Raw genomic sequence first — 288358 nt, 5'->3', positions numbered from 1 at the left:
CATGCGCGAACCGGCCGCTGCGATGGGGACTGCAGTCGCAGAGGCTACGCAGAACCATCGCAGAGTGATTGACAGGAAGTGCTGTTGTGGGCCATTTGGGGTACTCCTACTTTAACATAGTGGCGCTTAAGACTAAGAACAGGGCCGTATTTACGTATGGGCTAAGCAGGCAGTTGCCCAGGGGCCCCACAATTGTAGAGGCCCATTTCAGCTTTGGCCACCTATCCGAGTGTTTTCTTGATCTCTGTGTGCGGCACATGAGTGGTACCCAAGTGTGCTGCCAGAGAAGTGTCACAGGAAAAGTGCTGCCAGAGATGCCCGCAGTGAAACTCCTAACTTCGGGCCCGGACTGTGACCAATAAGGACTGGCGGCATGACATCATAGGTCACACATGCCACGTTACCGTCCTACCCACACAGTGCTCACTGCTGCTGAGTAGTGACTGTGACAGGCTGCAACCTCGGCTGAGGGACAGGGAGCTCCTTTCTCTGCTACAGACAGTTAGGGACCATTGTGTATTTTTTTGCTTTCTGTTGGGGCCAGTGTAATTGTGTTTTTTTATGTGGGGCCAATGTGCATTATTTTTATTTTTGTGGGGGCCAGTGTAATTGTGTTTTTTATGTAGGATAATGTGTATTATTTTACTTTCTGTGGGAGCCAAAGTGATTGCTTTTTTTACGTGGGGGCTAGCGTGTTCTATTTTTTTATTGTGGGAGCCAGTGTGTTTTAATTTTCCCTACTGGGGTCAATGTGTTTGTTTTTTCTTGTGGGGGCCAATGTGTAATTCATACACTATGGTTTACCAATAAGTTATCATTTATGTTTTAATATGTTTGTGTTTTTCAAGGCTAATGATCAGGTTTGGACTGGGACGCTGGGGATTCGGTGAAATCCCCGGTGGGCCCCACTGATTTGTAGCCAAGCCCTCTATTGCGGGAAGGCGGTGCCTATGATGCCATTCCTATGACAGGTTGCAGTGCGGCTGCTTGCTGGGCAGTCATCAAGGCTGTGACTGAGCCAGTCAGCAGCTACACGCAGGGGACTGGAGCACACTGCAGCAGTCAGACACAGCACTGCAGCGCACTACTGGGTAATAAATCCCAGTAGGCTCTACAGTGGGGTCAGAGGAGCATGTGCTGAGCTCTGATTTTCAAGGAGCCCATCACATGCTCATTTGACCTGGAGTTCAGCAGCAGCAGCGCAGCCTCATGGCTGTGACTGCTGCTCTGCCAGATGCCTGAGGATGCTGCTAGTGAGTACACTGTGTGGGCACTACAGGTGGCATAATGTGTGGGGACTAAAGTCTACCATAATGTGTGGGCACTAGAGGTGGCATAATGTGTGGGGACTACAGTCTAGCATATTGTGTGGGCACTACAGGTGGCATAATGTGTGGGGACTAAAGTCTACCATAATGTGTGGGCACTAGAGGTGGCATAATGACTGGGGATTACAGTCTAGCATATTGTGTGGGCACTAGAGGTGGCATAATGTGTGGGCACTACAGTGTGACATAATGTGTAGGCACTACAGTGTAGCATAATGTGTTGGCACTACAGGTTTACATAATGTGTGGGCACTACAATGTATAATAATATGGGGGTCACTATTGTGTGGCATAATATGTGGGCACTACAGGTGGCATAATGTGTGGACACTACAGTGGTATAATATGTGGGTACTACAGTGTGGCATAATGTTTGGGCACTACAGTTGGACATAAAGTGTGGGCACTACAGTTGGACATAAAGTGTGGGCACTACTGGTGGAATAATCTGTGGGTACTACAGGTGGCATAATCTGGATACTACAGTCTGACATAATGTTTGGGCACTACAATTGGACATAAAGTGTAGGCAATACTGGTGGCATAATCTGTGGGTACTAAGGTGGCATAATCTGTGGATACTACATTGTGGCATAATGCGTGGGCACAACAGTGTGGCATAATGTGTAGGCACAACAGTGTGGCATAATATGTGGACACTAGTGTGGTATAATGTGGATGCACTACAGTGTGGCATAATGAGGAGAATTTAATTAGGTGCGAGTTTGGTCCCACAAGGTGAAATCACTGCAAATTTGCCTTGCAAATTACATTTGCAATTCAATTCCAAGCTCGCATTTCTTTTTCAGAGTAAATTCACCTGTTTTTGTTCACACACCCCCATAGCAGGTGAAAAAGTAGGGAAAATCTATATTTTATGGTAAAAATTGGCATTTGGAATTTTTCAATATGCTTAATTGGGCCAATAATAATTTTTGGGGTGAAAAAAAAAAAATGGCCTGAAATTACCCCAAAATAAACTTTTGTAGCTAAATAATGCACCCCATAATTAATGAAAGTATTTATTTATAAGAAAAATAATAGCTTTCTATAATTTTTTTAATTTTTTAAAGTTGCCTCAAATTACCCCAAAAGCATCTTATTTTCCTACTTTTTTTGCATTTTCCATTTAATTCTTTTGAAATTAAACGACAGTTTTTTTACATTTATTTTGCTTTTTAAAAAAAATTCACAAATCTCCCACTGCGAGTAGTACGAATTTGCATTTCTAAATGAATTGTGCGTATCTCGAGTGCGTGCATGAAGGCAAAGTGGACGAATTAGGCGAGGTGTTAGAGTTTTTCTCCTTTTGAAAACTGTCAGATAATTGAATTCCCCCCAATGTGTGGGCACTACAGTGTGACATAATGTGTGGACACTAAAGTGTGACATAATTTGTGGGGCACTACAGTGTGACATAATGTGGGGGGCACTACAGTGTGGTATAATGTGGGTGGGGAATTACAGTGTGGCATAATGTGGGCATTACAGTGTGGCATTATAGTGTGGTATAATGTAGATGCACTACACTGTGGCATAATATGGGTGGCACTAAAGTGTGGCATAATGTTAGTACATGTGTAGTGGTCTCATTTACCCACAAATGACCAGCATTGCAAGGGTTACTGGGTGGCTCACCACTACCCTCTGACCCCTCCTTACCAAACACTATCTCTCTGCACTAACTCCCTGACCCCTCCATACTCACCAATACCCCTCTGCACTAGCCTATCTCTGAGTTTTCATTCTAAGATGCCATGAGTGCTGCACTCTGCACTAAATATTCTTTTTGTGAGAGCACCGGCAGAAGTTAAACATTGTTATTGGGAGTTCCAGACCAAGGACAGATTTATATATATAGATAGATACACCCCCTCCAGTGACTGGCCACACCCCTTTGTGGGCCTCTATTATTATGTTCCCCTGTCCGTCATTGCTTATAATAATTAATCCTGGCTTTATATAATTGTTTATGTTTAAAAATTGATTTTTTTGAAAGTGCCAATAAATATAAAGGTTTCATTTTATTTACCCTTTACATTTTTATTTCTGTGAAAGGGTGGGTAGGGGTCCCAGTGCATTGTTTTGACCAGGGCCTACACTGCTGTTAAGACAGGTCTGTCTAAGAAGGCTACATTTCACATACACATTCTGTTCAAGACTCTTCACATTAGGACAGGGATGTGATCTCACATTAGTACAAGGATGTGATCCTGAGATTGGTGCATTTACAAGGTTCACTGGAGTTAAATAAATCTGTTCCCAGATTTTTGAGGTGGATGTTCAAAAAGTTGTGGCCAAAATTTGCAGTGAAGCATATACCCCCTGAGCTATTTTCTTTCCTGTTCACCTTCATATGGTGGCTGAAGGTTGGGCTCAGTACTTTTCTATTTGTGAGACAGTGGCCTGGCTGAACTGCCTGGCACTGGGGTATCAACAAATGGAACAGTGACTATGGGCAAAATGTAATAGGCAATATGAAAATGTGCAAGTTTATCACAAAAAATGTGTGAGTTGCAAACTGGCAAATGACTGTGAGAATATGCAAACTCACAATAATCTTGCACTTCCACTTCTCACATACCCCAAGCTCATATCCAGATTTTTTCCCAATCCAAACATACAACTTGTAGGATGTAATAGGGTGCGAGCTGTAAACTAACACAGAACTAGTAAACAAAAATTGCAAAATAACAGACCTGTTTTAGACAGTAGAGTTTAACAGGGTTCTGTGTATTAGGTTTATGAAAGTGAGGTCCCCCCCAAAAGGACAACCAGCACCGGCCTGTGTTAGCCGGTCCTGGTTGTGAAAATACATGGGGAAAAATGTGCAGGGGAACCAGCACCTGGCTCCTGAGCCAGTCCTGGTGTTGTAAAAATTTAATAATTGAGAAAAAAATTAATAGGGTTGCCCTGTATTTTTAACAACCAGCACCAGGATCTAACTAGTGGGGGTGTGATGCCACAGCAGAGGGGCATGCTTCATGGGGTCCAGCGGTCAAAGCATTCATCACCCCACACTAGTCAGCTGAGGTGGGTTTCCTCAGATAGTGGGGACCCCCTATAAATGGGCCATCTGCAGGCACTTGTAGTTCGACAAGTGCCAAAGGGCAGGCATGCTGGCACCTGTAGTCCCACTGTAAAATACAATAGTTTTCAACTATTCTTCACTTTATTACCCCTGTACCCAATGCTCCAGGGGTGTGGGGAAGAGCCTCGGGCTTCAGACCAAGCCTGGGGTTAAGGGAGAGGGGGGACCCCTTTTTTCAGGGTTCCCCACCTCCCCTGAGATCCCCAGCTTGGCCTGACCAGCTTGGGCTGATAATGCTTTAGCCACGGAGCCCCGGTAACAGGTTGTGGCACTACAGCCTGGCAGTTTTGGGTCCGGTGCTGGTTTTAATTATAGGGGGACCCTACGCAATATTTTCCCTGTATAGTTAAAATCAGGACTGGCCCAGCAGCCTGGTGCTGGTTTCTAAATTACAGTGGAACTCTACTCATTTTGTTCCTCGTAATTTTAGGAACCAGGACTAGCTGGCAAGTCCGGGGCTGATTACGTTAAAGGGGGGGACCCTATGTCATTTTTTTTTCTAACATTTAACCTTTTTAAACCTATTTACAGACATAACATTTAACATATATCCTTTTTATACCTATTTACAGGCAGAAACATACATGGATCACAGGTAGGTAAATTTATTTCATAAGATTTTACAGGAGAGTTTGCCCATCTCATGAGAGTTTAGAAACTCTCTGCTTGGTAAATTCCCGAATACTATCTTCACTAGTGAAAAGGTTCTCGAGTTTAGCCGATGGTGAATTGAAGAGAGTTTGCTAACTCTCCAGTATTTTCCTGTAGCAAAGGAGATCTCTCTCCCGCGTTTAACATTAGTAAATTTGCAAGTGGAAAAAAATGCCCAAACTCTCCAGAGTTTGCTAACTTGACCAGACTCGATTCTTAGTATATTTACCCCTTTGTCTTAAATGTGGGGCCCTTGGGGCTGATTTCTGGAACTTATTATGTGCCTATCCTGCTCTCTCCTTATTTGTGTCTGCTGCTACAAACTACATAATACACACAGAAGTAAGGCTTGCCCTGATGAACTTAGGGACATGTATATTTTAAGTAAAAGATATTTATGTGGTTTCCTGCGCTCCTTACCTTTGTCCTTTATGCATATAGGACCTCATTCAGACCGACTCACAAGCACCTGAGCGCTCGCAAGCGGGTCTATGTGTGGCTGTGTGCACACATGCAGCGGCCGCACTGCGTGTGTGCAAGCCCCGGAGCGAGAGACAAATTCTCTCGCTCCAGGGCTCACTGCAAAAGGGGCGGCTGTCGATGTTGATCAACAGCTCGCCCCATTTTGTAGGCGTGGCGGGGGGTGGTTTCACAAATGGAGGCGTTCCCAAGCGAATGCCTCCAAGTGGGAGAGCTTCCGGCTCAATTAGAGCCGAAAGCTCTCTGTGGCTTGCGGCACATGAGACCCTACCTCAAGGGTCTCGTTGCAAGCCCCAATGGTCACAATGGTCTCGGCCATCGCAACCATCAACCTGGTCACGCGCTAAGGCTGTGGGTGGTAACCCACAGCCTAGCAAGCAGCCAGGAGGCCAGAACATTTTTTATATGCGGCCGCCCTCATTCAGAGCGAGCGCTCGCATTTTGCGAGCGGCTCTGAATGAGGTCCATAGTGTGGTGGTTAGGGGTGTATAGGGTCATTTTGTTGTGTCTCTATTTATGTGAATCCTGGTGCTGCCTTACACCATTCAAATAATACCAACAAAAATTGTTTGTGTAAATGGTGCAGAGGAACGATATGCACTGTAAAGAAAAATGATCGTTTATTGAAGAATACTAAGAATATATTTAAAAATTTAAAAATGGATATAAAATAGAACAAAATTATGTTAATTAGAGAAAATGGCTGTTTATATTAAAGGACTTAAAAGAACAATTCTAATGAGGATAAGTGATGTCCCTGCTTAAAAAATATATATATTTACAGGCATAATGTGTCCTCGTGCAGTTTTGGCAAGATATAAAACAAAGGAGTGATGGGGTATTCTACTGTTAAAGATGTTTTCAATTCCAATGAAATAATACCCTCAATGCAAGCTTGATTAAACAATTCATCTAGTTCCTTTTTATACACGGCAGTTGGATCATACCCCAAACAATCATAGGTCAAGGTATCCCCCAACTGATGAGTTTGGTACAGTATAGAGAAGAATGTTATCATCAGTTGGGGGATACTTTGACCTATGATTGTTTGCTAAAACTGCACGATGAGCCCGTTAATCCCCCTGGGCATCCAATAATTTCTGCCCAATGCTCTTTATTTCATCCTATTGCTGTGTACCTGTATTCTATATTGAATCCTTGTATCCAGCAGTTGCCCTCCTATCTAAAGGATACTAATATGGTACGTTGCTATTGAAGTTGAAAGAGCTGAGAATTGATGATAAACCATTACTTATGTGTATGGCGGATGTGACAAGCCTCTACACCTGCATCCCTCATGATGCAGGTGTCGAGGCTGTCAAACATATTATTTTGAAGGATTCTGAGTATAAAGGACCACGAGTTATCTTTTTTTATTGATTTGTTGTGTCTAATTCTGACTCATAATTCTTTTATTTTTGATGGCAGATATTTTCTTCAGGTGGCAGGGTGTGCAATGGGGTCCTCTGTGGCCCCATTGTATGCCAATGCCTTCATGTATTCTATTGAACAACCTTTGTTTTTTGTGAGGGGTCACCTAAGAGCTGAGGTGGCCTTATATCTGCGCTATATAGACAACCTGCTGATTATGTGGATTGGCTCAGAATCTCAATTGGTATCTCTTTTGGATAATCTTAATACATTATTATTATTATTATTATTATTATTATTATTATCATTTATTTATATGGCACCACAAGTGTTCCACAGCGCCTTACAAAGTACATGAACAAATAAGTAACCAGTGACTTACAATACAAAGCAGGACATGGACATGTATAATAAACATTGCTATATTAGCAACCTTTACGCCCACATAAGAAGCCAAGTGTTGGTTGCCCTAGTTGGGAGTAAGAGATAAATTAAATTACAGTAGGGAGAAGCACAAGAGGGTAGAGGGCCCTGCTCGAAAGAGCTTACATTCTTTAAGGGAGGGGCAGACGAACAGGAGTGACACAGATGGGGTAGGCGGGGAGACAGGAAGATGTAGCAGCAAGTTAGGATGAGATCTGGAAGGCTTTAATGAAGTAGTGGGTCTAAAGAGCTCGTTTGAAAGATTTCAGATAGGTGCAGAGTCTGATGGGGAGAGGGTGGGTGTTCCAAAGGTGGGAAGCAGCATGTGCAAAATCTTGGAGGCAGGAGTGGGAGGAAGTAATCAATTGGTATGAAAGGTGGCATGTATTAAGTGAACTAAGTGGGCGGACAAAAGAGTGAGGGGAGAGGAGATCAGAGATGTAATGGGAGAGGAATGCGGGAGGGCTTTGTAAGTGATTGTGATAGTGTTGTTAAATTAACATACCAACATAGCACTACAGATGTACACTTTTTGGATGTACATATAACATTTGATTCTGGTTTGTTTAGATCTTCCCTGTTTACGAAAAGTATAGATAGGAACACACTGTTAAGAAATGACAGTTTTCACCCACTACCTTTGAGAAAGGGATTGCCTTACTCCCAATTATTGTGCGTTAGATGCATAACTTCTCATGATGTCTTGGTTGAACAAGCCTTACAGGAAATGATAGAAAAATTTGTTTGTCGTGGTTATGATCATCAAGAATTAGCTAAGATAAAACATAAGGTTTTACAAATTCCTCGTGTTATATCCTACTTAACACCTCTGTGCAATCCTGCCTACAACCTCTAAGGAATCCTGCCTATAACCTCTAAACCTTGGATGACGCTAACTAGCGTTGCAAATAGTCGCACACAGAAATAAATACCTTCTGACTCAGATTGTGGTTCCGAAGCACAAAAAGTTATTATTTAGGCATAAAAGAAAAAGGTACGTTATCGCACATGATCTAGACACTCCGTGCAAAGGTTACAATAACTATGGTACAATCGATACATATGCAGGCACTCTGAATCCAGATTCCGGCATCAACATGAAACCTCCATCACAGGAACAAGAAATATGACCAGCCAACTAGGGTCAGAGAGACTGGTTATGTACCCGAACAGAGATTAGCAATACAATAGGCATGAGCTGGCATCTTCACATTGGTTCTTCTTCTTTGGCCTTCTGTTATGACATAGTTCATTGGTCTGTTTGTACTTGAGAAGATCAGCCTCCCAGTGGCTCTTTGTGTACTTTTTCCTGCCGCATAACTAAGCAATGAACACTTCATACATTGTACATTCCATCACCTAATACCACATAGTTCATAACTTGCAGATTCTTGTAGCGATTTCCCCACCGATAGAACCGGGGATCTGCAAATACACAGCGGATCAGAATGGCACCAAACATGATCTACTTATTATGTACTAAACCATAAATTTCATATAACATAGATTTCACAGTATTGCAAATATAAATAAAACTTCGGGTAATAACCTTTATTACTGCGGAACCTTTTCATGTAATTGTGTGTATATTTGCATGCATTGTGAATACACATGCGATTGTCTATGTGTATGCATGTATTTATCATGAATTTAATATATATATATATATATATATTTCTCTGCTTTACTTGGTTTTGATATTACTGGGCTTACCACAATGACAGGCAATGTGTTTACCCATGTGATCAAACGAGGCTTGATGAGATCACACAGGTAAGGCTAATTTGTTTAAGCCTCAGACTTAAAGACAATGGCTTTTTTAGCTTTACCCCATCAGATACCATGCCTATAATGGCTAACGATAGCTTAAATCCCTAACAATTGTTTTCAAATTTACTCTGTCTGAGTATATCAGTGTTTTTGTGTATTCTTGACTATTTGTTACAGACAAATCTACAAAAACCTGTCTAGTCATCACTGAATATTTTAAAGTAAGGATTATTTTCAGTTGTAGCTAAAATGGCGTCTTGCAGATCTTGATTTTAAACAGATTCTGTCTCAGCCAATCATCTGGCTTCGACAGTCCACCCTTTGATAGCCAATCAAACGCTATCACAACCTATGTTGAATCTGTTTAGCCATGCATGAGAATATACTGTTTAATGTTATATATGGTATGACACAGTTTGGTCATTTGAACCATTAGATAATGCATCTCGGGGAGGGTGAATCAACCCTTATACGCCATCTGCGGATCCTTAAGGGACCATTGGCAGGATGTGGGAATTCATCTAGCCTATAAAGGAAGTTTGGAAAGGGGGATTGGGACTGCATTACCTAAGATGACTTAAAATAACATCAACGATATATTTATGCACAACCACACAAATCCAGGTCACATTATCATAGGGTACATTCTAATTCAGGGTTGTAATACAGTTGTTCCTTAACCTTGGTATCCATATCTCTATTGCTTACCACCACCATCTCAATTTCTCGGTTCGCCCTAGTACGTTTCCTGCACTTCAACACATTAGGAACACATCTGACACACAAGCCAATTACTAAGATGACGCTGATAATGAGGATCAGAAGTTTACCCACTGTAGCAACCAATTTCTGGACCCACTCTCCTAGACCGGAGAACCATTTCACAGGGTTCAACCACGTGAACCACTCCACTACCTGTTCCTCAACTTCAATCAATGAAGCATTATGGTTCTTTCGGAATTCCCATTTTAACTGCAGAATTTCGTCCATCTTCCGGTCTATCACCTCCTTGGGATCACTGGTGTTATTTGTAACGTACGTGCAACACTTTACACCAAACTGGGTGGCCAATGTCACACAGTACCCTCCTGTGAAAGCTGTTAAGTAATTTAACACTAGTCTATGTTGCACAAGTTCTTTCTTATAGGTTTGTAACTCTTTACCTGTATACCTAAATGTGTCATCATACATCTCGGTGGTATTATCTATTAATTTTGCAAGATCTTGGATATATATAAAATTTAAAGTACCCCGAGCGATCCTGGTGGGATCTAGCGCTACCAACACTTGGAAGCCAGTTGTCTCACTAATCAACTGTGTAGCTGCATGTATGTCACCAGGTATCATGTTTCTTTTGTCACGATGACCATAATGTGTATGAAGATATGGAGATGGGGTGTTTTTGTGGATACCAAGCATTTCACCATGTGTAAGGGTCATAATTTCTGTAAGTATTCTTCCCAAATAAAATAAACCTTCTGAACTCGGGGAGAGCCACTTATACGCTTTTCTTCCACATATAAAATATACATTGTCGGAGAGAACATAAGGGATTTAAAACATCATAGTCATTAAACACATTTCTTTTGCATATAACCCTACTTCAGGTTCTCCCATCTGGTCAAGACATGTCTCTGGTTGTATAATCTTGGCACAATACCCTTCTTATACCCTACCAACCATTTCTTTAGTATCACTAAGTGTATACCGATACCTAAAGTGTCTCCCATTTGATCTAATTGTGCATAACAGTTCATAATCCATTTGATCATTATCAGCTCTTAGTGAGAAGGTCATCATCTGGTCATTCCCCGTCACTTCCCAACCCTCTGGTTTATTGGGGTTGGTTATGTTCAAACATAAAAGTGATCTATCTATTTGGAATTGATGGAGTTTAAAATGAGGCGGCTTGGGTGAGAGGAATTTTCCCTCCAGCGTTTTCCCTTTTTACAGACTCACTCTCCTTCTGTTTAATTGTAAAAACTTGACTCTAATTAACTACTACAGGAAAAAATATGGCCAGTTGATCTACAATATGAGTTATATTATTTTGGTTGCCTTCATCAGTTGTGGGAACATCTCCATCCAATACACAAGCCGTGATAAACTTTTTCACGTTGGTATTGTGTGGAAGACATGCCCATAATACTACATGCCAATCCTTGTTGGTTGGCTCATGAGCATTACCCAAATCGTCCGACCTGGGTATAGGGGCGAAAGACTAATCGAACCATCCAGTAGCTGGTTCCCTCCGAAGTTTCCCTCAGGATAGCTGCATTGTGATATTCCCTCCGGATAGCTGACAATGCATTGTGATATCCCTTGTGGGCACTATACCCTCAGCATCCGGATTCCCATTGGGAACAGATATTATCCGGATGGGGTGGATGCCTAATGCACTATTACCTGTGACTTTATTACCTGGTTGAGGGTTTAACCTCTGACTACTACATATGGGATTAGCAGCTTCAGTAGCTGCAGGTGTTAATGTTTCCTTTATTATCAATGATGAGGCTGCCTCCCTTGCTGGTGCTGGTGGGACTACTACCTGTGCGTGTGATGGTGGTGCATGTAACATTTGTGTAACATGGGAGAGAGCGGATATTACAACAGGTTCATCATCTGCATCGTAAACATGTTCCTTATAGTTACCAAGAAGAGGGTACAAATTGCTTGTTACATTTTTATGGTTTTTGTGATCGATTGTACCAACACCACTGTCCACATAGGGCGGCGGTGGTGCATGTGCGTTAACAGTACCTTTGGAAATGCTACTTTGCAGTGCGTGCTCGTACCCGGGCATCACATGCACAACGCTGTTTTGCGTTGTGCCCGCGCTCCCTTGCACATTGCACGTGGCGCTGATTTACATCGCGCTCAATCTGCTCTGCCATATGATACCCTCATGCTGCCATAGCTTCAAACAATCATTAAACTTTACCCTTTTGTTTTGAGACCTCACCAAGCAAATCCTGTCCCTAACATTGTTCAAGACTTCCGCATCAAAGCTACCTATCTTGGGAAAAGGCTTTCTACATTTCTTGGTCATATCGACTCATATGTTACAATACGCGGTAGCATAAGCACCATACTTTTTAAACATTACATACCTTGCCGACGCCTGCGGCCCTTCCATCAGCAGCGCTTCATCGATCATTACTAGAGATTGCTTAGCACCCATATTTAAACAGTGTTATGCAATTTCCAGAAAACATCAACCCGTGAATGATTTTCAACGAGTAACATTCACTCACTCACTCCCTCCCGCTATGCACAGCCAACCCTTCTAAAGTTCACAGCTGACTTTGCACAACGAGGAGCAGAATAAACACCTATTGTACTTACCCTACTTGCGGCTGTATTAACAAGCTTCAACTGCTCGCTTCTGCAAGCTTATACACCGGTTTCCCGTTAGTATAGCCAAAAAGTGAGGAAAGGAAACAACTTGCTTTATGAGTTATTTTTTTTTCCCCGTGGTAAATCGTCTCAAGTTTTACTACACCACTTCCTACTTCGAGTTTACTCCCTCTGGTAGCATTTAGAAATTCCAATAACCCCTAACCTTGCCAACAATTTCACTCCCACGACACCCACTTCACAATCACAATTTTCACTAAACCATGAGGTCCGATCGCTCTGCCCAAGGAACCTACCTGATCAATGGACTTTTACGATGGATGGGTGTTCAGACCGGGAAGAACTCCTCGTTTCCCGATAACCACAATGCACCTGCTTTGCACACTGGCCCAGTAGTTTATGTAGCCTTGTTAGGCATCTACTGAGTTTACACCTTGAGGTTTAACAGACAGTAACCTCAATCTTTTTGGGCTTAACAGACAGTAGCCCCCCCACGCATTCACACTTCAATCACTACCCTATTTATGTACAGAAAAATAAAACCTTTTTCCCAAAATATGGCAGCACAATTTAAATGTTTGAACAGGTAATCACACTACAAAACACAATGACTTTTAAAACATGCGGCAGCAATGCAGAGAACGTGTAGACACTAATGTGCGACTCACCCGCTAACACACTGTTTTAGCACCGACGGAAAACACACTCTTCCTTCTTAGTTCCTAATCAGCGCGCCTTGTTCTAACATGGTGATGGTAGCGCTCTCTCAGCAACACAGTGGTAGCAGTTTTTCAAAGACGTATGCGCCCTTGCCTGCTTATGGCGCCTCCACCCTTTTGCTGAGAGATCGATGCCGTATGTTACCGTACAAGTGGCAGCGTGATTTCACTCTGAGCCCCCAACTGTTATATCCTACTTAATACCTCTATGCAATCCTGCTTACAACCTCTAAGGAATCCTGCCTATAACCTCTAAACCTTGGATGACGCTAATTAGCGTTGCAAATAGTCGCACACAGAAATAAATACCTTTTGACTCAGATTGTGGTTCCGAAGCACAAAAAGTTATTATTTAGGCATAAAAGAAAAAGGTACGTTATCGCACATGATCTAGACACTACGTGCAAAGGTTACAATAACTATGGTACAATTGATACATACACAGGCGCTCTGAATCCAAATTCCGGCATCAACATGAAACCTCCGTCACAGGAACTAGAAATATGACTAGCCAACTAGGGTCAGAGTGCCTGGTTATGTACCCGAACAAAGATAAGCAATACAATAGGCATGAGCTGGCATCTTCACATTGGTTCTTCTTCTTTGGTCTTCTGTTACGACATAGTTCATTGGTCTTAAAGGGCTGCACACCGCGCTTCGATCCTAGACAACCTTTTATATGCGGATTCTGCTGCTAGGAAGTAAGAGGGTACACTTCACCTTACCCTCATCAACCAAATACCAATACACACAAGATAACTTCCAGCGCTGGAAGTTATCTTGTGTGTATAGTTCATTGGTCTGTTTGTACTTGAGAAGTTCAGCCTACCAGTGGCTCTTTGTGTACTTTTTCCTGCTGCATAACTAAGCAATGAACACTTCATACATTGTACATTCTATCACCTAATTCCCTATAGTTCATAACTTGCAGATGCTGGTAGCGATTTCCCCACCGATAGAACCGGAGATCTGCAAATACACAGCGGATCAGAATGGCACCAAACATGATCTACTTATTATGTACTAAACCATAAATTTCATATAACATACATGTCACAGTATTGCAAATATAAATAAAACTTCGGGTAATAACCTTTATTACTGCGGAACCTTTTCATGTAATTGTGTGTATATTTGCACGCATTGTGAATACACATGCGATTGTCTATGTGTATGCATGTAGTTATCATGTATTTAATATATATATATATATATATATTTCTCTGCTTTACTTGGTTTTGATATTACTGGGCTTACAACAATGACAGGTAATGTGTTTACCCATGTGATCAAACGAGGCTTGATGAGATCACACAGGTAAGGCTAATTTGTTTAAGCCTTAGACTTAAAGACAATGGCTTATTTAGCTTTACCCCATCAGATACCATGCCTACAATGGATAACGATAGCTTAAATCCCAACAATTGTTTTCAAATTCACTCTGTCTGAGTATATCAGTGTTTTTGTGTATTCCTGATTATTTGTTACAGACAAATCTACAAAAACCTGTCTTGTCATCACTGAATATTTTAATGTAAGGATAATTTTCAGTTGTAGCTAAAATGACCATTTTGCGACCAGTCGCAAAATGGCGTCTTGCAGATCTTGATTTTAAACAGATTCTGTCTCAGCCAATCATCTGGCTTCGACACTCGTGATGAGCTACTGTGTCCAAAAAAAAAAAGAAATTGGATAATAAATGCATCCCGTGGGTGAATAGATTTTGTATCGATAGTCCGCACTTTGTAAAACAGGATGGTGTCCTATAATTAGTTCTGATAAGGACTTGCCTGCCCTTCGGGATTCTAAGCTTTTACCCAGTTTTACTAGGAATAGAAATATTGGCGACAGGCCATAGCGAGTGGTTCCAGCGAACAACCAATGGCTCGACATTGTGCTCGTTTTAAACATGGGGTGGCATCTATTAGAGCTATAATTACTGATCATGTGCCTCCGCTTAGTAGGGGTGGTAATAGAAACAAGATCCTTATGCAGAAACAAAGCAAATGGATTTTTGTCTTAGATACCATTGTGCTCCCAAGGGTCTCAATGAGACCCTGGGTCTCCAATGCTTTATCGAGGTTAGATTTTGGGCCAGCTTGTGTATCTAGTATATATTAGGTATATTAATATTATTGCTCATTTTGCCTTGTTGTCATTAATGCAATTTTATTATTTATTATTTTTTGTTAGTCTCATGTTCTGTGTTTATATTATGATTATTTTATATATATATATATATATATATATGATGCGCTGGTATTTGGCACGGAGAAATTATATATTTTACTTTTGTTTGTGGTTGCTAGGGAACTAGCGCATGGAATAACTTTCCCTGTAGAGCACCGGCATATGATGTCATGGGCTCTGCGCAGGGAGGTCTGGCGCGGGTCCCGGGTGTCGGACCCTGGCATCTCTCAAGTGAGTCAATTTGTGATTATCCCGGTGGTTTTAAATGTCTGTGTTTGTTAATGTGTAATATTGCTTTCCCTGACGAAGGGGGGAACCCCGAAACGTGGGCTTATTAAAGGACCGATTTAAAAGGTTTATATCAGTCAATGGAGTGTCGTCCTTTGTTTTCGTCTTTATATATATATATATATATATATATATATATGCAAGGACATCACTTATCCTCATTAGAATTGTTCTTTTAAGTCCTTTAATATAAACAGCCATTTTCTCTAATTAACATAATTTTGTTCTATTTTATATCCTTTTTTTAATTTTTAAACATATTCTTAGTATTCTTCAATAAACAATAATTTTTCCTTATAGTGCATATCGTTCCTCTGTGCGCCGTTTACACACACAATCTTTGTTACATGTATATTTGAGCTTTATCTTCCAATTTCCTTGCCTACTGCACCCTTATTATAAGTAAATAACTTATGTATGCTGGCCAAGGTGTGCGTCACCGTATATTGGATGGCTCCTTACTCTCCTTCTCTGCATGAATGGACGGCTTTGGTCAGTTCCACTATAGCACATGAACGATTTGTCTACAGTAGGATGCAAGGAAACGCCTGCCTAAAGGGCTGATTCCTAGTTGTATGCTAATGCCGCCATCGCTGCAAATGTGTACGCAGCCGCAATGCAACAATATGCAAATGTCGCAGCCGCCAGGGGACGTAATGAGAACCCACCTGCGGCTTTGCACACCCAAGCACATGGGTAAAATGTCCCAGCATCTGGGTACAAAGATGCAGCATTGGTCACAGATCATACGATAGTTTCAGTCCTTAGTAAGCCTGTGGTCCTGCAGAATGTTCATGGGAACTGAGACATCTGAGCCATATTTATTGCATACAGCATCGCAGTCGTAGGCTGCTAAACCCCCCCCTCAAATGGCGCCATGACTGACCTGCATTCTTTGCTGTTACCCCCAGGCTCTAAGGGCCCAATTCAGACCTGCTCCCTGGATGCATTCGCACACAGCCAAAGTATGTAAATCCCGTGATCGCACGGCAAGGCATTAGCACGTCCATTATGTCTTAGCGTGCGATCGCGATGTGTATTTAGATGCCCACCAGCCTGTCTTAAGACGCCCACTTTCACACATCATCTCCAGGAAGTGTATGCAACCATCGGTAACATCGAGTACCATCGGAAGCGAACGCAGCACTTGTGGCTGACCATACCCTACCGGAAGCACTGCGAGTGCTTCAGTGTGTAATTCAGCCATGTTATGTGCATTATGACACTGCATCTTTGTTATGCATGCCTCTGAAACAGCGTTAAGATGCTCAGACACACCTGCGATCACACCACCACACCCCCGTTTTCATCGACCATCCCGTCACCACCCATAAACGGCTCAACCTGTCACTCCTACTAGCGAGGTGGCAATGCGCAGCGAGCGAACGCTTCACGATCGCATGTACTATTTTGCGCACTGCGACTTATAAGCATGCGCGCATTGCAAATATCGGCAGGCTACGTGCGAACGCAGCCTAGCGAGCGGGTCTGAATCGGGACCTAAGTTTGAAAAAACCTTGTCTAAATGGTTACATTCCCCTTATACAATAGACCAAAAGCCCTTCACTGGCTTAGACCCCCTCCCTCACCCATCAGTGCCAGAGTCTTTTTTTTATAGCTCATGTGGATTTGATGTCAGCATCTTGCTTATATGGGCCCTCATTCAGAGCCACTCGCTAGCGGCAGTACGCTCGTTCCGAGCGATGTTCGCACATCTGCCCATGCGTACGGTTTTTAGTACGCATGCGCGAACCAGTCAGTGCGGCCGAAAAACATTTGTACGCAATATAGCGAGTGCCTGCTATTTTGAGTGACAGAATGAGGCGTATGTGGGTGGTAACAGGGGAAGGTGCTTGAAAACGGGGAGTGGAGATCCGATCGCAGACGTGCTTAAAGGTCAAAACGGGCATTTTACGGGTGTGCATAATTAATATAGCAGCGTCAATGACCACGTCACTTGTTTTTTTTTAACTCAGAACTGCTCGCAAAATAGCGGTTGAAAAAACCAACCACAAGAATAGCGAGCAGTTCATATCCTGTTCGATATACTCGATTAATCTAATAAATAGCGGACATGACGTATGATTGACAGCACGCCCCCTTTGGTGGGCGTGCCGGGGGCGTGCCTGCCAGACGGAGGCGTTCCCATGGGAACTCCTACCGTCTGGAGCCAGCCCCACTGACATCACTAGTGATGTCAATGGGAGTGATTTTGGCTCTGATAGAACCAAAATCACTCCAGGGCTTGCGGCTGGGAGACCCTACCGCAGGGTCTCCTTCGCAAGTCCGATGGTCGCGATGGTCAAGACCATCGCGACCATCTTTTAGGACGCTCGTATATGCTGTGGGTGGTGACCCACAGCTATACGAGCGTCCAGGAGGACGCTCCATTTTAATGGAGGAGGGCCCTGATTCAGAGCGAGCGCTCTGCTCCGAACGTTCGGCTCTGAATCAGGCCCTAGGCTCCAAGTTTTGTGCTTTTGCCAAAACTATTGTGACTGATTGTTTTTTGTTTTATTTAGTTTTTTTATGCATTTCTTATCTCTAGAAAATTTTATCACTGTTTTTTTATCCATGTTGCTAGCTCCTAAAAAAATATTCCTAAAACCAGGGGGTATTTATACTAAAGTGCAGGTCTTTAGAAGTGGAGATGTTGCCCATAGCAACCAATCAGATTCTAGCTATTATATTCTAGAAGGTGTTAGATAAATGTTAAGTAGAATCTGATTGGTTGCTAGGGCCACTTCTAAAAACTCGCACTATCGTAAGTATACCACCAGGTCATACTTGCCGACATTCAGCTCCTTCCTTCCGGAAGGAGCTAAATGTCTGTAAACAGCGGGGGGGGGTGGCCGGGCGATGGTGAAGTATTGGGGGCAAGGCCAAGGGCCCTGCCCCCTCTTCACAATGCTGAAATTAACGGCATTGTGAAGATGTGGGCGGGGCCACGATGATGCGATTCAGCAAGAATCGGAATTCCGGACCCCCTGCTTTGAGGGTTTCTATCGTTACTGCGGGGAGAGGGGGGGCGGACGGGTTGGCGGCTGCTGGGAGGCTTGCCTGCATTTCCGGGTGACCGGAAGCAGCTCCTGATATTCGGGAGGCTCCCGGCCAAATCGGGAGGGTAGGTAAGCCTGCTCCAGGTGTAAGTAAGAGGTCTGTTTCTATGGGGACTATGGGGGTCATTCAGAGTCGGTCGCAAGCGCGAGACCCGGCTAGCGGTGGACGCCCGTGGGCAGGGGGCGTGCCTGCCCAAACGGAGGCATTCCCGCTGGAACGCTTGCCGTTTGGGGGCGGCCTCACTGACATCATTGCTGATGTCAGTGGGTAGCTTCCTGCTCGATCAGAGAAGGAAGCTCCCTGGGACTTACGAGTGCCCAGACCCAACCTTAGGGTCTGGTCGTAAGCCCCGATGGTCGCGATGGTCTTGACCATCGCGACCATCACCCATGTCGGTCGCTAGAGCTGTGGGTCTTAACCCACAGCTTAGCGATCGACAAGGAGGCGGTCGTTCAGGATGCAAGCGGCCGCCCTGATTCAGTGCAACCGTTTGCAACTAATGACCGCCTCTGAATGAGGTCCTATGTACTAACCCATGAATAGAGGTAAAGTGGCTAGAGATAAACTAACAACCAATCAGCTCCTAACTGTAAATTTTCAAACACAGCCTGTAAAGTGACAGTTAGGAGCTGATTGGTTGGTACATAAATCTCCATCCACTTTATCTCTCTCCAAGGCATAGCACATAGGGCCTGATTCAGATCCGTTCGCAAAGCTTGAGTTTGCAATGTGCGTGCGCGTGCGCCAACCAGTCTATACAATCGGGAAACGTTCGCATCCTGTACATTGACGCCTCGCAAGAATGAGTGACAGGATGAGCCATTTGTGGATGGTGACAGGGGTTGGTCGAAGGAAACAGGAGAGCGGTGGTGCGTCTGTGCATCTTAGTGCCATTTCAGTGGCGTGCATAATTAAGATGCTGCATCATAATACACGTCACCTGGTTGTGTTATACACTGAAGTACTCGCAGTGCTTGCGATGGGGTATGGTCACCCACAAGTGCTGCATTCGCTTCCGATGTTACTTGATGTTACCGATGGTTGCATACACTTCCTGGAGATAACATGTATCTCTAAGGGAAAGTGGGTGTCTTATAACAGGCTGGTGGGCATCTAAATACACACCGTGATCGCACGCCAAGACATAGTGGGCATGCTAATGTCTTGCCATGCGATCTCCAGATTTGCATACTTTTACCTTTGTCCTTGCATATAGGACCTCATTCAGACCCGGTCGCAAGCGCTGTGTGCTCGAAACCGGGTCGATGTTTTGGTCCTGCGCACGGGCAGCGGCCGTACTGTGGGTGCGCAAGCCCCGGAGCGAGAGAGAAACTCTCTGGCTCCGGAGCGCATTACAAAAGGGCCGGCTGTCGATGTTCCCAAGCGAACGCCTGCCGTTTTGTGGGCGGCCGTACTGACATCAGCAGTGATGTCAGTGGGAAGTTTGCTGGTCGATCAGAGCAGGAAGCTCCCTGGGGCTTGCAGCTGCCGAGACCCAACCTTAGGGTCTCGTCGCAAGCCCCGATGGTCGCAATGGTCTTGACCATCGCGACCATCACCCTGGCCGGTCGCTAAGCTGTGGGTGGCAACCCACAGCTTAGCTAGCGACCAGGAGGCCGCACTAAAAATAAAGAAGCGGCCGCCCTCATTCAGAGAGAGCGATCGCTTCTTGCGACCGACTCTGAATGAGGGCCATAGTGTGGTGGTTAGGGGTGTATAGGGTTATTTTGTTGTGTCTCTTTTAATGTGAATCCTGGTGCTGCCTTAAACACTGATGGTGCTTGCTCCAGTGCCCTCCTAGAGGGTTGGCGCCCCCATAATGCAGTCATATATGTGGAACAAGCAGCACTCGGAGACTTGAGTATTCAAACAAAGAACCCCATACCCGAGGAATTTATTTGTGAAGTCAACGTTTCGGGGATCCAATCCCCTTCCTCAGGACAAAATGTGTCCTTGTGCAGTTTTGGCAAGATATAAAACAAAGGAGTGATGGGGTATTCTAATGTTAAAGATGTTTTCAATTCCAACGAAATAATACCCTCAATGCAAGCTTTATTTAACAATTCATCTAGTTCCATTTTATACATGGCAGTTGGATCATACCCCAAACAATCATAGGTCAAGGTATCCCCCAACTGACAAGTTTGGTACAGTATAGAGAAGAATGTTATCATCAGTTGGGGGATACCTTGACCTATCATTGTTTGCCAAAACTGCACGATGACCCCGTTAATCTCCCCAGTCGTCCATTAATTTCTGCCCAGGGCTCTTTATTTCATCCTATTGCTGTGTACCTGTATTCTATATTGAATCCTTGTAGCCAGCAGTTGCCCTCCTATCTAAAGGATACTAATACGTTGCTATTGAAGTTGAAAGATCTGAGAATTGATGATAAACCATTACTTATGTGTATGGCGGATGTGACAAGCCTCTACACCTGCATCCCTCATGATGCAGGTGTCGAGGCTGTCAAACATATTATTTTGAAGGATTCTGAGTATAAGAGACCACCATTTAACTTTCTTATTGATTTGTTGTGGCTAATTCTGACTCATAATAATTTTATTTTTGATGGCAGATATTATCTTCAGGTGGCAGGGTGTGCAATGGGGTCCTCTGTGGCCCCATTGTATGCCAATGCCTTCATGTATTCTATTGAACAACCTTTGTTTTTTGTGGGGGGTCACCTAAGAGCTGAGGTGGCCTTATATCTGCGCTGTATAGACGACCTGCTGATTATGTGGACTGGCTCAGAATCTCAATTAATAGTGTTTTAAATGAACATGACAACATAGAACTACAGATGTACACTTTTTGGATGTACATATAACATTTGATTCGGGTATGTTTAGATCTTCCCTGTTTACGAAAAGTAGGGATGTGCACCGGCCACTTTTCGTGTTTTGTGTTTTGGTTTTGGATCTGGATCTTTCTTCGTGTTTTGGATATGGATTGGTTTTGCCAAAACCACCCTTCCATGTTTTGGGTTCTGGGTTTTGTGTTTTGGATCTGTATTTTTTTGAAAAAAATCATAAAAACAGCTAAAATCACAGAATTTGTTGGTTTTTCTGCTCTTATGCTATTATTAACCTCAATATCATTAATTTCCACTCATTTCCAGTCTATTCTGAACACCTCACAATATTGTTTTTAGTCCAAAAGGTTGCACCGAGGTAGCTGGATGACTATGCTAAGCGACGCGAGTGGGTGGCACAAACACGTGGCCCATCTAGGAGTGACACTGCAGTGGCAGACAGGATGGCAGTTTGAAAAACTAGGCCCCAAACAGTACATAATGCTAAGAAAAAAAAGAGGTGCAAGATGGAATTGTCCTTGGGCCCTCCTACCCACCCTTATGTTGTATAAACAGGACATGCACACTTTAACAAACCAATCACTTCAGCACCAGGGTCTACCACACGACTGTGGCTGAAATTATTGGTTCGTTTGGGCCCCCACAAAACAAGCTGGCAATTAATCTGTCCCTGCACACACTGGCTCTACGGAGGCAAGATGTCATCCTCATCCTCCTCATCCACTGTTTCCTCACCCTCTTCAGTGTTGTGTACATCCTCATCCTCACAGAGTATTAATTCGTCCCTGCTGGAATTCACCACCACAGGTCCCTCTGTACGTTCTGGAGGCTGGTCTCCCTGGAAGAGTTGATAATTCATTTTTATGAACATCATCTTCTCCACATTTTGTGGAAGCAATCTCCTACGCCTTTCGTTGACAAGGTTCCCGGCTGCACTAAACACTCTTTCGGAGTACACACTGGAGGGGGGGCAACTCAGGTAAAATAGAGCCAGTTTGTACAGGGACCTCCAAATTGCTTCTTTTTCCTGCCAGTACAGTTACGGACTGTCTGACATGCCTACTTGGATGCTGTCACCGATGTAATCCTTTAACAGACAGACGCACACTTGTCGCTGCTGCTTTGAGAATGCAAGTGCGGCTACAGCCCACACAATTCACAAAGACAGAAAAAAGAAGAAGAATATTTTTATTGTTTGTGTAGCACACTTTGAGGGTGTCACCACCCTTTAACAGACAGACGCACGCTTGTCGCTGCTGCTTTGAGGATGCAAGTGCGGCTACAGCCCACACAATTCACAAAGACAGAAAAAAGAAGAATATTTTTATTGTTTGTGTAGCACACTTTGAGGGTGTCACCACCCTTTAACAGACAGACGCACGCTTGTCGCTGCTGCTTTGAGGATGCAAGTGCGGCTACATCGCACACAAGTCACAAACACATTAAAAAAATAGTTTTTTATTTTTTGGAGCACTTTGAGAGTTACACCACCCTTTAACAGACAGACGCATGCTTGTCGCTGCTGCTTTGAGGATGCAAGTGCGGCTACAGCCCACACAATGCACAAAGACAGAAAAAAGAAGAATATTTTTATTGTTTGTGTAGCACACTTTGAGGGTGTCACCACCCTTTAACAGACAGACGCACGCTTGTCGCTGCTACTTTGAGGATGCAAGTGCGGCTACAGCCCACACAATTCACAAAGACAGAAAAAAGAAGAAGAATATTTTTATTGTTTGTGTAGCACACTTTGAGGGTGTCACCACCCTTTAACAGACAGACGCACGCTTGTCGCTGCTGCTTTGAGGATGCAAGTGCGGCTACAGCCCACACAATTCACAAAGACAGAAAAAAGGAGAATATTTTTATTGTTTGTGTAGCACACTTTGAGGGTGTCACCACCCTTTAACAGACAGATGCACGCTTGTCGCTGCTGCTTTGAGGATGCAAGTGCGGCTACAGCCCACACAATTCACAAAGACAGAAAAAAGAACAATATTTTTATTGTTTGTGTAGCACACTTTGAGGGTGTCACCACCCTTTAACAGACAGACGCACGCTTGTCGCTGCTGCTTTAAGGATGCAAGTGCGGCTACAGCCCACACATTTCACAAAGACAGAAAAAAAAAGAAGAATATTTTTATTGTTTGTGGAGCGCACTTTGAGGGTTACACCACCCTTTAACAGACAGACGCATGCTTGTCGCTGCTGCTTTGAGGATGCAGGTGGAATCTAGACGGGATTTGGAACCGGGGACACACTACCTCCATCAATTGTCTAAATCCCACTGCACTAATGGCGGATACTGGACGCACGTCTAACACCAACATAGCAGTCAAGGCCTCAGTTATACGTTTTGCTTCAGGATGACTGCTGTCGTACTTCATCCTCATCGCTAGGGACTGTTGGAGGGTCAATTGTTTAGTAAAAGTAGTGATGTTCCTACTTCCTCTCTGGGATGATGAACAACTCCCAGCAGCAGCAACAGCACTAGGAGGAAGTGGTTCTTGATCTTTCCCTATTTTATTTTTATCAGAGAAAGTTTGGTCCTCCATTTATGTTATATTGATATATACGTGCGGCTAAAGCGCACACAAACATAGAAAATATTTTTTTATTTTTGCTGGAGAGTAGTGCACTTTGTGGGTTACACCACCCTTTAAGAAATGAGCCAGCCGGCTCTTTACTTATGGGACACAGGCGCACGCTTGGCGCTGCTCCTTTCTTGATGCACGTGCAGCCACAGAGCACACAAGTCACAAACACAGAAAATATATATTTTTTTTGGTTTGGAGTGTACTTTGGGGGTTACAGCACCCTTTAATGGTCCAGCCAGCCGGCCCTTTACTTATGACACAGGCGCACGCTTGGCACTACGTTGTTGATGCACGTGCGGCTACTGCGCACACAATTCACAAACACAGAAAATATATATTATTTTGGTTTGGACGGGAGTGTACTTTGGGGGTTACAGCACCCTTTAACGGTCAAGCCAGCCGGCCCTTTACTTATGACACAGGAGCACGCTTAGCACTACTTTGTTGATGCACATGCGGCTACTGCGCACACAATTCACAAACACAGAAAATAATTTTTTTTTTGGTTTGGACTGGAGTGTACTTTGGGGGTTACAGCACCCTTTAACGGTCAAGCCAGCCGGCCCTTTACTTATGACACAGGCGCACGCTTGGCACTACTTTGTTGATGCACTTGCGGCTACTGCACACACAATTCACAAACACAGAAAATAATTTTTTTTTTGCTTTGGGCTGGAGTGTACTTTGGGGGTTACAGCACCCTTTAATGGTCAAGCCAGCCGGCCCTTTACTTATGACACAGGCGCACACTTGACACTACTTTGTTAATGCACGTGCGGCTACTGCGCACACAATTCACAAACACAGAAAATATATATTTTTTTGGTTTGGAGTGTACTTTGGGGGTTACAGCACCCTTTAACGGTCAAGCCAGCCGGCCCTTTACTTATAACACAGGCGCACGCTTGGCACTACTTTGTTGATGCACGTGCGGCTACTGCGCACACAATTCACAAACACAGAAAATATATTTTTTTTTGGTTTGGACTGGAGTGTACTTTGGGGGTTACAGCACCCTTTAACGGTCAAGCCAGCTGGCCCTTTACTTATGACACAGGAGCACGCTTGGCACTACTTTGTTGATGCACGTGCGGCTACTGCGCACACAATTCACAAACACAGAAAATAATTTTTTTTTTGGTTTGGACTGGAGTGTACTTTGGGGGTTACAGCACCCTTTAATGGTCAAGCCAGCCGGCCCTTTACTTATGACACAGGCGCACGCTTGGCACTACTTTGTTGATGCACGTGCGGCTACTGCGTACACAATTCACAAACAGAAAATAATTTTTTTTTTGGTTTGGACTGGAGTGTACTTTGGGGGTTACAGCACCCTTTAATGGTCAAGCCAGCCGGCCCTTTACTTATGACACAGGCGCACGCTTGACACTACTTTGTTGATGCACGTGCGGCTACTGCGCACACAATTCACAAACACAGAAAATATATATTTTTTTGGTTTGGAGTGTACTTTGGGGGTTACAGCACCCTTTAACGGTCAAGCCAGCCGGCCCTTTACTTATGACACAGGCGCACGCTTGGCACTACTTTGTTGATGCACGTGCGGCTACTGCGCACACAATTCACAAACACAGAAAATGTATATTTTTTTGGTTTGGACTGGAGTGTACTTTGGGGGTTACAGCACCCTTTAACGGTCAAGCCAGCCGGCCCTTTACTTATGACACAGGAGCACGCTTGGCACTACTTTGTTGATGTACGTGCGGCTACTGCGCACACAATTCACAAACACAGAAAATAATTTTTTTTTTGGTTTGGACTGGAGTGTACTTTGGGGGTTACAGCACCCTTTAACGATCAAGCCAGCCGGCCCTTTACTTATGACACAGGCGCACGCTTGGCACTACTTTGTTGATGCACGTGCGGCTACTGCGCACACAATTCACAAACACAGAAAATTATTTTTGGGGGGGTTTGGACTGGAGTGTACTTTGGGGGTTACAGCACCCTTTAATGGTCAAGCCAGCCGGCCCTTTACTTATGACACAGGCGCACGCTTGGCACTACTTTGTTGATGCACGTGCGGCTACTGCGCACACAATTCACAAACACAGAAAATATATATTTTTTTGGTTTGGAGTGTACTTTGGGGGTTACAGCACCCTTTAATGGTCAAGCCAGCCGGCCCTTTACTTATGACACAGGCGCACGCTTGGCACTACTTTGTTGATGCACGTGCGGCTACTGCGCACACAATTCACAAACACAGAAAATATATATTTTTTTGGTTTGGACTGGAGTGTACTTTGGGGGTTACAGCACCCTTTAACGGTCAAGCCAGCTGGCCCTTTACTTATGACACAGGAGCACGCTTGGCACTACTTTGTTGATGCACGTGCGGCTACTGCGCACACAATTCACAAACACAGAAAATAATTTTTTTTTTGGTTTGGACTGGAGTGTACTTTGGGGGTTACAGCACCCTTTAATGGTCAAGCCAGCCGGCCCTTTACTTATGACACAGGCGCACGCTTGACACTACTTTGTTGATGCACGTGCGGCTACTGCGCACACAATTCACAAACACAGAAAATATATTTTTTTTTGGTTTGGAGTGTACTTTGGGGGTTACAGCACCCTTTAACGGTCAAGCCAGCCGGCCCTTTACTTATGACACAGGCGCACGCTTGGCACTACTTTGTTGATGCACGTGCGGCTACTGCGCACACAATTCACAAACACAGAAAATGTATATTTTTTTGGTTTGGACTGGAGTGTACTTTGGGGGTTACAGCACCCTTTAACGGTCAAGCCAGCCGGCCCTTTACTTATGACACAGGAGCACGCTTGGCACTACTTTGTTGATGTACGTGCGGCTACTGCGCACACAATTCACAAACACAGAAAATAATTTTTTTTTTGGTTTGGACTGGAGTGTACTTTGGGGGTTACAGCACCCTTTAACGATCAAGCCAGCCGGCCCTTTACTTATGACACAGGCGCACGCTTGGCACTACTTTGTTGATGCACGTGCGGCTACTGCGCACACAATTCACAAACACAGAAAATTATTTTTGGGGGGGTTTGGACTGGAGTGTACTTTGGGGGTTACAGCACCCTTTAATGGTCAAGCCAGCCGGCCCTTTACTTATGACACAGGCGCACGCTTGGCACTACTTTGTTGATGCACGTGCGGCTACTGCGCACACAATTCACAAACACAGAAAATATATATTTTTTTGGTTTGGAGTGTACTTTGGGGGTTACAGCACCCTTTAATGGTCAAGCCAGCCGGCCCTTTACTTATGACACAGGCGCACGCTTGGCACTACTTTGTTGATGCACGTGCGGCTACTGCGCACACAATTCACAAACACAGAAAATATATATTTTTTTGGTTTGGACTGGAGTGTACTTTGGGGGTTACAGCACCCTTTAACGGTCAAGCCAGCTGGCCCTTTACTTATGACACAGGAGCACGCTTGGCACTACTTTGTTGATGCACGTGCGGCTACTGCGCACACAATTCACAAACACAGAAAATAATTTTTTTTTTGGTTTGGACTGGAGTGTACTTTGGTGGTTACAGCACACCTTTAACGGTCAAGCCAGCCGGCCCTTTACTTATGACACAGGCGCACGCTTGGCACTACTTTGTTGATGCACGTGCGGCTACTGCGCACACAATTCACAAACACAGAAAATATATTTTTTTTTGGTTTGGACTGGAGTGTACTTTGGGGGTTACAGCACCCTTTAACGGTCAAGCCAGCTGGCCCTTTACTTATGACACAGGAGCACGCTTGGCACTACTTTGTTGATGCACGTGCGGCTACTGCGCACACAATTCACAAACACAGAAAATAATTTTTTTTTTGGTTTGGACTGGAGTGTACTTTGGGGGTTACAGCACCCTTTAATGGTCAAGCCAGCCGGCCCTTTACTTATGACACAGGCGCACGCTTGGCACTACTTTGTTGATGCACGTGCGGCTACTGCGCACACAATTCACAAACAGAAAATAATTTTTTTTTTGGTTTGGACTGGAGTGTACTTTGGGGGTTACAGCACCCTTTAATGGTCAAGCCAGCCAGCCCTTTACTTATGACACAGGCGCACGCTTGACACTACTTTGTTGATGCACGTGCGGCTACTGCGCACACAATTCACAAACACAGAAAATATATATTTTTTTGGTTTGGAGTGTACTTTGGGGGTTACAGCACCCTTTAACGGTCAAGCCAGCCGGCCCTTTACTTATGACACAGGCGCACGCTTGGCACTACTTTGTTGATGCACGTGCGGCTACTGCGCACACAATTCACAAACACAGAAAATGTATATTTTTTTGGTTTGGACTGGAGTGTACTTTGGGGGTTACAGCACCCTTTAACGGTCAAGCTAGCCGGCCCTTTACTTATGACACAGGAGCACGCTTGGCACTACTTTGTTGATGTACGTGCGGCTACTGCGCACACAATTCACAAACACAGAAAATAATTTTTTTTTTGGTTTGGACTGGAGTGTACTTTGGGGGTTACAGCACCCTTTAACGATCAAGCCAGCCGGCCCTTTACTTATGACACAGGCGCACGCTTGGCACTACTTTGTTGATGCACGTGCGGCTACTGCGCACACAATTCACAAACACAGAAAATTATTTTTGGGGGGGTTTGGACTGGAGTGTACTTTGGGGGTTACAGCACCCTTTAATGGTCAAGCCAGCCGGCCCTTTACTTATGACACAGGCGCACGCTTGGCACTACTTTGTTGATGCACGTGCGGCTACTACGCACACAATTCACAAACACAGAAAATATATTTTTTTTTGGTTTGGAGTGTACTTTGGGGGTTACAGCACCCTTTAATGGTCAAGCCAGCCGGCCCTTTACTTATGACACAGGCGCACGCTTGGCACTACTTTGTTGATGCACGTGCGGCTACTGCGCACACAATTCACAAACACAGAAAATATATATTTTTTTGGTTTGGACTGGAGTGTACTTTGGGGGTTACAGCACCCTTTAACGGTCAAGCCAGCTGGCCCTTTACTTATGACACAGGAGCACGCTTGGCACTACTTTGTTGATGCACGTGCGGCTACTGCGCACACAATTCACAAACACAGAAAATAATTTTTTTTTTGGTTTGGACTGGAGTGTACTTTGGTGGTTACAGCACACCTTTAACGGTCAAGCCATCCGGCCCTTTACTTATGACACAGGCGCACGCTTGGCACTACTTTGTTGATGCACGTGCGGCTACTACGCACACAATTCACAAACACAGAAAATGTATATTTTTTTGGTTTGGACTGGAGTGTACTTTGGGGGTTACAGCACCCTTTAATGGTCAAGCCAGCCGGCCCTTTACTTATGACACAGGAGCACGCTTGGCACTACTTTGTTGATGCACGTGCGGCTACTGCGCACACAATTCACAAACACAGAAAATATTTTTTTTTTTGGTTTGGACTGGAGTGTACTTTGGGCGTTACAGCACCCTTTAACGGTCAAGCCAGCCGGCCCTTTACTTATGACACAGGCGCACGCTTAGCACTACTTTGTTGATGCACGTGCGGCTACTGCGCACACAATTCACAAACACAGAAAATAATTTTTTTTTTGGTATGCACTGGAGTGTACTTTGGGGGTTACAGCACCCTTTAATGGTCAAGCCAGCCGGCCCTTTACTTATGACACAGGCGCACGCTTGGCACTACTTTGTTGATGCACCTGCAGCTACTGCGCACACAATTCACAAACACAGAAAATATATATTTTTTTGGTTTGGAGTGTACTTTGAGGGTTACAGCACCCTTTAACGGTCAAGCCAGCCGGCCCTTTACTTATGACACAGGCGCACGCTTGGCACTACTTTGTTGATGCACGTGCGGCTACTGCGCACACAATTCACAAACACAGAAAATATATTTTTTTTTTGGTTTGGACTGGAGTGTACTTTGGGGGTTATAGCACCCTTTAACGGTCAAGCCAGCCGGCCCTTTACTTATGACACAGGAGCACGCTTGGCACTACTTTGTTGATGCACGTGCGGCTACTGCGCACAAAATTCACAAACACAGAAAATAATTTTTTTTTTGGTTTGGACTGGAGTGTACTTTGGGGGTTATAGCACCCTTTAACGGTCAAGCCAGCCGGCCCTTTACTTATGACACAGGCGCACGCTTGGCACTACTTTGTTGATGCACGTGCGGCTACTGCGCACACAATTCACAAACAAAGAAAATATATATTTTTTTGGTTTGGAGTGTACTTTGGGGGTTACAGCACCCTTTAATGGTCAAGCACACAAAAAATATTATTTTTTTAGCACTTGGGGGGAGAACCCCTGATGGACAGAGCACCCCCTGGACAACACTACAGCACCCCTTTAGGACTGGGACACTGCTCAGGACTTTGGAGTGGACACAGCCCCTATGGAGAACTGACTGCACAACACAGTCCAGCCAGCCCCTATGGACTTTGAAGTAGTGGACACAGCCCCTATTAACAACAGCAGCACAGCACAACACAGCCAGCCCCTATGGACTTTGAAATAGTGGACAACAGCAGCACAGCGCAGCACAGCACAGCACAACACTACTCTGCACTACACTACACTACACAGCCCAGCCAGCCGTAACTCCCACCCTCCCTCTTCACTGTCCACAGCCGAGTGAGAAAATGGCGCCGACGCGGGTACCTTATATAGGATCCAAAACCCGCGAGACCCGGAAGGCGGGATGATGACGTTTTACCTCGATTTCAGATCCGAGTCAGGTGGGAAAAGTCGAGCTTGACTCAGATCGGCCTCGGATCGGGGGGGCTCGGGGGGGTTCGGATTTCAGAAATCCGAACCCGCTCACCCCTAATATTAGGTATATTGATATTATTGCTCATTTTGCATTGTTGTCGTTAATGCAATTTTATTATTTATTATTTTTTGTTAGTCTCATGTTCTGTATTTATATTATGCTTATTTTTTAAATTTTGTATAAGTTGCGCTGGTGTTTGGCATGCAGAAATTCTGTTTTTTATTTTGTGTTTGTGGTTGCTAGGGAACTAGCGCACGGAATAACTTTCCCTGTAGAGCACCGGCAGATGATGTCATGGGCTCTGCGCAGGGAGGTCTGGCGCGGGTCCTTGATAAAATTTATGTACATATATGGAACAATTTATTATATTCATTCAGTCTGTGTTTTGCAATATTGATTGTTCAATCATGTTCCCTCTAAAATTAAGCTTCATTTAGTATCTAGGCTCCAAGCTTTGTGCTTTTGCCAAAACTATTGTGACTGATTGTTTTTTTTGTTTTGGTTTTTTTTTATTAATTTCTTTTCTCTAGAAAATGTTATCACTATTTTTTTATCCATGTTGCTAGCTCCTAAAAAAAAAATTCCTAAAACCAGGGGGTATTTATACTAAAGTGCAGGTCTTTAGAAGTGGAGATGTTGCCCATAGCAACCAATCAGATTCTAGCTATTATCTTCTAGAAGGTGTTAGATAAATGTTAAGTAGAATCTGATTGGTTGCTATGGCCACTTCTAAAAACTCGCAATTTTGGAAGTATACCCCCAGGTCATACTTGCCGACATACAGCTGAATGTCTGTATACAGTGGGGGGGGGCGATGGTGAAGTATTGGGGGCAGGGCCGAGGGCCCTGTCCCCTCTTCACAATGCTGAAATTAACGGAATTGTGAAGTAGGGGGCGGGGTCACTATGATGTTATTTAGCAAGAATCGCATTTCCGGGCCCCCCTGCTGTGAGGGATTCTATCGTTACTGCGGGGGGAGGGGCGGACAGGTAGGTGGCTGCCGGGAGGCTTGCCTGCCTTTCTGGAGGGCCGGGAGCGGGACCCAATATTCGGGAGGCTCCCGGCCAAATCGGGAGGGCAGGCAAGCCTGTCCCAGGTGTAAGTAAGAGGTCTGTTTCTATGGGGACTATGTACAAAACCATGGATAGAAATAAAGTGGATACAGATAAAGTAACAACCAATCAGCTCCTGTCATTTTCCAAATACAGCTTGTAAAGTGACAGTTAGGAGCTGATTGGTTGGTACATAAATCTCCATCCACTTTATCTCTCTCCAAGGCTTAGTACATAGGTCCTGATTCAGACCCGTTCACAAAGCTAGCGTTTGCAATGTGCGCATGTGTATAATACGCAGTGCACGTGCGCGAACTAGTCTATGTAGTCGGGCAGCGTTCACACCCTGTACATAGACGTATCGCAAGAATGAGTGACAGTATGAGCCATTTGTGGGTGGTGACAGGGGTTGGTCGAAGGAAACAGGGGAGTGGTGGTGCGAACGCAGGAGCGTCTGTGCGTCTTAGCGCCATTTCAGGGGCGTGCATAATTAAGACGCTGCATCATAATACACGTCAGCTGGTTGTGTTACACACTGAAGCACTCGCAGTGCTTCCAGTAGGGTATGGTCAGCCACAAGTGCTGCATTCGCTTCCGATGTTACTCGATGTTACCGATAGCTGCATACACTTCCTGGAGATGACGTCTAGCACTAAGGGAAAGTGGGTGTCTTATAACAGGTTGGTGGGCGTCTAAATACACACCGTGATCGCACACCAGGACATAGTGGTCGTGCTAATGTCTTGCATTGCGATCTCCTGATTTGCATACTTTTACCTTTGTCCTTTATGCATATAGGGCCTGATTCAGAGCCGGACGCTCTGACAGAGTGCTCGCTCTGAATCAGGGCCGTCCCTCCTACCTTTTGGAGCGGCCTCCTGGCCGCTCGCATAGCTGTGGGTGACCCTGCGGTAGGGTCTCGCTGGCGCAAGCCCTGGAGTGCTTTTGGCTCTATCAGAGCCAAAAGCACTCCTACTGACATCACCCCTCCCCTGGCATGCCCACCAAAGGGGGCGTGCTGTCAATCACCATCGACAGCACGTCCCCTTTGGTGTGAGAACCTTAACGACGGCTTGGCCGTTGTTATTCGGGTCTCGCGCATGCGCACGACGGAGCCGCCTCCATCGTGCGCATGCGTACTTGGGCACCATTGACCCGCTTGCAAGTGCTCAGCGCTCGCGAGCGGGTCTGAATCAGGCCCATAGTGTGGTGGTTAGGGGTGTATAGGGTTATTTTGTTGTGTCTCTTTTTATGTGAATCCTGGTGCTGCCTTAAACACTGATGGTCTTTCCTATACCATTCAAATAATACTAACAAAAATTGTGTAAATTGTGCACAGAGGAACGATATATATATATAGGGAAAAACAGCGGCACTCTCAGGACTTGAAACATAAATGAGACTCACGACTCCAAGAGATCAGCGTCCAACGTTTCAGTCGGTGTGACTTTTATCAAGAACGTTGTCACACCGACTGAAACGTTGGACGCTAATCTCTTGGAGTCGTGAGTCTCATTTATGTTTCATGTCCTGAGAGTGCCGCTGTTTTTCCCTATATACTTGGTTCATACACCATTAGAGGGCACCCAGGCAGGTACTGACTACACTGTGGAGTGCCGGCGTTATTTCTACATATATATATATATATATATATATGTACAAAGTCAAACTTCGGCACAACCGTGCTGATAATACAAAAACTTGTTCCTGTGCCCTCCTAGAGGGTCGGTGCCCCCATAATGCAATCACATATGTGGAACAAGTGGCACTCGGAGACTTGAGTATTCAAACAAAGAACCCCATACCCGAGGAAATTATTTGTGAAGTCAATGTTTCGGGGATCGAATCCCCTTCCTTAGGACAAAATGTGTCCTCGTGCAGTTTTGGCAAGATATAAAACAAAGGAGTGATGGGGTATTCTACTGTTAAAGATGTTTTTAATTCCAATGAAATAATACCCTCAATGCAAGCTTTATTTAACAACTCATCTAGTTCCTTTTTATACACGGCAGTTGGATCATACCCCAAACAGTCATAGGTCAAGGTATCCCCCAACTGACGAGTTTGGAACAGTATAGAGAAGAATGTTATCGTCAGTTGGGGGATACCTTGACCTATGATTGGTTGCCAAAACTGCACGATGACCCCGTTAATCCCCCCGGGCGTCCAATAATTTCTGTCCAGGGCTCTTTATTTCATCCTTTTGCTGTGTACCTGTATTCTATATTGAATCTTTGTATCCAGCAGTTGCCCTCCTATCTAAAGGATACTAATACGTTGCTATTGAAGTTGAAAGAACTGAGAATTGATGATAAACCATTACTTATGTGTACTGCGGATGTGACAAGCCTCTACACCTGCAATCCTCATGATGCAGGTGTCGAGGCTGTCAAACATATTATTTTGAAGGATTCTGAGTATAAGGGACCATCAGTTAACTTTTTTTATTGATTTGTTGTGGCTAATTCTGACTCATAATTATTAAGTTTTTGATGGCAGATAACATCTTCAGGTGGCAGGGTGTGCAATGGGATCCTCTGTGGCCCCATTGTATGCCAATGCCTTCATGTATTCTATTGAACAACCTTTGTTTTTTGTGGGGGGTTACTTAAGAGCTGAGGTGGCCTTATATCTGCGCTATATAGACGACCTGCTGATTATGTAGACTGGCTCAGAATCTCAATTGGTATCTCTTTTGGATAATCTTAATACATCAGATAGTGTTGTGAAATTAACATAGCAACATAGTACTACAGATGTACACTTTTTGGTTGTACTGTACATGTAACATTTGATTTGGGTATGTTTCGATCTTCCCTGTTTACAAAAAGTACAGATAGGAACACACTGTTAAGAAATGACAGTTTATTCCCACTACCTTTGAGACAGGGATTGCCTTACTCCCAATTATTGCGAGTTAGACGCATAACTTCACATGATGTCTTGGTTGAACAAGCCTTACAGGAAATAATAGAAAAATGTGTTTGTCGTGGTTATTATCGTCAAGAATTAGCTAAGATAAAACATAAGGTTTTACAAATTCCTTGTGATGAGCTACTGTGTCCAAAAAAACAAAAAAAAAAGAAATTGGATAATAAATGTATCCCGTGGGTGAATAGATTTTGTATCGATAGTCTGCACTTTGTAAAACAGGCTGAATGATGGTAGCCTATTATTAGTTCTGATAAGGACCTACCTACCCTTCGGGATTCTAAGCTTTTACCCAGTTTTATTAGGAATAGAAATATTGGTGATCGCGTTATGCGATTGGATATTACTGGTTTGGATCGCTAAGTACAACCAACACTTTTTTTGAGTACTAAAGTGGGGTGCCATCGCTGTTTGGGCTGTGTAACCTGCAGAACTTTAATAGCTGGGAATTCTTTTTGCCACACTCATACAGGTAAATGCTATAAGATCAATTTTGCATTAACTTTCTCTACTACCTTTATAATATATATGCTTACGTGTCCCTGTGGCCTGTTGTATGTGGGAAAAACTCAACGTCAATTTAAGGAATGTATGGCTTTACACCGTTGTGCCATATGACAGGCCATAGCGAGGGGTTCCAGCGAACAACCAATGGCTCGACATTGTGCTCATTTTAAACATGGGGTGGCATCAATTAGAGCTATAATTATTGATCATGTGCCACCGCTTAGTAGGGGTGGTAATAGAAACAAGTTCCTTATGCAGAAAGAAAGCAAATGGATTTTTGTCTTAGATACCATTGCTCCCAAGGGTCTCAATGAGACCCTGGGTCTCCAATGCTTTCTCTAGGTTAGAGTTTTGGCCAGCTTGTGTATCTAGCATATATTAGGTATATTGACATTATTGCTCATTCTGCCTTGTTGTCATTAATGCAATTTTATTATTTATTATTTTTTATTAGTCTCTTGTTCTGTTTATATTAGGATTTTTTTTTTTATTTTGTTATATGTTGCGCTGGTATTTGGCACGAAGAAATTATATTTTTTATTTTGTGTTTGTGGTTGCTAGGGAACTAGTGCACGGAATAACTTTCCCTATAGTGTGCCGGCAGATGATGTCATGGGCTTTGCGTCAGTGAGGTCTGGCGCGGGTCCTGGGTGGCGGTCGCTGGCATCTTTCAGGTGAGTCAATTTGTGATTATACCGGTGGCTTTAAATGTCTGTGTTTTGTCAATGTTTATTATATATTGCTGTCCCTAACGAAGGGGGAACCCCGAAATGTCGGCTTATTAAAGGACCGTTTTAAAAGGTTTATATCAGTCTATGGAGTGTCGTCCTTTGCTTTCGTCTGTATATATATGTATATATATGTGTATATATATATATATATATATATATATGCAAGGACATCACTTATCCTCATTGGAATTGTTCTTTTAAGTCCTTTAATATAAACAGCCATTTTCTCTAATTAACATAATTTTGTTCTATTTTATATCCATTTTTTTATTTTTTTTATTTTTAAACATATTCTTAGTATTCTTCAATAAACAATAATTTTTCCTTATAGTGCATATCGTTCCTCTGTGCGCCATTTACACACACAATCTTTGTTACATGTATATTTGAGCTTTATCTTCCAATTTCCTTGCCTACTGCACCCTAATTATAAGTAAATAATTTATGTATGCTGGCCAAGGTGTGCGTCACTGTATATTGGATGGCTCCTTACTCTCCGTCTCTGCATGCATGGACGGCTTTGGCCAATTCCACTATAGCACATGAACGATTTGTCTACAGTAGGATGCAAGGAAACGCCTGCCTAAAGGGCTGATTCCTAGTTGTATGCTAATGCCGCCATTGCTGCAAATGTGTACTCAGCCGCAATGCAACAATATGCAAATGTCGCAGCCGCCAGGGGACGTAATGGGACACCCACTTGCGGCTTTGCACACCCAAGCACATGGGTACAATGTCCCAGCATCTGGGTACAAAGATGCAGCATTGGTCACAGATCATACGATGGTTTCAGTCCTTAGTAAGCCTGTGGTCCTGCAGAATGTTCATGGGAACTGAGACGTCTGAGCCATATTTATTGCATACAGCATCGCAGTCGTAGGCTGTGACACACCCCCCTGAAATGGCGCCATGACTGACCTGCGTTCTTTGCTGTTACCCCCAGGCTGTAGGGGCCCAATTCAGACCTGATCACTGGATGCGTTCGCACGCAGCCAAAGTATGCAAATCCCGCGATCGCACGGCAAGGCATTAGCACGCCCATTATGTCTTAGCATGCGATCGCGATGTGTATTTAGATGCCCACCAGCCTGTCTTAAGACGCCCACTTTCACACATCATTTCCAGGAAGTGTATGCAACCATCGGTATCATCGAGTACCATCGGAAGCGAACGCAGCACTTGTGGCTGACCATACCCTACCGGAAGCACTGCGAGTGCTTCAGTGTGTAATTCAGCCATGTGAAGTGTATTATGATGCTGCATCTTTGTTATGCATGCCTCTGAAACAGCGTTAAGACGCCCAGACACGCCTGCGATCGCACCACCACACCCCCGTTTTCATCGACCATCTCGTCACCACCTATAAACGGCTCGTCCTGTCACTCCTTCTAGTGAGCTGGCTATGTGCAGCGAGCGAACGCTTCATGATCGCATGGACTAGTTTGCGCACTGCGACTTATACGCATGCGCACATTGCAAACATCGGCAATCTACGTGCGAACGCAGCCTAGCGAGCGGGTCTGAATCGGGACCTAAGTTTGAAAAAACCTTGTCTAAATGGTTACATTCCCCTTATACAATAGACCAAAAGCCCTTCACTGGCTTAGACCCCCTTCCTCACCCTCCAGTGCCATAGGGGTATATTTACTAAGATGCGGGTTTTTAGAAGTGCTTTTGTTGCCCATAGCAACCAATCAGATTCTACTTAACATTTATCTAGCACCTTCTAGAAGGTAATAGCTAGAATCTGATTGGTTGCTATGGGCAACATCTCCACTTCTAAAAACCCGCACCTTAGTAAATATACCCCAGAGTCTTTTTTTTTTATAGTTCATGTGGATTTGATGTCAGCATCTTGCTTATATGGTCCTTTAATTCTTCCCTTACTAATCATTCTGTACTAATTGCACTATGACTGGTATATTTTCTATGAGATGATGGGCGCATTGCACTTTGTGAATCTTTGTTTTTTGTTGTTGTTAGTTTGTCTTGTATTTGAAATGTTTCAATAAAAATGTAACAATTCAAATATAAATTGATAATTTCTTCTAATATACAGATTTTATTTACTTATATGTTGTCACCTTTATATTATAGAATTCATTTTTATTTGTTTAACATTGCAAATGTTAATGAAATATAATTATTAAATGTGAACTCCACCTGGAATTTATATTTTCTTTTATCTAAATTTGACCCACTGCGTTATCAGATCCTCCAGAGAAATCATCCCAGACCTAAGATAGCTTTATATAAACCTCTGCTCAGTGTACGTAATAGGACAGCAATAACGGCCTGTTCTGGGTCAGGTATGTGTCTGTGTACGTCTTGCATTGTTACAGGTAGTGTAGTGTAGAATGTGGCCAGTTCAGGAATTGCTGCAGCATTCCATTCAGTGTCTGATTAATTAATCTCTGTACTAATGTTCATTCGTAATGTGTTTTAAATCTTACGCTCTGCATGTTTTTCCTTGATAAAATTAATGTACATATATGGAACAATTTATTATATTCATTCAGTCTGTGTTTTGCAATATTGATTGGTAAATCATGTTCCCTTTAAAATTAAGGTTCATTTAGTATCTAGGCTCCAAGTTTTGTGCTTTTGCCAAAACTATTGTGACTGATTGTTTTTTGTTTTATTTAGTTTTTTTATGCATTTCTTTTCTCTAGAAAATGTTATCACTGTTTTTTATACATGATGCTAGCTCCTAAAAAAATATTCCTAAAACCAGGGGGAAGTTATACTAAAGTGCAGGTCTTTAGAAGTGGAGATGTTGCTCATAGCAACCAATCAGATTCTAGCTATTATCTTCTAGAACAGTGGTCGGGGAACAGGGGTAAATTACCCCACATGGGGTAAAAATGAAATTCCTGGGGGTAATGGATGGACTGCCAGGCATGCATATGAATCATTCTATAATATAAAATGATTCATATGCATGCCCGGCTGTGCCGCAGGGAGGCTCTAAGCTGGACGCCCGCTGAGATGTTATTACCAGCGGGCGCCCAGCTCCTTCCCTGCAGCGCCGCGTTAGCCAGAGGCTGGAGTTTTCTTCTGAACTCCAGCTTCTGGCTCTCTACAAGCGCACTATGGGAGATAGTTCTGGGTAGGCGGCTGCTGGGAGGCTTGCCTGCCTTTCCGGGGGGCCGGGAGCGGCACCCGATATTCGGGAGGTTCCCGGCCAAATTAGGAGGGCAGGCAAGCCTGCCCCAGGTGTAAGTAAGAGGTCTGTTTCTGTGGGGGCTATGTACTAAGCCATGGATAGACATAAAGTAACAACCAATCAGCTGCTAACTGCCATTTTTCAAGTACAGCTTGTAAAGTGACAGTTAGGAGCTGATTGGTTGGTACATAAATCTCCATCCACTTTATCTCTCTCCAAGGCTTAGTACATAGGGCCTGATTCAGACCCATTCGCAAAGCTTGCATTTGCAATGTGCGCATGTGTATAAGACGCAGTGCACATGCGCAAACCAATCTATGCAATCGGGAAGAGTTCGCACCCTGTACATAGACGCCTCGCAAGAATGAGTGACAGGATGAGCCATTTGTGGGTGGTGACAGGGGTTGGTCGAAGGAAACCGGGGAGTGGTGGTGCGAACGCAGGTGCGTCTGTACGCCGTTTCATGGGCGTGCATAATTGAGATGCTGCATCATAATACACATCACCTGGTTGTGTTACACACTGAAGCACTTGCAGTGCTTACGGTAGGGTATTGTCAGCCACAAGTGCTGCATTCGCTTCCGATGTTACTCGATGTTACCGATGGTTGCATACACTTCCCGGAGATGACGTGTATCACTAAGGGAAAGTGGGTGTCTTATAACAGGCTGGTGGGCGTCTAAATACACATCGTGATCGCACGCCAAGACATAGTGGGTGTGCTAATGTCTTGCCGTGCGATCTCCGGATTTGCATATTTTGGCAGCTGACTACTGCGTGCGAACACATGTAGCGAGTGGTTCTGAATCAGGCCCATAGACCCCCTAAGTTGCAATGATCATTAATTTCAAAGCTTTTGGTATACCGTGTCATATTACGCAGCATGACTGCGTCTTTATGCTAGTGCCTCAGCTGGTAGGATGTGTACAGAGACACCCACTTTTGCTTTGCAAATCTGCTGCTTTGCATAAAAAGTCGCACTTCGGTCGCACCATTGGATGTTAGAGTAGCCCTAAGGTCGCTCAGAATGTCTGTTAGAACATGGCTGCAGGTGCGAGTGCTACTGTGAAAAAAATAAAATGGGCCTAGCTAGCCACCCCTCAGTTACTGACTAGAACACCACTGAATGTGTCTCTTTCTTTGTCCAAATTTGTTCTGCGTCTCCAATGCGGTAACCAACAGGAGATATGCGCATTGTGCAGTTGACTCGGATGCAATGAAACTGATAACATCGGCCACTTGCGACCGAAACAGACACTGCGTCCATCTCTGCATCAGGCCTGGAGAGCTGAGAAGGTCCTCATTAGAGAAAAGGGAACTATTCCTGATTTTATACAAATAAATTTTATCTATATTGTTTGTCTGTAACAATGTGATGTCATTCTGAATTCATTAGGATATTAGAACCTTACACTATCCCTTTCTATACTATAACTGAGGAATTCCAAAACAAAATGCTGTGACAGAATGTAATATTCCACATGGAGAAGACGGTTTATTGTTTTGCTATAGTCACCATTTTGCTTCTTATTTCGTGTTTAATGTGAACAATAGTATAAAGGATAAAATGATTGGTTCATCAAACCTCCGAGTTTTCATTTACTACCAGTTGCCATGTTGGTTCTACTCTGCAGCACATTTCAAAGGTATTACTATGTTCTTATAACCCTGATAAGGAGTTAAATAGCCATATAAACATAGACATGGGCATATAGGCCCTCATTCAGAGGCGGTCGCAAGAAGCGATCGCTCTCTCTGAATGAGGCCGGTCGCTTGATTTTTTAAGTGCGGCCTCCTGGTTGCTAGCTAAGCTGTGGGTTACCACCCACAGCTTAGCGACCGACCAGGGTGATGGTCAAGAACATCGCGGCCATCGGGGCTTGCGACGAGACCCTAAGGTTGGGTCTCGGTAACCGTAAGCCCCAGGGAGCTTCCTGCTCTGATCGAACAAGAAGCTCCCCACTGACATCACTGCTGATGTCAGTGCGGCCGCCCACAAAACGGCATGCATTCCTTAAGGAACGCCTCAGTTTGTGAAACCACCCCCCCGCCCTGCCTACAAAACGGGCCGAGCTGTCAATCAACATCGACAGTCAGCCCTTTTGTAGTGAGCTCCGGAGCGAGAGAGTTTCTCTCTTGCTCCGGGGCTTGCGCACGCGCAGTGCGGCCGCTGCGCATGCGCAGGGCCTTAACATCGGCCCAGTTGAGAGCACTTAGCGCTTGTGACCGGGTCTGAATGAGACCCATAGTGAGGTACAACATATATGTGTAATTCATATATTTACAACTTTTGAGGTAAAATAATATTTAATTCAGAAGTTTATATTATATTGAGGTAAAAACCATGCAAAATTAAAAATGTTTTGGATTACTATGAGGTAATATGTGTATATTTATTGTGTGCCTAGGTTTAGGTTATTGATATATTGTCTGTAACGTGTAATTTTGAGGAACATATGCTTCTCTTTTCACTTTAGGGACAGTTCTAATGTAGGGAAACAAAAGTGAGGGGGTGGGGGGGAGTGGCCTGTGCATCACGTGGAAGGTTCGGCGCAAGGAGAGGGCTCAAACTAGGTGGGAGGAGGTAGTCACACAGCCAGGGCTCCAGCACTGTAAATCAGAGATGAGCAGGTTTAGTTTTCTAAAAATCAAACCCACCCGAATTTTGCATATCAAATTACTGTACTTCCGAGTCCGGGATCAGCTTCTCCAACCAGACAGAATCCAAAAAGAGGCAAAACATCTTTCCGGTGTCAGTTCTTGCATATTTTGGATTCGATAAAAGTCCCTCCCTCGTGATCTCGGGTCCCATTTCGCACAGAACACCGAAGGGTTAGGGTGGGCTGTGGGCTGTAGCGCTCAGTCAGTGTCAGAGAAGTGCTGTGGGGAGCAACTAAGCACTGATGTGGCAGCCTGTGAAGGGCTGTGGGCTGCCTGCAGCACTTAGAAGACTGTGTCAGTGAAGGGTTGTGTGGTGCCGAAAAGAGTCACCCCGAGCCTGTGTAAAAGGGACACGGTCTAATTGCGGGAGATGTGGCCATGCCCCCTTACAAAAAAAAATCTAGTTGCTGGGGAGGGGGGTGCTGTGAGACAGTGCAAATCCAGGGGGGGTGCGAACAGGATGAACATTACCCACCACAGGCAGAGGAGCATGCTGCAGCGTGTGCTGGGCTGCTCAGCTGACAGGTAAGAGGGAGGGGGAGGGGCGGCTGCATCGGACACAACACCCCTCACCCAGCACCCCAGCCCTTGCCATCACAGCACCCCTCACCCAGCACCCCCCTCTTTCAGCACTGCACTGTGTCATCACCCGCCCTTACCCAGCACCAGGGGCATCTTAAGAGAGGAGGGGGCCCCTCCTCTCTCCCTTGTGGCCTGCAGCCGACTGATGCAGCTGGCCAGCCACCGGAGCATCAGTAGACTCCGGGCATGCGCAGAATGCCGGAAAAATTGCCACGGCTGCCATTTTCTGGTGTTTTGAGCAGCACTGACACCTGACGCGGGACCACGGACAGGTGAGTTTAAAATAATATGGGTGGAGGGTGTGCAGTGCGGGGGCCCCCACTCACTGTTTGGTGCTGCCTGGCCCAACTGTAGCTGTCAGTTGAGCTCTGATTGTAGATGCTGTGCAGTGGCAGTAACAGGCGCCAGAGTCTCTGCCCAGCTGGCAGCAGGTTCCCCCGGCTGTGCCTGCCCCAAACCTCTGCTGGCCCTAGGTGGGTTTGGATGCCCCTAGCATTCCAAATACCCAGAGCATTTGCTTAGAGCGCCTATGCCTGAGGCCGCCTCTGAAGTGCACTGCTGAAAAACATAAAATTGCTATCATGCCATACACCACACACAGTGGCAAGTAAATTCTGCGGCCTTTCCCTTCATTTGCTAGTGGTGGTTCTAGAACTGCCATCTGTCAGGCATGTCTTTCTGTAACCTCACATGATGATGCACAACCTTATCACTCAGATTTTAGAAGAGGTGTAAAATATAAAACAGGCAAATCAGTGCAGGAAAAAAGCACTAAGGCTGAAGAAAAAACTGTGTTCAGAAATGTCACAAATCCCTGAAGAGAATCTAAGGGTATCCACAAGTGCAATGTGTGAACCTGACATTTCTGATACTGTACTCGTAGGAAATCCTCCTTCCATATTTCTTCTGCACCCTCTGCAAATGTGGGGATGAGTAGCACAAATAAAGATAGTGTCCAATACCCACCATCAATGCATGGGGTTTTAGACATTTAATTGAGCTCCTGTATTCCTGAAAATGCCTTTGTACCCATTATTCACTTAACCTCATATATGTGGACAAGCGGTACTAGGCAAACAAAAGATTACATGACTGTGACGGCCAACTGGGTGGGTACATAGCCTCCAGCAACAGCAGCGGTATTTAACATACAATGCCAGCTCATTCACAGACAGGATACTCTCTGTATCACCGACTTCACATGCATACAGGTATCAACCTGTTAGAAAAACTCAGAGATGTTACAGTAAAATGGCTTTCCCCGCTAGGACTCTACTCAGGATGTGTTAATTCCTATAATGCAAGTGATGTTGCGACAGTATTACAACTGGGTGTATTTGAACACGTCCCATGTTTTTCCCACACAATAAACTTGGTGGTTCAAAATTGTAAAAAATTAAAGGGGCTTGCAGGAGATGCTGTCTCTGGTCAGGAACATTTATGAACATTTTCAGCATTTAGCAACTGCATGTAAAAAATTGCAGTGGCTTCAAGAACAATTTAATTTGCCAAGACACCAACTGAAGCAAAAGGTAATGAACAGGTGGAAAGGTTTGGGTACAGGATGCCGGTGGTCAGAATCCCGACACTGGCATCCCGACAGGGTAAGGATGCTGACACCTGTTGATAAGTATTCTCACCCTACCCCTCCCTGCACCCTAAATCTAACCTCCCCCTAGTGCCTAACCCTAACCCTCCCACCCTAGTGCCTAACCCTAATCCTTCCCCTTATCCCCACAATTTATCATCAGGATGCCAGCATAAGGATTCTGACTAGTGTCAGGATTCCAGCACCAGCACTCTCATCCAGACCTACACCACAAGCCATGAGAGGGAGAGGAGGGGGAATGTACCTTCGTCGAGCACAGTGGAGAATACTTTCCATTTTATGCAAGTCAGGTGATTCCCTTAATTAAGCTATTGGAAAAGCAGCTAGAGAAACTGAAGGAGGAGATGAAACAAAGTGATTCCGCTAAGTATGTTGGACTTGTACATCAAGTTCTGTATTCGCTTCACCAGGACCAAAGGGTTGTCAAGATCATGCAATCGGAGAACTACATTTTGGCAACCATGCTTAAGCCAAGGTTTAAGGCATGAGTAATGTCTTTCTTTCCAACTGACACATATCTTAATAGATGCAAAGAGATCCTTGTGAGCAAGTGGTCAGCTCAAATGGCACATGACATGGCAAAGTTGCCTGCTTCAGTTTCTCCTGCAAGTGCTGCTGCCAGGAAAAAAAACTAACCTTTTCCCAGAGAGTCACTGGTGATGCAAATAAATCCACTCAGCGCACTAGAGTAAAACAACATTATGACATCTGGTCAGGCCAGTAACCATCAATAGAATGGTGGAGGATTATTTTAACGACAATGTCACACAGTGCCTTTGACTACTGAGAAGAAAGAGAGTAAATTTGGAGCCCTGTGTACCATGTAGCTTTGCTTTACTTAAGCTGCCCACCGTACAGTGTGTGCTCAGAAAGAGTGTTTAGCACAGCTGGGAACTTTCTGAGTAATCGGCATATGAGGCTACTTCCTAAAAATATGGAAAAGATGATGTTCATAAAAATGAACTGAAAATTCCATGAGGAAGACCTTTCCTGTCAATTATATCAACATACAGAGAGATGAGCTAATATTGTGTGATGATGATGATGTTAACATTGATGAGGGTGATGAGGATGATAATGACATATTCCCAGTGTAGAGAGGATTGACAACACAGTTAGTTGCCTTTAGCCCATTGGTAGCTTGTTTTGAGTTCTTTGCCGCCACTACCTCCCGCAAACGCATCCTGACTGTAGTACACACTGCGAGTAAAAAGTTGCTGCAAGTGGCTACGGTAATGTAGTTTGACATATTTGCAGAGCGACTTAGGGCCTGATTCAGAGTCGGATGCTCTGAACGAGCGCCCGCTCTGAATCAGGGCGTTTTGGGTTTTTTGTGAAGCGGCCTCTTGGACACCCGCATAGCTGTGGGTTACCACCCACAGCTTATGCGAGCGTCCATGATGATGGTCGCGATGGTCAAGACCATCGCGACCATCGGGCTTGCGACGAGACCCTTGTGGTAGGGTCTCATTGGCCGCAAGCCCTGGAGTGATTTTGGCTCTATCAGAGCCAAAATCACTCCCACTGACATCACTAGTGATGTCAGTGGGGCTGGAACCAGATGGTAGGCGTCCCCATGGGAACGCCTCCGTCTGGTAGCCACGCCCCCGGCACTCCCACCAAAGGGGGCGTGCTGTCACTCACCATCGACAGCACACCCCCTTTGGTGCGAGACCCATAACGACAGCTTCCCCATCGTCATTCGGGTCTAGCGCATGCGCACGACAGAGGCGCCTCCGTCGTGCGCATGTGCATTTGGGCAACATTGACCAGTAACCATCAATAGAATGGTGGAGGATTATTTTAACGACAATGTCATACAGTGCCTTTGACTACTGGGAAGAAAGAGAGTAAATTTGGAGCCCTATGTACCATGTAACTTTGCTTTACTTAAGCTGCCCACCATACAGTGTGTGCTCGGAAAGAGTGTTTAGCACAGCTGGGAACTTTCTGAGTAATCGGCATATGAGGCTACTTCCTAAAAATATGGAAACGATGATGTTCATAAAAATGAACTGCAAATTCCATGAGGTAGACCTTTCCTGTCAATTATATCAACATACAGAGAGATGAGCTAATATTGTGATGATGATGATGATGATGATGATGATGATGATGATGATGATGATGATTCAACATTGATGAGGATGATAATGACATATTCCCAGTGTAGAGAGGATTGACAACACAGTTAGTTGCCTTTAGCCCATTGGTAGCTTGTTTTGAATTCTTTGCCGCCACTACCTCCCGCAAACGCATCCTGACTGTAGTACACACTACGAGTAAAAAGTTGCTGCGAGTGGCTACGGTAATGTAGTTTGATGTATTTGCAGAGCGACTTAGATCCATGTGCAGTTTACTGATCATCACTGAACTGCATAAACGATCTCTGAATCAAGCCCAATGTTTGTAGCATTTATGAACTTACATGAGCCCAATGCATTTTCCTGTGTCATAAGGTGTATTAGTAACACAGACAACAATGATAAAGCTTTTTTTTCATTATCCCCAAACCAGGTTGAGATCCAGAAAAATAATATGTACTGACCATGAGCATTTTAAATGTAGACTACATAGTAATAGCTATTTTTTCTATTTTCAAATATTCAACACATGGACCATATTGGCTTTATTCACAATACACATGATGTTTATAATGTGCAGAAGACCATTATTTCAATTACTCTAGCCCATTTTTCTATTACATATCTAACGTTTCCCATTTTTCATGTTATCTTTGCAGATAAAGTATCATCCATCTGGTCTGGAATCCCCACCATGCCAACTGCCAATTTTCCAAACCTGTGAATATGTCACCTGTCTTCATGGACCAGCTTCGAACCAATGAATGTAAAAGACATTGCCAAGATTACCTGGATGTTGCATCTCACCTGTGATTTGGACTCTGTCTCAACCAAACTTCTAATAGGGTGTATGGACATAATTGGTCCTCTATTTGCAAAAATAGTACAATGCTCTTTGTAGACAGGCATTTTTCCTGAACCACTAAAGGAAGCAATTTTTACTCTACATCTCTTCTTAATGAACCTAATTTAGATCCCTAATGCATGGCCAACTTTAGACCAATATTAAACCTTCCTTTGTAGGAAAGGTTATTTCAGAAAGTGGTTGCAACTCAACTGGAAACCTGCCTGTCAATCCATTATATTTATGATCCATTCCAGTCAGGATTCAGGAGACATAGCACTGAAACATCCCTGGCATGTATGTTTAATGGTGTTCTGATGACAAGAGACAGAGGTGACTGTTCAATCTTAATAGATCACTCTGCAGCATTTGATATAATTGACCATGGGATACTAATTTCTGCTGTAGTATACTCATCGTCACCAGTGCCACTGCCATGCAGTGCTCCACAAAGTTCTATACTGTTTCCCTAGCTTTTTGCAGTATACATGCTACCATTGGGTGAAATAATCTGACATCGTGGCCTGGTCTACCAAGGCTATGCAGATGATATACAACTGTACCTGTCCATAAATGGCTGTCTAACTGAGCTCCAGGAATGGATGAGTGCCAGTTGACTGTGACTGATACCTGATGAAAAAGAGGTCCTCATGACAGAAGCTCTCCATCAAAGGACAAGACAGCATCTTAGCCAACCTACTGGACTTATGCTTTGGGGTTCAGAATTACAAAACAATTAATATGTGCAGTATTTTGATGTCATTCTGAATAGTAGTTTTACATTTAAACATCAGGTATCAGCCACAATCAAATCCTCATTCTTTTATATGAGAAACATAGCCAGAATCAAGCACTTAATTCCCTCAGAAAACCTGCCTAAAGTCATACATGCATTTGTATGATCACGCTAATACCCCTTTTACACCAGAGCTAAAACCCGGGTTATTGCAGGGTTAACCCGGGTAGCTCCTTGGTGTAAAAAGGGACAGGGTTGGATTCCCAGGTCGAGTGACCCGGCAATCCAACCCAGGTAACTTGCAGGGTTTAACAAGGGAATGACCCGTGAAACCCTGCAGTGTAAAGGGCGCGATCCGGGTAATGATGACCCGGAGCACGCCGCATGCCGGCCGATTGGCCGGCTTCAGTGGTGCTTGGAGATGACGTCATCTCCAAGCGTCCACTTCCACACCAGAAGAGCCGGGTCACTGCAGACCCGGCTCCGGTGTGAACGGCGCCGATTTGGGAATATCCAGGGTCAGCGCCTGATCAGGTTTGGTACCCTGGTCCCGATTCAGACCCGCTCACTAGACTGCGTTCGCATGCAGCCAGCAGTTTTTTGCAATCTGGGCATGCGTACACATCACAGTGCGTGAACCAGTGCGAGCGATCAGGAAGCGCACGCTCGCTGCGCATAGACTGCCTGGCTAACTAAGTGACAGGAGAAGCCATTTGTGGGTGGTGACAGGGGCTGGCCACTAGAAACGGGGCAGTGGAGGTGCGAACGCATGCGTGTCTGAGCATCTTAACACCATTTCAGAGGCATGCATAATTAAAAGGCAGCATCATAGTACACGTCACCTGGTTGTATTTCACACTGAAGCACTCTCAGTGCTTACGGTAGGGTATGGTCAGCCACAAGCTCTGCGTTCGCTTCCGATGGTGCTCGATGTACCGATGGTTGCATACACTTCCTGGAGATGACGTGCGCTAGTGGGCGTCATAAGACAGGCTGGTGGGTGTCTGCATACACAATGTGATCTTACGCTAAGACATAGTGGTCGTGCTATTGCCTTGTTGTGCGATCGCTCGCCTTCCCGAAATTTGCATACACCTAGCATGCAAACGCATCTAGTGAGCAGGTCTGAATCATGCCCCGTTTCAACCTCCGGGTCAGACCCGAAACTTAGGTATAAAAGCAGTATTCGACTACTGCAATGCCCTCTACCTGGGACTCCCAGCAAAAGAATTGCACTGCTTGCAGCTGGTACAAAATTCAGCTGCCAGGTTGCTAAATATCCAGCCCTGTTCCAGTTACTTAACACACATTTCCTTCACTGGCTGTCTGTAAGATGGAGAATCTATTTCAAGATTGGCTTACTGACTTTCAAATCCATAGATAACCAGTGTCCAAAGTACCTGAAGCAGCTTCTGATTACTTAGTGCCCCATTCGCTTACAGCGATCTGTAGATAAATGACTATTAGCAGTACCCAGAATCTCCCTTAATTAAATTGGTGGTTGAGCTTTTAGCTTTGTGGCTACAACTCTATGGAACTCACTTCCTCACACAGTTCAAAAGGGCTCCACTATAGAGTCCTTCAAAAACAGACTAGAGACGTACCGGTTTACTCAAGAATTTCACTAATATCCCTTTAGTACCGAAACAAAAAAACCCACAAATGCTTAGTTTCTTTTCCTTAAGCTTATTTTATATCTTGTGTTTTTTAAATGCAAATGTAAAGCACCTTGAGACCTGTTGGGAGAGAAGTATTATTATTGTTATTAATTTTTGCACAAATAGTTTTTATTATATGTGCATGTTTGGTTTTGTATTTTAGTTAAAGATCAGATCAGAATATGGTGTAAAATAATAATTTAGATATATTATTATTATTAGTTATTATTAACACTTTGTCATCAGCAATAAGCTATAACCTCATGGCATAGGCATTAACCAAGTTTACTGTTTAGGAGATTTATGCTTGATTCCAATAGATATTAATTGATATCAGTGTCTGTTGTTTTCTTTGTTTGTTTTTGTCTTATAATACTATGTATTCCCAATTCATATTACAACAACCATAGTTAACTTAAGCCAGTATTTCCAAAACTCATTCATCAGGGAGCACCAACAATGTTTTCGAGGTCTCCTCACAGAATCACATGTGTAATAATTAGCTCCACCTGTGGATATTTTAAAATGTGTCAGCCAGTAATGAATACACCTGTGCACCAACTAGGAAAAATAGAAACCCTGCATTGTTAGTGTTCCCTGAGGAATGAGTTTGGGATACACTGACCTAAGCAATAAGGCTTTGATTTAGAATCTGGGGTGGTTAAGCTCAATCCTCATGTCCATTAGATATTTAAACTTTAACTTTTATTTTTTACTGTATGTCCTGTAAAATTCCCATATGAATTTAAAGGAAAGATACTATGATTATTTGTGTATAATTAAAAAAAAAATAACATGAATAACATTGGAGATATATTAGAATAACACTTACAATTATGCACTTAAAATTATGCTGAAAAGTTTGTGATTTGAAGGTGGGTAATGTTTTGTAAAAGTTTTACTTAGTGTGTAATACTAATACTTAATGAATATACTATGATACCTCAGAGGTGCTTTTCAGAAATATTTTACTTGGTAAAGTCAATCGAGCATTTTATGATATTTCATTGCAAATTTAGAACCTGGGCTACATTTTATTAAAATCTTTATATTGCAAATAATTGTAACCCAATATGTTAGCCTAACTTGTACTAATTAAAACAAACATCCACAGAGAAAAAAAAAACAAAGCCAGTACTGTAGGTCTTAGAATATGTTTATTCAGATCCAGGTTTATTAAAATAAGATAATACAATGACCAAGAAACATCAGAAAATAACCTTTAATAAAATGTTGATATTTCCTAGTTATCGGAAAAAAAAATAGCTTTGCCATATTTTGTAGAATTAAAGTGTAATTGTTGGTGGGGGTTCCTTTCACTTTTCATAAAAATTATAATATACATTAAATTCATTTTTTATTTGATTCCAGTTTAAAGCTTTTTTATAATATATAATATAACATTTTATTACAGATAGCAAAGTCAAGTAAAAACATGCATTCTATAAATCAGAGCATGATACAAGACTTCAACATTACAGGCATCTCGGATGTTCCACAGTTGCAGGTTCCAATCTTTTTTATGATTCTGCTCAGTTATCTTATTATTCTTGGTGGTAACATGACCATCCTTCTACTTATCTGTACAGATAATCAACTTTACACTCCAATGTATTTCTTTTTGGGCAACTTGTCCATTCTGGACATGTCATGTTCCACTGTTGCTTTTCACAAAATATTTGTAAATTTCATATTAAAAAATAATACAGTTTCTTTCATTGCGTGCATGGCCCAGTTATATATAATTGTGTCATTAACGGGTGATGAGCTTTCTACACTATCAGTCATGAGTTATGACCGATACATGGCTATCTGCTATCCTTTAACTTACCATGTGGTCATGAGTCCTAGACTTTGTGTACTGTTGGCCTTTTTCTCCTGGGTGTTGGGATTTTTAGAAACTATACCTACTGTTGTTTTACTGTCATGGTTCACTTGTTATAAGTCCAAGGAAATAAATCACTATTTTTGTGACCTTTTGAAAGTTAGAGAAATTACATGTAATGACACTTCTGTTTTAGACCTATACATTTTTATAACTGGACTTTTTCATGTTCTGTTTTTGTTTTTGCTCACTTTCATTCCTTATGCTTTAATTATTGCATGTATCGTCAAGATCCGTTCCAGCACTGGCAGACGTAAAGCTTTCTACACATGTTCCTCACACCTTACAGTGGTTGTTCTTCTCTATAGTACTCTTGTCTTTCAATATTTAGGATCTACTCCAGGGAGGAGTAAAGACTCAAACAAATTTTTCTCTCTGCTTAACACAGTTGTGGTTCCTATGCTTAACCCAATGATTTACAGCTTGAAAAATAAAGATGTAAAGTCTGCGCTACAAAGAAAATTAAAAAAAATGTATATTCAATGATTAATGCCAGAAACAAACGTTCTTTCATTCTACAAGGATATTACTGTTTGGTCAACAATTTACTTTTCATAGTAATCATTTTAATTAATTCATTAGGAGGCTGGGACAGTGGCAGTCTTGTAGGCTTTGATGAACAAGTGGGTTTTTAAGGAATATATAAAGCATTGAAGGCTGGAGGATCTGATTGGACATGGGAATGTGTTCCATAGGTGTGGTGTGATATGGGAGAAATCTTGAAATGGGAGTGTAATAAGGTACTCAGGGCCTGATTCAGCAAACGGCACTTCTTGCCAATCACTGTTAGAGGGGTCTGCATGCACGCTGCATCTGCTCTGCATACCCTTTCCTGATCACACTGGTTGGTTCGCGCACGCGCAGTACGATGCATACGCAGAGTGTAAACATCAGCCGAGTGCATGTGTGTGCTTATTTGTGTTCCTTGCTGAATCAGGCCCTCAGTGTGGAGTTAAGGGGGTATATTTAATAAAGGTCCATTTTGGTTGAATTTGATAGTTTTTTGGTTGATTTTGTATTACAGGGTCTAAATCATACATCTACTAACAGATGAATTCATGAAACGACTAAAGCTCCAAATGTAGTTTCAAATCCACATCAATTGTGTGCCCAGGAGAAATCTTCTATCAGTAATGATGGAAGATTTCTCCTGGGCACACATGAATTTGTGGAGCAATTGTCTCACTCTGACACACTGTATTCTTGGCCACGTTTTTGGGACATTGTTCTCTGTATGAATCTGTGGAGTAATTTGTCCAATTTTGACTGTACCCCTGAAGAAGTCCCATGCTGGGGATGAAACACGTAGGGTCTGTCTTGGTGCCAAAATCCATCCGCCACCAGTGAGGTTTTCAAACATTGAGCTCACACCCTTTGGGGTGTGAAGTTACATCTGCCCCACATAGGCATTGGGTGTTGGTCACCATTTTATTGGATGTAAGCATATTTTAAGTTTTGAAAAAGTTTTTATCAAAAATAAACAAATTGGTATTTTACTAACAAGAGGCCTTTCGGACATTTTTCGGGTGATTTTTTTTGGTGAGAGGGTCTAATTCCAGGAAGTTTCATTCAATCCATTGATGGAGTATTCCTGGAACTAACACAAGAAAACTCCACCCTCATTGGTCCCAGGAACCAGAATCAATTAAAGACGTGTTCACCACAATAAGGAACTAATTGACTAATCATATATTTAAGAAACTGGGTCTACATTTATATATCTGCACCTTTCTAGCACCCTCAGATATTTTTGATTGTATATATATATATATATATATATATATATATATATACTTAATTATTTTTTTTTTTTAGTATTATTTTTTTGGGGTTTATTATTATTATTATTATTTTAATACCTATTCAGAACAACTTCCTCATCAATAGGGTTGTTTCATGTTCTGTGCTCTCCTTGTTAATTAATTTGTCTATTAAATAAAAGTAATTTCTGACCAATTAGTGCCCAATTCTCCTCCTCTGCGATGTTTCCTATAATATGAACATTCTTCGATTTAACCTGTTTGATATATTTCTACCAGCTTCATGATATGCTGTTGTAGTTTTCCTTATTACAGCAGCTAGAATTTTAACATAATTAGACAGTGAATGGAGAGACAGATCAATCCTGACTAACTCTTCGACATATTTTTATTGGCTTTAAGAAAAGTTTATATTATGTGCCAAAAATCCACTTGAAAAACTAAACATATTAAGAAAAAGCATCTAAAATGTGTCAAAGTTCTCTTTAATGAACAGGTCTAAAAAATGATTGGTTGTTGGGGTAAATACATTCAGACGCTACCTCTATCAACCAAACTGGTGGTGCAACGCTGCTTCCAACACACATTATAATTTTAATGGATGCTTAGGGGTAAATTTACTAAGATGGGTTTATTAAGAAGTGATGTTGCCCATAGCAACCAGATTCCAGGTATTATCTTCTAGAAGGTGCTAGATAAATGAGAAGTAGAATCTGATTGGTTTCTATGGGCAACATCACTTCTTAAATAGAACTCCCATCTTAGTAAATTTACCCCTTAGAATCCTATTCCCTTTTATTTATCTAACACCTCCTCTCTATTTTCTGTCCTCTTTTCTCTATACACATTTCATTAAATCATCCTTTTAATCGTTTCCCCCTCTTTTCCTAGTCTTGCTACTGATGCTACTGTATGTGGATGAATCGATGACTTGTGGATTCCGGGTAGGCATAGATTGTGATTGTGCTTGTTTTAGTTATTTTTGTGTATTCTATTCTGTGTTTTCCTTTTCATTTTTTTTTTCTTTTCTGTTTAATTTTTATATGCTATTTTGGGGTACGTACTTGCAAACTTGTCCATCAATAGGTGGATGTAATTGGGAGTATTCTCTCTCATCGTTTCCAATTTTGGTGTGTTTATGCTATGTGGTCACATAACTCTCTCCATGCTTATCATTATAATGTTTTATAAAAATTGGGAAAAAATGTATGGCTCTATATTACAGACCGGCTATTCCTGGTCTTATCAAGGAATGCTGTGTTATTAATTTTTACTTTCTCATTCTGTAGTAGCTTATTCAACTGTTGTAACTCCTGTTTTTCCATATTGTACTGTACTGAGCTTCAATAAAAATATGCAGAAAAAATAAAATAATGGTGTTTTTGTTTTAAACCGTTATTATCATCATTGCGCAATCGCACCAGCCTGATATTAGGTGCAAAATATATGTGTGAAACACGAGCATTTCCGTTTCCACCCAACTTTGCACAGTTTGCTATTACGACGATGCACCCTACCTAAACATTCCTAGATGATAACGGCAATAACAGCCCAGTTCTGCCCATTCAGTCACATGTGAAGCTGCAGCTGAAATGTGTGTGACGTTGCATCACCTGTACTTGTGCAAGCTAGGGTCTGAAGTATGCGCAGTGCAACAACAACCACTTTAGTGTTATCTGACACGTAGTGGACACCTATCTGGTATATGATTAAAACACTGTGCACAAGAATGTACCACCATCGTATATGCTATAAATGTTATATACAGTATATGTCATGACCGGGATGCCAGTTATCAGGACGGGATCCCGGCAGTCAGAATCCCAATACCGGCATCCTGACAGGATTAGGATACCAACACCTGTCGGTAGGTATCCTAACCCTCCCTCTCCCCCTACCCTAACCCTCCTTCCCTGGTGCCTGAACCTAACCTCCCACCCAGTGCCTAAACCTAACCCTCTCCCCTAATGCCTAACACTAAACCTACCCCTAGTGCCTAACCCTAACATTGACCTTACCCCTAACCCCGCTACTTACTTTTGGGATTCTGGCGGGCGGGATGCCAGCATATTCTGGCAGGTGTCGGGATTCTGGCACCAGCATTCTGACCGCCGGAATCCCCGTAGTCAGGATATTGACTGCATCCTGTTATGAACTACTTTTGATTTACCATCTACAAATGGGCACACATATATTATGTATTAATTTGAATTTGAAATGTGGCCACACAAATGGGGGCAGCATTAACACACATGCTTCTGTATATGTGTATACGCAAGGCTGATTTAACATATTGGTGTACTTAACAAACAACATATATATAGATATATAGATATATATATATATATATATATATATATATACACACAATATATATATATAAATATATATATATATATATACATATGTGTGTGTGTGTACGCAGAGTGTGTTGCACTCTCTATTTAATAATCATTTCAGAATTACCTGTTGATGTACCTTGAATGTATTGTTACACACCCACTTTAAACCTGCTGGTACATATCACTTTGACCAAATATATGCTCTTTATAATCAAAATAAGGTAATAGATTCCACTAGGTGGTACCTGATACATAGTGTTTTTGAAACAGAAACATTACACTTTCTCCATGTCTTCTGACTCAAATGAAATGAGTTACTGAATAAATATTCAATGAGTTACTGATACAAATATTCTCACCACCGGACTCTTTGTGCCCTGAAGAAAATTATATAATTTACTACAGGACCTAGTGTGCCCTTAATCTATTCTCACTTATGGACATTTTGTGTCTCACAAATAAGTGAATTATTGTAAATGGAATTTATCGGTGTTTTTTCATTTTAGCATCTTTTTGTGACTGGACAGATTAATCATTGTCTTGAGTCTCTGTTGGTGCATTCTGCTTTTAGTATTTTTGTATATGTTATCTTCGTTTGGGCAGACTAATCAATTTTCTTGAGTCTGTGTACCCGACTACAGTAACTGCCATTTAATGGTGTGTCAGGCATTTATGCTAGTGTAGGTACTTGCAGAGATTTTGGGTCCTTTGATGATGGATAGATAAAAGAACATATCAATATGGTTGTGCAAGTTTGAAATGATGTAATGTACATACAGTATGCTCTCAGCTATTGTGTATCCCAAAGCAAGCTGTGATAGGCTGACGAGAGTACAGAGAGGTACCGTACCTTACAGTTGTGCTGTGGGTGCAGCTCATGGAGTTTTGTTTGACCAACTTTAATTTTCCCTTCTTATGATTTTTTACACAGTGACATTTAATTTTCCAAACTTATATTTGTTTAACATTTGCTCTTCATACTTTGACACTTCACAATGACGTTAAGTACATTTTGACACACAGCACTCCTACGTATCCTCACAATCACTTTTTTTAACAAAATTCAGATCCAAAACCAAAACACGAATATGAATCAAGATCCAAAACCAAAACACGGGGGTCAGTGCACATCTCTACTATTTTCTCATACATATACAACTAATGTATAGATAAGGATTCTAGAGAAACTCATGGCAACTACCAATTCAAGCGGGATTAAGACCTATATGGTGGTAACAATAAAACCTACTATATCATCATCAATTCTGCCAGATATAAACACCTTAAGAGGCGTACTTGAAATAACAATTGAATTGGACACAGTGGGTAATCTCATCTTATATGGCTCTTAACTAAATAATATGAACATTCCTCCTTTAGTGTCTTTAATTAAATACAAGTGGCTGTAATGATAAACCCAAATCTTATAAGATCCCTAAAGCATGAGGAACACACCTCTTACTTTACCCCCACCAGAACCAACATCAAAGAAAGAAGAGGTGCACCACTACGCCAAGGAAAGCGGGACGCCGCTCAACTAAGGAAGTGAAGGTACCTCACACGGACATACTTGAACACACAGATGTTAGACAGAGACCTTTATTAAGCAGAACTTTACCTACCACCCACCAATGTTATCTCATATTATCGCATTGGGTAGTAGTGTACACCAAGACTTTTTTTATAGGATTACCATCACAGCTAACTGTGTAGACATGTTTACATGAGAACATAAGTTTGCTGTTAATGTGTATACCCTGATTCATTATACTCACTTCACCCACATTTTTGGAATTAAAAGTCTGTTTATATCATTTCACATCCTGTATTCAATTATTATTTAGTCATCACACAGAAGGGGTAGAACGCAGTGTTACCTTTCTTTTATTATGCCAATTGTAACTGCTGGATCATGACCTGTTTGAGCCACGATAGACAGTAAACTGATGTGGGGGATGTAGTTAATTTACCTCTACACGGGATGCCAGCGGTCGAAATCCTGGTGCCAGAATCCAGACCTGAACACCAACGTCAGTTGAGATGCCAACGCCGGCATCCCGAACGTAAGTATAGTGGGCCGCGTTAGCTTTTAGCCAGAGGGGGAAGGCATAGATTTCCGAAGCATTAACGTGTATCCAATGGGAGCATTAGAACCCTATTCTGAGTTGGATGCACTGCAGATGTCGGACGCAGTTGAGTGATTGTTACACATGGGAGATGCACTGTATCAGGCATGTACTGGAAATGTGCTGGGCATTCCTGGGCGGTGACTATGAGGTGGCTTCTCAGATGGTGCATCTTATGGGAGTGTAGAGGGTGTGTTGTTGTAGTGATTACAAATGCATAATTGCTCACATTGGTGGCTATACTCTGACGGAGAATCTGCACCTAGCATAGAGCTGGTATAGGTATCGATGGTGCGACCGACCATTGCATCAAGTTGTATTTCAGCATCTACAGAATCTCAAAGTGGGTTCCTCAGTCCTTGCATATTCATACGTACAGATGTACACCAGAGAACCTTGTTACGGTATTTGCATAAAGCCGCATACACAAGACCAGTAACAAATGCAGACATGGATGCACCGCACACACTGAACCCAGATTTTCTTTAAACTTACCTGTCCGAGGTCCCGCGTCAGGTGTAATTGCTGCTCAGAACACCAGAAAAATGGCAGCCGCGGGCATTTTCCGGTGTTCTGTGCATGCGCAGTAGACTCTGGGCACACTCTAGTGCCCGGAGTCTACTAATGCTCCCGTGGTTGGGCAGCCACATTAGTCGGCTGCCAGCCACCAGGGAGAGAGGAGGGCGCCCCACACAAGGAGTGCACACGGGCCCCCTCCTCTCTTAAAATGCCCCTGTGGTGAGGATATAAGCATAAGGAAAGGAGGTTTCTGGAAGCCTTGGATTATTATCTCCCATCACATGTTCTGAGCAGGGAGTGCAGGGTCCAGACAGAGAAGATATAAATAGAAGAGAAAAAGGGACAATTAGGGGGATTTTGCGGAGATACCTGAGGGAGAGGCTTAACAAGGCGGTGGGAGGAACTGCAACTCCAGGCCGCCCATCAAAATAGGCCCACTGCATTTGCTGTACTGCTGTAGACAGGAACATTTTTTTTCCTGCTACAGCAGCCTGACAGTGGCCACCCGAGGCCCCGCCCTCACTCGACTGCGGTCCGTGACCCCCCCCCTCCTTCATGACTGCAGGGGGATCAAACACCGGCACTTGATTCTATTACACTTACACCGTGGAGGTGCAGTGGAAGGCTTCTCTAGCCCTCCCTAAATCACTGAAACACAGCGTCTCGGCACCTCCTCTGTGCCGTGTGATGTCACTACACATGACATCACATAGGTAACGCCCCTTTACTGGTCTGCGCCATTTCAGAGAAAAAGCAGCATTGTGCAAAGCAACCACACTGACTGGCACTCAGTGTGTGTGAGCTGAGCAGCCTGAGTTCCGTGAAGGCTGGGTGAGTGATTCACCAGGGAGGTGTCAGACAGGATCAGTCCTGCTGGCTGCCTGGATGCTGCTGATCAGCACAGTGTATGTAGGAAGTGAAAAGATTTTAATAAATAAATATGCATGTGTAAATTTATATATATTATATACATATATATATATATACACACATACACACATGTAGTATATATATATATATATATATATATATACAGTCAGGTGCATAAATATTTGGACATTGACAGAATTTTCATATTTTGGTCTCTATTCACCACCACAATTACTTTGAAATGAAACAAACAAGATGTGCTTTAACTGCAGACTTTCAAATTTAATTTGAGGGTAAATACATTCAAATCAGGTGAACGGTGTAGGAATTACAACGGTTTCTATATGTGCCTCCCACTTTTTAAGGGGTTCAAAAGTAATGGGACAAACTAAACAATCCTAAATCTAACTTTCACTTTTTAATACTTTGTTGCAATTCCTTTGCAGGCAATTACAGCCTGAAGTCTGGAATGCATAGACATCACCAGACGCTGGGTTTCATCCCTGGTGATGCTCTGCCAGGCCTCTACTGCAAATGTCTTCAGTTCCTGCTTGTTCTTGGGGCATTTTCCCTTCAGTTTTGTCTTCATCAAGTGAAATGCATTGACTTGGCCATTGCATAACATTCCACTTTTTAGCCTTAAAAAACTCTTTAGTTGCTATTGCAGTATGCTTCGGGTCATTGTCCATCTGCACTGTTAAGCGCTGTCCAATGAGTTCTGAAGCATTTGACTGAAAATGAGCATATAATATTGCCCAAAACACTTCAGAATGCATTCTGCTGCTTTTTTCAGCAGTCACATCATCAATAAATACAAGGGAACCAGTTCCATTGGCAGCCATACATGCCCACGCCATGACACTACCACCACCATGCTTCACTGATGAGGTGGTATGTTTTGGATCATGAGCAGTTCCTTTCCTTCTCCATACTCTTCTCTTCCCATCACTCTGGTACAAGTTGATCTTTGTCTCATCTGTCCATAGGATGTTGTTCCAGAACTGTAATGGCTTTTTTAGATGTTGTTTGGCAAACTCTAATCTGGTCTTCCTGTTTTTGTGGCTCACCAATGGTTTACATCTTGTGGTGAACCCTCTATATTCACTCTTGTGAAGTCTTCTCTTGATTGTTGACTTTGACACAGCTGACAATTTAGTTAGGACCACTTTTCTGCTGTTCCCTATGGGGGATTTTTGGGAAGGCATAACTGAGAGCAGGGGGCAAATTTAGACTTTGGGTTTGTAGCTATTGTTCCAGGGTAGGGCCTTTTGGGGTTTAGGTAATTGAGAAAGTTAGTTTTTAAACTATTACCTCACAATTGCACCATTATAGAGATAGGAAGCTTCAATTTGTTGCGCAGCCTCAGTAGGTGCCCACAGCAGGTGTACTCACTGTGGCTTCACTTGGGTGCACCAAGATGGCTGGCGGCAGCAGTGGTGGGACCTGGGTGAAAGAAGTGGCCATTAGCTGCAGCCAGGACCGAGGGGGTAGCTGGGGGTAGCGGGCGTTAGCTGCGGCGGTGTGGTCTGCCGACAGCGGTGAGGTCGATGGCGGCAGACAGATGCAGTATGCATGGATCTGGGAGATACGTGATGCCTGCATCTGTGTGTGAGATCTGTCTGTGCTGCTATGTTTAAAGAAAATTAAAGTGTAAAATGAAAAAAAAATCGGCATGCCCCCCGTTGAAATGAACGACCAGCACCGGGCTTTGCAGACCCAGTCTTGGTGGTGCTAAATACAGGGGACAAATGACGTAGGGATCTCTCGTATTAAGCACAACCAGCACTGGGTTCTGTGCCGGTCCTGGTTTTGTAAATACTGGGTTTAAATACTGGGGAAAAAAATGTGCAGAGTCCCCCAGAACCAGTGAGGGGGAGGGGGACACGCCATATATATATTTTTTTTTTAAATGTCACTAGTTTTAATTTTTTTTTTTAACACAGATGAATGGACAGATCTCACTGACCCGTCCATGCATCTATGTCTTATTGATATTTTTTTTTTCAGATGCTTGCCACACGCATCACACTGATCCGTGCGTGTATCTCCGAATAATTTTTTTTACCCAGATGCCTGCATCACGGATCCGTGCATGCAGTCACCTATCTTTAGATCTTGCACTATAGTTCTCGTGTCAAAATGTGCTGTTTAAGCACCCTATCATTTCCTAGGGTGCCGTGGAGAGTTCAAGGGAAATCGTTCACGATATCACATCATGAGCACATCGTTCAGGGCTGGGACCATTAGCACCAGTGAGCCCCTCTGCCCCTCGCTGCTGCCCCTGTGCACTGCTCCACACCCCCACTGCTGCCCCTGTGCACTGTGCCACTGCCTTGCATGACTGCAGCCTGCCCCCTCAGCAGTCTCTCTTTCTGCACCCCTGAAACACCTCCTGTGTGCTGTCCCTCCACCACCAGCGCTAGTGTACCATTTTGTTGCCCTTCTCCCCTGCAGGTGGCCCGGTTTTCTGCTCCCGTTCCTGATGATTAATAAATTATAAAAAAAAGCAATTAAATTCAATAGCCAAAAAACCTTATGGTTTCACATGTCCCATTAAGACTTCTTAGACATTATATAAAATTTTCCAAAACCTACTGAATTTGTGCTACTCAAACTTAAAAAAGCAATGAAATTCCGGTCACTAAGGCTGACGCCTTATTGGACGTGTTCCTTGCACAATACAGATACAGTATGTTAAACAAAAAGAGGCTTTGGGTTGATAGAGATGGGCGCACATGCACAAAATCAATACATTAAAATTTTACTTTTATTAGCTATTATATTAAAAATTAAATTCACTGGGAATGGTACTGTGAAACATAGAGGTAAAAAATGTATTAATTAAATTGATAACATACATGTATAGCTCTGGTATGTGTGCTTAATGATCTTCTGATGGCAAGAGACAGAGGTGATTGTTCAATCTTAATCTTTCTGGATCTCTCAGCAGCATTTGATACTGTGGACCATGGGATTCTAATTCAGCGCCTGAAAAATATCTGTGGACTGGATGGCACAGTCCTTAGCTGGTGCAAATCATTTCTGACCGGCAGGTCACAGAGAGTTTCTTCTGAAGTAAACTCTTCATCACCAGTGCCACTTCCATGCGGTGTCCCACAGGGTTCTATACTATCTCCCATGCTTTTTGCAGTATACATGCTACCATTGGGTGAAATAATCAGATGTCATGGCCTGGTCTATCACTGCTATGCAGGTGATACACAACTGTACCTGTCCTTTGCTCCAGGTACAAAGGACCCCATAACAACCCTAAATGGCTGCCTAGCTGAGCTTCAGGAGTGGATGAGTGCCAGTTGGCTGTGACTGAACCCTGATAAACAGAGGTCCTGATCGGTCACAAGTCAGGGCTACAGCATAGCCAACCAACAGAACTTACGCTTGGGGGATCAGAATTACAAAACACTGAACATGTGCGGAATCGTGGTGTTGTCCTGGATAGTGGCTTGACACTTAAACATCAGGTATCAGCCACAATCAAATCCTCATTCTTTCATCGGAGGAACATTGCCAGAATCAAGCACTTAATTCCCTCAGAAGATCTGGCCAAAGTCATACATGCATTTATATCATCACGCCTAGACTACTGCAACGCCCTCTACCTTGGACTCCCAGCAAAAGAATTGCACCGCTTGCAGATGGTACAAAACGCAGCTGCCAGGCTATTAACCAACCAGCCCCATTCCAGCCACATAACACCCACTCTCTACTCCCTTCACTGGCTGCCTGTCAGATGGCGAATTGTTTTCAAGATTGGATTACTAACTTACAAAGCCCTACATGACCATGGCCCAAGGTACCTAAAGCAGCTTCTGATTCCTTACCGTCCAACTCGATTACTGCGATCCGTTGACGAAGGACTATTAACAGTACCTAGAATCTCCCGGAATTCATCTGGGGGTCAAGCTTTCAGTTTTGGGGCTCCAACCTTATGGAACTCACTTTCCCACACAGTTCGAGAGGCCTCCAATCTAGAATCCTTCAAAAGTAGACTCAAGACTTACCTCTTCACCCAAGCATTTCACTAATGCCCCTTGTTTGAGCTTATATTGTATTTTGTACTGTAAAGGCAAATGTAAAGCACTTTGAGTCCTTTAGGAGAAAAGCGCTATATAAATAAAATTATTATTATTATATAGATTAGTGTATAAAGATAGAAAAATTTGAGCATATAATGATAAAATAAAAAAGCAGGGTCCACCATTTCAATTTCTCAGTATTATGAAAGCAATGTACCGGACCAAAATTATATGTAATGCAGTATGTAAATTCAATATATCTAATAACCTACATATAAATGCTCCTTGTTGGTCATAGAGCTAAATTAGTAAAGGAATTCGCTAATATTGGTGGTAATAAATAATATCACATCTACTTGAGTGGCTTGCAAATACTTCAGCAATAATGTCCTCCTTTAATATAAGGCATAACTGCTGGTTCAATCCTTTAAAGCAGGGCCGAAACTAGGATATCCGTCACCTGTGCAAGGCAGCAATTTTGCGCCCCCTCCCTTCCTGTACCTGGATTTTGTCCTTGCTCCTCCATAAGACAGTGCACTACTCAGACGTCCCTGGTATAGTGACTTACATTATTCCACACACCATAATGCCCATTACACATTATGAGACACACTGTAATGCCGATTACCAAAGTGCCATTTATATATTTGCCCGATACCATTTTATATCCCGCAGTAAGGCTTCTAATTACTTTAAAATTACCTGCTCATTGCCAGGGGGTTTGTGCTTGTTGCCAGGGGTTACATGCTCGTTGCCATGGGGTTTCATGCTCGTTGCCATGGGGGTTTCATGCTCGTTGCCAGGGGATTTATGCTCATTACCAGGGGTGGCATGCTCGTTGCCAGAGGTTTCATGCTCATTTACAGTGGGGTTTATACTAGTTTCCAGGGGGGTTTATGCTCATTGCCAGGGGATTTCACGGGAGAAGATGCAGCTTTCAGCATCTTTTCCCGGCAGCGCCAGTGTTCCCGGCACTTCCGGGAACGCTGTGTGCATTGCGCTCTGCTAACAGACACTAGTAGGACCTCTAGCATCTGTCTCTTCCTTGGCAGTGGCCATTTTTGGATGACCGTTTTCAGCAGAGTCCATGCGGACGGCTAGTCCGCATGGAATCTGCTGAAAACGGACATCCAAAAATGGCCGCCGCCAAGGAGGAGACAGACACTAGAGGTCCAGTAAGTACCTCTAGCATTTGTCTCCTCTTTGGCGGCTGCCATTTTCGGATGGCCGCCGGATGTCTGAGTTAGCTTTTTTCACACCCCCCGCAATCCCCACCCGGTGCATGTGCACTTCTAGCCCCCCCCTAGTTGCGGCCCTGTTTAAAGGTCAGACATTCACAAAACAATAGTTATTATCTTTGGTTATCTCATGTGTCACAATTTTTTCACTTAATTTATTATTATTATTACCAGTTATTTGTATAGCACACACATATTCCGCAACGCTTTTACAGAGAATATTTGGCCATTCACATCAGTCCCTGCCCCAGTGGAGCTTACAATCTATATTCCCTATCACATGCACACACACATACACACTAGGGAATGGAATTTTTAGCATAATAGCTAATAAAAGTCAATCTATGATTATCTGAGTTGTGGTAATAATGCTACCTGATTGGGGAGGATGTTAACATTGCAACAACACTATTCATTGGCAGCACAGCCTAAAGTAACTTTATCATGTATTGATTTTGTGCATGTGCACCCATCTCTAACAACCCCTAGCCTCTTTTTGTTTAATATAGTCTAACTTGGTTGGATTAGGGTTGCACCCCCATAAATTGAACATTACTGGTTGCTAATTACTATGGGCCCTTATACATGACCGTAACTCATCATATATTGGAGTGTGCAAATATACTCTCTTTCTCTAGAACTAATTACAATACAGATATGGTAATCCATCACACCCTGTGGTTAACTGCAGATTCAGCACTATCAGGGGGAGAGCCTGGGGGCAGCCACTCGGGGAGCAGTGAACATGCCCGTATTCACGCAATAGGTTTTAATTAATTCATGGGTCTCATCTATCAGCGGTGCTGCACCATTGTGACCATACCATTTAAAATTAAAAAATCATACCTGATGTGCGCTCACCACATTCCCTGAATTTACAGTTTGGAGTGCAATTAGGTGAGTACAGAGCATGTAAGATTAAATACACACTTAGATTGACCAGCAGTCCCGTTATTGGTTTGCAGTGCCCTGGTTCCTTCCCATCCACAACTAATAGAAACAAACAGAGTGATTTAGAGGTGGATGCATTTAGAGCAGTAGCTACTGGGTCTGTATGCTGATGCCGCAACCAATGGGCATCCTATTGAAATGGCCACCGGCTATGGTGTGAATCTGCAAATGTGCGCACAAAGAAGCACTATCAGCGTATCATTCAGCCACACCATCGAACATTGCTGCTGCTTATGGCTGGTGCCTGATACCGACATGCCTGCTGCCTAAAGCCACTTCCCTAGTCACCGACCAGAAACAACCATTTAAATTGCATGTATCTCCATGCAAATTCGATCTTTTTGAGGTGGTCAAAGGAAGGCGGGTAACTATGCCTTCCAAGTTGCTAGCCACACTCAATGGTACCGACCACACCCCCTGTGCAGATAACACCCCCACATCACTGGTCGCATCTACTTATCAGTAGTCACCCCCCCGATGAGCTGGTTACACCTCCTGCGGCAGCACGCAAAAGGCCCTTCATACATTTCAGCTCCAGGCCCATGTGTACCTCAATCTGGTACTGCTCATGGGCTGTGAGAGGGTCCTTGTGCTGAGCAGATGGGTCCAATGGGACCACAGCTGTGAGCATTGTATGTAGAAGCTGTAGGACTGAATGAGTAGAGGAAGGAAAGTCCCAAAGCAATCCCTACCCAGGTACATGAAGGGTGGATCATTAAGAGTAGGAAGTTCCATCCATAGCAACCCTGCAGGATAGGGGGAGTAGTACCTCTGGCATAAGTTCCTTTTGGTACTGGAGAAAGGGAGCTGCCTACCACTGACACATCTCTCTACCAGGAGAGAGACAAAATCCGCAAATGCCACACACCATTCATTTGGAATTGGTATGAAATACCGTCAGCCGCATGGCCGGCGGTTCGATTCCCATCAGCGGCAGCCCGACAGAAGCAGAGTGCGACGCAGCGGAAGCCCGACAGCGCTGGAAATCCCGATCGTGGATAGGTAAGTATCCACTAACCTAACCTAACCCCCCTAACCCTCCTTAGGGGTGCCTAACCCTAACTTCCCCCCAAGTGCCTAACCCTAATCCCCCCTCTAAGTGCCTAACCCTAACCACCCCCTTCCCCGCTGCCTAAACCTAAGTCCCCCAGGGGGGTGCCTAACCCTAAGTCCCCCCCGGGAGCCCTAAACCTAACCCTCCCCCCCCGCGGCTGTCCGCTCGCGGCGCCCGGCATCAGTACGATCGTGATGCCGGGTGCCGGTCTCCCAGCGTCGGGGAAATGCGGGCGTCTATATCTAGACGCCCGGCATTTCACCCATGCCGGGATAAGACAGTCGGGAAGCCGGCTGCCGGTATTTAGGCAGTCGGCTTCCCGATTGCCTCCCATTCTTTTATGCTGTATTCATTGGTGTAGTCAATTTGTTCTTAAAGGAACACATTTCATTAGCCCATCTAATACAGGGGCTACACAGTATAGAGTCGTGAAGTGGACCAGTGGAGACGTTGCCTAGAGAAACCAATCAGATTTAAATTATCAAAATGTACTTGGTAAATGCTACTTCAAAGCTGATTGGTTGCTATGGGCAACTTTGCACTTTCACTGCTTGATACATCAACCCCTTAGATTGATTCCCTCAGCATTTTGAACTGTGGGTGCTGTTGTTAGGAAAGGGGACAGAGTGCATTCTAGTACTGGGGACGCCACGTCCATGACTTGTCACAACCTTTCTGGTGGCACAGGACACACAGTGGCCCACTTTGGTGAAGTTTCCCTCAAGGCTAAAAGTTATCAGCAGCATCTGGACCAGATAACTTTAACATTTTTAACTTTACAATATTTTATTTGGATGTGTTACATTTTTATTTTGTTCTGGAATTGTATCTGACAGCCTTTTTAATAAAAACCACCTACTAATAATTTTCTCACACTTTCTCAGGAATTATAACTCTATGCTCAACTTTAGACCATATCGGTTTGGTTCTCTTAAATGCCCCGGGTGCCTAGAAATAATAATCCAGCACTGGGTATAATGATACATTAACATTTTCTATATTTTTGGAAAGTAGAAAGTTCAGATAAGGGTTCCATAAATTGCAAAGCTTTATAATAAAAAAAAAATTAAGGAACGCACAGTTCAAATTTGAATTAACTGGTATCTATTAATTTACAATTTATATGTAGATGTTATACCATATGAATTTAAAATGTTAATTTTTTAAATAAATGTAAAAACGTGTGAAGTTTTTCTGGATAACCATACCCAGGAGATCTTATATATCAACAGCAGTTAATAACTTAAGTAAATGAACTAAAGAACACAGAAATATGACTTTGGTATTGTCATTAATTGTATGGCAGCTTTATATTATATAAATTCTGTTTTCTAATTTTGCATTAAAAAGATAGGAAATGTAACAATGTGTAAAAAAAATGAGTATTATAATATTTATTCAGGTGGTATTAAATTATGATTTTCATGTCAATTGCTATTTTTTATATTATAGAATTAAATTAACTTTTTTCATCTTTGTTACATTAACCACTTTACTGACGTGGTCGTACGGGATGCGAACGCAGCCAGCTGTGCTTCATTTGAGAAGGTGCAACCGCGCCACCCTGCAGTGTTTTTGAAGAGAAATTGTTGTACACGTGTGGAAAACAGATCTCTTCTGACTCTCCGGATTCTCCTGCGGACCCGGCAATTTCTGACCGGTTTTGCTAGAAAAATCGTCAATTAAGTGGTTAAAGATACTTTTATTGAAAATGAGACAATTATAAACCAAAAGGTAATTAACTGACAACAGACAAATTACTATGAATTCTACCTAGAGACTATATTTTCTAAATTTGATCTGTTGTGTCTTCAGATCCTCCTGAGATATTGTACCAAACCAAGGATAGCTTTATATAAACCTCAGCTCAGTGTAATTAATAGGACAGCATTTATTATATGCTCTGAATCAGGTGTGTATTTGTAATTATGATACATTGTTACATGTGAGCAGGTCTCAAATTATCCCCCAAAAATTTGGGTTGCAAAAAAACTGTCGTTTTTCGCTTTTTTACCTGATGTTTATTTTTTTAGGGCTGTCCAATTATCTCCCATTTTTCTCGCCAGAAAAAATGTATAGTTTCGCCCAAAATCCATAAGTTCACAGACCTACAGTATGTGTCGCGATTGCGGCGGGAAAAACAGGGCACTTATGGGGAATTTTATCGGGACCTCGGAGGTCCCCCCAAAAATCTACGATAAGTACCGCCATTGTAGGGCTAATTGGATAGCCCTGGGGGATCCATTAGCGCCCACATAATTTTCAGAGCTAATTGGATACCGGCCATAGTGTAGATCATGGACAATCTATGAAATACTTCAGCATTCTATACTGTGCCAGAAATAATTAACTCTGTGATAGCAAAACCATTTTTTGTTCTGCATTTGAAATTTTAAATTGTGCATATTTTTCTTTGCAACGAGTAAAATTTATAGCACTAAGGCTTATATACACTGCTGCATCCAAACACGCAGCAGTGATCCTAACAACGTCCATCTCTGAATCAGGCCCTAAGCTTGTTGTGTTTTATAACATGGTTAGGCAAGGTTAAGCATGAAAGGGTTGGGTAAAGGCTGCTGGCGCTCGGGAAACCGGAGTTCAGAATCCTGAAGCCGGCATCCCGAGTGGGTTAGAATACAGACAGCTGCCAGTAAGTACCCTAACCCTACCCCTAAACCTCTCTCCCCACAGCCTAACCCAAACCCTCCCCGCACCCCCAGCCTAACCCTAACAGTCCCCCTAGTGCATAACACTAACCCTCCCTCTAACCCCAATACTTACCATCAGGATGTCAGCGGTTTGGATGCTGGCACCGGGATTCTGACTGGTGTTGTTATTCTGGTGCCGGCATTGTGAGTGCCAGCATCCCGACCGCCGTCATCCTGTTTGAAATAGGACATTTTTGTTTTAATAACTCAAAAAATAGTTATTGTTGTAGGAGTATCTCCACATCGCTCTAGTTACAGGTAATATATCAAGTCTAAAGAATCAGTATAATAGTACCCTAAGAAAATAACAGTACAAAAAAAGAAGAACCCGTAAAACATTCAACAGGCTAAAAAGTCCCACTGGTGAGACATAGGAGGATGACAACATATTACATATTACTGATTAGTGATATCTCCTGCGTTACCTTTATAATGAATAGCACCGATATTTAATTTATAAAAAAATAGGTGAAAATTTAAATTTTCACCTGCTTTTATATGAATTAAGTGACACGGATACCAGGGGCATTAGGATGTAAATCAGCCAAAACCGGGGGTCCCGGATACCAACCCAAATTTCCGCTTCATCAGACGCTTCTGATGAAGGACATCACTGTCTGAAATGCGTTAAGCGGGTGAAGGTGGAGGATTTCTTGGACTGGTGACCAGGTGGACTGAGCGGAAATTTGGGTTGGTGTCCGGGACCCCCGGTTTAGGCTGATTTACATCCTAATGCCCCTGGTATCCGTGTCCAGCATAACTCCCAAGTTTATTATGCACCCTGTGTGGTGCTATATGCTTTATGATTTTATCTTCATGTGAGTGTGATGATTTATTACAATTTTTATTTTTTGTGCATCATATGTTATTGCACTATGTTCTTCTTTTTTAGTTGAGAGGAATATTGAGGAAAAAGGTTATTGGTGTTCCCTATTGAGAAGAAAAAAAAAATTGTGGATAAAGAGTTGAAAGAATCATCTGGTGGACTTACCTTTTATTTTTATGTAAGAAATTGATCCCTTTTTAAGTTTATGGAATTGTGACGGCACCGGAGTGGGACTCTTATCTTTTTTATTGTAGTACCCAGCATTGCCCGGGCAAGTCCGTGACCAAACAGCATTGCTAACGAGCTCAAAGTACCAGGACTGTGTCAACAGTTTTTCTAAAACAGATCCCAACATCTCCTAAAGATTTAATTTTAATGTCAAGCCGCTTTCAAGTTATCTGCATTGTGAGGGCTAGCAGTTCTTATAAACAGCAATCTCGGACAGTATCTCTACATTCATTTATGGATGCACACTATCTATAATTAACAGCAGTCACTAGACATTACTTCTTATTGTAGCAGACTCCTACACATTGTGCCCGAATGACACTGTTATACTAGAAGCTACAAACATTGTGGATTTTATTATGTGTAGCTACTCCATTCCGAAGTTCTATGGTAAGCTATTTCAGACTCACTTACTGCTGTGCAGCACATTGCCTGAAACCTGTGTATGTGTATTGTATATACGAGGGCTGATTGAAATGTAATAAGACTGATTTTTTTTATTCAGAATCAGATGACTCCACAGGATCAGAACATTTTTCTCTTTTTCAAAGTAGCGTCCTTCACATTCAAGACATTTTTTGCAGTGTTTTTTGAAGAATGATTCAAAGACTCGGAGTAGGCTGTTTTGTGACATTACTTAGTGTTGTAGCTGCGGCATTTTACACTTCATCATCTGTTGAGAACTTGTTTCTGCGCAGTTGATTTTTCAGGGTTGGGAATGCCCAGAAATCACAGGGCGCTAAGTCCGGGCTATATGGAGGGCGTTCCAGTTCTGTCACATTAATTTCAGTCAGTGCTGCCAATGCAACAGCAGCAACATGTGGTCGGGCATTGTCTGGGAGCAAAAACCACTGTTTCTTCAGCAAATGTGGTCTGTTCTCCCTCATGGCTCCACCCAAATGGGTTTTCAGGATGTTTGCATAGAAGTCACAAATAATTGTTTGTCTATGGGGAACCCAGTGTTGAAGGATCATACCATACGCATAACAGAACAGCAGAAGCATGACTTTAGATGCTGAAGAAATAACAGAATTTTATGGGTGGAGGCAAAATCGTGTGTTTCCATACACTGCACTGTTGTTTGGATTCCAGATCATAATGACGAATCCACAAATCGTCACACATCACAATCGATGTCAGGAAATTGGGTATCCTCTCCGACATTCGAACAGTGGCCCTGATTCAGAGCCGGACGCTCTGACAGAGCGCTCACTCTGAATCAGGGCCGTCCCTCTGAATTTAAGAGCGGCCTCTTGGCCGCTCGCATAGCTGTGGGTGACCACCCACAGCTATAGCAAGCGGCCAAAATGATGGTCGCGATGGTCAAGACCATCGCGACCATCGGGCTTGCGATGAGATCCTTGCGGTAGGGTCTCGTTGCCGCAAGCCCTGGAGTGCTTTTGGCTCTATCAGAGCCAAAAGCACTCCCACTGACATCACTTGTGATGTCAGTGGGGCCAGCCCCAGACGGTACGCGTTCCCATGGGAACGCCTCCGTCTGGGCAGCCACGCCCCCGACATGCCCACCAAAGGGGGCGTGCTGTCACTCACCATCGACAGCACGCCCCCTTTGGTGCGAGACCCATAATGACGGCTTGGCCATCGTTATTCGGTTTTCGCGCGAGCGGGTCTGATTTAGGCCCAGTGTTCTTGCACGTTTCAACTCGTCATAGCATCTGCTCTTCTGTGAGAATTCTGGGCACACACAGGATGCATTTTCAGTTCCCTTGACACAATATGCTGAACCCATTCGAATGAGATGCCAAGTGAAAGTTTGCGTAAAGTTAACCTTCTGTCACAGCTTTAGTAATGTTGACAAAATTCAAACACACATCTCTGATGCAATCTCACAGACAAGTCTCCCTCATCCGCCATGACGTAACATACTAAGATCTTCCACTCGCTGTGACCAAACAAAGAAGACTGCGGCAATCCAACCGCAGGTTCAGACACATCGATGTATGAGCGTCACAATTACCAGCATATTGTTGCCACGTCTACCTATGGGAAAGCAAAACAGAGGTAGCCTCATTACTTTTCAATCAGCCCTCATATTTACTTGAGCTTAGTAACCCTCTGATACTTTTACTTGACCTTAGTATCTCTCTGATATAAACTAACTGTATTGATTTGATTGTGCTGAATGTTTTTTTGGATGGCATTAGTCACTGGAATGTAACATAGTTATGTATATGTTTTTAATTGTATGTGTAAAATGAAATGTACTCGTACATTAAATTTCAAGGGAGCCATTGTGGGTTACGCGTGAATGCCCACACAGCTGGCACTACAGTCCTTCCCATTATATGCTCTGTGTGGCGAGTTTCTTGCTGCACATGCACATTGAGTTGGTATGCCAGTACCTGAAAAACGTAAATGTGAGTGTGAGGTATAGGAAAACACAAAAATTATGTTCTAACCCAGCCTGTAAACTATTCTTATGTGAATTGTCAAGTCAATTGATTCAAAGTTTTGACTGTGATTGAGCAACAAACATACGTTACATTTTTATATACGGTAATAGTGAAGATAAAATAACCAAATACAGGTTGAGTCTCCCATATCCAAATATTCCGAAATACGGAATATTTTTAGCATGACTGAGATAGTGAAACCTTTGATTTTTGATGGTTCAATGTACACAAACTTTGTTTAAGGCACAAAATTATTACAAATAAAGTATAAAATGACCTATAGGCTGTGTGTATAAGGTGTATATGACATATAAATGAATTTCATGTATCTACACAAACTTTGTTTGAGCCACAAACTTATTGAAAATATTGTATAAAATTACCTGCAGGCTGTGTGTATAAGGTGTATATGAATCATAAATGCATTCTGTGTGTATATTTGGGTCCTATTCCTAAAACATTTCAATATGGTATACAATTATTCCAAAATCCGGAATATTCCAATATCCAAAATACCCTCGGTCCCAAGCATTTTGGATATGGGAGACTCGACCTGTAAATGGATTTAAGTGGAAAAAGACAAAAAAAGAAATCAAAATATTGTGCAGGAGGAAAATACTTACCAGTCCTATTTAAAGTTTAATCACATTTTATTCCACAATTAAAAATTGTCGATGTTTCAATTCAATCCTAGAACTTTGTCAAGACCCCGGAAAGGAAATTGTCATCAAACAACAACCACCACCAAATAGTATTTAAGGCATCCACATAAGCCTCTAATGATCAACAGCTGTTCATAAACAAGAATAATCCAGTCAAACTTTACAAGCACATAACCAGCATTCTAACCCTATGTAGCGGCTACTTTTTCTTTAAATATATAAATATACCTTGAAATAATTGTATTCCTTGATTACAAACTAAAGCTAATTAATGGTATAGCATTTTGATTATAAATATCAATAATTGAAGAAGTCAAAAATAATGCACTCTAAAAATGAGAGTATGGTGCAATACTTCATCATTAAAGGCATCTCAGATGATCCAGAGCTGCAATTTCCAATATTTCTTACGGTTCTGCTTATTTATCTTGTTACTCTTGGTGGTAACATGATCGTTTTCCTACTTATCTGTATGGATCACCAGCTTCACACGCCTATGTATTTCTTCTTGGGCAACTTGTCCATCCTGGACATATCTTGCTCCACTCTTGCTCTACACAAGATATTGGTTCACTTCATCCCAAAATACAATGCAGTATCATCCATTGCCTGCATGACCCAGTTATATATATTTGCGTCCTTAACGGGTGATGAGCTTGCTATACTAACGGCCATGAGTTATGATCGATATGTGGCCATCTGCTATCCTTTAACTTACCATGTGGTCATGAGTCCCAGACTTTGTGTACTGTTGGCCTTTGCCTGCTGGCTGTTGGGATTTTTAGAAACTATACCTACTGTTGTTTTACTGTCACGGTTCACTTGTTATAAGTCAGAGGAAATAAATCACTATTTTTGTGACATTTTGCCAGTTAGAGAAATTACATGTAATGACACTTCTGTTTTAGACCTTTACATATTTTTAGGTGGACTTTTTCATGTTATGTTTTTGTTTTTCCTCACCTTCATTCCTTATGGTTTCATTATTGCATGTATTATCAAGATCCGTTCCAGCACTGGCAGACGCAAAGCTTTCTACACATGTTCCTCTCACCTCACAGTGGTCGTCCTTCTCTACATTACTATAGTTTTTCAATATTTAGGATCTACTGCAGGGAATAATAAAGGCTCCAACAAACTTTTTTCTCTGTTTAACACAGCTATGGTCCCCATGATGAACCCAATGATTTATAGCTTGAGAAATAAAGATGTGAAGTCAGCGCTACAAAGAAAATTAAAAAAAATTGTATTGAAATACTAAAAATAAAGTTATTTAATTCTAAAAAGATATTATTCATATTGATAATTGTATTTATTTTTATGAAAGTTATAACATTTGCATATGCAATGGAATTCTGTAGCCACTTGACTTTTTGGCTGTTATATAAACTGAAGTGCCAAAAGACATGGGATAGAATTATAGTAGGTGGTGCCACCATACTGTTACATCTTGGAAATGCCAAGGCCTGCATCAGTTGTAAGTTATCATCTCTTGAGTTAGTTTGAGCACCGGTTAGGTTGCTCATGGCAAGGCGGTGTGAATTAACAGAGTTCGAATGTGGGATGATAGTTGGTAACCGACGGATGGGACATTCCATTTCCAAAGTTGTGGGGACAATCAACAATCCTCGATCTACGTGTGTACTGGCAGTACCTCATGGATGGCATTACCACCCGCCATGGACAGAGCAGTGGCCAGCCATGGGTGCCTTAATGATTGTGACCAGCGGAGTCTGGCCAGTATTTTCCATGGTAACAGACAAGTGACCCTTTTTCAAATCACATCCACATTCAATGCAGGAGGTACCAAACGCATATAAAGCAAGTCAGTGCAGAGGTGTTTAGCTACCATGGGATATGATATGATCCACCAGAGTGCCCCTGTTAACACTATGACACAGCAGTACTCCTGGGATCATGATATCGCTAACTGGACCCTGGCGGACTTGCAAGATGCATCATGGTTCCAGTTATTACAGGCTGATGGTTGGGTTCAGGTGTGGCGCAGACTCCATGAGGCGGTGGACCCAAGTTGTCAACAGGGCACCATGCAGGATGGTGGTGGTTGCATAATGGTGTGCGTTGGGTCCGCTAGCCCGTCTGAACAAATCATTGACTATGTTGCATTTCTTAATGACCATTTACAGCTCTTCATGGACTTCATGTACCCCCCCAATAATGACATATTCCGGCAGGATAATGCACTGGTTTTATTGGCCCCAAGTTGTTCAGAATTTGATTGAGGAGCATTATGGAGAGTTCTGATGAATGGTTTGGTCACCACGTTCACCCGAGATGATCCCAATTGAGCATTTATGGGATGTGATGGAAAGGTCCATTCGCACCCAAATTCCTGCACCTACAAACATCAGGGAGCTGTGGATAGATATCCAGATGGCATGGGTCAACATTTCTCTAGAGGTCTTCTGTCCACTTGTGGAATCAAGGCCATGTCAAGTTGCTGCCCTTCGCCAGGCTAAAGGGGGTCCTACACAATATTAGGCACCTATTTAATGATTTTTGGCATTTCATTGTACATTTCAAATGGCCATAAAAAGATTTGTTGAATTAGTAATATTATAATGCAAAATGCATTTTAAATAACATAAATAGGCTAGCAGCAGTAGGTGACTTCATAAATCGTTTGTGATAAAACCTTCTAAAGAAATCTTTCTATATCGGAGAAACGCGTTAGTAAAATGGGATATGGTCACTCTTTTGTACTTGGACTTTTTTTCTTCTAAGGATTCTATCTTAAGCAACAACTGAGGGACTTTCTCACTGCATTATGGAGATGTATCAAGCCTTCTAAAGATTGGATAAGTTGCCTATAACAACCAATCAGTTCCTAGCTAGCATATATCAAGTACATTCTATAAAAGGATAGAAGCTGATTGGTTGATATGAGCAACATCTCTACTTGTCTATTTCTGCACTTTTTAAAAGGCTTTATACATCTCTCCCTATACCTCTTATTATTTCACCAACTCCGCCAGTCACACAGAGATCTGGGACAGCAAATACAGACAGAAAACTAAGCTGGAGCTTAGCTCCCCTGTCTGGCTCTCTCAACGCTACACATGCCAGTATGCCCCAGAGACATCAGAATGCAGCTGAGGTTTGCTGCACGGGTCCCGAGAGAGTGAGGATGGAGGAAAACAGAGCAATGACAATGTTTCCATATTGATCACTGTCGGCTGCTTTATTCAATCCCCTAGCTCAGTGGTTCCCAAATTGTGCGCCGCCTCGGGACACTTGCAGGGGTGCCTAAGGTTGGTGGTCCAGCACCAAATCAAATTCTTTATGGTCAATGTAATGTAAATATGTGGACAAACAGAAGCGCATATCTGTCCACCACCACATAACTGAACCTAACGATGACAGGTGAGCACAATTAACTTCACTTTACTACTTCACTACATTTTTTCCTGAATTTCTGAATAACAGACTATTGGCTTAGAAGTGCCGTGAAACAGTGCATGATGCACTAGTGTGCCTTGGTTCAAAAAAGTTTGGGAACCACTGCCCTAGCTTATAGTGGGTTGAATAAAACAGAGAAGCAGTGAGCATTGTCATTGACCAAGAATAAAGCTGCGTATCCACTAGGTGATCAAATTGAGCGATTGAACGATGACGACATAGTTATCGTTGAATCGCTCATTAAACGTTCACAAATCGGGCATGAAAATGTCGAAAACGACCAGCGATGGGTGTTCCCGCTAGTCGTATTCGACATCAATCATCGCCTGAACATGCCGGTCAATCCGTCGATAACGACAGGTTGGGTATGTTCAGGGATGAGGGAGGGTGTCTGCACCGAATGACATATCATTCAGTGTAGGCGATGCAGGGGGTGAGGAACAACTGTATAATTACAATCTGCTGGTGGATACGCACCTTTAGATCATTGGAATCTAATAGGATCTCTACCTGATTATCTTCTTAGGAACACTATTAACTTAAAGTATGTTTTCATATATGCAGAACTTTTATTGTGCGTTACTGAGATTGTCCACACTGCTAACGCAGAACTGATATTTTCTTGTTGTTTATATGTTGGTCATATTGACCTGTATTTTATACGGATTTCCCCTCCTGGGAGTTGAGTCATATATATTTATATTCATGTGTTTGATAAAGTTTTGAAGTTTACTATTGGTTGTGTGTTTTTTTTTATTATTATTATTAATAATTATTGGTAATTATTTGGTATAACTTAGCATCACAGCTGCACCCCCTCTTTATCTAAGATTGCAGCCTCTTGTGCTGTAGCCCGATTTGCTGTATACCTAAATATATTGACTGAGCAAGGCACCTGGAAATTATAATTTTTCTTTTTGCCTGATTTGGAGAGCTTACATTCTAAAGAGGAGACGTAGAAGTGATGGTCATCCAGATATTACTTAACTAACTTTACTGCCCTAAATATGCCGAGTCCGTGTCACGTGATGTACACAGTGATCACCTGTGTCAGGAGACCAATCCACGGACAATCTTGTATTGTACTCATTGTATAGATTGAATTCTGACAGAAAATGAGTCCTAGTGTATATGTGTGCATTTACATGTGATAGGGATATAGGGGCTGATTCAGCAGTGCATTGCTGATCGCAGATTCCCAAATCGGGAATATGCGCATGAGCAGGAACCATTCTGCGAGTGTGCAGAATGGGTCCTGCGTAGTCACACACAGCCCCTTCTGTGCCGTTGCCTGATTGACAGGCAGAGGCATTTAAGGGGCGTTCCCGGGAAACAGGGGCATGTCTGCCCCATTTTCTGGGAGTGGCAAGGCCAGGGCCAGCGTTGACCGATGCAGTGTCCTGGCCTCACAAGCCGGTCAACATGAGTAAGCTGAGGCTTATTAATCAGCTGGCTGGTGGGCCAGCGCCGTCCACCAACACAACCATCGACCACGATGGTCGCGATTGTGATCCCAGCCTGCGACCTCCGTCACAGTGCTGGGATCGCAAATGCAGCAGGTGGGTGTCATATAGCTCCTGCTGCTTTTGCATATTAGTAAGGACGGAATTGCAAAGCTACCTGCGTGCAGCTTTGCAATTGCGATCCTTGCTGAATCGCCCCCATAGATTGTAAGCTCCACTGGGGCAGGGACTGTTGCAGCGGCTATTCAGATGCACAGAGATGTACCGTCTTATTGGTGGCTTGTGAACTCAGGGCCTGATTCAGACCGCTCGCAAGCAGGTCGATGTTGGCCCAGTGCGCATGCGCATGAGGGAGCCGGCTCCGTCGTGCACATGCGCGAGACCCGGATACCGACGGCCAAGCCGTCGCTCCGGGTCTCGCACCAAAGGGGGCGTGCTGTCGATGGTGAGTGACAGCATGCCCCCTTTGGTGGGCGTGCCGGGGGCATGGCTGCCCAGACGGAGGCGTTCCCATGGGAACTGATAGAGCCAAAAGCACTCCAGGGCTTGCGGCCACGAGACCCTACCGCAAGGGTCTTGTTGCAAGCCCGATGGTCGCGATGGTCTTGACCATCGCGACCATCATCATGGACGCTCGCATAAGCTGTGGGTGGTAACCCACAGCTATGCGAGCGTCCAAGAGGCCGCAACAAAAAAAAAACACCCTGATTCAGAGCGGGCGCTCGTTCAGAGCGTCCGGCTCTGAATTAGGCCCTCAGACGCTTAGTTGCTTACATTGGAGGCCATACTCTGATGGAAATTCTGCACCTACTGTAGCATGGGACAGGTGCGAGCTCGTCTGACGCAGGATTACTCTAAAGATGCAAAAAGCAGGTATCGCAGTCCTTGCACATTTAGATACCCGCTTGTACACCAGGGGAATGACTGATACTAGCAGTAGCATAAAGTCGCAGATGCAACTATGGCAAAAATCCCCCACTAAAGCAGTCGCAGCAGTACGTGACTTAGAATCAGCCCATAAGGGGGAATTCAATTAGCCGCTGTAATTTACCGCACACTAATTGATGCCCCGGGTCTATTCAATTAGTTTTGAAGTGCAGCACTTATCAAGGATTTTTTTTCACCACTGCACAGACAGTAAAAAAAAAAATCCCAGATAACATGGTCGCGGCCCCCATAACCACCTAGTTAACGCTCAAATCCGTGAACTTTTTGCGGATTGGTAACGCCCATTCAATTTAACAGGCGTTGACAAAGGTTTTTGGTGAAAAAGGGAGCCTACTGGAATAGGCTCGGGCAATAAAGCCTGAGGCTACCTTTCTTTGTCACCGCCAAAAAAATTTCACAGCTAAGTGAATTTCCCCCAGGCTGTATTCAATTAGAGGCAAAAACGACCGTTTTCCCTCCCCAAAAAAGGGGGGTGTCCAAAAAGTTCTGAAAGCTAGCCCCACATTTTTAGTCAAAAATAGGGATTTTGCATTTGTTTTCGCCTGATCTGGGCTAGAGAAAACTTTTCTCCAGTTTTTTTTTCGCCTGTTGCCGTTTTCGGCAAAATTTTCAGTTTATTTTAGCGAAAACGGACGTTTTTGACAATGGTGAAAAAAACGTCCGTTTTCGCCGCTAATTGAATACGATCTCCCTCTTTTCTATTTTTTCCATATAATTGAGTCCATACCAGTCCTAAAAGTCAAGAAATATTTTTGACTTTTTCAATGATTGAGGAAAACATGTATACTGGAAACTATAAATTACCATTATTGTGGATTCAAATTTATTGTATTATTGTTAGAAGTACTTCAATTTAACTACAGTTGTTACATCTGGACCTGATTGCAGAAGCTTCTATTAGATGTAGGATTGTTTGTTTGAAATGACTTCAGAATTGTGAGACTCTCCCATTTATCGTGGACTGAAAGATTATTACAAATATTTCCTATTACGATAATGGTGCTACATTATGTCATTTCTGCTCATAGTTGCCATAGATTTGATAAATAATTTTGCACCCTTCACATACAGAAATACTTTAATTCTTAGTCTTATTTTCTTCCAAACTTGTGCATGTAAAAATATACAGGAATTGCTTATGCTCTGCTAAACAATCAATTCTCCAAGGAAGTCAGCATTCCCTGTGCGGAAGCTAGCCGACCTTAGTGAGACCCAGCTTATTAAATATTATTACTATAAAAACATATTATACCTGTATTCATTTTGCAATTGTGTGACACAAATCTAGGGACCAGGGGGAGTTCTATTGAAATGTTCTGCAAATAGAGTTGCAAATGTATGAAATATCATCAACAGATGGAGCCAGTTGGATGACCCCCATATTGTCCTTTCTAAGAGTCCTGTACACGCTTCATATGCACAATACAAACACAACTTTTCTATTTATTTATTTTGAACACTTATATTTAGAAATAAGCATAGAGATTTGTCACTGGTTGAGATTGGTTTGATCTCAGTGTATTCACTCACAGTAGTTGGTAAACTATTTGGTTGGCCCCAAGAGTTCTATCTGAAGAAATATTTGAAAAATATAATTTGAGCGAGTACTGTAAGTATTATAGTTGGCTGAGCAACATTGTGGACAGCCAATGAGCACACATTCTTAAGTTGGCCATAGACTGCACTATAGTGCAGCCAGTCAACACGTCCGCAGATCGAGCAATTGTTGGCCATTGTGCGTTTGTATAAGCCACACTGCTTCCGCAGCAATCACACTGCAATTACAGATGCACATAGAAATGAGTGACAGGTTGTCAGCGTTTGGGGGTGGTAAAGGGGAGTGGCCAGAAAACCACAGGCGTGCCTGTCCGTTTGACCGGTTACATGGGCGTGCATAAATTAGCCACTGCGATTGCATACACAGCTCTGCATGTCAGAAGAGCTCCTGAGGCTGCGGCAGGTCAGACCTTCCGCAAGGGCAAGATGGCCGCCGCTGTGACCAACTTTTATACAGGTATGCGTCGTCACTCGCAGCTAAGAAGGCAGCAGGGGGCGTCCTTATGCGAAAGTGATCTTTACAAACATTAGCATATTTTCACAGCTGCATTGCGTATGAAATCACAGCTGTGATCGCATTGGCGTCCATCTCTGAATCAAACCCAAAATGCAGATGCTAGTTTCAGCCTTCCTATTGTGTACAGGACTGTGCAAATCTGAGACGCCCTCTTTCAATGCCCGTGGACGTAGCAACTGCAACGGTGGTTCTGAGCACTCCACTATTGGTGCATCACATTCACGATCGACATTTGGACCAGCGTACGGCAGACAGTGTCTCCTTCTAAACTTCAGCCAAACAGGGTCTCTGTGGCTGAAGCTCTGTATCTGAAAACGCAGTCGCTGTCAGTGACGTGCCTGCGACACTCACCTAACATGACAATGAGATTACCTGTTTTTGCTTTCACTTCAGGCCAACTCCTACAGTACTAACCGGAATGCCCATGATATTGCCTCACCGCTGCGAATGCCAGCTGTCCCGTACACAACAGAATCTTTGTGCGTACACTCTGTTTCAGACAGGGGCGTATCTATAATGGGTGCAGGATGTGCAGTGCTCACAGGCCCCAGGGTCTAGGAGAGCCCACACTGCACCTATATTTTTAATGCTTACCTCTTCAGAGACCAGCGTCAACAGCACTGTATAAAGCACCTGGAAAATGGCCGCCACTGCCATTTCCCCAGTGACCTGCGCATGTGCAGTAGACTCTGGGCACAGACTAGTGCCCATAGTCTACTGCTGTGCTCATTGTGCTGCCGGACACCGGGGAGAGAGGAGGGGGAACCGGACGGAGACTGCACATGGGCCACCTCCTCTTTTAATACGCCCCTGGTTTCAGGTATAAGTCGTAGGGGTTTTCAGAATATTATGTGCATGGGCAGTAGCAAATAATCACTCAACAGCATTAACAAAGGCATTCCGTCCACCTCTGAATCAGGCCCAGTATAAGGCTGTGAACGATTATCGTTCAGGTCCATAGACTGAATGATACTTGTTCAGAACAGTCACTTCATCAGCCGGAACAATTATTGTTCACGGTTTGGTCAGCATTATTTATTCTTAGAATATTTAAGCAGGTTCATACCATATGATGGTGCAACCCAACGATGGTGCGATACGATGTAATGATACACTGCGCGATCTGGCGTACAATGGCACGATGCATCATTACAAGATGCATATAACTGCACCAAGTCGTCCATGGCATCGTCCCATCTACTGTGCAGAACAGCAGATGGGACGATGCCGTGAGCGATGGCTTTGGGTGTATTACACTATACGATGCTTATGATTTTATATATATATATATTTATTGTCTAGGACAGGGTGAGAATCAAGTGCTCTCTAGTGTAATAATTCAGATAATCTGGTTACAGAGTTAAGTATTGTGCGTACCACAATTAGATGGTTTACAAGCACATCAGGGGGGTCTTTATGGAACCAGTATGGTCTTCTCTCACAGCCTTATTTTCAATCGTGGCAGGTCACTTATCAGGGTGCACCATAAGTATTTATTCCTCCATTTGGTCCCTTATGCTCCTCCCAGTGCGTTAGAGTGGGTACGCAATTCCAATTTATCATCATGTGGGTATAAGAAAGATGCGCTCCCATAGTATAATAGTTTAATAGGAGTTTTAATTTACATATATCATAAAAACAAACAAATTAATGCTTATATTCAGTTGAAAGTGCCAGTAGTGACCACAATCACATCAACGCGTTTTGCCACCTATACGGAGCTGGACTTCATCAGGAGGATCCTATACTATACGATGCTTATGATATCATAATGTATGTATATATTATATTCAGCATATTTCACAACTGCGTTTAGCCAGCTACCAGACTGTAGGAGCTTAAACATCTATAACTCTAAGCAACTTGCATATAGTTTAATAAAGTTTCAAATGTATGTAATGAATAAATTAAAATGCAAATACATCAATTAAAAAATAAATAGGATCCTTTGAACCCAAAATATTGCAGCAACAGATGGAGCCCTGCATGTCCACTAGGGTCCTAGGGGTGATAGTTTACCTTAAGGAGATAAATCAGAAAAGAACAGGGAGCTCAAGGACCAACGCATTTCCTACTCTCAGCATTCCTCAAGAAGAGATGTTGTCTTTAGGTATGTAAAGTTTAAATGAGTTGTGCTCTTTTTTTACAGCCTATTTGTGCTCATCAATTACATCACATGATCCTGATTTACGTCAAACAAACTTAGTATATGGATTGTATCATAATGTCACAACACAGGTAAATATCAAATATATACTGTATCTCAAACAGTATGACTGGTAAAATGTTTCACATAAGAGGCAAAATATTCTCAAATTAAAGCACCATATTAATTCAGAATCTCAATTACTTGTAAAAAGTGATTTGAAAAATAGAAACTTTATTGTCCACATTCTGCACTATGTAGAAACAGTTTGTTACAACTATCCTAACCATTATTAACTATTAGTGAATAATAACACAAGCTCTGCACATGCTCATCAGGAACAGTACTGCCCATATTGTAGTTCCTACTGTGGTACGAATAAATCTGAAACAAAATAATATAATTGGTGCAAACTCAGTATCGGAGCATCATCATTACGACATAACATACACAAGAGATCAAGCTAACAGACACTAAGGGCCTCATTTACTAACGAGTTTTATCACCAAAACAAGTGCTAAATTTCACTGTGTATGATTGGCTGGTGCTCCAGCCAATCAGCTCCCAACTGTCAGAAAAATAACAGTTGGGAGCTGATTGGCTGGAGCACCATTTATCATACACAGTGAAATTTATCACTCATTTTGGTGACAAAACTCGTTAATAAATGGGGGCCTAAATATATAAAGGAAGAAAAAAAAAATATGAAGAGTGTGGCCAAATTTGGTATGGTGGTGTAGTTTGACCAGGGTTAGGTTTTTGGTTATATTTGAAGTACGTCAGAACCAATGAGGTCTGCATAGTGCCCACCAAGTAGGCCATGGACTCTCTGATTTGAAATTTGTGTTTAAGCAAGTTCATTCAGGTTATCTTCCAGTGCCTAAATCTGCACTGATGTGAAGGCACAGGCTGATCTGTACCAGTGGGGGCAGGCAGAGATCCAACAGAGGAGCAGTGAGTCGGAGGATCAACTGTCACACTGCACCTGCACTGACAGTTACTAATTTCCACCAAGCAAATTTTCATATGCCATGGTCTCCAATGTTGTCAAAGCTGTCCCCATTTAGTATACCACATTCAAACTAAGTTTAGTTCTTTTCACATCTCAGCCTACAAAAATGTGTTCCTTTTCAAGATCAATGTAAAAAATAAAGGCTGCAGTACTTCAAGGTCCATTCTGCAACCCGGGCAACGGCGGGTATCCCAGCTAGTTCACAAATTCCCACTTTATGTATTGTTGGCACAATATTTCTTTCCAGACTATATCTGGGTCAGGGGAATAAAGGATGGAAGAGGCCAGGGAACTGCCCAAGTGCAGTATTCACTAATTTTCTTTATAAATACTCCATGTATTTGGTCACAGGAAAGCAGCAAATATGGGTGTCTCACAGGAAGAGCAGAATATTTAGCAACAGTGATTTGTATGCTCAGAAATTGCTCCTCAGAGATGTTATGCATTCTGACACCCCTGCACCTTTTGGGATGAAACAAACGCGAGGTAGTCCAGTTTTAACCTGTCTAGGTTTAAGGGGGGTTAGAGTCCCTGTTGGACCTCTCGGTGTATGCCGTGCAGAACTTTGACCCAGGGAGCATGTTCTGAGCTTTCCACTAGATGGATTTATATGAAAACTTCACAGAGTGGTAATATTGGATCCCAGAAGACATAGTAGGGGGCAAAGGTCCCGGTCAGACCTCCCATTTGGTGTTCGCTGGGTGGAACTTTGACCCAGGGAGCCTGTTCTAGGCCTTCCACTGGATGGATTTGGTTGAAAACTTAACAGAAGAGTGGCAATTGGTCTGGGATGTCTAATGGAGTAGTTGGGGTCCTGGACGGACCTCACGGCGGAGTGCACTGGGCAGAACTTTGACCCAGGGAGCCGGTTCTGGCGTCGTCTAGTGTGTGCCGGCCTTTAATTTTGCTCAACAACATACAGGGTAGTTGCAATTTATTGCAACCTTCTAATCACAACAAGATACTAGCAAGCAGTTCTGCATAATAATCGTTCTACTGCTCTAAAGTGGTTCTGAGATGAATGAATATGATAAACATAACATAATAGCACACAAAATAATAGTTTGTACATTTAAGACCCGATGTAATATGACAGTCTTATTGTATTAATGAAAGTCTTTACAGGATTAACTGAATATGGCTGATGGGATTTCCGGTTCACGTAATATGAAAAGTCACATTCAGTCGATGGGAAATCCCCATGGTACTGTATTATACCCACATGATTTTTTTTCTTTATAGGTGGCACTTCAAAAACATCAAAATCTCTGCTGGCCTTCTCCTCCTCTCTGATACGGAGTGGTGTTTAGCTTGCACATAAAAACGGGGAAACAAATAGTGCTCTATCCTCAAAACAATTACAGGGGACACATATCTGCTGGCAATCCGCTCAATATGTATACTCATCAAAACATGAGCGGCTGATTTCACTAGGATGCAGGCCATTTTTCCTAAGGTGCACCTCAATGACCGTTGACACTGTGTGGATATGAAGAGTGGTCAATGGTGATTGAGGTGAATATCTGCTGAGAGGTTTTGCATCACCTCCAAATCTACATTATCTCAAGATAATTGGCAGCCAGACCCTAAAACAGCAGTCTCACTGCTGTTGCTTCTGAAATTCAAAGGAATCTAATGCTGCACCCCTAGACATGCCCTTCAAATCACCCCTGGAGGCCCAATTAGAAGCCCCTCCAATGCTGCGGACCACTAGGAATGGGGGGGTACTGTGTGCTAATGCTGCAGCATTTTGTCTGTTCACTAGCAGACCACCAGGGCAAGTGCTTTAGGTTTACTTGTAAACATTAATACTTAAATACATTTTCTAAAATGCTATTAGCCAGTTGCACAAGGCAATGTAGCACTGATCATTACTTAGGGTCATTGAGCATGTGCAGGTAAAGCGGGCGACCATAGATCCCAAGAAAATTTATATTATACAGTATCTAACTTTCAAACCAGTGACTTATGTACCTTAGAGCTACATAATCCAAAAGCTGTAATAATGAAACCAGGTATATACAACTTATAATACATTAAGGCAGCTTAGTTGCATGACCACAACTCCAACTATATAAATCTTATTTTGTTAAGGATGTTTCTTCAGAACATAAGCCAAACAAACAATTGCACATTGATCTTACTGTATGTATTGCCTAGAAATACTACAACTACAATGAACAGATAGATTTTCAACATATGCTTGGTGTCTACAGTAGCTCATCAAAAAGGTTTTAACACTCTTGGTTATAACTGATCACTGCTTTCAATATGTTAATCTTTCTAGTATAACCAGTAATCGGTCTACGGCAATGAACACTGCCCATGTTTTCAAGGCTCTACCACCCATCCCTGTGAAAAGTAGGGGTCTGCTTTTACAGAATGAGGGTAGCCATCTTAATCTTTATTCAAAAGTTGTAAGCTTCTGGGTCCTAAAATAAATCATACCCTGCCATTATTAAATAGTCACATTGTTTTCCTGAGATTGCATGTTCAGCTATTAACATTACAATTGATTATGTAAATTTATGCACTACACAATTATTTTTGGAACAGATCTTGTACACTAATAAGAAGGCAGTATAAAAAAAAAACAACAACTTTAATACAGACTCTGGACATACAGATATTAACAGGACTGAAAAGCTGAATTTCCTGACCTCTTGCTTTTTCTCAATGAAATACAGGACTACGGCGACTGACTTAAAACAATAGGGTTAGACCAAAATTGGACATTCAAAAACACACATACATACAAACACACACATATATACATATCACAAAAGTGAAAGTTGGAAGACGTGATGCTGGGCACCCTAGTCTGTCTATACAGATTGACAATACAGGAAATAACGCAACGTATAAAACGACTGGTAAAAAAAAAAGAACAATAGCTTAGACTGAGCAAAATCGCAAGTGGCTATTAAATTTAATATGCGTTCTATCAGGAATTAGTTATACCTATAGTATGTACATTATGTTACACAAAGATTTTTCCAACAAGATTAATTTATATTCTATGTTTAATGTGCCTTTATTAAGTCTGCATCAAATCACTCCACAAAAGGTGGGCTTTGTATATTCAACCATTCTGGGTTTCTAGTATCTGCACCATCTTCCCTTAGGGTAGATCATCGTTTCGAAATAGCATTTTATCAGTCAAGTTATCTTTATAGTCAATTAGTAACACTGAATACATTAGTGCAATGTAATTAATAATACAGGTAACTTTGCACAATTCTACTGCAAGTCCACACGAATAGGAGGCTAGTGCCCACCGTACCATAGACCTGATCCAAACAGATGCATGAAGAGCAGTACCAGACCTTCTGGATTTCCAGCCTTATAACTCTAGGACCTCTAGCGAGGCATTCGTCTGCATGACTGGACTGTGCTTTGTTTCAAGATAAAGGATCGCATGATTGCCTCATTCACTTGGTACCATCTTCTCCCTCATTAACTGCAACATCATTTCCGAATAATGTTCTAGTAAACTGAGAGCCGGGCTCTTCGTGCTCATCTCACTAGCTGAAGGTTCTTTTGCCGTAGTTCTCTGTCCGATTCCCACCAACTCCATCTCACTTTGTATATGATCAAAAGCCTCAAGAAATAAAGAACTTAAATGAATCTTGTCTTCTTGAGAACCATCGCAGCTTTCAATCTTCATGGATAAAAAAAATAAAGAGTTTAGAGATTAAAGCTGTGCAGATAACAAGCCAGGTGAAAGATATTGTGAACCTCTGAACATCAAGAGTCAAACTTCAAAATCTTTCACTTCATTAAAATCAAACGGGAACATGAGTACGCCAGGTATGTTAATCGCCAGGGCTGATCGGCTAGAGTGTCTCATGCTTTATTAAAGAACGTAACATCCCAGTGTGGTCAGGGTCATGTATATAAATGCCAGACTGTCCTGGATGCCTATTGTGAAGCAGAACTACATACTGTAATAGTGGACCTCAGAGATGTTGATAGAGGGGTGTCGGCTAAGGCACATTTGGCAGAAGCTTCAGTGACCAAAACAGTTTCATTTGCTAATGTTTCATGGAAAAGTTATTAAGGTGGTGGCAGCATGACACATTGAAAGAATCATCAGTAAGGGCAAGAGTGGATGGAAATGTGTACTCCAGGATCGCCATACAGTTTTCATGCATTACTTTGCAAGTGCAAAGACAAAACTAGTGTGCAACTGTATATCGACTGGCTTCAAATTTCTGACCCATTGTTTTGCATACAGCCATGGCCAAAAGTTTTGAGAATGACAAGTATTGGTTTTCACAAAGTTTGCTGCTTCAGTGTTTTTAGACCTTTTTGTCAGATGTTACTATGGTACTTTAAGTTTATGCAGAGTCAATATTTGCAGTGTTGACCCTTCTTTTTCAAGACCTCTGCAATTCGCCCTGGCATGCTGTCAATCAACTTCTGGGCCACATACTGACTGATGGCTGCCCATTCTTGCCTAATCAATGCTTGGAGTTTGTCAGAATTTGTGGGGTTTTTGTTTGCCCACCCACCTCTTGAGGATTGACCACAAGTTCTCAATGGGATTAAGGTCTGGGGAGTTTCCTGGCCATGGACTCAACATTTCGATGTTTTGTTCCCCGAGCCACTTAGCTATCACTTTTGATAACTTTTGATAACTAAGTGGCTCGGGGAACAAAACATCGAAATGTTGAGTCCATGGACAGGAAACTCCCCAAACCTTAATCCCATTGAGAACTTGTGGTCAATCCTCAAGAGACTGGTGGGCAAACAAACCCCCACAAATTCTGACAAACTCCAAGCATTGATTAGGCAAGAATGGGCAGCCATCAGTCAGTATGTGGCCCAGAAGTTGATTGACAGCATGCCAGGGCGAATTGCAGAGGTCTTGAAAAAGAAGGGTCAAAACTGCAAATATTGACTCTTTACATAAACTTAATATAATTGTCAATAAGAGCCTTTGACACTTATGAAATGCTTGTAATTTTACTTTAGCATACCACAGTAACATCTGACAAAAAGGTCTAAAAACACTGAAGCAGCAAACTTTGTGAAAACCAATACTTGTGTCATTCTCAAAACTTTTGGCCACGGCTGTACATCTTCGATGGTTACTGATCATGCACAGGATCTGTACTGTGCATGTGCAGATCTAGTACTGCGAGAACGCTCGCAGTGCCCCCTAAGCTGCAGCATGATTGATATGCTACAGCTGTTTGGGTGCTGGGAGATGGCAGCTTGGAGACCATTTTCTAAACGTGCCGATCCAGAACCTGAGTCTTCTGATGCAGATTTCCTGGAACTGGGAGAAGAGTTTTGGCAGCCATTCTGAGCAAGCTTAGGCTTACTCAGATCGCCAATGGCTGCCTGATGGTGATCTAATGCCATGTCTTCAGACGCAGCATTCAGATCTGCAATGCCAGCTGTGGGAGAAAAATCTTGGCAAGTTCTGGTTTCAGATTGTGGTCCCACAAAGGTTCTTGGACTAGTGATGAAGTAACTGGATCACCACTAGGCCCTATATTGGAATGTTGTTCACCTACCACAGGGAAACTGACCTCTTGATAAGAAGTGGAAAGTTAAAGACTCCAAGACATGCTCTGTCTCTCTCACATTTCAACAAAACATCCAGGCATCTTGCCCTTATCAACAGGTCATCTTGATATGGGATGGTGGTAGCTCCTCGGGACCTGAGCAGACATGCTATCACCTTTGTAAAATCCCATGGGTGATGGCAATGCCAAAAGGAAATGCCCTAAGCTGGTAATGTTGGGCCTGGATTGTGAACCTGAGCAGGGATCGATGTCCTTCCCAGATAGGGACATGCAGCTAAGCAACTTTGACGTCCAGGGACATCAACCCTTTCTCCGACCCATACCTTAGGGCCTCCATTTTGAACCTCTCCAATCAAAAGGTCAAGATTCAGGGACTTTAATCAGAATAGACCTGTAAGAGCCTTCTGAATCAGAAAAAGGTTGGAGTAGAGTGGAACCCTAAACCCTCAGTGAATAAATGTGAACACTACTCTGCAATATACTCTGTATACAGTATATACACAAGTGTCATGTCGTCACCACTCTCAATATCAGGGGTGGGCAATTATTTCAGCTGGGGGCCATACATCACACAAAATATTTTGTATATACAAAACAAAATCAATAACACATTGTAATGGAATTTATTGAAAAATTTAAAGACTTTAGAGAATTACAAAGATAGCAAGGTACTTAAGCAAAGGTCCTCACAACTCTCCCTGGGGCCCACTTATCAATGAGTTTTATTATACGCAACAAGTTCTAAAACTCCTTGTGTAGGATAGTGGTGCTCCGACCAATCAGCTCCTAACTGTCATCTGTTTGAAAAATGACAGTTGGTAGCTGATTGGCTGTAACACCATTTATTATACGCAACGAGTTTAAAACTCATTGCGCATGATAAAACTTGTTGATAAATGGGACATTATATATTCACAAGTGTGATGACCTCACTACTACACCAACATAAGGATATATTTTACAAGGTTTTTATCAGATAGATTCAGGGCACAAACAGAAATCCTTTGGAACAAATGGTTTCCGTCCAATAGCCCTTGCTCAAACCTAACTGGGCAAAGACCTCTCATTAATCAAGTATGAAGCACCACTATTTTATTCTGCAATTATTAAACATATTTACCTCCTTATATGCCTCCAGTGTGTTTTGGAATGTTCTGTGAAGCTCTTCAATCACCTGCTCACATCTACTCATCAGAACCTTCACATCTGAGAGAGAAGAACATGGACAGATATAACAGTCAAACAACAACCAAACAATCGGGCACTTTATAGATGCACCACTAAAAGTATATGTTAGTACTACTTCCTCTGCAGAATACTAACCTATGATTTTAACAACTTGGTTCAAAGGCTGTGGAACAAATGTCCTGTAACAGAGCCCATCACACATTAACTTGTATTCGTATATATATCACCCTAGTCCATTGTTTCTTAAGTACCCCCAACAGGTCATGTTTTGGAATTTCTGCCTGTGGAAGCAGGTGAGCTAAATACTGATACAGCAAAATAGATTGATTCACCTGTGCATGATTAAAGAAATCAACAAAACATTACATGTTGAGGTCTGGAGTTGAGTACCCCTGGCTCTACACGGTGATAGATCTCCACCCAGGTGTAATAATTCCTATATAACACATTCTAAAGATACACAGGTGGTCTGGAATACATGAACTGTTAGGGGTGCTGAGGACTGAGTTTGAGAAATACTGCCAGAGACGGTATGCAATCGGGAAGCCGACTGCCTACATACCGGCAGCCGGCTTCCCGACTGTCATATCCCGGCAAGGGTGAAATGCCGGGCATCTAGATGTAGACGCCCGCATTTCCCTGACGCCGGGAGACCGGCATCCCGATCGTAGTGATGCCGGGTGCCGCGAGCGGACAGTCGCGGGGGGGAGTATTAGGTTTAGGGCTCCCGGGGGGACTTAGGGTTAGGCACCCCCGCGGGAGGGTTAGGCTAGGGGGAGGGAGGGTTAGGCACCCCGGGTGGGGACTTAGGGTTAGGCACCCCTCCGGGGGACTTAGGTTTAGGCAGCGGGGAAGGGGGTGGTTAGGGTTAGGCACTTGGGGGGGGGGGGGGGGGGGGAGTTAGGGTTAGGCACCCCTAAGGAGGGTTAGGTTAGATTAGTAAATACTCACCTATCCACGATCGGGATTTCCAGCGCTGTCGGGCTTCCGCTGCTTGGAACTCTGCTCTTGTCGGGCTGCCGCTGACGGGAATCGAACCATGCGGCCGGCGGTATTTCATACCAATTCCCCAGAGACGGACCATTGCATTTGGACATATGGATTGAAGTGGGGATACTAGAAATGAATGCTAAACTGTGAGAGATTATAATAACAGAAATGGATTTATTTTTTGTTTTATAGAGTGCTTAAAACTATCAAGGACAGTGTGATAATTGACCAGGGTGTAAACTGAAAAAGAAAGCAGTTTTAGGCTTGTAGTCACAGGACGTATAACATATGCCCCTGATGTTCTGCCCGGGATGTAGTTGACATCCTAATGTGCGAGACGCCGACGGTTTGAATTCCGGTGCCGAAATCCTGACCAGTGGCATCCCGAAGGTTATTTAATCGGGGTGTTAGGGGGAGGTTAGGTAGCGGGGTTAGGTATTAGGGGAAGGGTTAGGCACCGGAGAGGAAGTGTTAGGATTAGAGTGCGAAGAGGGGGAGGTTTAGGCACTATAGGGGGAGGTTAGGGTTAGGCACCGGGGAGGGAGAGTTAGGGGATAGAAAAATACTTACAGCTCTTCTCTATGGGTATCAGGATGCCACTGTCAGTATTCTGACTAGCGGCATCCCGACAGAGGGTTTTCATACCCAACCAGTTCTGTCCTGCTTTTCATTCACCTTACATTGAACGAAGCTCAAAACAGACCTCCGAATAGTTTACTGAGGAATGCATCACTGTGTATTTTCCAATTCATGGACATTGCACTGCTAAGCAACGGAGTAATGTGAATGCAGAACTAGGCCAAGGTACCACTAGACAATGCTAACTTGTACACAAGTACTACTAAACTGCAAAATGAGCATTGAGAGAAATCGCAGAGGTAAATGTAAACATTATTTGTGTCAGATGCAAAAACAAAAGTTAGTTACTTACTGGGTCCTCCCAGATTCTTAGAGAAAGCCGATGGTGAAATACACAGGCTATTGCTTGTGGTGTCAGAAAAAATAGGTCCTTCAGCAGAATTGTTGCTTGGTGTTGCACAGGTTGGAATCTCAGCTATAGATGCTCTTCTGCGGAAGTCATGGACATCTTGGGTTTTATTTTTTACTGACAGTGAGGTTTTCTTACTTTGTGCATCAGCTGCAACTCCGGTCTTTAGAACATCTACTCCATCCTTGGTCTTCACAACAATGCCGTTTAGATCCTCTTTTCGTGACAGCTTAGAGATGTTATTGACACACCTTGTTTTTTTCTTCAAACGTGGAATAACTCCACAAGTTGCTGGAGGAGGCATTAAAATATTATCCAGTAATGTGTTTGAGGAGCTAGCAGAGCAACTTGCCCTCTCGTGCTGTCCAGAAGAAATCTGCTCATAGGATGTGGAGGATGGAAGTGGTTTACAAGTGTTGTCCTCTGTAAGATGAGACTTAGCTTGTTCCAAGAAGAACAAGTCAATGCTGGATAAATGGCGAGACATATTAGACTGTCTTCTCTGGTCTTCAGGATGAGAGACATTAATGCCGTCTCCAACTGAGACACTACGAAATATTTTTGCCTTGGAACTAGAAGTGGCTTCCATGTAAGATGGCCCTTTGTTGAACTTGCTTAATGAGCTGGTCCTTTTTGGGCAGTAGCTGGGGTATGAGGCTCGAGATGCCGCTTTCTCATGGACCTGAACTTTCTGCAAACCGGGCACTGGTATAGAGATTTCTGTGCAAAAAAATATTTAGGGCATACAAATAGGCAATGTAAAATGAGGTGAAGGAAAAAGAACAGGTCTAAATGATAAAAATAAAAAAACAGTTAAACTCCTCATAAATTGTAAGCAAACACAATTCACTATAAATATTATCATTTAACTCTAATATAACAAGGGTCAACAAATCTAAAAGATAAATATTCTGGATGCAAATTTAGAAAAACATAATAATTAAAATGAGTGATTTTCTAGTTCCTACCCCAATAATTACTATTACATGCATCTTTTTGGGACTTATTAGGAAATTAACTGTCATAGCAAGGGCAAGTACATAGTTTTATTAGTTATAAGAATTAAATTTAGGGGTATATTTACTAAAGTGAGAGTTTTTAGAAGTTGAGATGTTGCCCATAGCAACTAGATTCTACTTAACTTTTAACTAGCACCCTCTAGATAATAGCTGGAATCTGATTGGTTGCTATGGGCAACAACTCCACTTCTAAAAACTTCTCACTTTAGTAAATTTACCCCTTATACTCTTCACTCAATCCATTATGGGGACACCTCACCAAGTGTCTTTCAATAAGACTTTGGAACTTTAAATTAAATTAATATGTTTGTTCTCCTCAATTGTCCCCTTCCAGCAGGAATCTCAGGTTTTCTATTACCCAGGACCCACAGCAAAGAACCAGAAAAACAAATATAAATAACAGAGCTATAATGATCAATTTTTACTTTGGTAAACTTACATCTGGCAACCTTGGATGCCAAAACATTAAACTCCTACAAAAAAAGAATAAAAATGTACAAGTATGAACTGAATACCATGAGGTCACAAAACGAAGATGCTAAGCCAGAGCTCTGTGCCAAGCAGTCCACAAACTGCTTACTTATATGGTAGACTGTACCTTCACATTGAAAGGCACTAGTTTATCCGTCCTAAAGGAGACACACAAATCACGGATGTAATCCATCTAGCTATCGTCAGTTTGAAAGCAGGCCAACCGTTTTTGTGGGTATCATAGAGGACCCAATTATAAAATCAGTCTTACTGAAAACCAGAGTCCTTTTGCCATATATCATCAATGCTCTAACAGTGAAAAGATCTTTTTTCCTCAGTAGGTGGATCCAAATGTCCTGATTTAAATTAAACCTAGAGTGCACCTTAGATTGAATTGTCCATATCCTCACGACAAACCAGTTATGGTGTCAAAACTTGTACATCTCCCTAAGGCCATGGAAATGACCAAGAGAAATGGAGTCTTCCATGTGAGAAATTTGATACCCACCGATTCCGGTGGTTCAAAGGGATATTTTAGAAGTTTGTCAAAACTGAATTAAAGTCACGAGAGACAGAAGGAAGACTGAATGGTCAATTCGAATGCAACATGACATAAAGAAACATCCTCTCCTCCAGTAAGAGGAGTAATATTTCCTGGAAGAAAGCACATCTAGACCTTTAGGGAATTCAGTATTCATTATCCAAGGCACCCTGTAGGACAAGTAGAAAACAGGCCGAATGGAAAGCAGTCTTTTAAAATTCCTATTCTCATGCCAATTAACATAGGTCTTCCAGACCATCTAATAATCTTATAATTCTTATCTGAATCTGGCTTTGAGCATGGTTCCATTCACCCTGATCTTCTAAAGATGCCACACGGTTAGCCAGTCATGCTAAGCTCTGATGGTAAAATGTTTCTTGAGTCAACAGATATTTCCTTAGAGAAAGACACTATGTTGAACCCACAGACATCCTGCAAATCAAAGACCCTTTCTCTCTTTGTTTTTGAGATTGCATGAAAGCATCATCACAATCAGGACCGGATAAAACAAATGAAAATCCCACAGGACTGTCATAGTGTCAACCAAAAAAGCCTTGAGGATCTCTATTCGCTGAACAAAATCAGCAGAGATGCCATTATGACCATCTTTCCACAATCTGCAGGAAGATATCTGGTTTGAGGGAACACTCTTCTGGATGCAGGATGGGCCTGTTGAGATAATATGCTTCCCAGTGTTCCACCTTTGGTATGCACACTGCTGATATGATCACTACATTTTGCCCAGAGCACGATCCTGCTGTTCTCCTTCATGATCAGCAAGTTCTTTAAGCCTCCCTGATTAATGATATACATCACTGTGGTGTCTGACTAAATTATTATAGGTTTTCCTAGCAAGAGAAGTAGTCTCTATACTACAACATTGAAGACCGGCCACCAGGCCAGGAAACTGATCAGAACCTTGCTTTCTGCCAAGTACTGAAACCTAAATGAAGGCAGTTAGTCTGCCAGCTCCAAAGGCTTGCATCCATCATTACAACTGTCAGGTTCCATATGGCAAATGAGCAGAGAAAGCAATGTGTTCTCAGGGTCAGAGAGATCTGCTGCTTTTTTATCAAATGAAAGTCAGACTTTTAACATTTTAAGACAACTGAGATCTGGAACACCCTTGAATGGAATCATGTAAACTGCACGTCCACGAAGGTCAAGACCATCACAATAAAGTACCTTGATGCAGAACTGAACAGATATCAGTCTTCAAGTTATTAGTCAGCTTATTAGTTTTAGTAAATAATCCATTTTCACTTCTGGAAGAAACATCCTCTACTGTTAGGTGTCCAACAGCAGTTCCAGAAAATCCAGAGCATGGTTTTGGACCAGAGTGGACATCTAAAAATTGATTAGCCAACCAAGGGGATGCACATTGAGCTGCGTTAGTTCTGAAATAAACGGAGCTAGGATTTAGCCCAAGCTGGTTCTGTTAGATCAGGGTTGCCAATCTCACCCGTGGCAGGTATGCAGTCTGTATTGGCGAGCACCAGTCCGTGAACAACAGCATGCCAAGAAGAAGACGTTATTTTACTTAGGGTGGGACCTTTTCCCAGGGCACAGAACACAGTCAGCCCCTTTCCTATTGATATGTGCCTAGCACTGACAAGGCTGCAATTGACCCATCTAGATCATTACCTACAAACCAGGGCACAAATTCTATACTGGATGCAGACCAGTAAACTGGAGAGGAAAGTCACTCACCTTGGAGCTTCCCCTGCATGTGAGATGGAACTGCAGGAAATTCCTGATGGTGTGGTGGTGGTGAGGTCAGGCAGACTGACCCACTTCAGGAGTGGAAGGAGATACTTAAACTGCCACCACACTTTAAAACAGTGGAAGTAAAATAAGAAAACAAAATTTAAAAAAATAGGCTACGGTGGCAGCCTAGCAAAAAATAAAAGAAAAAGAAATCTGTTCCAGGAGAACTATAATGGGAATATAGAAGATGGAGCGCAAACAGACTGATTTGATTTAAAGTCCTAATGGATACTTTGGTCCAGTCCCCAATAAGACTTGAGAAAATTACTTACCGTAGAGGAACTTTTGGCAGCGTTTAGTCCACCTCACCAGTTTCTATGCCTATTCAAATGTTTACAAGGTTTTTTTTAAGTAATGTATCCTATTACCCTTTCATTTTAAAAATGCATTTCCCTTTGAAATCCATAATTTTTTTTATATTGATTAGATAGAAAACAATTTACCAGCGTTTCTCTCCGATTTCCTCCTCTCCTTTACATCCGCTGCCTTTTCTGATGGTTTCTTCAATGTGAAAGAAAAAAGTAATTATTTTTTATCTGTCCTTTAGGATATTTAAAAGCTGTACTTACTAAAACAAAGTACAACAACTTGTAATAAAGACAGCAACAGTTTTACTCATAATAAAGGTAATATGTATAATGCCTTTACAGGTATGTACTTTGGTAAAATCTTTTGTGGAATAGGCACTCATATTTTTAGTAAGAGAAAATAGAAATAAAAGCTCATATTAGACACACATACATAAACATATACACAAGAACATGCATTTTTTGGTTTTCCTTCCCCAAGTGTTGTTTTCTCTTAACAACTGATTTTGTCCCCCGAATTTCGCTCAAGGCAGCCGGGACTAGTTGCCGATGGGTTGTTGGTGAACTCACACCTCTGCGTCTCCTGAACACCTGGCCCCAGGCTGAATTTGCAGTAAGACCTTGCATAGGTGCTAAAGTTACTATGCAGCAGCTGCATATTTTTTATAGTCTGCTGCTGCAGCAAATGATGTGGGGAAGGGACTTCACTTCCAACGTCTACTTTGCCCCAGTTCGAAGATGCATTATAACCACGCAGAAGCTGTTCCTTGGATGCTCTGTGGAAGCAGAGAAGGCATGCCACCTGCCATGTTTTCTGTGCATCCCGTTCGGTGGCAGACTGACGTACAAGGCAGCCACTGCAAAGTATTTTAACAGTGAGCTGCGCCCTTCCCCTACTTTTATGGATTCCCTGCCAAGGAACCAACTGAGAAACAGAAAGGACTGACAATTCTGGGGAAGCAAACTACTGCTGTTCTTGTGTCTAACCAGCAACTGCCTTGTGTCATGACCAGAGTTGTTGTACCTGTCGGGTCGCGGTCTCTGCCTGTGCACGTGCTTTGGCGCGGGGTGGGGGTGCTGGTGTCTGGAGGTTGGCCTGAGGTGCGAGTGGATGTCCGAAGGGTACAGGCCATATGGTGACAGGTGAGACTGGCAGCGCTGCCGCGCTGGAGATTGCTGGGCGCCGCCATCTTGGTTTTGGCCATGTGACCTGAATGGGCCAATAAGGTTGGAGCATCTAGTGTTTACTCTCAGCAGCCTATCATGCACTTTCCCGTGGTACTTAAGGGTGTTCAGCACACCCTCTAGTTGCCAGTACAATGTATACATAGCGCAAGCTCCTTAGCTCGGAGTGATATTTGCAGTCCCAGCAGTGCTCCGTTTCCTGCTCTGTCTCCATCACAGGCCGTTCCCGGATACCTGTATTTACCCTGCTATACCCTGTTACTCTCACCACGGTTTGTGAACCTTCCAGCTCTCCGGACTCAGAACCCACTCCAGCACTTCAGACCTCTGTTCCTCAGTCACACCTCCATTGGACCTTGTTTTATCTGCCTGACACCTGTTCCCAGCCTCATTAATTGGACTTTGTTTCCCTGCCAGACATTTGTTTTCAGCCACACATCACTTGGACTTGTTTATTTCTGCCAGTTTATATATTCATCACCATTTCATGAATCATAATACTCCTATTAAACCTGCTGCATTTCAATACTGCAAACCTGTTCCAGTTTCTTCTCCTGCTTCCACCCCGGTTTCAAAAAATAATCCAAACCTGACACCTTCTACATTCTGGGTCACATTTCAAATTAATCAGCGCAGTCCCCTGATGCGTCCTAGTCGCATTGCATTGTTTTAGGTGAAAAAAAAAAAAACGCCCGATGCTAGCAGCGATGCATGGGACCCAACGGCTCACTCACGCCAGGCATATCACGCTGCATGGTGTATTGAGGGTAGAAGTATGAGGACTCATCTGTAATAGCCTGCGAGTTGCAGGCAACTGAGTTTTCAGTGATTTAGCCGCTTCAGGTATGCCCAGCTAGATCCTTGCCGCTGGCGTGGCAAATCACGTCACGCATAACGAGAGACTCGCGCCCACGAGCAGATACACACACTGCGTACGCGACTGTACCTCAATAAAAATGCATGGTGTGATTGCAAAGCGTGCGCACATTTGTGGCGTGATCAGCCACAATGTAACGGAGCGCATCTGTAGATGTAAAGCAGCAATCATTTAAAAAGGAAGACCAGGTTGGTTTTGTATTTAAAATTAGTGCCACTTTAAATCTAGCTTCTAAATTGCCGAAGGCTTGAGGGCGCATACAACTTGCTGCCTATTATAATTACCCCTACACTCCTAGTTACGTGGAAACTAAAAGGGGAGTTTAGGTAACAAGGTGAAACATCATCTTAATGATCTTAAAGAAGAACCAAGAAAGGTGGGAAAGGGAGGATCAACAGATCAAAAATAGTGTATGTTTTTGGCAGAAGTCCTAGCCACCAAAATCCCTAGCTGTCAAAACCTCAGATTCAACAGTCATAAAATGAAAGCCATTTATTATAATAATGGGTGGATGAGGGAACCCTGCAAAAGACGATCAGAGAAAAAATGTGAAAGATATGGGCACATCGACCGGAAGTTTGACAAAATCCACAAAACAGGCACTCCTGGCCAATGTGGTGGGATTAGAATGGCGGTTACCACCTCAAACTTGACTTTATTGATCACCCGAGAAAGCAGAGCCTTAGGATGAAAAACTTTTCTACATATATTCAATATTGAAAGTGTATGATTGAGATTATACCATAAAAGCAATGTATGCTCTCACAATAGGACAATTCCCACCTCAATTTCTGACAGCGTAGAGCACTTTCTCATCCACTCTGACCATCTCTGACCTGGCTGCTGTCCTTACTCTTAGTTCTGAAGGGACATTTGTTTCTTCCCCTTCATTGGCATATCTACCCAACCAATGTCAGGCTGGGGAGTGTTTTTCTGTCTTCCAATCAGACAGAATCATCTCTCCCCATAAACATCTTGGAAGTAGAAGCCATCTTCATCAATAACATGACCCGCAATGTGCGATTGATGACAGAAATGGGCAAGCATCTTGAGACAATTAGCCCTGGAACCTAACTCTACTAGCCCTGGATGTGGAGAGAGTTATAGCTCTGTGCCCTTGACAACGTTCTAAAATAAAAATGGGACGCCCCAATAGATTGCTGGCCTCACTACGATTTGTGTTGAGAAGGGAAGGTGCTCTTGACAGACCAACAATTTTGTCAAACATCGAATAAAACGCTGACCTGCAAATAGAATGCCCAACGAGAGTATACTTGGTGGAAAGGTCTGCCAACCAGTACTTAAGCTATAGCTAGCTACAAAGGGCCACTGAGCTGGTTGCTCTTGACGTCTAATAAAAGTTTTGCACATGTACTTGTTCGACTATGAAATCTGGTTTGCCAATTCACTTGCAGAGAGACAAAAGGATCCCTTGTTTAAAGGTGGTAAACCAAACAACTGAGACTTTCATCATTCAGGATATTGCAATTGCAGGTCTCAAGACTGAACCCTTGAGTTTTCGAGAGACTGTATATAGGCCAGTATAGGAGAAGTGCTACTGTCTTGGGCCTAGGAGGCCTAGGGCAGGCAGATATGCATATTGCCCAATAGCTGTTTCAGTTCTCCAGTTGTGGAGCAAAAATACTTAAAGAAATCCTCCAGAATATGGGGGCGGGCCCACGACCGGATTGGCTCTGCTGTGTGGTTACTAGATTGCCAGGCCATATGTATTGGTTGTGATACAGAGCAGAAATTCAAATAGCAAATGGTACACTACCGGAAAGATGGCCTCACTAAGGGGGAGATGTATCAAAACATCTGAAGAGGACAAGTGGAGAAGTTGCCCTTAGCAACCAGTCAGCTACTAGTAATAGAGGATAGGTAGAAGCTAATTGGTTGCTATGGGCAACGTCTCCACCTGTCCTCTCTAGAAGGCTTGACTATCTCCCCGTAACTCTCTAAACTAAGGAATGCAGGGGCTGTTTAGCAGTGGTGCGTTCCAGCTATATGCCACTGGGTGTCTGATGAGTCTGTACGGTGACGGCATGGAGGCAGGTGCAGAAGACGGTCCTGTCCCTTGCAGAAGTGGTTGTGTGATGGCTTTCAGGTGAGCGGGAGTTGGAGGATCTAAATGAGGAAAGTTACTTCTGATAGGAAGTGCAAGGTCATCAGTGAGCTGTGGCGTGTTGGGGTCCCCCAAGTGTAATGTAGCTGTGAGCTGCAACAAGGAAGGGATCTTTAGGATGCTTGCCCCTTCCATATGCATGGGTACCCTAACCCGATAACCACCTTAGTTAGAAACCTAACTTTTTTTTAATATAACTATAAAAAGAATACCTACAGTATCATTAATAAGGCATTAAATAAAAAATATTTACAATTAATACTAAAATAAAAACAAAGTTCAATATACAGCATATTGAACAGCAGGTGAACACAAGTCTGCATTTACTTAAGCACTTTAAATTATTACGCTAACTATAATATCTGCCAGACTATACACCTGCATGGGCACAGGCCAACAATCCCAGTAATAGATGTAGGATGAGCATTACTATCAGAAAACACAGAACAGACTCAGGTCTCTTACATCAGATGCTCTCCTGGAGGGCTGTGTTCGGTCAGGCTCCACTTTCAGCTCTGTATTTGGAGCAGTTGCCATCTGCTGGCCACAAGGTAGTAAAACATTTCCCAGTCTGAGGAGTAGGAGAATTAAACAAAATTATATGACATGGGGATTACACACAAGTCAGCCTCTAGAATCTAATGTTGCTACTGTATTTTACAGTGTAAAGAACATACACAGAGACAAGCAAAACAATCTGAGTTGTATTCACAGTTGCACACAACTCCGTATTACAGATGGATATTGCGATTTTTAGAACAGTGCAAGCTCCCTTTTGAAGCATAAGCATCTATCAGCAACTGAGGCCCGTATTCAATTTGGAGCGAAAAGTCAGTTTCGGCGAAAAAGTATCGCCGATGACGTCATTTCGCCAGGTGGAAAAGTTTCGCCGTATTCAATTTCAATTACTTTTCGCCGATGCGGAAAGTCCATGCAATGGACCCAGCGAAAAGGTTTCGCCTATGAATAGCAGGCGGAAAAAAGTGCAGAATTGGGGTTTTGGGGTGCAATGTTGCGGGAGCCCCCGGGCAGGTTTAAGACAGTCCCCCAAATATAAACGGTGTCAAAAAAAGTTTTAAAATACTTCATAACACCCCAAAAAAGTACTTTAATTTCAGTTTGAAAAAGACTAAAGTTGGGGGACACACTTAAAAACTAGCAAAATAGACTCCAGGGGGGTCCCCAAGTATGCCCCAGGTGTTTTTAAGTATGCAGGTGCTTGCGGCAAGTGGATTTTTCACGATTTTTTAAACTTTACTTTAGCAACTTTTAACCATGCTAGCACCCATTTTCAGGTACCCAAAATTTGCTGGGGCTAGTTATTTTCACCAAAAAAAAAAATAAAAGTCTAAAAGCCATTCTTCACCCCTTATGCAAATAGGCAAAACAGCACCTATTGAGAACATTTAAATACCCCAAATACCTTCAGCAGGCCAATTCGGGGGTATCCATAGTGATCCCGCATGTCAGTGCATCTTTTGGGGGGTGTGAGGCAGATTACCCCATTTTGGAGAGGGCTTTCCGCCTGGTCAAGTTTCGCCGGGTGCCGTTCTCACGTACTTTCAAATTGAATACATAGAATCGCGGGGACGTGCGCGAAAAGTTTCCGCGGCCAAAACACGCAATATATAGGCGAAAAGTCCGGCAGGCGAAAAAGTATCGCGGGTGAGAATCAAATTGAATACAGGCCTAAGAGCGATTCAGGGCATTAAACGTGTCCACTTGCTGATGAATGGGTATAACTGGGCAGGAACGGGGCATTCGCGTATAGGCTAAGTATTGTGAGGGCATGTTGGCAGAATTGTGAACTATGGGCCAGATTCAGTGAAGAACAATATCCCGATGTTTACACAGTTGAGCGATTATCGGCAGTCTGTGAACGTGCATGCGTCAAGGTAAATTACTGTAGCCACAGTCAGGGAGCGTTTGGGGGAGGTAAAGGCGAATAGCGGCAAATAATGCAGCCATGTCACAACCGTTCTGTGGGCGTGTCTCGGCCTGCGCCTCAGGTGTCCCCTGCCCCTACTTGGGTGGACAATTTTCCTAAGGCTGTTAATTTCCTCACGGATTCTCAGGAATCCCTGCTCAGGCCCTTGAAGAGGCCATTATTGTCATCCCAGTCTCAGTAGACGATGATGACGTTACCTCAGATGATGGGGAAATCCTAGATTTATCAGACACTGAGGCTCCCGCCAAGGAGACGGAGACTAAGTCGTCTATATATATCCCAGGCTTTATACGGGCGGACCGGGAGATCATGGTGATCAAGGACAAGATTTCTGCCGATACTGAGCTTACGCATGCTTATTTCAAGAGTGTTAACAACACTAATGCGGTGTTTCCTTTATCTGGTTAGTTAGTTCATCACCTAGAGGAAGCGTGGAAGGCTCCTGGTAAAAGGTTTCAGACGCAAAAGCGTTTGGCTTACGCATACCCTTTTGCAGAAAATTATTTTTCTAAATGGGAATCTCCTCCTCAGGTGGATTCTCATGTGACACGTTTAGTGAAGAGTGCGACCCCGCCCATGCCGTCCATGTCTTCTCTAAAGGATCCTACGGACCGCAAGGTGGAGGCATGTCTAAAATTCCATTTATTCTCTCGCTGGAGGGGTCGCCAGACCTGCAATGGCAGTGTGCTGGGTGGCTAGGGCCATGGAAAAATGGTCCGATGCCTTGGAAGCGTCACTATCTTCCGGGGCTACCAGCGAGCAGATCATATTGATAAGTAGCCAAATCCCTGAGGTTGCCTATGTAAATGAGGCAGCGTTTATTGTCAGTTTGCTTACTTCCAGGATTTCTACGGCAGCGGTGTCTGCGCGTTGTTCCTTGTGGCTCCGGTCTTGGAGAGCAGATGCGGATTCCAAGAAGGGCCTGGAATGTCTTCCGTACAATGGACAGGTACTGTTTGGACGAGCTCTAGATAAGATTGTGGACACGTTGGCAGCGGCAAAATCTGCATGCTTGCCTTCAGCTCCGTCCGCTTCTGGGTCAGGGACATCGTCATTTCGATCCTATCGGCCTCACGATAAGTCAGAAGCCCAGTCCTTTCCGAGGTCATCAGGAAACAAGAAGTCCTCTTAGCCTAGAAAGCAGGCTTGGAGCATCACACATCCGACTACCAAGCCTACAGCCTGATGGAGCGGGCCTCCTCTTGGGGGACCCCAAGGTGGGAGGCAGACTTCTTCAGTTCGCCCAGTGTTGGTGTCAGACCACCTCGGACACTTGGGTAAGGGAAGTGGTCTCTCACGGGTGTGCCCTCTCCTCAATTTTTTTCCACGGACCTTCATTCAAATCCAAAGAAGGCTCGGGAAATTCACAAGATTGTACGATCCATGCTCCAGGAGAAGGTTATTGTACCGGTCCCGCTACTCCAGAGGGGGACGGGTTATTACTCCAATCTCTTCCTGGTGCAAAAACCGAACGGATCGTACAGGCCTATCCTCAACCTGAAGTCCCTAAACAAATATCTGAGGGTGCCTCGGTTCAGGATGGAAACCCTGCGATCCATTATCTTGGCTATGGAACCTGGGGACTTTATGGTGTTTCTGGACATCCAGGGTGCCTACCTTCATGTCCCAATAGCGGTCTCTCATCAGCGCTTTCTACCGATTTGCGGTGGCAGATCGGCATCATCAGTTTCAGGCTTTACTGTTTGGCCTTTCTACAGCCCCAAGGGTGTTTACAAAGGTCATGGCAGTTACGGTGGCACATCTGCGCCTGCAGGGGGTCCACCTCCTACCTTACCTGGACGATCTGCTACTTCTGCCAGGGTCTCCAGAGGTACTTCACCAGCACCTGCAACTAACTATAGCAGTGTTGCAGAATCACGGATGGTTGATAAATTGGAAGAAGTCGTCTCTAACGCCGGCTCAGAGCATGCTGCATCTCGGAGCTCTGCTGGACTCCCGGCAACATCTTTCTGACGGAGGAAAAGATGTCGGTGTTACAGGCAAGGATTTGCACTTGTCTGCGGGACTGCAGAATCTCTATCCATTCTGCAATGAGGTTACTGGGGTCCATAGTGTCGACGTTCGACATGGTGGAATATGCCCAGTTTCACTCAAGACCTCTACAGAGACTGATCCTATCCAACTGGGACGGGATACCTTGTCGGCTGAAGGTTCAGACGCTGGTATTGTCTCCGGAGGTGCGTCTATCATTGACCTGGTGGCTTCAGAAGTCTCATCTCATCATGGGAAGCCCCTTCTGGATATCGGATTGGATTCTCCTGACGATGGATGCCTGTCTCAGGGGGTGGGGCGCTGTGTCGGGTCCACATGTGTTTCAGGGCCGGTGGACCTCAGCGGAGTCTGCTCTCCCAATCAACATCTTAGAACTTCAGGCAGTTTTTTGTGTCTTACAACAAGCGAGACCGTTTCTACAGGGCATCCTGTACAGATTCAGTCAGACAACGCCACGACAGTGGCTTACATAAATCATCAAGGAGGAACTCGAAGTCAGGCAGCTCTAAGAGAAGTGTCTCACATTCTGACTTGGGCGGAAGGCAATCTACCGGCCATTTCGGCAGTGTTCATTCCAGGAGTGCTCAACTGGGAAGCGGACTTCCTCAGCTGTCACGACGTGCATCCCAGGGAATGGTCTCTTCACCAGGAAGTATTTCAGCTCCTAGTGGACAGGTCGGGCCTTCCGGAAATAGACCTCATGGCATCCAGACACAACCGCAAGCTGCGGGTATACGGCTCCCGAACAAGACATGCAGAAGCTCTCCTGGTAGACGCTCTGTCAGAACGTTGGACCTTCCAGTTCGTGTACCTGTTTCCTCTGTTCTCCCTGCTTCCTCGCGTGTTGCAAAAGTTCAAACAGGACGGGGGAATCGTTCTACTGGTGGCTCCGGTGTGGCCCAGACGTCACTTGTACTCGGATCTTCGGAGTCTTTCCATAGACACTCCATGGCTACTCTCTTAGCGTCTGGACCTGTTGTCTCAGGGTCTGTGTCTTTACCCGGATCTGGGTCGGGTGTCTGACGGCGTGGCTCTTGAGACATCCCTCTTGAGGTCAAGGGGTTTTTCAAGTTCGGTGGTTAATACTATGCTCAGGGCTAGGAAGCCTGCTTTGGCAAGGATCTACCACAGGGTCTGGCACACCTATTTTGTGTGGTGCCGACCTCAGAAATATGATCCTTCGATGTTTCGTGTTTCTAGAGTCCTCGCCTATCTTCAGACAGGCTTGGATAAGGGTCTGCACCTTGCTTCTTGGAGGGTGCAGGTATCTTCCTTGTCGGTGTGGTTCCGGCATCGGTTTGCTCTCCTGGCTGATGTCCGCACCTTCATGCAGGGGGTTCTTCGTATTCAGCCTCCCTTTGTTCCTCCGGTGGCACCTTGGGATTTGGCTGTGGTGCTGAAAGCTCTTCAGGGTCCCCCATTTGAACCACTGGGTTCAGTGGACCTCAAATGGCATACGGCTAAGGTCGTTTTTCTTTTGGTTATTGCATCTGCCAGAAGAGTGTCGGATTTGGAGGCTCTTTCTTGTCGTCCCCCTTATCTGATTTTTCATCAGGATAGGGCGGTTCTTCGGACTCTCCCTGGTTTTCTCCCTAAGGTGGTATCCAGTTTCCACATTAATGAGGAGATCACTGTTCCTGCCTTTCACTCCCCTGGTTTGTCGGTGGGTGAGGCCATGTTGGACGTGGTTCGCGCTCTTCGTATTTATGTAGAAAGCACCTGTTCTTTCTGGAAATCGGATTGTTTGTTTGTGTTGTATAGTTTTCGTAAAAAGGGTTGGCCGGCCAATAAGCAAACTTTGGCTCGTTGGATTTGTTTGGCGATTTCCGTGGCCTATGTTCATGAGGGCATTCCTGTTCCGCCCTCTGTCAATGCTCATTCTACGAGGTCTGTTGGTCCCTCGTGGGCAGCTTGGAGTGGCACCTCGGCTGTTCAGCTGTGTAAGGCGGCCACGTGGCCTACGGTTCAGACCTTTGTGAGGTATTACGCTTTCGATACCTTCGCCTCAGGATGCTTCCTTCGGGAGGCGGATTCTCCTTTCTGCACAGGAGCATCCCTGCCCCTGAAGGGTACTGCTTTGGGACATCCCCAAGGTAAATGCCCTGTGGACCCTAGGGACCCTGAAGTAGAAAACAAGAGATATGGTAAGAACTTACCTTTGTTATCTCTGTTTCTACGAGGTCCTTAGGGTCCACAGGACGCCCGCCCTGACGCCCTGTGCTTCAGAAGGGTCTTGATCTGGTCGCCAGTTTTCTGTCTCTTTTCTGTGAGTATGGAATTCTTGTGTGTGCCGGACTGTCTCCTTTCTATTTTCTCCTCCTCCGGCCTCTGGCTTGGTAACGTAACTGACGGTGCCTTGGCCGGGGAATAGGAGGGGAGCCTACTGCATCCTGGGAGGCTCAAGAAGTTAACTGTGTGGTGTCCGGTCTGGTTCCCAGCCTGCCTATACCCCCAAGGTAAATGCCCTGTGGATCCTAAGGACCTCGTAGAAACAGAGATAACAAATTTAAGTTCTTACCATATCTCTTGTTATGTACTCATCGCTAGCACACAGTGGTGGTCGGTAGAGATGTACAAGCGCAAGTTGAACATGGACCATCTCTCTCTTATGCCGGGCACACACTAGACAATTTGTTGTCCGATACGGCCGGATCGGATGACATATCGGGAACATCGTCTAGTGTGTACCCTCAATGCTGCAGGACAATTTTTGCACAATGAATACACTTGCTTTCCGGGCACAGGCAAAATCGGGTCTCAGAAAGTGGCAAAACGTCATCTTTCATGGACAAACATAATCATTTGTTTGTCCATGAAAGATTACATTTTTACTCTTTGAGACCCGATTTTTGGCGGGAAAATTTGAACCCGCTCATCTCTAGTTTGGTGGGATCTGAGTGTTTACATGAAGCGATGGCAGAGCCATCATGCAAGATTGCCAAATCCTGTGCCCGGAAAGCAAGTGTGGTCATTGTGCAAAAATTGTCCTGCAGCATCGTCACTGGCATTGAGGGTACACACTAGACGATGTTCCCGATATGTCGTCCGATCCGGCCGTATCGGACAACATATTGTCTAATGTGTGCCCGGGAAAAGCCCGAACTTGGCGGGAAAATCCAAACTAATCCGAAACCGCTCATCTCTACACCAAACAGTTCCAACCAGGCTTTTTGGGGGTACTGCTCATTCACATATCACAGGGGATGTCTCTATCTAACATTTAAGAGGGCATTACACTCTACTGGGCAGTCTGCGGTGTCTTTTCAAAAAGTCACCATGGTAGCCATCGCCGCTCTGAGTGCCTAGGAGGACGGCACAATTATAACTACAATGACCGGCATGCAAAGTGCTGGTTGTTATGCAGCTCATCTTTTATTTGAATGTGGTTGCACAAAACATTTAAGGCAGAAAAACTAGAAAAGGAGATTACCTGTTGTTCCAACATAAAAACCTAGCAGAGAAGCTCAGTCGCTGGTTCAGCAATAAATCGCTGTCGTCCTCCTCAGGCATCAAATCTTTCAGAGAGTTGTCAAATTTCTCTGTGTGAATAAAAGCAGAACCATAATGGCTCCAATACATCTCAGTCAATCAGCTTTGGCCAGCCCCCTCGGCTTGGCATGAAGAGAGAATGGTCATATGAGGACATGGACGTTTGCAGTATCCTCCAGACCACTGCAAGTAACGTACCCATCACCATATTCTAATGCATTAGGTTTATTGCTCGGCACAGGTCCTAAGGATGCCTGTATTAATCATTTGACACAGGGCGATTGTTGCTGCTGGGCTTAGGGCAAAAAGCTGTTCCTGCTGGCAACCAGGTAAAACTATTTTGAATGATTGGCTGTCCAAGCAGCAATTATACTGTAATATCTAATATTGTCAATAACAAGAGAGAGAAGTCAAACAAAAATACTTAACTCACATTGCCCAGCACAAATTGTAGCCAAATATCCTACTATATTGATTATATTTTTATTAGACCATTTCTAAATGATGATTACCAATTTTATATCTTCAAGGAGAAAGAAACCAAAAGATACTGCAAAACTGTGAGAGCACATCTTAACTTATCAGTCTAATGGGAATGGGGAGCCGTTACTCACACAGTGAGAAGCCACCGACCTGACCACACAGCTGGCTCTTTTTGATCAGTTAAATACTTGGGAAGACATTAGGGTGTAAGAATACTTTTATCTATACTGGCATAAACATGTCTGAAGAAGCTGGTAGAGCAACCACGAAACATGTAACACCAGTTTATGCAGATCTCCTTATACATTCCTTATATAAGTTGATGTTCTTTTTCATTATAACATCTGAACCCACTCTGATGAACTTTAAATAAACTGGGAAGCCATTTATATAAATAAGTGGTACGGAGTGTTCAGTTGGTAGAACCTGCACCAAAAAAGAACTCTTGCTATTGTTGAGCACATCTTAAAAGGCTTTCTATCCCCTTCTAGACAACAAAAGAGTCAAGAGACTGAACCACCCATAACCCCCAGGTGTGTAGGACAGTCTTACATACAAGAATTTGACCCATAATCACCTTCAGCAAGTAAATCAGCTAATGTATCAAAATGTTTCCTTAAGAACGTCTCCCGCTCTGGTGTCTCGGGGCAGCAATTCTGCTCCACATCGTTCTCATCCAAATCAGCTTCAGAACAATTGTCGGACGCCATTGATTCATCGTCTGAAAATAACGTTTTTGAGAAACAAATAAGTAATATGCAATGTATTTATAAAACGCTTTTTTTATGACTTGGAATCTTAGGCCATCTGTTTCACACACATCACAATGATTTACACACACGAACACAATCACTGCTGCTCTCTCTCTGCAGATCCCAGTCCAACCTCAGCTAGCTGCTGCCAAGTAGGGTGAATTTTGGGACGAGGGCACATGGTGCCTTGCCACGAGGCCAACACGTCATTCTGTGGGCCCCTGTTGAAGACCAGTCACTCACTAGACTGTGTTCAAGATATTAAAACAAGTCTGAAGAAGCGTGCAGCGTACCCATGAAACGCGTAACTGATTTATGTAATTCTTCTTCCATATGCCTCATGCAAGACTATACTTTCCTTTCTGAACCTACTGTATTGCGATTAACTTTTAAATAAACTTTGAAGCCATTTATAATTACTGGTACGGACTTTTTAATTGGTAGAACCTGCACCAAAAAAACGACTTTCCTATTTCACAACTCTTATGAAGATTGTGAGCACAAATGGCACGGACATGTTTCCTTCTTTATCCAAATGATGTTATTTGATTTTTACCATGATCCCCTTATTGTACAGTGCTACATATTATGTGGTTGCTTTATAACTAACGTATAATAATAACTACAGGTTTACTTGAAGGCAATCAACAAACCTTCACTTGCCCAAGGAATTATAGTATTGCACACTTAGGAGTCGCCGCTGAAGCTGAAGACCGAGGCTTGACAAGTGCAATACAAAGGATAAGCAGCTGAAAGAACGCTGAAGATAACAAGAGATATGGTAAGAACTTACCTTTGTTATCTCTGTTTCTACGAAGTCCATAGGGTCCACAGGGTTGACCTTGGGGTATAGCTGGATCTGGATCCACGGGCACCACGCAGTTAAAGCTTTAGCTGCTCCCACTTGGGTCTGTCCTCTTCTATACCCCGCCCCCAAGCCACAGGCACCCCAGTTGGTAAGCAGCCAAGGCCGAAGGAGGAGTCTAAACAGAGAGAAGGAAGACTGGAACACACAAGAAACCATACTCACAGAAATGGGAGACGGAAAAATCGGTGACCAGCCACACAGCCCATTTGAAGCCAGGTGCGTCAGGGCGGGCGCCCTGTGGACCCTATGGACTTTGTAGAAACAAAGATAACAAAGGTAAGTTCTTACCATATCTCTTGTTTTCTACTTCAGGGTCCATAGGGGGTCCACAGGGTTGACCTTGGTGATGTCCCAAAGCAGTTCAACTAAGGGCGGGGACGCTCCTGTGCAGAAAGGAGAATCCTGCGCCCAAAGGATGCATCCTGAGAGGCGAAGGTGTCAAACGCATAAAACCTCAAAAACGTCTTAATTGAAGACCAAGTGGCTGCCTTGCACAGCTGAACAGCGGAGGCACCACGTCTAGCAGCCCAAGAAGGACCCACAGACCGAGTGGAATGAGCATTAAGAGAGGCTGGGACAGGTAAACCTTCCTGTATATAAGCCTCATGAATAACAGAACAAAGCCAACGGGCAACAGTTTGTTTGTTGGCATGCCAACCCCTCCTGTGAAAACCAAAGAGGACAAACAAAGAATCGGATTTTCTAACAGAAGCAGTCCGGTCCACATAAATTCTGAGAGCACAGACAACGTCCAACGAAGCCTCACCAGCTGTAAGGTCAGGTGACTGAAAAGCTGGCACCACCAAGTTCCTGATTGATGTGGAACTTAGAGACAACTTTAGGCAAAAACTCAGGACGAGTGCGAAGCACCGCTCTGTCCAGGTGAAAAATTAAGAAGGGGGGACTACTGGAAAGCGCCCCCATCTCAGATACCCTCCTGGCTGAAGCAATAGCCAGGAGAAAAACACAGTCTTAAGTGTTAACCACTTGAGGGCAACTGACTCAAGAGGCGCAAACGGAGGTCCCTGCAGGACCCGAAGAACCACCACCAAGTCCCACGGAGCCACTGGAGGCCCAAAGGGAGGCTGGATTCGAAGAACACCCTGGAAAAAGGTGTGACCATCAGGCAGTGTAGCGATCCTACGTTGGAACCACACAGACAGAGCTGACACATGAACCTTCAGGGAAGCCAGACGTAAGCCCAGGTCAAGACCTGACTGGAAAAATGCCAAAATCCTAGAAACCCTGAACACCTGAGGATCAAAGTTTCTGGACTCACGCCACTGAAAGTAAATTGTGGTAAATCCGAGCGGAGGCAGGTTTACGCGCCCTGAGCATGGTACTGATGACAGAGCTTGAAAGTACCCGGGACCTTAAGACGGCTGTCTCAAGAGCCACGCCGTCAAAGACAGTCGACCCAGATCCGGGTAAAGGCAGGGCCCCTGAGACAGCAGGTCCCAACGCTGAGGTAGAAGGTACAGCACGTCGATGGACAAGCTCCTGAGATCGGAGTACCAAGGACGTCTGGGCCACGCTGGAGCCACCAGCAAAAACGTGCCTCCGTCCGGTTTGATTTTTCTTAGTACCCGAGGCAGCAGGGAGATCGGAGGAAACAGGTACGCTAGGTGAAATGTCCACTTCACCGACAGTGCGTCCACCAGACTTGCACCTGCGTCCCTTGTCCTTGAGCTGTAAACGGGCAACTTGTAGTTGTGACGGGAGGCCATCAGGTCCAACTCCGGCAGACCCATTTGTCCACGAGAAGTTGAAACTCCTCTGGGTGAAGCAACATTCCCCTGGGTGCACGTCGTGATGGCTGAGAAAGTCCGCCTCCCAGTTGAGGACTCCCGGGATGAAGACTGCCGAGATCGCAGGAAGGTGGCACTCCGCCCAAGCACATCGCCGCTGGACTGAGAGTTCCTCCCTGGTGATTGATGTACGCCACCGTGGTGGCGTTGTCGGATTGCACCCGTACCGCCCCTTCCGTGAAGAGCGGTGCCGGACGACAACAGAGCTCTGTACACGGCCCGCAGCTCCAGAACGTTTATGGGAAGAACAGCTTCCTCCGCAGACCAACGGCCCTGAAAAGACAACGAGCCGGTCACTGCCCCCAACCCCGGAGACTGGAATCTGTTGTGAGCAGTACCCAGTCCAGGATCCAAAAGGGGCGACCCTCGATGAGATGAGCTGTCTGAAGCCACCAAGCTAGACACCAGCGCACTTCCGGGGACAAGACCAGCGTCTGGGATCGGATCCGGTGAGGTAACCCGTTCCATTCGGACAGAATCTGCCCCTGCAGGGGCCTGGAATGGAACTGGGCAAACTCCACCATGTTGAATGCCGACACCATGGACCCTAGGACTCCCATTTCCGAGTGGACCGACACCCTGCAACTGCTCAGGCAACTGTGTATCCTCAGTTGTAGGGAGGACACCTTTTCTAGAGTCAGGAAAATCCTCTGCTGACGAGAATCCAGAAGGGCTCCCAAATGGACCATCCGTTGCGATGGGATCAGAGATGACTTGTTCCAATTTATCAACCACCCGTGTGCTTGAAGACAAGCAATGGTCAGGTGGAGATGTCAAAGAAGTACCTCCGGGGAGCTCGCCAGCAGAAGAAGATCGTCCAGATACGGCAGCAGCCGTATACCCTGGCCCCGAAGGTGGGCGGCCATAATTGCCATCACCTTGGTGAACACCCTCGGAGCCGTGGAAAGGCCAAAAGGCAACGCCCAAAACTGGTAGTGATGTTGCAGGATAGCAAACCTCAGATACCGCTGGTGTGCAGGTGCTATGGGCAAGTGGAGATAGGAGTCCTGGATATCCAGGGAGACCATGTAATCCCCGGGTTCCATCGCCAGTATGATGGAACGTAACGTTTCCATCCTAAACTTGGGAACTCTGAGGTATTTGTTCAGAGACTTCAAATTCAGGATAGGGCGATGAGAACCAGTGGGCTTCTGTACCAGAAAGAGTAGAATAGTACCCCGTCCCGCGTTGAGACTGCGGAACGGGAACAATGACCCCTGCTTGTAGCAAGGATTGTATAGCCAAATGAATCTGGGAAGCTTTGGTCTTGTCCAGAGAAGGACTCGTGCAAAAAAACTGGTGGGGCGGCCTGAACCCGAAAAGACAGGGCGTACCCCTGAGAGACTACTTCTCGAACCCAGGCATCCGTGGTGGTATTGTGCCAACACTAGGCGAATTGGAGAAGTCGGCCTCCCACTCTGAGGTCCCCCAGAGGGAGGCCCGTCCCATCAGGCAGCAGGTTTATCCTCCTGCTTGGAAGAAGGGCGCCAAGCACTCCAGGCTTGCTTCTTGGGTTTAGAGGCGGTCTTAGCCGCCGACTGCCTCGGGAAGGACTGACCTTTTGCCTTACCCTGAACCCGAAAGGAACGAAAGCCGAGTTCCGGACCTTGGCAGGTGTTGCTGCTGAAGGGAGGAAAGCTGACTTGGATTTAGCCAGTGTATCCACTATTTTGTCCAAGTTCGGACCAAATAGCAATTCTCCATTGAAAGGTAAGGCCTCCAAACCTTTCTTTATCTCAGCGTCCGCTCTCCAGGACCTCAGCCATAAGGATCAGCGGGCAGACACTGCTGCAGCCGATAATCGAGAGGTCAGCAGACTAGCATCCAAAGAGGCTTCTCCAATGTAGGAAGCAGCGTCTCTCATCTGTTCTAACAACGCCCTCTGGACATCCGGAGCATCGTCCGTAAAAGGTATCCTCTAATGCGTTGGCCCAACCCTCAATGGCCTTGGCCACCCAGGAGATGGCCATGGACGGTCGGGCCACTGCCCCTGAGAGGGAGTAAATGGACTTTAAGCAAGTCTCAACTTTTCTGTCCGTGGGATCCTTCAGCGAGGATATAGACTGTAATGGCAGAGTAGCGCTCCTTATTAAACGGGTGACATGGGAATCCACCACCGGTGGAGTTTCTCATTTTTTACAATGTGTCTCAGGAAAAGGATAATTAGAAGCCAACCGCTTCTGTGGCAGGAATCTCTTACTGGGCGCCTGCCAAGCCACCACCACCATATGATCAGTCAACTGATCAGACAGGGGAAACACCGCAGAAGCCACCTTAGTTTTTTTTAAACTAGGATACTTCGACTTAGGAGCTGGTGCCTCATCCTCTATTAGGAGAATGGCTCGCACCGCCCTAACCAGTGCTCGCACATTAATGGACGACTTGGTATCTACCTCCTGGACCGAGGTGTCCGAGTCAGTGTCTTCATGAACCTCCCCATCATCTGAGGACCCCTCGGAGTCCGATAAATGCGCCGCCTGCGCCATTAGTGTGCGTTTTGACGCCCTTGAAGGCATGTCACTCTGCAACATTGACTGAAAAGCCGAAGACGCAGCCGCCAAATTTTGTACTGAGTTGGAGAGCACATCCACCCAGGGTGGAGGAGCTGCCACAGGGGCCTGGAAGGGCACCACAGACTGCTGCGTCACCGGGGAAGCCTGTATATACATAGGTAACCCCGCACAAGGACCAACAGACTGAGACCCAGGGGCCTCCGCAATAATTGCGGGACACCCGGGGAAAGGAGGATGGCCAACTGGGGCAACGCCCTAGTAGTAACAGCAGTCGGGACCGACAGACGGTCCGCAATAGACACCAGCACCTGAGAAAACATCGCCCATGGTGGTTCCTGCGTCATAGGAGGTTTTGATGGGCCAGGAACCACCTGGCCATCCTGTGACAAATCCTCCCTATCCACTCCTGCAGAACAGCGTCCGCAGGAGACCAACACCGGAGCCATGGAGTGCTCAATCTCCTCTTCCGACATGACAAAATATATTATATAAATAAATATATATGGCAACAGAGCAGAATCAAGCGCACTCACCAGTGTGCTGAACAACAGCCCACAATATGGCACTGTGAAGCACACAACTGTATGTGACGGACCTCACAAATACTTGATTTATATAAGTGAGGTCTGTAGAAACACCCCTCCCTCACACACCTGTAGGGCTACGGAGAAGGAAAGGGATAGGTATAGGCCGACAGTAAGTAGAAATAAGCACAGACAGGCAGCACTAGCAAAAGTCACATACCACGCAGGAAGATATACTCACTGCACCTTTCCACTACAATCAACCGCCCAGATTCAGTGTATGGGAGGGCTATAGTGCTGTGTACGCCGTCCTAAAACAGGGGAGAGGTACACAGGGGGACCGGTCCACGTGCTCCCTGAAGATCTGCGCTGCCACCCAGAGAAAATGGCCGCCAGAGACCTCAGAGGAGGAGTGGCCGAGGAATCTGCAGCTCAGCAACGCCAGACTACGTGCTGAAAGGAGCGCTGAGCTGAGGGGAGGAGCCGCTAAACAGGGAAGGCTTCCTCCCCTGGTTAGCTATTAACCCCCGGGTTACCAGCTTCCTGCTTGCCGCGTATTAGACCCTGGCGGTCTAGTGGTCTCACGGGGCATACCTCCGAGGAGGGGGAGCCCGTCGCCACCGCTAAACCCCCCGGTCTGTCCCCCAGAACCGCGGGCAAAGGACTGCATTTAAGGGAACCCGCGAGCCGCCGCTAATCAGCGACACGAGGCTTACCTTCTCCCCAGCGTCTCCGGCAGCAGTCCAGGGAGGTCCCCAGAGTCCGGCTAGTACGGACTCTGGCCTCCCGCTGCGATCCCCAGTGCAGTACTGGCGTCGCGGCGCCAGCGGGGAGTAGAAGCGGCAGCATGGACGTCTATATAGACAGTCCATTGCTGCCGCTCTGAAGAGCCAAATATGTAAAAAAAAAAAAAAAATACTCCTAATAAAAATAAAAAAGCTTTCTGGGGGCTGTGGGGTCACCCCCGCAGGGTGACCGGACTCCGGCCAGGCACCAACATAAACTGGGGTGCCTGTGGCTCGGGGGCGGGGTATAGAGGAGGACGGCCCCAAGTGCATCATGGGAGCAGCTAAAGCTTTAACTGCGTGGTGCCCGTGGATCCAGATCCAGCTATACCCCAAGGTCAACCCTGTGGACCCCCTATGGACCCTGAAGTAGAAAGCAACAACACACAACTCTGCATGAGCACAGTGAGAACATTGAATGAGATTCAGCCCAGGAATATGTGCCGGCCCCTCCTGAATGGCTGGAATCTACTAGTGCAGTTGGAAAACACAATCCGAAAGTAACACTCCGCAGTCATATCTCAACGTGCCCGATAGTCCATAAATTTCCATCTAGCCGGTATAGTGGTATTCAGCCCGCATATACCGCAATATAAATATAAAGACTGGCTGCGGTATCACAAATTAAGGGGTCATAACAGGTAAATATGTATGTTTTTCAATAAATTTACTGAACATACACAAAACAAACACTAATTGTAGGTTGCGCACAGGGGCTACGATTCAATTCAAAGCGATGGTGAATATCCCCGGGAGGGAGCTCCTATTCAATTCAGCGCAATGTTTAGTCCGACTAAAGGATTTCTTTTCGCACCCTCCTGGAGGTGCGAGGAGAAATCCTGCTTAGCGCGGCGCAAACGCCTCGTTGCTGGCACTTTAGTCAGAGAATGCTAGTTCTCGCGACGATACACCCAAGTGTCGCGAGAACCAGCATACTATGACTTAATAGCGCCCTGAATTGAATCGCTCCCTCCCGGGGCTATTCAGCATCACGCTGAATTGAATCGCGGCCATTGTGTATGTACCATCATAAAAAGGTGATTTTTAAATATATTAAGTATCAATTCTATTGCGGTTGGATCTGTTAATACATGCATTGTAAGTATTCAGTAGCACTGGCTATGGCTTGGTCCAGATGTGGTACAAAAAAATCAACGTTCAGAATGCCGACATGCAAAATGTTGACATGGCCATGTCGACTGTCTGCAAGTCAACATAACATTTTTAGGGTATTAGAGCCCTAACCCCAACGGCAGTCTATCACTAACCCTAATATGAACTGTCAACATTGTGGCTGCGGACAGTGAATGTCGACACATTTTGTCCATGTCGACATTCTGAATGTTGGCACTCAAGACCACGTCGACTGTTTGGTGTCAACATTCTGTATGTTGACATAATGACTGCAAATCCTTGATCCAGCCCTGCATTTAAACACAACAAAACTATTAAAAAAAAGAAAAACCCACAATGAATACAATTGGTAGATAAAATACAGTATGTGGTTTAATACTAAAGCCCATGTATGTAGAGTGATATTCCCATATTTAGGTATGGTCTAATGACAAAACCTCCTCATTGTTTCTATATTGTGAAGATTATTTAGTGCTCCTTACATCTATTTTCTAAAATAATCAGCAAATATTAAACTAAATAAAAAGATACAAAATATTTTTTTTTAGGGGGGGGGGGGGACTCAGACCCCTATGTACTAAGACTTGGCGAGAGATAAAGTGAACAGAGATAAAGTACCAGGCAATCAGCTGCTAACTCATTTCTTTTAAACACAGCCTGTAACACGGCAGTTAGGAGCTGATTAGTTGGTACTTTATCTCCATCCACTTTATCTCTCTTCTAGGCTTAGTACATAGGGCCCGATTCAGACTTGGACACTAAGCCACAGACGCACGCTATAGGCGATTGTCGCCTGTCTGCGGATGCGTCATTGCGATCGGGAATCGTGTGCTCTTGAGACAAAGACTGAGCGCTACTTTGAGTGACAGATTGCGCCATTTGTGGGTGGTAACAGGGGTAGGTGCTTGTGAACGGGGGAGTGCTGCTGCGAACACAGGCATGTCTGGGCGTCAAAACTGAGTTTTATGTATGTGCATAATTAGCATGGATGTATCATTGTACACGTCACTTGGTTGTATTTCAGCCTGCAGTGATCGCAGTGCTTGAGGCGGGGTAGGGTCTACCTCAAGCGCTGCGTGCAGCTCCGATGACTATCGATGGTTCTGATTAATCACACACTTCCTGGAGATGACGTGTGCTAAGAAAGAAATGTGGGCGTCTTTACACCGCCGTGTGCCACTCTGCCGTCGCTCTCTAAGACATAGAGGGCATCCTTACACCAGACAGTGCGATGGCGGAATTTGCATACCCGGCTCCTTTTGGAAGCGAGAGAGCGCAGCTTAGCTTCCGGGTCTGAATCGACCCCATAGTCCCCTTAATGACAGCTAAGATAGCACGAATTGTAATGTAATGATGGGAATGACATGGATAATTACCTGGGTCACAGCTGGGTAACAGGCCATTGGCGAGTGCGTCATGGCCCTTGTCAAAAGTAAGTTCTTCTACAGTAAAGTCACTTTGAAAAAAGAAAAGGAAGAAGGTTGTGTTTTAGGAAGCTGGGCAGGGTTACATTATGCCATATAGATGGGTTGTGCACCCCCTGCCTCACCACGCTGTAAAATATCATCACTGCTTTGATCTGTAATAACTGGGGGGTTAAAATAGGGGAATGGAATGCCCGGTGACACTGAGGGCAGCATATAAAAGGTCTACACCTACTGCAGAGTATGAGAGTGGGGAAGAAATTATTTTTAGCACATTACATTGAGGCTGCTCTGCAGCAATTTTATATTCTGTATAGAGGAAGGAAAATTCTGCTCATTTACTATACAAGTGTTTCACACAGAATTCCTCTCCTGGATTTCACCTGAGCGCCTTCTATTAGCTGTATCCGGGATTTCAGCGCAGAACTCGGATTACCTTTCCTCCTGCTGAGACATCTGCAGAGATGAAGGATAGAATATTCCGTTCGATTCTGAAGACTGGGACTGGACATCTGTGTCTTCTAAAGCTGTAGACATCTCCGTGATGAATGTCTCAGTCAAAAGATAATCCTGGTGTCCTTCCGCCGACTGACAATAGTTTAAAAATGGAAAAAGGTCAAACAAATGCAAAAAAAAAATAATAATAATAAATCTGAAAAGGGAGATAGTTTGTATCTGGTATTACGATTCGTTAAAATACGGTAACTGAAATACGTAAAACGTAAATTACGTAGGAGCATTTAATAAGAAGAGGTAAAGTTTTGTAAGTGCCCCTGGCTTCCCATTGGTGATTACTGATAAGCCTGTTGAAAAGGTTATCTTCGTACCAAGAGATTACGTATAAGAGACATTATGGTCATTATAGGTGGCATTACAAGAAGTCTAATGGTAAAACGTTTTACGGTGTGCTTGTGTGGGCGCTTCTAGGGTCAGAGCAAGCCTAAATGTGACTGAGTCTCCCTAATTAGAACTCACAAGGGTAACAATAATGGCATAAAAAGTGTGTCACAAATAATTGGCGCTAGCCCAATAAACCATAAAGAGATATAATTTATTAAACATGTAAAATATGTGCAGAGATAATTGTGCACTGATCACCCAACAGATAATCTGGTGGATATGAGTACATAACAAGAGATATGGTAAGAACTTACCTTTGTTATCTCTGTTTCTACGAAGTCCATAGGGTCCACAGGGTTGACCTTGGGGGTTATAGCTGGAACAGGATCCATGGGCACCACACAGTTAAGCTTTTAGCTCCCAGGATGCACTTGGGTCCGTCCTCTATACCCCGCCCCCGAGCCACAGGCACCTCAGTTGGTAAGCAGCCTAGGCCGGAGGAGAATATGGAAGAGAGAGAGAAGGAAGACTGGAACACACAAGAAACCATACTCACAGCAATGGGAGACGGAAAACCGGTGACCAGCCACACAGCCCATTTGAAGCCAGGTGCGTCAGGGCGGGCGCCCTGTGGACCCTATGGACTTCGTAGAAACAGAGATAACAAAGGTAAGTTCTTACCATATCTCTTGTTTTCTACTTCAGGGTCCATAGGGGGTCCACAGGGTTGACCTTGGGGATGTCCCAAAGCAGTTCAACTAAGGGCGGGGACGCTCCTGTGCTGAAAGGAGCACCCGGCGCCCAAAGGATGCATCCTGAGAGGCGAAGGTGTCAAACGCATAGAACCTCAAAAACGTTTGACTAGAAGACCAAGTGGCCGCCTTACACAGCTGAACAGCAGAAGCGCCACGTCTAGCAGCCCAAGAGGGACCCACAGAACGAGTGGAATGAGCCTTAACAGAGGCTGGCACAGGTAAACCCTCCTGTGCATAAGCCTCACAAATAACGGAACGAAGCCAACGGGCTAACGTTTGTTTGTTGGCAGGCCAACCCCTCTTGTGAAAACCAAAGAGGATAAACAAGGAATCAGACTTCCTAACCGAAGCCGTCCGGTCCACATAGATTCTAAGCGCCCGGACCACATCTAAGGAAGTCTCACCAGCTGAAATATCAGGGGACTGAAAAGCTGGCACAACAAGTTCCTGATTAATGTGGAACTTCGAGACCACTTTGGGTAAAAACTCAGGACGAGTGCGGAGCACCGCTCTATCCTGGTGAAAAATCAGGAAAGGAGGGCGACAGGAAAGCGCCCCCAATTCAGACACCCTCCTGACCGAAGCAATTGCAAGGAGAAAAACGGTCTTAAATGTCAGCCACTTGAGCTCCACCGACTCAAGAGGCTCAAACGGAGGACCCTGCAGGACCCGTAGAACCACCGCCAAGTCCCAAGGAGCCACAGGAGGCACAAAGGGAGGCTGGATCCTGAGAACACCTTGGAAAAAGGTGTGAACGTCCGGCAGCATTGCAATCCGCCGTTGAAACCACACAGACAAGACGGAAACCTGAACCTTCAGAGATGCAAGGCGTAAGCCGAGGTCCAATCCTGATTGAAGAAATTCCAAGACCCTAGAAACTCGGAACACCTGAGGATCATAATTTCTGGACTCACACCACTGAAAGTAAGTGTGCCACACCCTGTGATAAATCCGTGCTGAAGCAGGCTTGCGTGCCCTGAGCATGGTACCAATAACCAAACTGGAGAAGCCCCGAGACCTCAAGACGGCTGTCTCAAGAGCCACGCTGTCAAAGACAGCCGACCCAGATCCAGGTAAAGACAGGGCCCTTGAGACAACAGGTCCCGACGCTGAGGAAGAAGGTACGGAGCGTCGATGGAGAGGCTCCTGAGATCGGAGTACCAAGGACGTCTGGGCCACGCCGGAGCTACCAGCACTAGCGGGCCGCCGTCCTGCTTGAATTTCCGCAGAACCCGAGGAAGTAGGGATATCGGAGGAAACAGATACGCCAGGTGAAACGTCCATTGCACCGACAGCGCGTCCACCAGACTTGCGCCTGCGTCTCTTGTCCTTGACCCGTAAACGGGCAACTTGTGATTGTGACGGGAGGCCATCAAGTCCAGCTCCGGCAGTCCCCACCTGTCCACGAGTAGCTGAAACAGCTCTGGGTGAAGCGACCATTCCCCGGGATGCACGTCGTGACGGCTGAGGAAGTCCGCTTCCCAATTGAGGACTCCGGGGATGAAGACCGCCGAGATCGCTGGAATGTGACCCTCCGCCCAAGTCAGGATGCAAGACACCTCCGACATCGCTGCCCGACTGCGAGTTCCTCCTTGGTGGTTGATATACGCCACCGTGGTGGCGTTGTCGGACTGCACCTGTACCGCCCTTCCGTGAAGAGCGGGGCCGGACGACTGCAGGGCCCTGTATACAGTCCTCAGTTCCAGGATGTTGATGGGAAGAAGAGTTTCTTCCGCAGACCAACGACCCTGGAGAGACAATGAGCCGGTCACTGCCCCCCAACCCCGGAGACTGGCATCCGTCGTGAGCAGGACCCAGTCCGGGATCCAAAAGGGGCACCCCTCGACCAGATGAGCTGTCTGAAGCCACCAAGCCAAAGATTGCCGAACGTCCGGAGACAACACCAGCACCTGAGAGCGGATCCGGTGAGGTAACCCGTTCCATTCCGATAGAATCAGCCCCTGCAGGGGCCGGGAATGGAACTGGGCAAATTCCACCATGTCGAATGTCGACACCATGGACCCCAGAACCCTCATAGCCGAATGGACCGACAGGCGGCAACTGCTCAGGCAACTGCGTATCCACAGCTGTAGGGAGGCGACCTTCTCCGGAGTCAGGAAGATCCTTTGCTGACGCGAATCCAGCAGGGCTCCCAAATGAACCATCCGATGTGATGGAATCAGGGAGGACTTTCTCCAATTTATCAACCACCCGTGTGCTTGCAGGCAAGCGATCGTCAGGTGGAGATGTTGAAGCAGTACCTCTGGGGAGCTCTCCAGCAACAGGAGGTCGTCCAGATACGGCAGCAGCCGTACATTCTGGTTCCGAAGATGTGCGGCCATGACCGCCATAATCTTCGTGAACACCCTCGGCGCCGTGGAGAGACCAAAGGGTAGCGCCCGAAACTGATAGTGGTGTTGAAGGATAGCGAACCTCAGATACCGCTGGTGCGAAGGTGCTATCGGAACATGGAGGTAGGCGTCCTGGATATCCAGGGACACCATGTAATCCCCCGGTTCCATCGCCAGAATGATGGAACGTAACGTCTCCATCCTGAACTTGGGAACCCTGAGGAATTTGTTCAGAGACTTCAAGTTGAGGATAGGGCGATGAGAACCATTGGGTTTCTGCACCAGAAACAGAGACGAATAATACCCCGTCCCTCGTTGTGATTGAGGAACGAGAACAATGACCCCTGCTTTCAGCAAGGACTCTATAGCCTCCTGAATCCGTAACACCTTGGTCTTGTCCTGAGAAGGACTCGTGCAGAAAAACTGGTGGGGTGGTCTGTACCGAAAAGACAGGGCGTACCCCTGGGAGACCACTTCTCGAACCCAGGCATCCGTGGTGGTATTGTGCCAGCACTGGGCAAATAGAAGAAGTCGGCCTCCCACTCTGAGGTCCCCCAGAGGGAGGCCCGTCCCATCAGGCCGCAGGTTTATCTTCCTGCTTGGAAGAAGGTCGCCGTGCACTCCAGGCTTGCTTCTTGGGCTTAGAGGCAGTCTTACTCGCAGATTGTCTCGGGAAGGACTGACCTTTCGCCTTCCCCTGAACCCGAAAGGAACGAAAAGCCGAACTCCGAACCTTAGCAGGCAGTGCCACCGAAGGGAGGAAGGCTGACTTGGATTTAGCCAGGGTATCCACAATTTTGTCCAAGTCCGGACCAAATAGTAATTCCCCATTGAAAGGTAAGGCCTCCAGGCCCTTCTTTGAATCAGAGTCCGCTCTCCAGGACCGCAACCATAAGGATCGGCGGGCAGACACCGCTGCAGCAGATACCCGCAAAGTCAGCAGACTAGCATCTAAAGAAGCTTCTCCAATGTAAGAAGCAGCATCCCTCATCTGTCCCAACAACGCCCGCTGGACATCCGGAGCGTCATCCAAGAAGGTATCTTCCAATGCATTGGCCCACCCCTCAATGGCCTTGGCCACCCAGGAGATGGCCATGGACGGTCGGGCCACCGCCCCGGAGAGGGAGTAAATAGACTTTAAACAAGTCTCAACTTTCCTGTCCGTGGGATCCTTCAGCGAGGATATCGACGGTAATGGTAAAGTAGCGCCCCGAGTTAATCGGGTGACATGGGAATCCACCGCCGGTGGAGTTTTCCATTTTTTACAATGTGCCTCAGGGAAGGGATAATTAGAAGCCAACCGCTTCTGAGGAAGGAATCTCTTACTGGGCGCCTGCCAAGCTACCGCCATATGATCCGTCAACTGATCCGACAGGGGAAACACCGCAGAAGCCACCCTAGTTTTTTTGAAACTAGGAAACTTCGACTTAGGAACCGGTGCCTCATCCTCTATAAGAAGAATAGCTCGCACCGCCCTAACCAGTGCTCGCACATTAATGGACGACTTGGTATCCATTTCCTGGACCGAGGCGTCCGAGTCAGTGTCATCAGGGACCTCCCCATCATCTGAGGAACCCTCTGAGTCCGATACCTGAGCAGCCCGTGCCATGAGTGAGCGTTTTGAAACCCTAGAAGGCATGTCAGTCTGCAACATTGACTGAAAAACCGAGGAAGCGGCCGCCAAATTTTGTACTGAGTTGGAGAGCACATCCACCCAGGGTGGAGGAGTCACCATAGGGGCCTGAAAAGGTACCACAGGCTGCTGCGGCACAGGGGAAGCCTGTATATACATAGGCAACCCCGCATAGGGACCCACCGACTGAGACCCAGGAGGACTCCGCAATAACTGCGGGACACCCGGGGAATGGGGGATGGTCGGCTGGGGTAACGCCCTAGTAGGGAGAGCAGTCGGGACCGATAGACGGTCCGCAATAGACACCAGCACTTGAGAAAACATCGCCCACGGTGGTTCCTGCGTCAGAGAAGGTCTGGATGGGCCAGGAGCCACCTGGCACCGACTACACAGACCCTCCTGTGACAAATCCTCCCTATCCACTCCTGCAGAACAGCGTCCGCAGGAGGCCAACATCGGAGCCACTGAGCGCTCAACCTCCTCGTCTGACATGACAGAATATATTATATATCTGGCACCAGGGTAGAAGTAAAACGCACTCACCGGTGTGCTGAACAACAGCCCACAATATGGCACTGAGTAGCACACAACTGTATGTGACGGACCTCACAAATACGTGATCTATATAAGTGAGGTCAGTAGAAACGCCCCTTCCCCACACACCTGTAGGGCTTGTAGGAGAAGTAAAGGGATAGGTATAAGCTGACAGTAAGCGGAAAATAAGCACAGACAGGCAGCACTAGCAAAAGTCACATACCATGCAGAAGTAATACTCACTGCACCTTTACACTACAATCAACCTGCCCAGATTCAGTGTCTGGGAGGGCTATAGTGCTGTGTACGCTGTCCTTAATCAGGGGAGAGGTACACAGTGGGACCGGTCCGCATGCTCCCTGAGAGATCTGTGCTGCCACTGTGAGAAAATGGCCGCTGGAGACCTCAGAGGAGGAGTGGCCGAAGAGTCTGCAGCTCAGCGACGCCAGACTGCGTGCTGAAAGGCGCGCTGAGCTGAGGGGAGGAACCGCTGAACAGGGAAGGCTTCCTCCCCTGGCTGGCCATAACCCCAGGGATGCTGGCTTCCCGCTTGCCCCTTTATCCCTGGTGGTCTAGTGGTCCCACGGGTTATGGGGGGGGCCCGCCGCCACTGCCAGCAGCCTCCGGTCTGTCCCCAGGACCGGAGGCTAAAGGACTGCATTTAAGGCATTCCGCGCGCCGCCGCTAGCCAGCGACGCGCGGCTCACCTGCATCCCCGGCAGCAGTCCTGGGAGGTAGACAGAGTCCGGCTAGTACGGACTCTGCCCTCCCACCGCGATCCCCAGATCAGTACTGGCGTCGCGGCGCCAGTCGGGGATCAGAGCGGCAGCGTGGGCGTCTGTACAGACAGCCCTTCGCTGCCGTCTGTAGTAAAAGAAACTAAAATAAATAAATAAATAAATAAAAAAGCTTCTGGGGGCTGCTCCTGCAGCCCCCCTGCGCGGTGACCGACTCCGGCCGGGCACCAGCTTACACTGAGGTGCCTGTGGCTCGGGGGCGGGGTATAGAGGAGGACCCAAGTGCATCCTGGGAGCTAAAAGCTTAACTGTGTGGTGCCCATGGATCCTGTTCCAGCTATAACCCCCAAGGTCAACCCTGTGGACCCCCTATGGACCCTGAAGTAGAAACAACATTGAACAACAGTAGGCAGAATAAATGTGCCAAAAATTATCATAAAAAGGCCTTAACACAGAATGCTAAGTTCCAGAACTTGGAATCATAGAACAATGGTAAAAACAGAAGTCACATAAGTAAAAGGAAGGTCCTACCGCCAACTGTGAAAAGGAGCCGCAGGTGTTTAGGTAAAAAAACATGCAGAGGCACTGGTTGCCCTGCATGTGGCTCCTAGGCTTTACCAGTTGGGATACGTCCTTATTGCTGCATCAGGGGTCCGGGTCTCTTCCTCAAGGACAGCCTTGAGGAAGAGACCAGGAAGAGTCTCGAAACATGTTGGCGTACCCCCATGCTACCCCTGATGCAGCAATAAGGACGTATCATGTCTCCTAGCGCATTCCCAGCCAGCCACCACAGGATACCCTACAGATAGCGGCAGGTAATCCTACCGGTGTCTGCAAAAATTATCCACTACAAAAGGTGAGAGATTACGGTTTTGTAATAAGTGCCGCCACAATACGTTGGCATATAACCATATGGGGATATCGTTACAAGTATGCAGAGACCATAGAAAAAAGTGATTTTCTCTACAGGATTTAATACATGTTGAGGATTGATACAATTGTCAAATTGCACTGGATCTAGAACATCTGACACTTTTCCATCACCTCTGAATCAGGCCCTCGGTCACTGTAAACCTGTGTAGCTAGCAAAGCAGACCCTTACCTAGATAGGAACTTGCTGCACATGAGCGAAGGACAGGAAGTTGTAGATATTTATTCAATCTGGGTCACTGCAGACCAAAGACGCACTACTCCCGATATTTAGGATCAGGATATTTTGTTTCTTTAACTCTTTGTCCTTTCTATTTTACTGTCAGTAGTTTTCTATCCCTCCAAGACTAGGGGGCATATTCACTTAGCAACAAACTAGGTTGTGCGACTTTTTGCTGTTCTATTAGAAAATCACATCAAAGTTAGCACAGGTTTACATGGGAGAACTCGTGGCATTTATGTTGCACATCCAAACTATATTGTAACTGTGAAAAGGTCCTTTATTTTAATGTAAAAATGTCAGACCATAAAGCAGTAACTTTGATACACCTCTCCTAATGAATAATAATATGGTTAGAGGTATTTAATGATTTGGGACATGTATGTTGGGTGACGCATTGATGGGTAAGGGATTTTGAACTTGCAGGAGCGAGTTGCTAGTGTTTATTTCCTAATATTTGACAAACATATATACACGCGCTTAAAACTACCGTAGATACATTTTAACATACCTCAAAATAATCTAGACACTTCTTTAATGAAATACAGAGGTGTCCTCATACACCTAAAGTGGAGATGTTGCCCATAGCAACCAATCAGATTCTAGCTATTATCTACTAGAAGGTGCTAGATAACTGTTAAGTAGAATTTGATTGGTTGCTATGGGCAACATCTTTACTTTTAAAAACTCTCACTTTAGTAAATATACCCCCTAGCCTCAGTACGTCATTGACGCCTGGACCTATGCGATTCTGCTAGCGCCGGGTGTCTTTTTACCCATCTTAGTCGCAATGAGATGCAACTAGGACGCACCAGCCGACTGTGCTGATTAATTTGACATGCAACACTTGTATATCTGTGTGCGACTGAGGCTGTATACGAAACTTGGCGTGGAAAAAAACTGCGTTCGCTGCACTTTCCATACAGATTAAAACTCAGCACACAGATGTCATCAGAGTCTCCTGGTGAGTCTTAGTCACATCTTATTGAGACTAAAGGTGCCCACACACATACCGACTTTTCATCCAATTTGGCCGATTTCGACGAATCGTGATGACAGATCATGTAAAAAATGGCCAAATCGTGGGTTTCTACTCTTGATCACGATGCCGATGCATCCCCGCTCGTCGTACATCGCATCTTCAGATCGGCCGTGCTGTAGGGCAGATTAGCCAATCTGGGACACGATGCACTGGTTGCAAGATAGATCTTAAATTAGATTGGACATTTTTAACTCCAAATCGTGACCACGACTGCCTGGGGAGAGTTCAGGGGAAATCGTGTACACCGGCTGATTGGGAGCAAGTCGGTATGTGTTTGGGCACCATTAGACACATTTCCAGGTAAAAAGTCACCCAGCTCTAGCAGAGTCGCATGGGACCTGGCGTGCCAAGAGGGGCTGTTTAGCGTGACTATAGCAATAGCGTATGAGGACACATCTGTACACATGCTGGCTATAAGGTCTCCATCATTAAAACCAGTTCAGACTCAACCCTGTGGCACCTTGTAACAACCGCCAATGCCACTATCTTGGGGTTCAGTACGATTTCCCCACTTTTTTATGCATTTCACAGTTTGCACACTGCAGAGGTGTAATACAAAATACATTCACTGCACAGGAGTATTAATGAATCCTATGTTACCAATACCTAATCCCCCTATACGGACCAATGAAAGGTTTCTACCAATGTATTTTTCTTATTGGTCCTATTAGAGGAGGTGCTACCAAAGACAATGTGTAAACATATAATGTATAACAGGGAATGGGGAACAGATGGGAAAAGAAGTCTCTCAGGTCCTGAGTGCACCAATTATGATCACACTGCAGAGGTCACATGCGACATCGGTGTGATGCCTGCGACCTGTCGTTTCTGATTATATTGCAAGAGCTGTTGAAATTTCTTGGGCAAACAAAAATCCTGTGATACAGATGTGTCCACATACATTTAGCCTCCTTGTGTATTAAACAGCCTTTCTAGTCACGCCATGCCGTGGTGCGACTCGGTAGTGCTGAGCGTCTTCCGTGTGACCTTTTCCCTTAAAATGCGTCTTATTTGCAAATGATGTGAATAGAATGCACAAGAAGTTTCTGCTGATTAAAATGATATGAGGCATGCCTATATTCTGTGTGCGACTGCGGCTGTATCTGCATGCAATATGCTACGTTACAGTGTCACAGCCAGCTGCTACGTTACAGTGTCACAGTCACTGACACTGTAACGTAGCATTTCGCATGCAGATAAACCCGCAGTCGCACACAGAATACAGGTTGAGTCTCCCATATCCAAAATGCTTGGGACCACGGGTAATTTGGATATCGGAATATTCCGTATTTTGGAATAATTGCATACCATAATGAAATATCTTGGGAATAGGGCCCAAATCTAAACACAGAATGCATTTATGTTCTATATACACCTTATACACACAGCCTGCAGGTAATTTTATACAATATTTTCAATAATTTTGTGGCTCAAACAAAGTTTGTGTACATACATGAAATTCACTTATGTTTCATATACACATTATACACAAAGCCTATAGGTCATTTTATACTTTATGTTTAATAATTTTGTGCCTTAAACAAAGTTTGTTAACACTGAACCATCAAAAATCAAGGTTTTCACAATCTCAGTCATGCTAAAAATATTCCGTATTTCGGAATATTCTATATTTCGGGATATTTGGATATGGGAGACTCAACCTGTATAGGCATGCCGCATATCATTTTAATCAGCAGAAGCTGCTTGTGCATCCTATTCCCATCACAAGATGTATTTTAAGGGAAACAGTCACATGAAGAGATGCTCTGCACTGCCAAGTCGCACGGCGCTAACACGTTATGTGTAACGCGACTTGTAGCACACAGAGGATAGATGTATGAGGACACATCTGTACACACACACAAAGTTAATATGGAATTTTCCAGTATGGAACTCACAGCTAATTGAATCTATTCCTAGCCGTCCTGAGTCACTCACCTCTAGCAGAAGCTGTAAACTCTTTGGCTCAACACATTCCATTTCTGTGGTCTCATCTAGGAAAGAAACCTGGGCTAGGGCACCATTTGGGGTGCAGTAACTTAGATCCTTGCTTTCCAAAAAATCCCGGATCACAACAGTGCTGTTATCTTTGGCCCAGCGTCCTTGTGGCCTGTAGTGATTTTGCGAGAGGACAACCAGAGGCTCATTCTGGTCTCTGTCCTGTAAGAGGAGAAACAGAGGGGACCATTGCTTATAGGGTTGGAAAGCAGAAACTCATTAGCAATTACATTATGCGCCATTTCTCTATATTTGTGATATATACCACTGGCAGACACATATCGCAGGGATTTGTCACTCACGCTGCACAAGGACACCAGGATGTTGTAGTACATGAATGTTACAGAGAGATCTGTTTAGGAAGTAATGTGCTGCGCACAGCAATTTCTAATAGTACCCTCCCCATAGAGACAGCTGCCGGATGCCTCCAATGTTCCAGTGACCCCCTTGGATGACTGACAAAATGAGACTTACCAACTTACATGAAATCCTCTTCCCTGAATCCAGTGTGGGTCACAGGACACCCTCCCTTTACACTCATTGCTCTTGTTTTGGGAATTGTTCTTTGTTTTTCAAATTATCCGTATTAGGCTGGGTACACACTTAGCGACCCGCCAATGCGACACCCAATGGTGCCGATGAATGATATATCGGGCGGTTGGTACACACTGCACGATCTGGTGAACAACCACCCGATATATCATTCACCGACACCATTGATCTTGCCAGTGTCGGCAGCTGGGTCGCTCCACTGGCCGTGCATGCAGGTCGATGGAACGACCCCCAATGAACGACCAATAGGAGCGCGCATAGTGGGTACACACTAGACAATGTACCCTGTGTACCGGCCCGATCCGCGGGATCAGACGACATATCGTCTAGTGTGTACCCAGCTTTAGAAAAATGGTTCTCGTTGTAGAACATTCTTCCATCTTCTCCTTCTCATTCCTTAGTTTCCATTCTGCCCGTTGGGAATACGTAAGCAGTGGAGGTAAGTGCCAAATGCGCGATAACCGGATCTTGAGAGGTTTGCGAGATCTTGCTTATGCGCGGTGGGCCAGTTAAGGAGGTAAGACACAGCGCTTCTGCTCTGGGCTAATGCGATGTGGTTCTTGCATGAATCACCGGACAGGGGAGTTTTCTCTCTCCAACTCGGCTGTGGTTTTATGATTTCCTGCTTTGTTAGAAAAATACTTAATTAACTGACAGCCATTCAGGGTATAGAGTGGGAGGAGCATGAGCTTGTGTGGATAAACTTGAAGTGTATAAGTGCTTGCCTCTGTACACTATGAAAGTATCACTACAGAAGTGAACCGGTAGAACCCCAATGTTCCAGTACCCCCCTTTGGACTTAAACGTAACGCAAGTACAAAAAGGCCATTCGCTTTGCATTCATTTTTTGTTGAACACTACACCAGTGGGTATAGGGCATCCGTCCAGGACTCTGGCAATTTAAAGTAGAAACAAAAAAAATTAAAATTGAACAATTCTTTACTCTCCATCCTGCAAGAAACGGTTTGCCTTTTTATGCGTTTTTAAAGTTTGCAAGGGACTAGGATGCTTTTTGACAGCTTGATTTGGCATTGGCCAAGGTCAGCCTCAGGGATCTATGGCCTGCCCACAATGTTGTGCCCTCACCAAAAGGTGCCCTGTGAAGCTTGAGGTCAGGTGGCAGGCTGTCTGATACAATACACACCAACTAGCAGCAAGGACCACCTTCTGGGGCAGTAGTGGATGGTGCTGGCCCTGGGATAAGGGGTTCCCAGGCAATTACTACCCCCTTCATGGCAGGATTTCAGAAGTCTGCTTCCACGGGATGGTTAGGACAGCGGGCTTAGGCAGAGTTTTTTTGAAGGTTCAGATTTCTACTCTTTCTGGGTTTTTTCTATATTTTTTGTCCCAGAAGAGGTTGGACACTTTTACTTAAAGTGAAAACCTCCAATGCAGGGATCTTTTTATTCCCCCTCTGGTGTTGTTGGCCATGCAAGAACTTCAGCTTGCCTTTCTTGAGTCAGTGTAATGTAATTATCTCACATTGCAAAGAGATTGACCTACTTCCAAATACTGTAGATGACGGCTAGATACATCACTCACTTCTGTTATTTGGCACATTTAGCAGGGAAACTGGTTCCATAATATTGGGTATAGAGAATCTTTCAATACTCCTCCCTCCCCTATACCCCACACCATGCACAGAATAATTTTGCCAACCAAGCCCCACAGGACATAGCTCCAGAAACTAAAGAAGGAAGAACAGATTTCTCTAAAAAAAAAAAAAAGAAAGTAAAACGTCTTTTAAGAAAACACAGAAGCAACAGGAGTGTAATCGGGGAGAGCATACAGTGTCCTCCATGTGGATGAGAGAACAGGATTTAACTATACGACCTCCAATTTCTCTTTTATCCTGTGGAGGACACTGGCACCATGGGAGGTCCCTTTGCGTGGCTACACTCATAGGAGGTGCGGTGCATAGCCCCTTCTGTCCAAGACCGTCCTATGTGCACATTTTTGCAAAGTGCATAAGTGGCTGCTAGGCCAATGGACTGCATTGCACAACCATCAATATGGTAGAATGGTCCTTGGTGTTGTCAGAACAGCACACCCTGCCCCAACATAATCACTAAAAATATCCATCTGGACATCACCTGTCTAGAAGTAGCTCAACCTCTTTTATTGTCATCAAAGGACCATCCTTGGTTTTCCCAAACTCAACCTCCAATTGCTGGAAAGATAGCCTTCTTCCTCCATAGACTAATCCCTTCTGACCTAAACCCTGAATCACAATGTCCTGGTTCAATCACTGAGTCCTGGCGACCAGTGCAGCCTAGCAGTAAAAGGACCTGCTCTGTCCCAGCAGGGTGTGTAGTACAGATAGAGAGAAGACAAAATTTCAGAGAAGATAAAACTTACATTTAATACTAAATGTATTCTCTTCTATGTTTCATGGTACTAGCATCCCTATAGAGCAAAATAGTGCAACCAAAAACAGAGAGACTTACTGACGTTAGTTTCAATAGGTTTTGGAAAGTCCATTTTAATGCTCTTTTCAATAACTACTTCCATAAGGTCCAGGCCACAGCCTTCTGCTACTGTGGTAATTTCTAACAGAGCTAAACCCAACACGGTAAGAGTCTGTACAACATTGTGGAGGGTATGCAATTCCTAAAATATATTTTCACAACAGCTCTCACTGAGAACTGGCAAACATGAGAGCACTTCCAACTGGATTATATTCATTCAAATGACTTATTCTATAGAAACACTATCCTAGAAGGGAACCCTTTATGTCATCTTAATCTAGCAATTTCCTTTTTGGAATAACCTGACCAAAAATTAAAAAAATAAAGTTTGCAGAGGGACCTGCTCAGGAAAGAGCTTACATCCTAAAAGGGAAAGGAGGCACTAACTAGAGGAGTGCGAGAGTTCAGAGTGGAGATTAGGACAGGTGCATTAGTGTGGGTAGTATAGATGGAAGTAAAGACCTCTAATAAATTGATGGGTTATCAGCGTGGGAAGAACTGAAACCTGTGGGAGAACCTGATTGGGTGTGGTGGAGAATTCCACGTGAGAAGACGCAGAGGAGAGAGGTAGGAAAGACGGGTGGCTACCAGAGATTAGACACAGGTCAGAGGTAGATATAAGGAATTGGGACTGTGTTGCTGAGGCCTTTGTAGTAAGGGTGAATATGTTAAATTGGATTCTGGAGGACAGAATAGAGCCAGTGGAGGGATTTGCAGAGTGGGGCAGCAGATGTGAGGCAGTGGGGGAGGAGTCTTACTGCGGTATTTGCAATGGAAGAAGATAGAAAAAAAAATAAAAATCTGGTTCCCTTAAATATATTATTTCAGAAGATAATACACTACATAAAAGACATACAGTAGAAGCACAGTCTATGACCTTGATTTCTGCAAAGTTCATAATTGAAATAATATTTGCGGCTTACCAGTTTCTTTACCCAAAGCGGCATTTTCCCATTAGTCTGCAGGTAGGTGTGATCTATTAGAAAACATACATACTAGTTACCACACCAGAGGTTCGTACATGGGTATTATAAACAATGGATTACAGCGTATTATGGCATCTGAGTGTCCATGAAGGTGTGAGGAAAAACAAGAGATATGGTAAGAACTTACCTTTGTTATCTCTGTTTCTACGAAGTCCATAGGGTCCACAGGGTTGACCTTGGGGTATAGCTGGATCTGGATCCACGGGCACCACGCAGTTAAAGCTTTGCTGCTCCCAGGATGCACTTGGGTCCGTCCTCCTCTATACCCCGCCCCCGAGCCACAGCACCTCAGTTGGTAAGCAGCCAAGGCCGGAGGAGGAGACTAAACAGAGAGAAGGAAGACTGGAACACACAAGAAACCATACTCACAGAAATGGGAGACGGAAAACCGGTGACCAGCCACACAGCCCATATGAAGCCAGGTGCGTCAGGGCGGGCGCCCTGTGGACCCTATGGACTTCGTAGAAACAGAGATAACAAAGGTAAGTTCTTACCATATCTCTTGTTTTCTACTTCAGGGTCCATAGGGGGTCCACAGGGTTGACCTTGGGGATGTCCCAAAGCAGTTCAACTAAGGGCGGGGACGCTCCTGTGCTGAAAGTAGTACCCGGCGCCCAAAGGATGCATCCTGAGAGGCGAAGGTGTCAAACGCATAGAACCTCAAAAACGTTTGAATGGAAGACCAAGTGGCCGCCTTACACAGCTGAACAGCGGAGGCGCCACGTCTAGCAGCCCAAGAGGGACCCACAGAACGAGTGGAATGAGCCTTAACAGAGGCTGGCACAGGTAAACCCTCCTGTGCATAAGCCTCACAAATAACTGAACGAAGCCAACGGGCTAACGTCTGCTTGTTGGCAGGCAAACCCCTCTTGTGAAAACCGAAGAGGACAAACAAAGAATCCGAATTCCTAACCGAAGCAGTCCGGTCCACGTAGATTCTAAGTGCCCGGACTACATCTAAGGAAGCCTCACCAGCGGAAAGATCAGGTGACTGAAAAGCTGGTACAACAAGCTCCTGATTAATGTGGAACTTGGAAACCACTTTGGGCAAAAACTCAGGACGAGTGCGGAGCACCGCTCTGTCCTGGTGAAAAATCAGAAAAGGGGGGCGACAGGAAAGAGCCCCCAACTCTGACACCCTCCTGGCAGAAGCAATTGCCAGGAGAAAAACGGTCTTGAACGTCAGCCACTTGAGCTCCACCGACTCAAGAGGCTCAAACGGAGGACCCTGCAGGACCCGCAGAACCACCGCCAAGTCCCAAGGAGCCACAGGAGGCACAAAGGGAGGCTGGATCCTGAGAACACCTTGGAAAAAGGTGTGAATATCCGGCAGTATTGCAATCCGCCGTTGAAACCACACGGACAAGGCGGACACATGAACCTTCAGAGATGCAAGGTGTAAGCCGAGGTCCAATCCTGATTGAAGAAATTCCAAGATCCTAGAAACTTGGAACACCTGAGGATCATAATGTCTGGACTCACACCACTGAAAGTAAGTGTGCCACACCCTGTGATAAATCCGTGCTGAAGCAGGCTTGCGTGCCCTGAGCATGGTACCAATAACCGAACTGGAGAAGCCCCGAGACCTCAAGACGGCTGTCTCAAGAGCCACGCCGTCAAAGACAGCCAACCCAGATCCGGGTAAAGGCAGGGACCTTGAGACAACAGGTCCCGACGCTGAGGAAGAAGGTACGGAGAATCAATGGAGAGACACCTCAGATCGGAGTACCAAGGACGTCTGGGCCACGCCGGAGCCACCAGCACGAGCATGCCGCCGTCCTGCTTGAATTTCCGCAGAACCCGAGGAAGTAAGGATATCGGAGGAAACAGATACGCCAGGTGAAACATCCATTTCACCGACAGCGCGTCTACCAGACTGGCGCCTGCGTCTCTTGTCCTTGACCCGTAAACGGGCAACTTGTGATTGTGACGGGAGGCCATCAAGTTCAGCTCCGGCAGCCCCCACCTGTCTACGAGTAGCTGAAACACCTCTGGGTGAAGCGACCATTCCCCAGGATGCACGTCGTGACGGCTGAGGAAGTCCGCCTCCCAATTGAGGACTCCGGGAATGAAGACTGGCGAGATCGCTGGAATGTGACACTCCGCCCAAGCAAGGATGCGAGACACCTCCGACATCGCTGCCCGACTGCGAGTTCCTCCTTGGTGGTTGATATACGCCACCGTGGTGGCGTTGTCGGACTGCACCTGAACCGCCCTTCCGTGAAGAGCGGGACCGGATGACTGCAGGGCCCGGTATACTGCCCGCAGTTCCAGAATGTTGATGGGAAGAAGAGCTTCTTCCGCAGACCAACGACCCTGAAGTGACAACGAGCCGGTCACTGCCCCCCAACCCCGAAGACTGGCATCCGTCGTGAGCAGGACCCAGTCCGGGATCCAAAAGGGGCGCCCCTCGACCAGATGAGCTGTTTGAAGCCACCAAGCCAAAGACTACCGAATCTCCGGGGACAACACCAGCAACTGAGAGCGGATCCGGTGAGGTAACCCGTTCCATTCCGATAGAATCGGCCCCTGCAGGGGCCGGGAGTGGAACTGGGCAAATTCCACCATGTCGAATGTTGACACCATGGAGCCCAGAACTCTCATAGCCGAATGGACCGACAGGCGGCAACTGCTCAGGCAACTGTGTATCCTCAGCTGCAGGGAGGAGACCTTCTCCGGGGTCAGGAAAATCCGTTGCTGACGAGAATCCAGCAGAGCTCCCAAATGAACCATCCGCTGAGATGGAATCAGGGAGGACTTTTTCCAATTTATCAGCCACCCGTGCGCTTGCAGGCAAGCGATCGTCAGGTGGAGATGTTGAAGCAGTACCTCCGGGGAGCTCTCCAGCAACAGGAGGTCGTCCAGATACGGCAGCAGCCGTACATTCTGGTTCCGAAGATGTGCGGCCATAACCGCCATAATCTTTGTGAACACCCTCGGTACCGTGGAGAGACCAAAGGGTAGCGCCCGGAACTGATAATGGTGTTGAAGGATAGCGAACCTCAGATACCGCTGGTGCGAAGGTGCTATCGGAACATGGAGGTAGGCGTCCTGGATATCCAGGGACACCATGTAATCCCCCGGTTCCATCAACAGAATGATGGAACGTAACGTTTCCATCCTGAACTTGGGAACTCTGAGGAATTTGTTCAGAGACTTCAAATTGAGGATAGGGCAATGAGAACCATTGGGTTTCTGCACCAGAAACAGAGAAGAATAGCACCCCGTCCCTCGTTGTAATTGAGGAACGGGAACAATGACCCCTGCTGTCAGCAAGGACTCGATAGCTTCCTGAATCTGTAAGGACTTGGTCGTATCCTGAGGACTCGTGCAGAAAAACTGGTGGGGTGGTCTGTGCCGAAAAGACAGGGTGTACCCCTGGGAGACCACTTCTCGAACCCAGGCATCCGTGGTGGTATTGTGCCAGCACTGGGCAAATAGAAGTCGGCCTCCCACTCTGGGGTCCCCCAGAGGGAGGCCCGTCCCATCAGGCAGAAGGTTTATCTTCCCGCTTGGAAGAAGGGCGCCTGGCACTCCAGGCCTGTTTCTTGGGCTTAGAAGCGGCCTTTGTCGTCGACTGCATCGGGAAGGACTGACCTTTGGCCTTGCCCTGAACCCGAAAGGACCGAAAAGCAGAGCTCCGAACCTTGGTAGGTGCAGAAGCCGAAGGGAGGAAGGCTGATTTAGATTTAGCCAGAGTGTCCACAATTTTGTCCAAGTCTGGACCAAAAAGCAACTCCCCATTAAAAGGTAAGGCCTCCAGCCCCTTTTTGTAGTCAGCGTCATCTCTCCAAGACCTCAGCCACAAGGACTGACGCGCCGACACAGCTGCAGCCGACACCCGAGAGGTCAGCAGGCTTGCATCTAACGATGCTTCCCCAATGTAGAAAGCCGCATCCCTCATTTGACCTATCAACGCTCTCTGGATCTCCGGAGCATCTTCCGGAAAGGTATCCTCCAAAGCATTGGCCCAGCTCTCGATGGCCTTAGCCACCCAAGAGATGGCCATGGACGGACGGGCCACCGCCCCCGAGAGAGAGTAGATAGACTTCAAACAAGTCTCCACCTTCCTGTCCGTGGGTTCTTTCAGGGAGGAGATTGACGGCAAAGGCAGCGTAGCGCTTTTAATTAAGCGGGTCACGTGGGAATCCACCGCGGGAGGAGTTTCCCACTTCCTGCAATGAGCCTCCGGAAACGGATAGTTCGAAGCCAACCGCTTCTGCGGTTGGAACCTCTTGCTGGGCAACTGCCAGGCCCCTGCCATATGATCCGTCAACTGATCGGACAGGGGAAAAACCGTCTAAGCTACTTTGGCCTTTTTAAAATTTGGGTACTTTGACCTGGGGGCCGGCACATCCTCCTCAATGTGAAGGATGGCCCGCACTGCCCTAACCAATGCCGGCACATTAATGGAAGACTTAGCCTCCACCTCCTGGGCCCCGGCATCCGAGTCAGAGTCTTCATCGATCTCCCCGTCATCCGAAGACACGTCCGTGTCCGTGAACTGAGCCGCCAGTGAAGCCGGAACGGAACGCTTGGACGCCCGAGGGGGCAAATCACTGTGCAACATAGATTGAAAAGCCGATGACGAAGCCGCCAGGCTCTGAACAGAGCTGGAGAGGAGGTCCACCCAAGGCGGGGGTACTGCCTGAGGATAGCCCTGAAAAGGTACCATCGACTGCTGCGGCACCGTGGGGGATTGCACGTAGACCGGCAAACCCGCATAAGGACCCACAGTCTGAGACCCGGGAGGAGACTGTACCAGACGCGTCACACCCGGGGAACCGGGGATGGTAGGCTGGGGCAATGCCCTAGAAGGGGCCGCAGTCGGGACCGCAAGTCGGTCCGCGATCGACGCCAGCACTTGCGTAAACATCGCCCACGGAGGATCCTGCGCCACCGGGGGTTTAGAAGGTCCAGGTACCAACTGGCACCGCCCACACAGACCGTCCTGAGACAAATCCGCCCCGTCAACTCCTGCCGAACAGCGTCGGCAGGAAACCAACACAGGAGCCACGGAGCGCTCATTCTCCTCATCAGACATGACACAAACTTTTTTGCAATAAAAGTGTCTCACCGAAACGAGGTAAGGCGTATAACACCCACGCACTCCCAAGTATGCAACACAAACAGCCCACAATCTGGTACGGAGTAGTACACCGCTGTATGTGACGGACCTCACAAGTACGTAGATCTATATAAGTGAGGTACACAGAAAGAACACCCCTCCCCCACGCACCTGCGGGCCGTAGGAGAAGGAAAGGGATAGGTAAAACGCTGACAGTAAGTAGAAAAAGCACAGACAGCAGCACTAGCAATAGTCACATACCATGCAGGAAGATATACTCACTGCACCTTCAGCTACAATCAACCTCCCAGATTCAGTGTCTGAGAGGGCTATAGCGCTGCGAACACTGTCCTGATCAGGGGAGAGGTACGCAGGGGGACCGGTCCACTGGAAGCCTGCCTGGGAGCTCTGCGTTGCTGCCTGGGAAGATGGCCGCCGGAGAGCTCTGAGGAGGAGTGGCCAAGAGAGCACAGCCCAGCGACGCCAGCACGCTTGAGAGAAGGCGCGCTGGGCTGAGGGGAGGAGCACCTCAAGCAGGGAAGGCTGCCTCCCCTGCTAGTATGGAACCCCAGGGACGCCGTTCCCTGCCGGCCTTACACCCTTGTGGTCCAGCGGACACGCGGGGTAATCCACAGAGGGGGGAGCCCGCCACCGCTACTAGCGCCGCCGGTCTGTCCCCAGAGACCGGCGGCATAAAGACTGCATAACTTCCCCCGCGCGCAGCGCTGACAGTGCTGCACGCGGCTTATCTGGCCCCTTGAGTCCAGCAGCAGTCTGTGGGAGGTCCCAGAGCCACGCTAGCACTGACTCCGGGGTCCCGCTGCGATCCCCGGGTCAGTACCGGTGTCGCAGCGCCAGCGGGGCTTGTTGGAGCGGCAGCATGGACGTCCAGATGGACAGTCTTATGCTGCCGCTCTGAAGATAGTGAAAAAATAAAATAATAAAATCTTCTTTAAAAAAAATTAAAACAAAGCTTACGGGCTGCTTATGCAGCCCCACTGCTCCAGGGTGACCCGACTCCGGCCGGGCACCAGCTAAAACTGAGGTGCTGTGGCTCGGGGGCGGGGTATAGAGGGGGACGGACTCAAGTGCATCCTGGGAGCAGCAAAGCTTTAACTGCGTGGTGCCCGTGGATCCAGATCCAGCTATACCCCAAGGTCAACCCTGTGGACCCCCTATGGACCCTGAAGTAGAAAGCAAGGCGAAGCCCAGACGCCAGCCTGCAATGTGTAATCTGCATTAAACCACATTTAATATTTGAGAATTATATTAGGACCTTTAAAATAACATCAGTGTGCACAAGGCCAGAACCTAGTGCCTGCAGCAATCATTACTTATCCTACACGTCTTCTAACGCTGAAAAGAGGAACTTCCTAACATCTTTCTACACACATCCACTAAGTTAGGACCATTCAAAAGCTTGTCATAAAATCATGTATTAATATATGTGTGCCTAATCTTCCTGAAGCACCAAGGGGTCTTTTCATCAAAGGGTGAAGCTTGTTTTCCCCATTGATAGGCATTTTTGTGGGAAAAACCCTAATGTTATATCCCTGCTGGCTTCCTCCTAATACTCAGATACCCTGTTCTGTTATTCCATAACGGTGTTACCATGACAAAAGCACTATAAAAAATAAAGCTTTATTCTTAAAATAATGCATTCATGCTTAAATTTATTTTTGAAAATAAGTAAAACCTGTTTCTAGATCGTATTATTTTTGTCTTACTTAGTGGAGCTGAACGCTCAAGTTCTGTGTGGTTGGCACCCTATGCCACTGCCTTGTCTGTCACTCTACCCAACATACCAGAAGCTAGAATAAGATGTGCCATAAATGAATATACCTGGTTCAGAGGTGTCTTTGGAAGGGGTGTATGATGAAGGCTCATCAACATCACTACTTTTATCAAAGAAGAGGTCATCATGGGAACTCTCGTCCAGAATGTCAACCATGAACGTTTCTCTCCTAGAAAAAAAATGTTTTTGAAGAACAAAATGTTTTTGAAGTAAAAAATATAAAAAGCTCTTAAACACTTGTCAGCAAAGTGATTTGGTAGATACAACAGGTAGCACTGTATTGTCCTTCCATTCTTTTCTATCCATGAGGGACACAGGAACACTGGGGTATAGGCAGTGGTGCGAGGAGCCTGGCACGTTAAGATCTGAGAATGTCTGAACATGGATCGCCCTCCTGAATATCCCGGCTGCTACACTAGATCAGTGTTTGTTTAAATGACTGTTGGAGCCGGGCACTCCTGGGCAGGCTGCATTTTCCCGCTATATTTTAAATTTTTTCTGTTTCTGTCCGGACAGACTCTGTGGAGGAATCCTCTGTTATAGGGGCCAATCTGCAAAGAGGGAGAATTCTAGGCGGACACAGTTCCGCAGGCTGGTGTCCATGATCCCTGAGCTGCATCGGGCACTGGAGACTAAAGTACTGGTTATGTACCCTTGATGGGAGGCGGCGTAAACACCCATTTGTAAAATATTGGAGGGCCGGGACAGCGGTGGCTGTTACACGGTACTGTTTCAGGTTAACCCAATGAAGGGGTTGTCCTTGTATTCTCCTCCTCTCAGGCAGTGTCACACGAGGATTGAGTTCTTGTGGAGACGAACCCGGGGTGGCTTCAGGAGAGTTTATAGGAGCAGACGTCTGATATTGAAAGGACGCTGGTCTGAGATGTGTGTTGCTCATGGATGGCCCACTGATGAGGAATAGGTACTGGTGACGAGATACACCCGGAGCGGACTGCGGATACACACAACAGGTAACTGGGACATCCGTGAGGGTCACAGGCAGTCAGGGTAGCTAAAGCAGGGCTCCCTCTGGGGGTGGTAGTAGGGAGTAGCACCGCTGGTATGTAGAGTGTCTGGGAGGCTGGAACCTGGAGCAATATATATGCGAGACTCAGCAGGAACAAGGAATAGTAAGGAGCTCAGAGAACTAACACCCAGCTAGGCTGGGAACAACGTTGCACTGGCAATGAAAGGACTGCAGATCAGCCCTTAAATACCCGGAGGAAGTGCAGGATTGGTTGCTAGGGACTCCCCCATGAATGCTCTGACTGGATTGGCCAAAAGGAGTCACCTAACCACATCCAAGATGGCGGCGCCCATGTCGTGCTGCAGTGCTGCCAAGGTGTGCAATACTCACACTAGCAGCCAGGACACTATGCCTCCAGACCCCTAAAGCATGCATCGCGGACCTCCATGTGCCTGCACCTCCGCCAGAAGGACCCCGCCAGAGCACCCGGACAGGTCAGTGGCGCTGACCCCGACCCCTCACAGTCCTGGTCGTGACAGGCAGCTCCCAGAGGAGCAAAACAACTAAAAAGTTTATATTTAAAAGCGGTTGAGTCTCCTGTTACTTATTTGTCCAAAAAGACTACTATCCCAGTACCAGGAGCTTAGAAATAGCACTGACCGGAAGTTGAGAGCCACCTTAAAAAAGATCTTCTCAGGTAGAAGGACGGTTCTCCAAACCCTCCTAGTGGTGCAGTGGGCATATCACTTTGGAGAGTGTCTGCTCTGGTAAACAATGTTCAGAGTTAATTCCCTTGGTAGATCACATTCGCGAATCTCCCAACTACCTATGCGAAGCAACCATTGATGCTGGCTTCACATTTCAGTCTCAGCTATTGCAGCCAGAAGAATATTTTGCCGAGATCCTGGGCAGGCGGATTCAAACTCTAAATGTGCTTTTTCGTTTGGGAGTGATGTCTTGTTTGGTTTCTGAGCTTGAGAAGATCATTGCTCAGGCTACTGGTGGAAAAAACTCTTTACTTCCCTCTTCATCTCCTCGCGAGAAGGAAGGGACTGCCCCTTCCCGCAGTGTACGGTCCTTTTGCCCTTTAAAGGACTCTTACAGAGGCCATTCACTGGTGTCCTGTGAAGGTAAAACTAGAGACAAAGAGTCATGGACAGCCTGTTGCCAGACATGCCTGTAATGTGATGCAATCTACTCCCACTTTGAAGACTTGGCAGTGGGAGCCCAGCTTCTTTCAATTTGTGGCAGGTGGTTAGAGAGCACGGTAAGAGAGCATGTTCAAAGCTTGGGTGAGGGAACTGGTTTCCATGGGCAACAAAGTAGAACTTTAGAGGCCCCAAATGCTGTCGGTTTTTTACAACAGGTCTTCTCACCTCGCAGAGCATAGTCAGTGTTCTTGCTAGACCATGGGCAGGGAGCCCTGTGCGCGCCTAAGGCATAGGCGCTCCTGAAAAGGGGGGGTGGTTGATGAGGAGTGTCCTTGTGGCATGTCCCCAATTCGTCACACTTGGGGGGCGTACCCAGAACTTATGGAGGTGCTGGGCTTCCCCCAAGCTATCCCCTCACTGTTAATAGGGCATGCGCTCGTCATCTGTTACCGCCGGCGTTTGGTAATGGACGCTCTTTTCACACTCATGGGACACTGTGGCCCGCGAGTAGGGAAGGCACAGGGCAGCCTGTTTAGCGGGGCGTCGCTATAAGGGCAGGGCGCATTTTGACACTTAACAGTTGGGCAGGGTGCGGCACCCCGCTAAAACAGTCTAGCGGGAACATTAATAATCCCGGTATTGAAGATGGGGAAAGTGTTTGACGCAAATCTCTGACTGCTTCCCTATCTCTCTGTACTACCCAATCATTGTCTCTTTCAAGCATTTTCTACCAGCTTTCCCTTGTTCACTTCTGGCTGCTGCTCGGTGCTCTGGTTTTATCATCTCTGTATATTACCCCTCTATAAATTCCCCATCCTGCCCATTGTAACAGATGTAGTACGCCCCAGATGGCTGGTACCTCCATGTGATGAACAACCTGTGCAACAGTTTATTCAGTGGTCATCTTGTCTTATTTTTATGGATATGTAGTTAATTTACTGGATGCCGGCCGTCAGAATCCAAACGTCAGAATCCCGACCCGGGACTAAAGATAGGTGTTGAAATTCCGACGCCTATCTTTAGCCCGACTACGAAATCCCGAAAGGCGGCATCCAGAACGAAGGTAAGCGGGGCCCCGTAAAGTGTTAGCTTTATGGACCGCAGGGGGGAGATTAGGGTTAGGCACCCACAAGGAAGGTTAGGTTTAGGGTGCGGGAAGGGGGGTTAGGCACCCCCGGGGGAGGTTAGGGTGGCCTATGTAATGTGCCCACGATGGCTTCTTCGCCATCGTGGTGAGGGAACTGGTTTCCATGGGCAACAAAGTAGAACTTTAGAGGCCCCAAATGCTGTCGGTTTGCTCTACTCAGTCTCAATAACAAGGACAATTCGGATGTATTGCCATCTATAGTGGACCCTTATAAAGGAGGAAATGCTGATGAAGATACAATCCCACTTACACGATCAGGTATGGGAGGTTCAGTGGAGATCTTTCATCCTTTGTTCTGTTAGGTTTCCCAGTTACAGACAACTCATCCAGGTGCTGTCTCATACAAGTGGTCATAACCGGGTCCAGCTTTCAAATGAATATAGAACTAAAGAACGCATTACAATATGTCACATACATAACATCTACAGACACACATTATTTTACTAAGGACATCAATGTCAAACCGTTCTGTCACTTGACACTATTTGTCACATCTGAACAATGCCAAATTATTAATTTTGCAAAGGAATATTTTTCAACACTTCGTCAGAGGGTGTTTCTCTACCATGGGACAAGATTTTATTTCTGCAGGCCATGATCAGGATCGTCTTGAAACAATGGCGGGTTTCAGCTCATGCGTGCATGTGGCTCCGGGGCAAGACGGTCTCCTCTTTTGAGTAAATTCAGCTTGTCCGTTTCCACGCTATTGAGTTCAACTCAATCTCCTGTCAAGATGGAAGAGGTCTAATCTGCATCTGTCTCAGTGCATTTCCCTTTGTTGCTTTTTGAGATAGTTTGGATGGTTTTTATGGAATGTTTTTCTTCTCTTCTTTGCTCTATTCAGTCTCTGGGGCTTTGTTAGTAAATAACTGAGCTAGTGAGACAGTCGGGGTATAAAAGGGCCATGTCCTAACATTTTGAGTTTTTAAAGTGCCAGGCTCGTCGCACCTCTGCCTATACCCCAGTGTTTCCAAAGAAAATCTGAGAACAGGATTTTACAGTAGGTACACAAATGCCAAGTTTCCTGTTGTACACCTGTTATATTAGGCCTCTTAGAATTGTCCTACAATGAACATTTAAATCCTGTAGTGTTATTGTGAATGCATTTTCTCTCATATACCCATTTGTTTTCCCACTTGCATTGAGCTATTGTTTGAATTCGGCAGATCTATAACACTCTATGCAAGAGGTGGGTGAGCCAGACACATCATGACAATATGGTTTATGTATATCTATATATGGTAACATGTATATGTCTTGTGCCCACTACTAGTCAGTGCTTACAGGGAATTAGTATTTATGCATTAGTCTAATGCAGTGACCTTGGCCTTGGTTACAGGTGGCAGGAGTATAGATTTAGTGGTGACTAGCTGAGAAATAACAAGGACAATTCAGATGTATTGCCATCTATAGTGGACCCTTATAAAGGAGGAAATGCTGATGAAGATACAATCCCACTTACACGATCAGGTATGGGAGGCTCAGTGGAAGGCAGAGGAATAGAATCATACAAGGTACCTGTTACTAGTAGGAGATCTTTCATCCTTTGTTCTGTTAGGTTTCCCAGTTACAGACAACTCATCCAGGTGCTGCCTCATACAAGTGGTCATAACCGGGTCCAGCTGCCAAATGAATATACAACTAAAGAAAGCATTACAATATGTTACATACACAACATCTACAGACACAATCATTATTTTACTAAGGACATCAACGTCAAACCGTCCTGTCACTTGACACTATTTGCAGAAGTGGCACATCTGAACAATGTCAAATGATTAAACTCAATTTATAGAGCCTATACATTTGATGAAAAAACTCACATTATATATCAACCGCTAACTTCCCTTTAAACAATTCCAGTCCAAAATAGGCTGTGTAAAAGGACATTATATAAAATTTCTGCTAATCTTTCTGATAACCATTGTTTTAAACATAATTTATGCAATAAAATATAAACATAAAAAGACAAAAAGAAAAAGCAACAACGAACTCCAGGCAACAAACCTGTCCCCGGAGACAGTGATCAGCCTCTTACAGTCGTATGTAAACTTCATGTCAGTCACAATATCTGGGAAACAAGTGGTATATATTTACATATAATAAATCAAACTTTTTGCAGGTATAGTAATTCGAACATTATTCAAGTGCATCTGTTATACAGTTTTGGAAAAAAAACTAAACACCATCACTTCATCAGAGTAAAGGCCTGGTTTTAATATAGGTGAGGTGGACGGAAGGGGACATTAGGGAAGTGGCAGTAAACAGCAATGCACGTGTGAGCCCTATACTCACTGGAAATAGGTTTACAAGCTACAATATTGTATAAGTTCCTGAATAACCCCTGTGCAGGTCACAGTGCTACAACATTGGGTTATGTTTTATTGCTACACTTAACTTCCTATAAGTACTGGGTAAAGAACCCTTTTGAAGTGACCCATTATCTACCCCCACAGTGGCTTACCCAATATTAATCATTAAATGCCAGTGAGATGATGTCACAGATTCCCAGTGAATTCATGGGATATAATCTTATGAACATGTTTGGCACATATAAAATGGTTGCAGTCACTCTGTGTAGGCACCAGGATTTAGTTTTTACAATTTAAGGAGTGCCAACTTTTCTTGGGGATTGTACTCCTAGGGGTGGGGATAGCGCTTCCCAGTGGTACACGTTTTGGCAGTTGCAAAGAATATGCTGCAATTGGCATCCATGTTCCATTTTCTCTGCTGGTACTATATCCCATGACTGGTGAGGATACGGATGTGAAAACACAGATATCGAGCGGCTCCCTTCGCCGTAAAAGTAAATGGGGCATTATTGAGACTAACCTGAGTGTCCGTACATCACGGCGACACATTCCCCAGTTTGCAAGTCGAAGAGGGAGATGTTTTTATTGGAGCAGCTTGTTGCCAAGAATCTCCCCGATGGGTCCAGCTGCACCTGTAATAGAAGATGATAGACGGCACTTATCCAGAAACACCGGCAGCTTGCCCAGATGGCCAGTCTTATGGGAGTATCCCTCGGGTGTTAGCGTACACAGACACACAATCGTTCCCTTTGGAGGCCAATACTCAGACGGAAAATCTGCACCTGCTATAGGGCTTGTGCAAATTTCAATGGTGCGACCGACAGTGGCGGTTAAAGAGGCGCCAGGTGGTATTACTGCATGTACAGGTGCTGACAGTGGGTGTCTCAGTCCTTGCATATACATACGCATGGATATACACCAGGTACGGGCTTTGTAGCGGCATTTGCAGAAAGTCACCATCGGGCGACCGCCAAAAAGACGAACCTGTGGCCACTTTAGCTGCCACCTCTGAATCAGGTCCTTTATGAGGAGTTTTTCAGATCTGTATATATTTATCCTCAATGATTTTGACTGCACTGCTCACAAGGTGATCTTAGGATAGTGAGCCGGGACGGTTTCTTAAGCTTAATAAAATAATATAGAAGTGAGCTCAAAAGGAGCCTATTCAGACCCAGACGCTAAGAAGCGTTCGCTCGTACCCTGCGTATGCAAGTCCAGCGCACGCCCAGCAAGGCAGGCGATCACATAGCAAGGCATTAGCACGCCCACTATGTCTTGGCGTTCAATCACTTTGTGTATGCAGAAGCCCCCCAGCCATTCTTAAGACGCCCACTTGCGCACGTCATCTCCAGGAAGTGCATGAAAACATTGGTACATCAAGCACCACCGGATGCAATCGCAGCGCTTGAGGTTGACTATACCCTGCCGCAAGCACTGCGATCACTTCAGTGTGAAATACAACCAGGTGACGTGTACTATGACGCTGCCTGTACGCCTCTGAAACTGCGTTATTTCGGTCAGGCACACCTCTGTTCACATCTACACTCCCCTGTTTCTCGTTGCCAGACCCTTTTTCCACCCACACACGGCTTCTCCTGTCACTCACTCTGGTTGGCTGTCTTTGCTTGGCGAGCGAACGCTTCCCGATCTTTCGCAGTTGCTTGTGCACTGCGATGCATAGGCACAATGTGAACCATCGGCAACTACAAGCGAACGCTTCTTTGCGTCCGGGTCTGTATCAGCTCCAAAGTCCGGTCAGGCAAACAGAATCTATAGTTACTACACATCAGGAGACGTTACAGGTAAGTACAAGCTAACGCCAGGGAAGCACGCGCACCTACCTTTAACAACGCTCCGCCACTTGGGGAACTTTTAAGAGCCTTCTCTTGTTTGCCAGTTAGGACACTGTACAACCTGTAAAAGAAAAAACAGTTTTTTGTTTTTTTTTAAATAGTGTTTATTTGGCATCAAGCTACAATTTGAAATGGACAATGGCAAGAGACATTTGGTTGCGTCAATGCGCCTGCGCAGCCCTGCTATATACACACAGTACAGCCCATTATATGTAAGTAACCTGATCGTTTTATCCTGGCAGGCTACAGCCGCAGTCTTCTGGGTCACATCAACGTCCAGGTCATACAAGGTGGTTTTTTCCACGACATGATGCAGGCGAATAAAGTTTATCCCATGTGGAAGCTACAATTGAAAACAGATAAACGCTGCAAATGATGTTCAATATTAATTTCTAGCTAGAATTAAAGTTTGTATGCAAATTATTTCATAAAGGGGCGCCAAAACATTAAGGGGATGAAAGTCTAAAATATTCTTAGCGTTCCCGCTAGACTATTTTAGCAGGGGGCGGCGTGCCCTGTCCTATTTCTAAAGGGCAAAAAGGACCATGTCCTCCAACGAGGAGCCCTGCTGAAACAGCCTGCAGGTGTCGCCCCCACCTGCGGGTCACAGCGTCCCGCGGATGAGGAAAGCTGTGGTGTAGCATTCACCGGCGGTGAATAGATGCCAGGTGCAGAGCTTGGGGGCAGCCCGGCATAAGTGCCGGGTACGCCCCCAAGAGTGACGAAAAGGGGACGAGTCTTAAAGACACGCCCCCTTTTCTTTGGCCTTCGGCGCGCGCACATGTGCCCTTTCTTTAGGTCCGGCGCCGGACCTAGATTGAACACTATATTCTTGTTATAAGACTATGGCCCGTATTCAATTTGAGGCGAGAAGCCGGAATCCGCAGAAAAGTTTTGACGATGACGTCATTTCGCCAGGCGGAAAAGTATCGTCGTACTCAATTTGAAAGACTTTCCAATGTAATAGGCGGAAAAGCTTCGCCTATGAATATCAGGCGGAAAAAAGTGCAGAATTGGGGTTTTGGGGTGCAACGTTGCGGGAACCCCTGTGCAGCCTTCAGACAGTCCCCCAAAGGTAAACTGGGGGCGAAAAAAAAAAATGTTGGGGGACAAAGTTAAAAACTAGCGAACAAGTATGCCCCATATGTTTTTTCATTACAGGGGCTTGCGGCAGGTGGATTTTGTCACAATTTTTTCAATTTAGCTTTAGCAACTTTAAAATATGCGGGCCCCCATTTTTAAGTACCCCAAATTTGCTGGGATAAGTTATTTTCAGCAAAAAATACTCCTGAATACTATTCTGCACCACATATACAAAAACGCTATTTAGCAGCTATTGAGCCTGTTTAAAAACACCAGATACCTTCAGGAAGCCAAAACGAGGGGTACCACAGCCAACCCCCATGTCAGAGCATCTTTTGGGGGGTGTCAGGCTGATATCCCCAAATCTGACAGTAATTTCCGCTTGCTTTAGTTTCACCGGGTCCCGTTTTCGCCTACTTTCAAATTTAATACGGGGATACGCGGGCACGCGCGTGATACTTTTCCGCCTACAAAACACGTGATGTAGGCGAAAAGTCCGGGAGGCCGAAAAGTATCGCGGCTCCGCTCAAATTGAATACAGCCCTTTATTGGAAATCATGTACAGAACGGACTGATCATGTGACAGGGAGCAGGCAAAGAGGGTACAATCAATCCCTAGAGTTTTCATAACCTGATTAGGGGGGTGACCATATTACACCAGGACTTTATATTCCCCTGCACTAAGCACAATTCATCTAACACAAATTTGGAGGCTAAAATAACAAGAATACAAAAGGGTCAACATTTTTAATGTGTCAAACATTTAACCCTGTCGACCTAAATACATGTCTACAGAATGATGGTCGACCGAATGACCATGTCGACCTTTTTACTACTGAATGTCGGCCTTTAAACCATACCCCGCTTGAACATTCCCTTATCCCTGATCTATAGCAACGTGCACAGCCAATCTGGCAGGTGTGGGGACCCTGTAAGATCACTCTAGTCACACAGTAAACATGCCAGACACAGACAACACATGATGCTGAACTAACACACACACGGGACATCGTCACTGGCAAGGTACAAATTTAATTAATTAGAAGACAATTACCATTTGGGCTGGGCGGAAATAAATACTTTTATCTGCTCCACAGCTAATCATGTGCATCTGGTCTGTGTCACCTTAGGGAGATAGAGGGAAATATTGTATTCTGGGCTTAAGGAAATACAATTACTCAGTATTGTATCAGCAACATTTCAGGCACTTCAACCAGCTGTAATAAGTAAAAACTGCAATGCAAAACTTGGACCGAGAACATAGGATTTTTTATTATTATTTTTTTAAATAAAAGCCAACTCAAAGAGGGAAATTTTTATATACAGAACCCTATTACGTCTTATCCTGACTTTATTCTGCAGTTTTGAAAAAAAAAAAAAAAAAAGTATTTGTCACTCTATTGAACAGACAATATACCATGGACAATATACCATGGACAATATACCATGGACAATATACCATGAAGAATGTATAGATGTTATACAGCACTAATAAAAAGTGTGTTTTTCTCTACAAAAAGACAGAAATACTAATAAAATTACCGTTCTTTCCCTATTTATGCTTCAATTATTTTAATTTAATATAAATAATAATAGATAAAATATATATTTATTTATATTTTTGGAATTTGTTATTTATACAACGCTGTTGTTTTTTTCACCAGATACATCAGCAATTGTATCTCTTGGAGCAGACAAATACTTTTCAATTAGCGGCATATATATCGTTCTGCTCAGATTATTTTTTTTTTTCATTTCATTTTAGATAAAAAGATAATATAGGAACTAGAACCCTCTTCTATTTGTTATAATGCACCATACCTGCAAACTTCACCGCTGTAATAGAGGAGGAGTGATCATCCAGAGTCTGCTGTAAACTGTAATTACGATTCACATTGAGGATGTGGATTAAACGATCTCTGCTTGCAGAGGCCAGGAGCGTCACACCTGCGGGCGAGAAGAAATCCAAGTATGTTTTCTAAAAAAAGAGGACGCCATAAACAAAAAAAATATATAAAAACATTGTGTGATATAAGAATTTAATCACTAAATAAAAGAGGATCTAGAGTACAGGCTGCCATTTTACATCAATCTTGTGCCTGGAAAGCAAATTCTATTACTTTTGTGCACAGAAAGATAAATGTAGGTGCTATACCTCCTAATCAGACAGCTATGGCCAAACCTACCAGTTAAGGGTCTGGAGTATTCAAGACACAAAACCTCGCCGTCATGTGCTTCTATCGTCAGCAGCTCCTCAAAACTCTCCAGATCATATATTCTAGAAGGAAAAAAAAAGAAGGTTACCAGAACCTAAAGCATCTCTTATACAAAGAGAAAAACCGCTTACAGATGTTTCCTTTCTTACTGTTGCTTCAGTCACGCCAAATAGCTCCTCTTGTCGGGCCAGGTTGTTTCAGTAGCACCGTGAATCTTATTTGCATAATTAAAACAAATAGATGCGACAAAACTACATCACTAGATTACACTCAGCAATTTGATTTGTAACAATTGGGCGCATCTGTGATGTGACTAAAGCTGGGCATCCACTGTCAGATATCTGTCCAATCTGGCTGGTTGGAATGAAAACCTGGTAATGTATGGGAGCAAATGCCAGTCGATCATATGGTTTTAAACACTGAAAAAAGGACAAAAAATAAAAAAAATTCAAATTGGTTAAATTTGTGTGTTTTAACCAATTTGTCTGAACGACCATTTTTGGCTATTTTCCAGTATTTGTGAGCAAATGGACGATTGTCAGTTGCTCCCATACATTACCAGGTTTTCATTCCAACCAGCCAGATTGGACAGATATCTGACAGATAACTGTATAGTGTATGCCCAGCATAAGACGCAAAATGTAAAGAAAAATACGGGTATCTCGCGCCATATGGCGTACAGACGCACCAAGTAAGTGACGACACATCTGTAGCACTACTTCCCAAACAGCCGGTGGGTACTAGACGAGGATGGACCTGGATCACCAATCCAAATAGGATCATCAGGGAGGAAGCAATATCCGCATTATTCTATGACTTGTACATTAAGTATTTTCCTTCATGTTACCATATAAACAATAGATTATCAATCTAAATAAACATAAATAAAAAGCAAAGAAACACATTTCATGAAATACTGTACATTGGCCTATACATATATAGAAGAAAAAATTCCAATATATATAGAAAACTACCGTATGTTTCCTGTTCGGTCTCCGGAGGCTATGTGACGCCCATCATGGCGAATATTTAGCACACGCACTCCACTTTTTGAGTCTTTGGGCTCAGGCTTTTCAACGGTGCCTGAGGTGTCCTTTATGTATAGCGTATTGTCATTGACATAAATTACTTTATGCAATTCCTTGAAGAAAAACACAAAAACAAATGAACTGTCAATTAAAAGTAGCACAGGACAACACACACACACACACACACACACACACACACACACACACACACAGAGGCGGAAAGACGAGGTAAGGGGGTGACTAGGTAGCAGTAGAGACTCTGAGCATTATCCCTGGCACCACTATAATAGGCAAACATATAACGGAATCAGTATGATTTACAGCCGGCGGTTCAAATCCCAACAGCGGATGCCCGGCAGGGGTGAAGATCCCGAAGCTTAAAAAAAAAAAAAAAAAGGTAAGTACAACTAACTCTATTCTACACCCTAACCTCCCCCACAAGCACCTAACCCTAACCTCCCCTTCCCCGCAGCCTAAACCCAAGTCTCCCGGGGGCTGGGGTGCCTAACCCTAATCTCCCCCCGGGGGTGCCTAACCCCTCCTTCTCCTAGCCTAACCCCAAGTCCCCCCCGGGAGTCCCTAACCCTCCTCCCTGCGGCTGTCCGCACCCAGCTTTGCTTCGATCGGTATGCCGGGTGTCGGGCTCCCGGCGTAGGTCTAATGACAGGCGTCGGGATTTCAACGCCTGTCATTAGTACCTTGCCGGAATTTGACATTCGGGATGCCGCCGTTCGGCATTGCGACCGCCGGCTTCCTGACTGCATCCCCATATAACATACCATCTGCATAGGTGCTTTATGCTACAATGTCACTGGTTCCTGCAAACATGGCAATTTTATTCTGTAGCAGCTTCAAGCCAGTAATCATGGGCCAGAGAACAAATCACCGGCTCTATGAGTTGGATACCAGTGTGTAGGAATAACATCAGCAGGTCTTCTCTGGCCGGCTCTGCAATGTCTGAGCGATAGGTGGGGAGTGCAGTGACAGAGTAATGCCACCATTACTTACTTCCCTCCACCAGCGGGTTTTAACAGATTTATACAGATTTACGGCTTCATGATTACATAATAAACAGATAAAGATTAAAAAACTTTCTGTACAGCTACCCATTGGGCGAAGTCCTGAATAGTACATGCTATATAAAAAAAATATATGTAGCACTATACGTATATGAGATGGGAATTATTTTTTGGTCAATTTAAGAACAAGTCTCTCATATTAGTTCATTACATTGCTGTAGATATTCCTCCGCAGACCAGTGTACGAGTTCCTCTCCAGATTCCATAGACGGATGGTGTTGTCGGAGGAACATGTAAAGAAGGATCCATGGGTTACACATGTTTTCTGTTCAACTTCCATAGAGACCTGAGTGACACAAGGAGGTGTTTTGGGAACAAAATGTATTTGAAACACATGAATACTGCAATCATCACAGATCCAATGGCAACCATGAAGACTTGACAAATTTATGTAGAAAGGATGGAGTGACTCTTGTACCAAAACAAATGCCTTTACTTCCCACCACTAGTCTTCATTCTAGCACCCTACACCTGTCACTACCCATGCAGTTCCGCTTTCCTGTCTGGGGTGTCGCATTCTGCTCTGGTGTTTCTAGCACCCTAAGCTGATGCAACAAACTGCCGAGTTACAGATCACTTGTCTAACTACAACGTGCTATGAAATAGAGGCAAGATAATCTAAGCATTGCTCCTAGACTAATTTTATCCAAAGCAGGGTTCCCAAATGCAGCTCGTAGTGTTCATTCTAGCACCCTGCACCTTTACCTTTCAGAACCCCTGCTGTTCCTCAATCCTGCCTGGGGTGGCGCTCTCTGTTCTGGTGCTTCTAGCATACTCTGGTCTGTAACTCAGCAGTTTCTTGCATCAGCTGAGTGTGCAGAAGGGACTACGCAGGGTATAGGCTGGCAGGAGGAGTCTGGGCACCAAACAAACAGTTAAAATTATCCAGCAGCCCAGGCTCCTCCTCCCCTATACCCCACCCCCAGACAGGTCAGTCTAAGTTTGGTGCCACAGGAGGTGGCACCATTACAGAGGGGCGGCTATAGCAGCCTCAGATTTTTTTTCTTCATTTTGTTTTTTTTTATTTTGGAGCAGGCGTCCTATAGGAAACCTGCATTGCCGCTCCACCAACCACCGGCGCCGGTGAGTGGATTAGTGACCTTGGCCAGGTCCCCACTGCACATGGAGGGTCACATTCACAGGGGGAAGCAGGGTAATGCATTAGCGCGGCTTTTACCGCCAGTGCTGGGTACCCCCGATGATGCTGACAGCGGATGGTCGAGTCACCCGCACCCCAGCTAGACCACCAGGTCATTCAGACAGCGGGGGGCACTACTTTATAGGTGGCCATTGCCCTGGGCTCTAGGTCAGTGGGGGAGGTATATTCTCCCCTTTAGCCCCTTCCCATGGTGTGATCCCTCACGGAGGCTTCCCGCCATCGGGTTATTCCTCCTCCTCTCTCCTCCTTCAGACAGATGCTGAGCGCCCATTTCAGAGCTGTGCAGCCACAGTTATACCCCTTTCAGACATACCGAGAATCACAGGCCAAATTCCCGAGTTGCTGCGTATGTCTGAAAGATACCTACCCGGGAACACGTTCCCGGGTAGCCGACCCTTCAATCAACCAGGGAATTTCCCGGGACTTAAATTACCCTGCTTATAACTGAATGGTGCTACCCCGGAATTTACTATTCCCGGGCTGCACCAAGCAGCTTTCACATTGAGTTGGCAGCGCAGAGCATCTTATAGGACGCTCAGCGCTGCTGCTTTGAGTTGGCAGCGCGGACGTTCAGCGCTGCTGCTTTGAGTTGGCAGCGCAGAGCGTCCAATAGGACGCTCAGCGCTGCCACTCACCACCCCCCGCGCCGTTGGCTGTGTCGCTGTAGATCGCGACACAGAGGACCCCAGCCGTACGCCGGCCAGCGCTGGAGACCGCCGACAGGTCTCTGCTACAGCGGGCCGCCCGCACTCCCGCTGGACCACCTGGGCAGTACATTAACAGCAGGGGTTCTCTCTCTTCCCCATTGGGTGGGAGAGGGAGGAAAATAGGGGATAAAACAAATAATTTCATAAAATCAAAAAATGTTCGGATTGGGATTGGCCGGCTGCATTTTGATGACCTCATCAGCGGCAGACGGAGAGGGGATGGGCTAGGAGGGGCAGACGGCAAAGGAGAGGCAGGTAATCTAAAAATCCCGGCTTATGTCTGAAAGGGGCCTACCTGGGAAGTTCCCGGGTAGACGCTGTAGTGTGAAAGGGGGTTCTCGACCAAATACCTGGGATTTTGCACAGGATAAATTCCCGAATCTGAGCAGGAAATTTCCCGGGTCGTATGTCTAAAAGGGGTAGAAGTCTAAAGAGAGGTTGGCTCCTGTCTCCTTCTATACCTTCCCTCATGTCAGGTTATACAGTCTAGCTCTATACAGTTGACTGTGGTTTGAATTGTTGAGCATTATCTGCCTGGTTAATCTTTATGCATTGAATGCGACTGTGTGCTTGTTCTCATTTGTAAAAGCAATTCTGTTTTTCTTTTTTTTCTAACAGTACCTGTGTAAGGGGTTAACTCGCCCTCTGTTAGGCCCCACTCATTGTTAAATTTGTACGCCCCCTACATTCTTGGGATTGTTCCTTATTGCATGCCTCTGTTTATAGAACTTGGTGTGTGGAACTAAGAATTCAGTACCATGTCTTTCAAAAACAAAGCACCCAAGGAGGTGGAGGCTGCGTACATGTAAAACTTGTTCTGCTGGTCTTTCATCCCAGGAAGTGGTCCAGGATGGTCTCTGTATCCGGTGTTGCACAGGTACTACAGCTTCCAGCCAGGAACCGGCGTGGGCTGCCCTCCCTGCTTTGGGGGTTCAATCTGCACCTATCATCTGCAGCTGCCTGCAATAGAAACCCTGTGGATGAGCATCTTTTCCCAGTCAGGGTTTAGCACAGGTGTACGCCTCCTTTCAGCAGATGCTGGATAAGGACCATACTTCTGGGCACAGACCTTCCAGGCACAAAAGTGATGCCCCCCCAGAAGGGTGATATTTCAGATTCGGATATCTTCTCAGACCAGGAGGATTTTCCCGATGCCTTTAGGAGGAAAAGACTTCTTCTGTCCAGGAGCAGTCTCTCCCTCAGGTGGACGTGGTCGCTTTGGTTAGGGCGGTTAGATCGGTCCTTTCTATTGAGGATGAAGAGCCGGTCCCCTAGATCCAAGGCTCCAATATTCAAGCAACAGAAAAGAGTTTCTGTAGAATTTCCTAAATCTGAACAGACTGAGTAAATGCTAGTGGAGGCTTGGGCTGCTCCAAACAAGCGGTTTCAGGTCTCCAAGTGCATGGAGTCCTTTTACCCACTCCCTGCTGAGGAGCGTAACAAGTAGGAGTCTCTTCCCCCAGTTGACGCCTTATAAAGAAGTCGACCCTTCCTATACCTAATACGGCCTTCCCTTATAGATCTGGCCATAAGGAAATTTTCCAACTTCCAATCCGTCGTTTATTCTCATGCAGGTATTATCGCCCGTCTGGCCCTTGCATCTGCTTGAGTAGCCTAGGCAATTGTCTCTCGGGCAGGTGCCCTTAAAGAGGGCCTTTCGTCGTCAGGGGCCCATGGAAACCAGTTATTGGGTCTTGTGGCACACATTAAGCAGGCCTCTTCCAATCTTGACAAAGCAGCCTTTGACACCAGTATCTAAACCTCCAAGGTGTCTGCTTCATCTGTGTCGACCAGAGGGCTCTCTGGCTGCGCTCTTGGCGCGCTGACTCAGACTTGAGGCTTTTCCTTACTCTGGTGACGTTCTCTTTGGTCCGGAATTAGATAAGATCGTAGCCACAGTGGCGGCTTCCAAGACGTTGTTTCTGCCTTCGGCAGCAGCCCCCAGGGCACCCCTTTCTCCCGCAAGGGAAGGCCAAGGGACAGTCCTTTTCTAGGTTACAGGATTCTTCCTCTAAGACCTCCAAGCCTAGAAGCGAGCAGTCCTGGCCTACCAGATGCCCAGCTGCTAAGCCAACCTACAAGTCTGCCGATTGACGAGGTGGGCCTCTCCCTGGGGGACCCCAGCGTGGGAGTCCAGCTTCTGCTTTTTTCCGAGGCATGAGTGGCAACCACGAAGGACGCCTGGGTACATGGGGTAGCTCGAAGGGCTACGCTCTGTCCTTCCGGAAGTGTCCTCCAGCAAGGTTTTTTGCTAGCCTCCAGGGTGATTGCTCCTGTTCCCCTGGCTCAAAGGGGTTCCGGCTTCTACGCCAACTACTTCTTGGTTCAGAAGCCGAACGCTTCCTTACGTCCAATCCTCAACCTCCCAGGTTTCGTATGGAGTCTTTGCGCTCCATCATTCTGGCGCTGGAACCGGGGGATTTCATGGCTTCTTTGGACATCCAGGACGCCTATTTACATGTACCTATATGGCTCAGCGGATTCTTATGGTTTGCAGTCCAGGAGGAACAGTACCAGTTTCGGGCTTTGTCTTTTGGTCTTTCCACGCAAGTCATGGCAGCTCACTTACGGCACAAGGGTATCAGAATTCTCCCTTACCTGGATGATCATCTTATCCTGGCCAGATCTCCGGTCATGCTCAGGGAGCACCTCCTTCTGACAATAGAACTTCTCCAACTGCACAGATGGATCATCAATTGGAAGAAGTCCTTTTGACTCCGTTCCAGGAGATGCTCTGCAAGATTCAGAGAATTTTTCTCCCTGCGAACAAAATTCCAGAACTGCATGACAGGATTTGAGGGTTCTTACTTTGTCACTGGGTGTCAATACACACCTGCATGCAGATCCTGGGTTCACTGGTCCCCACCTTCAACATGGTGGAGTATGCTCAGTATGCTCACTCCTGGCCTCTCCAGGCGGAGATTCTGGCTAGCCTGAACTGATCCCATCACCAAATCAAGCTGCAGACAATCATCCTATCTCGGGAGGTCCATCTCTCCCTCGTGTGGTGGCTCCAGGACTCCCATTTAGACATGGTTCACCCCTTCTGGATTCAGGAATGGGTCCTCCTCACCACGGACGTAAGTCTTCGTGTGTGGAGGCAGTGACCTGCCAGTAGCCATTCCAGGGTCGATGGACGGCTCAGGAGAGTTGCCTTCCGATCAACGTCCTAGAACTTAGTCAGGGCTCTCTGTCAGGCTGAGCAGTTCGTTCGGTCCAGGTACAGTCCGACAACGCAATGGCTGTCGCTTACATAAACCATTAAGGCGGCACTCGCAGTCACGGCGCCATGAGGGAGGTAACTCACGTTCTCTGCTGGACTGTCATGTACCAGCTCTGTTGGCATTCTTCATTCCAGGGGTCCAGAAATGGGAAGCAGACTTTCTAAGCCACCAGGAGGTCCACACGGTAAGGGTGCCCTTCATCCAGACGTCTTTCAACTTCTGGTTCATCACTGGAGCCTGCCAGACATCAATTTGTTGGAGTATCAGCACAACCACAAGGTTCTAAAGGTATGGGAGCGCTTCTGGTGGACGCTTTAGCGGTTCAGTGAACCTTCAATCTCATGTACATATTCCCTCCGATCTCGCTTCTGTCGAGGGTTCTCCGCAAGTTGAAGTTAGAAGGCGGCACCGTGATTTTGGTAGCAACAGATTGGCCACGGAGGGCTTGGTACGCAGATCTTTTGAGCCTCTCCATCAACACTCCACTAAGTCTTCCTCGCTTTGAAGGGGTGGCTCGAGACATCTGTCTTGAGCTAAAGGATTTTCGCAGTCAGTCATTTGTATCATGCTGAATGCGCTAAAGCCCTCATCCGCTAGAATTTATCGTCGGGTTTGGTGTACATACTTCTCCTGGTGTTCTCCCAGGGGTCTTAACCCCTGTTCCTTCCCGCTTTCCCGAGTCCTTCATTTCTAAAGGAGGGTTTGGATTTGGGTCTTCGCCTTATTCCGTCCTTCTTTACCTGCAACTGGGCCACATGCAATATCATCTGACCGAACAACGTCGCAACCGGATGCGGAGCGTGCATATTGGCCATACACACACGTCGCTCCAATTCGCCCAGAAATGACATATCGTGCCGACATAGTCTCCGTGTGTACCCAGCTTTACACATTCAGTCAGTATGTTTTAGGAGAGCTTGTGAAGATAATCAAAGACCAAGGGAACGGAGGACGAGTCACACAGCCCTGGGGAAAGTAGGAGTCACACTGAGACCTGGGGAGAGGTTTCCTTTCCTAGTCTCTACACATATGCCTAGGGAGATTACCCATATGTTATGGCTCCTGTGAAGTATTTCAGGTAAATGAATGTCTATAATTCTCCAATTTTTGTATATGTATGGACAGTACACATATCAGAATGCAATATATAATGCATGTAAGATTTTTTTCCCCCACCACAAGTATGATTTGCAGTCTTTCAGATGATTAAAAAGCCTTAGAGATACAGTTGTAGCTTCATCAGATACATATCACTCACCTCTATATTCCACACATAGGAGCTGTGATACAGAGCTGAATACACTTTCCCAACCTTCCTGGTGTTACTGACATCCCATACATACACGCTGTGGTCATTGTATACACAGCATAGCCACTGGTTACACCTGTCATACACCAGGGCACAGGTGTCCGGATAGCTGGAATCGCTCTGTTTTGTAAACAGTGAACTATAAAAGAGGAAATAGGATTTTTGGTCAACTTACAGTTGAATTATTTTCTCTTAAGCAGGCTGGGGAACACTGGACCATGGTATTGTAGGTTGGGACTGGAGCTGGCACTTAATAAAACTGTAGCTTTAAATCCTAAGCTCCCCCCCCTCCCCCTCCCCCCCTGCAATCCCACAATTCCAGTACTTCTTTAAAAAAAGAATCCGGAGAGGAGTAGCAGGAACTCCGTGAAACTGTTAGAACAAACAAACCAACCAGTAGGGAAAAGATCGGTCAATAACCAAACACCGCACACGGCTGAGCGTGAGGGAGGGATCGCAGTGTTCCCATTCCCCAGCCTGCTTAAGTGAAAAGGGTTCAACAGTAAGTTGACCAAAAATCCTATTTTCTCTTGCAGCAAGGCTGGGTGGGGAACACTGGACCATGGGATGTTCAAAAGCCGGCCCAGGGAAGGGAAAGCTCAGGCTGCCTGACCGGAGAACTGTACACCCATAGTGGGTGCCGCCGGAGGTAAAAAACTTAAAACGAGAAAATGAGCAAAATTGCGGACAGGGGACCAAATAGCTGTACGACGGACCTGTGTTGCTGAAGTCCCATGTCGTGCTGCCCATAAGATCGCCACCGCCCTAGAGGAAGGCATCGACAACCGGTCTGGTGTCGGTCGCCCCTGCACCTGAATAGGTTTGAGTAGTGGTCACGTGGATCCAACGCGCAAGGGTCTGCTGAGTAGCCGGCCAACCATGTTCCCACGTATCATAAAATACCCGCAGAGAACAGTACGGAGTACCAAAGATGACATGTCCAAGGAAATCTGCAGAGCTCAGCCCAACTAGCAGAGCTAGATCATCCCAGTCCTAGGAATTCCCCAAAAGTAGGAAAAACCGGAAGAACCATATCCTGGTTTAAGCATTAGGCTGACAAGTTTCAGCTGGAACATAAAACCTGTACGGAGACCCACACAATCATCATGTAAGACGAGCAAAGGTGACCTGCAAACCCTAAACACAGATCTATACTGAGGGTAGGCAATAGCCATAAGGAAGACCAGCTTCCAAGCAATCAACTGAGGATCCATTGAACGCAACTACTCCAAGGGAGCCTGTGTGAGAGCAGAAAGGACTAGATTAATACACCACCTGCAGACAAAACAGTTGATAAGTAAGAGCACACCTAGTAAAAACGGTTTGGACCTTCGGAAGAAAGCCAAACGCTGTTGGAAAGAAAAAGACAGGGCCGAAGCTGCTATGGTTACCAAATTAAGTCGCCACCGGCCTCCAAACCATCCAGAACGAAGGCCAAGAAACGTGAGAGGCGAAAACTTGTAATGGTTACACCACAAAAGGTAGATTTTCCAAACTCGGAGGTAAGACTTCGGGCTGCCTCCACCATCGCAGCTGTGCTCTTGTCCGGATGACTTGTATATGCCAGCTCCAGGTCGTTGTCCGACCAAATGCGCTTGGCTGGTAAGGATTGACAGGGCCCATCTTAGAGAATGAAGATGACTTGGAGCTTGAGCCCATTTGATCAGCCGAGCCGTTCTGGCGGTGACTCTTCCTGGCACCTCAGACTAGGAGGCTCTCGGTCATGGTCACAATGAGCCAATCCGAAAGGACCAAGGATTGGGCCTGGAGGAGAACAAAAAGCCTCTACCAATGGAAAGTGATGAGTGTATGCGGACAAAATCGAGAATCCGAGGCAAGAGGGATGTCAAGCAACTGTTCCAAGTTTGGAGAATTAGCCACTGGACCTCCCGCAAGTAGAACCTGGACCACTGAATGGTCCCCTAAGGGGAGACCGCCAACAACCAAAATTTTCACCAGGTCGACAGAAGAGGCACTGACCAAACCCTTAAGACCAAGTTCGGTAGGGTCTGTGCATTGTCCGCCGCAAGAACAACGACACTAAAGAGAGGCATCAAAGGCTTCCCCCAGAACTGAAGGCGCAGACACGGAAGCAAGGCAGGCCTTACAAAAGTCGAGATACTGCGGCAAAAGAAGTGAAACAAGTGATCTAGGAAGATCTGTAACTGTGAAGCCGAAGTATCTGTCACAAGCAGAACCTCCGAAGGCAGCCGAATTGTGATACCTTCTGTGCACAATATGCACAGCAGCACCGACCTCATTGTGTTGCAAACACACAAAGCCGGGCTCCACCGAACCGCAGGGCCTGGAACAGACAGGGAACGGAGTCGAACACCCACTGAGGTAGAAGGACGACCTGTCCAAAACGGAACCTGAAGATACGCATTCCAGACAGCTAGCGAGAAGTTGTTGGCCTCTGTGCTATGGATCCCTGATCATAAAGGATTCATGCGAACTGCACTACCCCCATGCCTTGGTGCGCAATGCATGAATAGACAAGATCGGACAGAATTAGATGTTCGGCAGTCGACCAGGAAGCTGATAGAACCCCAGTTTCCGTTCCTGCTGCGGAACTGGAGTAAAAACTGCCGACTGTGAGGAATGGAATGATAGAACAGTCCAAAGGCACTGTGTTCACCGATTTCTGGGGAAGAGCAATGTCGAAAATGAAAAAACGCCCTTGCGGAAGACCTCAGGGGTTCAAGATGGAACCATTGATGCCTAGCACCCAGGTGTATGGACGGGGAGGGGGAGAATGGTATTAGAAAAATTACCCCTGCCGGAGAAGAGTCAGCTTGAGGTCCTTTCCAAGGACGCACCACCATGAAAAGAGGAGCGAAAACTTGGATACGCAAACCCTGCCGGGAGGGTCAGCCACAGGAAGAACAATACAGTCCCGACCGGTGGGGAACATGGTATCTAGGTCTGACTAAACAGGAAAATATTGCGGTTGCTGCACATGAAAAGTATGTCTATACCGCCAGAAACACAGTGCAGAAATATTATGCTATCTGGGAAAGATGGCTCGATTCCCCACATAGTTGCTTAAGGATGGCTGTGCCTGGCCTGCTTAATGCCTAGTTCCAAGGAGTTACATTACCAAAGTATTCGAATATTGTTGTGTGAAAAGATATAGTTATATATTTATATGTCAAAATAATCTACTTGTTGCTTGCAATTCATATGAAGGAAGGTATACAGTATAAATGTTACATAGATGATGTGAAGTGAGACCACACACACACACATTTATTTTCTCCTTTATGTACTATTTTTTTTTTTATTGTTTTATTTACGTTTTTACAATGTAAATTGATTGTGTATTCAAAAATCACAAAAAAAAATTACTGGATTAAAAAAAAATAAAATACAGGAAAATATTGGAAGGAACAATTTGGATATGAGTGCGCATGTGAAGCGGAGAGCCAAAGGGCCCTTCAAGGCAAAACTGGCTGTAGCGTAAGCTACCTGTGCCCAGTCTTGAATGGCCTCCCACACAGAGCCTGCTGCGAACCTGTCCCGCCAATCCAGCAGGGAATCCCAGGGTGAATCTCTGTAAGCCCTGCGACGAATACGGCAGCAAAAGTGACCAAAACAGATGCCCTCCATGTCGAGTCTTGCCAAGGCTGGATAACGACCCTAGAACCCATTAAAAAACAGACTTGGGACAACCCTCCAAGTGTAAAAGGTGCCTACACACTTACCGACTTGCTGACGATCCGACATAGTGCACGATTGGTGTCCAATCTTCAAACGATCTCTCCTGCATCCAGACTTTTTCCACTGCATCGTGTCCTAGATTGTCAGATCTGCCCTACAGCACGGCAGATCTGACGATGCGATGTGCGACCAGCGGGGACGTGCATCGCATCGTGAGTGGGGACTCACGATATGGGCATTTTTTTACACGATCTGTTGTTCCGATGCATCGGAATCGGCCAGATCATGTAAAAAATCGTTGTGTCTAGCCACCTTTAGGATGCTGATCCCTGAACAGGAAGGGGCATGTGCTGAGCTAAACGGTTACCGTAGTGACAACTGTGGAAGGTTACCTATTCTGTGGAAGCAAATGTGCGAGAAACAGAGACCTCTTAATCTGGCTTCTCCTAGGCCTCCCAGAGGAGACGAGAGAGATATGCTAAAGGTTAAGTAGTGACTTTCCATTGCCAACGCCTGGACAGACCCACAGCCACCGCTTGGGAATCCATATCTAAATATCCTAGAGATTGGTGCACAGCTGCGAGGAATTGAAAAGGTCCTCACCCCTTGGGACAGCCAGTTCCTTCCCATGCAAAATGTCTAACGGAAGGAGGAAGACGCCTCCAAGATCACCCTCCACCTGCACCTCGCACAGCAGTGGATACCTGAAAAAGCAGGCCAAAATCGAGGAACCTGACGTATATTGTGACACCACAAGCTGCAAAGCACGCAGCCAGAGCAAGACATACCTTGGCTGGAGACAACCCTATAGAGGGAAAGAAGCCTTGCGCCAAAAAAAGAGGGATTACCCAAGACTGAACTTGGCTTCCTTGTGAAGCGCCGCCCGCTTCACTAGACGCACACCGACCTGCTGAGAGCCCCAGCCCACGCAGGTCCTACCCTGGTATACGCAGCACCCCAGATGCCTGCACTTCACCGGGTCCTATACAAACAAAGCCCCCAGGGCAACTGCCCGATACCATGTGCATGGGAGTAAACACTGGCCAAAATACAGCAAAATCCCTGCATAAAACTCCACACAGCTAGGGCTGTAGCGGAAATCGAACCAACGACCGCAGCGAGGCAACAATGCTAACCATTACACCGTCTGTGTCGTTTGAGGGAAAGCTCTTGGTGCACTCTTGATTAAGCTGCCTGTGAGGAGCGCGCTCACGCAAAAGGAGCCACCCTCATCAAACCCCGCAAGATGCCGCCGCCATCCGGGACATCGCTGCCACCCAGCACTCTCTAAAAGTGTGCGAGAGCACGCACTGTCCCCAGGTCCAGACGGTCTCTCCGAGAGACCGGAGTGCTCTGTGAGGGTGGTCCCCTCGCTGCACACCCCCACGCTGCAGCTGCATAACGGCAAGCTATTACACCGCTCCCGCAGCCAACCGCACTTACTGTGCGCTGCTACAACCAGAGCACAGCTCCTAAGTTAGACAGTAAAAAAAAAAGACAAAATTAAAAAAAATAAAGCTACCTACAATGGCTGCATAGCAGTCCATCCAAACATGCCCTACTCCTCGGACACTTAAAGAACACTGGAATTGTGGGATTGCAGGGAGGGAGGGGGGGGGGGAAATCTTAAGATTTAAAGCTACAGTTTCATCAAGTGCCAGTTGCAACCTACAATCCCATGGTCCAGTGTTCCCCAGCCTTGCTGCAAGAGAAATTAGAATTAGATCTTAAAGCCAATAAAAAATAAGCCAATAGATTAACCACGGTCCAGACAAAGTAAAACAACCTCTCTGTATAAACCTTGTTTTAGATGTTTTGTTGTCATTTCTATTGAAGTCAGCTATAACATTCGTGTTGTGGTCATTCGAACGGCCGGAGATCCAACCTATTAAACTCCAGGTAAGGAATTGAGTTATGCACGATGTGTCTCTGGCATTGCACAGTAGTGCTGACATTGCACCTCTACAGAGTGCGAGGGAAAACTTGCGACATCGACGACCTTGATGTGCTGTCTCGGTACGGCGCATCAGGTCAAAGGTCTGACTGTCCCCCAATGAGCCATATCTAGATTGTACTATATCTGACTTAATACACTTTCCAGTAACGCCGCTCTAGAAAAAACTGCCATCTATACAGGGTTTGTTCAGATAACATCGCTGGTAAATTACCTCGGATCAATCCCCAGAGCGACATCTACACCCAGGTAGTGAGGTTTGGGTAAATCGGTCACATACTGGAGGTTTTGTGCGCTAAACACCCTAATTAGGCCTTCATCGCAGCCGCAGAACACAAACTCCTCCGTGACGCACAGACAGTTTGAGGAAGATACCTGAATGAAACATACAAAGATAAATAGTTTTTAACAACAATATCCATCCACTAGTCTCAGTAAAATGCTAAATTGATAGAGAATAGATGCAATGCATCCGCCATAAGGTCTGTGGGGCTCATTCACTTACATTGCACTTCGGGGCAAAATTTGTACTAAGCTACAGTGACAAATTCGCTCATATGATTAGTGTGAGACTATGAAATGAAGTGTCCGATTGGCTTTTTTGGTTTACTTAAACTTTTTACAGAAATTCAATATTTGAAAATGAACCCAAGCATCATTTCTTACAATAAGGATAAAACTGAACGTCTATCAGCAGCAACTTTAATGGCTGACTGATTATGGATTCAGCATGCTATGTTCCTGGTCCACCCAGCAGCTGGCTCCCATGTGTGTAGCTCTTACAGTTCGGAAGGATAAAACCCAGGTAGACCATGTGCTGAAAGATTACTGCTGATGCCTAAGTTTTGGGACTTGATTCTGCTAATGTTTACGGATGCAAATCTTCCACGTTCCCTTAAACTTCCTCCTGAATTATACCATCCACGATCAGTAATTTAAAAAACAAAAATAATTGAGGCTTTAATGACTTTAAAAACTGTGATGCTTACATAATGATGCCTTTAGAGATTGTGGAGAAGGAACATTAATCTCACCTTAAGTTTGAGCCATTTCTCCAAGACTCTCTTCTCATTGAACTGACAAAGGACACCAGAATAAGAGACACAAAACGTACTGCCTGCATTCTTGCCCTTGCCACATGCAACTCCGCAAAATATGTTGTTGTGAAGGTCTCCTAACAGTCCGGAGCGGCCCACCAGAGGGACTGTCCCATTAATCTAGGGAGATGAAATTGTTCTGATGTGTTACACAGTTTCTATAGTGCATAGAGACAACACAATTTCATGTTTGTTTTTATAAAACTATCATTCACATCCCAGCGAAAGCATGCACATACACAAACATAAAATGCATGAACTAAAACAACACACACAGAAAAGAATTATACAACCTCTAGACAGAAGGCAAAAGTGTGGTCCAGATAAAATAATTCTGTTATTATTTCTCCCTGCCTCCCCCATAGACACGTACCTGGGGTTTCCTAGAGCTCTCCAGATACCAGAACTTGACATGGCGATGTCCAGTGGTCACAAAGTAGCTGCTGTCCTCAGAAAATGACACAGCACTGACCTTACTAGAGACTTTGTTCTTTGCCACTAGGTTATTGTTCTGTAAAGACATCAACGTTATATGTGAAAACCCCATTAGGTCTAAGGAGTGATGAGAGCAGGGTGCCAGGCACCACAGACAAAAGGTGTATGTGTGTGCGCTATATAAATACTGGTAATAAATAATAATAATTACTTAAATGCTATGTTAATGGTTGATCAGTTGGGTTCCCTGCTAGATTCTCTGAAGGAGCTACCATTAATTATGACAATTGAGGCGCCCAGTAAACCAGCAGCACTCAAATAAGCTGTTGGTTCAGGACTCTGTGGAACACAATACTGTCTGTACAGGCCGCCAGAAGCTCCAGTAGGTACCAATGTATGCATCATTTTTGAAAAAATTAAAAAATAAAAGACTATGGGCCTGATTCAGACCCACTCGCGAGCGACTGTCCGCTCGCAAGTGGGTCGATGTTCTGGACTGAGCATGCGCACGACGGAGGGAGCTCCGTCGTGCGCATGCGCCAGACGCGACGAGCGAAGGAAAGCCCTTCGCTCGTTGTGTCCGATCAAAGGGGGCGTGCTGTCGATGTTGATTGACAGCACGCCCCCTTTGGTAGGCGTGCCGGGGGCGTGCCTCCCTGACGGGGGCGTTCCCACAGGAACGCCTCCCGTCAGAAGCCGGCCCACTGACATCACTAGTGATGTCAGTGGGAGTGATTTTGGCTCTGATAGAGCCAAAATCACTCAGGAGCTTGCGGTTGAAAATCTCAACCGCAGGCTCCGGCTCGCAGTTTGGATGGTCGCGATGGTCACGACCATCAAAATGCACGCTCGTATAGCCTGTTGGTGGTGACCCACAGCTATACGAGCGTCCAGGAGGACGCTCCATTTTCATGGAGGCCGGCCCTCATTCAGAGCGTGCGCTCTGCTCAGAGCGTACGGCTCTGAATGAGGGCCTATAGCCGTATTCAATTAGAGGCGAAAAGCCGTAATCGGCAAAAAAGTTTCGCAAATTGCCGCTTTTCGCCTGGTCGGAACTTATCTCCAAATTCAATTCCAGATGGAATTTGCCTAAGCGGAAACTCAATGCAATGTAATAGGCGAAAAAGATTCGCCTATGAATAGCAGGAGAAAAGAAGTGCAAAATCTTTATTTTGGGGTGCAAAGGTGGGAAAAAAAAAAAAGCTAAGAACACCTCAAAAAAGTACTTTCATTTTTGAGGCGAAAAAGTAAAAAGTGGGGGGGACAAGCATAAAAACTAGCGAAAGACTTCTTGGGGGTCTGCACGGATGGGTCAGGTGTTTTGGGATTGCAGGTGCATGTAGCAGGTGCGTTTTTGACATTTTATAAAAGTTCACTTTAGAAAAACAAAAATATGCTAGCACCCATTTTCAAGTACTCCAAATTTGACTGGAATACTTATTTTCACAAAAAAATTCTGCATGATGCCATTCTTCACCACTTTTACATAGACGCTAATAAGAAGCAATTTAAACTACTTAAGTAGGGGTATTAGTACACATCTACATTGATTCCCTATGGTAGGTCATCTTTTTTGGGGTACAGACTGATTTCCCCACTCCTGACAGTACTGTACGCCTGTTTCGCATTCGCCGCTTTCCGTTTTTGCGTGGTCTGGAATTGAATAGGACGAAAAGTGGGAACGGGCACGAAAAGTTTTCGCCTCTGAAACAGGCAAAGGAGAAGGAAAGTCGGACAGGCGAAACCTTTCCGACTTTTCACCTCTAATTGAATACGGGCCTATAATGGGTTAACTAAAGTTTGGGCTCCATTAATCAGAGACTTTAGAGCAAGGGTGGGCAATAAGCAGCCACCCATCTTTTCTAGTACTACATATCCCAGCATGCCATAGTTTTGGTATTTGGCCATGCTAAAACTGTTGCAGGGAATGCTAGAATGAGTAGTTCAACAGCAGCTGGAAGGCAGCTTATTGCCCACCTTTCCTTAGGAACATCCTGTGTTATGGACCAAATGGGTACCCGGAGTAGCCAGACTTCCCGGAGCAACTGAAAGCAGGGTGTCTGCAGGAATGCAAGGACTTAGGGAGAGGTTCAGTGGCCTCCCTCCGATGGAGCAGTCACCAAGCCTGGAGCACTGAGTTATCTGAAGACTGCCCTACAGTAGACACAGCACTGCAGGAACTGGGCCAGGCATGCAAGCTAGCCTCATGCTGGCCTCGGTGTTCCTTGTTTAGGACAGACTGACTATTAGTTGTAGCTCCTGTTGGTCTGGTCCAAGACTGATTGGCTCTTTATGTCTCCGAAGCCATTGCTACTTTGTGGGCCTGCCAAAAGCAGAAGGACACTAGGCTTGGTCCCTTTCCTATTGGCAGAGGAGCCTACAATGTAACTCTAAGACCGGGACAGTGCTCCAAGGGAATCTGTCACTATAGCTCTAACAGGATAGGAATGATTAGTAGGCATTATGCACGGTATACCCTCTCGCTGTTGTTTCTTGTATTATTGTTATCCAGTGTGGCTTAATATAGAGGAAAAAGCTTGAACTTGTCTGCTTGTTTGAAGACAACACTCAGTAGGCATATAAGGCTGCCTTGAACTGACCAGCTTTCTCTTCGTGGGCATAAACATAATCCTAATTTCCTTGCAGTAAGTATTATAGATTGTACCATAATATAGATTGTAAACTCAATTTACAGTATACGAGGACTGATGACAATGAATATATATTTCCTGTAAACAGCTGTTGAATATGTAAGTTCTATATAACTGTTAGTAAATGGCACCTTACAATAGCGCAAATCTGTAACCAGAATGTGAAATAGAACCAATATGTACCGTACGGGTACTGCTGACACAACTGCTACATCATATCATGTCTCCTTAAAAGGGTCACATTTAGCTGAATGGCACAAATGGTCTTCGATCCATCCAAAACACTGACCCCGGTCCCGACCATAGAAGTCCCACCCAGTGCTTTACCTTCCAGTCCCACACATTGACCACCATATCATGCTGATAGCCCACGGACACGACATACTTCATGTTGGGGGAGAAGCACACACAGGATACACCATATTTGTGGCCAAGCATCTCCAAAACCTGGGTCTTCTCAGCCACATCCCAGATCCGTACAGCAGGTTTGTGGCCACTCTACAAGCAGAGACTAATGTGAGTAGCAGCGGCATGACCACGACATGGACTATGCAATGGAAGGAAAATATAATACATTTCACTTACTTCTCCAGTGACGATATATTTCCCATCAGGGGAGAATGACAGGGCACTCAGCTGTTTGCTGGAGAGAGCACACAATTAGCACTAGGACACAGCAGACCCCAGACCCATAATCAGAGGATGGGGTAGATTAAGGCATTAGCCTATAAATAAAATAAGAATTTTAAATCACTCACCAGGATGTGTTAAATATGTGCGCTTGTTTGTTGTTACTCGGACATAAAAGGACAATGACACACCTAGGGCGAAAACATAATAACAATTACAAAGCACTTACTATGCATTTCTGTGTGTGGAGAGAAGACAGAAGGATTGGTAGGCAAATATTCACCTATAATTCATTGTGATAGTAATACAAGAAAGCCATTAAAGACAACACAACAACAAGTGATCACTTAAGGTGCGTACACACTGGGCGATTAAAGTGGACGACTGAACAATAACGATATCGTTCAGTCGTCCACTTTATCGTCCATTTTTAACATCAAAACGATGAACGATAACGACGACGCGCGTTCCCGCGGGTCGTTCGCCATTATCGTTCATCGAGTAAACATGCAGGCCAACCTGACGATGTCATCAGGTTGCTGCATGTTGGGGAATGGGGGGAGAGAGCCTGGTGCTGAACGATATCATTAATGACATCATGAACGACATTGAGCACACCCTGCCGGGGACACACTAGACGATATCGCTCAGGGTGCATATCGTCTAGTGTGTACGCTCCTTTAATGTTTTTTTTAATATTAAAGGTAACTTGGAAAATAATATTATTAATCAATTTACTTCTTTCCTTAGACCTTATACATACTGGCATTCATACAAACTGAGAACTCCCTGGCACACAGCTGCATTGAGCCCCAGGAAACCAGTTAGGATAGGGGGACACTTATGGAGCCCATTTTTTATATAAACGTGATGATGGCAATATTTATCCTCACACCCCACAGAGGTGCATATAATAAATTGTGATGCTGGAGGTACCATATATGGCTGATATGTACGGCGATAGTAAGGCACATCCTGCCAAACTGAATTGCCATCTCTGTATGATTATTCACATAGGAGGAAGGGCAGCGCTAAATTATTTTTTTCTCACTGTATAAAGAAAGAGAGGTTATTGTAGAGTGTATTGTTACCCCGCTGTATATGCAATCAGCCCAGTGTTTGGGTCACATGTTAAACCGCTGTTACTGGATACGGTTATTCCCAATACTTTCTCCAGCTCCACCTACAAAGAAAGATATAATCAAATTAATTATAATTGATACATTTTACTAATACCACAATTAAGCACAAACATTTTGGGCCCGATAAAAAGTTGGATGGCGGTTCAAATCCCGACAGCGGATGCCCGGCACCAGTGAAGATCCCGACTGCTAATTAGGTGAGTATCGCTAACCTAATTCCCGCCCCCTAACCCTCCTTTAGGGGTGCCTAAACCTAACCACCCCCCTTCACCTACCCTAATCCTAACCCTCCCAGTGGGGGGGTGCCTAACCATAATTCCCCCCGGGAGCCCTAAAACCTAACCCTCCCATCCCCCCGTGGCTGTCCGCGCCCGGCTTACCTTCGTTCGGTATGCCGGGCGTCGGTCTCCCGGCGTACGTCTAATGACAGGCGTCGGGATTTCGACGCCTGTCATTAGTTCTTTGCCAGGATTAGACAGTCCGGAAGCCGGCGGTCGGCATTTAGACCGCCGGCTTCCTGACTACATCCCAATCAGGCATATGTTCTCCCGCATTGCACGCACATTAATAAAAAAAATGAATAGAGTTCGGTGCATCTGCCGCTTATCAGAATGCTTGGGTTGCTACTCCTAATCATCAGTGCGCCCTTACACATAGCCTATTCTCGGAGCAAGAGATGCGACTGGAAGCTGGCGTATTTACATTTGCACAGCTCGCCGTCCCGTTCCCACGCCCTGACTGAACTTTTCCGCTGTTACAGCCCTGTTCAGCTTCTTCTGTTGCAGGTGGAGATGTGACTGAAATTCTGTCCCTGAGAACACGCAGTGGGAAGGTAGGCTCGGCCAACAAGCATACGTCCAACGCAGCGTCTTGTGCTTTGGGTGGCATAGCATATACACACTTATATTCCCAGGCCTGGAGCAGATCACACCTCCTTTTCCAGGCTGCTATCACCCACATTCCTCCAAAGCTCCCCCGACTCTTTGAGCTCCACAAATTGCCAGTTAGCAGACGTGCACTAGATCAGACTTTCACACATATAACAGATGAGGGATGTATCAAAGCACCTAAAGAGGACAAGTGGAGGCGCTGCAACCAATCAGCTCCTAGCTATCGTTAATATGGTACATTCCATAAAATAATAGCTATAACCTGATTGGCTGCTATAGGCAACATCTCCATTTGTACTCAATAGCAGATCTGAGATAGATATAATATGAGATATGGTAAGAACTTACCCTTGTTATCTCTATTTCTACGAAGTCCATAGGGTTCCACAGGATACCTTGGGGTATAGGTGTGATGTCAGTCGCAGGGCACCAAAGAGTTAAGCTTTCAGCCTCCCAGGATGCACTAGGTCCCCCTCCTATACCCCGCCCCCGGGCCAAGGCACCTCAGTTAGTTACCAAGCCATAGGCCGGAGGAGGAGAAGGAAGAGAGAGAACAAAGATCTGGACACATACAAGAATCACATTCTCACCAGAGGGAGACGGAAAACCGGTGACCAGAGCAAAGCCCATCTGCAGCACAGGTGCGACAGGGCGGGAGTCCTGTGGAACCCTATGGACTTCGTAGAAATAGAGATAACAAGGGTAAGTTCTTACCATATCTCATATTTTCTACTTCAGGGTCCATAGGGTATCCACAGGATACCTTGGGGATGTCCCAAAGCAGTATCCTTTAAGGGTGGGGACGCTCCTGTGCAGAAAGGAGAATCCGCCGCCCGAAGGAAGCATCCTGAGAGGCGAAGGTGTCAAACCTGTAATACCTCACGAAGGTATGGACAGAAGACCACGTAGCAGCCTTGCAGATCTGAACTGCCGAGGCACCACGTCGAGCTGCCCACGAAGGACCCACAGACCTAGTGGAATGAGCCTTCAGAGAAAGAGGGACCGGTAGGCCTTCATGAAGATAAGCTTCAGAAATAGCCATACGGATCCAGGCTGCCAAAGTTTGCTTTGAAGCAGGCCAACCCTTTTTACGGAAGCCAAAGAGGACAAACAAAGCGTCCGACTTCCTAAACGAAGAAGTGCGGTCAACATAAGTCCTTAAGGCCCGCACAACATCCAAAGAGGCCTCACCCACGGAAAGACCCGGTGAGTTAAAGGCCGGAACAACTATTTCCTCGTTAATATGAAACTGGGAAATAACTTTGGGAAGAAACTCGGGCCGAGTGCGGAGCACTGCCCTGTTCCCATAAAAAACCAAGAAAGGGGGTCTACAAGAAAGAGCCCCTAACTCAGAAACACGTCTGGCCGAAGCAATGGCCAGAAGGAAAACAGTCTTAGCTGTTAGCCATTTAAGATCCACTGAGCCCAGTGGTTCAAACGGCGGTCCTTGGAGAGCCCTCAGGACCACAGCCAAATCCCAAGGCGCCACAGGTGGAACAAAGGGCGGCTGAATGCGGAGAACACCCTGCATAAAGGTGCGCACATCCGGGATTGTAGCAATCCTACGGTGAAACCAGACAGATAGGGCCGAAACCTGTACCTTCAAAGAAGCAAGGCGAAGCCCATGATCTAGTCCCGCTTGCAGGAAGGCGAGAATCCGAGACAGACGAAACTCCCGCGGTGCATAACCTCTCGGTCGACACCACTGGAAGAACGTATGCCACACGCGATGGTATATCCTCGCGGAAGACGGTTTCCGAGCTCGTAACATGGTACGCACCACAGAGCTGGAAAACCCCCGGGACCTCAGCATGGCCGTCTCAACAGCCACGCCGTCAAAGACAGCCGAGTCAGGTCCGGGTGAAGGCAAGGACCCTGAGACAGAAGGTCCGGTCGTAGCGGCAACCGCAGAGGAATGTCCACGGACAGACCCTGAAGGTCTGAGAACCAGTGCCGTCTGGGCCACGCGGGAGCTATCAACAGGAGCGTCCCTCCTTCCTGTTTGAATTTCCGGATTACCCGTGGAAGAAGGGAGACCGGAGGGAACAGGTATGCGAACCGGAACGTCCACCGGACGGACAGAGCATCCACCAGAGACGCCCCTTCGTCTCTTGTGCGAGACCCGTACACCGGCAACTTGTTGTTGTGCCGGGACGCCATGAGGTCGATTTCTGGAAGACCCCACCTGTCCACCAGTAGTTGAAAAACGTCCGGGTGCAGGGACCATTCCCCCGGATGAACGTCCTGGCGACTTAGAAAGTCCGCCTCCCAATTGAGCACTCCCGGGATGAAGACCGCTGATATGGCCGGAAGATTGCGCTCCGCCCAAACCAGGATCCGAGAGACCTCTACGAGAGCCGCCCGACTGCGAGTTCCTCCTTGCCTGTTTATGTAGGCCACGGTGGTAGCGTTGTCCGACTGGACCTGCACCGGGCGACCCTGGAGAAACCGCTGTGCCTGCTGGAGAGCATTGAAGACCGCACGGAGTTCCAAGATATTTATTGGAAGCTCCGCTTCTGTCGGCGTCCACCTGCCCTGGAACAAGTGTGGACCCGAAACTGCTCCCCAGCCCCGAAGACTGGCGTCCGTTGTCAACAGGACCCAATTTGGAACCCAGAACGGACGTCCCTTGTTGAGGTGGGTCGTCTGTAACCACCACGTAAGGGACAGGCGAACCTCCTGGGTGAGCACAATCGTCTGGGACTTCAGAGACTGAGTCAGGCCGTTCCACTTGGACAGGATCAGGTGCTGCAGAGGTCTGGAGTGAAACTGGGCGTATTCCACCATGTCGAACACCGACACCATGGAGCCCAGTAACCTCATCGCCGAGTGTAAGGACACCCGGCGGCTGTGCAGACAACTGCGCACCCTTGACTGTAAAGCAGAGATCTTGTCCTCCATCACGAAGATCCTTTGCTGTCCCGAGTCCAATAAGGCTCCAAGATGCAGAATCCTCCGAGACGGGATTAGAGTGGACTTCTGCCAGTTGATTAGCCAGCCGTGCCGTTGCAGCAGTGCAATGGTCAGGTCCAAGTGGCGTAACAGGAGCTCTGGAGATCCTGCCACCAATAACAGGTCGTCCAAATACGGCAACATGCGGACTCCCTGCAGCCGCAGAGAAGCCGCCATCACCTTGGTGAAAACACGTGGTGCTGTTGCCAGGCCAAAAGGTAACGCCCGAAACTGGAAGTGGTCGCTGCTGATTGCAAACCTGAGGAACTGTTGATGGCGCCAAAGAATAGGGACATGCAGGTAAGCATCCTGTATGTCCAATGACACCAAGTAGTCCCCAGGTTCCAGCGCCAGAATGATGGACCGTAGGGTCTCCATCCGAAACTTCGGGACCCGCAAAGACTTGTTGAGTGCTTTGAGGTTGAGAATCGGACGATATGACCCATTGGGTTTCTGTACCAAAAATAGATTTGAATAGAAACCCTGGCCCCTCTGGGAGAATGGAACCGCCACTATAACTCCAGCCTGGAGCATAGTGTGCAATACCTTCCGCAGCTCCGTAGCCTTGTTCCGGTCTGATGGGAGACCCGTGGTGAAGAAGCGAGCCGGGGGTCTGTGCCGGAAGGAGAGGGCGTATCCGTGGGAAACCACCTCCAGAACCCAAGTGTCTGTCGTAGTGGTCGACCAACACTGGGCGAACTGTAGCAGGCGGCCTCCCACCCTGGGATCCCCCAAAGGGAGGCCCGGACCGTCAGGCCGCAGGCTTGCCATCTGGCTTGGGGGCCGGACGTCTGGTACTCCATGCCTGCTTCCGGGGCTTGACCGATTTCTTAGGGCCAGCCTGTCGAGGAAACGACTGTGGTTTGGGCCTGCCCTGGGCCCTAGATGACCGAAAGGACGATGGTCCCGAACCAGAAGGAGCAGCGGCCGACGGGAGACAGGCAGATTTGGCTGCCGCCAGCGTGGCCACAATCTTATCCAGATCCGGACCGAAGAGAACTTCTCCGGTAAACGGCAACGCTTCCAGACCTTTCTTGGAATCTGCGTCCGCCTTCCAGGATCGCAGCCACAAGGTGCGACGAGCAGCTACCGCTGCTGAAGAAATTCTAGACACCAGAGTACTAATGTCTAGAGCCGCCTCGTTGATGTAGGTGGCCGAATCACGGAGATTGCCAATCAACTCCGCCTGATCGGCCGGACAGTCGGATTCAAAAGAAGCCTCTAATGAATCCGCCCAGCGCTCCATCGCTCTGGCAACCCAGCAAATGGCCATAGCCGGCCGTGCTGCCCCCCCTGCAAGGGAATAAGCGGACTTCAGGCAGATTTCTACCTTGCGGTCCGTAGCATCCTTAAGGGAGGACATGGATGGCATCGGCAATGTGGCACTACGGACAAGACGGGTCACGTGAGAATCCACCTGTGGAGGGGATTCCCACTTCGCAAAATAATTATCCGCGAACGGATAAGCCACCGCCAGGCGTCTCTGCGGCTGGTATCTTTTGCCAGGTTGTTTCCACGCCTCCTCTAAATGGTCCACCAACTGACCCGAAAGAGGAAAGACTGTGGCATCGCCCTTCACATCTTTGAAAAAGGCATACTTAGATTTAGCCGCTGGGGGAACTTCGTCCTCAATCACCAAGGCTGTGCGGACCGCCCGAATAAGTCCAGGAATATATACTTTGGACTTAGCATCAGCGTCCTTAGTATGGAGAGGTTCCTGATCGTAAGGATCTAGAATCTCCCCATCATCAGACGTCCCTTCGTCATCCTCATAAGGAGCGGACAGAGACGCCACCGGCCTTTTATGAGACCGCATCACAGACTCCCCTTGCAACACATCCGACAAGTGCTGTACAGAACTCGTCAGGGAGTTAACCCACGCTGGCTCCTGAGAACCCGGGAGCGGGGAAATAGGGAGACTGTGGGGTACCACCAATTGTCGTGGGAACCCCTGCATGGGTGATGACACCACAGACTGCTGGGACAAACCCATCGGAGTAAACGCGGGCTGCGGAGCTAACTGGCCCACTAAAGCTGTTAACGCCTGAGCGAAACAAGCCCAGGGCGGCTCCTGTACCGGTGCTGTAACCGTAATAGGCCGCGCCATGGACAAACACTGCCGGCAAAGGCCCTCCGCGCTACCCTCCCCCTCCGCTAACGGTACTTTGCACGTGGTACACTGTAGCCGGAGGGGAAAATCACTTTCAGACATGATGGCACCACGTATGTGACCTCTCTCACCAATTAAGTATTAAATAGGCGAGAGACCACCCTGCAGCACCGCACCGCAAGGGCTTTAGCAGAAAGAACAGGGACAGTAATAAAGCTGACAGTTTAGAGAAGAAAAGATTACAGGCAGCAGCGCTAGCACAGTCACATACAATGCAGAAAAATAACAATTCCTGCACTAACAGCGCTGATCACTCAACTACACAGACACAGGGCCTGGTAGGACACAGCGCTGCATACACAGACCTGACCACAGCGGAGGAGAGGTATGCGGGGGGACCCAGACCACGATGCTTCCGTCCAGCGCTTCCAGCAGCGTTCACCATGCGTTCTGGAGAAGATGGCCGCCGAGGAGCAGAGAGGAGGCTGGCCTGGGGGAGGAGCGCTGCCACAGGACCAGTCGGCAGCATGCAGAGAGGGCTGTGTGCAGCGGGGGAGGCGCCGGCTGTGAGACAGGGAAGGCGCGCTCCCCTGGCATGCATTTAACCCCTGGGACGCCGCAGCGCTACCGCTCTGCTGCGGTCCGCTGTCCCAGGGGGTAGTGGAAGCGCAGGTTGGTCGCCTGGCTCCACGCTGCAGCCAGTCCCCAGGGAGCCCCCTGCCTGGGGACTTAGGACCATGTGATCAGCGGGGACCCACCGCGGGACCCCGCTGCTTACCTCTGTCCCCCTTGAATCCGGCCATGGTCCGGAACATCTGGGGTCACCGCTAGCTGTGACCCCAGACGCCCACCAGCATCCCCGGATCAGTACCGGCGTTCTGGTACCGGCGGGGTGTAGGGAAGACAGCATGGACGTCAGGACTGACTGTCCATGCTGTTCATCCAGATGTGCAGCCACAGCTGCATGAAGAATAAGCTTCAGGGGCTCTAGCCCCCACTCCAACAGGTGCACCCGACTCCGGCCGGGCACCAAACTAAACTGAGGTGCCTTGGCCCGGGGGCGGGGTATAGGAGGGGGACCTAGTGCATCCTGGGAGGCTGAAAGCTTAACTCTTTGGTGCCCTGCGACTGACGTCACACCTATACCCCAAGGTATCCTGTGGATACCCTATGGACCCTGAAGTAGAAATATATATATATATACCCCCATGACATTCCCCCTTACCCCACAGACAGCCCACTCTATCAGCCCCATTCTTCCTAGCCCTGACCTGTCTGGTGCCCTTGGCAGTGCCCATGGTTCCACTTGTGGACATGCGGTGCTAGACGGGAGTGAGGGCTTAGGGTGCCGGGATGATGAGCCGGGTCCTGAGCTCTGCTCTCCCCGGCTCTGAGACTCTGACACTGTCACGACCGCGGTTCAAAACTCGCGCTGGACTGGGCGACTGCCCAACTGCCGGAGCGGCGCTGACCGTCACTCAGAGCCCTCGAAGCTGATTGGTCAGAGCGCAGCAGAGGAGGCGGTTACTAATGGTGTCACTCAATGAATCCGCAACCCTGATTGAAGCGTATTCTCAATAGAAGGGCGGGGCTTAGGGGGGGTATCAACACAAGGGATGCTGCTGCTCCTATTGGCTAAAGACGTAGTGAGATTTTCACTGGCGCATCGCTTGGACCCGCCTCCTACCAGTCACCGTACCTCCAGCAACTGTCAGCCTCGCTCTAGTCACGTGTCGGCAGAGGAGCCAATCAGGGCAGAGGCCGTTCCTATAGCCCAGGTAAGAGTCGGCCACTATGTATTTGTTCCCGCTGTACTAGGACATTGGCTGGCTGACATGGATGAGCAGCAGCAGCAGAGGGCACTGTCCTGGCAGCCTGTCATCCGCCCGGCTGCTGTAGTACTACAAGTCCCAGCATGCCCTCACAGGAGGCAGCAGCTGCTTAGAGGGGGGACAGGGGGATGGCTGAGGCTGAGCTAATGGTTCCTTCCTTGTATTGTTGTTGTCTGTGGTTGGCCAGGACCTGAGCCTTTAGCTGATGAATGGGTCCCTGCTAAGGTCCCAGACATGCACATTTGGCAGCTAGTCCCTTATAATCCCCCCAGGATGTTGCCAGGACTGGAATGTGTGTCCCTGACATTGGGGCTCATTTACTAACATTGCATTTCGGTGCAGCGAAGCAGACGCTTGCTCTCATTCTCTCACTTGCACTGGACAGATGGAAGCTAATTGCTGATTGGCTGATGCAGCCTTGGATCTGTGCATGTACTGCACATCAGTGTTCCTGTCTGCCATTATTCTACAGCTGCACATTACACTTTACAATACACAAATTATATAATATATTTATATATATTCCTAATCTTCTAAAAAAAAGCAACATATCTGGCTGAATAGCTGTTATTTTCACTGCAGCAGCCACACATTAATATTTACACCACAACCCTTTATTTAAATTTTTTTTCTATTTGAACATCACATCAGTATACAATAATCAAACATGATATAATACAATAAAGAATATATAAGTGCATAGATATATATGTCCACAATAACACACAATAGAATACAAAATTACATAGATACATATCGGTATGAACAACTAAAACAGCAGTTCTCCTGGAGACATAGGCACAGCCGCACAGGCCTCACAATTCAGTCAATGGGACTGATTCAGACCCACTCGCGAGCGGCTGTCCGCTCGCAAGTGGGTCGATGTTATGGACTGAGCATGCGCACGATGGAGGGAGCTCCGTTGTGCGCATGCGCCAGACGCGACGAGCGAAGGAAAGTCCTTCGCTCGTTGTGTCCGATCAAAGGGGGCGTGCTGTCAATGTTGATTGACAGCACGCCCCCTTTGGTGGGCGTGCCGGGGAACGCCTCCCGTCAGAAGCCGGCCCACTGACATCACTCCGGAGCTTGCGGTTGAAAACCTCAACCGCAGGCTCCGGCTCGCAAATTCGATGGTCGCGACCATCACAATGCACGCTCGTATAGCCTGTGGGTGGTGACCCACAGCTATACGAGCGTCCAGGAGGACGCTCCATGAAAATGGAGCCCGGCCCTCATTCAGAGCGTGCGCTCTGCTCAGAGCGTACGGCTCTGAATGAGGGCCAATGTTCTGAAAATGTATTTTACCCAGGATCACCCCAGTGACGAGGAAATCCATGGAGAATTCAAGATCAATAAATAAGTATCTTATTAAAGAAAAGCTAGTTCTCTAGCAATATGGGAGGGTCATCCAATAGAGTTCTGATTATGTACTATTCTGTGTGGTGGAGTGAGTGCTTAATATGATTCTGGAAATCCATTGGCAGTATGGAGATGTAGCTCTCCCAGGAATTGAAAAATGTAGCTACTAGTTTGTCTTTATTTAAAGTTGTCTCCAACCAATCCAGCTGAAAGATATGGAGGATTTTCTGTTTTATACCCCTTTTCCACTAAAATTCCGGGTCTGACCAGGAGTTGGAACAGGGTTCCTATCCGGATCAGACCCGGAATTTAGCCGAGTCGGCGCCGCTCACACCGCAGTTGGGTCTGCATAGACCCGGCTTTTCCGGCGTGAAAGTGGACGCTTGGAGATGACATCATCTCCAAGCGCCACTGAAGCCGGACCAATCGACCGGCTTGCGGCGCACTGCAGGTCATCAAGACCCAGAGTGCGCCATACACACAGCAGGGTTTCATGGGTTACTCCCGTGTTAAACCCTGCTATTTACCTGGGTTGGATTGCCGGGTCACTAGACCTGGCGATCCAACCCTTACCCCTTTTACACCAAGGAGCTGCCCGGGTTAACTCTGCAATAACCCGGGTTTTAGCTCCGGTGTAAAAGGGGTATAAATAATCTTAAGGCGGATGGGGATGGCAGAATCCACTCCTGTAGAATGGACTTGCGTGCAGCTGCGCTGATTGCTAGTAGCAGCTTTCTGCATCCCTTGGATACCCGCTAACTCTCCGGTATAATACCAAAAATAGCCCATTCTGCCGTAAAAGGCAGATAATTCACCAAGTGATCCATTGAATTTTTTTTTACCTGAATCCAAAAGCGTCTTATTAGAGGGCATGCCCAGAGGCAGTGAAATAGATCTGCCCTAGGTGCTTGGCAGCGGCGGCATTCATGAGAAGTGGACATACCCGCTAAATATTGTCTGTGAGGTGAATAGTAAGCTCTGTGAAATATATTATAAAACAATATTTGCCTTATTACTTATCTACAGTACTTGGTGTAATGACTATAACCACTTTCCCAGGAGTAGGCAATCTGTGGCACTCCAGCTTTTGAAGAACTACACATCTCATCATGCCGTGCCACAGTTTTGCCTACCCCTAGCTCTTTCTATAACCTTACTGCATTTACTTAAGAAGACATAAAAAATACAAACAAACATGCAGTCACCTTCAGACCTACCCTCAAAGGTCTCAGAGGTTTTATAATCCGGACATTCCCGAATGACTAGGCAATTATCTGATATGTGTGTTTAATAACAGTAAATTGCAATTAGTCTTTTATTCCCACTGTAATATGAATGTTAGGTTGATCAAAATCTCATGTTCCGGGACACTTTAAAGGGAGCTGCAGTGTCCTGTGGTCCAAGTGGGTTGAACATTACCATATATGTGGGGCCTGGTTCTGAGTCACACGCAGTGTTGGTGCTACACGCAATTGGCCGATGTTTTAAGTCTGCACATGCGTCCCGATTGTTATCGCCCAGAGATGCAGAACAGAATCGGATGCATAGTCTGTGGAATTCAATAGCCAATCCTGGGAGGTAACTGGGTGACTAAACAAATGTGGGCGAGTCACAGTGAGCAGCACAACCTCTTGCACAATAGGCCATACATGTATGGAGGAACTGCACCTGTCATTGGACGTACCAGAGAATCTTGCACTAGCCCTAAGATGCACTGAAACGTAACTGCACCGCCACTAGACGTGGGCACCTCATCAATGAAATCGCCCATAGCATTAGCATAAGACGTGGCTGCGTCCTCGTGTGACTCAGAATCAGCTCCGTGGCGTGCTTAGCGGCACCTGTACATAAGCAAAAAGGCACCTGGAAATGATACTGAAATGGTTGCAGCCAGGGGCGCCGAGAGGGGGAGGAGTGAATACTATTTCCCCGGGCCTGGACCTGTAGGAGGGGCCCACATTCTGCAGCCCCCCTGCCCAATGTGGTACTTCGGGCAAGAGTCAGTCCTCTCTGTCCCTGCGTGATGTGCCATGGAGGAGCGATCACCCTCCCCCGGACACCGACGCCCCCCTGTGCAGCTTTTCCTTTTTATAAGGAGGGGGTCTGGCCACAACTCTCCCGGTTGACCACTCCCAGTACCGGGGTCCGGCAGAGCTGTTGGCCTCCCTGATTGTAATTATAAACAAGCTAATTTAATATCAAACTTGTGAAAATCCCCATGATGACCACAAAACTCCCTTCCTCATGATGCCTTTCATGTGTGATCAGCCAGAATGATACAATTTGATACATTCTGTCCTTGAAATTAGAAACTTGAGATGTTTACTGAAATACCTTATTGTGTTTCTGTAACATTTTGTTAACATACTGGAAACAATTTATGACATGAAGACAATGGTTTTCCTTTGATGTGTTTCAAGCTTGGAACAAATTGGAATTAAAACTTTCTCTTTGTTGATGCAAAATAATTCTGTCTTTATGACATCGTTTTTATGCTCTGACCAGTCAGAGTGATATTCACCGCTGATGTTTATGCAGCTGAGCGATTTTCGGTAAGTCGCACTGCGCATGCGTCATATTTCATTACCGCTGTTGCTTGCAAGGATTTATTCACATAGTGATTGACTGACAGGGACCATTTGGGGAGCAACGATTTTTCAATCGCAGGCGTGTCGTAACCGTTTTCGGAGTGAATCTCAGCTTGCGACTGCGATCCCGTGTGCAGTAAACACTTTTGTGCAAGAACCCGCTTACGTAAAGCCAACTCGGCCGGGCGAATGTATTCTCTCTGAATTGAATCCCCCCCGGCCTCATTTCCGGTTTATCAGTATTTAATACCGGCTTTTCAATTAGTCACTCATCATTGATAAAGACGCCTTTTGCGTTGGAACGAGTGACTTGTGGTATCATATGCTTATAGACATCCGTGGTTTCACAAGGACCGGAGGAGGGTTCCGGGATTCCATCTCCTCCTTATGGTGACTGTGATGTACCAGCTTACCATGTGATCCTACTATATCATGTTCCCCTACTTTATGTTTACAATAAATAGTGTGCTTTTAATGAATGCACCTCTGGTCTCTATTCCATTGACGGTTCTGCTATAACAATAGAGAGAGGAACGCTGTGAGCTGGAATTGAAAGAAACCTTTATATGCTTCTCCATTGTATATTTATATGTAAGCATCAGATTCTCATATTGACATGTGTTGCTCTTCTGCTTTTAAGACTTTAGGCTCTGGATAAAGAAGGACTGTACACCATTCTCCCTGTAATTCACTGGTTTTGGTGGAAAATCATCGTTCAGAGACACTATTACAGGAATGAAAGAAAATACAAATCTTTGTCTATAAACGCAAGTGAGTCATTTTTCACTTGATACATGTTTAAACTGTTTATCTATCTTTAAGAACAGGGTTTCGTAAAAACTATCCTGGATTTAAGGATATCCATGCTGCTTGTGCACAGATGGTATAACCATACTGACTGAGGTACGAATTAAGGGCCTGATTCACTACGAAACGCAACTGCGAATGCAACAGCGTTTCCGCACGCAGTTCAACTGCGATAGTATGCTAATTCATTGCGATCGCAATGCACTACACAAGGACGCCCACTATACCTTACACACATCCGTAATGTTTAGCAAGACTGCGAAACCATCGGTACAATCGAGTACCATCACAGCCTCACGCACACTTGCACAAACTCTGACATTACTCAGAAATTGCTTACAACCACGTACGCTATGAGGCCTCAGGCTGCGTACAGCATCGCAGTGGATCATTTATGCACGCCCCTGCAGCGGCGTTCTAACGCCTGCGTTTTCCTGACCACCCCCCCTCCCCTGTTGCACCACCTGGTTCGTGCACGCGCACCGCGCTGCATACGCATGCGCGGAACAAAACAATCTGCTGATTGCGTGCATATTAGCAATTGCATTTCTTGCTGAAACAGGCCCTAAGTCACATGTGCTTTAGTATGGATATCCTGAAAACCTGGACTGTTAGGGTGCCTTGAGGATCGAGATTGAGAACAACTATTTTAGGATGTATATTAAAAAAAAAAGTTCCGTTTAATAAATATGTATTTTCACTTCAAGTGTGCCCCAACCAAGAGCGTTTTGCTTTGCACTTTTGCATTTTTCGTTTAGCATGGGCGTAACTACCATAGGTACAAGGAGTGCAGCTGCTATGGGGCCCAGAGCTGAGGGGGCCCATCTTCCTTGTCAAACTTACATGTGTTATATACATTTTTCACAATTGGGTGGTACATAGGTAGACTTACCATACTAGGTATTTCAAGGCCCCATAGCAACAAATGTTAAGGGTCCCTATGTATAGGCTTATCATACTGTTCCTTTAAACCCAGGACACTCATGAATTACACAGGTTTTGTAGCTCATTAAAACCAGGTGAAATCAGCCAGCCACAGAACCTGTGTATTTCATGAGTGTCCCGGGTTTAAAGGGATAGGGGTAAATTTACTAATACCCCTTTTCCACCTAAATTCCGGGTCTGACCCGGAGTTGGAACAAAGTTCCTATCCGGATCAGACCCGGAATTTTGCCGGCACCGACTCGGGATATTCCCGAGTCAGCGCCGCTCACACCGCAGTCGAGTATGCATAGACCCGGCTTTTGCGGAGTGAAAGTGGCCGCTTGGAGATGACGTCATCTCCAAGTGCCACTGAAGCCGGACCAATCGGCCGGCTAGCAGCGCACTCCAGGTCATCGTGACCCGGAGTGCGGTGTTCTCACAGCAGGGTTTCACGGGCTACGCCCGTGTTAAACCCTGCTAGTTACCTGGGTTGGATTGCCGGGTCACTCGACCCGGCGATCCAACTCTCTCCCCTTTTACACCAGGGAGCTGCCCCGGTTAACCCTTCAAAAACCCGGGTTTTAGCTCCGGTGTAAAAGGGGTATAAGATGGGAGTTCTATTAAGAAGTGATGTTGCCCATAGCAACCAATCAGATTCCAGGTATTATCTTCTAGAAGGTGCTAGATAAATGAGAAGTAGAATCTGATTGGTTGCTATGGGCAACATCACTTCTTAATAGAACTCCCATCTTAGTAAATTCACCCCATAGTATGGTAAGCCTATACATAGGGGCCTTCAAATACCTAGTTACATACCTGTCGTTTAGCCTTATTTTATGTGTTTTTTTTTTTATTTCAAATGGCTGTTCTGCCAGTCTTATGTGACTGACTATTAAACATCTAATCATACAATACTTCCAAATTGAGTAACGTGACAGAAGCAGACATTACCTTTTTATTTAAATGCTTACAGTCCGATTAACAACTGGCTCTACACCTCAAAATAATAAAACGTATAACATTCAATGCTACAAAATATGGGCAGAGCACAAAATGTAAACTTGACATTAATTTTATTTGACATGAACAATGCAGATCAGTGTTTCTCAACTCCAGCCCTCAAGTATCGCGAACAGGTCCTGTTTGAGGACTCCTGTCTGTGGAAGCTGGTAGGAAAATTACTGACCCAGCTAAATAGATTAACTCACCTGTGTTTGATTAAAGAAATCCACAAAACATGTCCTGTTGGTGGTACTTGAGGACTGGCATTGAGAACCTAAAGTAGATGATTCTTTGTATTTTTTTTTTAACAACTACAAATGAATGAGTCAGTGGTTTAATTAATCTATAGCATGTTGTGCTTTATGAGGTGCAATACCTCTTTATATACTGTCAGTGGCGCTGTGTCACTAGTTGACTGTTATTGAGAACTTTTTGCCTGTAGTGGTTTTATCTTCATGGATGGCAAGCTGCAAGCCGTGAGATGTCAGCCATTTTAAATCTACATAGAAGGCCTTAGAACAGCACAATCGATGATTCTTGCCTCTTGATTGATCGCTTAGGTGGTATTTCTGGAGCATATTGCATCCTTGGTAATGAAGATGAGCAACACGAAGGAACAGATATCTGAGAAGATCCTGAATCACGCCCTGGAGATCATCTACCTGCTGACAGGAGAGGTGAGATCAGCTTCCAGAGGCCGCCTCTAAAGTCAAAGAGGCAGATTCAATTAACCACGACGTTCCATTGGACATTTGCACAATAGGGGAGATGTATCAAGACTTTTAGAGCCGAATTCAAATCAGTTTGATGATGAATAGCAGCGGGAGGGAACTCCTGCAGCAATTTAATACAACGCTGTTTGACTGGTCAGGAATTGGTTAAGTCAGGGAATGTTGGTTTTCGCAACTTAACCTGGGTGTTAAGGCGTGGTAACCGGCATTCTCTGACTAAAGTGCCAGGCGTGCGGCTGTTAGCGCCGCGCTAAGCCAGCAAACAGCTGCACACCCGGTACTTTTGTCGGAGGGTACGAGAAGAAATCCTTTAGCCGCCCAAACAGCGCGGTGTATTGAATAGCTTCGGGAGCTCCCTCCCGCGGCTATTCATCATCGCACTGAATTGAATTCGGTCCTTAAGAGTGGACAACTGGAGAATTTGTCCATAGCAACTAATCCGCTTCTCCCTTTCATTTTATAGAATGTACTTGAGAAATGCTACCTCGAAGCTGATTGGTTGCTATGGGAAACTTCTCCACTTGTCCACTCCTCTACTCTTTAAAAGGCTTGATAGATCTCCCCCAATGTGCTGCTGTGCACATCTCCAGCTATTACAGTAGGAGAGATGCGAGTACAGAGTGGAAAAACCCAAACTCAATCAGGCCCAAAATGTTAAATAAACAGCCTAAAGCATTTAGTTATTATATTTTAATTATAGGGCACCACAAGTGTTCCGCAGTGCCGTACAGAGGGCCAAACAATTAGACATTACATGGTAAAACAATACAGTAACACTACAAAACAGACACTGATGCAATGTGTGCAATTGAAATGTACAGCGTCAGCTGGAACCTGTAGCTGTCAGTATGGGCACAAATGATGAGTCTAGGTCGTCTGCAAAAAACTAAAAAAGATCATTGGAGTCTGGGGGCAGAGAGCCCAAGGAGGATGTGTGGCTGGTGCGCGTAGAGTAGTAATGCATGAGAACGGGAGGATGGAAGGCCCTGGTCATAGAGCTTACAGTCTAAAGGGAAGGATAAAGAAAAACTATTTCAGCATCGCAATCTTAATTTTAATAGTCTGATTTCGGATTACATTCAATCTAACATTCAGCAGAATCTTTTATAAAATGTTTAAGTAGTTGAACAAAACTGCCGGGAGGGGCCAGCCAGGTCAACTCAACACAGCAGGAGGTCGGTGCGGGGGGGTGCTGCATCTCAATCGCGTCATCGTGGCCCCATCCCCCACTGTACAACTGGGGGCGGGGCTTCGATGACACGATTCAGCGGGAATCTCGTCATCTGAACCCCCGGACTGCCCACTTTTGCATACTAATTGGGCGGCAACGGGAGGGGTGCGGGCTGGCTGCAGCCGGTTCCGGAAGACTTGCCTAGTCTTCCGGGTGGTCGGGAACGCATCCCGATTTTCTGGAGGCTCCCGACCATTGTGGGAGAGTAGGTAAGTATGCATAGAGGTACAGATGTGTCCATATACACGTATCCTCAGATCATGAACAATAGCCCCATTTGGTGTGCCAAAGACATTGACACTAACCCACGCCATGCATCCTGCCACATAGTTCTGTAGCAATTGTTTTTCTTATTTGCTAATCACTAATGCGACAAAAGTACAATGCACAAGCACCCTGCACACTTGCGCTGGTATTACATGCAGTTGCTGGGTGCAACTCAGGCGCTAACCTGGTCAAAAAGTCTGAACGATACCAGTGAGCTGTGACACGTAGCGTTGTGCTTAATCTGCAAATGTATGCCCCAAAAATACTAGTACTAATTGCCCCGGACGCTATAAGTGCAGATAATATGCAACAAAATAAATAAGTACGAAAGTCCAGGAACCGCTACACCTGGTGATGTGATTAAGTCGCGCCATGTGTCTCAAATCATAAGGCGCAAAAATGACAGGTGTATGAGGACTAGGGATGTGCAGGCTCGGTTTTACTCGGCTTTACTCTGTTCTTATCGCCACTTTACCGCAAATTCGGATTTATTATATTGGCTATCCAAAACACATGATAGGCGATAGCCAATAAAATTCCGTTTAAAGATCCGAGTAAATCCCAGTAAAACCGAACCCACTCACCCCTAATGAGGACACATCTATAGCTATAAGAACAACAGGGTCTTTCATGTATATGGTAAATGTTTGCTCCTATATTCCACCATCCTGCTTATTGCTGTAGCAGATTCCTCCTGTATTGCAGTCAGCATTGTTCTATGTCCCTTTCTTGTAGAAATATGTCATTGTGAAGAAGAAGACTCCGCACTGCTGTATTCATACACAATCCGGAGAGGTGAGCATGCTTTGTACAGTACCGTATAGAGCAGCGGTTCCCAAACTGTGCGCCGTGGCACCCTAAGGTGCCTTGGGACACTTGCAGGGGTGCCTCAGGTTGGTGGTCCATCACCAAATCAAATTATTTATTTATTGATCCTGACACATAATCATTGCTGTGTTCTATGTTCTAGGTACCTGTAAAATGTGATGACGTCGCTGTCTACTTCTCCATGGAGGAATGGGACTATATTAAAGGACACAAGCAACAGTACCAGGACGTGATCACGGAGACAGACTCGCTTAGCAACACCGTGGAGATCACACAATCTTTGGACCTGGGTAATATGCTGAAGGGTGTTTATGAAAAACGCTCCAACAAATAAATGTGTAAAAAAATAAAAAAAATGGCGTCACTCATAGGAATCAATCAGATTCTAAGGGTTACATTTACTAAAGTGAGAGTTCTTAGAAGAGATGTTGCCCATAGCAACCAATCAGATTCTACTTAACATTAACTAGCACCCTCTAGAAGATTATAGCTAGAATCTGATTGGTTGCTATGAGCAACATCTCTTCTAAAACTCACTTCTAAAAACTCTCACTTTAGTAAATTTACCCCATACTGTAGTTTTCTGCAACAGTTCAGAACAAGAAAAACATCTGATTTGTTTTCTTCAAAAGCATGTAACAACATATATAAAATTACATTTACAAATAAACAGTGGTCAAATTTGCCTTGGTAGCTGTGGGCTCCAGCAATATGCACCATATTTTTATATGAATCTTAAAGAAACCTATTTAATAACTTTGTACGAAGAACCATGGCGTTGGCCTGTCTAATAAAAGCTAGTATAGGGCTGCTATGGGTCACAGCACATGTATCTTACTTGGACCTATTTATTAACGATGTAATAATGTATTTATTAATGCTGCCACATATAGATCTTGCATGCATGCCAACCCCCACTTGTTAGCGGTCTGTCCCATCAGTGAGGTATGCACATAGTCTGTCCCACCAGTGAGGTATGCACGTAGTCTGTCTCACCAGTGAGGTATGCACATAGTCTGTCCCACCAGTGAGTTATGCACATAGTCTGTCCCACCAGTGAGGTATGCACATAGTCTGTCCCACCAGTGAGGTATGCACATAGTCTGTCCCACCAGTGAGGTATGCACATAGTCTGTCCCACCAGTGAGGTATGCACATAGTCTGTCCCACCAGTGAGGTATGCACATAGTCTGTCCCACCAGTGAGGTATGCACATAGTCTGTCCCACCAGTGAGGTATGCACATAGTCTGTCCCACCAGTGAGGTATGTACATAGTCTGTCCCACCAGTGAGGTATGTACATAGTCTGTCCCACCAGTGAGGTATGTACATAGTCTGTCCCACCAGTGAGGTATGCACATAGTCTGTCCCACCAGTGAGGTATGCACATAGAAATGAGAGATTTTCTTTCTCCCCACCCCTCCTCCTCCTTCCATGGGGGTTGGCATGCTAACCCTAAATTGCTGTGACTGGAAATACAATGGACAATCCAAGATGCAGGTGCACACTTTAATAGATGTAAAACTCTGCAAAACGAAACATGTTTATGAGCAGACTTTTACATTAACCATAAGGTTTTTTGTGCACGTTTTGATCAAATTGTGGAGGCCCATCTACCACGGCAAGGTGACCTTTGAGATGGGAACCTATACTATCACTATCATATTTATGTGGAGTTACCATACTTAAGAAACTGCTATGCACGGTGGCGGCGTACGCTCAGCACAGGAAGGGGCGGCTCCAGGGGTGTAGGGGCAAACTGTGCAATCAACCCCACCTATAACACTTCTCCTCTCTGCCCAATACCGCTGGCTGCCTCTGTATAGTGGCACAGCCTCAGCAGCACATCGGGCAGTGAGAGAAGAATCACCAGTCCCTGCTCTCTCACTGCCAGATGTGCCACTGCGCAGCCAGCGGTAGAGGGCAGAGCAGTGGGGACAGTCGCTAAACCTATTACCTTACCTATTGTATTCATTTGTAACTGTAGGGGAATTCCAGTACATGACCCTGTTCTGTTGAGCTAGGGACTGGGCAGAATGTTTCTACAGAAAAGCACATGTAGACATCTGCAATATGATACTATACTCAAAAGTCACTGCTTTTCTGTTGTATTCTTCCTTCCTGCCTCTAGGGGACAGCTGATAGAGATTTCCTAGGGCCTGCAGCCACTTGTGGAAACAGGTGGCTGCAGGACTCAATTCAATTAGGAGCCACTATGTTGCACCTATGTACACGGATCCAAGAGTCCAGGGCAAGATTGGGCTGTGGGGTGGACAACGGCAACTCGCCCCAACCTGTATTGACCCCATAAAATGGAGAAGTTACCCAAAGAAACCAATCACCTTCTATCTCTATGGAATGCTCGACACATTACCCCCAAAATGAGACCACTGTAGAACAAACCAGTACCCCTCCCCCAAACAAGACCACAGATACATTGAACCTTGGGCTAGGCATAACATCATATTTCTCTGTAACCTAAGATTCTTTCTTTCTGTAGAAAGGTCCTGGTGGTAAATTTTAATAAAGCTTCTAAAAATGAGAAGCTCTGATATTGCCCATAGCACCCAAACATTCTAGCTATCATTTCTCTATTGCATTCTAGGAAATGATAGCTATAATCTGATTGGTTGTTATGGGTAACACTCCCCTCCACTTGTCTGTCTGAGAAGTTTCAGTAAATCTACCCCCCAAGAGCGCTTTAATCTCTCAAGAGATCACTTCTTCCAGTTCCTCCCAATTCCACACGTGTATATATATATATATATATATATATATATATATATATATAACCCATCAACAGCACTGGGCTTGTTTCTGAGATGGACGCAATGTGGCTGTAATTGCAGGAGCCAGATTTACTATCGTATTCTAATGCGGATATCCATAGTGCTAATGTGAGGATCCGCGTAGTGTAGGTGGGAAGCTGCTCCCCCCCGACTGTCTGCAGCCGTAACCCTCAGCACATACTTGCCAACTCTCCCTCATTGTCAGGGAGACTCTCTGAAATAGTAGCAATCTCCCTGAAGAGTCTAGCAATCTCCCTCATTTCATCCTTACCCCCATTATGAAGCTGTTATATTAAAAAACAAAGATATATACATTCAAATGGGATCATTAGTGTCATTTCCTTGCATTGGTTATTATAAGGCACAATGATCCCTATAAATTTCTGAAAAGTATCAGTGTCTTTTCATTAACAAATAGATCTTACTAACTGCTTTTGGGCTGGTTTACATATGGATGTAAGTCAGGTTTAGGACACGCCTCTCAGATGTATCAGTACACGCCCACTGTAACACGCGCTCATAGGTGCTGCTTTCACAATCTCCCTGAAATGCTTTTTCAAAAGTAGGCAAATATGGGTGAGCATCAGCGAGCGCTCCAGCTATTTATAGCCTGAACAGGTCTTTAATGAACTGTAACTTCTGTTTGTCACTTTTTTTTTTTCATTTATAAATCCTTATAAAAAAAAAAGTTTGAATGACTTATGTAACCTCTAAAATAGATTATGTCAATAGCTGTATACGTATGTACTGAAAATAATATTTAATTTAGTAGCTCAATTTCACTTCATTCCATCATTTGTTTGCTTATGGCCGTTTACTACTCTATCATTTTTTTTATTATTATTTATTTATTTGTTTTTGGTTATTAGAGTGAAGAAAATGTTACGTACCTGTGAAGTGTAGATTAAAAAAAAACAAACCACAAAAACAGCAGCCTGCATATAAATAACTTAATTCCTCCCTGGAATGAAATGAAAACCGTTACCTATGTGCACATCTGCTCTGGGATACGAACAAGTGTGGGGGGTGATTAGCAGTTCTAGGGGCAAATGTAGGTCTATTCATACTGGGCCGCCTACCCAAGATGCACATTTTGTGGTGTATGTTAAGGTGTGACTGCAATTGTGTGAGTGTGTAATACCCACTAACCTAGGTGAAGTATACAAAGGGTGGAGAGTAGTAATGAATCTTGAAGTGTACTGAGCAGACCAGGGTAGGTAATAAGCGGGCCTCCAGCTGTTGTTGAACTACAAATCCCAGCATGCCTTGCAACAGTTTCAGCATGACCAAATAGCAAAACCGTGGCAGGGCATGCTGGGATGTGTGGTTCTACAACAGCTGGCAGCCCGCTTATTGCCCATCCCTATGTGCACGTGCTTCCTAATTGTTCTCCACTGTACATCGGTGACAGTAAACGTTACAGTTGGGCGATTGTTGCGTACTGCGCATGCATTCGCATCGCAGTGCGCAAAGCTATGCGGCGATCGCACTGCGTTTAGGCAGAGCCTGGTAAGCCATCACAGAGTGAGTGACAGGTAGTCAGCAGTTGGGGGGTAGTGAAGTGGGAGTGGTTGGAGAAACGCAGGTGTGTCTGTCCGTTTGAACACCGTTGCATGGGCGTGCATAAATTAGTCACTGCGACGGCATACGCAGCTTGTGTACTCACTGCGTACAACGAGGTTAGTGAGTAAGGTCAGACCTGATGTAATTCTGTGCGAGGGGCCGATGTTACCGTTGTATACGCAGGACGGCAAGGTATTACGGATGTGAGATATCGGTAGTGGGCGCCTCTATGCTGGCTGTGCGATGGCTTTATGATTGTAGTCATTAGCATATTTTCGCAGCAGACCTCCGTGTGTAATCGCTGCTGCTGCGATCACAATAGCGATCCGTAGTGAATTGGGCCCAATGCCGACATAATGACTACATACCCTGTAAGACATATACATGAAAAATAACCATATGACATATTTGACATGAGCTGTATATATCATATTATTTGCTGGATCAACAAAAGTCATCAATGCACCCACAGTACCAGAGGGTCATGGGAAATGTTTTTATATTTGCTTGGCCTTTCTATATGTAATAACTCTAGGTCAAATCTATAAAATATGGGATAAACAATCACCTAGACAACATATATGCTTATTAATATAAGTTCTGCCTTAATATCATACCCCTTTAATGCTCCTTTAGAATTACCAGACCTCTATAATGAAGATTTAAATTTTGTGTCCATTGATGGAAAAGGAGAATACGAGATGGGACAAGATAAAGGAGAAGTGAGAGACCATGACCTGGAGACAACTGCAGGTAAATAACACACCTAACAATTGTCAGTAGTGTGTAGTAGGTTAGAAACTAATAATGTCTTTGTTCTTTAGTACATATATTGCATGAATTCCTACTCTGCATGCGCCATAAATGAGAACATGCAAATACGGGCTGTTCATACTGGTCTCATGTAGCTATAGTTCAGGGCATGTGAACACAACTGTGTTATATGCAGATCGGGACGGAAGTGACTATGGGGTCTAGTTACTAAGCAGTGTTAGGAGACAGAGTGAAAAGTGATAAGGTGCCAGCCAATCAGCTCCCAACTGTCATTTCACAGGCTGTGTTTGAAAATGACAGTTGGGAGCTGATTGGCTGGCACCTTACCACTTTTCACTTCTCCTAACACTGCTTAGTAAATAGACTTTTTGGAGACAAATCCTTTGCACCTATTGGGGCTGATTCTTAGTGTTACAGCTCTCCATATGCCTATGGCATTCTACTTACTTTCATATGCAAATGGTGGAATCGGCCGAAGGGTGCAGGAAATCTGTCCCTCCCACTGGGTGCGTCATCGTGAGTACCTGGACTTACACCAGCCCCACTAGATGCAAAAACTCAGTCAGAAACAGACGATGACAACTAGCAAGCCAGATGCAAATGAAGCAGATATGGGCGCATCACGCCAGGCATACAATTCTGCATTCCGTGACTATACACATGTTTTCTGCGTACACTTCTTTTGAACAATACAAGCTTGATTTGCTTTCATCTCTGTATGTGTGTCTAGGACAAGGTTGATGACCGTTGTAATCATAGGCGTCGGATAAGCGCCAATGGAATGGCGACTGCGGACTGTCAGGGGCTGTGCTTTATAGTAATAGGCTGCACAGCCCATGCACTGCACAGTTAAGTTAAAAGACTGCACTTTATACCTCCGCGTGCAGCCTATTGCTATAAATCACAGCCCCTGACTGTCCGCGCTCCAGTCCCTGCCTCCTGCTGCTCCGCCTCCAGCGCCTATGCACCCAGTCACAGGTAAGTTTATATTTTCCCCCCCCCATAAAATTGTTCCGATGCCCCTACTTGTAACAGTTTATGGCACAGGTTCCCAAACTCTGTGCTCCATGCTTGAGAACAGGTGACTTAATTAGTACTTCAGTCAATTTAATTTAACTGTCTGGACTTAAGCAGCCTTTAAAATCTGGACTGTACTGGTGGAGTTTGGGAACCTCTGCATGATGGTATTGTAGAATGTATAAAGTGTAGAGTAAGCACTAGGGGGAGAATTAGCGTAAAGAAGTGTAATTATGTTGACTACATTTTTCCACTGAAAAGATCTTAAAACGGCACCTGCACCTCTTACAAAGCGGAATTCTCTATTAAAGATGTCAGTTTAGTTTATACGTCGCTGACTGGTCCAGTGTAATACATTCATTGACTGGTTCTTGTGAATCATTCTGTCTATTTACCTCTCATAATACAGTATTGTTTACTCTCTTGGTACCTTTGTAGCTGAACCTGCAAAGAACATCATGGCGGAGCTCCAGTCTGCAGCCCCGTTATTGCATGGTGCGATAAAGGTCGAGATATCAGACGAGACAGAAGAAGCCCATGCAATAGGTGGCCTCACTAACAACACTTCCATAGTGGATAAAATCAACGCCCCGCGTTACCGTTGGGATCAAAACATCTGGAGCATAAGCGAGAGAATTGTATGCGGTGGCAACAGCAGGCCCTACAATCACCCAGCCGCCATGCATCCTCCAGGAGGGGAAAGATATACCCAGCAAACTCCATACCAAGTCTTTAACCAGACGGCCTTGGAAGAGAAACAGTTTCGGTGCCTCGCGTGCGGACAGCTGTTTAAGTACAAATCCAGTGCAACAAGACATTACAATGTAGTGCACGGGGTGAAACCTCACCAGTGCAACGAGTGTGGACGGAGGTTTTCAACTAAATTTAATTCTGTCGTACACAAGTGCCATGCCAACAAAAACGTTAGGGACAAAAAACCCTATCAGGCTCCATCTATTTGTGACTTTACGCAGTTTGAAGAATGTTTACTGTGAGTAAATTAAAGAGTGAACATAGAGCACACCTATAAGTGAGGAGACCATTGTTAATCGACCTTACACAGTCATTCTGACTTGTCATTATTTATTTCAGTGGGGTGGTTCCGATGAGACTAGTGCTTCGCTTGTGGTTGGGAACAGAACGGAACTTTGTTACCCATAATGACTAATATAGAACCTGACTACTGTGCAGACATATTGCAGTTCTTTGTGTTGATATTGGGGAAAAAAAAAGTCTTTATTTATTGTATTTATAATGAATATCTACATTGGTGTCGTACATTTCACACCAGATGGGTGTTTTTGTTTTTTTTTGAGAGAGACGGTTGTGGTTTTTGTTATTTTTGTTTCACCCATTCCTTTGTTAAATAGTTGGATTTTTGCTGGGCTGTATAGGCTTTTGCTCATTGGTAAACTGTGTAACTATTTTGGAATATAGGTTTTTGGTCACAGCATTCTGCAATGGTAATGTATCGTTCTACAGGTTTATGTAATAGTAATAGACAGACATTTTCCTTTAGTATAGAGTAGTCAGCAATTAGCGGCTGGGTCAGCCCATGTGGCGTTTAAAGTGTACACAAATGGAATTTTTAAATCTTTGGTTCTATTACTTGTATTTCTGATGACCGCGCGAGCGCAATGTATTGTGCCGAGTTATTATATAATCCTTATGATCTGATTGTGATGCTGTGAATCTGTTCAATAAAATAAATGGGTACATCGGAGACACCTGTATCATATAATAATGGGCTCAATTGTATGAGCAGAGGTATACAGTTACATTGGATGTGCTTTTTGTTTTCGCAATCTGTCTGTTAATGGTTTGCCAGTCCTAGAAATAAGTGTTTGGTTATTTAGCCTTGTATTGTATTTTGTGTTTCATTTCCTCAACAGTTTCATGGGGAGACCAAAGGATTCATTTAATTTCCCTTTACCACTGGCCCAATATGGTGGAAGAAAGATATAATTGATTTATCAGTGTCCTTCAAGTGACCTATGTATGAAAACTAAAAAAAAAAACCTTGTTAAAGAGAAGTTTTGTTTCTCAAATTATTTTTTCTATGATGTTTTAGTAGTCTTTTAAATAAAAGGTTCCTGATATAAGAAATAAAAACTACTTAAATTCACAAAAGTTAGGAAAAGTCGCCTCCCGATACAAAAAGACCAGCGACTCAAGGCACTTATCTTTAAGGACTAGACTCCAGACTCTGGAACGACAACCCTAAAAAAAACGTAATAAGGCCAGGTTAGATCTGAAGCTTCTTCTCTCTGATCGCACTGCTCAGTCTTTGAAACGATTGAAGCAGATGTTTTATGAAAAGGGTGACAAGGCAGACAGGCTCTTGGACTCCAGGCTGAGGTCTTCCATATCTGAGAATAATATTCTAGCTCTTAAAAATTACCTATAGTCCTGACCTCATTAATAAACAATTCCAATTATTTTACTAAAAATTGTATTGGAGAATAATATTCTAGCTCTTAAAATTACCTATAGTCCTGACCTCATTAATAAAGAATTACAATTATTTTACTCCAAATTGTATAATTTGGACAGCCAATGCATTGGTCCTAGCCAGTCAGAGGATGCTATTAACGATTTCCTTACCAGTGCCCATCTCCCTACACTCTCACCGTACGCAGCCCAAAGGTTGAATCCAGATCTTTCTGTTGAGGAAATAGAAGCAGTTATCAAGTCCCAGAAATTTTCTAAAGCTCCTGGCCCAGATGGCTTTTGCACAGAGTATTATAAGAAATTTCATATTCACCATATTCTGATTCCCCACCTTCACACCTTGTTTAATGCCGTGTTACATGGCGCTCCTTTCCTTAAAACTATGCTGGAAGCTAGGATCGTAGTGACTGTGCCAGCTACAAACCTATATCTCTGCTCAACATTTATCTTAAACTTATGCAAAGAGTTTGGCTGATCGCCTAAATGGGGTCCTTTCTGCCCTTGTGCATTATGACCAAGTAGGGTTTATCCCAGGGCGGCACGTCAGACAGCACTAGGAGAACGATTAACCTTATCCAAATTATACACCATAGAAGGTCTCCAGTGATTATTTTATCCTTGGATGCTGAAAAGGCATTTGACCGGATCTCCTGGTCTTTCTACATCAGGGTCCATAGGGTATCCACAGGATACCTTGGGGTATAGGTGATGACGTCAGGCATCGGGCACCATAGAGTTAAAGTTTTCAGCCTCCCAGGATGCACTAGGGTCCCCCTCCTATACCCCACCCCCGAGCCAAGGCATCTCAGTTTCGTTTGATGCCCGGCCGGAGTCGTTAGAGGGGGGCTAAGAAGAGCCCCTGAAGCTTTCTACAATGCAGCTGTGGCTGCACATCTGGAAGTATAGCATGGACAGTCAGTACTGACGTCCATGCTGTCTTCCCTACACCCCCGCCGGTACCAGAACGCCGGTACCGATCCGGGGATGCTGGTAAGCATCTGGGGTCACAACTAGCGGTGACCCCAGATGTTTGGGACCATGGCCTGATCTAAGGGGGACAACAAGGTTAGCTCCAGCGTGGCCCCGGAAGCACTGGTTCTCAGACCTCCAGGGACTGTCCGTGGACATTCCTCTGCGGTTGCCGTTACGACCGGACCTCCTGTCACAGGGTCCTTGTCTTCACCCGGACCTGACTCGGCTGTCTTTGACGGTGTGGCTGTTGAGACGGCTATGTTACGGTCCAGGGGTTTTTCCAGCTCTGTAGTGCAAACAATGCTAAGGGCTCGGAAACCATCCTCTGCAAGGATATACCATCGAGTGTGGCATACGTTCTTCCAGTGGTGTCGACCGAGAGGTTATGCCCCTCAGGAGTTCAGTCTGTCTAGAGTGTTAGCTTTCCTACAGGCGCGACTGGACCATGGGCTTCGCCTTGCGTCTCTGAAGGTGCAGGTGTCTGCCCTGTCCGTCTGGTTCCATCGTAGGATTGCTGCAATCCCTGATGTGCCACCGGTGGCGCCTTGGGATTTAGCTGTGGTCCTGAGGGCTTTCCAGGGACTGCCGTTTGAACCACTGGCTCAGTGGACCTCAAATGGCTGACAGCTAAAACAATTTTCCTTCTGGCCATTGCTTCGGCCAGACGTTTCTGACTTAGGGGCTCTCTCCTGTAGACCCCCTTTTTTGATTTTTCATAGGAACAAGGCGGTGCTGCGCACTTGTCCTGGTTTCCTTCCTAAAGTTGTTTCCAGTTTTCACATAAACGAGGAAATCATTGTGGCGGCTTTTAACTCATCTGATCTTTCAGTAGGTGAGGCCACTTTGGACGTTGTGCGGGCCTTAAGGACTTATGTTGACCGCACTTCTTCGTTTAGGAAGTTGGACACCTTGTTTGTCCTCTATGGCTTCCGTAAAAAGGGTTGGCCTGCTTCAAAGCAGACTTTGGCAGGCTGGATTCGTATGGCCATTTCAGAAGCGTATCTTCATGAAGGCCTTCCGGTTCCTTCCTCTGTGAGGGCTCATTCCACTAGGTCTGTGGGTCCTTCGTAGGCTGCTCGACGTGGTGCCTCTGCAGTTCAGATCTGCAAGGCTGCCACTTGGTCCTCGGTCCATACCTTTGTGAGGTATTACGCGTTTGACACCTTTGCCTCTCAGGATGCTTCCTTCGGGTGGCGGATTCTCCTTTCAGCACAGGAGCGTCCCCACCCTTAAAGGATACTGCTTTGGGACATCCCCAAGGTATCCTGTGGATACCCTATGGACCCTGATGTAGAAAATATGAGATATGGTAAGAACTTACCTTTGTTATCTCTATTTCTACGAAGTCCATAGGGTTCCACAGGACTCCCGCCCTGTCGCACCTGTGCTACAGATGGGCTTTGCTCTGGTCACCGGTTTTTCCGTCTCCCTCTGGTGAGAATGTGATTCTTGTGTGTGTCCAGATCTTTTTTCTCTCTCTTCCTTCTCCTCCTCCGGCCTATGGCTTGGTATGTAACTGAGATGCCTTGGCTCGGGGGCGGGGTATAGGAGGGGGACACTAGTGCATCCTGGGAGGCTGAAAACTTTAACTCTATGGTGCCCAATGCCTGACGTCATCACCTATACCCCAAGGTATCCTGTGGAACCCTATGGACTTCGTAGAAAGAGAGATAACAAAGGTAAGTTCTTACCATATCTCATATTTTTATGTTTAATGCCTAGAGAACCCATGGTATCTCTGCGGCATTCCTTACGGGTATATCCGCTCATTACTCATCTCCCACGGCAAGAGTACTCATTAATGGCTTCCTCTCTGAGTCCCCCTTTTTAATGGAACTAGACGGGGATGACCATTGTCTCCTCGATAATTGAACCACTGGCTTCCATGATTAGGCATTCTACTTCTATACGTGGTGTGGAGGCAGGTTCCCGTGAATTTATAATTTCTCTGTTTGTGGATGATATTCTTCTTACCCTTACCTACCCTCAGTCCTCTCTACCGTTTCTTCATCGACTGATGGCCGACTATGGTATCCTCTCAGGCTGTAAAATTTATTTTTCCAAGTCTGAGGCTATATTATTACATGTCACATCTCAATTGAGGGCCTGTTTACAGTCATCTTATGCCTTTAAATGGCAAGACCGTAGAATACAATATTTAGGAGTATTTATTACTTCTCACTATAATGACTTGTACCAGGAGAACTCAAACGGGACCTTGCTGTCTTGGGGAAATACATAGTTTTATGGCTAGGAAGGATCATTGCTATTAAGATGAATTTGATCCAAACTCTCCCTGTTAAGGTCCCAGAGTTGGTCTTTAAATGTCTGCAATCATCTTTTCTGAGCTTTGTTTGGAACAATAAGACCCCTAAAATCTCTATGTCCTAAAACAACCCAGGGGTAGGAGGATTCCCTGATGCTAACTTCTATTATTTGGCAAGCCATTTGAGTCAAGTGACAGCTACAGTCAGGTGCATAAATATTGGGACATTGACAATATTCATATTTTGGCCTCTATTCACCACCACAATGGCTTTGAAATGAAACAAACAAGATGTGCTTTAACTGCAGACTTTCAGATTTAATTTGAGGGTAATTACATCCAAATCAGGTGAACGGTGTAGGAATTACAACGGTTTCTATATGTGCCTCCCACTTCTTAAGGGGTCAAAAGTGATGGGACAAACTAAACAATCCTAAATCTAACTTTCACTTTGTAATACTTTGTTGCAAATCCTTTGCAGGCAATTACAGCCTGAAGTCTGGAACGCATAGACATCACCAGACGCTGGGTTTCATCCCTGGTGATGCTCTGCCAGGCCTCTACTGCAAATGTTTTCAGTTCCTGCTTGTTCTTGGGGCATTTTCCCTTCAGTTTTGTCTTCATCAAGTGAAATGCATGCTCAAATCAGATTCAGGTCAGGGGATTGACTTGGCCATTGCATAACATTCCACTTTTTAGCCTTAAAAAAAACTCTTTGGTTGCTTTTGCAGTATGCTTCGGGTCATTGTCCATCTGCACTGTGAAGCGCCGTCCAATGAGTTCTGAAGCATTTGACTGAATATGAGCATATAATATTGCCCGAAACACTTCAGAATTCATTCTGCTGCTTTTGTCAGCAGTCACATCATCAATAAATACAAGGGAACCAGTTCCATTGGCAGCCATACATGCCCACGCCATGACACTACCACCACCATGCTTCACTGATGAGGTGGTATGTTTTGGATCATGAGCAGTTCCTTTCCTTCTCCATACTCTTCTCTTCCCATCACTCTGGTACAAGTTGATCTTTGTCTCATCTGTCCATAGGATGTTGTTCCAGAACTGTAATGGCTTTTTTAGATGTTGTTTGGCGAACTCTAATCTGGTCTTCCTGTTTTTGTGGCTCACCAATGTGAACCCTCTACATTCACTCTTGTGAAGTCTTCTCTTGATTGTTGACTTTGACACATATACACCTACCTCCTGGAGAGTGTTCTTGATTTGGCCAACTGTTGTGAAGGGGTTTTTCTTCACCAGGAAATAATTCTTCGGTCATCCACCACAGTTGTTTTCCGTGGTCTTCCGGGTCTTTTGGTGTTGCTGAGCTCTCCGGTGCGTTCTTTCTTTTTAAGAATGTTCTCATTTGGCCACACCTAATGTTTTTGCTATCTCTCTGATGGGTTTGTTTTGATTTTTCAGCCTAATGATGGCTTGCTTCACTGATAGTGACAGCTCTTTGGATCTCATATTGAGAGTCGACAGCAACTGATTCCAAATGCAAATGTCACACCTAGAATCAACTCCAGACCTTTTACCTGCTTAATTGATAATGAAATACCGAGGGAATAGCCCACACCTGTCCATGAAATAGCTTTTGAGTTCATAGTCCCATTACTTTTGGCCCCTTAAAAAGTGGGAGGCACATATAGAAACCGTTGTAATTCCTACACCGTTCACCTGATTTGGATGTAATTACCCTCAAATTAAATCTGAAAGTCTCCAGTTAAAGCACATCTTGATTGCTTCATTTCAAAGCCATTGTGGTGGTGAATAGATGCCAAAATCTGAAAATTCTGTCAATGTCCCAATATTTATGCACCTGACTGTCCCTTTGCTCCACGCAATACCCTGGCTTGGGTAGATTTGGAGGCTTGTTATACCAGTGTCCACTTTTTGGCTTCTATATGGGGTTTATCTAGTACCAACAGGCCTCGTGTCTTAATTCCTTCCCCTCCTGCCAAACCCATTATGCTTTATCTTCCCTCATCTCTTCCCTGGTCCCGTTGTGGAATAATCCAGATTCCTTGCCCAGGGTTTTCCTCTCCCCACTTTAAGCTTTGGGTTCAAGGATTAGATTGATACACAACCTTAAAATCTGTAATACTTGGGCCTCCATGGCTGATATATAGCAAAAATCCCCCTTTTTCTTTGGTTGCTATGGGCAACTTCTGCTTGATACATAAACCCCTTTGTTTCTTAGCCACCATCATCATGCACCAGCCCAGTCCTTGGTGCAAAAGATATATCCCAAAACAGGAAAAATAACGCAAAATGCACAATTCTGCAAAGCCCGCAGTCCAGTCATTACACCCTCTCTGAATATAGCCTGCTAGCAAATTCCCTGTTACCACGAGTTACATGCCTTCAGCTGCAAGTGGAGAGTAGCGTATGCCTCAGCATCGCCCATAGTTGCGTACTCACAGCTCTAGGGCTTGTGCAGTGCGAAAACACGCAAAATATGTCCGCAAAACTGGCTCGCATTCAACTCCGCATTGGCCCCATTATATTCTGAGAAATGTTAGTGCTCTTAGTCTTGTATATATCGCAAGTGCTGTTATTTAAGAACATGGTGTAGTTTGTACAAATTTGCTGTAACCCATAGAAACATCTCATTGAGGTCGAGCAAGAAACCTTGACGGCACAATCATCTATAATGGTAACAATCGGCACTCCTCAGATTATTTCTCCTGTAATCTATGGGTAAGAATTCCACCAAGGAAACTGCCATGGGTCTGTGCATCTTGAGATTAGTAGCCCAAAATAGGATCCAGTCAATATGCTGGTGGATGCTGGAATCCTGATGCCCGTCAGAATGCCGACACTGGCATCCCGAAGGGATCAAGATACCAACGTCGGCATCCCGACCACTGGCATCCTAAAGGTAAGTAGCCGGGTGAGGCTGTGGGGGGGGGGGGGGGGGGGTTAGATTTAGGCACCACCAGGGGAGAGTTAGGTTACTTACTGGTCCCTGTCAGGATCTTCAGCATCGGGATGCCGCTGTCGGTCTTATGACTGCCGGCATCCCGTCCGCTGGTAAATCATACAGATTCCCCTGAAACATATAGGGTGAAGAGCCTGCAGTCATGGCTTTAGCTGTGGTCTGGGATGGGGAGAGGGAGAAATATGAACAAAAACCAGCACCACTGAAAGGCATAAAAGAGAAAAAAACACACCCCAGTCCTCTTTAATGTCCACATTTGCTTTGCCCATTTTGCCTATTAAAAAATATAAATTCGTTCTGGAAATGATGGAAAAGAAACTCCTGATTTCAAAACAGGAGTTTCCCAAACTCTGCTATTACAGTCCAGGTTTTAAGGATATCCATGATTGAGCACAGTTTACTCAATTAGTACCTCAGTCAACTTAATTTACCATCTGGACTTATAACCTGGACTGTAATGGTGGAGTTTGGGAAACCCTGCTCTGACTTCCATTATGTAGTGAGCAGAGAAGCTTTGGAACCCCATCTGAGCTCTATCTGCAATGATATCCTTCTTTCTACAAACCCCACACCCCCACTCACATGGCATGCCAATAGCTGTAAGCTAGAGTCTAAGTATGGCAGCCTTTTTTTTCGCTCCAGAGAATTTTGAAAAGCAGATAATTTACAAGGGAATAGCTAAGTAAAACTCAGATGCTTACTTAAACATAAAAATAACTTCTATGTGGGAGTAATGCTCTAAAGTATGCATAATGTAGGATAGTGCACAAATACAAAAAAACTTAACATTAATAAGGACATCTATATCAAGCTTTATTGATACATTTTCACAGCATCAATGTGTTAGGCTAGAAATAGAACATTGGAAAGCAGTGGTGAGCAACCGGATGTTTCTGCTGGGGCTTCACACGGCTCCTGGCCCCACATTACTACTGTAGTTGGTCACACAAGGAGACTGTAGCACAAGCAGAGTGTTCCAAGTAAAGCTGGCGAGAAGATACCACCATCCAGTAACATAACTAGCTAGATAGAATGCACAGAATCACAAGGAAAAAATCCAAACAAGGGATGTCACACCTGTCAGGAGCCGCCACATGTGCCCTCTTCAAGGACAACGTTACCTCCGGCGTGCCTGCCGCCCACCACTGCTGTAGAAGATGATCTCCCATGCGGAAAAGATACAAAAAAAAAAAATCAACATTTCTCTTGTGGATAAAGCATTAGTGTTCTCTGTATCTAGAGATATTCATCATCTTCTAGTCTAGTCTATGGAAAAGTCATCAACTGTAGGTTTTCTAAATCCATTCTCCAAACAAGAAGCTTCTAGGTTTTGGTCTTTCAGAATCAAACAGGACAACTATTTAATATGCCTCCATTTCAAGGACATTCTTCAGTTAAAGCCAAATATCTCTTGGAGGAAAGTAGTGGATGGTCTACTCATTTCTGCCATCAGTACTGGTCGTGAGCGCTACGTTTATGCTTGGAGAGGGTGGAATTGTCCCTAAAACGTTTATTGCACTCTGGGCAGGGAAACGGCCTCTCCTTGGTGTGAGTCATTTCATGTCTATTCATAGTTGCTTTACATATAAATGCCCTCCCGCAGTGCTTGCAGGTGTACGGCTTCTCTCCAGAGTGCAAACGCTGGTGGACAACCAGGTTGGCGTACTGGCAGTAGCTTTTGCCACACTCCTTGCACACATGTGGCTTCTTTTCCGCATGGATGCCAATGTGCTTGTTGACGCTGGATTGCCGAGTGAAGCCTTTGCCGCAGTGGGGACACGAGAAAGGTTTCTCCCTTGTGTGGACCACCTGATGGAGAACGAGGTGAGAGTTGTTGATGAATTTCCGAGGACACAAGTCGCAGGAGAAAGGTCTTTCCCCGGTGTGGATCCTCTGATGGGTCAACACGTGATTTTTACAAGAGAACCGTTTGCCGCACACTGAGCACGGGTAGGGCCGGTCTCCCGTGTGAGTCTTCACATGTCTGGCAAGGGACGCCTTGCTGCCGAACTTCTTCCCACACATGTCACAGGGACACGACCTTTCCGAACCCGACTTCCGTCTTCTTTTACGGCCACCGGTCAATTCGTAGACAATTTCCGCCTTCACTTCCTCGTCTCCGTTTAGGAGCTCGATGCTTTCATCTGACAACCAAGACAACACAATATAGTCACATTTATTTCCTATAGCAAGAATCAGACTGTCAGACAATGTCCTAATGTAAATGTAATGTACCCAATGTTCTATCACTTCAAAACAATCCACATCAGCTTCTGTCATTTATCTAGCAAAGTCTTTGAAAGTACAGATGCCGATTGATTGATAAAGTGGAGAAGTTGCCGAAGGCAAAGACTAGATACATCTCCCCCATGGGTTCCTATGCCAGAAGCATGTGACCTGCAGCCAATGGTGCGATATTGGGGAATTATCTGCTAGATTTAAAGCAGCAATCATTTAAAAGGCAAAACAAACCTGATTAAAATGAATTATAGTAGCCCTTTAGACAGTGTACTGCTATGCACAGGGATGCTGAAAAGACTGGAACATGGATATGAATTTCATCATTTTTTCTGTGCAATCAGGGTTTCACAAACATCAGTTATAATAATATTATCTACCTTACAAAAGCAAAAGTTTGTCCTTCTGTCTTTCTATACAAATCGACAGTTTACAAGCGAAGATAGTCACATTTTACATACGAGCGAATTAAAACACGGCAGAGGCAACTAAAAAATGTTTAAATCAAAATTAATTACTGTTAATCTTTAATTCAAAACCACAATTTTTACTAGACGCGCATTTTGGGGCCTCACGGCATATGGGTAGGGCCTCAGAGAAAGCGTTTTGTGTTGTGATGATCTTAATGTTTATTATCGGAGAGAGCTTTAGCAGGCTTTGCCAGCATTCTCATCTCTCTGACTATACCAAATTACGCAACAACATTGACTTCTTTCTTCCAACTGTGTCAAAATGCTGACTTTGCAAGGACCCTGTTGTACTGTGAGCTGCCAAAATATTACACATGGAATGCTCCTCCAAAAGTTTTTCTGCGCAGAAAACAGGGAGTCGCTGTAGATGGACTTCCTGGTCTCAGAGCAACAGAAGCTCTTGGCCTTGTTTACACTGTACACCCTACAAATTTTGAATGCTATCTCCGAAGTTTGCTTTACACCGTTACAGGTCCTACTTCCTTCGAAGACCTTAGGACTGTTGATGGGAAAGTCTGTCACACTTTTTGTAAAGCCTGCCTAAGGAGAGGTTGGTTGGAGGATGATGTGTAAACAAACATTCTTAAAATCCCGGGCAACGCTGGGTACTCCAACTAGTATATAATGCAGAAGATTTTCTGTCCCAATTGTTACAAATACATAACAGTATATGTGCAATTTTAAATAGATTTTATTTGCAGCTTCTCAAAGAAACTATAAAACATACAGGTATGGGGTAGTCCCACATTTCTGTGACAATCACAACAGTCACTATAAGAATTCAAGGAGTATGGAAGTAATGTTTTAAAGTGTTTTTTAGACATGATACCCCAAAGAATGGAAACCCCCCTTATCAAGAAAAGCCCCATACTCAAGCATTCTATAGAGGCAAGCATTCTATATAGGGCAGCTACACAGACGGCAGGCACACCACTGCAGCCAGTTACTTGCCTGTGTAGATTGGAACATTTTCATTTGCATAAATATTTATTGTTATATTAACAATGAAACATATGCACCAAACTGAAGATCAACTGAAAATAAACCAATAAGACAGAGAAAAGGCTGCTCCAAACAATGCTAAACGTTTCTAAAAAGACATAATTAACTTCACCATCAAATGGTTTTCTCTCATACCTGTATCAGTAGTGTCATCAAATGAGTCTTCGGAATCGTTACTTTCATCGGGTTCTTCCTTAATATTTATATCGCAGTCATGCTCGGGATTGGGGGAAGGAGGGAACTGAGAAGACCCTGGGAGTAAATAAATCAATACATACATTTAAGAGGAAGTAAATTATTTTTTTCCCCCCACTTACCATAAATGATTCTGTCTAAAGTAAGTAGGAGATACTGACTAATTGGGGAATGAATTGGGTAACCCCCACTCTCAGCACTTGGAAACAACACATTGCCTCCCATCACTGACCCTATTTCTCTAGCAGGAAGGGGACACTTTACAGTCACTGAGCTAGAACCTGGTCTAAGGGTATGACTGGGTATCTGGAACAACATAATACAAGGCAGGACCCAAGACCAGCTCTCACTCTGCAGCAAATCTTGAATAGCTGCAGAACTAGAATGACCATACAGCAAAAAGTTCTCTCATCAAGTGTGCTTCAGAAGGTCGACATACATGGTCTGCAAAATTAGGTAGACCATCACTCTGTTTTTAGGTCAACAGTCAAAACATCTACATTTAACATGTTGACACATTATTTTTTATTTTAGCCTCTCCCTAAAAAAATTATTGTTAACATTCAGAATGTGTTGACCGTCTGAATGTCAGACTTTTTATTGTCAACCAATATTATCTACACAAAACGCTCACTCATTGGTGGCAGATCGCCTCCAGACAAGGGAACGAGACACAGAAGATCAAGAAGGTAAGTTAGAACCTCTTGACCGGTGGTTCCCAAACTTTTTTGAGTTCCGGTGCCCTAGAGTATTAGGATTGTTTTCACGGCACCCCAAAGTTTAAGGTTGTTATTGATAAATTCAGAAAAAAATGTAGTGAAGTGTTAAAGTGAATTAAATTGTGCTTACCTGTCATCCCTAGGTTCAGTTATGTGATGGTGGACAAGTTTGCACGTTTGTTTGCCCACACATTTACATTACATTGACCATAAAAAATTTGATTTGGTGCTGGACCACCATCCTGAGGCACCCCAGGGTGCCACGGCACACAGATTGCTAACCACTGCACTAGACTAGGATACAAATGTGGTCGGGTCATTAGGTGATAATATAAATACGACACATTATTGGTATTCTGTTAAAGGGTATTACATGTGCAATAACAAGGCGGCAATATTGCTTATGCCAAGTATAAAAGGGGTTACAGACAATTTATATACAGCATACGTATTAGAGAGCATAATAGCTACAATAAGCTGGACATCTTAGGCGATTTGCTAGACAATAAATCTGGTGGTATAGAATACAAGATCCCCGGCAACAAGCAGCGAATACAAACATGGCACAAAAAAAAAAGGTTATTGATAAATTTCCCTCCTCTGTGTAACCACAAACCTGCGTCATGCTCTAAAAAACTATTGGGTATAGTATGTACTTAAAGAACTGCCAGTGTGTTGTCACCTGGAAATATATTCTAATGAGCAGAATTAGCTTATAATGTCCCAAAGGAAGAGCATACAGGACTCCCTAACTTCTCTCCCTGTTGGGGAGATGCACTAAGCCTTGGAGAGAGATAAAGTACTAACCAATCAGCTCCTGTCATTTAACAGGCTGTTTGAAAAAATTACAGGAGCTGATTGGTTGGTACTTTTTCACTCTCCATGGCTCAGTACATCTCCCCTCATCACTAAAAGGTGAGTAAATGTGTACTTACCTGCACTGCTATCATCCATGGTGTTCTCATCATAACTTCTCATAGGCTCTGACTTAACAGGACATGGGGAAATCCTGACATAACCGTCTGCATGTGGTCCTTCTGACGCAGGGAAATAGGGGTCTGAGGCCCGATGGTGAGATTTTGTTTCTAGATTTTCAGTGATTTTGTATGAAGTCCACTGAAGAGCACCACCTAATAAAGGAGTAGGATACACCTGATGAGTCATTTACAGTTGTCTTCTGCAGCAACATAATACACTGGAGCATCTTCATTCACTGCAAACTGATCAGGTGTTTGGTACTCACCCACACCAGTGTACTCCCCATCGTCTGGCTCCTCTTTGATACGGCGCAGGACATAGCTGTTGTCCTCCGTCCTCTGCTGGCTTGGGGTCTGAGGTGGTTCTGCAATAGATCGGAGACCAGTTATCAGTATTCTCCCTTAACCTGAAAACTCACTAGTAGAAGTGAACCACTCTCCCCTCCTTCCCCACTAATACACCTCAAATAATGTATGTGCTAATCAAGTTACAGAGAAACAGGTTGTGACAATCCAAGTAGATTTATATTTTGTGGTTGGAGGTCAGAGAACACCAAGTCTGGACTACGAGTATCTCCCCCTCTGCATTATCAGAGATCAACATGGATCTCTTATTTCTGATACCAGTCTGTATTTGTGTAAGCAGCTTGAATGTGATGAGATCAGCGATGACTCGCTGAAGGAAAGTTCACCAACATCTTGACCAGTTCGATGCCACTGACACCATCATCTCAAATACTTTTTTGGTTATCTTTTTTGAGTTTGTTGAGCAAATGAAAATCTCATGGGTCAAGGCATCTACAAGAAATGCCTATGAATCCCTCCAACTTGTGGTTTAGTTAAGAAGCCTTCATGTCTATTTTTGGCTGCCACCAATTTATCCACTATATGCTGGAATGTTCAGGTTGAAAGACCTCTCCAATACAATGGGCTTCTCAGTTCACCACCTCTGGTATAAACCCTGCTGAGCATAGGCTTCCCATTTATCCAATCCTGCCGATATCGCCAGAACATTCAGCACATAATACTGCTGGTCTCCCTCGTTCTCTGTGCCTTCCTGAAGGTAGATATACACACACAACCATGATGACATGGTCTAACTCAGAGGTTCTCAAACTACGTCCTCAGGACCCCACACAGTTCACATTTTCCAGAGCACTCATTTTGGGGGCGAAAAAGTCCAAAGTTGGGGGACAAATTTAAAAACTAGCAAAATAGACTCCAGGGGGGCCCCCCAAGGAGGCCCCGGGTGTTTTTAAGTTTGCAGGGGCTTGCGGGAGATGGATTTTTAATATTTTTTAAAACTTCATTTTAGCAACTTTAAAATATGCTAGCACCCATTTTCGTGTACCCCAAATTTGCTGGGACTTCTTATTTTCTGCAAAAAAAAACCCCCTGCTAAATACTACTCTTCACCACTTCTGCAAATACGCTAATTAGCAGCTATCGAGAGCAGTTAAGTACCCCAAATACCTTCAGCGGGCTATTCGGAGGTATCTATAGTGATTCCCAATGTCAGTGCATCTTTTGGGGGGTGTCAGGCTGATTTCCCCAAATGTGACAGGGCTTTTCGCCAGGTCCGAATTCACAGGGTCCCGTTTTCGCCGATTTCTAATTGAACACTGGGAAAAATGGCGACGAGCGAGGTACTTTTTCGCATGGAAAACCAGCGATGTTGGCGAAAAGTCCGGGATTTTTTTGCACCTAATTGAATATGGCCCATAGTTGGCTAAAAAACTTGCCGTCATCACACCATCAATGGTTAATAACCATCCATGGTCGATGGCCAACCCTACCTCTGGCACTCGCAATTGATTTGGCTACTGACAGGCCTATCTGCACCGCCTTAAAGTTTTGCCACGATTGATAATTAGGCGAATTGGCCCTAACTGTAATTGGTCTGCATGCATGCATCATCTCTCTGCTCTCTCACCAAGTAGGCTCAACTGCCAAGTCCACATACGGAAGTAAGGGCAGTAGATGGTTTTGTTCCTATATTTTCAGTTATGCTGTCTGATAAAGGCCCTGCAGAGTCCCTTCTAAAGAGTGAGTGAATGAACGCCAAATACCTGTCTCAGATGAGTAATCTTACAGTATAGATAACACAAGTGTTACATGGACACGAACTCATACCCCCTGCAAAACTCCGCTCTCTCTAAACTGATGAAGTGTTTGCTATTTACCCATACCAGTGTACGCTCCACTATCTGGCTCTTCTTTAATACTGTGCTGGATATGACCGCTGTGTTCAGGTCTCTGGTGGTCCAGGGTATTAGATGGATGGAAGAACTCCATTTATCTATAACTTTAAATCTAGTATCCTCCCCTTAACCTAACAGTGTTTCCAACTGAAGCTGAAATCCACCCTCCCCACCATTACACCTTTGCTAGCTAATGTAAAGCTAATTTCAAGTTACAGATAACAACAGGTAGCGGACACAGTCTAAGTTGATTAACATTTTCTAAACGGTTGTCATAGAAATGTTCTCTTTCTGGTATATGAGCTTGTCCCACACTACACACCATACCAGATGTCAGTATGAATCTGTATTTGTGCTGCCAGTTTCCGCTTGTGCAGGTAGTTTGACTTTCCTGACATAAGGGATGATGCACAATACAAGAAAACAACCACACTAGTTAATAACCTTCTCTTCAGTTATGAATTGTATTAATACTTGTTAGGTGCCACCCACTATAATAGAATAACAGGTATTGAAAAACAGAGATAGTGATGTGGTGCACTGGTCACACAGAAAAAGTTAAATATAACTTTTATTAATTCATATTAAAATTATCACTCTCAATTGGAACATACGGAATCCATAAAACGGTGAAATATTAAAAGGAAATAAAAGTGCAAATTAAGCAGTTAAACGACAACATGGAGGAAAGTAGACAAATAAATAAATAGAGGTGTTGGAACAGTACTGCTATCACTAGCTAGATGTCACTATACAAATAGTAACAGTGAATCTAATGTTAGAGCAGATGCATCGCAACATTGTATCATTTTGTTAGTGTTTTGGAAAAATTTTCAGCTGGAAACAAACAATACAGGATGTGACTAGAATACTTCAATAACTAATAAAGCGTATATCAGCACATCAGTTAGCGGCATAGCTCTGCACCTTCCGTCTTTGTCAGCTACACAGTCCCCGACACTTCTTTTATATTTCACTATTTTTCTTAACGGTTAATATTTCACCAGTTTATGGATACCGCATGTTCCAATTGAGTGTAACAATTTTAATATTAATAAAAGTTATATAATTACTTTTTCTGTGTGACCAGTGCACCACATCACGATCTCAGTTTTTCAAAACCTTATAAGGGATAATACTTTAGAAAAGGTTATCGCAGCTGGAAAGCCATTGCTCAAGTAGCTTATACTATATCTATGGTACCTGGACATATGTAATTACTAGCTGATGTACCCGGTTTCACTTGGGTAGACCTTAGATATTTATGGTTTCTATTTCCATCTCACCACTCCAGTAACACAATAATCATTCACCTCACTGCTACTGTAAAACATTACCCTCCCTCACTTGTGTACCAACACATTCCACTTCCTCACCTCTGCAGTAACACATTTCACTCCCTCGCCCATGTTGTAACACTTTCGACATTCCCCTCCATCACCTGTGTAGAAATACAATCCCTCCTTCACACCTGTAGTAACACATTACCCTCACTCACACCTGTAGTAACTTATTCCCCTCCCTTACCTGTGGAGCAACACATTCCCCTCCCTCATCTCTGGAGTAACACATTATACCCCGCACACCTCTGTAGTAACACATTCCCCTCCCTCATCTGTGCTGTAACACATTTGCTTCCCTCACCCCGTAGTAACACATTTGACATTCCCCTCCCTCACCTGTGTAGTAACACAATTCCCTCCCTTACTTGTGTAGTAACGCATTCCCTGCACATATCAGTGACACATTCCCCTCCCATACCTGTGTAGTAACACATTCCCCTACCTCACCTGTGCAGTAAATCATCCCCCTCCCATACCTGTGCAGTAACACATTCCCCTCCCATATCTGTGCAGCAACACATTCCCCTCCCATACATGTGTGGTAACACAATCCTCTCCCTCACCTCTATAGTAACACATTCCCCTCTCACTGCTGTTGTAATGCATTTTCCTCTCTAACCTCTGTAGTAACACATGCCCTTCCCTCACTATACAAATAGGGGAGCCACACCAAATGCCAGTGATGTTTGGCAGCATTTGGGGTGACAGTTGGCGTTTGAATATTGAACTCTGATGCAGTCACGATGAGACAGTCAGGACATTGCACTGTGGAGGAAACATTTTAGCCCTTTCCACCCCCCTTAGGAGTCGAATTTCATGGGCACCTATGTCAGAAAAGGAATATTCTCCCCGATTTTCAGGTTTCTAGGTCCAGGGATTTGGGCTGGGCGTTGATGAGTCAGTTAGTAAAGGACATTTGATTATAAACCATATGGGCATAAATTACTCCAGATACAAGTACTCACATAAATAGCGCATTTCTCTAGCTGTGCGAGTCTCCCCATTAGCAGCATATTCGCCAGCTCTACTATAAGTCCTGATAATCAGTGTGCATTTGCAATTGGCCATTAGCAGTTGCAAAAGATGCGACCCCTAACAGACACCTGCACAGAACTGCTGGTCTGCATGAGCCGCTAACACAACCATAATGATCTTTCACATGTGCAAAATGCGTGTGGTTCTGCATAGGTGCAATGCATGTGTTAACTTTCTGGGCATGCCCAAAGATGCACTATGCAAATTGGCTTAGTACTCTCTCAGCATAAGCCCCTTTGAATCAACATACACAAAGCCCTGATACCAGCCTCATAGTTGTAATGTTACTAGGGGTCTCATGCGGAGTTGGATGCACTTGCATTCAAAAATTAAAAAGTAGCAATTGAATGAGTTATTTACTTCCATCTGGGCAGCACAGACTGTGTAATGGTTAGCATTACTGTCTCACAGCACTGAGGTCATGGGTTCGATTCCCACCACGGCCCTACCTGTGCAGAGTTTGTATATTCTCCCCTCCCCGTGCTTGCGTGGGTTTCCTCCGGGTACTCCGGTTTCCTCCCACACTCCAAAAATATACTGGTAGGTTAATTGGCTCTCAACACAAATTAACCTGTGTGTGTATGTGTGTGAGCATGTGATAGGGAATATAGATTGTAAGCTCCACTGGGGCAGGGACTGATGTGAATGGCCAAATATTCTTTGTAAAGTGCTGCGGAATATGTGTGCGCTATATAAATAACTGGTAATAACTAAATAATCTGCAAACTCGTCGCACCTAAAGGTGCATTCAGCTCTGCACCGGTAGTATATGCGCCAGGTTTACGCCAGGTGTATATGCGACCAAAAAACAGTTCTATCAACCCAGCTCTTAAGCATTTTTTTTTTTATAGGATAAAATGCATTTGGTGCGATTTAAATAAAGACCCTTTGTAATACAGAAGGTATAATGGTCTTTCTTGTGTACGTACGAAATTAGCCATGAATTTGCCCATAAAACTATATAATACAGGCATAAGCAATGCAGAAAACTGCAGAGGTGAATACGCAGCCAACCAGAAGAGCTGGCGACTGTCATTATTACAGTATCTGCGTGTATTTGTACCAGCCTTCAGGCACCTGCAATTGTTACAGCTACTGTCAGTTGTTTCTTCACTCCCGTGCGGATCTGCCTCTAATTACACAAACGTTTCAATTACAACACTTGGTCTGCGTTTGGTTGTCCCTATACCTCTCCAAGTGAAAGGAGGCGCGTGAACCAAATTTGCATACAGACAAACGTCTACACTTTTTTCTTGCGAACATGCACAGCGCATATTTCTATATCTAACGCTAAGTAAAATAACATAAGTACATATAACACAGCAGGAGTCTCTATATAATTCTCACATTACATGTTGGATAGGTCACTTGATATAAATTTTACTTATCAGACAATCTATATAGCCAATAGCTTCCTGTTATCAGCAGTATACATCCATAGGTCCTCCGAGTCTGTAACCGGGTCAATATAAGGATTATGACGGTTACACTCTCTGGGGCCAGTAAAGAAAAAGATAAGCAACTAAGGGGTCTATTTACTAAGCAGTGTTAGGAGACAGAGTGAAAAGTGATAAGAAAGTGATAAGGTGCCAGCCAATCAGCTCCCAACTGCAATTTTTCAAACACAGCCTGTGAGATGACAGTTGGGAGCTGATTGGCTGGCACCTTATCACTTTTCACTCTGTCTCCTTACACTGCTTAGTAAATAGACCCCAAAAGCACATATTAAATCTGGCCCAGCAGAAAAATTGTGGAGAGTATACAAACTGGAAACCACTGGCGGATCTCTACTGCAGTAGACAAAGGAAATATATAGACACAAAAAATAGGGTAAAAGGTGAGTTAAGTGGAGAGGGAAGAGCATAGACTTTCTTTCTGAAAGTGCACTGTCTCCTAATGCTGGAGTATAACTCCGTCAGCAAGCCAGTGACACCCTGCTGGAAAACCGTTCCAATAGCACTGAATAAATGTGCGCATTTTATTACCATCTGGGCTGCCGGTCTGATTGGGGTCATACTGTTCTTTGTGTCCCTCTAGATATTCCCATTCATCCCTGGAGAAGTAGATGGCAACATCCTCACACTTTATAGGCACCTGAAATGAGAATAGGAGATATATCATGCAACTGGAGGGAGGAAGCATTGCTAGTAAGGGTAGCAGAAGAAGGTGACAAATAGAAAAAGGAATTTTTGTACATACATTCAGTTGTGGGCACTTAAACTCAGACTCTTTCCTCTTTATACCCCAATTGGCTACATTCAAAATCCCTCGTTGGGAGCGGACTGTGGACAGCAGGAGGAGCCAATTGCAGACTCTCTTTAGGCCACTCCAAGCATGCCCAGCAGCCAATGAATGAAGCCCGTAATTGAAAGACAAATATTGTAGCCAATCGGAGTACAGAGGGGGAGGAGTCTGAGTTTCAGCAGAAACCTTAAAAGTGCCCAGACTCCTCTCACCACTTTTTATACCCCAGTGTCCCCCAAGGATAAGAAAAGAGACAGTTCAGGACTGAAAAAGAGAGAGTACTCCATTTCTTCAGTACAGAAAACATGCGCTTGGACGACAGGCAGGGCCCTTGGACCCTATTACTTAGAAAATTACTTTCATAAATTTCAGCAGCCTTGATTAATCATGTAGTTTTTCTTTCAGCAAGTCTAGGCAACGTATTCATGTTTAGAATCAAACGACACGCTACATACAAAATGGAAATCTTCAAGAATACCTCACCTCACTCGCCAATATCTGGATGATCTTGTTGGCCAATTCCAGGACCTTCTTTTGATTCCCGTCCTCCATTCCCAGGAGCGTAAATGAGAGGCTTGGCTGCTTGGGTTCTGTGGAGGTAATGCTATAGGTGCATTGCCTCCCCTCTCTATGCCTCTTCACAACCATATAATCCTGCACAGAGAGTGAGAAGCACACAGAATGTTGTATGTTACCTTAGTAATATGTAGGCTATATAGGGCACTGCTTCTAGATTCATTGCTGGGAGTTGGCCTATTTTTACATAAACAAAGGGAGAGAGGTTATTTAGCAACTTATAGAGGCACTTCTCTCAGTACCTGCTGTTTTCTACTTGACAAGATGGGTCGTTCAGATCGGCTATGATGGTAATGAGGAATAGGATGTGGCATCCAAAATATCTCGGGGGAGAGGGAAGGCCCGGGGGACTTTTTGGATGCCCCCCATAATACATCTTATGAATTATGAATTCAAGGTGCACTGATGTATTCTCATAAATATTGGTTCAGCCTACAGGGCTCCCATTGATTTATCTCCCTTACCCTAATAGCGATCAACCTTTAATCGCACAAGCAGAGTGAGTGTTGATGTCCCTCCCCCATGAATTTCCCATTCATGCAAACAGAATGGTTGAGCTTATTTTCCCTTCATACTAGGGACCTGGAAGTGACGTGAGTGAGGGCAGAAGTACAGTTCCATGCCCATTAAGGCCACCTAAAGAAGAAAGTTGTCCGCTCGCCATGCTTTGGGCTCGGTACAAGGTTATATTCCCTCTCTATGCCCACTTGGATGGTAGGGAATGACGTTGGACAGTAACTGAGGACGTCAGGGTCCTCTCCATTAAGGGGATTTAGACATTACCCAAACAGAATAGGACACAGAAGCCCACTCAGCATCTGTGCAGCGTGAGAATGTTAAAGTCATCTGGGATCCCAGTGGATTCTGCTAATACAAGGTAAGTTGTTTAAGATAACTACGACCCAAATTTGTGTGTAATCTCTACACTGTCACGTCAAGAAACTTTCATAAATAGAAAGTATGTGAGGAAATGGTTTACAAAACATGTCACATTCCAGGGGGCCTTTAAATACGTCGTATCTCAGAGGTTCCCAAACTCCGCCATTACAATACAGATTTCAAGGATATCCATGCTTTAGCACAGGTGACTTAATTAGCACCTCAGTCAACTTGATTTAACCACCGGGGCTCAAGCAGGGATATCCTTAAAACCTGGACTGTAATGGAGGCTTTTGGGAATCTCTGTCGTATGTAGATCAGACGCTATGGGGTAAATTTACTAAAGTGAGAGTTTTTAGAAGTAGAGATGTTGCCCATAGCAACCAATCAGATTCTAGCAATTATCTTCTAGAAGGTGCTAGTTAAATGGTTAAGTAGAATCTGGTTGGTTGCTATGGGTAACATCTCCACTTTGAAAAACGCTCACTTTAGTAAATATACCCCTATGAGCGGCAAGCCTCACCTCTACAGTCAACAAACTGATGATCTCCAGGGTATGATTTAATATGGCCTCTGCCATCTGCTCCTTCTCCATGACCATCGTTGGAAAGTAAGTTAATCTCTCTTAGAATAGGCGGGTTCCTTATTCCGTGTTTACCACCCTAGAAACAAGCAGAAGACATTGAATCACAATGGGCAGAAGTGGGGTAGTGGAAATACTTACATAATACACCATTTTGGAACCGCTAGGGCAGTTCGGTTTTCCACAATGTGGTCAGCTGCACACATTACCGCTTACTGCTGTAAACAATCTTTGCTCATTAACCTGCCTGCCTCTATGGGGTGCCAGGTCAAATTAGCAAATAAGAGTGTCAGCAGCCAATGCAAAAAACGCATCGCCGAAACCAGGATTGCCGACTTACAATATGAGAAATATATATATATATATATATAAAAAAAAAAGAAAAACTCTGCAATCTGATTGCATAACCACCATACAACTACAGCATGAAAATTGGGATACATGTGTGGTTGGTTATATATGTGGCTGGCCAATTATCACTGATCCATTTGTTCAAGCATCACAACACAAGCGCAGGCTTCTGCACTTACAGTAACCATGACCCCACAAAGGCGCACATCGTTCAACCCAATTCTATGGCCACCTGTAATAAGATAGGACTTTGATCAGCCCTGTGGGGCTCATGAGCTGTGCAATAAATATAGAATTTGAATTAAAAACAACAGAACGGACCAAACAAAAAACAGAAAGTTTGGCCAACCGAGGAGGAACTCCAGATTCTTCATCCTATTAAAAACGAACCATTGCAAATTCTATTAATGCTATTTAAATCCACAAGGCTGCTCATTGATTTCCATGAATGTGGCTATAAAATGGGGTCACCAATGAATTAAAAAAAATAGACATTTCAGCTTAAAAGGCACAGACAGTGGAGGTAGCCATTTTTTGTGCTCAGCTGATATGATCAGAAATCTATACAGTGTAGGGTTGCTATTATATTAATTTAATCAGGGACACATATGAATTACACAGGTCATGTTTGAAAGAAGAAGAAAAAAAAAAAAACAGGTGAAATACAGATCTGGAGTGAGCCAGCCACAGAAGCAGCGTAATTAATGTGTGTCCCTGATTAAGGGGCTGTTATGGGAACCATAATGAGGAGCTAGCACCATAGCTGGCTGCAGGGTGTCCATGTTTGCCATTTACAACATGCACAATGCAGCACATATACGTCTACTATCCATTGCAGCCATACAGCTAGCATCTGATGTAAATACACGGCACTACATGGACTCTAAATGCAGATCTTTCTCCATAGACTCTAAATGACCCTTAGAACAACACTTATAGAGGACATTTAAAGGGAAGCAACGCGTGATAGGTGAAGCTGCGGGTAAATAAAACACAAGTGGGTGTATAAGCCGGGGACTCCAGCACAGGCCCCCCAGCTGCAGCCCTGCACACATACGAGGCTACCAGACATGCCTGTGCTACATAGTTGCAGATAGGGAAATATAAATATTTTGCTTTAGAGCCTAAACAAAGATCCTTACCTGATCCAACCATGTGAGTGGGCGGGGTGCGATCGCCGGGCGCTTATTGGCTGGTATCTGAAGGCTTCTCCGAGTGTCATGGGAGCTGTAGTCCCTTATAGGCCAAACACTCATTGCCACGTCCTCACCGCGCACTACAATTCCCGGCAACCTCCGCTAGGCGTCAGCGCTGTAATTGGCTGCTGTCAGTAAAAGGCTCCCAAGGCATGCCGGGAAATGTAGTTCTGCCTCAGAAGTCGGTCAATAGGCCACGACGGGTTCTGGACTACAACTCCCATCAGCGCCCGAGGCACTGGGATCCTAGGATTTCACGGCGGTAGCCAATGAGCTGCAGCGAGAGCGAAGGGAGAGAGGCTGGAGCAGGTATGGGCAGAGATCATGTTGTTGTTGGGGATTAGTACTGAGCTGCTGCTGGTAATAATGATGGTTAATTAACTGAGCAGCAGCAGCCGCCGCCGCCATTTGCCGTAGCTGTCATAGGCAGGATTAGCGGAGATAGGCAGCCAGCGTGAGATGGACACGGACACGGGCTGCATGGTGGCGGTGGGACAGTGCTGCTGACACTATTGCAGACCTGCAGAAACCATTTTTGCTACCGCCCAGTCCTTATCACACATTCTGGAACATTCCTCTCTCTGGGAATGTACAGGATTCCCCCCCATCATGGGCCCTTCACTCATGAATGCAGTCCCTTGTCTACATGGTGCATCCACAGTTCCTGCATTTTACAGCACAGCATTTACCATGCACAGTTATCTTCTGCTTTACAGTATTTTTATGTCAATTACTGTAAATTTTCAGCATTTAGTGATGAAATTGTTATAAAACATGGTGTGTGTGTACATATGTAGGGTTGGGTATGAAGTACCGGCAGTCGGGATGCCTGCTGTCAAAATGCAGACGGTGGCATCCCAATGCTCGGTATCCTGACGAGTCGGGTAAGTATAGACTGGCGTCGGGATTTCGACGCCTACATTTAGTGCCGGGTCAGGCTACCAACGCCGGGATTTCAATGACCGTCATGCTAACTACATCCCTATACATATATATAATGAGAAGATAGGCAGCACACAGAGACTCGAAATATGGGGAAGAAATCACTCCTTTACTGAGAATTCAACGTTTGAACAGACGCAGCCATTTTTGCCAGGAACGAAATGGCTGCGTCCGTTGAAATGTTGAATTCTCAATAAAGGAGTGATTTCTTCCCCATATTTTGAGTCTCTTGAGTGGCGCCTATCTTCTTGTCTATTGCGTGTCTGGATAGCCAGCAGAGGAGGGCACCAAAGCAAATATAACTGTCGGAAGGCTTGTGACTGTTTTCTTATATATGTGTGGTAAATGTAATAGGTATACAGCTCTTGGTTGTGCAGTCGCACTCTGGTATATGCACGAGGCCTTTGACCTTGTGCGTTCAACTACCTGAGGTACGCGTATATCAGAGCATAGCTATCTTATAAAATGGTCCTGTTTAAGTTCTTTGTACAGCCATCTTTGGTGAGGATTGGTGTCGGGCCTTTTAAGGTCTGTAGTAATTCTGCCCTTCTTTTTCAACTTTTCTGCCAGAAATGTGTATTTCTGTCAGTGAGGCAGTGATGTGCTGCCTTTCTTTGAGTAGTGTCTTTGAGCAATGGGATTGTTTACACTTGTGGAGTGATACTGCAGTGCTGTAAGTTAGTGATTAGGTTTTGGTCACAGTGGGAAGTAGTTCAGGCATGCGGTCATGCTGGGAGGTGTGCAGTCGTTGAGAAGTAATGCACAGTCATGTGATTTAGGGTGTCCAACCATGTTAGTGGGATATCTGTCATATAAAACCCCTTTTACACCGCTGCAAAATTCTGTGTTATTGCCAGGTTAATCTGGGTTGCGGCTCGGTGTTAAAGGGTTAACCCAGTTCCAGTGACCCGGGAATCCACCCTGGCTAGCTACCCGGGTTGGTCTGAGAAGGACCCGGGTTAAGCTGTGGATCGGGCCGACATATCGGGCACATCGTCAAGTGTGTACCCACTATGCCTGTGATTCAGCTTTGAAATTCCAGAAATACAAAGAAAGAAGGAAAACTGTTGTGTGAGCACTCTTGATTCTTAAATAAATTAGTATAATGAGGAAATGTATTAAAATATAACTTGTATTGATCTAGTAAAATATAGGCCACCTAATATCAACACACCAGAACAAAAAAACATATACACACAGAAAATAAATCAATGTCTTAGTACATATACAAGACAAATTATTTAGCAAAAATCATGCTCCTAACTCATTTGTTGAGTGTAATAGAATTCACTTATCTGGGAGCAAACAATTTAAAAAAATCAATCTCCTCATTGGCGAAATATTGTGATAGAATTCTTCATATTTATAATATCTTTAAATCATAAAAAATTGTATATTCAACAGTTTGCCCCCTAAATGGTGTCACAGGTACTCTTGCAATATGTGGCATACAGGTCTCAGGGTATAACCCAAATGAAATAAGGAAAGTCAGGGTAAAGAACTGTAACTCCTAAATCTGCTGCTCCCCACTTATGCCGTAGCTATCTGTGAGGAGTGAGTGACTTCCAGAGCACAGTTACCCTTGGAAACAACAGACTGACAGGGACGTTGCTCAAGTGTTCATTTCTGCTGTTAGGTGTCTTACATAAGCATTGGACACTTGATGAGAGAATTACTAATTGAGATTGGCCGCAGTCAATAGAGAAATAGAGTAGGTAGATCTATAAGATCATGATGTCCCATAGCAACAGCTGGCACCCTACTTTTACTAGTTGCAATAATAATCATCCACTATGTGCGGCAGAGTTGCCCAGCCCCTTTTATAGCCTTGTATTATGGCCTGTATTCCTTGTCAAGAATGTAAAGATATATACTGACGTATTATATGCTATTCTAAACCGATCATAGGTATGCCATGATATCTGTGTTTATACTGAGTGTAAGCAGAAAATATCTCATTCTCAGCATATGACACAATGTAACACCCTTGTTTCGCTGGATACATCTAAGCCATAATATTGTTATATACAACACATATACTTGGAGCAAATTCCCAGAGTGATACTCCTGGTCTCAAATTGTGATTAGTACACTAATACCATCTATAGCGTTACACCACTAAACTAGCATGTATAATATACAATGCCCGATTTATAGTGCCACGGGTAACCATTTAAATGTATCCAAAACCTGCCGAAGTATAAATTAGGGATGAGCGGGTTCGGATTCATGGAATCCGAGCCCCCCCTGACCGAGTAAGGCTCGAGTTTTCCCGCCTGACTTGGATCTGAAATCGAGGCAAAACGTCATCATTCCGCTGTCGGATCTCGCGGGTTTTGGATTCTATAAAAGGTCCCCGCATCTGCGCCATTTTTCACTCCGGCTGTGGCCAGTGAAGAGGGAGGGTGGGAGTTAGGGCTGGCTGGGCTGTGTTGTGCTGCTGCTTTTTGCCTAAAAACAATATTGTGAGGTGTTCAGAATAGACTGGAACTGAGTGGAAATTAATGTTATTGAGGTTAATAATAGCGTAGGAAAAAAAAAAAAAAAAAAAATTCTGTGATTTTAGCTGTTTTTATGCTTTTTTCCCCAAAAAATACAGATCCAAAACACAAAATCCAGAACCCAAAACACGGAAGGGTGGTTTTGGCAAAACCAATCCATATCCAAAACACGAAGAAAGATCCAGAACCAAAACATGAAAAGTGGCCGGTGCACACCCCTAGTATAAATGCATATACACATTATTAGTAATTCTCTCATCAAGTGTCCAATGCTTATGTAAGACACATGACAGCAGAAATTAACACTTGAGCAACGTCCCAGTCAGTCTGTTGTTTCCAAGGGTAACTGTGCTCTGGAAGTCACTCACTCCTCACAGATAGCTACGGCATAAGTGGGGAGCAGCAGATTTAGGAGTTACAGTTCTTTACCCTGACTTTCCTTATTTCATTTGGGTTATACCCTGACACCTGTATGCCACATATTGCAAGAGTATCCGTGACACCATTTAGGGTTCAAACTGTTGATTATACAATTTTTTATGATTTAAAGATATTAGATATGAAGAATTCACAATATTTCGCCAACAAGGAGGAGATTGATGTTTTCTATTGTTTGCTCCCAGATAAGTGAATTCTATTACACTCAACAAATGACTAAGGAGCATGATTTTTGCCAAATAATCTGTCTTGTGTATGTACTAAGACATTGATTTATTTTCTGTGTGTACATGTTTGTTTGTTCTGGTGTGTTGATACTAGGTGGCCTATATTTTACGAGATTAATAAAAGTTATATTTTAATACATTTCCTCATTATACTAATTTATTTAAGAATCAAGAGTGCTCACACAACAGAGGTTTTCCTTCTTTCTTTGTATTTCTATTGTTGTATTGTACTCTAGTGAGCACCGCTACTACCCAGCAGAATTTGTAGGTATAGATTCTCCCTTATAGATACCAAGAGAATAGTGGCTTTGATATAATATTTGGTATTGTAAGTATCCATGTACATATTTGGCCTGTGCGACGTCATCTCCCTATCCCTTTCCCTCCTTTGTTTTGCACAGCTTTGAAATTCCGTCCTTGCTAATATGCAAATGCAGCAGGAGGTGTATGAAACCCTGCAGCATTTGCGATCCCAGCACTGCGACCGAGGTCGCAGGCTGGGATCACCATGGAGACCATCGGCCGCGTTGGTGGATGGCGCCTGTGCCGCCGGCCATCTGAGTAGACTCATCGGTTTACATGGCCCTTGGCCTTGTAACTCCCGAAAAATGGGATGGACACTCCCCCATTTCCGGGAATGCCGGTCGTCCCAGTCCCCGCCCCTTAATTGCCTCTGCCTTTCAATCAGGAAAAGGCGTGCGATCCCGCAGGACCCGTTCTGCACATTCGCAGAACGAACCTTGTGCGTGCGCAGATTCCCAATAATCGTGAATCTGCGTTCAGCATTGGACATGCGCTCCCGCGGGTCGTTCCATTGGCCCGCATGTGCGGCCAATGTAGCGACCCAGCTGGTGATGCCGGCAAGGTCAATGGTACCGGTGAACAATATATCGAGTGTTTGTTTACCGGATCGTGCAGTGCATACCGACCGCCCGATATATCGTTCATTGGCACCATGGGCGTCGCATTGGCGGGTCGCTTAGCAGTGATGTGCGGGCAGGTGAGGCAGAGCCTTTCCTGTCATACTTCAGTATACTCCAGAGTTTTGACTATAAGAATTATAAGAAAAATGTAGAGAAAAGATTATAAATATCTTCTTTGTATTATTCTAATCATTTTTATAGTCAAAACTGTGGAGTAAAAAGTTTATGGCAGGTGAGGCACTGCCTCCCCTGTCTACCTTTTCCGCACATCCCTGATCAAAACGCACCAAATTTCCAGCACTATATACTGCTGCACCTTTGTATAATGCCCACATGTACCCTCGGGTTCATATGTGTAAATCTGACTCTGATGCTAGCCAGTGCCTCCCCAGCCATTTACCTCACCACACGTCACTGTCTCTTAGCGTGTACCCACCTTACAGGACAGTGTGAACGGGTAACCTGTGTTGGAGAATTTGGACTAAAAAAAAGGTTTCCTTATATCGGGTTAAGTTTATATATTGCTGTACTGATTTACACACGTATTACACCAACTTGCGGAGATTGAAATTGAATCTATGGGTGGTATTCATAAAAAATAAATGTTTTTCATAGATAAAGGGACTGACGCAGATTGAATATCTGGCTATTAAAAGAGAGAATCTTGTAGTGATAAACACTACGCTTCCCGGCTCTAATAATATATACCAACAAGTTAGGACCCTAAATATACAAAGCGAAAAAATCTGAGAACAATAATTACTGCGCATGGTGATATATCATTTGCATTTCATACAATTTTTAAATAGATATGTCCAGGTTTGCGCTCTATTCAGACACAGGAGGCTTGTTTAGGAGTACACCAATAGATAGGTTTAATATAACAGCCTAATTCATGAGAACAAAAATATTTAAAATATGACAAAAATACACATACAAGTAAATGTAGGACACTGTAAAAAGAACTCTGTTGCTGTATATAAAAAACAAAATCAAACGTCCAAGTCTTATTGAAATGCTGGGTTAGTACCAGGGAATCCGTAATTGAGCTATTCAGTGTCTGTTTAGAAAACATAGTAACGAATATGTTGGTGTTCCAATGTTCTCTTAGTATAGATCAGTGGTTCCCAAACTACGCTGTGGCACTCTGGGGTGCCTGTGGTTGGTGGTCCAGTTCCAAAATCAAATTATGCTTGGTCAATGTAATGTAAATATGTGAACAAACAGAAGTGTAAACCTGTCCACCACCACATAACTGGCCCCAAGGATGACAGGTCAGCACAATTTACTTAACTTTTTTACTACATTGTTTTTTCTAAATTTTTCAATAACAAACTTAAACTTAGGGGTGTCGTGATAACAATGGTGATACTCTAGGGTGCCGTGATTCAAAAAAGTTTGGGAACCACTGGCATAGATGAATAAACAAGCTGGTTTGTATAGTTAGTAGCTGTTAATAGTTTAACTGGCGTCCCAGTTATAATCTCACTGTCCCCACAGCTTAAATATAATTACTTGTTACCTCAATCCAAATGAGCAGATAGAATGTAGCACCTATTAGTATACACGGTCCGATGTACAGGAAGGAGGGCACGCTGTTTGCGGCAATGATCGGCTGCTGCTGGTAACGTTCCTGTGGACCGGATGGTAATGTCCCTGCAGGGAATCTGGCAGTAGGAGGCGGCAGTATAAGCGACTAAGTGCGACCACTATACTTGCCGTTCCCGGCTATTTGGTGTCAGGCTCTTCAATAGGCACCAGCAACTGCAACGTATCTGGAACAAGAAGTGACTGGAGGGTATAAAGGTCAATGCGTTTCGTCCCGGGGAATGCCGAGACTTTCTCTTGACGCGTTTCGTCCCGTGGAATGTCGGGACTTTCTCTTGAGAGAGTCCCGGCATTCCATGGGACGAAACGCATTGACCTTTATACCCTCCACTCACTTCTTGTTCCAGATACGTCGCAGTTGCCGGTGCCTATTCAAGAGCCTGACACCAAATAGCCAGGAACGGCAAGTATAGTGGTCGCACTTAGCCGCTTATACTGCCTCCTTCTACTGCCAGATTCCCTGCACGGATATTACCATCCGGTCAACGGGAACGAACCAGCAGCAGCCGATCGTTGCCGCAAACAGCGAGTCCTCCGTCTTGTCCACCATAAGCCATCTGTTCCTGCACAGAGGAAAGCACCTGGTCCACAGACTCCCTCAGCGTGGCCACGCAAATACAGCGGACCGTGTGTACTAATAGGTGCTACATTCTATCTGCTCATTTGGATTGAGGTAACAAGTAATTATATTTAAGCTGTGGAGACAGTGAGATTACAACTGGGACGCCAGTTAAACTATTAACAGCTGCTAACTATACAATCCGGCTTGTTTATTCATACATACTAAGAGAACATTGGAACTCCAACATATTCGTTACTATGTTTTCTAAACAGACACTGAATAGCTCAATTATGGATTCCCTAGTATTAACCCAGCATTTCAGTGAGACTTGGACGTTTGATTTTGTTTTTTATATACAGCAACAGAGTTCTTTTTACAGTGTCCTACATTTACTTGTATGTGTATTTTTGCCATATTTGAGATGATATTGTTCTTATGAATTAGGCTGCTATATTAAATAACCGGTTATTTGATTTTAAATATTTTTTTACATGCATATGTTTATTAAACCTATCTGTTGGTATACTCCTAAATAAGCCTCCTGTGTCTGAATAGAGACCAAACCTGGAACATATCTATTTAAATTGAATGGAATGCAAATTATATATCACCATGCGCAGTAATTATTGTTCTTAGATATTACCAGAGCGCATCTTGCCTAAATTCGCACTGCGCACACGCTGGAAATGGGTGCATGTATATAGGAGAGATGCAGAGTTCTGTGCAATTAGATCACAACTATACTTCAGGCCAAAGAGGCGGAACTAAGTTGTAAAGGGGCGTTCTGTCATAGGCCAAGTTTAGTGAGGGTGTGTTCACGCAGATGCAGAGCTGCATGTACGCAGGGGCGGGGACAGACACAAAGTGCCCGTTCTGTGTGCACCAGCACATACTATATATAAAGGGCACTAGAAGGATTGTAGCCACGCCCCTCCCCCCCACCCCTCCTCCCCCCCACTATCTGCCTTAGTCACACTGCCTTCAATAATCTTATTTCAGTAATGTCTAGGCGCACTACATCTCCCATCATGTCATGTTTTTAGAAGTCGATTATAATGCATTTTATTATTTTTATTACAGGTCTTCAGTAAGTCATAGAGGCCTAGAGAATAAGGACAGATGGTAAGAATGGCATCTAACATTCAAGAAACTCATGAATTACATTGTGCCTTGTGAACAATCGCCGTTTATTTTTAGGGACAAAAAACATTAAACCTTTGAGCTGTCAGTGAAAGTTGGCTACTACATCACTAGTGATGTCAGTGGGGCCTCCCCCAAACGGCAGGCGTTCCCATAGGAACGTCTCCGTTTGGGCTACAACCCCCCCGGCCCGCCTTCCAGACGGGGCGAGCTGTCAATCAACATCGACAGCTCGCCCTCTTTGGATCGAGACCCACTACGACCGGCGCTGTCGGTCGTAGCGGGTCTCACGCATGTGCACGATGGCGCCGTCGTGCGCATGCTCTGTGGGGGGCCATCGACCCGGTCCGAGCGCATCGGCGCTAACGACCGGGTCTGAATGACCCCCTTAATCCCCAGGAAAACCTGCGATGACCACGAAAACTCCGGCCTCGGACTTTTCGCCTCAAATTGAATACGGGCCTAAGTTTGAATGACCCCTTTTAAAAAGGTAAAGAAAACTAGTTCTGGGTAATTGGTATGGCTCTTTTGTATGCCATTTTCGTCCTACTCTAAATGACTGAACTCTTATCTATAACACGGTCTCAGATAACAACTTAAAGGCGTCTTCCAACTTCAGAAGACATTATTTTAATGGGTCATACTTAAACTTTTAGTAGATGGAAGATTTATCAAACCTTCTGAAAAGTAAAAGTGGGTGTGTTGCCCATACCAACCAATTCATTTCTAGTTATCATTTATCTAGTACATTGTAGCTAGAATTTTCTATAATCTAATTGGTTGCTTTGGTCAATACAGAGTTTGCAGTTACGCGCTATGTCCTGTATTTTACTCCAAAGTGGCTAAGAAATAAAAAGACTCTGTCTCGCAGGATGCGCTGCGGCCAGTCATATAGCGAAGTCCAGAGGGGGGGGGGGGGATTGGAGTGAAGACCCATCTTTCCACCTTTTCTTCCCAGGAAGGATGCACGAGCGCCTGGACAGCCACTGAGCTCTCCGTCTATCGGTCTCATGCGATGGCGTAAGTGTCGTCATCTAGTGAGACAGTCTCCCCCACCAGGCACTGCTGGACAGACCGGCAGCGGCTTTAGTTAACCCTGGAATGATGTTCTGCTCTGCTGGAGAGGACTTGCTTGAACCAGTCTGTGCCCATGCTGAGAATATGGTACACATAGAGCAGGGCATCGTAACAGATGCAGAGCTTGTTTTGCAGGCTTCGGTATATGGACCAGGTACTATAAACAGTCTGCAAAGTTACAGCTCCAAATCACTGTGCACAAATCCCCAGAGTGTCCTCCATTTTCACTTCCAATAAATTGGCATGTGTGGGGGTCTGGTAGGAATGAGGGTGGCCAGATGGTATGGGGAGCCCTGATTTAGCCTTTTAGGGGCATATGGGGGGGTCTGGTGGGAATATGGGTGTGGCCAGATAGTATGGGGAGTTCTGATTGGCACTTAAGGGGGTCATGGTGGGGATCTGATGGCATGGATGGCTCTGATAGGCATTTAAGGGGCTAGTGGGGTGTCTGAAGGCTCATAAGTGGATAAGACCCAGTAACAGTGAATTAGGACCCACTTTTTTTTTTTTTTTTTTTCTTTAAATGAGTGGTCCCAGGGAAGTACAACATTTCATTGTGTGCTCAGTGCAACATCTCCACTTGTGCTTTTTAGAATGTTTGGTAAATATCGCCCTAAAGCCATTGATCTACCATTCTATATTCTGTACTTACCCCCATGGGTGTAACTACCATAGGTAACAGGGGTGCAGAGCTGAGGGAGGCCCATCTTCCTAGTCAAAGTTACATATGTACAATTCTCACCTTTGGGTGGTACTTAAGGGGCCCTTAGAAACTATTGCTATGGGGCTTTCAAATACCTAGTTACGCCCCTGCTTTTCGGCTATATCTTATTATCATTAGGCATAGTTGTTTATTTTTGTTGACCTGACAAACAAGATAAAGCTGCTGTCTGGTTACAGTTGTATCCAATTAAAAAAACAAACAGTGGTGTGTTTAGGACGGAATCATGAAAATAAACATATTTTCCTGATTATACAAATAGTGTGGCTAAAAAGTACAGATGTGAGCTAGGAAGATAATATCACAAGAGGACATAATATAAAGACACCTGATGGTGGATAAGCCCTTTTTAATGAGGTTTTCACCCTTAAAATACTGGTATATCCTCACGTTCTGTACATTACAGTCCCTAGTTTTGCACATGTACAATATCTATAGCCTATAGCTGCGGTACGTTCCTGTTGGCAGCTTTTTGTTTTGGTGTCAAGTGAAGATTCATCATATTGAGCGTATCGTATACATATTTAATGCAGATCGGCTCAAGGTCACACAAGAACGAATCGTGTCGGTTTCATTCTCAAGTCGTGAAGGGCTTCGAGGTGGCCAGGAGATGAGCAGGTGCACTATGCAGACTGAGAAGGTCATAAACCATATTCTGGAGATCATCTACCTGATGACGGGAGAGGTGAGAACTCTCCCACTAACACCATAAGCTGTACATTGTCTTTTACACACAGCTACTACTAAAATACATTGTATCACTATGAGGGTAATGATGTATCAATCAGTAAATAGAGTGGAGAAGTTTCCCTTACTAACCAATCAGCTTTGAGGTAGCATTTATCAAGTACGTTCTATAAAGTAAAAGGTAAAAGCTGATTGGTTGCTATGGGTATCCTGTCCACTGCATGATACATCAACCCCTTTGTTTTTGTTCTTACATATCTACCAAAATGCCTATATGATACCAGCTATGTGGCAACTTCCTCCTTCATTCTAGGAATATATGATTGTGAAGAAACCAGTCCCGTATATATGCGTGCCCCAGGTGTCTGGAGACCTGTGTCCGACCAGGAACTCCATTGTAGAGATTCCAAGTGACTCGCATGTTCATCTCAGAGGGGACGCTGGCTCAAAGCTTTCTGACCAACCCACCCATGGACTTAATACAAATGGGGAGACTACGCTTCTAGGCTCCGTCTTCCAGCCACCTGCCGGAGGAGGGCATGTAAGTTTATTACTGGGAATAGAACTGTGGGCTTGGCTTTACCTAATATTACAATGTAATGGAATAACTGCTGATACTTTAATAATTACAGGTGCCAGAAATCACCTGGTGGAAAGTGAGAGACACTCAGTGATTAATATTAGCAGTTGAATACAAAAAAAAAAAAGAAACGTTGTTGCTGCCATTTGACAGACTGTGAATAACTAACCTAACCTAGCAACAGATGTCACTGAGTATCATCCGTTTTTCAAAAACTGATCTGTCAAATGGCAGCAACGGTGTTTTTCTTAGTATTCAACTGCTAATATCAATTTCTCTAAGATGAGACTGCACAGAAGCCAGTGTCTGAGTTGTTTACGGTCTTCTAGGTAACAGATTCTATGTATAAATGTATGGGTATAAGTATAAATATAATGTTATGTTCTAATTATTTGTGTCCAAGGTGCAAATAAAGTGCGATGATATTGCAATGTATTTGTCAGTGGAGGAATGGGAGTATTTAGAGAAGCATAAAGACCAATTCAAAGACACGAATATGGATAATCAGCCTCTTTATGGTAAGTGTAGTGATCTGAATCTAAGTTACTAGATACTGATTTATATTGACAGATATTTTTTTTTCCCCTCTCTCACATAATATTGGTTGACACCAAAACATGGGTCTCTAGCAGAACCTGGACTTCGGGCCCACTTAGTGGTATATTTACTAAAGGGCGGGTTTATAGAAGTGGAGGTGTCGCCCATAGCATCCAATCCAAATCTTGCTTATTTATCTAGCAACTTTTAAAAGATAACTAGAATCTGATTGGTTGCTATAGGCAACATCCCCACTGCTATAAACCAGCACCTAAGTAAATATATCCCTTACAGTCCAGACATCAAGGGTAGCTTAAATATTACCTTATCCAGTTTGATTTACCTACCTGTGCTGAAGCATGGATATACCCAATGTCTGGACTGTGGGCATTCCTGGGTGGTGATGGGGAGTGGCTCAAGGTGTGTTAGGGGCGTGGCCATGTCAGGGGCTGCAACGGAAGATGCAGGTTCCTCTCAGCCAGGCGATGGATTAGAGCTGCAGTCGGTGGGCGTCTCCATAGACAGCCCATCGGCTGCACCATTAGTATAATTTTGCAGTAACAACTGTGACAAAAGTCGCAGCTGCTACGGGTTTGCGTAAATCTCTGATTCACCCCTTTCCCCGGGAGTGGCCATGAGGACCGGGTTTGGAAAACACTGGGCCTGTTCGGGTCCTCATGGCACCCTATCAGTGTGTGTTTTCAAGGTATCCTCAAAGAATAATCAGTACCACTTGTAACTCTATGGCAGAGGTTCCCAAACGTGGCCCTAAAGGCACCCCCAACAGTGTCCGGTTTTATTGCTGTGTTTCCATTTGTAAAACATAACAGAATAGGCTGCCCTATAGAAGTAGTTGCTAATAATGACAACTGTCAGGTACAGAGAGGGTGATATGTAAATCGGTTACCAGGACAGCCAAATATTCCACAGTTTAATTCTTTAATGTAGAAACTAGAAATACATGCATGGAGTTCAGTAGGGAGTAGGATCCCGCACCCACCATTGCACACATTCACTTAGTGATTATACACTTCTCCTCGGTCACTGACATAACACTGCAGACATGTGCCCCCCTGATACTCATGTCAGGAGAAGGTACTCTCACTCTCCATGCCAGATAGCATAGTACAGCCTTGGCCTAGTGCACACTGCTGTAGTTCCCCCTCCCTTGACAAAGTACATATTGCATTTGGCTGTAACTCATTATTTCTGATAAGGACCTGAGAACTGCAAACTTAGCAGATCTCAGGCGTGAGCTATTCCTAAACTGCTTTCCTATCATATGGGTGCCTGGAGTCTAGTGCATTCTACAAAGTAATGTGTATCTCTCAGCCTTTGTATTATGTGCAGGCCTACATAGCAGCAGAAGAATAGATAGATATAGATTAGCATTGGTTATATTAACTTCATCAGAGTCTCAATAATTCTATAAAAGGTAAACAGAAAAAAGAGTTTGCCTTTACTGACTCTGCAGCTTTGACCGGGCACAATATCTGCATAATGGAGCTGCAATAAATGCATATAATCTTGTAGGCATTAAGGCTAACCATGGACTGTACAAAGTGCAGACTGGCACTGCTTTCATGATGCACTTATAGCCAATTGATGAGGTATAATTATTGGCATACCCAGCATGACCTGACTATCTGCTCGCTATCTCACCATTTCTGTGGCCGGAGAGAAGAGAGAGTTCTGAGCTGAATTACTGTATGCCGATGAGGGCCTTTTAAACTTCTATGGAAAGGAATGCATATGTGACTAAGGCCACCTGATTGGTGCTACAGCCACCCAATCAAATGGTGTATTTACTCACACACCATACCTAGAACGTTTGAACTTCTGGTGCATAGATTGCTCTAGCCCTGAAGTGTTTTCTCTAACTGCTAGGGATGCCAGCTCTTAGGTAATGGCATGGATACCAGATATTTTTATATATATATATATATATATATATATATATATATATATACACACACACACACACACCCATCCTTAATCTTGACTTCAGATAAAGTACTGAATTTTGTTTTTCTCAAACAATTGATGCTTTGTTATATAGAAGATTCTTTCATATAATATTATCATTGTTTTTGGTGTAGAGACTGCATTATACTTGAGGTAATGTAGTGTCATGCTTAGGAGATGTTCAGTGAAGAAACTTTACCAGGTGACAATATGAATGCTGCCTGAGAAATACAGGGTGAGCCGACCCGTTTTTCTTTTTAATACAGAGATTCCTGGCACACATCAATATCTCTTGCTAGTTCTTTGTTTCTGAAGTATTGACAATAAATCAGTTGTTCATCTCATATATGCAAATGTTGATACTTGATATTTCATTCTAAGTCTATATGTGAACTGATGTTTAGTTCATAAGGTCTGGATCTCACTTATACCCAGTGCAGGTACATCTAGTATTTGCTTCAGGAATTTCACATATAATTTTAGAGTGCTAATCAATGTCTTGTTTATTCCAGCAAATCTTCTGCAAAGTGCACATGTTTTAGATCGGATTTATAATCCACTCAACCCGACAGGTGAAGCTAAAACCCAACTCAAGTCGCATGGTGGAGCTGTAATCTCAAGCTTCTCACAGCATGGAGCTCAAACCCCACACAGCCCGCAAGGTGGAGCTCGAACCCCACTCCAATCCCACGGTGGAGCCCAAACCCCACTCCAATTCCACGGTGGAGCCCAAACCACACTCCAATCCCACGGTGGAGCTCAAACCCCACTCCAATCCCACGGTGGAGCTCAAACCCCACTCCAATCCCACGGTGGAGCTCAAACCCCACTCCAATCCCACGGTGGAGCTCAAACCCCACTCCAATCCCACGGTGGAGCTCAAACCCCACTCCAATCCCACGGTGGAGCTCAAACCCCACTCCAATCCCACGGTGGGGCTCAAACTTCACTTTGCTCACAAGGCGCAGGTCAAACCCCACTTGGCTCACACAATGGAGCGCAAACTTCAATCTTCTCACAATATGGAGTCCAGACTTCAATTTTCTCACAATATGGAGCTCAAACCACACTCTGCACACAGCATGGATCTCACGCCCCGCTTGGCTCGCAACATGGATCTCACGCCCCTCTTGGCTTGCAACATGGTTCTCATGCCCCGCTTGGCTCGCAACATGGATCTCACGCCCCGCTTGGCTCGCAACATGGATCTCACGCCCTGCTTGGCTCGCAACATGGATCTCACGCCCTGCTTGGCTCGCAACATGGATCTCACACCCTGCTTGGCTCGCAACATGGATCTCACGCCCTGCTTGGCTCGCAACATGGATCTCACGCCCCGCTTGGCTCCCAATATGATGCTCAAGCCTCACTTTTTCAGCACAATAGAATTCATACCCCAGCCTGCTCACAAGACACCCTATACCAAGGACATATAAAAGACTTCAACGAAGACCAGTACAGTCCAGATAAAAAAGTTAGAAGACTGGAACCGGCTGATACACATCTCAGTTCAATAGACAAAAGAAATGCAACAGCCGAAGGGCTGTGTCTGAGCAAATGTGAAGTAGACGATAACAGTTTTGCTCTGAACAAGTTTATTCCAAATATTTATTCTTCACATCAGTCCCCTGAGCTTCCTCAGCTGAACGCTAGCCCTGATGTACCAACCCGCGTGAAAGAGGAAGATACACTTGAAGGTAGGTCGGCCTTTTAAAGTAAGGTTTACTTTTTACATTATTATTGTTGATTGGTGAGGCCCACTGTGCTCCTCAGCAGTAGACACTGGGGAAAGCCAAGCATCTCTTCCATAGGTGTGACTCGGCAAGAGAGGAAGATTAGTGTTGCCGGGGATAGATGGGTGAGCGGAATGCCAAATGTGTTTGGTTATCTGAACATTACACCAATATTTCAACCATCATGTATTCTGTAAAACTTATCGAACTGAGGGTCTCATTCAGACCCGCTCGCGAGCGCTGTACGCTAGCAAACTGGTCGATGGTGCCCAAGTGCGCATGCGCGAGACCCGGCGAGCGACGGGGAAGCCGTTGCTCCAGATCTCGCACCAAAGGGGGCATGCTGTCGATGGTGAGTGACAGCACGCCCCCTTTGGTGGGCGTGCCGGGGGCGTGGCTGCCCAGACGGAGGCGTTCCCATGGGAACGCCTACCGTCTGGGTCCGGCCCCACTGACATCACTAGTGATGTCAGTGGGAGTGATTTTGGCTCTGATAGAGCCAAAATCACTCCAGGGCTTGCGGCAGACGAGACCCTACCGAAGGGTCTCGTCGCAAGCCCGATGGTCGCGATGGTCTTGACCATCGCGACCATCATCATGGACGCTCGCATAAGCTGTGGGTGGTAACCCACAGCTATGCGAGCGTCCAAAAGGCCGCTTTGCAATTAAAAAAAACACGCCCTGATTCAGAGCGGGCGCTCGTTCATTGCGTCCGGCTCTGAATCAGGCCCTGAATGCATTTCTCTGACAGCTGTGGGTGGCTAGCGATTAGTATCCTATATTTAAAAAGAAAAAAAGTATTTTCCTTCTTTTCTGATTTGTAAATTGCAGGAAAGTCCATGTAGATATGCAGATATATATTAATGCACCAGGGGCAGGCACAGAATGCCAGCTTTCCATGGGATCGGTCTTATTTGGTGCGAGTTTGTGAAAGCCAGTTTGCATCATGAAACTCGCATGCAACGCGTGCACTGGAGAAATGGGATATCCAGTTAGAAATGCCTTTTACCCTGGTGAGGTTGCGCAATTTTTCCACAAAAAGCAAATGGGGTGAAAAAGTGGGGAAACCGTCCTGGACCCCCAAAAAAGTTGCAACTGAGATAGAAGGACAATATAGAAGGGTTTTAGTGGCCATAAATAAAGCAGTAGAGGTTATTAAATGGTGTCAAATGGCTGATTGTTGCACTTTTTATTAATGGTGGAAAAATGAGAGCAAGCATTTTTCATGAAATTAAAGGGTCTCCAGCATTTTGGGGTACAGAAAAATGTCTGAAAAGTGATTTTTTTTCAGTGTTTTTATTCAAGTTTGTAAAAAGTTGGAAAAAAAAACCCACAAAAAGCTCCCTCACTGTACAGTACTTACAACACCTCACTGTACCTGTCCCACGTCACTTACACCTCCACGTACATGTACCACAGCACTAAAGCCGCGTATCCACTTGCCGATTAAACAGAGCGATTGAACGATAACATCGTTATCTTTCAATCGCTCAACAATCGTTCACAGATCTGGCATGAAAATGTCGACAACGACCAGCGTTGCGCGCTCCCGCTGGTCGTTTTCGACATCAATCATCGACTGAATACGCTGGTCAATCTGCCGATAACGACAGTTTAGACATGTTCGGGGATGAGGGAGGGTGCCTACACTGAGCGACATATCGTTCAGTGTAGGCACTACAGGGGATGAGGAACGACTGTACGATTACGATGTTGTAAACGTACTGTTGTTACCCCATCGGCAAGTGGATATGCACCTTTACACCTCCACGTACCTGTCCCACATCATTTAACCCATTATTGCGCTTTTATAGAAAATTGCCTGAATCCTGACATGTATTTATTGGCTAAATTATGTTATTTTAACTCAAAATGTTATGTTTTTCATTGGGAGGTCCTGCACTGTGTCCTGACATTTTTACCTTCAAATAAAGATTTTTCACCTGCTCAGGGGGCTGCACACAAAAAAAAAAAAGTGAAATTACCTCCAAAAGTTTAGAATTGGATTGCAAATGCAATTTGTGATGCGAGTTTGCTGTAAGACCGACTTGCAGATCCCAAGTCCAGGTCTTGCCTAATAGGATTGACCCCCCCTTGATTTAACATAGTCAGGTGCATAAATATTGGGACATTGACAGAATTTTCATATTTTGGCCTCTATTCACCACCACAATGGCTTTGAAATGAAACAAACAAGATGTGCTTTAACTGCAGACTTTCAGATTTAATTTGAGGGTTAATACATCCAAATCAGGTGTACAGTGTAGGAATTACAACGGTTTCTATATGTGCCTCCCACTTTTTAAGGGGCCAAAAGTAATAGGACAAACTAAACAATCCTAAATCAAACTTTCACTTTTTAATACTTTGTTGCAAATCCTTTGCAGGCAATTACAGCCTGAACTCTGGAACGCATAGACATCACCAGACACTGGGTTTCATCTGTGATGATGCTCTGCCAGGCCTCTACTGCAAATGTTTTCAGTTCCTGCTTGTTCTTGGGGCATTTTCCCTTCAGTTTTGTCTTCAAGTGAAATGCATGCTCAATCGGATTCAGGTCAGGGGATTGACTTTGCCATTGCATAACATTCCACTTTTTAGCCTTAAATAACTCTTTGGTTGCTTTTGCAGTATGCTTCGGGTCATTGTCCATCTGCACTGTGAAGCGCCGTCCAATGAGTTCTGAAGCATTTGACTGAATATGAGCATATAATATTGCCCGAAACACTTCAAAATTCATTCTGCTGCTTTTGTCAGCAGTCACATCATCAATAAATACAAGGGAACAAGTTCCATTGGCAGCCGTACATGCCCACGCCATGACACTACCACCACCATGCTTCACTGATGAGGAGGTATGTTTTGGATAATGAACAGTTCCTTTCCTTCTCCATACTCTTCTCTTCCCATCACTCTGGTACAAGTTGATCTTTGTCTCATCTGTCCATAGGATGTTGGTCCAGAACTGTATTTGCTTTTTTAGATGTTGTTTGGCAAACTCTAATCTGGTCTTCCTGTTTTTGAGGCTCACCAATGGTTTACATCTTGTGGTGAACCCTCTATATTCACTCTTGTGAAGTCTTCTCTTGCTTGTTGACTTTGACACATATACACCTACCTCCTGGAGAGTGTTCTTGATTTGACCAACTGTTGTGAAGGGGTTTTTCTTCACCAGGGAAATAATTCTTCTGTCATCCACCACAGTTGTTTTCCGTGGTCTTCCGGGTCTTTTGGTGTTGCTGAGCTCTCTGGTGCGTTCTTTCTTTTTAAGAATGTTCCAAACAGTTGATTTGGCCACACCTAGGGCGGAATTCAATTGATTACGCAGTCCGGATCTCCCGTCTAAAGTGACAGGAGATCGCGGGCCGCTATTCAATTGTCATTTTTCGCACTGATCGCGCCCATAGAGGTCAGGTTTAGCCGCGTAAAGCAGCTAAACCCGACCAAAGTGCTGGGCGCGATCGCGAAAAGTGATGTTTGGGCGCCCAAACATGTCACTTTTCGCACATTTCAGCTCTCATCCCCCAGGGGCTGCGAGCTGAAATGTAGCGCTTGACAGCTGATCGTGCCAGACAGGAGCAAGAATAGAATAGCTCCGTCGGGCGCGATAGGGGATGAAAACAATTGAATTCCGCCCCTAATATTTTTGCTATCTTTTTGATGGGTTTGTTTTGATTTTTCAGCCTAATGATGGCTTGCTTCACTGATAGTGACAGCTCTTTGGATCTCATATTGAGAGTCAACTGCAACTGATTCCAAATGCAAATGTCACACCTAGAATCAACTCCAGACCTTTTACCTGCTTAATTGATAATGAGGGAATAGCCCACACCTGTCCATGAAATAGCTTTTGAATTGATAGTCCCATTACTTTTGGCCCCTTAAAAAGTGGGAGGCACATATAGAAACCGTTGTAATTCCTACACCGTTCACCTGATTTGGATGTAATTACCCTCAATTTAAATCTGAAAGTCTGCAGTTAAATCACATCTTGTTTGTTTCATTTCAAAGCCATTGTGGTGGTGAATAGAGGACAAAATATGAAAATCCTGTCAATGTCCCAATATTTATGCACCTGACTGTATATGTGCCGCCCCAGGGTATGGGGAGAAAAGGTTGTGAGTAATAGCATGCCTGGTATAACAAAATATTCAATTTGCAATATAATATTTAAGGAAGGGAAGTGTTCTAAGTTCCTGAAACCGACAGTCCCAATCAGTAAAACATGAACACAAGTCCTCCTTTTATCACTGATTATATGCATCTATGCATTTGACAGAAAGCGGTTTTGCTTTAAGGTATAGCACCCCTTAGTGGCCAGATCTTAGTGAAAAAGAGTGGAATAGTTATTTGGCTTTACAGAGCGATAACATTTCAACTAAACACTTCTGAAATATAGTGGAACCCTCTTTGTCTTCAGCAAATTAATAAACCCATATTATTTCCAAAGTAAGTGCTTTTAGCCGTGTGTCACTAAAGGGAGGACTACACCCCAGTAGACATTTAGGAAAATTGGTGTAAGGAAAAAGTGTAGTGTTGCCCTTGACAGCCAATGAAATTATAATGTCTCTAGTGCAGTTTAAGTAAAATTCATGTAAATATGTTTAATTAATGTGGGAAACACCGCCATGCATTCCCAATAATTTTCATTAATGTCCTCTGTGTGTTGTTGTTGTCACTGTATTTTTCACCACAGAATGGTGTAGACCTGTTGTGTTGCCTGAGCCTGCTTACATCCATGTCTTTTTTTTACAGCAGATGGGTCCTGCATGGAAAGCCTAACTGAGGGCTATCTTACGCGGTTCTCTCAGTTCGACCAAGACCAAGGGCAAAATGACCTAGGCCAGTACAGAGGAGGCCACACTGGACTTGAAAATATGGAGAAGGATAAAAGCTTGGCTTGGGACATCACCTCTGCTGTAACAGAAGCTGGGAATGAAAATGCATTTGAATCCAACATAGAATGCCCAGACGTAACAGACAGTCCCCAAAATATGATGGGGGAGCTTAAGGACTCCATGCTAGGCTTTAATAAAGATGTAACCGCTTTGCTAATCAACCATACATTAAACGATGACCCTTTTCCAGGTCTCTTCCTGGAAACTCACATAAAGAAAGAATTGACAAAGAGAAAGTGCTGTGACTCAGAGAAGGACCTCCAAAACGTGATGACTGATATCCGTGGCACCAAGCGACATCTTAGAAAGGATGCCTTAGGTCTGGTGAGCAGTCACTGTTCCCCAAGCCCGTTCTCAGGTGTACCTCTGTTAACCAAAATAAAAAAAGAACCATCACCTCACTTTGCTTACCAGCATTTTGCCAAGAGACCAGCCCGTCGCTGTCAAAATGGCACCTTGCGGGGTGCTGTGAGACCTCGGCTGGGTGCAAGGTCACTGAAGGAAGTGTCCTGTTCCGAGTGCGGTAAGCTGTTCTCTTGTAATGCCTACCTCATTAGACACCAGAGAATCCACACTGGAGAGAAGCCCTACACCTGCTTGGAGTGCGGAAGAAGCTTCTCATGGGTGTCTTCCTTCATCACTCACAAGAGGACACACACCGGGGAGAAGCCGTTTCCCTGCACCTTGTGCGGGAAAAGATTTTCGGATTATTCTGGTATAATAAAACATCAGAGAATTCACACAGGAGAGAAACCATATTCCTGTGTGACCTGCGGGGAACATTTTGCTCATACGTATCAACTGGCCAAACACCAGTCGACACATTTGGCTAAAAACTCTTTAACCTAACTCTATGCATCAAAGAGCACTTTAATCCAAAATTCTGAGACTGCCTTTCAGAATATGTGTCTGATGTATTAGAGACACAGAACTTTTTGGACCTACGCGCACTTATCTATTCTCTATAATAATATTTATGGCCTTAAGCCTTTTATTGGTATTTTCAGACCCTCTCTGTGTATTTTATTGCTAGTTTAAATTCTTTATTAATTTTGTGGACATACAACATCCTGTATCAAGTTTATGTTTTGAGATTGTAGAACTGTTATGTTACCATCCAATTTGAATAAGGACATGAAATAGTGGTAAATAAAATAGCATTTTTGTGCATGAAGAATGGAACACCATCCAATTTGTTTCTCGAATAGCTAAAAAACTCACTGTTTTACGCATTTTTTGTTTTATATAAAAGATTATTTAAAATTTGTTTTACATCATTAAAATTTTTATTAACCACTTTACTGGCTAATATTTTTTTTAAAAATCCCCCCTAAAATTGTTTTTTGTTTTTTTTGCTTTAAATCAAATTATGTAAATAATAGCTATTTAAAGTAATATATAGATTGATTTTTTTTTTTTTTTTACCAAATATCCAGGTTTGTCGATTCAAATTATACTTAATGACATAGCAATTGTTCACATAATTTGATAATAAAAACCTAATCAAACATTTTTAGGACAGATTTTTAAAAAAATAGTTTTATACTGTTTAAAAAAACTTAAATGATATATATACACACACACACATACACATATATATATATATATATACAGGGCTATATTCAGCAGGAACTCGGGGCCTGATTCAGACCCGGTCGTAAGGCTGCGACAATCTGCGCATGTTTACAAGACACAATGTGCGAACCAGTCACTGCGATCGGGAAGCATTCGTAGCCAGTACACAGACGCTCCGCAAGTATGAGTGACAGGACGTGCCGTTTGTGGGTGGTGACGGGGTGGTCGATAATAACGGGGGTGTGGTGGTGCGAACGCAGGCGTGTCTGAACGCCGTTTCAGGGGCGTGCATAATTAAGACGCATCGTCGGCATACACGTCACATGGCTGCAATGTGTATGCCGCACAGCAGCACTCGCAGTGCTTGCAGTAGGGTATGGTCAACCACTAGTGGTGCGCATGGGGCCGATGTCAGCCGATGTTACCGAGTGTTTAATAAATTTCCTGGAGATGACGTATGTTATTAAAGATAAGTGGGCATCTAATTCCATATTGCGATTGCAGAGCAAAACATAGTGGGCATGCTAATGTCTTACTAGCGATCGCGGAATTTGCATACTTTGCCGACGGCTGCGTGCGAACGCTGCCTTGCGACCGGGTCTGAATCGGGCCCTCTGTTCCTGAACCTCTCATTAACTATGACGTAATATCCTGGGCCAAAATGTCATCTGTTCCACAAGATCATTTTTATTTTAATGGCCCATTTGAGAGCCTTCTTTTTTAAACACTAATATATATATATATAATGTGTGTGTATATATACGCATGTAAGATCTTCTGTCCATCTGATATTGCAGAAATTTTAATAAGTCTTTTAATGATTAAGAATTATTATTAATTTTGGCCTTTGGGCCAATTTTGGGTGTTTTCTGGTATGAGGGTATCTTTTGTAGAACCTCAAGGAGGACATTAAAACCAGCTCTATTAAACGAACTTATTGACCAGTTTTGAAAAAAGCACAAATATCGGCGAGTTACATCTCCAAAAGAAAAAGAATTGGAACCTTTAGGCCTTGAAGGAACTGTATTATACAACATAAGGAATAAAAAGACTATTTATAATTTTTATAGAGTCTGATTGAAGCGCCCCAGCAGTAATTGTTATATATATATATATATATATATATATATATATATAAGTATTCACCCCCCCTTGGCTTTTTACCTTTTTTGTTACATTACAACCAGTAATTTATTTATTTTTTTTTATCTGAATTTTATGTGATGGATCTGCACAAAATAGTCTAATTTGGTGACGTGAAATGAGAAAAATATATATAAAAAAGAATCTTTATAAATAAAATTCAGAAAATTGGCATGTGAATATGTATTTTTCTATGAAGTCACAATTAATGAAATGAAGTCGACCTGTGTGAAATCTAAGTGTCATATGATCTGTCAGTATAAACACACCTTTTCTGAAAGGCCCCAGAGGCTGCAACACCACTAAGCAAGAGGCATCACACCATGAAAACCAAGAAGGTCTCCAAACAAGTCAGGGACAAAGTTGTTGAGAAGTACAATTCTGGGTTATAAAAAAAAAAAAAAATATCCAAATCTTTGATGATCCCCCGGAGCACCATCAAATCCATCGTCATCATTAAATGGAAAGAACATGGTACCAGAGCAAACCTGCCAAGAGAGGGCTGCTCACCAAAACCCACAGACCGGGCAAGGAGGGCATTAATCAGAGAAGCAGCACAGAGACCAAAGGTAACCCTGAAGGAGCTGCAGAGTTCCACAGCAGAGCCTGGTGTATCTGTGCATGTGACCACAATAAGCCGTACACTCCATAGATCTGGGCTTTATGGAAGAGTGGCCAGAAAAAAAGCCATTACTTAGTGATAAAAATAAGAAGACACAATTTGAGTTTGCCAAAAGGCATGTGGGCGACTCCCCAAATGTATGGAGGAAGGTGCTCTGGTCAGATGAGACTAAAATTTTACTTTTCGGCCACCAAGGAAAACGCTATGTCTAGCGCAAACCCAACACATCCCATCACCCCAAGAACACCATCCCCACAGTGAAACATGGTGGTGGCAGCATCATGCTGTGGAGATGTTTTTCAGCAGCAGGGACTGGGAAACTGATTTGAGTCGAGGGAAAGATGGATGGTGCTAAATACAGGGATATTCTTGAGCAAAACCTGTTTCAGTCTGCCTGTGATTTGAGACTGGGACGGAGGTTCACCTTCCAGTAGGACAATGACCCGAAGCATATTACTAAAGCAACACTCGAGTGGTTTAAGGGGAAACATTTAAATGTGTTGGAATGGCCTAGTCAAAGCCCAGATCTCAATCCAATTGAGAATCTGTGGTCAGACTTCAAGATTGCTGTTACAAGCGGAAACCATCCAACATGAAGGAGCTGGAGCAGTTTTGCCTTGAGGAATGGGCAAAAATCCCAGGGGCAAGATGTGGCAAGCTCATAGAGACTTATCCAAAGCGACTTGCAGCTGTAATTGCCGCAAAAGGTGGCTCAACAAAGTACTGACTTTAGGGGGGTAAATAGTTACGCACGCTGAAGTTTTCTGTTATGTTGTCCTAAATGTTGTTTGATTCACAATATAAAAAAGAAAAAACCTTCACAGTTGTAGGCATGTTCTGTGAATAAAATGATGCACACCTTCAAACAATCCATTTTAATTCCAGGTTGTGAGGTAACAAAACATGAAAAATACAAAGGGGGGTGAATACTTCTAATATACATACATACAGTGGTGGAAAAAATTGCGGACACTTTTTGAAATGTTAATGCTTTTCAACTTCGAATGCTTATAACAACTGTTACACTTCATGCAGTGCAATGATTCATATATCAAATGAAAGGAAATTTAATTCTGAATTCAACACAATAAACAGGTAAAATATTTGCATTACAAGGGAAGTTATGCAGTGAAAACAACACTTAGGGTGAAAATCCCTGTGTACTTATGATGTTACTGTCCTATCAGAATTTCGTTGGGTATCCTTTATTTCTACTTCAGGGTCCACAGGGTGACCTTGGGGTATAGCTGGATCCTGGATCCTCGGGCACCACGGAGTTAAAGCTTTCAGCTGCTCCCAGGATGCACTTGGGTCCAACCTCCCCTATACCCTGCCCCCGAGCCACAGGCACCTCAGTTTAAGATGGTGCCCGGCCGGAGTCGGGTCACCCTGCGGGGGGGGGGGCTGCAGGAGCAGCCCCCTAAAGCTTTTTATTTTAACTTAGTTTAATTTTTTTTTTTTTACTATAGTTTTTTTTCTCCAGAGTGGCAGCGATGGGCTGTCTGTACAGACGCCCACGCTGCCGCTCCTTCTCCCTGCTGGTGCCGCGACGCCAGCACTGAACTGGGGATCGCGGCGGGGGAAGCCAGAGTCTGTACTAGCCGGACTCTGGCTTCCCCCGGGACTGCTGCCGGAAGACGCCGGGGAGATTAAGGTAAGCCGCGCACCGCTGATTAGCGGCGGTGCGCGGGTTCCTTGTAAATGCAGTCCCATGCCCCCGGTCTAGGGGACAGACCGGGGGCGCTAGCGGTGGCGGCGGGCCCCCCCTCTAGCGGAGGCATACCCCGCCAGACCACTAGACCACCAGGGTAAATTATGCGGCAAGCGGGATGCCGGCAACCCGGGGGTTAAATATGCTAGCCAGGGGAGGAAGCCTTCCCTGTCTAGCGGCTCCTCAGCTCAGCGCGCCTTTCAGCACGGAGTCTGGCGTCGCTGAGCTGCAGATACTCGGGCCACTCCTCCTCTGAGGTCTCCATATCCTCGCTGAAGGATCCTACGGACAGGAAGGTGGAGACTTGTCTAAAGTCTATTTATTCTCTCTCAGGGGCTGTAGCCCGGCCGTCCATGGCCATCTCCTGGGTGGCCAAGGCCATTGAGGGGTGGGCCAACGCCTTGGAGGACACGTTTACGGATGAAGCTCCGGACGTCCAGAGGGCGTTGGTAGGACAGATGAGAGATGCCGCCTCCTACATTGGAAAAGCATCGTTGGATGCTAGCCTGTTGATCTCTAGGGTTTCGGCGGCAGCAGTGTCTGCTCGTAGATCCTTGTGGTTGCGGTCTTGGAGAGCAGACGCGGATTCAAAGAAAGGCTTGGAGGCCTTACCTTTTAATGGAGAATTACTATTTGGTCCGGACCTGGACAAAATAGTAGATACCCTGGCAAAATCCAAGTCAGCCTTCCTCCCTTCAGCTACTACACCTGCTAAGGTCCGGAGCTCGGCCTTTCATTCCTTTCGGGTTCAGGGCAAGGCAAAGGGTCAGTCCTTCCCGAGGCAGTCCGCACCCAAGACCGCCTCAAAGCAAGCCTGGAGTGCTAGGCGCCCTTCTTCCAAGCAAGAAGATAAGCCTTCTGCGTGATGGGACGGGCCTCCCTCTGGGGGAACCCAGAGTGGGAGGCCGACTTCTTCAATTCGCCCAGTGCTGGCACAATACCACCACGGATGCCTGGGTGCGAGAAGTGGTCTCCCAGGGGTACGCCCTGTCTTTTCGGCACAGGCCGCCTGGCCAGTTTTTTTGCACAAGTCCTTCTCAGGACAAAACCAAGGCCTTGCAGGTTCAGGAAGCCATAGAGGCCTTGCTGACGGCGGGGGTCATTATACCCGTGCCACAGTCTCAACGTGGGATGGGGTATTACTCTATGCTGTTTCTGGTGCAGAAACCCAATGGCTCTCATCGCCCCATCCTCAATTTGAAGTCCCTGAACAGGTTTCTCAGGGTTCCCAAATTCAGGATGGAAACTTTGCGTTCCATCATTCTGGCGATGGAACCAGGGGACTATATGGTCTCCCTGGATATCCAGGACGCCTACCTCCATGTGCCTATAGCAACATCGCACCAACGGTTTCTGCGGTTTGCTATTCTCCACAACCACTACCAATTCAGGGCTCTACCCTTTGGTCTCTCCACGGCACCAAGGGTATTTACCAAGGTGATGGCGGTCATGGCGGCTCATCTTCGTAGCCAGGGAATACGGTTGCTACCGTATTTAGACGACCTCCTCTTGCTGGCAAGCTCCCCGGAGGTACTGATCCAGCATCTCCACCTGACGGTCGCTTGTCTACAGGCGCACGGCTGGTTGATCAACTGGAAGAAGTCCTCCCTCATCCCATCACAGCGGATGGTTCATTTGGGGGTCCTGCTGGACTCTCGTCAGCAACGGATTTTTCTGACTCCAGAGAAGGTCTCCTCCTTACAGCTGCGGATTCACAGTTGTCTGAGCAGTGGCAGAGTGTCGGTGCACTCAGCGATGAGAGTTTTGGGGTCCATGGTGTCGGCATTCGACATGGTGGAGTTTGCCCAGTTCTATTCCAGGCCCCTGCAGGGGCTGATTCTTTCGGAATGAAACTGATTGCCACACAGGATCCGCTCTCAGATGCTGGTGTTGTCCTCGGAGGTGCGTCTGTCCCTAGCCTGGTGGCTGCAGACGGCTCATCTCCTAGAGGGGCGCCCCTTTTGGATCCCGGAATGGGTTCTGCTCACGACAGATGCCAGTCTCCGGGGTTGGGGGGCGGTGACAGGCTCCTTGTCACTTCAGGGTCGTTGGTCGGCGGAGGAAGCGCTTCTTCCCATCAACATCCTGGAACTGCGGGCAGTATACAGAGCCCTGCAGTTGTCCGGCACCGCTCTTCACGGAAGGGCCGTTCAGGTGCAGTCAGACAACGCCACCACGGTGGCGTACATCAATCACCAGGGAGGGACTCGCAGTCGAGCTGCGAAGTCGGAGGTGTCCCGCGTCCTGGCTTGGGCGGAGCGCTATCTTCCAGCTCTCTCGGCAGTTTTCATCCCAGGAGTCCTCAATTGGGAGGCAGACTTCCTCAGCCGTTACGACGTGCATCCCGGGGAATGGTCGCTTCATCCAGAGGTATTCCAACTACTCGTGGACAAGTGGGGGCTGCCAGAGCTGGACCTGATGGCGTCCCGTCACAATCACAAGCTGCCTGTGTACCGGTCAAGGACAAGGGACGCAGGCGCAAGTCTGATAGACGCGCTGTCAGTGAAATGGCTGTTTCAACTGGCTTACTTGTTCCCTCCGATATCTCTGCTGCCTCGGGTCCTGCGCAAGTTCAAACAGGACGGAGGCACACTGATCCTGGTGGCCCCAGCGTGGCCCAGAAGGCCGTGGTACTCCGATCTGCGGAGCCTGTCCATCGACGCTCCGTACCTCCTACCTCAACGGCGGGACCTGTTGTCTCAGGGGCCCTGTCTTCACCCGGATCTGGGTCGACTATCTTTGATGGGGTGGCTCTTGAGACAGCCGTCCTGAGGTCTCGGGGCTTTTCTAGCTCCGTTATTACCACCATGCTGAGGGCGCGCAAGCCTGCTTCCGCGAGGATCTATCACAGAGTGTGGCACACTTTCTTTCAGTGGTGCGAGGCCAGAAACTATGATCCCCAGGTGTTCCGGGTTTCGCATATTCTGGCTTTCCTTCAGTCAGGTTTGGACTTAGGATTACGTCTTTCTTCGCTGAAGGTGCACGTGTCTGCTCTGTCGGTGTGGTTCCAGCGCAGGATCGCTGCTATGCCGGACGTACACACCTTTTTCCAGGGAGTTTTGAGAATCCAGCCTCCCTTTGTGCCACCTGTGGTCCCGTGGGATTTGGCGATGGTTCTTCGGGCCTTACAGGGTCCGCCTTTTGAGCCCTTGGAGTCAGTTGAGCTCAAGTGGCTAACTTTTAAAACTGTTTTCCTCTTGGCAATTGCTTCTGCCAGGAGGGTTTCAGATTTGGGGGCGCTTTCTTGTCGTCCCCCTTTTCTGATTTTTCATCAGGACAGAGCGGTGCTTCGCACTCGTCCAGAGTTCCTGCCTAAGGTGGTTTCCAGGTTCCACATTAATCAGGAAATTGTTGTACCAGCCTTTCAGTCGCCTGATCTTTCAGCTGGGGAGGCTTCCTTAGACGTTGTCCGTGCACTCCAGGTTTATGTGGACCGGACTAGTTCTGTGAGGAAGTCGGATTCTTTGTTTATCCTCTTTGGTTTCCACAAGAGGGGTTGGCCTGCCAACAAACAGACTCTAGCCCGTTGGCTTCGTTCTGTTATTATTGAGGCTTATATGCAGGAGGGTTTACCTGTTCCAGCCTCTGTTAAGGCTCATTCCACTCGGTCTGTGGGCCCTTCTTGGGCTGCTAGCCGTGGCGCCTCTGCTGTTCAGCTCTGTAAGGCGGCCACCTGGTCTTCCATTCAGACCTTTATGAGGTTCTATGCGTTTGACACCTTTGCCTCTCAGGATGCATCCTTTGGGCGCCGGGTTCTCCTATCAGCACAGGAGCGTCCCCGCCCTTAGTTGGACTGCTTTGGGACATCCCCAAGGTCACCCTGTGGACCCCTATGGACCCTGAAGTAGAAAACAAGAGATATGGTAAGAACTTACCTTTGTTATCTCTGTTTCTACGAAGTCCATAGGGTCCACAGGGCACCCGCCCTGACGCACCTGGCTTCATATGGGCTCTGTGACTGGTCACCGGTTTTCCGTCTCCCATTTCTGTGAGTATGGTTCTTGTGTGTTCCAGTCTTCCTTCTCTCTGTTTCGTCTCCTCCTCCGGCCTGGGCTGCTTACCAACTGAGGTGCCTGTGGCTCGGGGGCGGGGTATAGGGGAGGTTGGACCCAAGAGCATCCTGGGAGCAGCTGAAAGCTTTAACTCCGTGGTGCCCGAGGATCCAGGATCCAGCTATACCCCAAGGTCACCCTGTGGACCCTATGGACTTCGTAGAAACAGAGATAACAAAGGTAAGTTCTTACCATATCTCTTGTTTTTTCAAGACAGCAGCACAGCGACATGGCATTGAGCCAACCAATGTTCGGAGCTCTTCCTTCTTTATTATGTGGTGCCATGAGACAATTATAGCCTCAATTAATTGTCTTTTATTGGTTGGACGCCTCAGATGTACCAGTTTTTTCAAACTGAACCACAAATATTCTATGGGGTTCAGGTCTGGGCTGTTTCCTGGCCATTCCAGCACCTGTATGTTATTTTCCGTGAACCACTGTTTGCATATCCGTGTAGCGTGGCCGGGGGCTGAATCCTGCTGGAAAAAAAATGGGGCATTTGGAAAAAGATCCCTGATAGAAGGTTGGTTGTAGGATGGTGTCAATGTACTTTCCGCTGTTCAGTGTGCCATCTATGACATAAAGGCGGCCTACAGCATCTGCTGTCATACATGCCCAGATCATAACACTTGTAGGATTCTTTGTTGTCTCTTATATGCAATCTGGATGTACCTCTTCCCCGATGCGACATCTCACATATTTTATCCCATCACTACCAAATATCGATATCTTAGTTTCGTCCCTCTAGATCACTTGTTTCCACTGACCTTCTGTCCATGCAATGTGTTCTTTTGCCCACTGTATTCGTTTCTGCTGCTGCTTTCTATTCAACAATGGCTTTTTTTGGGGATCCTACCTTTTAGGCCAATCTCCGTTAGTGTTCTCCGTACCGTTTTTGCACTGACAAAAACACCAGTTGTACTCAGTTCACTGCTAATGGCCGCAGATAACATCCATCTGTCCCTGACACAAATTTGTTTTATTCTCCTATCATCAACAGCTGTTGTGCACTTTTTCCGGCCTTTTTCCTTCTTTGTTTTGTAGATTGTGTTACCATATAGCGTAACCAATACTTTCGCAGTCCTGTTGTTGTCACATTCCCACCAACTTCTCTCACAATTGCTGCATATGAAAGACCATTGTCACGTAACACCACAATCCTGGATCTCTTCCTGGGTGACCAGTCACCACTTTGCCTGGACGACATTGTTGTATTTATTTTTTACACCGTCAATAGCACTAACAATACACACAAACATCCAACCGCAAATTGCACTTCAGTAACCAACTTTATTCTGCAAAATGAAACAGCCAAACTGACCTTTCCCACCTTTGAACATGACCTTGCATCTGTTCATAAATGACAGCTGATTGGTCCTCAGAACGACGATTCCGATTGGCTGGTAGTAGCTGTTACTACAATCCGCTTCTTGAATCTCACGCATCTGTGCTTCTTAGACTGAAAGTAGCATAACTTCCCTTGTAATGCAAATATTGACATTTTCATATGATATATGAATCATTGCACTGCGTGAAGTGAAACAGTTTTTATAAGCATTCAAAGTTGAAAAACATTAAAATTTCAAAATGTGTCCGCAATTTTGGTCACCACTGTATATATAAAAATATCATACAAACTCGGCACTCACTTACTTTTCAAACTGTAATTGAATACAGGGAATGTTAGTTCCAAAGTATTGCAATAATTTGTGAGCTGACCAACCACTTCACGGTCTTCCCATCTGGCCAATCCCTACACTGACCCTCAGATATATGATCTTTGATCTGCCACATTTGGCTCACGCTTGCACATATTTTAAGCATGATTATGGGTCCTGGCTTAAAGAGACAGGACCACACCCAGGGATGACAGTTAATAAGCACCTGGGGATAAAGTAACAAAGTTTATCTTCATTTGAAAGCAGGGTGATGGATAGATATAGATATCTATCTATATCTATAAACTGTTCTTGTATAGCTCCATTACAGTTCCTAAAGCAATTTTTCCAGAAAATTAAAAAAATATATATATATTTTAGTACACAAACCTATATACATTATATATGTATACACAAATAGACGTGCCAGTGTGATTCAATGCCGTTGCAGGGGCATGCATAAATTATCCACTGCGATGCCATACGGAGCCCGAGCCTTCACCGCGTACCGGAAGGTTAGCAGTTTCTGAGTAAGGTCTGACCTTGTGCAAGTGTGCGTGAGGCTGCGATGGTACTCAATGTTACCGATGGTTTTGCAGCCTTGCTAAGTATTACGGATGTGTGTAAGGTAAGGTTGGCATCCTTATGTTGTGCAGCAACGGCATAGCGATCGCAGTGGATTAGCATATGATTGCAGTCAGACTGCGTGCGTAATCGCTATTGCAATCGCAGTTGCGATCTTTACTGAATCAGGCCCACAGTCCGATTACCCTTACACTGCGGCTGGGGAGGAAGGAGAGGGGCCTGCACGGTCTCCTGAGCCCGGTGGCTGCCAGAAGATTAGCTTCCAGCAGCCATCAGTGGCCGTTTCTTACGCGGTCGCGTCAGATGCGGCCATGTCAGGGAAAGTCCAACTTGGCATGGTCACATCTAATAAGGAGCAGGGGAAACCAGGTGCACATAACACAGTAATGCAATGTAAGAGAAAAAAAAAATTTTCAGTCAGGTAATATACAGGTAGGTAACTTCTGAACTGCAAATTATGTAGGGGTGCAATACATACCACATGCATAACTAAGAGCATGCCTTCATTTCATGTTTCGGAGCTACCCACATTTATGTGACTAACCCACACTAAGGAACGCACCGACTTCTCAACTCGCATAGGGATATATATATATATATATATATATGAAACAATATTTGTGAGATATCCCTAGAAGACACCTGTTTCTTCTTCAGGGTCCATAGGGATCCACAGAGATACCTTGGGGTTAAGGTGGAGGTTAGGACCAGACAGTTAAAGCTGTTGACTCCCAGGATGCACTGGTCCTTCCCCCCTATACCCTGCCCCCAAGCCAGAGGTCCTTCAGTTAGTTCCTGGTGTCTGCAGGAGTCAGATCATCATTTAGACAGTGGGCTGCTTTAGGCAGCCCATAGGCTTTTATTTGATTTATAGTTTTTACTTATTTTACCACTGAGTGTTCAGCATCAGACTGCCTATGACACGTCTGTGCTGACACTCTCTCACACCTCCGGGCGTCGCGACTCCAGTTCAGTCTGGTACTCTTGACGCGCTCCCGGGGACCTTGCTAGCTGGCCATGCGGATGACCATAGACTGAAACTCGGACACGGGACAGGTAAGGCCGCACATGGGCAGTCTTTCCTCAGGTCTCCATTAAGACCACCAGGGCCATTTTCTCCAACGCTCAGCCACAGCGCTCTCAGGGAAACGCTGGGTCCGGGTCTCCCTACATACCTCTCCCTGGAGCTAGGTTATGTAGCGCTATAGCCTACCAGACATTAGAATCTGAATAGTTGATTTTAGTGCCAATTGTGCAGTTACTTTTCTGCATTGTATGCGATCTGCTAGCGCTGTGTGTCTGTTTGATATTTTCACATACTGTCAAACTTTGCCTATAACTTTTTTCTCTCTGTGTCCATAACAATATCGGTGTATTAGGGGTCCATATACACTTCATTTCTCACTGGAGTTGTGAAGTTATCGCATACTGGGGCAGTTGCACTGTCAGAGTCTGTGTTTGTTGTGGACCCGGGGTGGAAACAGGAGCAGACACCAGAATAGGTTCAAACTGAAAGGTGGGTTGTTTAATGAGACTGTTTGTAGACATGAATAATAAGATAACTAATGTCCAGTAATAAACAAACTGATATATGTGGCTGAAGGGATCTGTAGTGAATGGGAGTAAACGACTGTCCAGATCAGTGACAGAGATGAATCCAGATAGACTGTGAGAGTGAAGTGGATATCCTGGTTTGCTGAATAGTGGCTGAAGGGGATATCCGGTAATGCTGTGATGCTTGGCTGAAATGGAAATCTGGAAATGCTGTGATGCTTGGCTGAAATGGAAATCCAGAAATGCTGTGATGGGTTTAACTGAGGAGACAGGTTCAGGCAGGAGTGGGTCCGGTGGAAGGTGCAGGGCTGATCTCAGCAGAGAGCAAGGCAAGGCAGAGCAGTGCAGGCTATGCAGGGAGCCAGAGGCCGACAAGGAGCTTAGGGCAAGTACTGGAGCACAAGTCTGGGTTACAGGAGCGCAGATAATTCTCTCACAGCTACGCTGTGAACACGTTGCACTGGCAACTACAGGGAGCTCCAAACACCCTTAAGTACCCAGAAGCGGAACGTGGCAGGCCAGAGAGAGCAGGTGACCTACAGACAATTGGCCTGCTATGTCACATGGCCACAGACAACATGGTGGCGCCCAGACACATGTGACGCAGAGATGCCGCTAGACTTATCCTTGGCAGGATGGCCCAATGCTGGCAGACCTCTGCGTACAGCCAATGCCAGTCTCCACATGCCAGCTCCCCCGACAGAAGGACCGCGCCACAGCGCCCTCACCGGTAAGGACCGCAAACCTCCACACTGCAAAACCCTGGTCGTGACATGCACTATACATAGTGCCATAAATGTGCTGAAGTTCTACAGCTTAATACAGGCTTGAACAGGCTATTTATATTGTTTCCCCCTTGAGTTTGGCCTTTGTCACATACTAAGTGGTTGTATACTGCCTCTTACCATAGTACTATACTACTCTACAATATGTCTAACACAGGCAGGAGTAACAAAATAGCTGCTGCACCCACACTGCTCTCATGTATGTCATGTGCAGCAGGATTAAATGATGATGATTTAATCCAAGAGGGACTTTGCGCCACCTGTTATAATACACCTGGCCCATCAGTTCCCCCAGCCCCTGTCCAAGAGCCCCCCTGGGCTTCCTTTACTAAGGTGCTAAATACACTTGCTGATCGCCTAACAGTCCCGGCAGTAATTCCTCCTTTGGGGTTGCCACAGCAGGTACAGGCTGTAATTCCCCCTATGGGGTTGACACAACAGGCACAAACTATACCAGTGTCTCCTCTGCCCACTACCATAGAGATGATGGTATCCATGGCTGTTAAAAATGTATTACAGGGTGAGAAATCACTACCCAGTAAAAATAAGCATCCTGTTTCCTCTCAGTCCACGCTCCTCTCAGATTCTGAGGTGTCCTCTGAAGAGGTAGGAGAGGCTGATTTATCCTCAGGGAAGGAGGAACTACAGGCAAAGATTAATATCCCTGCCCTAGTACGAGCGGTTAGAGATATACAGTACTTCACATAGAAGATGAACCCACTCCAAAGTCAATGTCTTTTAAAAAAAACAAAAGGTTAATTCTGCAGAGTTCCCTATATCTGATCAGCTAGTTGAACATGCGATGGCTGCCTGGCAGACTCCCGGTAAAACGTTTCAGCCACATAAAAGACCGACCCATTGTTATCCTTTTCCAGCTGATCATTGTTCGAAGTGGAAGACTCCCCCGGCTGTGGAGACTCATATCACGCAGTTGATCAAGACTTCTACTTTACCTATTCCGTCTGCTTCCTCGCTGAAGGATCCCACGGATAAAAAGGTAGAAACTGGTCTGAAATGTATGTATTCTCATTCAGGAGCCTCTGCTCACCCATCCATGGCTATTGCTTGGGTGGCTAAAGCAATTGAAGGCTGGACAGACACCCTTCAGGAGTTCCTCCCTGAGGACGCCTCTCAGGACATGCTTTCCCTTGTTGCTCACATTAGAGATGCAGCTTCATATATACTATATTCTAACCTCCAGAATATTGTCCATGTCAGTGTCTGTCCGTCGCTTTCTGTGGCTGCGGTCCTGGAAGGCGGATGCAGACTCTACAAAAGCCTTATGGTGCATACACACTGTCAGATATTACTGGTCGATTTGTACGATAACTATATCGATCATATTGTTATCGTTCAAATCATCCAGTTTTTGGCCCCTTCAAACGATGGCCGATATGAAGCATCGCCCGTACATGCAGGCCAACCTGGTCGATATCGACCAAGATGGCCTGGTTACTATAGGGACCCACGATCTTTGACCCACGGGTCGTTGGTGCATGTGCTCGATGTTTGATATAGACGACCATCTGATTGTTGTCTGATCTGAGGCATCCCTCCATGTGTACGGAGCTTTGGAATTGCTCACTTACACGGGGGACATTCTTTTTGGCCCTGACTTGGACAATATTGTCACTTCTTTGGCGACCCCATAAGACTGCTTTTCTGCCATCTGCAACGGCTGCTAAACGGACATCTTTTAAAGTCTTTCCCGCAAGGAAAACCTAGAGGTCAGTCCTTTCCTCGACAGCAGGCTTCCTTTAAGTCAGCCAAACCTCAGTCCAAGCAGGCCTGGGCCATCCGCAGTCCTGCTGCAAAATCAGAGGATAAAACGTCCACTTGACGGGGCGGGCCTCCCTCTGGGGAATCCCAGGATAGGAGGCCGACTTCTCTTTGCCCAGCGCTGGTGTCAAATTATCTCAGATGCTTGGGTACAGGAAGTGGTCTCTTACGGGTACGCCCTCTCTTTTCTAAGATGATCACCCCGCCAGTTTTTCTGCATAGGCTCTTACTCGGACCCAATCAAGGCCCTGCTTATACAAAAGGCTATTCAGTCATTACTGCAGGTGGAGGTGATAGTTCCGGTCCCTCTATCTCAGAGAGGGACAGGTTATTATTCCACCTTGTTTCTGGTTCAGAAGCCAAATGGGTCTTACCGGCCTATTCTCAACCTCAAATCCCTGAACAAATTTATCAGGGTGCCCAGGTTTCGGATGGAAACCCTGCACTCTATAGTCATAGCTATGGAGCCTGGGGACTTTATGGTGTCACTGGATAGTCAGGACGCTTACCTACATATACTGTACCTATAGAGCCTTCTCACCAGATATTTCTCAGGTTTGCTGTTCTACAGCAACATTTCCAGTTCCAGGCTCTGCCCTTTGGACTTTCTACAGCCCCACAAGTTTTTACCAGCATTATGGCAGCGCACCTCCATTGTCAGGGAGTCAGACTGCTACCATACTGGGACGAGCTCTTGCTATTAGCACGCTCCCCAGAAGTTCTTCAACAACATCTTCAGGTTACCATTGTCTTTCTGCAGAATCACAGCTGGTTAATCAATTTGAAGAAATCCTCCTTGGTTCCTTCACAAGAATGGTCCATCTGGGGGCTCTCCTAGATTCTCATGCTCTAAGAATCTTCCTAACAGTGGACAAGATCTGCACACTGCAGCAACGTGTGCGCAGACTACTCCACAGTCGCCGAGTGTCCATTCACTCAGCAATGCAGGTCCTGTGGTCTCCACCTTCGACATGGTAGAGTATGCCCAATTCCACTTCAGACCTCTGCAACTCCTGATCCTCTCCAGGTGGAATGGATTGCCTCATCGATTAAAGTCCCAAACAAGGCTTCTCTCTCTCTCCAAAGGTTCGTCTGTCCTTCTCATGGTGGTTACATACCTTTCACCTAACCAGAGGACGCCCCTTATGGGTCCCGGACTGGGTGATCCTGACGACGGATGCCAGTCTCAGGTCTTCCTCAGCCGTCACGGTGTATAGGCTGGGGAATGGTCTCGACACAATCACAAGCTGATGGTGTACGGATCAAGATCAAGGGATGCCGCTGCAGCCTTTGTAGATGCATTGACCATAAAGTGGACACTTCGGTTGGCGTACCGGTTTCCACCTGTCTCCCTCCTTCCTCGAGTCCTTCGGATGTTCAAACAAGATGGAGGCACTGTCCTTCTGGTGGATCCAGCGTGGCCCAGACAACATTGGTACTCAGACCTTCAGAGCCTCTCCATCGATGCTCCTATTCTGCTGCCTCAACGGCTAGATCTGTTATCTCAGGGTCCTTGTCTACACCCGGACTTAGGTCGTCTGTCTTTGACGGCGTGTGTCATGATTGGTGTCTGCGAGTTACCTGTCTCAGGTGGTGATCGGGTTTCAACGGAGGCCGGCATGACTGGAATCACAGATAATGTAAATAGCTCTATTTACAAGACTTGGGTAGCAGTGAAAACTGCCTTTGATGATAAATGACAGGAACTGGAGGGACCGGACTGGGACCAGCAGGAAGACTTGTTGAATTGAACTGATGAACTGAGAACTTGACTCTGGACTGGAACAACGTGGACTGAACTGATGAGCTTGGAACTTGACTCTGGACTGGAGCAACGTGGACTGAACAGATGAGCTTGGAACTTGACTCTGGACTGGAACAACGTGGACTGAACAGATGAGCTTGGAACTTGACTCAGGACTGGAATGTGACAATGGCTGAAGGAAAGTCAGGTAATGCTGAGACTAGGGCTAAACAGGGTAATCAGGAATTACTATGACAAAGGCTAGAACTCAGGTGCAGGCTGGATTGGATAATAGGGAATAACAGGTTTCAGGAAGGAATAGGTAGGTTTGGGGATTTGCAGGCTGGACAGGATAATTGGAAATAACAGGTTTCAGGAAGGAATGGGTAGGTCTGGGAAAATATGCAGACTGGACAGGATAATTGGAAATAACAGGTTTCAGGAAGGAATGGGTAGGTTTGGGAATTTTAGGTTCAGGGAGGGAATAGGTAGGTAACAGGGGCAGGAGTTGATCCACAGCAGGAAGCAAGGCAGGGTAACACGATGCAGGTTTACAGAGTGCCAGGGACCAACCAGGAGTAGGACTAGCAGCAAAGCACAGGCCAGGTATTGCTGTAACAGGACGTCTGGATACCAGGTATTACTGTAGCAGGTTTTCGGGATGCACCAGAGGTTGCTGTCAGCAGGCTTACTGGATTGCCAGGTTTGGCTGTAACAGGTTTTCTGGAAGCACCGGGGGTTGCTGCCAGCAGATTTACTGAATTGCCAGGTACAGCTGAAACAGGTTTTCTGGATAGCGCCAGGGATTGCTGTAGCAGGTTTCAGGGACAGACTTGAATGCATGAACCATACACCACGGGAAGACGAGATGTTCAGGCCCAGAATGCTATCAGGAAAGGATATATATACCATGGGTCTGGCAGCAATTGGTAGATACGGACAGGTGGTCTGGTAGTAGCATTCTGAGTGGTGGAAGGCACAACATGCAGAGGGAGCATTCATCTCTGCAGCTCTGAGAATCAGAACCACACCTGTGATTCCAATCAGGGCTAGCAGTGCTCACAGACAGAGGAGAGACCAGGTGCAATAATCAGAGCAAATCCTCCAGGCAAATTACACACACAGATCCATGGGGAAGCTGACAGGGGTAAGTCTCAAGGCAAAAAGGTGACAACTAGACAGGGTCGTGACAACGTGGCTCTTGAGACATCCCTCTTATTTTCTCGAGCAGTAGTACAGACTATGCTCAGGGCGCGTATACTGGCTTTTGCCCGGATCTATCACAAAGTGTGGCATACATACTTCCAGTGGTGTTACACCAGAAGTTATGACCCGTGTATTTTTAGGATCTCTAGAGTCCTTGCCTTCATTCAGGCTGGACTGGATCTTGGACTTCACCTGGTCTCACTTAAAGTTCATATCTCTGCTTTGTCGATCTGGCTCCAATGCAAAATTGCTCCACTTTTCGGTGGTTCACACCTTTGTACAGGGTGTTCTCCGCATTCAATCTCCCTTTGTCCCTCCTTGGGATTTGTCTGTGGTTCTTCAGGCTCTGAAACAGACAGATCACAGGTGCACAACTCTAAATTACTGACACACACGAGCGGCCGGAGACAAAAATAAAAAAATAAAACGCCCACATTCAAAGCGAGCGGCTCTGAATCAGGGCCGTAGTTCCCACCCAGATCAGTGAAACCTTCCTCAAATACTTTTAGTCCTTCGATTTAGAATCCCTTGATCACCCAACACGAGGTATGGAATTTCTGGAACGAGCCGGTCTTCCCATGCTCACTGAAGAAGACAGGGACACCCTTACAACTCCAATTACAGAGTTAGAAATTGAAGCAATTATTAAAATCCTGCCTACTGGTAAGACACCAGGTCCAGACGGCCATTCGGCAGCTGATTATAAAATCCTTTCCTTCCTTCTTGTTTCCCATCTCACTAAATTGTTTTAATTCTATTCTTTAGGGCAACTCTGCCCCAAGAGATTTTAATAATCCCCCGGGTTATTCTTTTACCCAAACCAAATAAAGATCTTACGTTGGTTTCTTCTTACAGGCCAATTTCCCTCTTAAACCAGGATATGAAAATATTCACAAAAATACTTGCTGTACGCCTACAATTAGTTTTTTGCCTAAAATTCTCCTCCCCGCCCAAACGGGATTTCTTAGAAATTGACACTCTAAATAAAAAAAAGAAAGAAAATGGACACTCTACATAATATACAGTAAGAACAACATAATATACAGTAATATACAGTAAGAACGCTCATTGCGGCTATGATTAAAACTCACCAGACACGTGAAAAGGGCAACATAGTTATTAGCTGTGGCGCAGATAAAGCGTTCGACAGAGTGTCCTGGGCGAATTTAAATAGAATATTTTCTTATCAAGGGTTTGGCCCTGAATTCACCCATGTCTTTAATGCTTTATATCAGACACCGAAGGCTTTCTTGACTGTCAACGCTCGGAATACAGTTTTAGTCTATTTCGCGGTATGAGACAAGGTTGCCCGCTTTCTCCACTTCTATTCAATTTCGCACTAGACACTCTTATCAGACATTTCTTTAACCACTTAACTGACAATTTTTTTCCCAAAAACCGCTCAGAAATTGTCGGGTTTTTTTATGACTGCATTTGGGCAAGAACATTTTTTGAAGACGTATCCAACACAATTTTCTTAAATTTAAAAAAAAAACAAAAACAAAAACTGTATACCATAAAAATTTCAATTTTGGACGATGTGTTCAACTATCTATAGAATCCATTGATTGTTTGAGGCCACAGCCACTGATGTTTCCTTAACATAGGTTCGCAAACCATCGATGGTCCCACACCCCTGCTTGACACCTCCGCACCCCGCCGCTGGACCCCTTTGCACCCGCCACGAACGCAGCTTGACCCCCGCACCATGCCATGGATGCTGCTGAACTCCCGCAACGCAAGCCGGTCCCCCACGTATTGTGAATACTAAAAAATATCCTATATCCGAAATGTCTGCACAAAGCTCTAATGTCTACACAAAGCGGCACATTGAACAGGCTTTCGTTCCTGACTGGAACTTAGTTTCTCTGTTGCATGCTCCTCCAATAGCTCTTCCTGGTCTGGTCAAGGACAATATATTACTGTATTTCACATGTATGGCATGGAGACTAATTCAATCTAGTTTAAAGGTGTCAAAAACTAACTCCATTACCATTGTGAGGTTACCCGAATTTTCCACCTAATAAAACATCATCCATTTGTAAGACGTGGCACACTGCAGGTCTGTGTCATGTCTATCAATTTTTAGAACAACGAAACGCTGACCCCTATCACACATTCACAGTTACATGAAAGATTTCCTTTTCTTCTATTTCTATTTTTACAAGCCATTAGTTATGCACAGACTGTACTAAAGGATATACGGAACCTAGATCAGCTTTGCAACTTAGATAGAATATTATATTATACACCTAAAGATCCCGTCTCTACCTCATCTAGCTATGCATATGCACGTCCTGTCCTTGAAGTAGAAACAGGCTCTGTGGGGGGGGCGTGGCCATGGAGAGCATGTTGTAGCACACGATCTGGTGCGCTCTCCGGACCCATTCATCCTGTCTGCACATCCTGTTGCTCCCCGGGGACCTGAATCCGGTGCGTGGCTGGCGGAGGGTGTGGTGACCGCGGTGAGCGGAGCTGGTGCGGCTGCGGGGGCTGACTTACCCAGCAGCAGGCTGTCCTCAAGAGACGGGGCCTGATCACATGCGCCGCCGGCGCCATCTTTTCCGATGGGGCAGTGTCCTGGCAGCAGCTCCTGTGAGACGGGAGGAGGTGATTCCTGGCGGCCAGTGGCAGAGCTGTGAAACACCCTGCGGGCTTCCTGTGTGGCTGACGGTGAGAGCTCCCCTCACTATCCTGTGTGTGCGTTCAGCTCTGCTTCCCATATTGCAGGACTGTGCCTGTGGTCTTGCCTGCTGATATATATGTGGACCCCGCTTCCTCTGCACCTCACCTCCTGGCAGCAGCTATTATTATTAATATAGCTCTCTCTGTGCCTCATATATAATACGCAGCTACGAAGGTAGTGGTGTTGCCAATATCTATTCTATACACTACTGTACCCTGCCTCATACAGTAATATACAGTCAGCTCCTCCTATACGTATTGTTACAATGGGGAAGAATTCGGCTGCGACAGCTAAACTGGAAAAGTTCTCCAGAGTACCTCCTGCCCAATCCACTTCTGCTGCACAGGGAGTCAAATCCCCTCCTACATCCCCTGTAGAATCAGCAACCTCAGTTGAGTCGTCTGACGCTGCGCTTCAACACGTTCTTGAGGCGGTGACAGCTTGCGAGTCTAGCTTGTCAGAAAAGATTGGGAAAGTACAGTCTGATCTCTCAATTATACACCATGACCTACAGTGTGTGCGGGAGAGAGTTGGTGAGGTGGAGACTCGCACCTCCACTTTGGAAGATAAAATAACACCTCTAAGTGTCCGTGTTGACTCTATGGATTCACAACTTATTTCCATACAGAGGAAAATGTCCGACATGGAGGGACGCCTAAGGCGTAATAATGTTCATTTCGTGGGGTTGCCAGAGAAGGGAACCAATCCTGAAAAATTCCTGGAAAAATGGCTGTCTGACACATTCGGTTCTACCTCTTTCTCATCATACTTCACAATTGAGAGAGCTCATCGGGTGCCATTTAGACCCCTGCCCCCTGGGGCACCACCACGTACTCTGATAGCAAAGTTTTTACATTTCCGTGACAGTGACTCTGTTCTTAGATTGGCCCGCACTAGCGGTCCATTACAATGGAATGGGACTTGTGTTTCTGTTTTCCCAGATTTTGCTATGGAAATACAAAAAGATAGAGCCCAATTTCTCCCGATTAAAAGGCGTCTACGTGATCTTAATATTTCTTACGCCATGTTATACCCATCCAAGCTTCGTGTCATTGCTGATGGTGGGACCAAATTCTTCACGACTCCGAGGGAAGCGGCATTGTGGCTGGACCGCCGCAGGCCAACTAGAGAAGCGCTGGCTAATGATTGATATCCTGCTTTTTTATCTTGTGTTACACCAATTATATGTGGTTACAAGTCTGTCACATAATGCGTTTCTGTTATAGTATATATGGTTCATGTTTTAACGGTATTGTTATTATGTAGACAAATTATCGTATATCACTAAGGGTCTGATGCCTACATTATATATTTATAGACCTATTCATATTTATGTATAGTATTTGTGCGTAGTAGCATTGTGTCGTATATGGTCAGATCCATATATGTTTTCTCTGCTGGTTAGATACCGGGTAATATATATTGCAGTTTCTAAAAATATGTTTCTGTTCCCGGGGGAAGACTCCATGTTTGGAGGCCTCCAGGTGTTTTGTTCTTTGGTTATTATATACTTTGCTCCATTTATCTTATGCAAGCAAGGTAATATTTTTTATTGAATTGTTTAGTTTAGATTAATAGCGTGGGATAAGGGTGTTCAGGTATAATGTATGCCTAGGTTGGGTGTGGTATACAGGGTGGGGGGTGTTATAGGGGCTGGGTCCATGCTAGTTGTATGGGATAATTTGCTTATTTTCTTTTTAATTGTAGTGGTTTCCTTCTATTTTGTGCGGTGTCATGTACTTAATCGTCATGATTCTTTGGATGTTTAAATATTTTTGTAACTGTCTGAATGTCGGCTTCACACAATATTAATGTTCTCACTTGGAACGTGAGGGGTTTGAACGATAAGGTTAAGAGATCGCTGGTGTTCAGACAGGTAAAAAAATACGCTTCAGATATAATTTGTCTAACGGAGACTCATTTGGCGGGTGGGAAATTGTTGTTGTTAAAGAAGCCATGGATAGGATGGACATATCACTCCTCACATACTTCAGCGTCACGAGGTGTGTCTATTCTAGTGCGGAAATCTGTTCAGTTCCTTTTGGAAAAGGTGCAGTGTGATGCATGGGGTAAATATGTGTTTTTAAAATGTAAAATTAATTCTATATCCTTATTATTATTGTTAGTATATATCCCACCGCCATACTCCCATGATGTTCTCAAAAAGGTCGCCGCATTCTTGGCCTTATTCCCGGGAACACCTGCTATATGCATGGGGGACTTTAATAACGTATTAGACCCTCTGTTAGATAGACATAGAATGTCTGCTCCAGTTACACAGGGGAGGGGAACAGGTTTCTCGAATATGGTTGGAGGAATGGGCCTAGTTGATGCCTGGAGGGTGAGGTACCCCTCTGTGAGACAATACTCCTACTTCTCTTACACACATTCAACATTTTCCAGGATTGATCTAGCTTTAGCTACACTAGATTTGTTGCCTAGAATCCACAAGATAACATATGAGACCAGGGGGATTTCTGACCACTCCCCAATAACAATCAGTTTGGACTTGGAGGGTCGGAGGGGCCAACAATTTTGGAAATTTAATCCGTTTTGGCTGTCACGCATGGGCTCTGGAGCCGAGCTGGAGGCGGAGAGGAAAGAATTTTTTGTATTAAACAGTGGTACAGCATCTGTTTCGGTTTTGTGGGACGCCTTTAAGTCATTTCTCAGAGGCTCTCTTATTCGTAAAGTTGCTGGCTTGAAGTTTTCCTATAAAAAAGTTGAAATGGATTTAGAGGCTTGATGCAAATCCTTGGAGTTAGCCTATATTGCTGACAGTTCAGAATTAAATAAAAAAGCTTGGTGGGATGCCCAAAAATTGTGGAAGGATTGTTTGATGGACAAGGCCCAATATAAGTTACTTTTTAATTCGCACTTGCAGTATGCATCAGGTGATAGACCCGGTTCCTATCTAGCTAACTTTGCCCGAATTGAACAAAAGTCACCCAATACAGTGATAAAACTAGTTGGGTCAGATAATGCTGAATATGTACGCACCCCAGATATTGTTGAGGAATTTGTTAAATATTACTCTGACCTTTACAGGTCTAGGTTGGTCCATTCCCAACAGGAGTTGCGTGAATTTCTGTCTGCTGTATCACTCCCGACACTCTCCCCGGAGGCAAGGGACTCTCTTGACTCCCCATTGACATTAGAGGAAGTAGAGGTGGCCCTCAAGTCATTCCCAAATGGTAAAGCCCCTGGTTTAGATGGGCTCCCCTTGGAGTTATACAAAAAACATAACAAAACATTTATACCTCAGCTATTAGAGCTATTTAATCAAATTTATGTAAATAATATGTTGCCAAATTCTATGTCTGAGGCACTGATAGTTGTCCTGCCAAAGTCCGGTAAGGATCCTATCAGGACTGAATCATATAGACCCATTTCTCTCCTCACTACAGATGTAAAAATCTTTGCAAAAATATTAGGCTCCAGGATTAACCGGGTCATAACCCAATTGTTTCACCCTGAACAGACAGGCTTTATGCCTGGTAAGTCCACGGCAATAAATTTACGGCGGTTATTTACACACTTACAGATAAAACGGGGGTACCCACAAACCTCTACTATCGTTTCACTGGATGCCGCCAAGGCGTTCGATTCGATTGAATGGATATTTCTCTGGGAGACTATGGAACGTTTTGGTATTGGCCCGGGTTTTATTAAGTGGATAAAGCTTTTATATACGGACCCTGTGGCGAGGGTGTCGGTGAACAGTTTTATTTCCACATCCTTTTTTCTGTATAGGGGAACAAGGCAAAGATGTCCCCTGTCACCCATCCTGTTCGCTATGGCCATTTAGCCCTTGGCCAGTATGATTAGAAATCACACTGACATACATAGGTTTTAGCTAGGATCCAGGGAAGATAAAATTGCGTTGTATGCGGATGACATACTACTTTTTGTCACGCACTTTGATACCTCTATGCCTAAGGCCTTGGAGGTTATTGCCTAATTTGGAAAATATTCTGGCTTATTAATTAATTGGGATAAATCATGTATCCTTCCCTTCAGGGGGACTTGCCCTGACGTTCCTGTTATAAATCTTCCTTTAAAATGGGTGAATTAATTTAAGTATATGGATCTCTAATACCCCTCAACAATATTTGTCACTGAATTTACTGCCGCAAATTGCCTATCTTAAATCTCGTGTCCCAATTTGGAGTAAACTGCCACTAACTTTTATGGGAAGAGTGAACCTTGTTAAAATGGTACTCCAACCCAAAATCCTGTACATTCTTTGTCATTCTCCGATGTATATTCCTCAGAAATTTTTTAAACAGATTGATGGCCTTTTATCCTCTCTACTGTGGGCCAACAAAAGAGTCAGGATCAAATTAGATACTTTAACTAGGCCTCATGATTCTGGTGGCTTGGCATTACCCTTTTTTAAATTTTATTATTTTGCTGCACAATTGACACATGTATGGGAATGGATTAATAACAAGACTGGTGATTCCTTGCCTTCCCTTGTCCTGGCTCACTATAAGACAGGCCTATCTCCATTGCTGAGCGATAATATACATATAGTTAATATGCCCTTATTTAGGCAGGCCATCACTATCTGGAGACTGGTTTCACGTCTCTTCCAAGCACAGGGCATAGATCCAGATACTCCCCTTGCTCATGCTAATTGTCTCAGGGAGCTCTCTGCTCTGCAGGTCGATGAGGCCTGGGGCCAGTGGGGTATAGTGTCTATTGGGCAGATATTTCAGGCAGAAACGTTGAAGTCCTTTCACCAGCTGCGCCTAGAGTTTGACGTCCCCAACCATTTCTTCTTTAGATACCTCCAGCTTAGACATGCTATCAATGCTCAGTTCTCTGAAGTTCCTCTATCTCTACAGGCGTCTCCCATTAAAACTTTATTACAATCTGCTGGTTCTGGCCGCTTAATATCTGGGATATACTCTAACTTGTTGAATAAGCACCATAAGTCTGAGTTATTATCTTTAAAGCTGCAATGGGAAAATGATGTTGGAGTGATGGAGGAGGATGTTTGGAGAGCAGCTCTTGCTAGTCCTCGTTTTGCTACCACGTCCGTTAGATACTAGCAGATACAATCCTTTATAATACACAGAGTATATATGACACCAGTCCGATTAATGAGAATAGGGGGCAGGACGGATTCAAAATGTCCTAAATGTAACTCATCTGAGGGGAACTTTTGGCACTTAATATGGTCTTGTCCTCTGGTGAATTCCTTTTGGCAGGGGGTACTCCGTGTTATAATTTCTACGGGTATACCTAAAGATATTCTTACCCCTACAACATGCATTGTGGCTGTGATTGATGCGGACACAATTGATAAACATGCCATTACGATACACTACTAATCTCTGTACGCTTGCCAAAGTTTGTATAGCAAGGGAGTGGATGGCGACTTCAGGGCCAAACCTGGGAACATGGCTATCCTTGGTTGGGGCGGTAGCTGCACATGAAAAGTATGTTTATACTGCCAGAAACGCAGTGCAGAAATACTATGCTACCTGGGAAAGATGGCTTGATTCTCCACATAGTTGTTCAAGGATGACTGTGCCTAACCTGTGCTTAACTCCAGGGACTTACGTTACCATAGTACGTGAATGCTGTTGTGTGAAAAGGTACTGCCGTATATATATATGTCAAGTTATAAATCTATTGTTTGCAAGTCATGTGAAGAAAGGAATATAATTAATTTGCTATTTAAAATGATGCGAAGTGAGACCACACACATTTCCCTTTTTTTTTTTGATTTAGTAGTTTTTTATTGTATTGTTTGCAATGTTTTTTACAATGTAAATTTGTTATATATTTAAAAAAAAAACAATAAAAATGTATTGGATTAAAAAAAAAGAAACAGGCTCTGTGGGTTTGCATAACTGGAAGACAGACTTCTCTGAGCTCTCCATGAAAACTACCGTATTTTAGATGCCTATTTAAAGATCAATAAACATTTAATTTCAACATCATATAGTGAAATGCATGAAAAAAAAAAATCTTACATATGGTGTACGTTACCCCAAAGTTAAAATGTATTATAGGGGAGGCACCTAACTCCAATTGTTACAAATATGGGGCACCTGATTTGTGGCTTTGTCCCCAAGTTCAAGTGGATGGGGGCTGTCTCACCTGGTTGTCAGTGGGGTCAGTCGTCCACCTGGTGCCTATCCACTAGATGACCTGAAAAGACTGAACGTCTAGCGTTCAGACCTTCAGGTTGCCGAGGTGCGGTACCCGCACTGAACGGCGTTCACTGAACGTCATTCAGTGCAGGAGCCCGACCTCCTATCTCTGAACATGCCGAATCTGATAGTCGTCAGGTTGACGGGCATGTTCAGGAGATAGTCGGGGTCGGCAAGGACCCAGCGTGCACGTGCATCGCTGGTCCTTCCTGGCTATCCATTACACAACTTTGAGAACATTACTACACAAAGTCGAGTAATGGATAGGCCGTGCAGGCAGTGTGGTGGCCACCCTTTCCTTCACCTGCTCTGGGGTCCTCTGGAACCTGTTAGTCACTAGCTCTGCTTCCCCACCCTCCTAGATTTTTATTCCATACATTTTTCTTTTACCTACTTTGAATTCTAAAAATACAGTATATATAATTTTTAGAATTTGATTTACTTTTTTCTAACCCCTGCATATATTAAATTATATATTTATATATAAAGTGAGCAGTTTCCATTCAATATTATAGGTCTATAACTTAGTATGCTCAAATCAAGTGAGGACGACCAGCTTTTATGTAAAAAAGCGGACATTGGGTTATCAAAATTAAGGTCTAAAACCCAGCTTTTACCAGTCTAAGGGCCAAATTCATTTAGCCACGATAACCCATTTATGTGTGTAAATGTAAATGCGAATTTCAAGCTATTCAATTAACCTGCGTATTACCAGCAAGAATTACAGCAAGAACGCATGAACTGAATTCGCCCCCAAGTGGAAGGTAGTCGATATCAGTACCTATATAATAATTTTCTAAGCTTTGTCCCATCTCCCCAATGTGCACGCAGGGGAATTTTGGGTGCACACTGCCCCTCTAATGGCTCCCACTTTGAGGGAGACAGGACAGACCTAGCGCCAGCAGAAGAGGAATGGGGACGGAGTAAATATGGTAGCGAGGGGGTGTGAATCAGACAGAGGGCCTGATTCAGACCCAGTCGCAAGCGCTGAGCGCTCGCAACCAGGTCAATGTTGCCCACTGGGCATGCACGCGACGGAGCCGGCTCCGTCGTGCGCATGCGCGAGACCCGGCTAGCGACGGGTGCTCCGTTGCTCCGGGTCTCGCACCAAAGGGGCGAGCGGTCGATGACAGCTCACCCTGTTTGGTAGGCGGGCAAGGGGGGTGGCTGGCCAAACGGAGGCGTTCCCGAAGGAACGCCTGCCGTTTGGGGGCGGCCCCACTGACATCACCAGTGATGTCAGTGGGAGAGCTTCCGGCTCTATTATAGCCAGAAGCTCTCTGGGGCTTGCGGCCACGAGACCCTACCACAAGGGTCTCGTCGCAAGCCCGATGGTCGCGATGACCATCAACCTGGCCGCTCGCAATAGCTGTGGGTGGTCACCCACAGCTATGCAAGCGGCCAGGAGGCCGCACAAAAAAAAAAAAAAAAAAAGAAAACGCCCAGATTCAGAGCGAGCACTCTTTCAGAGCGTCCGTCTCTGAATCAGGGCCAGAGAGCAGGTCAAATGGCGCATACAATCATTTTGTGCCTGCGTTGCGATACCAACCACTGACTGACAATGGCGTGATACTGTCCACGGTGTTTCTATTACTCAAAAAAGGTGCAATCATTGCACATATAAAATAAATACATGCCATGCAGAGTGTACACTACTGTGGTTTTATTTTTGGGGGCTTTGCATTAAAAAACAAGGTGACAAGTACTAATTACAAAAGAATATGCTTTCGAGGTTCTGAATGCGCCGGAAATATATCATTTTTTTCTACATAACTTCAGCCACCTTTAAATAAGGCCCTTTGAGGTCGATAAAAATTATAACTACAAGTATAATTTTTTTTACTCAAACATATTGGGGGGAATTCAAATGTTAACGCTCGGTGTCTGACTAATGTGCGTCTATCTAAGCAATTACATTGTTGCTCTGATCAGATGCCTATTAGTATTTTACACGCCCAAAAGGACGGCCTTTAGCCATATAAAGCAGCTAACCCCGTCTTAAATCCTGCTTTGGGCGTCTAAAGTCGTGGTTTGGGCGCCCAAACTACCTATTCGTGGTCGCCTAAACTAAAGACTTTTCACACATTATTTCTCGCACTTCTGGAGGCTGTCAGAAATAAAATATGGCTGCTGCAGCTAATGGGCGCCTAATCGGAGCAACAATTGAATTACTCCGATAGACGCCCATTAGTTAGACGTCCAGAGCTAGCATGGATTTCCCCCATTGTATGATCTTCGCTTTCTGACTCTATATCTCAGTGTCTTCCACTGAGTCATCTCTGTGTTCTTCTACTAAAAACCTCTCCTCTGTGTGTGTCCTCTGATGCCTGTACAGATGTGAGCTACTACCGTAAGCTTTTCCGCAGTCACATATATATCTCCTTTCAGTTTTTGCTTCTAGCTGGGATCTCTGGTGCCTATAGAGATGAGAACTGCACGTGTAACTCTTTCCACAAGCGCAGACGTATGGCTTTAGTCTTCTCTCCTGTTCCTCTGCCCGGAGATATGGAACGCAGTCGTCTCTGTTCTCTTCGAGCATGCTCTTGCAGGATTTCTGGTGCCGATACAGATGTGAGCTGATGGTGTAGCTTTTCCCACAGATGCAGGTACAAGATTTCACCTTTGTCGTCTTCTCTTCCCAGGTTACGCCAAGAATGCGCCCACTGATCAGCTGGTTTTCTCCTGTGTGGGTCCTCTGATGTCTGTACAGATGTGAGCTGGTGGTGTAGTCTTTACCACATATGCAGGTGTACGTCTTTGCCTTTTGGGTTTGTGTTTTTGCTGTAAAGTTTGAATGCTTTTCGCTTTCCTCTCCTAGGCAACTATCTTTTCTTGGTGTCATCTGGTGTCCAAATGTGGATAATACACTAGTAAGGTCTTTCTTGGGCTTACGGTTTGGCAACAAGGTTTCTCCCTCCTGCTCTTCCTCTGTGATAGCTGCTGGCGATATTGATGATTGGTCTTCACTGTAGATGTCACTATCGACTGCTGGTTTTGAACTTCCCACGTTGCTACATTCTCCATTACTCCAGCTAGAAGCTAAAGGATCTTTACCCAATTTTTCAGCCCTTGAAAATTCCCCATTGCTGTTGGATCCCATTTCATGTACAGCCTTGGACAAATCCTCACCGGTCCATTGATCATTGGGAGCAGGGGAGTAGTTCTCCAGGAATGAATGGTATTTTTGTTTTGTTTTTTTAAAGTTTTTGCTAGGAGTTTTGCAAGATGTATCTTTTTGGTTACAATGTGGCCATATGCAGGCATCAAATCGATCCTTCAGGTTTGATTCTACCGGTAAGTCAGAATCTGCTGTATAGAAGCACACATTTTACTATACGCATCTAAAGATGTAAGATTGAGGGGTCTATTTACTAAGCAGTGTTAGGAGACAGAGTGAAAAGTGATAAGGTGCCAGCCAATCAGCTCCCAACTGCCATCTCACAGGCTGTGTTTGAAAAATGACAGTTGGGAGCTGATTGGCTGGCACCTTATCACTTTTCACTCTGTCTCCTAACACTGCTTAGTAAATAGACCCCTGAGTTGTCCATATATTGCTATCATATTTATTATTAGAATGGAACCAGTTTTGCTTTATAAGTTATAGCTTCAGAAGTGGAAGCTTATATTTGCTAAGGATAGCATAGGATTAAAGGCTATTATACAAATGTGAAAAAAAAAAAAGTTACACATCAAGCTCAAAAATAACATTTGATATATACACTTCAGTGAAACCAATTAATTGTTTAAATTGATGTGCAAGGTTGCAGTCGTGTTAGGCAGGGAGCAAACTGCAATGATATTACGCTGTATGCCAGGCCTGGCCAACCTGTGGCTCCCCAGCTGTTGTGAAACTACAAGTCCCAGGATGCTTTACCAGGCGATTGGTGAGAGAGGGTATGCTGGGACTTGTAGTTTTACAACAGCTGGAGAGCCACAGGTTGGCCAGACCTGCTGTATGCAATGATTTATGTAAATATGCATTTCTTAAGCATTGCAAACCATACACATTCTCACGTGTGTGTATCATTCCCGAGAGAAATGCATTATATATCAGCTACCCATATTTACACATTGTTATTACATTACACTTAATTTATTTTTGGGGTTCCTGTGCGCTGCAAATCCATCTACTGTCTATATCATGTAGAACAACATTGGGGTGTCCTACATTTTCTGGCTACAACCTATGGAAACATTTCAGACTCAGAGGGGTCTATTTACTAAGCAGTGTTATGAGACAGAATGGAAAGTGATAAGGTGCCAGCCAATCAGCTCCCAACTGTCATTTTTCAAGCACAGCCTGTGAGATGGCAGCTGGGAGCTGATTGGCTGGTACTTTATCACTTTTCACTCTGTCTCCTAACACTGCTTAGTAAATAGACCCCTCAGTAATAACTACACCTTGGCTTGGGCTGTAATTGCCAATGGTCAATTTGTTCTACGAATCTGTCTGGCTCCATTCAGCAAATAAATGATCACAACAGCCAGGCAGCGAGAGATTCGAAAACCGATTTCAATATTGCCAAATGGATTATAGGGTGCCACAATAACGTATAGCACTTTCTAGAAATGGATGAGAATTTATTTCTTCACAGACTGAGGCATAATATGGAGCTATATCATTCTGGACTTGTACATACATAACCCCCTCCTCCTCCCTCCTTCTTTTGTTGGAGCATGTGATGTCAGCACTAGCGCTGGGAGCAAGAGGATGGGTGCTGAGGGCGACTTCAGGATGGGAGCTGCACCGTGCCTAAAAAGGGTGCCACCACCAGGGTAGTGAGCGTGCACTCCCTGGCCTTGCGTTCCTGATCAGCGGCACGATTCTCACAACCCTCTTTACAGCCCTGCTTAATAAACAGAACACATGTATGAACCGCACCCCCATGACCATTATATAAGCACTACACACATGTATGTTATCTGCAGCCCCCAGAAGCAGTATATAAGCAGCAGACATGTAATGCAACCCCCATGGGCAGTATATAAACAGAACAATGTATGTAATGCAGCCCCCATGGGCAGTATATAAACAGAACAATGCATGTAATGCAGCCCCCATGGGCAGTAATAAGCAGCAGACATGTAATGCAGCCCCCATGGGCAGTATATAAACAGAACAATGTATGTAATGCAGCCCCCTTGGGCAGTATATTAGCAGCAGACATGTCATGCAGCCCCAGACCAGTATACAAACAGAACACATGTATGAACTGCAGCCCCATGACCACTATATAAGCACTACACATATGTAACACAGCCTCCAGGAGCAGTATATAAGCAGCACACATGTATGTAATGCAGTATACAGGTGCCTCACTGTAAGCAGTACACCTGGCTGACTGTATATGGTAAGACCCTCCAGCCAGTTACAACGATACGAGCCTAGTACTACCACAGTCAACACTCACCTTACAATACACATCACAGAGCAACCAGGAAATGGTCACAGCACCGCCCTTTCATTAATATACACCACCTATCTCCCCAATGTTACTGACAGGAGGACACCTAGTGGTTAGTTTTCAGTACAGCAGCTTCATACAGAAGCTGAAGTCAGTATCATCCAATACTATTATTATTATTATTTATTATTTTTATTTTATATATGGTGCCAACAAGGGGTCAGCAGCACCTTACATAGTACAGAAACAGTGAAAACTAGGGAAGCCAATCCCTGGAACCTGATCCGCGGGATCCCAGGATTAATCCCCAAAAAATCCAGGATTTTAATTGAAGCTTCAATCCCTGGATTTTGTGATTACTTACTGTGGGTGCGGTGTCCTTCGCAGTAACAGCAGTGCTAGCTCATTGTCCTGGTCTGGGCAGCCCTAAGCTCTTCCGACGACTCATACGTGGCCCGGGCTGTGACATATGAACAACAATGAGGTGCCGTGATGTCATAGGTCACGCAGCCACATGCCATCGTTCCAGTCCACACAGAGTGTCTGCACTCATCTGTACAGAAAGACTCTGCTTGTACTGCAGACTAAGCATGGCCAACAATTACGAACCATCGATGGATAACCACCGATGGTTGATAGTTTTGCGATTGATGGCGGAGATCCAATGATTCCATGCCATCCAAGCCCCTCACTGATATGGAAAATCGCTCCGCCCCCCTGGCGCTACCCATTATGCCCCACCCTCAAATCTGATTGGCCAGCTGCCCAATAGACCAGGGCTGACTGTAAGAGTAGGTCTGACCATTGGAGCGCAAAATTATTCTTACAATGATTAGACACAGGGGCCTGATGCAGATGAATCAGCCCCATGGAGCGCAGAATTCCTGTCTAAGCATGGCCACTGGTGTCAAAAGACACAGGGCTCTATTTATTATCATTATTTTTACTAAAATAAAGTGAAAAAGGGTGTTTTCACATTATTTTAGTATCACCTAAAGTTACTAAATGGCAATTGGAGTCCAACCCCTAATTATCACATATTTTCAGTATTCAGATCGCATTTCCCATAATTGTAATGGGAAATGCGATCTCTGCAAGTTACTAAAAATAAATTGTGAAAAAATACCAGGGAGGTGGCGTTATCCAGGGTCTGCCCTGGTTACTGGAATCTTGCTCCACTCTAACAGGCAGAGCAGAGCCCGGAGCTGGCCTCAGTGATCAGCTGTGTGGTCTAAACAGACCACACGCTAATCACTGGCAAAAAAAAAATATATATATATAGTGGAAAAAAAAAAAACTTACCTGAGTCCATGGACCGGTGATCGGGGCTCCGGTGATGTCCTCCCTACGGTCAGCTGGTCTCCCATCCTGCACTGGCAGCCAGATCAGCTGACTAGAGCCACGGAGGATATCAGCGGAGCCCCGATTACCGGAGGTAAGTGTATTTAAGGGTGGGGGGTTGCGATATCGTGGGGTGGGGCTTAGCGGCAGCCGGTCGGCGCATGCGTGGGCACTTATCACTGTATTTTTTGTGAAAATACCGTGATAAGTGTGCGGAGGGGATTCACAGGGACAGAGCTTTATCGCAAGCTCTGTCCCTGCAAGGGATTTTTAGTAAATCCCTGTGATATTGGCTGATTTCGCAATGCGAACATAGTCGGTAATATCACACTACAATCTGCATTCTAAATACGGATAGTAGTAAATAGAGCCCACAATCACTGATTTGGACTCGCCAGTGACACACATGTGTCTAGTTGATACAATGTAATATAAATATTTGTTTGAAAACAAGACTACATTTTCAGCTTTTCTTTAGCACAAAGGGTTAACTGTTCTGCAGAGAGTTCTTCAACTCTGAATGTATCAAACCTTCCACAGAGTGAAGTCCATAGCAACCAATCAGCTTCTATCTATTGTTTTATAGAATGTACTTGATAAATACTAGCTAGAAACTGATTGGTTGCTATGAGGAACATCCCTTCTCTGTAGAAGCTTTGATACTTGTCCCCCTCAGTCCTGTGCATCCAGCAGGGCCGGACTGGGACTAAAAATAGGCCCTGGCATTTGAAAGCACACAGGCCCATCTTGGTGTCAGCATCTGGCTCCTGGCATAGACTCCTCCCCTTACTAATCCTGACTCCTCCCACATCTTAGTCTATGCGCTTACACATATAATTAATATTAGAGCATAAAAGTGTACATCATTCTCTGTATTAAAATACACACAAAAGAGCACATTCTGCAGGGGATTTAAACATGTGCCATATTAAACATTTGGTATTTGGTTAGTTCTGTTAAGTAAAGCTGGCGCTACATTGGTATATGTCATGCGCAAAGTAAAGGGAAGGCATTTTCCCAACTGACCAAGGCCTAGCCTAGCAGTTGTAGAATATTAGATAGTGATCACTGTAGGAATTTTTTAGGGCAGAGGTGCTGAGCAGATGAGGACACGTCTGTGCACACCAAAGCAGAGCTGTTACTACATATATTGATGCCCTCTAGACATAAAGAGCATTGGTGCCCCCCGTCATAAAAGAATCCGGTAGTATGCGCGCATCGTGTGTTCGCTGGAAAGGGGCGTGAGCACACAATAGTACCCCCAATTCAAATTATTCCACATCATAGTGCCCCTTTGTCACATTACTTTGCAGAGTAGTGCCCCTCATTCACGTTACACACAGTAATGCCCCCCTTACACCCAGTGATTGCACTAAATGAAAAAAAGTGTGGGTCCAAGGGACCCCTCACTTTAAAAAAAAATGGGGTCCTACTCCATAGTGTCTGGGTCCTATGACAGTTTATGCCTCACTGCCTGTAGCGCGTAAAAAATAACAGAACAGCAGAAGGGGTACAGATATGAGGAGAACAGGGGGCACAGGTGGAGGGGAAGTACACAGGAGAGCAGAAGGGGTACAGACATGGGGAGTGAGGACTAGGGGGCACAGGTGGGAGGGCAGAGTACATGGGAGAGCAGAACATGTACAGGCATGGGGAGAGGGGAACAGGGGGCACAGGTGGGAGGGCAGAGCACATGGGAGAGCAGAACATGTACAGGCATGGGGAGAGGGGAACAGGGGACAGAGGTGGGAGGGAAGAGTACACAGGAGAGCAGAACATGTACAGGCATGGGGAGAGGGGAACAGGGGGCACAGGTGGGAGGGCAGAGTACACGGGAGAGCAGAACATGTACAGGCATGGGGAGAGGGGAACAGGGGTCACAGAGGTGGGAGGGCAGAGTACACGGGAGAGCAGAACATGTACAGGCATGGGGAGAGGGGAACAGGGGGCACAGGTGGGAGGGAAGAGTACACGGGAGAGCAGAACATGTACAGACATGGGGAGAGGGGAACAGGGGGCATAATGGAGCTGGAGAGCAGAAGGAGTACAGAAATAGGGGGAGGGTTAGGTCTAGGCACGAAAAGCTCAGTTTTTAACAAACAAAAAAATTTGGTGAAAAGTGAGAAAAATATGGGAAACAATATGTGTATATAAAGTTCACATTAGCTGTAATGTGTCCAAGGCACACAGTAAACACTCTGAGAGGACTGTTGCAGTAATCCAATAGAACATGTTGTGGATATATAAATAAGCATATGGTACAGTACAGTCCCAACAGCAGCTGCTTTATGCTCAGCAACTTTACAAGCCTCCTCCTCTATCCTGTCCAGTCACCAGCAGCTTGTAGAATCCCAGCCATATAGACAGGGCCGGCCCTAGCCCAAATTTTTTGGTAAGCAAATATATTTTTTGGTGCCCCCAGGCATATTATTGCAAATGCCCAAACAAATTAAGGGGGCGTGGTCTCATGGAAAAAGCCATAATCATTACACATACCCCTTTCTCGTCACTCTGGGAACAGTCCTTTCCATTCCATATGCACCTTAATGCAGTCCCCCCAGTAGTGCCCGTTATACCGTACCCCCAGTATGCAATGCCCCCGTTAGTGGTCACCCTTATGCAGGCCCCCAGTAGTGCTCCCCCTTATACTGTGCCTCCAGTAGTTGTCCCCCCCCTGTGCAGTCTCCCAGTAGTGCCCCCAGTAGTAGTCTCTCCCTATGCAGTGCCCCCAGTAGTGATACCCCCTATGCAGTAGCGGCTTATACAGCGCCCCCTGTAGTGATCCTCCCTATTCAGTGCCCCCAGTAGTGGCCCCCCCATGCAGTGCCCCTTGTGCCCCAGGAGAGGTCCCTCTTATGCAGGTTTCCAGAAGTGATCCCCCCTATGCAGTGCCCCTTATACAGTGCCCACCGTAGTGGTCCCCCCTGTGCAGTGCCCCTTGTGCCCCCAGTATATATAAAGCCAACAGTAGTGGTCCCCCGATGCAGTCCCCCCTATGCAGTACCCCAAGTATTGCCCTTTATATAGAGCCCCCAGTAGTGATCCACCGATGCAGTGCCCCCAGTATTGCCCTTTATATGGAGCCCCCAGTAGTGGTGCAGTGATCCAAGTGGTAGTCTCCCCCCTCTGCAGTGCCCTTAGTAGTAGTCCCCTCCCCTTGTAGTGCCCCTAGTAGTAGTCCCCTCCCCTTGTAGTGCCCCTAGTAGTAGTCCCCTCCCCTTGTAGTGCCCCTAGTAGTCCCCTCCCCTTGTAGTGCCCCTAGTAGTTGTGCCCTAGTAGTAATCCCCCCCTCGTAGCCCTCGTAGTGCCCTTAGTAGTTGTCCCCCCCTTGTAGTGCCCCTAGTAGTTGTCCCCCCCTTGTAGTGCTCCTAGTAGTAGTCCCCTCCCCTTGTAGTGCCCGTAGTATTAGTCCCCCTTGTAGCCCTTGTAGTGCCCCTAGTAGTAGTCCCTCCCTTGTAGTGCCCCTAGTAGTAGTCCCCCCCTATGCAGTGCCCCTAGTAGTTGTCCCCCCCTTGTAGTGCCCCTAGTAGTCCCCCCACAGTAGTGCCACACCCGATGCAGTAGTCACACACACGTAATGAAGAAAAAAAAACACTTACCTGAATGGTAGGGAGGCAGCATGCAGGTCTTGCCCAAGTTTTTGCCGAACTAGCTGCTCCCTCCCTGTTACTAGAGGTACAGCTGGTCCTCTAGCGTCCGGCAGCAGAACATGACAAATGAAGACCTCTCAAATTTCAATGTGCCACGATTGTCTCCTATGAGGCGGCGGCCATTTTGGGAGCGACAATTTCAATAGTACTGTATAGACGGACAGACTGGCCCACGTAGCCATCGGCCCTTCTGGCATTTGCCAGAAGTGCCCAATGGTCAGTCCGGCCCTGGCATCCAGGCAGTGCTACTGGATGTGTTTGTGAGGGGGTGGGGCCACACTGTATGTCAGTCTAGCAGTCACTGAGATCTCTGAGATGGGGGCGAGGCCTCAGTGTATGTCAGTCTAGCAGTTGCTGAGAGCTCGGGGGGGGGGGGCTCACTGTATGTCAGTGCATAACGGTGGGTTTCATTCTGATCAAAATGAAACAGTAAACACATGTGTGACCAATATGAGTGATGTACAAATGAACACACTTTATTTACAAGTAACAAACAAACAATAAACAAACAACATCCAAAGTATACAGTATACTCAACTTTTGTCTATGTATTCAGATGACACCGGTAATTCACCATCTCCAACATAAGATGTACTTCATCTAATCTTCTCTCTGGGGAGCCCATCGTTTTACACGCCCAGATAATTAATATAAATTGCAGGCACCATATACTGCAGAGTCACTCAGGTCCTTGCACGAACTAAAGGGTCCTTTGTGTACCTCTGATTTATATACCCTAGTCTGGGGTGTTGGCTTTCCGGATATTAAGCCCATATTAATTACATACAGTGCTAGGTATCAAGCACTCATTGGTCCAGCATAGCATTGACCAAACTTATCTCTCTTGCACATGCTCTGTAAGCAGTAAGATATATACTACCAGACAAAGACATACAGTAATGACGTATCCTACTCTGTATGGAGATGAACTGTTTCAAAGCTCCTTTGTGTGTAGAGTATGGACATCACTAACAGTTACCCATAATGCTTAGCATCTCTACACAGCTTACGATGGTCATTCCAATGGAATGTAGCTGCTACTGATAAGAACATGTAGGCTATGAATGGCTCATTATACTTCTAGTAGTAGAAATGGCAGGTAGAGCTATGCCCCTCAAATTATGGCTTATTTGACCCCAAAAGGTTATATCTAACAATTCTGTCCATAGACTGCAACTATAGTACAATCTCTTTTCAAACCTCAAAGAGGCCTAGCAAGGGGTATATGTGTTTGTTACTTATATGCCTATGTAGAAATTAACTATTTAACACACTGGTTACAGTCAGTTTAGCAGTCACTGAGAGCTCTGGGGTGGGGGCGGGGCCTCACTGTATGTCAGTCTAATGGTGGGTACACACTACACGATATGCTCCCTGAGCGATATCGTGTAGGGTTGTCCCCGGCAGGCTGTGCTCAATGTCGTTCATGACATTGAGCACAGCCGCTGAACGATATCATTAACGATATCGTTCAGCGCCGGGCTCTCTCCCCCATTCCCTGACATCGTCAGGTTGGCCTGCATGTCAGCCCGATGAACGATGATGACGAACGACCCGCGGGAACGCGCGTCGTCGTCATCGTTCATCTTTTTGGGTTTAAAAATGGACGATAAAGTGGACGACTGAACGATAACGATATCGTTATCATTCAGTCGTTCACTTTATCGCCCAGTGTGTACGCACCATAACAGTCACTGAGAGCTCTCAGGTGGGGGCGGGGCTATTATACTGTCTAACATATACTGTATATACACCGCAGCAGCCCCATAGGTTTCTATTAGATGGAGTTGGTTGGCTACTGAAGCCTACGGACTTCTATGAGCATTCTTGACAAAGGACGATATTCTGCCTCAAACCTTGCTATTATTTTTGATAATTATGCTTAAAGAAACACTAGTGTAAGTTTAAATCTGTTTATGGAATGATGTAATACCTGGAGGGAGAGATGGATGGATGGATGGGTATTAGTAACATCCCAAGCACCATGCATCCGGCCATTGTGACCCGCACAAGCATCATAAACCCAGTCATTGTGACACGTGCGCTGTGGCTTATATGCAAAGCACCTGACAGTTACTGAGCCATCAGTTCTAGGCAAGGGAGGAAGATGGAGGCCGATGATGGACTGAATGCGCAGGACTACACTGAGGAGAATGGAGGTTTTAGTGAGTCTTTATCGATAGTGGATGAGGCTTGGGAGTCGATAGATCCCAACCCCGACATCCAGGAACTATTTGCTGAGTTCAATGACGCTTTCTTCGGAGGGAAGTTGGCTGATGTACCCGTGGCGTGGAGCTCTAGGCTGAAGCTGTGAGTGTGGATACTATCAGATTAGTTTATTATAATATATTCCTATTTATATATCTGTAAGTGGCTGCCTGGTACACATTACACATATAGGGCAGTGATGGACATATTTATACATGTATGTGCGGCCCTCCAACCTACATAATAAGTTACTGATCAGTGGGGGTTTCATGTAAGATAAATAAGTGTCACGCGCTATACTGTATACTCGGGGTCTATGTGACTTCTGGGTGAGCAGATTTTTCTCCAGCCTGTGACAGTGAGGATGAGGGATGAAGAGGCACAGCGCAGTTCTGCAGAGGTTTCCGGCTGTCAGTGTGTTGCCTTTGAGTTATTAATGGGTCTAGGGGCCCCGGGCCCCATGACAACACTTTTCATATGGCAGAAACAAATTTAGCATTTTTAATTTTCAGGAGAACCAAAACAAGTGCTTCTGCTTTTCCCAACTTTGGGCTGAAGTCAGTCACATACAGTGGCGGATTTTACCACAACTCCCCCAGTAAAATCCACTACAGTACCTCAGTGAGCCAGTTGACGTGACTGCACTGGCCACACTGTGACTGGCAGTGGCTTCCCATTGGAAGAGCTATCTGCCAATCACACACAGGATAGGCAGTCTCAGGGGGAGGTGTTTTTAACCCCCTGGGGCTGCCAGTGCAGGCTGTGATTAGCAGAGTGTGTGCTTCCAGTGGGTGCCCTTCAGTCAGCCCAACATGGCTTCTAGGAGCTGCAGCTGATACAGTCCCTAGAAGCCATCATTTTGCGCATGTGCCGCTCCTGGCGCCTACCAGCTCCATTGAGCAGGCGTCGGGATCTGGCTGGGCAGAACTACTGCCTTCTCCTCTCCTCCTGCAGTACAGTTTATGGGAGCACAGGCAGCAACAGCCCCCCTCATCCAAGAGGGTATGAGTCACTGCTGGTCCCATCTATGTGGGGTTCGTATAACTATATTTATATAGCCACTAATGTTAGCGTCTTCTCTCAATTGTCATCTCTTACCTTCTCGTATGTAATTGCATCAGACCATGGATGTTACTCATGTGCGATTGGCGTTTTCTCCCCAGAAAGGCCGGATACTGCCGCCAGGGAAAGCAGTTTGGGGGCATCTGCTGCATTAGGCTGAGCAAACCCATCCTGAAGCAGCTGCCCAGGAGGAAACTAGTAGAGGTACTATAGGTTGTGTTTTCAGAGGGAATAATTATTTAGGGATCCCATCATTTCATATAAATTATGATGTGATGACCCTCTGACCTCCCCATATGTCCCCGATGTCCCATCCACACCTCCCTCCATGCCCATGGAGGGAGGTGTGGATGGGACATGGGGGGACATATGCCTTACCATGCACAGGGGGTCAAAGAAACTAATGAAGTATTGGAATTAGATAATGGGGAGAAGAGGGGACATTTTTCAAAATATACAAAATTGTATGTAACAAGTGAAAGTTTTCACAAATTATGTAATAGTACATAGTACAGTGTTTGTCTCTTTCGATCTGGTGTAACTCACATCTGGAAACATAAACCTCAATCGTTTTTTAACAAACAAAGCGTGTGTAATGTCTGTCATTCTTACTATAACAGGCCCATTATTTGGTGTATTGCAGAGCTTATTGCACGAGATGATCCATGCCTTCCTGTATGTGTCCCAAATAAGGGACTCGTCTCATCATGGGGAGGAGTTTGTGAAAGAGATGAAGCGTATAAACAGCCTGACTGGTGCTAACATAACTGTAAGTACATAGTCGGTCATTAAGGGTCCATGCATGTTGGAGGAGAGGGGAGGCTACTGTATATACCAGCCAGCTGTATGTGGTGAATTGGCAGGAGTCCTGGTGACCCTTAGGCCTGGCACACACATTACCATAAGGTTACATACCAGCCAGCTATATGTGGTGAGAAATTGGCAGGAGTCCTGGCACACACGTTACCATAAGGGTACATACCAGCCAGCTATATGTGGTGAGACATTGGCAGGAGTCCTGGTGACCCTCAGGCCTGGCACACACATTACCATAAGGTTACATACCAGCCAGCTATATGTGGTGAGACATTGGCAGCGTCATGATTGGTGCCTGGGAGTTACCCGTCTCAGGTGGTGATCGGGTCTCAACGGAGGCCGGCATGACTGGAATCACAGAGAATATAAATAGCTCTATTTACAAGACTTGGGTAGCAGTGAAAACTGCCTTTGATGTTAAAAATAACAGGAACGGGAGGGAACGGACTGGCACCGGCAGGAAGACTTGTTGAATTGAACTGAAGAACTGAGAACTTGACTCTGGACTGGAACAACGCGGACTGAACTGATGAGCTTGGAACTTGACTCAGGACTGGAATGTAACAATGGCTGAAGGGAAGTCAGGTAATGCTGAGACGAGGCTAAACAGGGTAATCTGGAATTACTATGACAAAGGCTAGAACTCAGGTGCAGGCTGGATTGGATAATAGGGAATAACAGGTTTCAGGAAGGAATGGGTAGGTTTGGGGATTTGCAGGCTGGACAGGATAATTGGAAATAACAGGTTTCAGGAAGGATTGGGTAGGTTTGGGAATTTGCAGGCTGGACAGGATAATTGGAAATAACAGGTTTCAGGAACGATTGGGTAGGTTTGGGAATTTTAGTTTCAGGGAGGGGAGTAGGTAGGTAAAAGGGGCAGGAGTTGATCCACAGCAGGAAGCAAGGCAGGGTGACATGATGCAGGTTTACAGAGTGCCAGGGACCAACCAGGAGTAGGACTAACAGGAGAGCACAGGCCAGGTATGCTGTAACAGGACGTCTGGATGCCAGGTATTACTGTAGCAGGTTTTCGGGATGCACCAGAGGTTGCTGTCAGCAGGCTTTCTGGATTGCCAGGTTTGGCTGTAACAGGTTTTCTGGAAGCACCGGGGGTTGCTGCCAGCAGATTTACTGGATTGCCAGGTACAGCTGAAACAGGTTTTCTGGATAGCGCCAGGGATTGCTGTAGCAGCTTTCAGGGATATACTTGAATGCAGGAACAGCATGACCCATACACCACGGGAAGACGAGATGTTCAGGCCCAGAATGCCATCAGGAGAGGATATATATACCATGGGTCTGGCAGCAATTGGTGGATACGGACAGGTGGTCTGGTAGCATTCTGAGTGGTGGAAGGCACAACATGCAGAGGGAGTATTCATCTCTGCAGCTCTGAGAATGAGAACCACACCTGTGATTCCAATCAGGGCTAGCAGTGCTCACAGACAGAGGAGAGACCAGGTGCAATAATCAGAGCAAATCCTCCAGGCAAATTACACACACAGATCCATGGGGAAGCTGACAGGGGTAAGTCTCAAGGCAAAAAGGTGACAACTAGACAGGGTCGTGACAGGCAGGAGTCCTGGTGACCCTTAGGCCTGGCACACACGTTACCAGAAGGTTACATACCAGCCAGCTGTATGTGGTGAGACATTGGCAGGAGTCCTGGTGACCCTTAGGCCTGGCACACTCGTTACCAGGTTACATACCAGCCAGCTATATGTGGTGAGACATTGGCAGAAGTCCTGGTGACCCTTAGGCCTGGCACACACGGTACCATAAGGTTACATACCAGCCAGCTATATGTGGTGAGACATTGGTAGGAGTCCTGGTGACTAGTGGGCTTATATAGTCACATATGTTGCACTCCCTTAGGCCTGGCACACACGTTACCATAAGGTTATATACCCCAATAGGAGTTAATTTGTCCATTCTAATGTTACACTGCATAATGCTATTCTGTATTATTCTGCGTATCCCTATCATATATGTAATTATGTACAGGACAGGAGACTTTAGAGAGTTTTCATGCAATCAGTGAAATGCTGTCACCATTTGTATCTATAATTTGTTTTATTTCTACTATGTGATTAGATCTACCATGACTTCTACGCAGAAGAGGAGGCACTGAGGAAACACTGGTGGCAGTGCATGCAATGCCGACTATACTTAAAGCGGATGAATAACCGGCCGCCATTTACTAGGGCAAGATGGTGGTCAGTGCATGAACAGCTGTGCGGGGGAGAAATCCGCAAAGTGAGGGAGCCCCATCGCCAAGGTAAGAAACATAATGACTCTTCTGGGGCTCAGACCACCGAGTTCTCTCTCTGTACTCACCTAATTGTGAATATATGCCGCAATATCCTGATACATTGCCCGGGGGAAGGAAATCCAAATAATGCACATAGACCCCAATCAGGACAGGAGCCACATTGTACAGATCACACCACTGACGTTTGGTGAGTGGCGGTTTGGGGGCAGGGGGCATAGGCCCATTTCACATAGGCCCGTCACAGCGTAACGTCACATTATAACGTTACACATAGAAAATGCTGGGTGTGTGCAACCCTCACAGTCAGACACCAGTGGCCTAAATACATGATTATATGTAACATATCCTGTAATATATCACCTTATATGTGCTGAGCTGTGACAAAGTCCTGTGATGGACCCGATAACTGTCAGTAACCAGAGGGAGATCACCTTGCACAATGCACTTGCTATGTCTCTAATTGATACTTGTGTATTATAGGAAGAAGGAGGCAGAGGATCACTGGTGATGAGGCCTCTCGCACACCAGCAAAGAGAGCGAGGAAGGGAGATGCCATATAAGACACTGGCGGCGGCCCTCATTGTGCTCGTCGCGCGTCGGGATCTTAGCCCCCATTAGCGGGTCCAGTGGAGACATATCATCATCACCATCCATGCTCCTTCTGGTGAGCCTAACAAAACCCATCTGGTAGTACCCGCGACAGCGGAGCATGTTCGCCGCCATCTTGGATTAATGTGACTACATCAGCCTACCAGATTCCTGCAGTCATGCTCACATGACCTGTCTAACTAATAGGCTCTGGGAGCGCCCTATTTAAACCTCCGTTACTGGCATGTTCATTACCAGAACAACACTCCTCCCTGAGATCAGTGTCCTGGCTCCTGGCAACAGCGGCTCCCAGCTCCTGTCACCTGCAATTACCATTGTATTCTGTGCCCATCATCTGCAGTTTTCAAGTGCTCTCGCCTAGTGCTTCTGCCTACACATCTCTGCATTCAGGTGCACTCTGCAGCTGGCTACCATCAGCATCCAGCATTTACATGTGAGCATCTTGTACTCACAGTGTGTGTGTGTCCTGCAAGGTACCAGACTCCAGCTGCCTGCTTTGTCAGTATGTATCTGCTTCAGTCCACATTCTACCAACAGGGTTGCCCTGCATTTGCACCTACTGTATATCCGCTGGCATCCTACCTGCACCTGTATCAACTATCGGTTCCTGGGAACACACAGCATTTTATGCGCCTACACCACCTACAGGCTGCCGACAGTACTACAGCCACCCTAAGGCCTGCCCTAATCACAGACTGTATTCCCACTGCTTCCGGCACTTTATTCAGTCCACCTATAGACAGTGTGCAAGTCAGGGGCCTGCATTCATGATCAAACTGTGCCCACCTCGTGTACAGAGGCGGGTTTGCCAATCACCATACACCTGTGGCACCTTTTCTAAAAAGATGCCGGAATGATCTCTGTTTTCTACAGCATCAGCAGCTTGACACCCGGATCCATGCAACGTTGTGCACAAGATGCCTGCTGAGGAGACACTGACTGTTCGAGGCCGGGGGCAGACTGGGAGCTGACAGTGGCCCAGGAAAATACACCATTAGCCTTAGCCCAGGAGTGGGCAATTATTTCAGCTGAAGGGCCACATGTACCAGCTACAGTACCTGCCTATTATGACAAGGATCAGATTGTTTATTAAAGTGCATTTACCGGCTACTTACAATGTGTCATACATTGTGTAAGGCCCAGTGTCGCACTACAAGGGTTCCATATTCACTTTAAACACCCCCAGATATGATGCTCCGCGTTTGGTACCTTTTACTATCTATACTTATATTTATCTAGATGAAACATAAAGCAGTTTTCTCTATGAAGTGTCATGATGATGATGGTGATTTAGAGGTGCACAGCATGACTGCGACTATCGGCCATATTCAATTAGATGCAAAAAGTGCCATTTGGCGAAAAGTTTTTGGGCAATTTGGACTTTTCACCTGTTTTCAAAGTATCGCTGTATTCAATTCCAGGTCGTTTTCGCGTACACGGAAAGTCAATGCAATGTAATGCAATAGCGAAAAATATATGCCTATGAATAGCAGGTGAAAATAAGTGCAAAATCTTTATTTTGGGGTGCAAACATCGGGAAACAACTCAGTATCCATGGGACAGCCCCCACAGGACAACTGTAAAAAAAAAAAAAAACTGAACACCCCTAAAAAAGTAGTTTCAATCTGGGGGTGAAAAAGTTAAAAGTGGGAGGACAAGCGTAAAAACTAGTGAACGTTTTAAGATTGCAGGTGCATGCAACAGGGGCATATTCACGTTTTTTAAAAACTTCACTTTAGAAACTTTAACATATGCTAACACCCATTTTAATGTACCCAAAATTTGACAGGACTACTTATTTTCACCAAAAAATATGGCTTAATGCCATTCTTCACCACTTTTACAATGACGCTAATAACAAGGAAGTTAAACAACTTGGAATACCTCTACATTGATCCCCAATGTTAGTGCTTCAGACTGATTTACCAGATTCTGACAGTATTTTCCGCCTGTTCTGCATTCGCCGCTTGCTGTTTTCGCTTGGTTAGTAATTGAGTAGGGCGAAAAGTGGGGATGTACACGATAAGTTTTCGCATCCAAAACACGTGATGTAGGTGAGAAAGTCGGGTAGGCTGAATTTTTTCGTGGAGGCGACACTAATTGAATACGGCCCTATATGCTAATGCTGCAGCCACCAAGACGCCCACTGGTTGCGCTGGTGCGCTAATCCGTTGGTGTGCGTAAAAAGATGCGCCATTGGACATTGCACCAGCCCTGTGGAAGTGACAATTAGGAGTCAGAAAATGGCCGCCGGTGCCAGTGCGACAAAAGACGGTTGCTGGAGGCGGCATGCCAGAATCTGGCTAGCCACCCCCGTTAGCTCCATGGAGCACCCCTGAATTTGTCTCTCTCTGCATATGAATTTGTTCTGCGACTCCCGATGGCAACCATTGGGACTTATGCACTGTGCTGCACGGGCACGTGTGCAGACTAAAAGCATTGGACGTTTGCGTCTGTCATCGCCACTGCGTCTACTTCTAAATCAGACCGTAGTCCACACTACATAGTACTAAAATACCAATGAGAATTCTCACAGCTTCCTTAATGATGCGCGTAATGACGGCTTTGGGTAGATTCAGATCCTCTGGTCTCTCGGCCGTCTCCATCAGCTAGAGCTAAAAAAATTAGAATGTGATCAATCACTGTTGGATTTTCCAGACGTCTTCAGCGTAAACATGGATCAGTTTTTTTCACACACCTCCCTCCACAGCAAGCGTGATTTTTCCTAACATCGTTATTTTTAGGAAAAATCAGTGGGACTTGCTCGGGCACCCCCCCTTAGCAATTGGAAGTTTCCAATTAGCCTAATTACTTACCTTCCAAAGTGCTGTATTCTACATCCAGCGTCGGGAGCCAGCTCTTCTGCTGCAGCGGTAAGTATGTAGTGTGTGTGGTGCTTGTAAGTGTGTATGAGTGACTGTGTGTGCATGAGTGAGTGTGTGTGTGTGTGACCCCCGGTGTATGTGTGGCCCCCCCGGAATGGGCGCTGGGAGAACTACATCTCCCAGCAGCCCCCTCTCCAGTAAGAAGAGAGAGAGGAAGACCACCGGAGACCCCCGGCCAGGTAAGTGAAGAATTTTATTTATTATTTATCTTTTATTTACGCGGCGCAGGGTTTTCCCCGTGACCACTATTTTTTTAATTGAACACGGCGGGTAGTAGGAGCGCGCGTACCCAAGGTATTTCTAAATTATCCAATAGCCCCGCATCTTAAATTATTTGGCCAGACCGGAGATTGGGCGTGATGAACAAATTGAATTGCCATCTTTAA

At 45.2% G+C, this 288358-nt stretch overlaps 8 protein-coding genes across 15 annotated transcripts; 5 read left to right on the top strand and 3 right to left on the bottom strand.

The window, feature by feature from the left end:
• The first annotated feature begins 50914 nt into the window (after positions 1–50914).
• On the top strand, positions 50915–51850 carry LOC148475059 (olfactory receptor 8A1-like). Its single transcript, XM_088457763.1, has one exon. It carries the CDS (start codon positions 50915–50917, stop codon positions 51848–51850), a length of 936 nt encoding a protein of 311 aa, XP_088313889.1.
• Positions 51851–73421: 21571 nt separating this feature from the next.
• On the top strand, positions 73422–74360 carry LOC148475058 (olfactory receptor 8A1-like). Its single transcript, XM_088457779.1, has one exon. The coding sequence runs from the start codon at positions 73422–73424 to the stop codon at positions 74358–74360; it is 939 nt and encodes a 312-aa protein (XP_088313905.1).
• A 12385-nt stretch (positions 74361–86745) lies between these two features.
• On the bottom strand, positions 86746–179077 carry WDR62 (WD repeat domain 62). The gene is made up of 31 exons (XM_088457753.1): positions 178836–179077; positions 171562–171653; positions 170599–170661; positions 170426–170483; positions 170168–170338; positions 167128–167265; positions 166692–166874; positions 165872–166032; positions 159993–160182; positions 153796–153930; positions 152512–152678; positions 151508–151599; positions 151143–151268; positions 150376–150446; positions 148460–148581; positions 148227–148299; positions 146906–147017; positions 146081–146144; positions 145592–145714; positions 140856–140977; positions 133883–133935; positions 129880–130101; positions 119336–119487; positions 118852–118931; positions 109669–109812; positions 108550–108658; positions 101624–101729; positions 97107–97164; positions 92809–93585; positions 90820–90905; positions 86746–87823 (listed from the first exon to the last, which is right to left on the bottom strand). Exons 1-31 carry the CDS (start codon positions 178878–178880, stop codon positions 87590–87592), a joined length of 4329 nt encoding a protein of 1442 aa, XP_088313879.1. The 5' UTR covers positions 178881–179077; the 3' UTR covers positions 86746–87589.
• Positions 179078–179216: 139 nt separating this feature from the next.
• LOC148475056 (gastrula zinc finger protein XlCGF66.1-like) lies at positions 179217–197281 on the top strand. 2 transcript variants are annotated; one of them, XM_088457754.1, is made up of 7 exons: positions 179217–179342; positions 183984–184114; positions 186637–186753; positions 189041–189100; positions 189276–189423; positions 194122–194238; positions 195715–197281. In XM_088457754.1, exons 3-7 carry the CDS (start codon positions 186670–186672, stop codon positions 196269–196271), a joined length of 966 nt encoding a protein of 321 aa, XP_088313880.1. In that variant the 5' UTR covers positions 179217–179342; positions 183984–184114; positions 186637–186669; the 3' UTR covers positions 196272–197281. The 2 variants fall into 2 exon arrangements, with proteins under 2 accessions (XP_088313880.1, XP_088313881.1); XM_088457755.1 differs by lacking the exon at positions 189041–189100.
• A 7420-nt stretch (positions 197282–204701) lies between these two features.
• Positions 204702–219967, bottom strand: LOC148475055 (gastrula zinc finger protein XlCGF66.1-like). 2 transcript variants are annotated; one of them, XM_088457794.1, is made up of 8 exons: positions 219865–219967; positions 218312–218450; positions 216817–216987; positions 216075–216183; positions 209777–209875; positions 209469–209663; positions 207755–207871; positions 204702–206053 (listed from the first exon to the last, which is right to left on the bottom strand). In XM_088457794.1, the coding sequence occupies exons 2-8, from the start codon at positions 218387–218389 to the stop codon at positions 205359–205361; spliced, it is 1464 nt and encodes a 487-aa protein (XP_088313920.1). In that variant the 5' UTR covers positions 218390–218450; positions 219865–219967; the 3' UTR covers positions 204702–205358. The 2 variants fall into 2 exon arrangements, with proteins under 2 accessions (XP_088313920.1, XP_088313921.1); XM_088457795.1 differs by lacking the exon at positions 219865–219967 and adding an exon at positions 219797–219817.
• Positions 219968–220131: 164 nt separating this feature from the next.
• On the top strand, positions 220132–241753 carry LOC148475054 (uncharacterized). Of its 5 annotated transcripts, none has more exons than XM_088457792.1 (7): positions 220132–220227; positions 228200–228241; positions 230591–230742; positions 231058–231285; positions 231728–231842; positions 234339–235523; positions 240318–241753. In XM_088457792.1, the coding sequence occupies exons 3-7, from the start codon at positions 230668–230670 to the stop codon at positions 241304–241306; spliced, it is 2592 nt and encodes an 863-aa protein (XP_088313918.1). In that variant the 5' UTR covers positions 220132–220227; positions 228200–228241; positions 230591–230667; the 3' UTR covers positions 241307–241753. The 5 variants fall into 5 exon arrangements, with proteins under 5 accessions (XP_088313918.1, XP_088313914.1, XP_088313917.1 ...); XM_088457788.1 differs by having other exon boundaries at positions 220136–220227; positions 240315–241753; XM_088457791.1 differs by lacking the exon at positions 220132–220227 and adding an exon at positions 220259–220278 and having other exon boundaries at positions 240315–241753.
• A 27033-nt stretch (positions 241754–268786) lies between these two features.
• On the bottom strand, positions 268787–273190 carry LOC148475053 (uncharacterized). 2 transcript variants are annotated; one of them, XM_088457784.1, is made up of 2 exons: positions 273136–273190; positions 268787–271033 (listed from the first exon to the last, which is right to left on the bottom strand). In XM_088457784.1, the coding sequence occupies exon 2, from the start codon at positions 270822–270824 to the stop codon at positions 269973–269975; it is 852 nt and encodes a 283-aa protein (XP_088313910.1). In that variant the 5' UTR covers positions 270825–271033; positions 273136–273190; the 3' UTR covers positions 268787–269972. The 2 variants fall into 2 exon arrangements, with proteins under 2 accessions (XP_088313910.1, XP_088313911.1); XM_088457785.1 differs by having other exon boundaries at positions 268787–271030; positions 273136–273155.
• Positions 273191–280227: 7037 nt separating this feature from the next.
• On the top strand, positions 280228–285783 carry LOC148475052 (DNA-dependent metalloprotease SPRTN-like). The gene is made up of 5 exons (XM_088457762.1): positions 280228–280430; positions 281492–281594; positions 282034–282159; positions 284301–284484; positions 284959–285783. The coding sequence occupies exons 1-5, from the start codon at positions 280228–280230 to the stop codon at positions 285036–285038; spliced, it is 696 nt and encodes a 231-aa protein (XP_088313888.1). The 3' UTR covers positions 285039–285783.
• Positions 285784–288358: the final 2575 nt, after the last annotated feature.

Source organism: Taudactylus pleione, unplaced genomic scaffold, assembly GCF_031769625.1.
Source record: "Taudactylus pleione unplaced genomic scaffold, aTauple2 ptg000783l, whole genome shotgun sequence".
NCBI classification, from domain to species: Eukaryota; Metazoa; Chordata; class Amphibia; order Anura; family Myobatrachidae; genus Taudactylus; species Taudactylus pleione.
Note: the sequence above shows the minus strand (reverse complement) of the source record. Positions and strands in the feature narration are given on the sequence as shown.

Excerpts from the sequence above, each read along its gene's own strand:
- LOC148475056 (XM_088457754.1), top strand. The coding sequence starts at position 186,670 with ATGAAGATGAGCAACACGAAGGAACAGATATCTGAGAAGATCCTGAAT. Across the intron at positions 186,754-189,040 it reads TCTACCTGCTGACAGGAGAG|AAATATGTCATTGTGAAGAA; the intron begins GTGAGATCAGCT and ends CCTTTCTTGTAG. Across the intron at positions 194,239-195,714 it reads TGACCTGGAGACAACTGCAG|CTGAACCTGCAAAGAACATC; the intron begins GTAAATAACACA and ends GTACCTTTGTAG.
- LOC148475054 (XM_088457788.1), top strand. The coding sequence starts at position 230,668 with ATGAGCAGGTGCACTATGCAGACTGAGAAGGTCATAAACCATATTCTG. Across the intron at positions 231,286-231,727 it reads CACCTGCCGGAGGAGGGCAT|GTGCAAATAAAGTGCGATGA; the intron begins GTAAGTTTATTA and ends TTTGTGTCCAAG. Across the intron at positions 231,843-234,338 it reads GGATAATCAGCCTCTTTATG|CAAATCTTCTGCAAAGTGCA; the intron begins GTAAGTGTAGTG and ends TGTTTATTCCAG.
- WDR62 (XM_088457753.1), bottom strand. The coding sequence starts at position 178,880 with ATGTCCACAAGTGGAACCATGGGCACTGCCAAGGGCACCAGACAG. Across the intron at positions 170,339-170,425 it reads AATATATCGTCACTGGAGAA|AGTGGCCACAAACCTGCTGT; the intron begins GTAAGTGAAATG and ends CTCTGCTTGTAG. Across the intron at positions 166,033-166,691 it reads AGAAATGGCTCAAACTTAAG|GTATCTTCCTCAAACTGTCT; the intron begins GTGAGATTAATG and ends TGTTTCATTCAG.
- LOC148475053 (XM_088457784.1), bottom strand. The coding sequence starts at position 270,824 with ATGGGATCCAACAGCAATGGGGAATTTTCAAGGGCTGAAAAATTGGGT.
- LOC148475059 (XM_088457763.1), top strand. The coding sequence starts at position 50,915 with ATGCATTCTATAAATCAGAGCATGATACAAGACTTCAACATTACAGGC.
- LOC148475052 (XM_088457762.1), top strand. The coding sequence starts at position 280,228 with ATGGAGGCCGATGATGGACTGAATGCGCAGGACTACACTGAGGAGAAT. Across the intron at positions 281,595-282,033 it reads CCAGGAGGAAACTAGTAGAG|AGCTTATTGCACGAGATGAT; the intron begins GTACTATAGGTT and ends GGTGTATTGCAG. Across the intron at positions 282,160-284,300 it reads TGACTGGTGCTAACATAACT|ATCTACCATGACTTCTACGC; the intron begins GTAAGTACATAG and ends CTATGTGATTAG.
- LOC148475058 (XM_088457779.1), top strand. The coding sequence starts at position 73,422 with ATGCACTCTAAAAATGAGAGTATGGTGCAATACTTCATCATTAAAGGC.
- LOC148475055 (XM_088457794.1), bottom strand. The coding sequence starts at position 218,389 with ATGGTCATGGAGAAGGAGCAGATGGCAGAGGCCATATTAAATCATACC. Across the intron at positions 216,988-218,311 it reads TCAGTTTGTTGACTGTAGAG|GATTATATGGTTGTGAAGAG; the intron begins GTGAGGCTTGCC and ends CTCTCTGTGCAG. Across the intron at positions 216,184-216,816 it reads TCCAGATATTGGCGAGTGAG|GTGCCTATAAAGTGTGAGGA; the intron begins GTGAGGTATTCT and ends TTCTCATTTCAG.